The sequence below is a fragment of the Globicephala melas genome, chromosome 3 (assembly GCF_963455315.2).
Source record: "Globicephala melas chromosome 3, mGloMel1.2, whole genome shotgun sequence".
Taxonomy (NCBI): Eukaryota; Metazoa; Chordata; class Mammalia; order Artiodactyla; family Delphinidae; genus Globicephala; species Globicephala melas.
The window spans coordinates 133224745-133513102 of record NC_083316.1 but is presented as its reverse complement, the minus strand read 5'-3'; the positions used below and the strand labels follow the sequence as shown (position 1 = coordinate 133513102).

General features: G+C 40.8%; 1 long non-coding RNA gene and 1 pseudogene across 1 annotated transcript; one reads left to right on the top strand and one right to left on the bottom strand.

Annotated features, from left to right (window-relative positions):
- Positions 1-86949: 86949 nt before the first annotated feature.
- On the bottom strand, positions 86950-223168 carry LOC132597116 (uncharacterized). Its single transcript, XR_009563501.1, has 3 exons — positions 223128-223168; positions 114709-114772; positions 86950-86998 (listed from the first exon to the last, which is right to left on the bottom strand). It is a non-coding gene; the product is annotated as an uncharacterized lncRNA (long non-coding RNA).
- A 54446-nt stretch (positions 223169-277614) lies between these two features.
- Positions 277615-277745, top strand: LOC115840836 (U2 spliceosomal RNA; annotated as a pseudogene).
- Positions 277746-288358: the final 10613 nt, after the last annotated feature.

The following is a 288358-nucleotide window of genomic DNA, read 5'->3' as shown; positions in this document are numbered from 1 at the left end:
GCACCCTGGTAATCCAGGTTATGAAAGGAGGAACGGAGGGAAAATAAAGGTGGAGGTGAGTTTAGAGTTGAAACCAGTTCCCTCAGAGGAGAGAAGAGCAGGGAACTGGTACGTACAGCTTGGTCTGTGTTTGCTAGATGTTTTTTTCCCCTTTTTGATCAATATATAGACCAGAGAGGCAGAAGACTTCATCCAGAATCTGAATCCCCCTAAGGTCTATCAAATAGATGGGAAAGTATGCTCAGTCCCTTAATACAGTATGCAGGGTATCAGGCAAGTCAATTAAATTCAGTGTCTCAGTTTCTTCCTCTGCTTCCCCTACCCCCTGCCAAACAAACAAAAAAAGGAATGATACTTTTCATACACTGAGGCCACAGGAGGCAACAGAATTATAATGTCTGAAGTGACTTCAGGGACTTCACCTAAATTATATGAACTCCCAGCGGATGGAGGAATCCTCTCTCCCTCACCTCTGACTACTGGTCACCCAGATGCTCCTTTTAACACACTTATTGGTGCAAGGTGGAGCGAAGGAACTTAACCCAGAGCTCATGCATTCTACTCTTGCCCAGCTCTGGGTTTTGCAAACTTATTTTCTCTACAGAGCCAAAAGCTCTCTTCGATAAGCTCCACTGAGAAGGGAGGAGGTGCTCTTGGTGGTACTTAGATCCCGCATGGTTTATTACAGGAGCTGCCGCTTTACTGGACATCCTCTGTTATCAAAAGTCCTGCCCTTCCAATACAATTCGCCAAGAAGTAATCCATCAAGTATAACTGGAGAAAGAGAGAGAGGTACATATATATGCCGTAAACACACACATAAAATATCTCAGGAGCGAAATGAAAGCATAAAATCAGCTAGCAGAAATGGCCCAACTTAAACAGGGCATTAAGTGGTATTAATAGACTAGTTCTAAAAATGATCAGAAATTCCCAGTCGAATCAAAGATTGATATCAAAGGCTCAGAGATACCTCAAGGCCAGCATCTCCAGAGAGGATTGGAGCTGATTGGAACTCAAGCTCTATCTCTTCCCTGTGCATTTGAGTGAACACTTTAAATCTCCAAAGATTGAACTATAAAGAGAAATTAGTTCATTAATAATTCACAGACTTCAAGGAAAAAAAAATGTCAAAACATATGCTCAGGAACAAAGCTGATTTTATTTTTCCCGTTTAGAATAGAGTGATGTGTAGAGAAGTTGTAGTGCTAGGCTCAAAAATTGAACTTGGTCTCATTTTTTCCTCGTCTTCATGTGTTTAAAGAAATGTTTCTAATAAAATATATGTGAGCATTTCGTCTGATTTCCCTCTGCATACTTCAAGTTTTTCAAATCCTATGAGGTTTGTGGGGAGTGTCAACAGCAGAATACTTTATTCAGGACATGAATAATTTGAGATATTTTCATGGTGAAGTTATCAGTCAAGCATACTTAATTGGAGTTTGCGAATTCAAGGCAGTATACTCAAGAATGGGTATAAAAAAAGAGGGGTTAATAAAAATCTGGACTTAAAATGACTCAACTAAATCACTAAATAATCAAGTCACTCCTTGAGAGAAACCTCTTGTCAACATAAGGAGAGGAATACATTTTTCCAGGAATCTACTAGACTGAGATGTCCTGGAGGACAAGAATTCTACCTAATTTTTCTTGCCATCCCAGGGCTCACTTGTGAGCCATCTACTGAACTGTCTCAGTTTCCCCAATGTGGCTGAAAATAGGCTGGCATGAAGAAACACAGACGGGAACAATAAGAAGCACATCTGAGCTCTTCCTGGACAGGTCAGCACTCACGCATAGACTGGCCTTGACCCTCCTCAAAAGAAAAGCTCTGTGCTGGTAGAGGTGCATCTGTTCACTGCAACCCACCCCCTCATGTCTCCACCAGGACATTGTTCCTACAGTTATCCCCTCTCTCTTTTGCAAAGTTTCCCCATCCAGTGAATCACTGCCATCAGCTCTGAAACCATCTCTTACCGTAACAAAACCTTTGACCTCAATACTCCTACACCTTTAACCAATTCTACCTGGCATCTCTGTAAAACAAAATCCATTTTTAAAATTTGTCTTACATTGCTATTTTATTTCCTAACATCTCATTCCTTCTTGAACCTTTTCTAATCAAGCTCCTGTCTTTACTACTCTACTGAAACAAATAATTTGTCATTATCTGAAATTATATATTTATGATTTGATTTGTTCATTATTTATCTTCTTTATTAAAATGTAGTCTCCATGAAAATAACTTAGTTTTGTTTATTATAGAACATTATTGTTCATGACTGTATCCTCAGCACAGGGTTGACACACAGTAGGTTCTCAAAAAATACTGTTTGTATGAACGAATGAGTAAAAAGAGATCATGTTCTTTCATATGAAACCCACGTGTGATCCAAGCTATAGTCCCTTCGATGGTTAAACAGTATGTTAACACATAAAATTACCGCCAGAGAAATCTCTCTATTAACAGTCATTCTTTGAGAAATGACTGCTGGAGAAATCTTTCTCTTCACAAGTGGAAATTCAGGCTCAAAAATCTCATCATAGAGGACAGTATAGGTATATGGTAGGCAGTTTAAAAAATGTTGAATTGATACCCTTGCAGCATTGACAATTACCCAATATACTGCTACAGCATTTTTTGCTAAGTAGTATAATTTGGTGCAAAGAGAATGCACTCTGGACCTTAGCCGAGTTGCTTCAAACACAGCTAACTGAAGGAACAGCCCTGGGCTTTGTACTTTAGGGTGATGTCAAGACAGTTGTCTGTTCTCAGCATGGATACACTTCTTAGGACCATCAGATTATTTGCTACTCTTTTTTTTTTTTTTTTTTTTTTGCGGTATGCGAGCCTCTCACTGTTGTGGCCTCTCCCATTGCGGAGCACAGGCTCCGGACACGCAGGCTCAGCGGTCATGGCTCACAGGTCCAGCCGCTCCGCGGCATGTGGGATCTTCCCGGACCAGGGCACGAACCTGTGTCCCCTGCATCGGCAGGCGGACTCTCAACCACTGCGCCACCAGGGAAGCCCTTGCTACTCTTTTTTGATAACAATTCCCTGAATCCAATCTTAATTCCTTATCTTTTTGCTTTAGGTCAGGGATGGCAAGTAAAATGTATCTCATATGCCGAATCCAATTGAGTCACTCATCAAATATTTAATTCAACAAATATTTATTGCATACCTACAAGTAAAAGGCACTGTTCTAGATGCAAGGAAGAAAACAGTGAACAAAACAGATAAAAGTCCTGCCTTAAAGGAGTTTACATTCTAGTGGCTGGTGGTTGCTGGATTAGCAGTAAAGATTCTGTGATCTATTAATGATGTCTGCCATGGGTCCAGAGATGGGTGTGGCAGTACCATTGCTAGCCCAGGATTTTCCACTCTGGTTTTAGATTTTGTCCATAATACTGACTTAGCTTTCTAACTCAAGTCATCTATCTCTAGAAATGATTTACCCTCCACTATGGGCTCAGCCATACTCTAGGCTACAAGCCTAAAAATGACCATTAATTAGAGGAAACTTTAAGGATACCACGTCAGTGGCTTTTTGTCAAGTCAGTATTTACTGCTAAGCTCAGCTTGACATTTTATTTGGTCCCGGTAATTGTTTCCTTACTTAATTCTTTGTGATCAGAGCGTGACCTTGTATCTCAAAGCTTTCTTTTTACCTACCTCTCAGTTCCCATCTTGGTTCCCCTACTTGTCCTATTATTCATTCGTTCATGCAAGAAATACTTACACAGTGGTTACTATATGACAGGAACTGTTCTTAGTACCCAGAAGGCAGTGCCAACCAGAACAGAAACACCTCCCTATTCTCAAAGAAATTTATATTCTAGAAGACAGAAATAAATGGGCAAATTTATAAGATGATTCCAGATAACTTATGTGACTAGGGTAGTAATAGGGTAATTTACGTAGACTTGATTAGGGGAACATGATCTTAGAAGATAATATTAAAGATGGAACCTGAAGGATGAAAAGAAGTCAAAAACAGGAAGGTGGGACACCTGGTACAGTAAGTCCAAATGTCCTGAGGCAGAAACCAACCTGGCCTGTTCCAAAATCATTATTGACTGGAGTACAATGCATGAGGGGAGAGTAGTGAGAGATGGTGTGGAAAGACAGGCAGGAACAGATCAGGGAAGTTTCTAGAAATAGTAAGAATGGAGTTTGCCTACCTGTCTGGAATATTTGCTCATGTCCTACTGTCAGACTTTCCAGGTACCACCATCAGCTAGCTCCCAAAATATCTACCCAGTGGCACCTGGGATCAGACATTTCCCATGACAATAGTTCGCTACTGAGACCTCTCAGTGTCTCCTGCCACATCCTTGCGAGTCTGGTCAGGAGCCTGTGCCGTGCACGCTCTGGTGTAACCCAGGTCCAGCGAAAGTCTGGTACAGATTCCATTGCTCAAAGCTGCCTTTGCCACCTCACTTTTATCCAGATTTTCAGATTTCAACAGATTAAAACCATCAGGTGGAAGGAAAGGGGATGCTTAAGGAGGATTTGTTTCTGACAATCACCTGAAGCACTTTGTGACAAGGCAGCCTCAGTTATAAAGTGGTCCCAAAGCACAGGCCCCAGGGGCAGTGCTACAGCAAGGCACTAATTACTCTTTCTGAGAAATTGCCTTATTTCAAAGACTTAGAGCCCAGGGGCATTGACTATCAAAACTCAGCTTAAAAAGGCTTCTTAACAGGGACAGCTTATTCAGTGACTTAAGGGCCCTGAGCTAAGATCCCTGCCCCCAAATTATCCTCACCACCTGTCATTTGGTCTGATACTCTATTGTTACAGAGTCAGTCTTTTGGTTCTTAAAGATTTTCCAGTTTAGTAAATAGAAATATTGTCAACAGAGTCAACACTTTAGCCATTATTAGTTTTGCATTAGTTTCTCTCTTGCTCCAAATAGTCTTATGAAGCTACCTACTCTACCTCTTCAATTCCTGCTCCCATTTGAACTTCTGATATCCTATTCCTCTAGTCCTTTTTAACTTATAGTTTTGCCAGTACCTGGTGCTGTATGTTTAAATACTATTCCCAAAGTACTGGTGGGAAAATCTAAGCTATGAATTCCATTCTTTAGCTCTTTGGTGGGATCTAGCCGAATCCAGACTGGCAGAGTTTAATGTCGGTATCGACATCACATGGCAAAACTGAAGAGGAAAACAAAGAGGCAAGTGAAGGAATTTTCAGAGTACCAAGGACTGTTAAACAAAGCCACTCTGTTTCTCTAAGATGATGGGTGGGTTAGAATCATAAATAGCAAGCCAGATACAGATACTTTATATCTCATATATAGTAACTAAAAAGGTTGCTTTCAACATTGACTTCAATGCAGAAGGTTGGAAGATCTGTCATAGTACCATATAGGACAAAATCTTTAGAAGAGCGTTTTTTATGTTGGTATTCACTGGGGGGAGTGTCCTGGAAGGAGTGCATCAAGAGAATATGGTTTCTAAAGGGCCCCAAAGTTGCCATAACACTAGAGGAAGAACGATATAAGTATATTAATACAGAGATGGGAAGAATGTAAGTCCCATCCTTTGAGGTAGTTGACTCATAGAGTGGCTCTTAAAACAATGGTATGATACATAATTCCCACACGAAAACCGATTCTGGTTTTTCTGAATAAAAAAAAAGAAAAAGAAAAAAGCATGAAGGTAAAAGAAGATGTGAGGAAAACATGCAAAACAGAAGTCTGTGCAGATGATGACAAGATTATGAAGGCCTCCTCAGCAGCTAAAAGGTCAGATATTTACGAATTTTTTTTACATATTAAAAATTGATAGCAGCATGACCTCATTAAAGAGCTAATATTAGTAGAAAAGGATAGGTCAGTGTCAAAAACAATGCCTGATTGCCAGCCCAAGGTATCTGGCTTAGTCAACTTTTGTCAACCTCAACAAAACATGAGCACAGGCAGGATGCAGGCTGTCATTCCCAATTAACACAACCTCTGGTTTGTCCATGCTCAGTGTCAAGAAATTATGACACATCGCTGAAGAGACAGCCATTAGATACCAGTGTCCCATTCACCCCTGTCTCACATACAACCCAATCTGATCACTTCTTAATGTCACTATCTGGGTTTTGGTCACATTTTTCACATTTATTTCTTTTTTTCATGTAATGCCAGAATGACCACCTTTGCAAGCAAACCAGGGAGATGATGCACTACTCCGTTTCCCTAACCAAATGGCATAATGTTAGCCAGAGGAAAAGAAAACACACCAAAACGCATGCGTTCTCTGGTGATCCGAAAACACGATCCTGGCCCCAAACGAACACCCGGAGTGGCCAAAAGGCAAGGATAAGCATGGCTTTCCATATGGATCTGTGTTGACTCCCAAAGAACTCTGCCCACTGAAAGCCCATGTCCCCCAGAAAGCAAGCGTTCCTCCGTGGAATATACAGGGCACATGGCAGATGCCTGCCCCCCAAGACAATTATTTATCTCCCTTATAAATCAGTTAAGGCAGAAGTGGTCCCAGGACTGCCCATATGAAGAACGTCAAGCACTGAAATGAAGCTTGTCTTCTGACAAGCTCCTCTTTTTCTATTTTTTATCTCTTTAGCAACCAGAGGCTGGATCAATTCCCAAAGTTCACTGCAATTTTCAGACTTTATAGGCATTCCATGGTTCCTAAGGAACAGAGCATAAAAATCTGGTGGAGTGAACCAAACTAATAAAATTGAGAACGCAAAATACCCCCCCTTTACACTGTTTCTAGCACATGGGGGTTTTCCAGGTCCATTAACACAAGAGTGTTATCATTTTTTACCAGAGGTCAGGGTTAAAAGTCCCCTTGCTGCTCCAGACCTACAGTCAGAAATTTGAAAGATGGGGAGATTTGGCTTGGCTCATCCTATTTAATTTGCATGATGCCTGGATCTGTCAGGTTCTGAAGAAAGACACAGCCCAGGAGATTTGGGAACTTCCTAATGTGACTCAAGTTGGCAGCCCACACACTTGGCTTCCACTGATTACAGCTTCAGTTTCTGACCCCCAGGAGGCCAAACCAGCAAGAAGGAAATGTGTATAGTAAATGTTGAGACCTAGATCCATAATGAAAGTGCCCTCCTTTCATTACGCTTGTTCCTATCTTCTGGCAAAGTTCATTCTTTAGAGCCAAGGTCTTCCCTATGGCATGGAATTGAAGAGAAATATCAAAAACTCACATCAACCCAAATGCCCACAACAGAATTGTCTAAAACAACGTGGTCTCCATAAGACTGTTAATTAGCAGCTCCTATAAATCAGGTTTTTGGATATTATTTAATTACATGAGGAAATATTCAACATGCTAAGTTAGAAAGTGGGATTCAATACGGGAATTTATAGTACAGTCACCAAAAAAGTGTAAAATGGTTATGTGTATAGAGTGAGATTTAATTTTAAATTTAAGTTTCTCATATTTTTTACATGAGATGGGATGATAATTATTAATATGTGTGTGGCAGGGTAACTCCATCCCTTCATCCCTCCCTGTTCTCTGAAAAAGAACTGAAGCTGTTTAGACAGATTCTCTCTAAGAAATGTCCTCAGAGACACAGCAGATGAACTTCCCTCCTGTGGTGGGAGAAGCAATGGGACTGGGCAGGCAATGGGCAGAGCCAGCATCAGTGGGATGAGAGTGTTCTGTTGTGGAGGGAGGGAAGGAGGGAGAGAGAGAGAAGGAAGAAGAGAGAGAGAAAGGGAGAAAAAATGGAAGCGGGAGAAAAAGAAAGAAGAGAGAGGGAGAGAGGGAGGAAGAAGGAGAGAGGGAGAGGGAAAGAGAAACGGAGACCCTCGACATTTTCTGGTACTAGAGAAGAAATGTGAATAAGAGATTTAAATAAGAGCTCACATGTTGTAAGGTCTTCAGTGTCTTTCCATGTTTGACAGAAATGTGGGTGAAGATGGTTACTTCCGGCTGGACCACCCGTGCCTCTTTAAATACAGCTCTGCTCTGTAGGAGGGGATATCACAACTACATAAGAATTCCATATGTCTTCAAACATTTCCGTAATGCCTAAGTTTTGCTCCTATACTCAGTAAAAACAAATCAATCAATCAATAAAACTGGCTCTTCCCAATAATTCATTTGGCTACTGAACTATGGCTACTCTCTTTGGCTATGACAAGTCACAATTTGTCTTTACGCTTAAGCCACAAGACAAAATAATAGTTATTTTTTTGAATTGATTAACTCAATAAATACTTACTAAACATCACCTCTGTGTTAGACACAGTGGAATATACTTAAGATACAGTACTCAGCAAACCAGCCATAGCCCCTGACGTTAAGAGGGGTCAGAAAGGAAGAAAGAGGCTAAAAGAGCATCTCGAGGATCAACTGAGTAGGGCTCCAAACCAGCCCTGGATAATGCAAATCCTCTTCCTAAATATTCCTTGAAAAGTAAGAGACGAAGCCAAAGTATAAAGTCCATTCTTAGTTAAGAATCATTATGAGGGACTTCCCTGGTAGCACAGTGGTTAAGAATCCGCCTGCCAGTGCAGGGGACAGCGGTTCGATCCCTGGTCTGGGAAGATCCCACATACTGTGGAGCAACTAAGCCCATGCGCCACAACTAATGAGCCTGCGCTCTAGAGCCTGCGAGCCACAACTACTGAGCCCATGTGCCACTACTACTGAAGCCCACGCGCATAGAGCCACAAGAGAAGCCACCACAATGAGAAGCCCACACACTGCAATGAAAAGTAGCCCCCACTCTCCACAACGAGAGGAAGCCCGCGTGCAGCAACGAAGACCCAATGCAGCCAAACATAAATAAATAAATAAATTTATTTAAAAAAAAAGAATCATTATGAATCAGTGTTAGTCTGGAGCCAGTGGCAGTGAAAAAAAAGAATCGAAAGTTCAGGACAGTTCTCTTAGAAGGAAAAAGTTCTTGTTATTCATTATAATGCACTTCCAGAAAGCGAAGGCTTTGTGAGGTGAATTGGAGGTGGGGAAAGAATCCTACCCTTCCAGGCTACGTAATTTGGAGGCTGCTAAAATCCTCTCACCCTTGCTTTTTATTTTTTTAGGTTCTACTATTGCTTTTATTTTATTTTATTTTTAAGCATCTTTAATGGAGTATAATTGCTTTACAATGGTGTGTTAGTTTCTGCTTTATAACAAGGTGAATCAGCTATACCTATTTGTTACAGAGGAGCAGTTGCCCAGAGTTTGTCAGTAACAGCTCAGCATATGCAGAAAATCAATCCCAAACAAAGTTCAAAGAAATCCTTTCAAAGCTCTGTTCGAGGTGACAAATGGTTGCTAATGAGCGATGGAGGCCCTCTCCTCATTTGACTGACAGGTGAAAGGATAGCTGACTGGTGAAGGACCACCTGCTCACTCCTGGCCCAATTAAAACCTCCAACTGTTTGCAGTAACACGAGATTCACATTAATTGATTCCCCTTCTTAATCTGCTCCAGAAAAATCTGATGCGTGAGGAAACTCTGAGGAATCATCATAAAATGACATGGATTGTTTCAACATTTCCATAGGCTTAAGCTGCCAATGACTCCTCCTCCTTTGTCACCAACCACAGTCCTCCCTAGTTGTCTTTGAACTGTGCCCTCTACCACCTACCTACCCACCTTTTACAGAGACACATGCTGGAGTTTGATTCAATTCCTGCCAGAGCTTTCTATCCTAATGGATGTGGGTCAGCTAGTACACTTGATCTGACTGGGGCTTGTTGCTCCTACAAAGGACCCAAGTTCTTTCCCCAGTTATAAAATCATGGCCATGAAATTGACTGAATTTCTCAGATATTCTTCCACTGGATTTGAGCTGACCTCCCTAACTTGGATGAGAACATTTCCTTGTGTTCTGTGTTTATAGAACTCCACATCTGGGTCTGGATGGAATTTGTTATCATTTTTGAAATTGTATTTAAGAGTGAAGTTGGCTTTGTATCTCCATATTTTTCTCCCTTACAGTGGACTTTTTCTTGATTGTTGGAAACAACTGCTTATATCCACTGACAGGCATATGCAAGAATATTCACAACAGGTTCATTTATGATAGACCCAAAATGCAAATATCCTGAATATCTATCAACAATAGAATGTGTAAATAAATTGTGGCATATTCACATAATGGATTATTATACAGCAATGGAAAAAGAATGAACCTCTGGTTCTTGCAAAAACACAGAGGAACCTCAGGGACACAGTGTTGAATGAAAGCATCCAGACAGGAGAGTAATTACCTGGGGGAACCCACTGGGAGGAGGCATGAAGAAACCATACTAAGGTACTGGGAATTTTCTATATCTTGATCTGCATCTGGTTACTAGAGGGTAAACATATATAAAACTTCATTGAGCTGTAGCTAAGATTTGTATGCTTTACTAAATGTAATGCACCTTAAGAGATGCAACAATCAATCAAATTTTGCTGTTCCACAGTTCATTTGGGCCTGGATGGAGATGGGGGAATCCACTACAACAGTCCTGTTTGAGGACAACTTGCTTTAGCTGGCATATGTAGTGGGCTTCTTCAGCAGAGTATTAGTAATGATAACAATGACAATAAACTGTGTGTTTTAACAGTCTTTACAGTATAAGAGTGACGGAAAACAGCAGGTAAACATTTGTTCATCTTTATTGCCATAAACACACACACACACGTATCTTCAGCAAGACTGAAGGGCCTGGGCTTCCCTGGTGGTGCAGTGGTTGAGAGTCCGCCTGCTGATGCAGGGGACACGGGTTCATGCCCCGGTCCAGGAAGATCCCACATGCCGCCGAGCGGCTGGGCCCGTAAGCTGTGGCACTGAGCCTGCGCACGGGAGAGGCCACAACAGTGAGAGGCCCATGTACCGCAAAAAAAAAAAAAAAAAAAACTGAAGGGCTTGTGGTAGGCTGAATAATGGTCCCCCAAAGTTATCCACTTCCTAATCTCTGGAACCTGTGAATGTTACTTTATGTAGCAAAAAGGACATTTAGATGTGATTAAGGATCATGAGATGAGGGGATTATCCTGGACTATCTGGGTAGGCCCAAGGTAATCACAAGAGTCTATGAGAAGGATGCAGAAGGAGATTTGAGTACAAGAGAGGAGAAAGCAATGTGACCACAGAAGCAGGGACTGGGATAATGCAGCCAGTAGAAGAGGCAAGGAACAGACTCACCCTGAAGCTGCTAGACAGCTGACCCAGATGACACCTTACTTTACCCTCATTAACACTCATTTTTTTTACTTCTTCCCTTTAGAACTATAAGAGAATAAACTTGTATTGTTTTAAGCCACTAAGTTTATGGTAATTTGTTATAGCTTCGACAGGAAACCGATAGGGGCTCAAGATCACACTGCCTATATTGCTACTTGCCCTTCAATCCTTTAACTTCAAATTCTAACTTCTGCAGTATCCATCACACCAGGCACTGGACACAAAGCAAGCCAAAATCCAAAGGCCCAGAGTTGTAGCAACAGGGCATGGGATCAGCCCGGGCGGGAGGCATGGTGGACTCCACCCAAGGCATCCTTAGGCTCCCTTTTTGGGCACAACTAGGACCTTCCAGGTAAGAGTCAGTAAAACATTCTTGCTACTAAAACCCAGCTTGCAAGCAGTGAAAGAAACTGCGATAAGAGCTGCCAGAATAACTTTGAGTGAGTGTCATTCCTAGATGGGTCTAGAAACCTCCTGGGCAGGAAAGCCACATATTTTTAATGAGTTATGTCTATGGCATACAACTCAAACCCCAAAGTAAATTTTCCAACTGTGGCTTGAGTTATCTGGTTTGGCCACCTATGGAGATCCAATTTTCCGGTGGATTGTCAAGTCTCCCAGACACTTCGTGGTAATTGGAATATTTTATTCATTCATTCACTCACTCATTCAGTACTTACTGAGTTGTTACTCTGTGCCAGGTAAACAGGAAGTACAGGAGAATCGGAAAAACTGAGTCCCTGCCCTCAGGAACTGCTTGTAGTCTGCCAAGAGGTTTCTAGAGATTGTAGTTGAAGGGGTGAAAAATGAAGGACCAGAAATTTGGGAGGAACTGCTCCTCTAAAGTTGACATTTCTCACTACAATATTGGATAACACTAAAAAGTCAGTGTATTGAGGGTAACAGCTCAGTCTTGTGCTCTGTTTATTAACTAGTAATTGTGGCAGATTAAGTGCTCAATCATATGTAATGAAGAGGGAAGGAGGGAGGAAGGTAGGGAAGGAGAGAGAGAGGGAGGGAGGGAGAGAAAAAGAAAAGAGGGGGGAAGCTGTTCGTTGGGCCACCACCACCAACACTACTGTCACACTGTTCTTCTCTTTTCCTACTGTTCTCCTACCAATCTGTGATCTCCTTGAGATTGTGGGTCACATTTTATTCAATTTTGTAACCGCCACACCCAGCACAAAACAGCACTTCATAAAAATAATTTTGAATCAATGAACAATTCACAAAACGCTATGAGACAATTTCAAAACTGAGCAGCCATTCAACCTGCTTGACCTTCTCGTAGCCCCTTAGTCCAGGTCAGCATCCTCCACCCCCCACTTTACCAAGTACTGCATCACCCTGGGATTAGGGAATAAGTGAATATTGGTTCTTTTTTTTTTTTTTTTTTTGGCTGCATTGGGTCTTCGTTGCTGTGCACGAGCTTTCTCTAGTTGCGGCGAGCAGGGGCTACTCTTCGTTGCGGTGCGCGGGCTTCTCATTGCAGTAGCTTCTCTTGTTGCGGAGCGCTGGCTCTAGGCACGCGGGCTTCAGTAGTTGTGGTGCACGGGCTTAGTTGCTCTGTGGCATGTGGGATCTTCCCGGACCAGGACTTGAACCCGCATCCCCTGCATTGGCAGGTGGATTCTTAACCACTGCGCCAGCAGGGAAGTCCCTGAACGTTAGTTCTTTAGATCAGTGGACAAATGTGTCCTGTGGCCACAGGACAGATAGGGTATAAAGCAGATAGGGTATAAAATTTAAAAAAACGATGACTGAGGGTAAGCTTACCCCAGGTAAGTACAGTATCACTTGGCCATTTTAAATTGCCAGGATAAATATTTACAGAGGAGGGGGTCAGATTAAAAAAAAAAATTGGAAGGTAGTGACAAAATCTGTTTCTTGCTAGTTTCAGAAAAGAGACAAGCAGCCCTGGATCTCTACGACTCCCTGCATCATTTAAAAGAATTAATCATTTCACACCAGACGGAGACCAACAGTGAAGTTCGATGAGGGAAGTCTGGAAACCTGAGGAAAACAAGGTTTTCCAGCTGCCACTGCGCTTCTGAGCTTCTCAGAGGAGCTCTCAGCTCCAATGATCTGTTTCACATCTCCTCATGTGTGATTTTCCAGGCTCTTCACTGTGAACTGGGGACTGACTGGGAGGTGCAAGTTTCCCATCATTTTCTCCTCTCAGGAGAAATTGGAAATATGTCCTTTCTCTAAGCTGCCTGAACATTTCTCTAGATGTAAGATTAACTGTGTCACTGCTGCAGTGGATGTTCACGGATGAGTGGCATGTGCCTCTTCCCTGCCTGAGCTCTTCTGTTATACAACAGTGAAGGATTCGGGTGGGGCCGGGGGGAGGGGGTGGCTGGCAGGCTGTTATCTGCCTTGGTTGGCTCCCAAGAGCTATATTCCTGGCCAGTACCCTCTCAGAGCCAATGAGTCAGGGCCAGGTCCTGCAGCAACCCGGGTAATGTAAATAGGTGTTTGGCCTTCAGGTAGTGTGGGAATCATTCCTGCAGGTTTGCGTTTTCCATCATTAAAAACTTCGTAAGGATATTGGCCAAGATATAAAACAAAGCCACAACTGTTTCTCTAGCCCAAAGACGAGAATGGTCACCTGCATTTGCCTGAAAGAGGAGCCAGGACTGCCCTAAGCAAGCTCTGAGAAGCATAATATTTTCTTCGCAATAACCATACTGGCTCCAATAGCTTCCCTTCCCCCCCATGGCTTCCAACCTCCATCAGAGCCAATCATGACAGTCAACTTTCATCCTTCGTCTTTGAACACGCTTCCTCTGGTACCCACAGGTTCAGTCCCTCACTTCTTCAGGCCTCTGCTCAAATTGCCCTTTACCTGCAGCCCCTCTGGTTATCCTATCTAAAATAGCACCCCTCTCACTTTCTGGCTCTCTCATCCAGCTTCCTTTTCCTTCACAGCACTTAGCACCACCTGACACGTATGTTCATTTGTTCATTGTCTGTTTTCTCCCCCTAGAATATAACCTCCTTGAATGTAGGGACTTAGGTTTAGGAAACTTCTGCATGTATCCCAGCAGGTAGAAGAGTCCTTGGGGTATAGCTGATGCTCAATGTATTTTGTTGAATGAATGAAAATGTGGCCCTGCCAGACCAAGTTTCTTCTTTTTACAAGGAACTTGTGCTGAGAGCCAGGTTGTCCTACAAACACCAATATTAAAAAGATGGAAATGGACCTGAAATGCACTGAGCTTCTTAATAACCCATTTTAAACCTAGCACCCATGAACTTAAGCCCTGTTAATCTTTCACACAATCATTCCTTGACATTTACACATTGGCCAGAATGTGCCAGCAGTAGGCTTGGTGCCAGTATGGGAACAATGATGAACAGAACAGACACTGTCCCTGCCTTAAGGGGGCTGAGAGTCTGGCAGGAAAGACAGAAATTGAAACAAGTCATAGCAACTAGCCCTCCTGAGGGTTATGATGGGGACATACAGGGAGCCGCAGGAACACAATGCCTAAGGCCTAACCTGCTCTGAGGCCTATCCTCTTTTAAGAAATCATAAAATAACTGTCCTTTCTAAGAACAAACAAGCAATCCAGAATTCTCTGGGAATACGATGTATATAGTGCTCAATTCAAATACAACCATAATGCTTTACGATAGCCCTTGAGAAGTGTTTTATAGTCAAGAGTGTCGGGATTAATAGCAGGCCAATTTTGAGGAAAGAAAGATGGAAATGCTGTTTATCTCACTACTAGCATGTACTAAACATCAACTAGTCTCTCTTTCTCTCTCTTCTTTCTCTTAATCTCATTCTCCACATACGCCCACATTTGTATATACAAGTATAGGCTCGCTTGTTCAAAGTTACAGAGCTGGTGAGTGGCTACCGTGAGATTCAAAGTCAGTCATAAACGGCTCTTCAGAACAGGTCCTTCTAAACTCTTCCAATTCCATTCCCTAGGCTTGTGCTTTCGCTGTCAATATGGTAGGTCCCCTTTTGGTACCTGCCAGTATCTAGCCTTAAGGACTCTGTACACAGTGAATATTGATTATAATACTTATGTGCTGATAATGTGTTGGTCTTACAGGAAAAAAGTCTCTGCCAGTCAAACTGGGACCAGGAGGAGGTCAAACGTGTGTCCACGTAGGGATAACCACGGCCTCTGGTCCTGGCAGAAAGTAGGGCTGAATATCAGAATACCCGGGACACTTTGTGGGGTTTCCTCTGGTGACTGGGGTGGAGAATGAAAAATAACAATTGACTCTTTCGGAGACTCCATCACTGGCTTTCTGGGTGACCTGGACAAATCACTTAATGTCACACACTTCCCTTTCTTCATTGGTAAGATGAGGCGGAAATAATACTCAGCAGCCCCACACAGGGACAAAGATTCATATAAAAGTCAAGCTTCTAAAATGAAGTGACACAGGCATGAACACAGGATTTTTTATTACTACAGACAGAAGTTCATGGAGGGAAATGAAAAAGGGGAGGGCCTTTAAATTTTCTGTGACAGAATTCAGCTGCCCTCCACCATCACTGCCAGGCAAAATCTTGTACTCTATCCACTTCCCCCCAAAAGTGAATAATCAGAGAGCTCCACCCGCAATGTCTCTTTCATCCCATCTTTGCATTTGCCATGTAAAGAGTTCACCATGGGAAAACAGAAACTAATAATAATAGCAATGACAATAATAATAAACGCTACATTTTGTAAAGCACTATGCAGGTTACAAGTACTTTCATACATATCAATAATGTGAACATCGCAATAACACTCAGTGATGGATAATTGGTCTCCCCATTTTACAGATGAGAAACTGAGGCTCAGAGAACTAGAAACTTGACCTAATGGCAGAGATAAGACTCAAAACCAGTTATTCTGACTCTTCATTCAGTGATCTTTCTATACACTGGACTAGTCAATGATGGCAAGCCACATGACTTGTTAAACGCATTAGCCCCCAAATAGTCCAAGTTCTGAAATGGTCACCTTGAGAACAAAACCATTCCTACACAGTGCTATTACTCAATTGGTTTTCATTTCCAAAGACTACATGATTTCTTTTATTTTCATAAAACTCCAGGATGCATATGCCAGCACATTCACTTGAGTTTCTCTCCTTGCCAGTTGGGCTTGGAATTGAAAGTCATGTTCTTGGTATTATTTTCCAAAAATGAAGTTAACAGAATCTGACTGTCAGAGCCTTGGCTCTCTTTTCATTACTTTTGGATGAAAGAAAAACATTTGAACAAGGGTAATGGAAGGGCCTGGCATAAGCTTGGGGCCTGAAATTCAGGAAATGATGGACTAGCCATTCACAGATATCGGCAGTCAGTGCATTCAAAATCACACGGAGGATCTATATGGACTATAGATCCAGAAATCGACCCCTGAACCCGTTTTCTGCATGGGTACTCCACTGGAGTCCTTTCTAAACAGATTGTCCCACATTACCAGAATAACATATGTGCAGCTGTAACGATTTTGGTATTCACATGGCATGCTTACTTTTATTTGTTTGGGTACTGAGAGGATTTTCAGGAGGTTGTGGGAAGCAATCAGAAGAAGTAACTCTACTCAGTTTAATCTTAAAATGTATCATTTTTGCAGGCATATGATTCCTTTTAGAACCCCCAAGCACACCAGCTCTCCATAAGCCATCACCCTGCTACTCAGAGCTCCCAAAGTCAATACTTTAACTGTGCAATGACAAATGATAGTATAATGATAAACTGAGACACCCCAAAATTGTCTTGACTCCTGAATTACCAAAGAAGAATCCAACTATTGTCATTCCTGTAGAAAGATTTACTGTGCCCCATCCTGTGCACTGTCCATCCACTGGTAATGCACATGTTAACTTTCTACTTATCCCCTGGGGGCCGGCTTCCTGGGTGTGCAACTTGTGCAAGTCACACTGGGCTCCAGACCTAGAAGGCTCCCGCCTTTTGTTTAATACTCTGCTGTGGCTGTCCTGAAATTCTTAACCATTTTTGAACAAAGGGCTCTGTACTTTCATTTGCACTGGGCCCTGCACATCATGAAGCTGGTCCTGGTCCCAAGAACGTAAGCTCTAGCGTAAGCTGAGATTCTTCTCCGTTTTGTTCATAGATAGCATCTAGAACGGTGCTTGGCACAATTCTTCATAAATATTTGCTGAATGAATGAGTGAGTGAATGAATGAACACCAAGATAGTCAATTAATGAGCATCTCCCAGTCCCAGGCCAAGCCAGGGAACCAAAATGCTCTTATTTATCATTTTTGTACCCTGAATTCTGAGTCCAAACATTCCAAAATTAGGTTATAGGCCTAAATAATTGTTTAAGGAAGGAGAGCTGGCAGGAAAGGGAGAAAAAGGAGGCCCAAAGAGAGATACAGCCAAGCCTACTGAGAGACACTGCACAAAGACATTGAGAGAAGTGGCCTGGGGTGTTCCTGGGCCAGGGAGCAGGGGAGCAGGCAAGTCCTGCCTTCCAAACCACCAGAGGGGACTTTCCTTAATGTAAACCAGACTGCAGGCAGAGTTGTCTGACTTGCAACCTCAGGCCTACTCCATGTCCCCAGGGTCTTGTAGCAGGACAGCCGCCCAGCTGTAGGCCCAGACACACCCCAGGCCTGTCAATGGATTTCCTCGGCTGCTAATCCTAGTCTTTGAGCTCCAACAGTGAGGCTGTGGATGCAGAAGCTACCCTCCTGAATTGTGCAGACCCTGTTAGTAGAGACTAAGAGAAGAGAGAAAAGTTCGGACCTGAGTAAGTCCATTCCACCCAGAGCTGCCTTGTGGAAGTGGAGGTGGGTAGGTACATGTTAGCCCTGTTCACACAGAGAACACAAGACTGCACTCGTCCAGTTCAGTGGACGGTTTAATATGGTCAACACCATTTTTCATAGATTTAATTGATCAGCTTTAGTTTTTGTGGATTTAATTGCCATGTCGATACACCCTCATTAATTTTCTGTTTGAGGACGTCAAGGTAACAAACAGATCTCTCTCCATGAAGCCTTTCATGATGAATCCTAGAGAAAGGGGAATACTGAGAAACAACCCATTTAGGCAATGGGTTGTTCTCTTGAGTCTTTATTTATTACCCTCATTATTTATTGAAAAAATAAGTTACAGGCAAAAAATCAAGTTATCTGAGGTCTTTGGGGAAAGTGAACAACTTGGGTCGTCGTAAGGAAAGACAAACAAGAAAAGTAAAGCCAGCGAATAGTAGTACTCTGGATCACTTGGAGAAAAAGCACAAAATGAGAAAGAGGAGGGAAAAAATTCTGCACAATGTCCAAATTTCAGGCACTGCCAAAGTTTGCAAAATATGGCTGATTCACTTTGTTGTACAACAGAAACTAACACAGCATTGTGAAGCAATTATACTCCAATAAAGATGTATTAAAAAAAAAGAAATGCTTTATGATTTAACAGCAAAGGAGGATGTTTTGTTGGCATGCCTAGCGTAACAAACACTTTTCTCTCCACTTAACATCACTCTCCTGGCTTCCTCTTGTGAAGATGATAATTTGGATGTTTTGAATTATAGCAGTAATACTGAAGGCACTCTAGGCCCACCCAAATTCCAAGTGTTGAACGTGGTGTCAGGGCTCAGTAAGAATGCAGCGAGATTACGGCAGGCAACTGTTGCTTCTAGGATATGGCACGGTTTGCTGCAGTCGTGAGTGAGCAGAGCCTTCTGTAGGACTGCACCCGTGTTAGTAGCCCTTTTGCCAGGTCAAGGCCAAGACAGGGCTCTCTCAGCTGAGAAGTCCAGGGCTTTGGACCATGAGCAAGACCCAGAGGGAAGAACGTGAGTCTGAGCATCTGGAGGCCTTGGACCTACTCCTTGCTCTGCCACTAATGAGCCCAGTGACCTTGGGTAATGCTCCCATCCTCTCTGGGCCTCCTTCCTTCATCAGTACCACCTTTGACTTTGAGAGCTACAAAGACCCTTAGAGATCATTCAGGCTTATATTCCCCAAACTGTGTCCATTCACATTCTGCCTGACTGATTTATGCCTTTTCCATGTCCCCCTTTTATTATTATTCACTTTCATAAATCTAATCTTTAAAAAAAAAACAGTGTCAGTTACAATATACAAAAGGTAACTGTAAAAATGTACTTGATAAAAACAAAGCCATAGTACTAAATTCTTTTTTTTTTTTTTTTTTTCGGTACGCAGGCCTCTCACTGTTGTAGCCTCTCCCGTTGCGGAGCACAGGCTCCGGATGCACAGGCTCAGCGGCCATGGCTCACAGGCCCAGCCGCTCCGCGGCACGTGGGATCTTCCCGGACCGGGGCACGAACCCGTGTCCCCTGCATCGGCAGGCGGACTCTCAACCACTGCACCACCAGGGAAGCCCCATAGTACTAAATTCTAACCACATAAGTGTTGCCTGTCTAGGAAGACAAGAGCAAACAAAAATAATCAGATGCAATATTTATTGAGACTTTAGTATGTCCCAGGTCTTGTTCTGAGTGCTTTATGTATATTTCGTTTAATCTTTACAACTCTATGACTTAGTACCTATTATCACCCTCTTACCCTCATTGTGAAGATGAGACAATTGAGGCAGAGAGAGAAACTCAACACCTGTTCTCTCTGTTAAAGGCTGTGTGAGTGTGCAAACCAGCACAAATCTAAGACTTTCTCCTTGACATAATCAGAAGGATTACAAGAGAATTTCAAAAGGAATAACTTTTTCAGTATTCAGCCTTATCTGATGCCATGAGTTTGTGCCACCCACTTAAAATCACCCTGTATGCCTTAGGCAACAGATATCCCATAATTCTGGTAGAGAATGATCTAGTCATAGAATAATTTGAGAAGTGGAAAGTTTTCCCATAGCCACACTCTTGTGGGCCTTTGTGGTACTGATTCCATTACTTCCTCCACTTGTATTGCCCTTTTTCCTCTTGTCTGCCTGAATGATTCCTATTGGTACTTCAAGCAGCACCTCACCATGAACCCTCCCGACCCCCAAGGCTCCTGAGGTCAGTAGGTCACCCCCTCCTTGGTGCCTCCATTGTAACTACACACATTTCAGTTACAGGAGAGGCACTGCCTTACTTTTGATGATCTCTACTTTTGACCCAATTGGTTCTTTGACATAGAGGGTAAAGCTTGTTCTAAGTAAGCCCATAAATCTATAAAAATCCCAAACTTAATATGAATAAGTGAATTGAAAAAAAAGATTTTGTAAGAATGCACTGCTTAAGAGTAAAACACTGAACATAAATGCTTCATTCTGAAAGTGCTTTGGGGGGACTGTTTCATCAAGGGTTAGACTTGATGAGGCTCCTTAAAACAAAGTCCAGTGAGCTGGATTGGACATGTTCTCTTTTCCTGGTTACTCTCCTTGGAGTAAACATAGGTGCTGTTTGCTGCCGTGACCTGCGTGGTATTCACAACTATGGTCACCAGTCTCAAAACCCTAGGTTTCCATAGGTACTAAGGACTCTGAACGCGTCTGAAGGTTTCGGGGACAAACAGCTTCTTGGTGGCACGGCCCCATGTTCCTCTTCCTCAGCTGCTCAGACTGCTTCCATCTCCTCCCCTCCACCCCAACTCCTGCCTCCCCCTCACGATCCCTTGCTCTTTCACTTCAACCAGAGCACCCTGAATTGCCTTAGACCCTGACTACCATTAATTGTTGAAAGACTATGTCTTTTGCAACTAGGGGACAACCCCAAACACAAGTTTTGGTTGTTTCTGAGGGGGTAATATTTAGGGTAAAAAGGGTCATGAAAGCAGAGCTCACAAGTTAAGTGACTGTAGGTCCAGGATCACCTGTAATTTATTTACATATCTTTCTCTCTGACTAGATTAGAAGAGCTCCTTGAAAGCAGAGACTCTGTCACATTATTTTGTGCATCCCAAAGTGTTTCAAGCATTATAGACAAATAGATCGACTGAGTTATTCAATTCATGAATTACAAGCCCAGTAAAAGGTCAAAATGTTACCAACAGTTGAAACCCATGATCATGTAGCCTCCATCTGAATACTCTGAAACAGAAAGACAGACAGACAGAGAAAGGGAGAGAGAGAAGGAGAGGGAGATTTAATGAGGTTTCTCAATCCAATTTGGATTAGTCTAGCCCTTAGAAAGTCTTTCCTTATACTGAATGTAAATCTTTCTCCCTGTGATTTCCACTAGCCGTTCCTAGTTCCACGCAATAAACTAGCATAGCAAGAGTTGAGGCCTCTTCAGGAGAAGAGCTTCTGTATGTTAGGAGACAGTGCTCATTTTTGGCCCTTTCATCCTTTCAAACAGCATCACTCATGTCTTCAGATCTTACGATTCCCAGATTTCTTGCCATCCTGGTAGAAGTGAGGCTAATCCAGGCTCTGGACACAGTCCACCTGCATTCAAATCCAGGCTCCACAGCTTACTTTTGCAAAAATGTTAGCTATTAATACTCCAGGTGGCAACACACCAGAAGGACCAGCCCCAAGGGAGCCCATAGCTCCCTCAGAATAGAATCATTTCTGTTAATAAAGCCTCACTGCGTTCAGTTTTAGAGCTGCCACATCCTTTGATAGCTCGTCTTGGACTTGTGGTCAATCAAAATCTTAAGATCTTTTTCTTTTTTTTACTTACACTGCTGTCAAACCTGCTTTCCCACGTCTTATACTTTAAAAACCAGTTTTATGAAACTAAAAGCAGGACCATATATTTATCCTTATTAAATTTTCTGCAAATCCGTTTGGCCTACCATTCTAACATGTCAAGACAAATTTAAGTCTTAATTCTGTCATCTGACCTATTAGTCACCCTTCCCAGCCCTGTGTCATCTCCGGATGTGATAATTATCTCTTTTCTCTTCGCAGAGCTCACTGTTAAAATTCTGAACAACTTCAGGGCCAAGGACAGAGCCCTGTGGTACTGCTGACATTCTTTGGGCAGCAGGCCAACATTCCCATTTTATGAATGCGAAAAGTAAGATTCGGAAGCCCATCATCATACAATACAGTCTGCTGACTGTTTCCCAAAGCGTGTACCTTCCAACAATGATTCCCTGAGAGACTTTCCATGACAACGGGTTTCCACGGCTAAATAAGTTTGGGAAATAATGCATACTCTGTTTCCTCTTGGAGATTTGCAGTGTTCAACAGCACAGTACAGATTTTGTGAAGTACTACAGTAAAGAATCCCATTAAGCTTGTTTAGCTCAGAATTTCCCAAACAAATTTGACCACAAAATCCTAGTTTCATGTAATAACTCTTAACATCTCATAGAACCAGTGCCCCATAGTCAGCTATGAGCAGACACACCTAGGACACAAGATCAGTGCCTCTCACCTGTCATAAGAGTTAAGTCCTAAGATCCCCGGGTTCAGAGTTTTGTGACTTCCAAAACTAGGAAAACTAGGAAGGGAAAGAGCTTTGGAAAAGAAGAGATTAAAAAACGAGAATGTACTGTCAATCCCAATCTTCCAGTTTATCTCTCCCCCTCCCTTCGGATTGACACGTACACACTACTATATATAAAATAGATAACTAAGAAGAACCTACTGTATAGCACAGGGAACTCTACTCAATACTCTGTAATGGCCTATATGGGAAAAGAATCTAAAAATGAATGGATATATGTATTTGTATAACGGATTCACTTTGCTGTACAGCTGAAACTAACACAACACTGTAAATCAATTATACCCCAATAAATATTTTTAAAAATGGGAAAGTAGGAAGCTTTCCCCTGGGCTCCAAAGCAGCCGCGAAAAGTGGAGTCCAGAGTCGAATGTTCCTTGAAGATCCCTACCCCCTGCCCTGCCTCCTGCCCTTATCCCTCACAGCCTTCCCCCATGCTCTGTCTTGAGACCATCAGTACTAGTCTCATTATGCTTTTATCATGTCAGTCATCCCAAGAAACCAGGGACTCCCAGGGAGCTTAATCACCAGTTTTCAAGAAGAAGCCCCTGATTTAAAATTGCAGTTTCTCCATCCAGCATCCCTTCCCTTCCCCTGGTTTATTTTTTTTCCATAGCATTTACCTCCATCTGACATAACATATATTTCGTTTATTTGTTTCTTTTATTTATTTGTTGTGTGTATCCCTCTACTAGAGAATAAGCTCCATGCTGGCAGGAATATTTATTTTGTTCACTGCTTTATTCTCAGCACTCTGAATAGTGTGTAGCTGATAGTTGGTGCTCAATAAATATGAAAATACCATTCACCTCAAGCCAGGGGGCCTAAATGAATTATAGCCTCACAAAGGGCAAGGATCACGTCTTGAGTTTGCTTTGACTTATTTATGATGTGATACCATCTGCTGAGTGGGTCTTTATTACGCTAGAAATGAATATTATTACTCAGATAGATATCAATATACAAGGAGAGGCTATTAGTCTCAGGAACCACATTTCCCTCTCCTCTGGTGACCTCATCCACCAGGCCCTACATGGGCACAACTCGTAAATCCACACCACCACACTGACCCTCCTCCAGCCCACAGCCTACCTTTCCTGTGGTTTACTGGACATTTCTACCATGCTAAGCAGCTCAAACTCTGTAGGCCCAGACCACTAACAGTATCTCCCCCCTGCCAAAAATGAGTAAAGAAATAAAAACAAAAAAACCAACCTTCTCCAACTCTATTACTTTGGCATCAATTTATGTTGGTGGCACACAAAAAAAAATTATGAAAATTGATAAAAGCCATGAATTATTTTTTTTTACTTCTCCTTCTTCCTTACTGTCTCTATATCTGAAATGTCTCTGCCAGCTCTTCCCTTTGCCCCTTCCCATCCTAGTATTAGATTTTCATGATCTTTTGCCTAGCAACTGAAATATTCCCCTATCACTTTGGTCCCTCATTTCCTATATCTTTCATACCCATTAATGGGTTATAAATCATAAAGTATATCACGACCAGCATTTTAAAAACAGAACAGGAAAAAAATCAGACTGCATTACATGTAACATAAAAATTGTTTGTAAAAGTTTTGTTAAATGTGTATTTTTACGCCCTGAACTATTATGTAAATGAATTTCTTATAATAGTTTGAAAGTCACTGCCCTAATCTAATGTATTCCAAAGCAGAGATTTAGTTATGTCTCCCTCTGTCTAAACTTTTCAGTGACTCCATAGTAACTTCCAGATTCAGTCAAAACAAATGTACCCACCATTCAATGGTATCCAACCTCAGTCTCTCATCTCCCTTTGTAGCTTATTTTCCAGAACTCCTACGTTCGTACCTGGAATGCTCATCATGATAGACCACTCATTATTTCTCAAACATGCCCTGAGATTTCTACTGCCGTAATTTTTTATATGTTCTTTCTTCTAGAGCAGTGAGTCTCAACCAGGAGGGGGGCGGTGGCGATTTTGCTCGCCGGGGGTTTCTGGCAATGTCTGGAGACATTTTTGGTTTTCACAACTGGAGAGGGGCAGAGGTGCTCCTGACATCTAGTGGGTAGAGCCCAGAGATGCCACTCAACATCCTACCACACAAGGGACAGGCCCCACAACAAAGAATGATCCTTCCCAAATGTCAGCAGTGCTGAGGTTGAGAAAGCCTGGTCTAGGGCAGCAGATTGCAAATGGTGGCATGCATCTATCAGTTGAAGGACTTAGAGAACTCAGAGTGCCAGGCCTCGTTCCCAGAGCTTCTGGTTACATAGATCTGGGATGGGGCCCAAGAATGTGCATTTCTACCAAGTTCCTCAGTGAGGCGGAAGCTGCTGATCGGGGACCACAGGACCACTGTCTAGACTAAGATGACCTCTGCTTTCACCAGGGCTTCCTATTACCTAAATAAGGCTTTTGAGGCTTAGATCAAGTGCCGTCTCCTTCACAGAGCCTTTCCTGAAATCAGCTCACTCTTAGACGCCTCAAACAGTTGGTTTTTCTCTCAACCTCTCTCTTCCACTTATCCCGACTCTCACTTGGGCTTTCTTTCCCTCATGCTTCACCCAGTCCCGCACAGCAGGTGCTTCTGAGGCCGAAACTTACACTCACTTTCTCTCTCTGGCTTCTCCAGAGCACTTTGGGCAATCTCCCTGCCTGAACAAATTCCATCATCCAAACACAACCATGGCACGCATCTCCCCAGCTAGCTCTCTGCAAGCCTCTTTCTGTCTGTTCCCACTCCACACTGGGGACTATCAAAGTGTTAAGGAAAGTGTTGCAGCATGAAAGGATATATAGTCTTTTTCAGGCACCTGTGTGGGAAACTGAGTAACCAAGGGACAAAATGAGTGTAGTGACAAAACAACAATAAAAAGGGTAGGGGGGTCACCTATAAAGGAAGTAAGTGCACTGTGACCTAATTTTTTGTTCTTCACTATTTTGCCCAGATTCAGCACTGTCTACCACCTTCATGCTGTGCAGTGATAAAGGACAGGAAGAACAAAAAGAGAGATAAGCCCCAGCTGTACTCTTAGCATACCTTAGAGACTTACGTGCACCAGGCATGAAATAACTGCATTCTGAATGTGGCCCTTTAACTAGTCAATTTCCTGTACGGTTACAACTCCACTGTAGGTTATTTTCACTAGGATCATCGTCGTATCAATTTTTAAAAATGCAACTTGCTTTAATCATATCATCAAAACACATGACGTTTAAACATTCTCTTCTCTCCAAAAGAAGTATCCTTACCATAGTTATTTCAAATCCCTTCTTAGCCAGGAAAAGACTGGTCACACTCTAAATTAAGTGTCAAGAGCAAGAATTTAATTTACCTAATAAGACAGTTATTATATGTTAAATACCATATGGTTATTAAAAACATATTTATTGAGGTTTAACAAGTATGTCAAGACAGTACTCCATAAACAGCACGAATTGCTAACAGGATGCAGTTATAGATTCTTACATCAGGCAATGTATCTTGTGAATAGATACACTTTATATGAGACCATTAAAAATGATAATAGAGAATCTCCGAGGGCCTCTATCTGGGAGGGCAAGAGGGACAGTGAATTTGTGTACCGCTTGCTCACCCCTGGAGACCTAGGATCAGTTCCTGTGTGAGATGGGCATGAAAAATGAGCTTGGGGGTCTTCCCCTCGCCCTCATTTGTGCTCCGTGCAAAGCCAACTGTACCATTTGGCATGACTGATGAGGGCCATTTAGGGGAGCTCACTGGGGTGGGGGAAAAGAAGAGTTTGTAGGAGTCACTTGGAATAAGTCAAAGGGAAAGGACTCATGGGGAATTGGGCCAGGTTTCTGATGCTAACCAATTCTCATTATGTTTAAAAGCTTTAAAATGTGTGTGTGTGTGTGTGTCCATGTGTACATTCATGCAGTCACACATACCTAACATCCTGTATTCGGTGCAGAGAGTTGATAATCACCCCCAAAAGAGTGTTTGAAAACATTGCTCATCTACTTCACGTACCAAGTGTGGTGTCCTCTAAACTTGCCGTGTTGCTGAAAAGAACACTGGGCTGAAAGGAAGGAGCCTTCTCACCTACTGCCAGTTCCCCTCCTGCTGAAATGGTAGGGATCCGCCAAAGCCTGTGTTTACTCCCAGTGTGCCGACGCTATGGCAATGGCCCTGACACGACGGCGCCCGTTCAGCAGCATGACTTCACAGGAGGGTCAGGCCAGGGGACTTCAGATGGGGCCATGAGTAAGAACCGGCAAAAACTCATATGCTTAACGGTCAGCAAACATGTCAAAGGAAATTATTCATAAATATTTGAAGAGCAAAGAGGTCCGAGTTTTGAGTGGGCAGCTGTTGGTCTCCAGGTTTTCCTCAGTGTATCAGCCCCCTTTTTAGAGAGTCAACGTTCTGCCCTGACTGAGATTTCCAATCCCAAGCCCCAGACTTCCCTCAATTGCTTGGCACACAAAAGGTTCCTGGATGCCTTGATGTAGTTATGAAGCTATGCAGCGACCAGCCAGGTCTCTAGGTGGTGTCCTAGAAAAGGTACTTGTGTGGAATATTCAGCTGTCTTCAGAGCCATCCTTCCACTCCTCTCTGAGGCTGTGTGTGTGTGTGCGCGCGCGCGTGCGCACGCACGCATGCATGTGTGTGTGGGGGGAAGAGAATATAATCATCACATCAGCACAGTGAACAGGCCCAACTGCATGAGGATAATTATGTTTTACAGTTTTGCTAAACACAAGAAAGTATTTTCTCAGACCATTTAATTGAAACAACATCATGGGTTATACCTTCATTGTAATAAAACTCCACTGTGTGTCCAAGTACCAGGGGATTTATTAACTTGCTCCGAGCTCTGAGAATCAGCAGGCAGGGTCAGACGCAGCTAGTGATGATGACATCATCGGCTCTGGCAGCTCTTTTCAACTGGTGTTGAGTGAGGTAATGTCCCCCAAATTAAAACTGACAGCAAGATTAATGATGATAGATTCACTGACTTTTTTTCATGATTTAAATTGGTGTTCTGTTTCTTCCATTCTGGACGGCCAAGAGAGCTTCGCGCCATTAGCTTGGCATGTCGGCAAAGCCAGATGACAGGAGCCCCTTCTCCCCGCCACCTGGGGACAGGCTGGGACTTCAGGGCTACAGGGGATTTAGAGATGGGGCCAGAGGGAGACACACCCTCACATCTTTCACAGAGGTTAGGACACTGAGATATACTGCCTTTTTACAGACCAGCATATACATGCATCCCATTCGTTACTTTGGGGCAAGAAAGGGCACGTGCTCTGCGGGGGATTGCTGTGTACAAGGACTACCTCATGGAATCTTGCCCCACTGAGTTGTTTGTAATCCCCTGAAGTGGAGCTGGGCTGATCTTGCTCTTTGTACTTTGCATAACGAAAAGGTTTGCTGAGGATGTTAAGAACATGCAGAAAATTCTGAGGCAGAAGACTGGAAAATGTTTCAGATGCATGGAAAAGCTCCATTTCATCAACCATTTTAGAGACTCTAGTATCCTGCAAACAACTATCATCTTAATTAATTATTCTACCCCCACTTTACTGTAAATTTAAGGACAGAGATTAACTGTTTTCATCTTTGTAATTTCAACAACAATCACGGCAACATATAGCAGGCACTAAAAGTACTTATTGAATGTGTGTTACTTAAGAAGACCTTAATGACCTCTCATAAGGAACTGAGTCTCCTAACTGGGTTTGTGGAACATACTTTCAAGTAATGAAAACACTCTTCTTTGAAAACATGGTCAAATTTGTCATAGTCACTAGTCTACGTGGATATGTCTCACTAGTCTGAAATAATTTGGTTTATTGTCTTAAAAAAAGAAAAAAAAAGAATGAAAGAAAAAAAAATTTAAAAGCCAAAATGCTATATGATGATATAATAAACAGCCATACTGCAGAACGGCAAAATGGGAGAAAGTTCTCAGAGTAAGTCTCATTGTGAGTGTGATATTTGCTTCAAAAGTGATATCCGGGCTTCACTGGTGGTGCAGTGGTTGAGAGGCCACCTGCCGATGCAGGGGACACGGGTTCATGCCCCGGTCCGGGAGGATCCCACATGCCACGGAGCGGCTGGGCCCATGAGCCATGGCCGCTGAGCCTGTGCGTCCGGAGCCTGTGCTCCGCAACGGGAGAGGCCACAACAGTGGGAGGCCCACGTACCGCAAAAAAAAAAAAGAAAAAAAAAAAGTGAAATCCATCTGTTGGTTCAGTGGTTATTTCACAGTGAGATTTAGGGTTGACCCTGTTGGAAGTGAGAGTGGCAGTTGAGAAGGTAATGTCCTTGTGTCTTGAAAGAGAGGACATAGGGTCCACTGGGGCTCTTTCTGGGAAATCCTATTTCTAAGTAGAACACTCACAATCTCCAAAGTCAGGGGACATCTCTAGTCCCTGCCCCACCCCTAACTAGCTGAGACATTTATTTAGGAAGTCCCTTCCCCTGGAGGGGGGTTTCCGTTTCCCCGTTGGTAAGGTGAGTGACTGGAGTTGACAGGCACTAAGGCCCTTTGCAGGCCAGGCATTCTCTGATGCTAGGGGTTTAACTGCTCCTGGGAGGGGCACACCCAGACAGATCAAGTGGACTAGACTAAATCCGAACTCCAGCTGTTCAAAGTCAGGGTTTTCTTCCCCCCTGAAGTTTATGGTACTGGTTGGGATAAGGGAGTAGGTTTCCCTGCCCTCTGTTCTTTTGGCAACTTGGGCTCAAACATTTTGTTTCTAAGCAGGTTCCAACACTTCCCCAAGGCCCTCACAGCCCTTCACCCACATTTTTTTGCCATATTTCTCCATTATTTCTTTCTCTCTCCTCCCAAGCACACTCTTCTCTTCACAAAGAACAGCAAATTGTGGATGGAGGGTTTGGAGGGGCTGTTAGCTTTTATTAATGAGAAGTATAGGAGATGAGACCCCATTAAGGTCCCTTTTATCTCCACTAATAGCATTTCTTTTTGGAAAAGATGACCATATTGACACTTTTGGAGTCTTTACCCAACTCTCAATGGTTCCCTTGACTAGGCACTTGCCCCCAGATCCACAGGGTCAGGCTGGGGCCCCAGTAGCCAAGCCCACACTAGATGATGCCTACCTTTCTGGACATGGTTGACAAAACACAGTGGACACCTGAGCTGTACTGGGAAGTTGGAAAATCTTCATTGTTAGGAGGCTGGGCTTCTCCCCACTCTGCAATGCAGTGTTTGGTCCTTTACAGCAGAGATGCTTAAGCTGGCTGCCCCTTAGAATCACCCAAGGGGAATTTCTAAACACAAAAGCCTGAACTCCTACTCCAGCAATCCTGATCCAATTAGTCTGGTGGGAGGGAAGAGGCACTGGGGTATTTTTTGGAAGCTCTGTAAGTGATGCTAATATGCAGCCAGGGTCAGGAGCTACCTCCCTAAGTTGAAACTCTAGACTGTTAGTTTGAAATCTTCCATGATGGTGATAGCAGCCTGAATGTTAAAGGTCAGTGGTGGAACCAGAAGTGAGATTCTGTCTCTTTTTGCAGGTCCCTGAGTTCCAGAGAGGGTCGGTGACAGCTGTGCGCCCTCTAGGAGACCAAAAGGCCCAGGGAAAGTCACACCATGAGATGCTGTCTCTGACCCCACTCTGTGCAGCCACCTTCTCTCCATTGAGTCCTACATCCCTGGCCAAAATCAGAAAGTGGTCTGTTACCAGTTCATAAACCTACCAGCACTGCATTCATTAGTTACACAGAAATGCTAATGAGCGATTACTATTTTTCGTCCAATGGTACAGAACACAAGATGACCCTGATCAGAGGTACGAACAAGAAGAAGATGGTTGAATGTCTCTGCATGACTCCTGAAACCACAATTTTAGTTGGAGTACCATGAAGCTAGCGCCCTGTCCTAGTCTTAGGAATAAAGACTCAGCCTGGCCCCAGCAAATTGAGGGTGACCAACCATCCAGATTTGTGTGAGACTGTCCTGTCTTTAGCACTAAAATCCCTTGTGCTAGGAAACCCTGCAGTCCTGGAAAAACTGAGATAGCTGGTCCAACTTGTAAAGGACTGACCACAGATGACTCTTGTCAAAGTTAGAAATATTTCTCCAATGGACATTACTGCCCATCTCTGTCAATGCTGAACATGCCTGTCATGACCCCTGTTTCTAAACCTCTGAGAAAGGAGGGGTGGCGTTGGGGGGACGGGGGGCTAATAAACCCATTCTGAAGCAGAACGTTTTACATCCAAAGCTTCCCATGGAGCTCAGATAATAGAATTTATTCCCAAAACTATCCAGTCCAACTCAAGCCATTCAGGGCTTCTCTCCAGTTGATTTGGAAGTAGGAGCTAGAGAGGCTCTAGTTCATCCCTTCCAACAACTGGGGTGTAACATGCACACTTGGGAGCTGTTGGTAGCCAGGTCCTGAGGAGGCGACTTGAAGAGAGGCAGCCAGTCTGCAGTGAGAGAAGGGTAAAAAGGCACCCAGGCAGAATCAGAGTAAAGAGAAAGAAAAAGAAGTCTGCTTGGAGTTCTGGATGGGTCGCTATTTTCTGCTTCCAGGCCCTTTCTGATCCCCATCAGGGCTCCTGTTCTTTGGTTTCATAAGATCCCCTCCACCCTCTTGTATCTTTCAGTTGCAAGGACAGAAGAATTCCATCCAAACTGACTCAAGCAGGGAGAGAGTTTATTGTTTCATGTTAGTGACCGATTTGGGGTTATACAGCTTCAGGCACCACTTGCTCCAGGCCTCAAGCAATGCAACTGTTTCTTTTTCTCCTTTGCTTCCTCCCAGCTGTCTGGCAGACTCACCCCTCATACTCACAAGATGGCTCCCAGAATCTCCCCACACTATACTCTGCTAGGTTTATTCTCAGTGAGACCCTTTTTCAGGATTGCCAGTAGAAGTTTGAACGCTTCTCAATGGCTCAAATTGGCCAACCTAAGCCAATACCCAGGGCCTGGGGCAATGTGAGGCACTCCTGGCAGGCCTGAATCACACGGCCAGGCTGCTGCCAGAGCGAAAGCCAAGCCGGCTCTGCTGAAGCCCATGGACTGAGGTGGGGAAGAGGTGATTGCCCAGAGGGCTTTAATATATGGTTACCGTACACAAGGTGGATAGATAGTAAGGGTGGAAAATCATAAGCAGTGTCCCCTACTCTTATTTAAATACCCCCCCATTTTTGTCCTAGGCTAAGGAAGACTAAGTTTGTTACAACTAAAAAGAATTCTAACAATTATAATAATACAGCCCACAGTTACAACACAACATTCCAGAAATCTCCTGCTTCCCTACAGTTTCACATGGTCCTTTCACAGGAGCAGGCGGCAGGCCCTCAGCCATATCGGTATTTCGCCACTCATTTGCAAAACGTTTTGCTGTTTATTTGAACTTCTAAATATGGCCAAAATGACAATATTATGAAAAGATTTTTTTTATAAAGTCCTTGTTCCTTAAACAGAAAAGCCACATGTTTGTCCAGAATATTGATCAGGCTTCTCTAGTACCAGCCAAAACCTAGAAGTCTGAGGCTTTTCGAGAAGAACTACTTAATTAATAACACTAATCACAATACAAAGCATTAGCAACATGGAAAAACGATCTCTTTGATATTGTAAACCTCAAAGGTTGTGTTTGTTTTGTTTGCATGCATAAGCAAACCAAGTCTGTCTTTCAGGCTCTGTTTTCACTGGGTTTTATCTGAGAAGAAACAATGAGTACTCACAAACCAAACCACAGAAATAAGAAAAGAGGAGCAGAAATTAGGTCCTTGTTTCCCCTGTCAATCATACATCCCTGGATATTATGACTCTCCATTCTCTACAGAAATTTGGACTTTCAGTCCCACACTCTGACTCCAAGGACAATTCCCAGAATGACCTTCCCACTGCACCCTCTGGCCTCAGCATGAACTCTCCTTTCCAGCAGCACACAGTTACCTATCCTGACACCTGTTCTGTGGTTCCCCAACTCTGTGCCTTTTTTTTCACGGTCTACTGTTTTTGGTATGTCATTCTCCACCTTTGTTAATAACATCCATCCTCCACGGCTCAACTCAAACACCTCTCTGCTACCCTTAGGCTCTAGTTTATAATCAATTCATCCTTCTACTTAAAAAGTCTTTAATGGCTTCCCATAGCATTGAGGGAAGAGTCTGTGGATTCTTCGGTTAAACCTACCAGGCCCTAAATGATCTGCCCTGCTGTCTTCCCATCTCATCTCGAGCCATATGTTCCAGATACCCTGGATCCTCTTCACGTTCCAGGATTTCCCTAGCTTTTTCTAGTCACAGATTCTTTTCCCCCTGTTTGGAATGTTCTTCCCTTGCTTGTTCTCAAAGCTGTCTCCTCAGTTGTTAGGTCTCAGCTGAAATGTTACTTCTTCAGAGATCTTTCCCTGCCTACCTAGGGCTATCCATCTGTCCTACCCTTGTATTGTTTCTGCCTACTATAGCAATGTGTTTCCTGTCTTCACAGGCCTTTTCCTTCTTTCTTTTTTTTCTTTTGACTTTTACTGTAGTATAGTTGATTTACATTGTTGTGTTAGTTTCAGGTGTACAGCAAAGTAAATCAGTTATACATATATCCACTCTTTCTTAGACTCTATTCCCATATAGGACATTACCAAGGATTGAGTATAGTTCCTTGAACTATACAATAGGGTCTTTATTATTTATCTGTTTTATATATAGTAGTATGTATATGTCAATCCCAATCTCCCAATTTATCCCTCCCCACCTTACCCCCGGTCATAGGCCTTTTCTGATTGTATGTGTGTATATATATATATATTATATATATATCTATATACATACATATAATGTGTATATATATTATATATATACAAATATATATATATAATATATTTGTTTAATGCTAATCTTTCCCACAAAATATAATTTGCAAGAGGTCAGGGACTTAATTTATTTCATTCCTACAACTCTAGACTTGGCATTTAGCATGATACCGCCACACTGGAGGAGATGGTCAATAAATATTCACAGAACAAGTGAGTGTATCACTCCTTCTTCTACACACTTATAACATAGTTGGGACTGCTTAGCATGATAGAGTTTATATTAGTCGTGCATCTCATCCTAGATGACAAGATTTTGAGAGAACGAACATGAATAAATGAGATAGCACTTGCAAAGCACCAGACCCAGTGTAGGTCCTCAATCAGCTGCTACTGTCATAGGGCTGAACATCACAGATTTCAGAGTGGTCTTGGGTTCTCACGATGCTCCATCACTTCCCAGTTCTGTAAACTCGGCTGAGTTTGCTCAACTCCTCCGGGCCTAAATCTCCTCATTCATAAATTGTTAATAATAATACCTACTTTACAGGGTGGTTGTAAGAAGGATATAAGTGCAATGTTTGGGAAGTAAAAACTGGTCAGTCAATGGTGGCTATTATTACTTTCCTGAGAAAGAGACAAGCCACCTCAGACATGCAGGAGCTGGCCTAGCTCTGTCAGCCAGGCCTTGATGTTCTCCTAGGTAACATAAACCATTTCACAGAGCATCAACATCAGACAAGACCACTCTGTGACCACAGTGGATCAAGACAAAAATAAGACCACTCCATAATTATGTCTGAATATAGAAAAAACATGAACAGCATGCAAAACAGAAAAATAACCAAACTTCCCTCTTTCCTGGCTGATACAAGTGACTGTTACTTCTTAACAAGTTACAGCCTTGGCAGAGCTGGAACTCCCGGCTGGGGGTCTCTTCCCTCTGCCGTCATGGAACTGCCCCGGAGCCGAGGGGAGGGCAGCCTCACTGAGGCTGCCGGCTCTGGAGGGGCCCTGGCGGCCGACCGCGACAGTCCTGGGGACCATGGGCCGGTTGTTTCAGCAAATAACTTAATGACAAAATGAAAAAACAAGGAGGTTTGTGACTGAGATCATGTTTATGTGAAACTAGGGATGGCCATCTTGTCCCAGCCGTGTGGATGAAAGGCTCTTGGTGCTACAGCCAGGAGTCAGTGCTGGGCCTCTGAGGTGGGAGAGCCAACTTCAGGACACTAGTCCACAAGAGACCTCCCAGCTCCACATAATATCAAATGGCGAAAATCTCCCAGACATCTCCATCTCAACACCAGCACTCAGCTTCACTCAATGACCAGCAAGCTACAGTGCTGGACACCCTATGCCAAACAACTAGCAAGACAGGAACACAACCCCACCCATTAGCAGAGAGGCTGCCTAAAATCATAATAAGTCCACAGACACCCCAAAACATACCACCAGACATGGACCTGCCCACCAGAAAGACAAGATCCAGCCTCATCCACCAGAACACAGGCACTAGTCCCCTCCACCAGGAAGCCTACACAATCCACTGAACCAACCTTAGCCACTGGAGACAAACACCAAAAACAATGGGAACCACGAACCTGCAGCCTGCAAAAAGGAGACCCCAAACACAGTAAGAAAAGCAAAATGAGAAGACAGAAAAACACACAGCAGATGAAGGAGCAAGATAAAAACCCATCAGACCTAACAAATGAAGAGGAAATAGGCAGTCTACCTGGAAAAGAATTCAGAATAATGATAGTAAAGATGATCCAAAATCTTGGAAATAAAATAGAGAAAATGCAAGAAACATTTAACAAGGACCTAGAAGAACTAAAGATGAAACAAACAATGATGAACAACACAATAAATGAAATTAAAAATACTCTAGATGGGACCAATAGCAGAATAACTGAGGCAGAAGAACGGATAAGTGACCTGGAAGATAAAATAGTGGAAATAACTACTGCAGAGCAGAATAAAGAAAAAAGAATGAAAAGAACTGAGGACAGTCTCAGAGACCTCTGGGACAATATTAAACACACCAACATTCGAATTATAGGGGTTCCAGAAGAAGAAGAGAAAAAGAAAGGGACTGAGAAGATATTTGAAGAGATTACAGTTGAAAACTTCCCTAATATGGGAAAGGAAATAGTTAATCAAGTCCAGGAAGCACAGAGAGTCCCATACAGGATAAATCCAAGGAGAAGTACACCAAGACACATATTAATCAAACTGTCAAAAATTAAATACAAAGAAAACATATTAAAAGCAGCAAGGGAAAAACAACAAATAACACACAAGGGAATCCCCATAAGGTTAACAGCTGATCTTTCAGCAGAAACTCTGCAAGCCAGAAGGGACTGGCAGGACATATTTAAAATGATCAAGGAGAAAAACCTGCAACCAAGATTACTCTACCCAGCAAGGATCTCATTCAGATTTGATGGAGAAATTAAAACCTTTACAGACAAGCAAAAGCTGAGAGAGTTCAGCACCACCAAACCAGCTTCACAACAAATGTTAAAGGAACTTCTCTAGGCAAGAAACACAAGAGAAGGAAAAGACCTACAATAACGAACCCAAAACAATTAAGAAAATGGGAAGAGGAACAAACATATTGATAATTACCTTAAATGTAAATGGACTAAATGCTCCCACCAAAAGACACACATTGGCTGAATGGATACAAAAACAAGACCCGTATATATACTGTCTACAAGAGACCGACTTCAGACCTAGAGACACATACAGACTGAAAGTAAGGGGATGGAAAAAGATATTCCATGCAAATGGAAACCAAAAGAAAGCTGGAGCAGCAATTCTCATATCAGACAAAATAGACTTTAAAATAAAGACTATTAGAAGAGACAAAGAAGGACACTACATAATGATCAAGGGATCAACCCAAGAAGAAGATATAACAATTGTAAATATTTATGCACCCAACATAGGAGCACCACAATACATAAGGCAAATACTAACAGCAATAAAAGGGGAAATCGACAGTAACACATACATAGTAGGGGACTTTAACACCCCACTTTCACCAATGGACAGATCATCCAAAATGAAAATAAATAAGGAAACACAAGCTTTAAATGATACATTAAACAAGATGGATTTAATTGATATTTATAGGACATTCCATCCAAAAACAACAGAATACACATTTTTCTCAAGTGCTCAAGGAACATTCTCCAGGATAGATCATATCTTGGGTCACAAATCAAGCCTTGGTAAATTTAAGAAAACTGAAATTGTATCAAGTATCTTTTCCGACCACAACGCTATGAGACTAGATATCAATTACAGAAAAAGATCTGCAAAAAATACAAACACATGGAGGCTAAACAATACACTACTTAATAACGAAGTGATCACTGAAGAAATCAAAGAGGAAATAAAAAAAAAACCTAGAAACAAATGACAATGGAGACACGACGACCAAAAACCTACGGGATGCAGCAAAAACGGTTCTAAGAGGGAAGTTTATAGCAATAAAATCCTACCTTAAGAAACAGAAAACATCTTGAATAAACAACCTAACCTTGCATCTAAAGCAATTAGAGAAAGAAGAACTTTCTTCTTTCCTTAGCAGAAGGAAAGAAATCATAAATATCAGATCAGAAAGAAATAAAAAAGAAATGAAGGAAACGATAGCAAAGATCAATAAAACTAAAAGCTGGTTCTTTGAGAAGATAAACAAAATTGATAAACCATTAGCCAGGCTCATCAAGAAAAAAAGGGAGAAGACTCAAATCAATAAAATTAGAAATGAAAAAGGAGAAGTAACAACTGACACTGCAGAAATACAGAAGATCATGAGAGATTACTACAAGCAACTCTATGCCAATAAAATGGACAACCTGGAAGAAATGGACAAATTCTTAGAAATGCACAACCTGCCAAGACTGAATCAGGAAGAAATAGAAAATATGAACAGACCAACCAGAAGCACTGAAATTGAAACTGTGATTAAAAATCTTCCAACAGGGGCTTCCCTGGTGGCACAGTGGTTGAGAGTCCACCTGCTGATGCAGGGGACACGGGTTCGTCCCCGGCCCGGGAAGATCCCACATGCCGCGGAGCGGCTGGGCCCGTGAGACATGGCTGCTGAGCCTGCGCATCCGGAGCCTGTGCTCCACAATGGGAGAGGCCACAACAGTGAGAGGCCCGCGTACCGCAAAAAAAAAAATCTTCCAACAAACAAAAGCCCAGGACCAGTTGGCTTCACAGGCGAATTCTACCAAACATTTAGAGAAGAGCTAACACCTATCCTTCTCAAACTCTTCCAAAATATAGCACAGGGAGGAACACTCCCAAATTCATTCTACGAGGCCACCATCACCTTGATACCAAAACCAGACAAGGATGTCACAAAGAAAGAAAACTACAGGTCAATATCACTGATGAACACAGATGCAAAAATCCTCAAAAAATACTAGCAAACAGAATCCAACGGCACATTAAAAGGATCATACACCATGATCAAGTGGGCTTTATTCCAGGAATGCAAGGATTCTTCAATATATGCAAATCAATCAATGTGATAAACCATATTAACAAATTGAAGGAGAAAAACCATATGATCATCTCAATAGATGCAGAAAAAGCTATCGACAAAATTCAACACCATTTATGATAAAAACCCTCCAGAAAGCAGGCATAGAGGGAACTTTCCTCAACATAATAAAGGCCATATATGACAAACCCACAGCCAACATCATTCTCAATGGTGAAAAACTGAAAGCCTTTCCACTAAGATCAGGAGCAAGACAAGGTTGCCCACTCTCACCACTCTTATTCAACATAGTTTTGGAAGTTTTAGCCATAGCAATCAGAGAAGAAAAGGAAATAAAAGGAATCCAAATACGAAAAGAAGAAGTAAAGCTGTCACTGTTTGCAGATGACATGATACTATACATAGAGAATCCTAAAGATGCTACCAGAAAACTACTAGAGCTAATCAATGAATTTGGTTAAGTAGCAGGATACAAAATTAATGTACAGAAATCTCTGTCATTCCTATACTATAATGATGAAAAATCTGAAAGTGAAATCAAGAAAATGCTCCCATTTACCATTGCAACAAAAAGAATAAAATATCTAGGAATAACCTACCTAAGGAGACAAAAGACCTGTATGCAGAAAATTATAAGACACTGATGAAAGGAATTAAAGATGATACAAATAGATGGAGAGATATACCATGTTCTTGGATTGGAAGAATCAACATTGTGAAAATGACTCTACTACCCAAAGCAATCTACAGATTCAATGCAATCCCTATCAAACTACCACTGGCATTTTTCACAGAACTAGAACAAAACATTTCACAATTTGTATGGAAACACAAAAGACCCAGAATACCCAAAGCTATCTTGAGAATGAAAAACGGACCTGGAGGAATCAGGCTCCCTGACTTCAGACTATACTACAAAACTACAGTAATCAAGACAGTATGGTACTGGCACAAAAACAGAAAGATAGATGAATGGAACAAGATAGAAAGCCTAGAGGTTAAACCCATGCACATACGTTCACCTTATCTTTGATAAAGGAGGTAGGAATGTACAGTGGAGAAAGGACAGCCTCTTCAATAAGTGGTGCTGGGAAAACTGGACAGCTACATGTAAAAGTATGAGATTAGATCACTCTCTAACACCATCCACAAAAATAAGCTCAAAATGGATTAAAGACCTAAATGTAAGGCCAGAAACTATCAAACTCTTAGAGGAAAACATAGGCAGAACACTCTACGACATAAATCACAGCAAGATCCTTTTTGACCCACCTCCTAGAGAAATGGAAATAACAAAAATAAACAAATGGGACCGAATGAAACTTCAAAGCTTTTGCACAGCAAAGGAAACCATAAACAAGACCAAAAAACAGCCCTCAGAATGGGAGAAAATATTTGCAAATGAAGCAACTGACAAAGGATTAATCTCCAAAATTTATAAGCAGCTCATGCAGCTCAATAACAAAAAAACAAACAACCCAATCCAAAAATGGGCAGAAGACCTAAATAGACATTTCTCCAAAGAAGATATACAGACTGCCAACAAACACATTAAAGAATGCTCAACATCATTAATCATTAGAGAAATGCCAAACAAAACTACAATGAGGTATCATCTCACACCAGTCAGAATGGCAATCATCAAAAAATCTAGAAACAATAAATGCTGGAGAGAATGTGGAGAAAAGGGAACACTCTTGCACTGCTGGTGGGAATGTGAATTGGTACAGCCACTTTGGAGAACAGTATGGAGGTTCCTTAAAAAACTACAAATAGAACTACCATATGATCCAGCAATCCCACTACTGGGCATATACCCTGAGAAAACCATAATTCAAAAAGAGTCATGTACCAAAATGTTCATTGCAGCTCTATATACAATAGCCCAGAGATGGAAACAACGTATATGTCCATCATCGGATGAATGGATAAAGAAGATGTGGCACATATATACAATGGAATATTACTCAGCCATAAAAAGAAACCAAATTGAGCTATTTGTAATGAGGTGGATGGACCTAGAGTCTGTCATACAGAGTGAAGTAAGTCAGAAAGAGAAAGACAAATACCGTATGCTAACACATATATATGGAATTTAAGGAAAAAAACTGTCATGAAGAACCTAGGGGTAAGACAGGAATAAAGACACAGACCTACTAGAGAATGGACTTGAGGATATGGGGAGGGGGAAGGATGAGCTGTGACAAAGCGAGAGAGAGGCATGGACATATATACACTACCAAAATTAAGGTAGATAGCTAGTGGAAGCAGCCGCATAGCACAGGGATATCAGCTCGGTGCTTTGTGACTGCCTGGAGGGGTGGGATAGGGAGGTTAGGAGGGAGGGAGGTGCAAGAGGGAAGAGATATGGGAACATATGTATATGTATAACTGATTCACTTTGTTATAAAGCAGAAACTAACACACCATTGTAAAGCAATTATACTCCAATAAAGATGTAAAAAAAAAAAACTTACAGCCTTAGCATTGTCTGGCGTTCCCTACTTCTATATAAGATTCATTTAGCTATTCAGCTATAGTCTCTCCTTCTAAATAAGACTTCTTTATATACACAATCATAGGATTATCCCTACTTTCTCACAGCATTCATCCAGAGCAAAACCCTGCTTTCTTAAACCCTCTCCCAAATCTCCTAACACAAGTCCAAATCCTGTAATAAGTTCTTTCTAATGCCCTCTTACTGAGATGACCCATTGTTCCTCGTGTTGTGTGTTCTCCCTCATTGCAATGAGTAATAAACTCAACTTGTCCACTTACAAATGTGTTCTTAGTGGTCTTTGGCTGAAGGACATTGATAATAGTAATAACAATTATAATAGCAACCATTTATTGATCATTTACCAAACACCAGGGCCTCTTCCAAGCAACTTACATGTGTTAACTTACTCAATCCCTAAACCAAATTTGGGATGTAGGCATGATTATTAGCACTGTAATATCTGAGGGAACTTAGCTTTGGAGAGATTTAAAAATGTGCTGAAGTCAGACAGCTAATGAGTAATGGAGCTGGTATAGAAGCCAATGCAGTCTAACCCTTATCCACCACTTCTTACTAAGCCCTCCTGGGGAAACTATCACTGTGCCTTGAAAAGTGACAGAACTTCAAGTTTATGAAGATTATGAAGTCACCACAATGTGTAAGGCATGGAGAACCCAGCATGTGAGTTCCTTTAATAGGTTTCATTACAACATACTGAATGTCAATATGGAGGCTGCAAAGAAGAATAAATCATAGTCCCTGACCTCAAGCAACTTACAAGCTCATTGAGGAGACAAGACTTAAGCACGCAAATATTTAAGTAACAATACAAGCTACAATATGAGAAACACATTAAGACAGAAGAATGCATGATTCAGTGTTAAATGAGGTGTGCAGATGGTACTGGAGAGAGCATACTGTGGGCTGCCGGTTCAACCCACATACTCTAACTCAACTCAGAACCACAGACAGGAAATCAGCTAGGGAGCTGCTTTGTTAGTAAGAGAAGAAAAAAAAAACCAACAACGAAGCTTTAATGGAAAGAGAGCTATTAAAATTATACTTGCAGGATATAAAGCTGAATGACTTTTAAATTTTCCTTTCTGGTAATTCACTGTTGAGGAATTATCAAGCAGTCTCTGAAAGGGTATGCTTTTTGGGTATTTCCAATGGACCCCATATCAGGAATGTTCTGGAAGAGTACAACACCAAGTTCACTTCTATTCAGGACAAGTGAGTCCTGGACCGACCCTATCTGGCCTCTCTGCTATGAGTTACACTTGGGTTTGTGTCATTGCCCTCTGGTGTCACAGAAAAACATTAATGATAACTCCAGATACAATATCCCAGGAGGATACTCAACCACCAAGAGCCACACTAAGACTGGGTTATTAAGGGATAAGCAAGCTCTTGTAGTGGAATCTTCTAGCACTTTTAGACCTAGAAGAAAGAGAGCTCAAGTACTTTTCTTGAGTAACTCAGTAAGTGTGTCTGAGCAAGGACTTTGATATAAACTTGGGCGATGACATTGGCAAGTTATGCGACCCCTTATCTGCAAGAAGAATCTAGTAACAGGACCCAATTCATGGGGTGACTATGGGCTTACATGTCATAATGCTATCAAAGGGCTTAAAGTGTCCAACGTACATTCTCCAAATGTATTAGTAAACAATATTATTGTCATTATTCTCCATACTAAAACTGTCCAAGGGACTTGAAAAGGTACGAAAGAAGCATGAGATACGGTCTTCCTGGATACTCCTAAAGACTCTGAATTGGGGATTTACCCTTCCCGATTTGGGCAAGTCATTCAATTATATTATTTCGCCACAATCCTATCTTGCATAAGCTAAGGAACTTAACTATTTGAGTTTGATTCACAGCTCCACTACTTACTTAGGACTGTGGCAGTTTCCTTAAACTGTTTCTGACTCAGTTTCTTTACATAAACAATGAGAGTAATAAGAATTCCTACTGCTTAGGACCGCTGTGGGGAGTAAAAGAAATAATGTATACAGAACCCTGAGAACATTGTCTGGGACTCACTAGCTTTCAATGAGCGCTATTGTTTATCATCATCATCATCACCATCATTACTATCATCACCATCTTCACCATTAGGAATATTCTAGACTTTCCTCCTACCTCAGGGGATTCAAGTTCAGTGATCTCCAACATGTTCCAGGCAGCCAAACTTTCTAGGCCTTTATTTTAGAACAAGTCATCTTCTGTTGGCAAAGACAAAGCTTTTGACACCACTCAAAGTGCCGGGGAATATTACACAATGTGGGCATAGTACACCTTGCTAGCTACTCCCATATCATAACAAATGGCCTACATGTGCAGCTTTGCTGGCTGAGGTCAAGAGTCTAGTCCTTAGGGAGAAGATGAAGAAGAAGAAGAAATAATAGGAGGAGAAGGGGGAGGGGAGAGGAGGGGAGAGGGGAGGAAAGAGGGAAGAGACGGAGGGAGAGAAAGAAGAAGAGGAGAAGGAAGTATGGCAAGCTACCAGCGCCTGTTAGGGTTGAAATCATAGTTGAGTCCTGGCTGAGGGATTCGGGCAAATTACTGGACCTCACTTTTCACATCCAGAAGCAGTGCTAGTGCCTCTTTCCTAAGGATGCCATGAGCATCACAAGAGAGACTACATGCACTAACATAGTGCTTGGCACATATTATAGCCTGAGAAACCTGTAGGTGTATGATCATTATACATGTGAAATAACTGACTGGAGACCACAGCAGGATAGCATGAAATCAGCTAAGAGGTTTCACATTATTCTTTTACTCTTTCTTTTTCTAAAAATTTAACCTTGAGTTCAGACTGCAGGGGAGAGCACAGCTGTGTTCTGTTTTCAGGTTTGAGTGTGAAGACCACACAAGTGCAGTGGAAAAGGCTTTGGAAAGAGTCAAGGGACTTGGACTCTAGTGCTGGCACCAACTGCATTCACTTCTGGGGCTGGGTCCTAGTCTCTGCAACTGTGAAATAGATGTGGGGGACGAAGATTGGACTAGATCATATGTAAAGTTTCCTCCAGCTATAATTCTCCAGGACTCTAATCCCTTAAACCAGTACTTCACGAAGAGTAGCTTACATCGATTAGAATTACTGAGTTTCTAGTGAAAAATGTATATTTCTAAATTTCCACCTGGGTTTATAGGAATCAGAATCCTGGAATTGGAATCAGAAAGTTAAAGCCAGGAACTGTATATATGTATATATATGGTTGACCCTTGAGAAACACGGGGATTAGGAGAATCCACCCCCTCGCAGTAGAAAATCCAAAATCCGTATGTAATTTTATAGTGGGCCCTCTGTATCTGTGTTTCCGCATCCACAGATTTAACCAACCGCAGACTATGTATTACTGTAGTACATATTTATTGAAACAAATCCACAGATAAGTGGACCTAGGTGGTTCAAAACCATGTTGTTCAAGGGTCAACTCTGTGTGTGTGTGTGTGTGTGTGTGTGTGTGTGTGTGTGTGTGTGTGTTGGAAATAAGAAAACGGAAATGGTAAACGGGAGGGAAGCCCACGTCTGCTCAGGTAGATCACTGTAAACTGAAGAACATGTAGAACATGCTGGGCACTTAACCCATTAAGATTACTGAAGATGCCAAGTGGAAATATTTATAAGTACTTGTTAACATAGTCTATAAAATAGGAGGTTGATTCAAACATAAATTACCTATCACATCATTCTTTAACCTCTAAATCTTTCCCTAATGGCTCGAAAGGCAGCTTATTAAAGCAAAGTGAGTGTTTAAGTACTACATATATACCGGTTTATAAACATCTAGAGAAGCAGAAGTTACCAGAAGTGACAGATTTGCTAATAAAAAAAGCAAACAAAAAAATTTTAAGGGCTTTTTAGTCTGGGGGGAAAAGGCTTAAATATCTTGGGAGGTGTGATTTCTCTCTCCTCGTCTTTGTCCTGCCTTCTGGGTTGGCTCCACTCTCTGGATGAATCTTCCCATGTGGTAGTAAGATGTCAGCCTGAAGCCTCAAGGATGCATCGTAATTTGTTAGTAACCCTAAAGGGAAGACGAAGTGCCTCTCTAGGCGCTTCTGGGAACTTGGGTAAAGCTCTCACTGGACTAGCTTGAGTCACGTGAATGCCCCGGAGGCAATACCTGTGGCCTGAGGATTGGTATTTGCTGACTGGCAGCTTATGTCACATGCCCACCCCTGGATCTGGGGAGCAGAATTCACCACACTTAGAACACACAGACTGAGAATGGAATAGCATTCATTTCCCCAAGCAAAATTAGGGTGATATTACTAGGAAAAGGAACTTACACTGATCAGGAAAAACAACAGATGTCCCTTGCAAAATCTTAAAGTAGCAAATATTTTTTAAGGGGTGAATACACATTTTTTTAACTACATGACAAATTTTGCTTTGCCTAGTATATTTTATTTTCTGTGTGTGTGCATGTTTTCTTTTTGTTATATGTATGATCTTGTATATACTTGTCACACACACAGTGTCTTAACGGTCATGGAAAATTAGATGACGAATACTGGTGGAAAAAATGAGCAAAGTTTTGATCAGTGTTTAATTTGCTAAAAGAACAGCTCCACCTAAGATTCTTTCTGCTTATTGCCAGCAGTGACAAAGGAGTTGGAGATACCGCAAATGTGTTTCTGAGAAACTTCTGCAGCTGTTACAAAACTGGGACTGAAAGCTCGTGGAATGCATTTGCTATGACTCTTTAGAATCTCTCTGAGAGAAATCTTTGAATTTTCTCACCTCTGAATTCTCATTACCCAATATAATGGTTAACACGTAGTGGGTACTCAATAAATATTTACTGAACGAATATTTATATGAATGAATCAATGAATGGTTTCATTTTTAGAATTCGATTTTAGTCAGAAACGTATTTTCTGAGTTACTTAATATATGGAGTTATTTTATGGAACAGGATGTTCATTACATTAGTTTTTGCTCCTCTTCATCATTTACAAAGGAATAAGCCAAATTTTGGTACTTAGCAAAATAAATTGACCAGGAAATGGCAGAATATTTTTATTCACAAACTGAATTTTATATGATTTCCAGATGCTAAAAAGTCTGGCGCTATTCAATACTGCCTACAATGTAGGAGGGCAAAGATAATGAAAAGCAAAACTAGAGGGTAAGGGTACTTTGACTTTAATGAGTTATTTATTGTATAAAAAACGGATTTAAAGTTTGTCCAATAAGTAAAATCTCTCAAGACAGATATAGAGAGACACAGCACTGAATTGAGAGAACTTCAGAAAAAGTTTTAGTTTTTATATATTTCAAGAGCTATATCTTATTCCTCCAAATTCTAGAAGGAGGAAACTGAACTCAATATCAAACACCTTTTCTAACCAGGGTGTCTCAAATTACATCAAAGTTTGAAAGGAGGAGTCATGAAACATACAAACTCTTCTCAAAATTATTAATAGTTGCTTTTATTTTAAAAAGGAAGCCTAGGCCATGAGCCACTAAGCTTTGAAATCAAACTACGAATGACAGGCGTTCCACTTATTTATTGATGCATAACCAACTATCCCAAAACTGAGTGGCATAAAGCAACCACCATCTAGTATGCTCACAAATAGTATGCGTCAGGAATTCAGACAAGGCACACTGAGGATGTCTCATCCCTGCCTCATGATGTCTGGGGTCTCAGCTGGGATCATTCAAATAGCTAGGGGTGACTAGAACAGCTGTGGGCTGGAATGGTCTGGAGGCTTCCTCTCTCATATGTCAGGGCCTAGACTGGCATGACTTGAAGGGTGATCTCAGCCAAGACTGTTGACCGGAGAACCTACACATGGCCTCTCCATGTGCCTTGGGCTTCCTCAGAGCATGGCAGCTTCAAGGTAGTCAGACTTTTACATGGAAGGTGAGAGTTCTAAGAATGAGTGCTCCAGTGAGCACAGTGGAGGCTAGGCCATGAGACTTTTCATGACTCATCCTCAGAAATCACACCACATCACTTCTGTTGTATGTACTCTGTTGATCAAGTCACAAGCTCACCCAGATCCAAAAGTTAACATAGTCCCACCTCTTGATGGGAGGAACATCAGAATTTTCAGCCATGCTTTGAAACCTCCGCAACACAGAACTAAGAGTAGACATGTGTGGCATGCTGGCTTTTAGGTTTCTTGCCAATTTTCAAGTAGAAACTTTGAATAAATATTTGGACAGAGACATAAAACTTAGAATTTAGGAGATCTAGGTTTCAGTTCGAAAATGACAGAGGGACACGTTAGGAGGGTGAAGTTGACTCTGTGAAACAGCTGAAGAGGCAGCGTATATGTTATTCATCTAATAGAGGCTTCAGAGAACATAGTGGGAAGGGCTGGGAAAGAAAGGAGAAGAGGGATGTTTGGCCAGGCATAAAGCATGGAGCAAGAGTACATAAGAGGACAGATGACAGAGGAGGTGGCCTCACATCTGGAGGTGGCCAAAGATTACAAGGGATGTAGGACATGTTGGGTCTAGCTGGCTGCAAGTTTCCAAGGTAAGAAGTCACCACATCCTCTAGCAGCCAGTGGCAGGTAGCAGGGGATGGGGGAGAGGGGTTGTGATAGCACAGGAAACACTCTTTATTTCTATGTGCTATCCTCAACCTGCATAAATCACTCATCAGTGGGTGCAGAAGACCTTTCTTGGTCCTTTGTTGGTTGTCTCCTTGTATTCCTCTTTTCCCTATTCCAACAGCTCCAGTTTCCCAGGGGAACCAACACCACCTTGACTTCCAGCACTGGAAGGTGGGATAAAGGCTAAGCCAATCAGAGCACCCTAGCTGCCTGGTTACAGTAATTAGTTCAGGCGTAAACACACAACCTAAGCTGGTCTAAAAACAGCAGTTCTCTAGATTTTGCTGAGGATATTGGGACAAAAATACATTCTCATTACCGCAGTGTGTGACTAAAGAAACAGGTAAGCCAGGAGCTGCTGCAAGCCGTCTTTTTAATATGAAAGAACAGTCTTAGAATAAGACGTGACAGGGGAAGGCAGACCAGAAAGAGAGACAGAAATAAGACTCTACTGACATTGTTTGAGCTGTTGGATCAACCCTCATCTGAAATAAATCCTTACCCTGGATTTTTCATATACATGAACCAATAAGGTCCCCTTACTATTCAGCTTAAATTGAGTCAGTATTTTGTTATTTTCAAAAAAAAATATTTGAAATACAATATAGAGAGATTCTAATTTCTGGTAGTACTTAATTGATTATTACAGATGTAGAAGACAGACTCTGGGCTGGAGGCCTTGGCCATGCAGGATCCTGAGAGTGGTGCATTAGACCCTTTGTGTTGGTTTGCTTTAGACTACTATCTCATAGTCCAAGGAGAATTTTTAGAATACTATTTGTATGACCATAATTAGGTATCAAATACATTTGGATGATGCTTTCTTTTAACAAAGACCAATAAGTCCTTAAAATTAGTGATTTGGTGGAGACGGCCTCAATCACTTGTTGCCATCATGAGCTATGCTTTCTCCTTGGAGTCATGTTCCAGACAAAGCTGATATTGAGCCACTGACATTTATGAACTTATTCCTTTGACATTTACAAACTTATTGCTTTTTGACATTTCTAAACTAATTGCTTACAAATGTGTTAATTTATTAGTTAACAGGAATCCACGGTTCAATGCAATAGAAAAAATTAACATCAAGGCTGACATCATTACGCATAACCTATTTCCTCCATAAAGTAGAAGTTGTATTCAGGGAGAATACCAATTAGTATTAAAAAACTATTCAGTGGGCCACCTAACATTCTTTTCAGGAAAGAAAGGGCAGCATAAGCACTAGTTCTAACTTTCAGTGAGTTTAGTATGATAAGCTGTTTTACTGGACCAGGGGTCATCAGATTTGGTCTGTGAGCTCTTTTGGTAAATAAAGTTTTATTAAAACACAGCCATGCTCATTCATTTACAAATGTCTATGGCTTCTTTCATGCAACAACAGCAGAGCTGAGTAGTTATGAAAGAGAGTAAATGGCCTGCAAAGCCCAAAACATTTACTACCTGTCACTTCACAGAAAAATCTTGTAGATCCCTAAGATTAAACTCTGAGTGCCTTGAAGGTAGAACTATATGATTTTCATCTTTATAGAATAATCCCTACTGTACAATGGATGCTTGTTACGTGTCAATCACTGTTACCATGCTTATTTTAAATCCTAAACAACTTTATGAGGTTATATGTTCTTCCTTTGGCTCTATAGAACTCAGAGAGGTAAACAATTTTCTTGAAGACACACAGCCTGTAAGTCCCAGACCTATGAGTCACACCAAGATCTGCCTGTTTGACCCAAAATTCATGCTTTTAACCATTGCACATCCTATACTGCCTCTCCATCCCTCTACATATTTCCAGTTTCATAAAAGGTACTCATACTTGATGTTGAATTGAAATGGAATCAGAATTTTTTTTTTAAAGATATTTGCTTACTTTATTTGAGCCTTAATAGATCATTTACCTGCCAGGGTGCTTTCCTAATGAACTGGCCTGAATGGTCTGGAGAAAACCGACAGGAAGCAAGAGTTTAATTTTCCCCTTTTCACACAGACTTTCTCTTCAGTTTTGGTCTCCAACAGGAAGCGCTAACAAATCAATGAACTTGACAAGAAAGAAGAAATAAACTGAATTGTTGTTACTTGGATGATGTACTTGATTTATGAAAGAGAGGATGGAAAGGCCCACCATCACATCAAATGGGATAACTTCCAGCTTTCTTGCTGTCCTTGTGCTGGGGTTATCTGAACCAACTGAAAATGCTCTATTGCTCAAGGTTCTATACAGGTGAAGACCTTGTTATGTTTCTAATGACTGATCAACAGCTGCAATGCTTTTCATCTGTTCTTATCCAGCATACAGACTGTTGGTGCATGTGGACTGCTATATTATGGATTGCAATTACTCCTCTCTCTACCCACTTTTCTCATTCTAGGCCTTTTCAAATGTGATCTTTATAGATAAAACTACCGCCTCCACCACAGACAAAATGCAAAGATAGAGGGCTGCCCAATAACGATGGGGAGGACACCGCCTCATATAATATAATCACCAAAGATAATTGTTACTATGGAAAGAATGAAACAACAAAGTTTTCTGTGCCAGAGAATATTTTAGATTATATCTTGCTTATTATTATAGAATAGTATTGTTCTTTAGAAAAATATAAAGCTCTGGGCTGAAGGCCTCAAAACCTCTAATGAAATTTTTCAGTGGAAACCACCACTCCATGTGCACCACACTCCCATTTCCAAAGGAAACCTTGTTGCGCCAGAAGCCAGAGTTGTTTTCTGTTATTAAGTATGCAGTAATATTACTAGAGGTGCCTTGGAGAGTTGGGGGTGCCGCTGGAGGAATGTTCTGGGAAGGAGAAGGGAAAGGGAACGACAGTTGCAGAGGTTTCATGTCTCTGGGTGTCTTGGTGTTACTGTCAATCTCTGCCTAGTCCCAGCTAGCGTGTTTGTTCTTTATACTTATTTTTTGTCCAAAGGCAGAAGTTAGCACTAGTGGCTGCAAAGTTTTTAGTTCCCCAAACAAAGCTTATTTCAGACATTAATCTTAGAAACAATTTTCTTCAGCTGTCATTGTTCTCTTCTGGACAATTTCAAATAAGCGTAGCTGAGCTTTTCTCATCCATTTTTGGGAAATAAAAACATTTTTCTACTAAGGCAAAAGTTCCAGAAATTTCAGTTTAGTTATCACATAACTAAAATTCCCCATCTTCTGTAGGTCTTCTCTAATAAGTTTAGCCAGCCTTGATCTCTTCTCTTTCCAGGTGACCCAGATCATTTACTTCTTACATCTTTACTTCTCAAACGATTGTTCTTGGATCACCAGCACCAGAAATACCTGGGGGAGTATATTGCAGTAGCAATTGCTAGACCTTATCTTAGTCGACCTGCATCAGAATATTTGGGGTGAAGTTCAGACATTTCTAACAAGTTCCCAGGTGATTCTTCTACTCACTGAAGATGGAGAATGATAGTTGTATTGCATCTCTTTAGACGATGGATGATTCCCAGATTAGCCCTTTACATGTCTTATCAGCTGAAACGGTGCAGTCAAGTTGTGTCCAGCATAAGGGCAACTGGCCAAAGGGAAGGAGGATAAAATCAAGATTTGCACCCTGGAACAAGGTTGTACCCACCCGAGGAAGAGGTGTTTTTTTCCCTAATTTCCACAAATGTCCCCTGTGCTCACTGGTTGCCCACAAGTCTACATCTGCTAGGAAGGGGCATCTTTCTCTTATGTACACAAGGGCGCGGTGTGGGCTGGCAGTACCCTACTTGTAGGTCTATTCATAAGGCTCATGGGACAGCATCATGGGATAAGTTCTTTGTCTCCCCTCCCATAGTACCTCACATGCCATTAAAACTTAGTATTTATAGAATCAAAATGAAAATGCTAATATATTAACACTAAGGGAAATAAAGACAGTTTTATCACTCAAACAACAATAGTCTCCTTCATTTTCACTCCTCCCCTGAATTCAGCAAAATCAGCAAAATTTTCCATTGCAGACCACAAATTGAACATACAGTCTGTGTGGGGGGCAAAATGAAACTCTTCTCTTCCTTCCTAGTGGAAATAAAATTCTTTGGCAGTAATTCCTGGATTGTTTTCTTTGGAAATTGCATTCATGTGATTTTTCAAGATGTTTCCCGGGCTTTGTTGAAATTTGATCCATTTAACAAGAAACACATAACTCAATTCATGTTAAAATTCTCAGGGTTACTTAAGAATAATTATGAGTTGTCCATGTGTGCTAGAAAAACAGTCCAGACTTCCTTAAGAATGGGAAGATTATTTGTCTCTCTGGGGTAATGTTTCTCCCGGTTAAGCATGCCCAATGTGAGAGTTTGCTCAAGAGGTGGCCCCAAATTTTTCACTGAAAAGCAGCAGACAGGTTTCACTCATTTCACCCTGAAGCCGTTCTCAGAGGTGATAACAACGTCTCACACACCTAAAGAGAACGAGACTTGGGCCAAACTCTGAGATGTAATGGTTGGATTTGGTTTAAGACACACATTTCCTGAGCTTCCTTTGTTGGGTAACCTTTCTTTCACTTGCGCCCTTCTCTATAGTAAACCCTCTAAGCCACAGCTAAATCAAACAAAGCCCCACAAATCTCCCTTGCACTCATCCAACTCCCCTAACACAGAAATGGATCTTCCTGAGATTTCACAGACTCCTGGGCAGCAAAGGCAAAGTAAGGGGAGGAATGGGATCCCAGTCCAGAGACTTGCCAGCCTGTCCTTTTGCCAACGTTCAAAGAGAGGGCTGATCCCTATTCGTCCCTTTCTCAGTTGAGCCTCTTCTTGTTGGCTTCAAGTAACAGAAACCCACTGACTATAAAGATACAGGAATGTCTCACAGAAGCCGAAATCCTCAGGAAGAACTGGAACTGGGACTTAGAGGCCACTGGGGACACAGTGGTATCTCCCCACCACCTGTCACCCTTGTTTCTCCCACTCCATGCACTCTGTCCCTCTGTCCCTGATCTCCACCGTGAGCACAGCACTCTTCAGTTTAAATTGCCCCTGTTTAAGAGACCAACCCAGTCTTGCTTTTCTTCATCCCAATTCCAAATTCCAGAGGATGGGAAGCGAACTGGCTCATTTTGAATCCGGTAACTTTTCTGGTCCAATTGTTTATGGCAAGGAACAGAGTCAGGCTGAACCAACATGAGTTCAGAAAGGTTATTCCTGTGTCCTTCTGGACTGTGGCAAGGAATGTCCCAGAGAGAGCAAACCACAGAAAATCTAAAAGGGACCTCTGGAGTGTTTTCACCTGTGATCCTACAAACAAAAGAGAGCTTTATCCCATCTACCCATTCACAGCAGAATCTGTTCTGCAACATTACTAACAATAATCCTTCAGCCCTGCCTAAATACTCCCAGGGATGGAAAGTTCCCCCTCCTGAGGCAGCCAGTATTGTTAAAATTTCTTTCTTAGGTTATAGGAGAAATTCTTGCAGCAATGCCCACACACAGATACTAGTTTTAACTGTTTAAGCAGCATGCACTCTAACTTTGCAGTGAAATATAGACATATACATAGACATATACATTGGTTTTCTTTTTAATTAAAGAGCTTGAATGAAGGTTAATAAGAGGAAGGATGGTATGAGAGAGATTAGGCTCTGGTGAGGACAGACTGCCAATTTTCAAGAAACTACCGACTAGCTGTGCAACCTTCAACAAGTGATTGAAGGTCTATTTCCTAAACTATAAAATGGTCATAGTGTCATCAAAATAAAATAAAGTGTGTAGAGCATTCAGTTGACTGTCTGGCAGAGACCTGTCTTTGCTGCCATTTTATTTTAGCATTAGTTACTTACATAAATACCATGAAATCACATACTTTCTAAGCCTTGTATCATTCTGTAACTGATATTTCTCCATTTAACCAGACAGATTTTCCTCAAAGGGCCTTGTTCATGCCAATGGGTAAGAGTAAGCATGACAGTCCCGGAGTGTTCTTTTCTACAGTCTGGAACTTGTTTCTGGTGAGGGGGCTGGAGAAACATCCGCAGACCGCCTGTCAAAAGGGTGGATGCCATTCTATTTGTTATTCACGCATGAAGCTGAAGGCTTCTTGCTCAAGCTGTAGAGATGGGGATTGAGTCGAGGGCTTTCTGCATGTGCAGTTTACAGAGTTGAAATACAGAAGCTGACATTTCTATGACTTTCATAATCTTTTAAGTAAGTAGTACAGCCAGAGTCGAGGTGCTCTGAGTCCCCTGCCACCTTCTGGGTTTAGTGTAAGGTATGGTGAGAGAGGCGAGAGGAGCTGAAGCGATTGGAACTACCTGAGGTTACATTTGCTATACTCTTGCCCTGAGGGAGCTGAGGACAGCCACAGGGTGTCAGGGTGCCAGGCTACCTAATGCCTGGGAACAGCAGTGCTGTTCAGACTGCAGGTACCTTCATAACAAGGGATACCAAGGAAGTAGTGAGGTAACACCTGTGTAGAAGGACTATCACTTCATTTCCTCCTTCCTGCAAATAGCTTGCCTTATCTTTTGGGCAGCAGAGCAAAATAAAATTGAATGGGTGTCTTGAGCAGGACTTCTTCCATATTCTGGAGTCACTGAGGGTTTGGGAACCAAGCCTGGACCACGTGCACAATATTGATGGTCTCCATAATACTTGCTGGTTAGCCAGCACTCACCAGACCTACCCTGAAATCCTGCTGCTGCCCAGTGATACGATTAAAAAAGGAAAGGAAGAGGGGATGGAGGATGTCACATGTTCATCTTGACTACTTACTGAACACAATCTCTGTGAAGCACCATCTCTAATGCAACTAACATTTACTAAGCACCTACTGTGTGCTCTGTATGTGACACAAGTGCCATTATGCAGGAAGACAGAATGTACCCAAGGGTACCAAGAGTGTAGAACGTACCTAGATTTTACCTGGGGTCAGGAAGAGCTGGCAAAGTTTCTCAGAAATGGTGACATGTGAGGTGTACTGGTATATGTTTCCAAGAATAAGTACTGCATGACAGATATCCAGGGTGTAATGCTGAGTGAAAGTATATATATATATATATATATATATATATTTTTTTTTAATATATATATTTATATATATACACACACACAGTTTTATATATAAATATATATGTGTGTATATAGTATATATATCTTTTATAGCAAAATCTGAATGATTACAAAAAACAAACATAAATACAAATTTAAGACAGATACTGTTTAACCTATTCCATTTGTCTTCCATTTACACCTACTACACTTGTCTGCATTGTTATGTAATTAGAAAAAAAAACAAGAAGAAATATACTAATATGTTGATCTGGGTAGTAAATTATGAGGAATTTTTTACTTCTTTATATTCTATTATAGCTTTCAAGATAACAGACCAAAAATAATAAACCTTTATGTAATTTTAAAAAATAGTCTCTTACCTATATGGTCAATTGACTTTAGACAAGAGAGAGAGAGCACTGAATGGGGAAAAGATAAGATTTTCAGCAAATGGTGCTGGGAAAGCTGGATATTCATATGCAAAAGAATGAAGTTGGACCCTTACCTCACACCATATACAAAAATTCAGTCAAAATGGATCAAAGCCCTAAACATAAGATTCACAACTGTAAAACTCTTGGATGAAAGTATAAAGGGAAATCTTTATGACATTGGATTTGTCAGTGATTACTTGGATATGAAACCAAAAGCACAGACAACAAAAGCAAAAAGATAAATTGGACTTCATCAAAATTAAAAATGTTTTACATCAGAGGACACTATCAAGACTCTAAAAAGACAATCCTTATAAAAGGAGAGAATATTTGCAACTCCTATATCTGATAACACATTAATACCCAGAATAAAAAAACAATTCCTACAACTCAACAACAAAATCAACAGCCCAATTCAAAAACAGACACACAGAATGTGGCGTATACATACAATGGACTATTATTCAGCCATTAAAATGAATGAAATTCTGATACATGCTACAAAATGGATGAACTTTGAAAGCACTGTGCTAAGTAAAATAAGCCAGACACAAAAGGGCAACTACTGTATGGTTCTGCTCATATGAGGTACTTAAAATAGGCACTTTTTTTTTTTTTTTTTTTTTTTCGGTACACGGGCCTCTCACTGTTGTGGCCTCTCCCATTGCGGAGCACAGGCTCCGGACGTGCAGGCTCAGTGGCCATGGCTCACGGGCCCAGCCACTCCACCGCATGTGGGATCTTCCCGGACCGGGGCACAAACCCGTGTCCCCTGCATCGGCAGGCGGACTCTCAACCACTGTGCCACCAGGGAAGCCCTAAAATAGGCACACTCTTGAAGAGAGAAAGTATAATAATAGAAGTTACCAAGGACTGGGGAAAGGGGAAGTGGGAGTTATTGTTCAATAGGTACAGAGTTTATATTTGGGATAATATGAAAGTTCTGGAAATAGACAGTGGTGATGACTACAAGAAAAAAAAAAAAAAGCTACTTCCAGAGGAAGGGAAGAGCACTCCAGGCACAGGAAAAGGAGTACGCAAAGCCATGGAGGAATGAATTCCCTCATGTTTGAGAAGTCCAGTGAGGCTGCATTATTGGTTGTGTTGGGTAGAAAGGCTTGTGTCTAGCCTGATTGGGAAGGGCCTTGAGCACCAGTCAAAGAGAAAAAACTTGAAAATATACAGTGCTTCTAGGTCCACCTTTACATGCCATGCTGTATTAGGGTTCTCCAGAGAAACAAAACCAATAAGATGTATATGTATATATATGTGTGTATATATACATTATATATAGAGGGGGGGGAGGAGAGAGACATGGAGGGAGAGACAGAGAAAGACAGATATTTATTATAAAGGAACTGGCTCACTCAATTATGCGGGAGGCAAGTTCCAAGATCTGGAGGATGGGTCAGTAAGCTGGGGGCTCAGGAAAGCCATGTGACCAGAAAGAGAGGAACCATAGTTGAGAATAGCCCTAAATACTTTCACTGAATGTTCTGTACCCAATTTCTCTGTAGGTGTGGGGTTTTCCCCCACCACCAAGCAATTTTCTAACACCAGCTAGGTGTTCTACAATTCAACTCAGAACTGAACACCATCTACCCAGAGATAGCATCAGATCCCATAGGTTAAGGTTTCAGTTCCACATGACTGCCTTCTGTTTCAGATGTCAGTGACAAGTTCAGGCTTGTATCTGTACTTCTGATCCACTGGCTTAAATCAGAAGCTCCCACACCCTTCTCTCTCCCTCTGGGTTTGATTAATTTTCTAGAGTGGCTCACAGAACTCAGGAAATCCATTTACTCAGTTTATTATAAAAGGATATAACTCAAGAACATCCATATGGAAGAGATGCATGGGGCAAGGTGTGGGGAGAGGGCACAGAGCTTCTATGCCCTCTCCAGGCGTGCCACTGTCTCAGCATCTCCATATGTTCATCAACCCAGAAGCTCTCCAAACCCAGTCCTTTCCGGTTTTTATGATGGTTTTATTATATACATAGGCATGATTAAGTCACTGGCCATTGGCCATTAGCCAGTTGATTCCTCCAGCCCCTCTCCCCTCCTGGAACTCAGGGGGGTGGGACTAAAAGTTCCAACCCTCTAATCGCTTGGTTGCTTCTCCTGGCAACCAGGCCCCACTCTTAGTTGCTTTCCAAAAGTCACCTCATTAACATAACAAAAGACACCTTTGCTCCTCTAATCGCTTAGGAAGTTCCAAGGGTTTTAAGGAGCTCTTCGTTAGAAATGGGAATGAAGACCAAATATGTATTCCTTACTATAAATCACAATATCACAGCCACCTATGTTAATAAATCTATTACACACCAAGCAAAGATCTCCAAACAGAGCAGTTGACCACAAGTAAGAAAAAAAGTCAGAGCCACATAGCTTAATAGAAACCTGACCAATGAGAAAGCAACATTAAGCAACATTAGGGACCTTTCTGGAACAGGTACCATGTCTTTTTCCTTAGCATTTCTACAACATGATTTATAACAAAGAAGAGTGAGAAACCACAGCCTTGACCATGGAGCTTTCTTCTCAGAACTGTGCCTCGTGTGGCTGCCTATGGCAGTGGTGGCTCCACATCTTCTGTACAGGAGGCGCCTGGAAATATAAACCTAATTAAGAGGAAAGCTGTGAGATTTGTCTTAAGGGTGCGTTTGCTTAGCAAGTTTGCTGTTTTTACTTAGAATGCATGTTTATTTGGAGTGGCTTAGGGTAGAGGGACTGCTGATGAATACCACAGGGAGATAAAAACCCCTCCAAGACCCCTCCTTGCACTGTCACTGGTCTGTGGCCACTGAAGGGAATCAAGATGAATGTTGGGGCTCTGCCTCTTTAGACCAGAAGATATAAGCCAGTAGCCTATTGGGGTGGCCAACCATCTTGGTTTGCCTGGAACTGTGTGATTTTCCAAGATGGCCTCTGACACTAAGACGGGGGCAGTCCCAAGCAAACGGAGATATTTTATTTTGTCATTAGGTGTTTTATTTCTTTTAAAGTTTGATTAAGTTAAGATCATTTAAAAATCAGGTTTCCTAAAAACATCCAGGTACATGTGTGTTTGTTCATTGCGTTTTGGGGGTTTTTTTGTTTTTCTGTTTTGTTTTGTTTAACAATTCAGAAGATCTGGCCACTCTGAGGCCTGTGTTCCCTCAGGGCAGAAATTAACCAGGGCCAAGTGGTGGCAGCTGCCCCTTTAAGACAAAGCATGTGCCCTCCCTGTCGTCACAGCCCCCATCCAGGTGCTTTCATTCATTATATTACCTGTCCAGACTTTTGAGTCATGAGGCTGCACATTAGAAATACCTGAATGGCCTATACCATCCCAGTACTTTGGTTGTACCTCAGACCAACTACATAAGAATCTCTGGGGATGGGACCCTGGCATATATGTAAAATATAAAGAACAGAAAATTCACATTTTAACTGTCTTAAGTGTACAATTCCGTGATGTTAGGTACATTGACACTGTTGTACAACCATCACCAACATCCATCGGCAGAACTTTTTTATCATTCCAAACATTAACTCTGTACCCATTAAGCAATAACTCTGCATTCATCCCTCCCCACACCCTTTGGTCACCACTGTTCTTTCTACTTTCTGTCTTTATGAACTTGCCTATTCTAGGTAGCTCATGTAAGTGGAATCATACATTTATCCTTTTGTGTATGGCTTGTTTCACTAAGCACAAGGTTTTCAAGGTTCACCCATGTTGTAGCACGTGTTGGAATTTCTTTCCTTTTTAAAGCTAAACAGTTGCATTGTATGTATAGAAGATTACATTTTATTTACCCACTCAACCACTGATGGGCATTTATTACCACATTTGGGCTACTGTGAATAATGCTGCTATGGACATTGCTGTTCAAGTATCAGTTCGAGTCTCTGCTTTCAGTTCTTTTGCGTATGAGTGGAATTGCTGGATCATATGGTAATTTTATGCTTAATAGTATCTCTATTTTTAAAGCCCCTCAGGTGTTTTCAGTGTGCAGACAAGGTTGTGAACTTCTGCCTTAGAGCCTGTAACCTCTGAAGAATCTGTACCTTCTCATTCCAATGGTGGAGACCGCGGGGGGTCGAGGGGGGTCAAGCAGCACGTGGGCTGCTGAATGGATTTAGTCACAAAACAGGAGCTTAAGAACAATGTTAAGAGTACAGAGAAAGTCTTTCTACCTTTTCTCTCAAGGCTTTGAAAAGAATTCTCTGCAGCCCTTTACTGAACATTTCTATCAGCCTTCCAGGAGAGCAACTGTCAAAGAATATTTTAAATTTCATTATATGTACAGCTCTAAAATATTAACTCAATCTGTAGAATTTTATAAAATGTACTGGATTGGAAAATGACACAAAAATAATATCCACTGGTTTTCTTTTATAATATCATCCAACTAAAGTGACACAATTTGGAGTAGCGTAGTTATTAAAATGCAGCCGCGTGCTGGCATGAGTGTCACTTATATTTAAAAGCAAAGTAATTTTACATTTGCTCTCTTATTTGTTGTCCTGGTGATACCAGGAGATCTGTGGATTCAGTGACTTCATCATATGGTCTTGTTCTTTCTACCAGACCACTTTAAATGAAGACTGGAAGCTTTTCGAATCCTTTTTCCCAGGGGAATTTATGAAATGTCAAAATGGTCACATCAGCCACTTGGATTAGCCTGGGAATGAAGACTTAATTTAGTCATGGGAATATAACAGGGATATTTCCTTGAAGTTCTTTCACCCTCCTGGTCTTTCTCCTCTGAAAACATTCCATTATGCTGCATCATTGTCCAAATAGGAACACATACAACTGAACTCAATTTATCAAAGATATCATTTAGGGCTCTTCACGTTCCAGGTGGTAGGAAACCCAACTTAAGTGCTTAAACAGTGAAGGGAGGGGCTTCCCTGGTGGCACAGTGGTTGGGAGTCCGCCTGGCGATGCACGGGACACGGGTTCATGCCCTGGTCCGGGAAGATCCCACATGCCGCGGAGCGGCTGGGCCCGTGAGCCATGGCCGCTGGCCCTGCGCGTCCGGAGCCTGTGCTCCGCAACGGGAGAGGCCACAACAGTGAGAGGCCCACGTACCGCAAACAAAACAAAACAAAACAAAACACTGAAGGGAAGTAACGAGTTCATGTGATCTACCAGCTGTCGGGTGGGCTTCAGATGAAGCTTGATCCACAAGTTCAAACAATGTCACCAAGTTTTCACTTCCCTCTGTCTCTCTGTCCTAGAAGGCACAGTGTCAGCTTCATTCTCAGGTGGCTACCCTGCAGGTCTGAACTCTCCCTTTATGCTAGCAAAAGACCTGCCATAGTTCTGCTTCTTACATCCTTACACCACACTGTCCTGGGGGAGTCATGAGTGTCTCCTGTGGTAAAGCTAGCAGAGGCACCAATCTCATTCAAAAAACACGGCTGACAATGGAAAGGAGGTGTTTTCCCATATGACAGTCAACATTGTTTTTAGGAAAAGGGAAGAATCCATTCTGAGCAGCAAACAGCATGTGTCTACTATACTAGGAGTGTTCTGACCAATGCAGAGCAGAGTATGACTCTTACTTCCCTTGTTCTAGAGCAGAGTTATCCAACAGAACTTTGTGCAATGATGGAAATATTCTATTCAATGTTGTCTAATACCACAGTCACCTAACCACATTTGACTACTGCATACTTGAAATGTGGCTGATGTGACTGAGGCACTGAGCTTTTTATATTATTTAAATTAAACTTAATTTAAATAGTCACAAGTGGCTAAGGGCTGCCATTAGTGTGCAGTGCAGTTCTAAAAACTTAACTTCCATTAAAGCAACCAAAGATCACATTTCTTTTTTGGCAGGCACATAATATTATTTATAGTACATAATGGAGCTTATTATCAACAAAATTCCAGAACTGTTTTTTTCTGTTTATGAGGCCACTGAGTCATGTCTTTGCCATTCTGTACATTTGTAATTAATTATTTAGACCTAAGTTCAACAGTTGACATTTACTCCAGATTGAATTATCAGGGTATCCCCATCGTTAAAGAAATTTTTTATCCTGACTTTTTATCCATGATATCACTTAGTCTACCAACCTTATGTTGGTCTCTACCATGAAGCGGATCTATCCTAGACCAGGTATGGGTTTGTTTGTTTGTTTGTTTTTAAACTTGCAGATTAGAAATGTCCTTTAAGAATCCATGACACTTCTGCAATTACATGTAGATTTTTGCGTGCTTCTGTTTGTTTTTTCTCTTTCTTTTTTCTTTATCTGTAGGAAAAGAGTCCAATACCCTCATTATATTTTCAAATCCTAAAACTCAATAATTAATCATTTGTATCTTTGCACAAATTATTAAGCCAAGGCAGAAACCTGTGGCCTACTGTTAAAAATGGCCCTCTAGTTTAACGACAGTGTTTGCCCCAAACTCTGTCTCTGGCTATTTTTTTAGAGCCTTAGCTACCCTGCTCTGTACCATAACTGCTGCCAACCATGAGGCAAAGCCACAAAAATCAGAAATTAAGTTTTGACTTCCTTCACAATCTTCCAACTGTTATTCACTCTCTAGAGCCCTCAGGTAGGTGTTTTTGTATTTTCTCCACATTTTATAGTTTATGTGTAAGAGGGTCATTCTTAAATATCATTATATATATTATTATCTTACCTTATTCATTCTTATAGCCACAGACGGCATTTATTGAACCAGACCTACGTAAATGAACATTTAGAACTTCACTTTTTTTTTTTTTTTTTGGCCAGTTCAATCTTTACTGCTGTGAACTTACTATCCTAATTTGTGCCTTTCTGAGCACAAGTCCAGGGAGATAGTGAGTAGTGGAAGTGTGGCTTATAGAGTGTGTACATTAAGGTAATAATATATGGTAGGTGAAAGTCTGGAGACATTTTATCACAAATTATATCATTGTATCAACAAACTATTTTGTATGTATTAATATACATAATAAATGTCCAAAATATATCACATGAATCAAATGTGCTAAAATGTTTTCAGACGTGGCAGCCACCTCCAGACACTACCAAAATGTCTGAGTGTTAAATACTTTATATATAAGTAAGCAAGGGAACACTGAATTTTTTTTCTCTAGAAGGTTTGAAGAAGAGGCAATTCTAACTATCTGCAGTAGGTTAAAGATGGCCACTAAAAGCCATGTGGCCACAGAAACTAGAGGCAGATGGGCAATACCAAGTATGCTTGGCTACATTGGTGCCCTAGCTCTCATCTTAAAATGGGGCTCAGAATAGTTGCAAAAAAGTTTGCATAAATGAAAAGGAGCCTGATCTCAACTGTCCACCCCCTAATGTATGCCAGCCCTGCTCTAAACAAATAGCAGACTTTTCAAAGAGCAAATGTTAAGGATTATTAAACCTTCGTTTTTTAATTTCCATTTTGATTCACAAATCACAGGAGGCTATGATCTTATTTTATGATTCCTTTTTTCCCATGCAGCTAAAATGAGCAAGCTGACATTTATTAGCTGGTGAAGGTAGAGTTTTTCTATATGGCGTTAAATATTCTTTTTCATGATGGTGTTTTACTTTACAAATGGCAAATAGATCATGATGTGACCTGTGTAGAAATGTTTTCAAAGGAGGTTTGAGAATTCTGAAGAATTCTCCTTATTGTGTAATGGGTTGAAATCCCACTATCATGTCTGACACACTCTTTGCTGGCATCACTCCCTGTATTTATAAGAGAAAGTTAAGTGAACATGGGAAAAGACTTGGTGCTTCCATCTCATATTCAGCGAAGTTAATTTTCTAATGAATTCTAAGAACACAAAGATCCATTGCTATGACTTTTTTCATATTTTTTTTCAATCAGGTTTTCATTTATGAAATACTTACTGAACATCCATGTTGTGCTAAGTGTCAGTCTAAACCCTGTGGGGAATACAAACATGAAATATCCTACACCACCTTACAGCAGGGTCCCACTTAGTTTCTTGCCCAGTATGGTTTCAGATGCTAGGCTCTTTGTGTAGGTGAAAGTGAAGGTATCGATATTTTAAAAGAAATACAGTTTGTACCCTCATGGAGTTTACAGTCTAGTAGAGAATGTAAATGTGAAGCAAAAATTTACAAGTGTGTGAATTCACAGTGAACTGAAAGTTCTAACCTTGCTCTTTAACTTACAATCAGCTGAATTATTCTCTCCCTCTCCACCAGACAGCCAACATCCAATATAAATGAGCTCCTTGCTTTTCAATTCCTCCCTTCATTTCATTCTTTCTCCTACCTTATTTCATTCTCCCTTCCATGTAATATTTATTTATGGAGTGTCTCCCACGTGCACAGCACTGTGTTAGAGCAGGAAGTGTCGATGTAAATAAGACACATCGTGAGAGAGGAGCTATGTCCACTGGTGCTCTTCTCATAGCATGTGATGTGATGGTCTCCCCTCATAGCTCCCACATGTAATCATGCATTTTCCTCCTCTCATCAGTCCTAAGAATGCCCAGGGCTGTAAATCAGGTTGTCCCATGGCAAACAATTTACTGAGATTTGGGAATAGCTGGACAGTATTTCCCATGGAATGAAGGCAGGCTAAATGGCCAAAGTTTACTGAAGCTCTTCATACATTGCTTAAGACTAAAATTCAGAGTCAACTGCCTGGGGCTGCTTTCACTCCATCCTGCCATCCAAGAACCACAGAGATGAAGTAAATTAGCCACAGGAATAGGGATTTCTTCCAGGCTGGAGATATTACAATCCTTTTCTGAATATAAGAGTTGGCTTAAAAAGGGAGCATTCACTACTGAGGGGATAACCATGAAGAGGTCTTGTGGTTATAATAGTTTTATGATTATTTTGGATCTCTGTAAAGACTCCTGTGTTTGAGTAACTGATTCCCCACTGGAGAGAATCACACAAACATTCCTTAACATTAGTCTGTGGCTTTGTTAGACAAAATTCAAAGAGCTCTGTGTCCATTCCAGTCCCCAGTCATACCCCAAATCTGTCATTCACACGACTGTGGATTCTTTCAGAATTAGACTCTGGGTCTTCTGTATTTTTAAAAAATTACATATGCAAAAATAGTCTGGGGGAAGTCTATACTATGTGTTGAAAATAAGATATTTAGCGAGGGAGATGCAAGACGGAAGAGATATGGGGACATATGTATATGTATAACTGATTCACTTTGTTATAAAGCAGAAACTAACACATCATTGTAAAGCAATTATACTCTAATAAAGATGTTAAAAAAAAGATATTTAACTCAGGTTGCTATCCTCCAAAAACATATAGATAAGGAGGTGATATTTGTTCATTAAAATGCACATATACATATATATGCATACCTACATACCTGCACATACATACATATATGAAGAAACAGACAAGTTGGAAAAATATTTACCCTTTTCTTCTATCATCTATCAGTTGATGAGGACATATTGTCTAAGCACCTACATCTTGGGGGAAGTCTACCCTACATGTTGAAAAGAAAAGATGTTTAAGTCAGATCACAGTTTACCAAAAGCCTTTAGATGAAGATATATATATATATATATGAACATTCATAGCAGCTTTACTTTGGTACTAGAATGAAAACACCAGATTTCCATTTGTAGGAGAATGGAAAAAGTGTGATATAATTATAAAATGGAGCGCTCCTCAGCAATTTAAAGGAATGAACCAGTGCTACACAGCCACATGGATAAACTGCCAAAACATTTTTTCTGAGCAAAAGAATTCAGATACAAAAGAATATATATATTGATTGGTTCCACTGAAGTTCTAGGACAGGAAAAGCTAATCTATGATTATAACTCAGAAGAGGATGTGCTTCTGGGATGAGTGGACGGTAGGAGGGTTTAACTTGGATAAAGCACAATGCAGCTTTCTGGAATGATGGAAATATTCTGTATCTTGATAGTGATATGGTTTACATCAATGAATTCATGTGTTAAAACTGATCAAATTACATACCTCAGTGTATACTTCATTTTACTGTATGATTATTATACCTCAAAGATGTTTACATAAAAGAAAAAATATATAAAATATTTAAAAAATAAAAACATAGATACCCAATGTCACTTATGCATAAAACCCACAAAAATCTATATATTTCTACTGATACAAATATGTCTATGTGCATTATTTAAAGCAGTATTTTGACTTAAAAGAATCTGACTTAGTAGCTTAGCTGTTCCTGACTCAGCACTAATAATAACTAACAGTAGCATTATATCGTTTATATTTTATGACAGCGTTCATAAAGTGCCTTATTTTATTTGCCCAATTCGACACATAAAGCCACTGAGTATTCGAGAGTAACAGGACTTGCTCAGGGACATATCACTGTTGAGCAGTAAAGCTGGAACTTAAACGTGTGTCCATATTTCTCCAGAATTTGAACCTTTAACTACTGCATTACACTTCTCTCCACAGAAAGGCCACAGGCATTCTCTAGGGATCCTTGGGTCTGTCTAGGACCTCAGACAATCTCTCCAGGCACTTTCCCTGTCCTCCACCCTTGCTTTCTTCTAGGGCTTCCAGTAGCTATCCTATCACTTTATACCTGGTTCTAACCTTCCTACCCAGCTCTTTCAGACAGATGCTTCATTTAGAATATCTCCTTGGCTTTTGCCTTTCATTTTATGTTAGAAATTGCCTTTTAGCTCCAACTTGGCTAAACATTCTGCAGCCCTCAGGCTCATCCTTCTCCACCAATGCAAAACACCCCGGCCCTCAGGACACTCACGTAAGTCTAGAACCCTGCACCCAGATTTTCCAGGAGGGGACCCTGGATAATTTCTCTCACCTTGTAAATGAAACCTTATCCAGAGTGGAAATACTGAACAAGTCTCCTTGCTGAATTTGTTTAATGAGACTAGACATCTACTTCCTTTCTACCAAGAAACTCTAAATTATTTTTTAAGCAATGGGATGGAGATAATTTTACTATTCACAGCACAAAATTCAAATGTTCTGGCTCTAAGGAAAAGCAGTCTTTATCAGAGTTTTAAACATCTGACTTGCAGATTCTGAAAATTCAACCACTTTATGTTTTCCAAAATTCAAAAATTATTTCGAAAGCTAAGGCTAGATCTGGCAAGAAAGCAAGAGAAATAAGTAATAGGTTAGAATGTAAAACAAACAACCTTTCAGCAAGCTATGCCTTTTAACCCCGGGAAATACTCTGGTGCCTTGGAGAACACAGGTCAATGTATCGGTCTTCCACTTTATTAAATTATTAGTATTAAAAAATAACTCTGAGCAAGCAACAAAACACAGCACAGTGTTTTCTACAAATAAAATTTAATTTGCTATCTCAAGAGCTGCTGGCTTTTATCGCTGAAGATTGGAGCGTGGTATTTTCAGGGAGAAAGTTTTTTTATTTTTTTATCTAGTTTGGAGGAAACAGGGCCAACATCAGTTCCAAATATTTTATTTCAAACATAAAGCACAGAACCAATACTAATAAACAACAGGCTCTTATGCCAACATTGGTGCATGTTTCTGTTATTGCATTATATTCCATAAGAGTTATTGTGCATAATTAAATAGAAAAAAACCCTTGAACTTGGAATTATAAAACCGTCACCACAAACCAACAATTCCACTTGATGTGTATTAAGTCATTAAATTTATTAGAAAAAAAAGGAGGTGGGGAAAATTTTTTTTCCCTTGTAAATCATTAAAAAGGCATGAGGGTTGAAAGCGTAGCAAACAGCCCATACGTTTGCCTAGGGAACTACTGCAGAAGAAGGCACTGCAATTCAGAACAGAAAATGAGGTTTTCTTGAAACTAGAATGGCCTATTATCAAAATGACAACCACAAGGGCTATTAGGAAGAAAGGACTTATAATGTAAATGTTGGTCCCCATGTCCTAGATAAAGAATGTTTGGGGTGTGGGGAGGCTGGCCATGGTCTAAAGTGTCCCACAGTTGAACAGTTCATGAGAATGGGCTGCCCAGGGGTCTGTGAAAGGCAAGATCCAGAAAACACACGATAAGTTGGCAGCTGGCTTCCGGACAAGGGTCAGCCCAGTGTGCACCACAACCACACCAATAGCTGAGACAATGGTTTTGCAACCAGTTATTTCGGCATAAGAAATTATGTCAGTCTAGTCATTTGGAGGATCACCACAACTCATGTCACAATCCAGTCTGTGTCAGCACCATGAGTTTTCTCTGAAAAGCTTTTTCTTAATGTGTTATAACTGGAAAGCATTAATGAAATGGGCAGGAGTAGAGAGAAAGGGATTAAACTTGCCAGGGACAGATACCCATTCAAACTGGCTTAGATAAAAACACATCCTTACTGAAGGGAAAGTCAAGGGCATCCAAAGATTGGACACTGAGTTAGTTAGACCACTTAGGAACCTGTATTGGAAAGTGGGGTATAGAGGCTCCTCCATCGGCCTTATGGAGTTACACTGAACCTTCTGGGAGAAGGGGCTATAAGGACATAGAGTACATTTCTATTTTCTCTGGTGCTAGCTGGATATCTGCTCTGTTTTTCTTAATCCATGTCAGCTCTTTTTTACTGATGGCTTTGTTGCTCCTTACTAATTTAGGTTTGTGTGTGGTGTTCAATGCCATGACCCAATGCTGACCCCAGCTTTACAAGACATCCCATCTAACTGACTGCATCTTTCTCTTCTGGTACTTTTTTTTTTTTTTTTAATTAAAGGGAACTTCCTGGCTTAGTCAGGTCATAGATTTATTCCTGGTCCAATCAGTAGTAGCCAGAAGAATTGGTAAGCTTCCCAAACACCAGAGTGGGAACAGAGTCTCTGAGAAGGGGATGAGGACACAGCAAACAAAATAACTGGACCATCCACAATCATACAACTATATGCTTAGCCCTTGAGTAGTCAGGAATTGAACTCACAGAAACTATATGCTATCACAGGATTATATATGTATATCTCCTAAATGATTTCTGTAGTTCTCCAATTCTAATTTTTCACACTGTAATACTTTTCAAACTGAGATGTAGACTGCAATCAACCTATACATTTAATACAGCGTTTTTTTCCCCTTCACATAATAGCTGCTATTAAATTGATGATGTGTCATAAGTTCAAGTTTCTCCAAAAACTGAGGAAACATGGAAAGCGTGATTCTACTGGCTCATAGTTTTGTTAAAAGCTAAAAGTCAAATCTCTTTGTATAAAATTACTATTAAGCACCATCTTCCTAACTGCTCTGTTTTTGTCTCACTTTCGTTTGAAAGATGACAATTTCATCATTTCAACAGGTAATTCCCCAATCCCATCATGTTACCCTGTCCTCTGATATCATGCGTAAATCATCTCTCCCTGGATTAACTCATTATTTCAATTAAAGCCCTTGATATATGTCAGAGACATGCCCTTATTTGTGACAGAGCCATAAAAATGGGTTGCTTTAATTTCTTCAATAAATCAGTTTTTCTATTCCATTCCCTTAATTATGTGCTGTTTTTCTCTGGAATTGCTCCAATGTCTGGGATTCTTTTTTTCACCTAGAAGTGTTTCCAAAATTTAAATAAGGGATGCCAATATTGCCTGACAACCCTACCCTTCCTCTTTTGTGATGTTGCCTTACAAGCAGTTCTGAGTGAGGACTTCCCCCTTGCCAGAACAAAAAACTAAACTACATTCATCCACCGTGCTTACTCGTAGGGCATTTGTCCAACAGTCAGGACAAGCCATTGGGGATTATTTTCACACAGAGAACTAATCTTTCACCTTCTCTTCCAATGGAATTTCCTCTTACTATTTTCTAATTTGGGAGTTATTTATTGAGCCTGGAAGTTAGCAGCAGATGCTATATACTGGCATCATCAGGAAGTGGGATGATGTGATATAAAGACCACTCTCCCTCAACATAGTTTTAGTTCAGGTTGTGACATGGACAGAACACCTGGCTTTAAGAAAGGAGTTAACGTCTCTGGCCTAGTAAATGGCTAAGAAGATGAGCAGGACTAGGTGACTCCTAAGACTCCTTCAGCTCTAACATCCCAGAGTATCGTTTCTTAATAATCCAGTTAATATTTTTCTGAGTTCTCATAGGCTTAACATCATACCAAGTCCTGGGTCCATACCTGTAATACCTCACCAACCCTGCATTCATTAAAAACAGTCTGCACCTGTCAGGAAGATACCATCCAGGCTCTTTGAAAGTCCCACCCTCTACCAGATGTGCATGCATGCGCACACGCACACACACATATACGTTTTACTTTGGAAGAGAAACTTTAGGGAATCCTGTCCTATCGGAGTTCAGCTCTTTATCTTTTTTCCCTGATGGATACACACACAAAAAGAAATGATGTCCTCGTCCTTCACTGTGATGAAGATTGCACACTGCCTTCCCCTCTGATAACCTAAAGAAGGAACGTTTTATCTGGAATAATTTATGCTATTTTCCAAAAGTCTGATTATAAAGCTGGTTAATACAACATAAACTTGCCTAATAGACCATGGCCTGCCCTTCAAACTCCTCTTTCTGTTTTTGTTTTAGGACATCCTTCCTTTAGGCCCCATCCCCTTGATATGCAACAGCCATACCTGGACTGAATTGTCATCATTATGTGACCTCTCCCTGGTTTTGAAATTTGGAACCCTATTTATCTGGATTCTGGGTTCATTTCAGATCACAACGCCACTTGTTAAATGAAGAAATCACTGCCAAAATTAAGTAGACGTGATACCAAGTCCTTTAATCTCCTAAGAGGCAATCCCTCATGACCTGCTGAGTCATACAGTGTTTGTTATACTCAGGTTACTGGAGAAATCCCTAATTGGCCTTTTGTCAATAGTTATTTTTGCAAGGTCTTCATTACTTTCTAATTGACCAAATTTATTCTCTTCATTTCTCTCATTAAAGACAGGTTTAGAAGTAACCTCAATTACGTAGCTTTTCTAAAGGCATTCTTCTTCCAGGCATGCCCTCATTTCTAAATAGGCATTTATTCTACCCTCAGTGTCTGTTCGTCCACCTATCTATCTATCTATCTATCTACCTACCTACCTATCTATCTATCTATGTAGGTCTAATTGATTTGGAAAAGTCACCAGTAGTTGGATGTCTAGATTTACAGCCTTTGGTGTGAACAACGTTGCTTTCAGTAGCATCTCCCCATCCCCAAGTACAATATGCACTGAATGACTTGCCTGGGTTAGCAGGAAGCCCAGCCCCTCCATTTCCTGACCATTCTACGATGAAGTCGTTGTTCATCTGTCTTGCCCAGTGAAGCCAGAACTCTGATGTGTCTTCCTAAACCTAAAGAACTCCCCCACTGCTGCAAAGAGCTGGTAGTTCCAGAATGAACTATACCCCATGAGGCTCCAGGTGCTCTGTCCTTGCCAATGCAAGCCCAATAGGTCTTCAATGCTACGTTTGGTTTGTTCCATGGCAAAACTGCTATGGGGTCCCGAATTACAGTTTGTAATTTACAGTTTGTAATACGATACAGTTTGTATCTGTGCGTGTGTATGTGTTTTAATTCACTGAAAAAGCTGCCTCCCAAGGCTCAATGCTGCACCCAGAAGATATGAATCAGGGCAGGTTCCAGGGTCTTCTGCCTCTTGGGCACAGAAGAACCATCCCCTTCTTTGTAACAAGGGGCTAAAGTCCTAGATCCATGTATTTCAAACCTCAGAATTGTTTATTTCAGGAGTTTTGAGGCCACTCCTCTACCCAGTGAGCTGGCCAAAGCCACTCGGGCTACTGCAACAGATCCAGACAGTTTAGGATTTTAGGAAAAAGGAGGAGGGGCTCAGTCCTGACTCTCTCAGAAGGTTCCCAGGCTCCTATACAAATGTCCCCCCCCCTCCTCCTTTGCCCTTGAGCAGCCATAGTGTCTTTAGCCAGATACCTCAGTACACCCTCTAAATGTTCTCCACAGACATTAAAGCATTTGCTAATGTCTTCTTTCAGCATTTCCCTCTGTGGCTCTATCCACACCTGGTTGACCACTTTAACTGTCTGCTTGGCTGGCAAACTTGGCCCACCAAACACAGTGAGGGTGTGGGTGTTTTTCATTGAATAAACAGCTTTTACTGTTTTTTACTGGCTTGACCAGTCAAGCAGATGAAAAGAAGTTACATGTGCTTTTAAAAAATTAAACCACTTTTGGCACTTTGACCAGTGGTTTGATGAAATCTAACTGATTTTTACTTGACCTCGACACAAGTTAAAGCTTAAAATTTCTTTCACTTATGGGCCTCCTCTCCTTACTAAGCGTAACCCACAGGACTAGTCCAGCTAGTAATGATTCTCCATTTGTCAGTTTTCTCATGAGCTACTTGGGCATAAAATCTGATGCTCCCTCCTCACGGCTTGAGATCAAGGCCTTTGAATACAGTTGGATGCGGGGTCCTTATCCTGGCTTTGCCCCTCACTAGCTACATGATCTCTGGCAAACTACTTCACCTTCTTTGTGCCTTAACATTCAACTGTGAAATGGGTACATTAAGAGAATCTGCTTGATAGAACTGTTGTGAGGAATCAAGTAGATAATGCATGAAGTATCACAGTAAACAATAAATGGTAATGACAGCTAAGTTTATAGAGCATTTTCTGTGAATCAAGCCCTGCGCTAAGAGCCTCTAAGATTATCATATTCTTTGCTATCTATTATTTGTCCAAGTTATTTAAATTCCACAAATATTTGGTCATGACTCTGTAATGAGGGCTTTTGTGGACCCAAGGATTAGCAAGATAACATCCCATGATCAATTGGTTTATATTCTTAAAAAAAGGGCTAAGACAAAGACACAAATAAAGCATGCTAAGTGGTGAGTTCGAGAGAGATCTACAGGGACTTCCCTTGTGGCTCAGTGGTTAAGAATGCACCTTCCGATGCAGGGGACACAGGTTTGAGCCCTGGTCCGGGAAGATCCCACATGCAACAGAGCAACTAAACCCATGAACCACAACTACTGAGCCTGCGCTCTAGAGCCCATGAGCCACAACTACTGAGCCTGCGTGCCACAACTACTGAGCCCGTGTGCCACAACTACTGAAGCCCACATGCCTAGAGCCCATGCTCCACAACAAGAGAAGCCACCACAATGAGAAGCCCATGCACTGCAAAGAAGAGTAGCCCCCGCTTGCCACAACTAGAGAAAGCCCACACACAGCAACGAAGACCCAACACAGCCAAATAAATAAATTAAAAAAAAGAGAGAGAGATCTACAAAGTGTTAGGAGGGCATATAACAAGGGGAGATTACTCCTCTAGGGGCATAGGTGATATTAAGAGGCCTTCTTGAAGGAAGAAGTATTTAATGACAGGTTTGTTTAAACAGGCAATAGTAAAAATAAGAAGAAATGATCAATAATGATAGCAGCTAGCACTTGTAGAGTGTGTCTTGCATGCCAGACACTGTGATAAGCAGATGACTTACAGTCTCATTTAATCGACCCCATGAATTAGGTATTATTTATCACACACACACACCCCCATTTTATTCACAAGGCTGAGGTAAATTAAATAACTTTCCCAAGAATACATATCTCGTAAGGTGGAGTCAGGATTTGGATCCAGAGCCTGTGTCCCTATGGAGAGACTGCTTTCTGGTAGTAGGGAAGGAGGTGACCGCACAACTGGCAGGACGAGTTCACACACACAAAAAAGAAGGGGCTGCAACTGTGTTCAAGGAACACTGGGTACTTGCACTGGGCTACAGGAGTGACGAGAGAAGGGCAGGAGTAGGAGATGAGGACAACGTCAGTTGAAGTGCCCCGCAGAAAGAGACGGCCTTTAGGTACGTCACAAGGGCAGGAAGTCACACCGTCAGAGATGCGTTTGAGGAAGACTGATTTGGAAAGGGACTTCACTAAGGCTGAACTGACAACATTTGGTGACTGGTTGGGTTCAGGGAGATGAAGGTGAGGCAGGAGCTGAAAACAATTCCCGAATTTTTCACTGGGACATAATGCGGGGGAAAGTATGTCGATAATGATGGCGTCAATCACATGTAAGATTTTGCCTTTCACGCCTGCTCTTCCCAAATTGCTTAAATGTGAGGATTCACTATCCTTTTCTCTCACTGAAGAATGTTAAGATTCCTCAGAGAATCTCCCTATGGAACTGGGGAAGGGGAGACGCTTTCCCATGTCCTTTCAGGAAATCACACATCCATGCAGCTTCCCTAACCACAAGCATAGCACACATTACTGGATCCTTGCCAGGAAGGGGGATGGAAGTAAGATAGAAATGCTAGGGACCAGAATTTGAAATCTCTCCTTGTCACTTCTAATTTACATCACTTTAGGCCAAGTCACTGATTTCTGTGCACAAAATTATCTAATTTAATCCCATTAACCACTCCATGAGGCAAGCAGGGTTAATCCCATTTTATAGAGTCAGTAAACTGAGGTTCAGAGAAATTAAGTAATTTACCAGTGATAAAGCTGGAGTTCAAGCTCAAAAGTGTGGGAGTTATCAGTTCATTGAAATCTCAAAAAAAGTAACATGCATTTCTTTCTAGTAATCAGAATCTCTATTTTAAGTATTCTGAAGTATCATATATACCTTCTTGGGTGACCTTCCTTCCAACTAGTTCTTCCTCACCTTTTAACACAGAAGTTTCCAGAGCAATTTTCCCAAACATCTTAGGTTTTGCTGAAAGAGGCTCTTGCCTAATTCCAACCCCAGCCAAACTCCCTTAATGATGTTATTTCACACCATATGCATTGAGGTTGGCCTGAGTCAGCCATTTTTTTCACTTGTGATTTTTTTCTCTCCCCCTGCCCCCTTCTTTTCCAGTCAATATTCATTTTAAATGCAAGAAGCCAGCCTCCTTTTCAGCTGACAAGCTGGTTGTTCACGCGTCTTTCAGGTGCATAACTGACAAGTGCCTACTTAGGTGTGGGGCTGACTCTAAACATTCAAGAAATAAATATTCAAGAGAGAAAAGGCAGAGGAAGCCAGCAATTTGCTGAGCAAAGAATGTGGTGATCACTAGAGCCCAAGTGATCCTCAAATGCTACTGTGAAAAAGCCTCTTGATTAGGAAAGGTGAGAATGGCAGCCTTCAAGCCTCCCACCTCCAGCCCCTGTGTGCTCTCTCCTGGTTGCTTCCTGGAGTGCAAAGGATCTGCTCACCCGGGGCAACGAGAGCCCCTCTTCCAGATACACTTCATCCAGCCCGAATCCTACTGCTCCTCAGCCCTCCTAGGGGATTTAGTAACTCCCTCTTTCTGGGAAAATTGCCTGTCTGATGGTATTTCAACACTGCTGCACATCTGAATTACCTGGGACCTTTGAAAAGTACCAGTACCTTAGTCCCGGTATTTAACTAGTCACGGACTAGTTAAATTAGTGTCCGTGGAGGTTGGTCCCGGGCAGTACATTCTTCAGGCAGTATGCTAGTCCGGAACTTTGTAGAATAGCCCTCAGTTTAGATGTGTCTGATGTTTCCCTCATGGTTGGACTGCCAATATGGGTTTGAAGAGGAAGACCACAGAGGCAAAGTACCCTCGTCATCACAGGATAGTGCCATTCTCACCACAGCTCTGGGCTTTGCTTTTGAGAATAACTATGCTAAACTGTAGCTTGAGTCAGATGGCCTGACCTCACATGGACCCACCACCTACGCGCATATGATCTCTGGCAAGTCCATTTTTCTACGTCTCAGATGCTTCATTTGTAAGCTGGAGTAACAATCCACCTGACTTACACATTTATAACATTTAGAATGATGCTGGTAAATATTAAAGAAATGATAACCATTCTTATTACTTATCATTATTAATCATGATCTTGGGCAAATTTCTCCCATGTTTCCTTAAACATGCTATATAGGAGCTGAACTAGATGATATTTAAGGTGCCTTTAAGTTATAATATTCTTGGATTCTGGACAAACCTATTAAGATGGTTTGCAATTGAAAAAAATAAGTGGACTCATCAACGTATGTTGATTTACAAATCCCCATTCTAATTCTCTAATTACCTTTGTAACTGAAAGCTGAATTAGCAATTCTGCCAATATTAGTTAAGTTCCTCCATATCTCAGAATCAGCTACAATGTACAGGAAAACACTGAACATAGAATGAGGAGATATGAGTTAAATTAGGGATGGGAATTGATATTATTAGTTGATAAGTTAGGACACAGTTGTGTTTCAGTACTAAAGATGGGTTTACCTTGACCCAGCCAAGCAACCTTGAATGGGTCCTATTAGGACCACCATGGTGTGGAGGGCTGGGTTAGGTGTATGACCTGGGGTGGTGGAGATGAGCAAGGTGTTGCAGAGCAGAGTGGCAAAAAGAATCACCTTGAGAAGCACTTGGCAGTGTCCATCTAGCAGCTGTGAATTGGCTAGCATAGCTCCAGGCTTCTCCCTAAAGTGTGCCTGGCAGTTCAGTTGCAGGATTAACTTGAGACTCCTCACCTGTAAAGTGAGTGTAATCATTCCCAGCTCTCGGATTACTGGGCATCTTTAATGGGACTACTCATTTAGAAAAGCTTTGCCAACATGAAAAAACGTTATTCAGATATATTATTATTTGTGAACATCTAGGATGGAAAACAGTGAGCAGTGAGTGGATGGGCTTATATTTGTACAAGGGCACATATTCTTCCCATCTACAAAGCTCAAGGATGTGGCTCAATGGACAAGCATGGCAGAGACAAGCCTTGCTTTCTATCATGTTTAGGAGGTTTCGCCTCTTATAAGTCTTGAGGCCACTGGGGTAAACTTTAGACCAACTCAGTCAAACAAAAGATACACAGGAGTCTAGATTCAGCAAAGTTGGGAATTAACAGCAAATTTGCTTCTCTCAGATAAGAGCCTCTGTTAATTAACATTTTAAATTTTAATGTGTCAATAATTTAAGAGCCCAGTTTGCTTGGGTTGTGGGGCATTTTTCTTCCTCTTATGAAGAATAATTTTGCAAGGGTAAAATCACTGAGCAGGGCATTCCTACAAAATTCTTTAGGAAGGTGAGGGGACGTTAGTCTGTCTCAAGATGTCTATTCTTCTGGTGAACCACCAAAGGCTAGTTCCCGATTTTTATTTTAATACTAGTCTTATGAGATTCAGGGTGATGAATCTGATCCCGAAATTTGAGAAATGTGGTTTGAAACTGGGACTATCTCAGAAAATAGAGGTAGAATGCAAAAAAAGAGGTTTTGCTGTTCAATTATTGCCCAGGTTAGTGCATTCAGACTGTGTCTAAAATGAACCAATGTAATCACTTAGAAGGTGCAAATGTCAATAAGCTCTTTGTTTCATGTAGAACAGAGGTTGGCTAACTACAGCCCATGAGCAAAACCCAGTCCCTGCCTGTCTTTGTAAATAAAAGTTTTTCTGGAACAGAGCCATACTTATTCATTTACTTGTTGTCTAGGGCTGCTTTTGCACTACAACAACAAAGCTGACACAGACTCCACGTCTCTCAAACCCTGAAATATTGGATTGGCCAAAAAGTTCGCTGGGGTTTTTCCGTAAGATCTTACAGAATATACACTCTCTGACCTTTTACGGAAAAAGTTTGCCAATTCAAGACCTGCCATAATCTTAGGTGTTTCATAGGCAGTTTTATTTTAATACTTACGTTTTTATTTTAGTATCTATTAGAAAAAGATAAAACTGCCAAATCTGTGTTTTTGCAGATTTTTGTTGTTGTTGTTGAAGATAAACTAAAGAAGATCTATAAGAAAAACTTTGAGTTAATTTAAGGAAAAATACTAAAATACAAAAAGAAAATATGATGGTATGCAAAATTCTGATATTTGAGAAACACAGACTCACTGGGCACGAAAATTTTGGTGAAATACTGGCCTAAGAGAGGTTTTTTAACAAGTATACGTTTAACTTATTCTCTATTTGAGTCTTAAAAACGTTTGGAGCAGAAATTAACCAGGTAACAATAATGACTTTCCACTCATACATATGAAGAAAAGTTACAGATGAACCTTTTTTTTTTTTTTAACATCTTTATTGGAGTATAATTGCTTTACAATGTTGTGTTTCTTTCTGCTGTATAACAAAGTGAATCAGCTACATGCATATGTATTATCCCCATATCCCCTTCCTCTTGTGTATCCCTCCCACCATCCTTATCCCACCCCTCTAGGTGGTCGCAGCACCAAGCTGATCTCCCGGTGCTATGCAGCTGCTTCCCACTAGCTATCTATTTTCTTTTTTTTGTTTGTTTGTTTTTTTGCGGTATGCGGGCCTCTCACTGTTGTGGCCTCTCCGGTTGTGGAGCACAGGCTCCAGACGCACAGGCTCAGCGGCCATGGCTCACAGGCCCAGCCACTCCGTGGCATGAGGGATCTTCCCGGACCGGGGCACGAACCCGTGTCCCCTGCATTGGCAGGCGGACTCTCAACCACTGCGCCACCAGGGAAGCCCTGTATGATCCTTTTAATGTGCTGTTGGATTCTGTTTCTACTATTCTGTTGAAGAATTTTGCACCTATGTTCATCAGAGATATTGGCCTGTAGTTTTCTTGAGTTTGGGAGTGTTCCTCCCTCTGCTGTATTTTGGAAGAGTTTGAGAAGGATAGGTGTTAGCTCTTCTCTAAATGTTTGATAGAATTCACCATGAAGCCATCTGGACCTGGGCTTTTGTTTGTTGGAAGATTTTTAATCACAGTTCCAATTTCAGTGCTTGTGATTGGTCTGTTTATATCTTCTATCTCTTCCTGGTTCAGTCTGGGAAGGTTGTGCTTTTCTAAGAATTTGTCCATTTCTTCCAGGTTGTCCATTTTATTGGCATATAGTTTCTTGTAATAATCTCTCACGATCCTTTGTATTTCTTCACTGTCAGTTGTTACTTCTCCTTTTTCATTTGTAATTCTGTTGATTTCAGTCTTCTCCCTTTTTTTCTTGATGAGTCGGGCTAATGGTTTATCAATTTTATTTATCTTCTCAAAGAACCAGCTTTTAGATTTATTGATCTTTGCTACTGTTTCCTTCATTTCTTTTTCATTTATTTCTGATCTGATCTTTATGATTTCTTTCCTTCTGCTAATTTGGGTTGGTTTTTCTCTTCTTTCTTTAATTGCTTTAGGTGTAAGGTTAGTTTGTTTATTTGAGATTTTTCTTGTTTCTTGAGGTAGGATTGTATTGCTATAAACTTCCCTGTTAGAACTGCTTTTGCTGCATCCCATAGGTTTTTTTTTTTTTTTTTTTTTGCGATACGCTGGCCTCTCCTGTTGCGGAGCACAGGCTCTGGACGCGCAGGCTCAGCAGCCATGGCTCATGTGCCCGGCCACTCCGCGATATGTGGGATCTTCCCGGACCGGGGCACGAACCCGCATCCCCTGCATCGGCAGGCGGACCCTCAACCACTGCGCCACCAGGGAAGCCCCATCCCATAGGTTTTGGGTCATCGTGTATTCATTGTCATTTGTTTCTAGGTGTTTTTTTTAATTTCCTCTTTGATTTCTTCAGTGATCTCTCAGTTATTTAGTAGTGTAGTGTTTAGCTTCCACGTGTTTGTATTTTTTACAGTTTTTTTCCTGTAACTGATATCTAGTCTCATAGCATTGTGGTCAGAAAAGATACTTGATATGATTTCAATTTTCTTAAATTTACCAAGGCTTGATTTGTGACCCAAGATATGTTCTATCCTGGAGAATGTTCCATGAGCACTTGAGAAGAAAGTGTATTCTGTTGTTTTTAGATGGAATATCCTATAAATATCAATTAAATCCATCTTATTTAATGTGTCATTTAAAGCTTGCGTTTCCTTATTTATTTTCATTTTGGATGATATGTCCATGAGTGAAAGAGGGATGTAAAGTCCCCTACTATGATTGTGTTACCGTCGATTTCCCCTTTTATGGCTGTTAACATTTGCCTTACGTATTGAGGAGCTCCTATGTTGAGCACGTAAATATTTACAATTGTTATATCTTCTTGGATTGATCCATTCATTATTATGTAGTATCCTTCTTTGTCTCTTGTAATAGTCTTTAAAGTCTATTTTGTCTGATATGAGTATTGCTGCTCCAGCCTTTTTTTCATTTCCATTTGCATGGAATATCTTTTTCCATTCCCTCAACTTTCAGTCTGTATGTGTCCCTAGGTCTGAAGTGGGTCTCTTGTAGACAGCATATTTATGGGTCTTGTTTTTGTATCCATTCAGCCAGTCTATGTCTTTTGGTTGGAGCCTTTAATCCACTTACATTTAAGGTAGTTATCTATATGTATGTTCCTATTACCATTTTCTTCATTGTTTTCTGTTTGTTTTTGTAGGTTTTTTCCTTCTCTTATGTTTCCTGCCTAGAGAAGTTCCTTTAGCATTTGCTGTAGAGCTGGTTTGGTGGTGCTGAATTCTCTTAACTTTTGCTTGTCTGTAAAGGTTTTAATTTCTCCATTGAACCTGAATGAGATCCTTGCTGGGTAGAGTAATCTTGGCTGTGGGTTTTTCCCTTTCATCCCTTATGTATGTCCTGTCACTCCCTTCTGGCTTGCAGAATTTCTGCTGAAAGGTCAGCTGTTAACTTTATGGGGATTCCCTTGTATGTTATTTGTTGTTTTTCCCTTGCTGCTTTTAATATTTTTTCTTTGTAATTAATTTTTGATAGTTTGACTAATATGTGTCTTGGTATGTTTCTCTTTGGGTTTATTCTGTATGGTACTCTCTGTGCTTGCTGGACTTGGTTGACTATTTCCTTTCCCATGTTAGGGAAGTTTTCAGTTATTATCTCTTCAAATATTTTCTCAGACTCTTTCTTTTTCTCTTCTTCTTCTGGGATTCCTATAATTCAAATGTGGGTGCATTTAATGTTGTCCCAGAGGTCTCTGTGACTGTCCTCAATTCTTTTCATTCTTTTTTCTTTATTCTGCTCCCTGTTAGTTATTTCCACCATTTTACCTTCCAGCTCACTTATCAGTGAGCTTCTGCCTCAGTTATTCTGCTATTGATTCCTTCTAGAGTATTTTTAATTTCAGAAATTGTGTTGTTCCTCACTGTTTGTTTGCTCTTTATTTTTTCTAGATCCTTGTTAAATGTTTCTTGTATTTTCTCCATTCTGTTTTCAAGATTTGGGATCATCTTTACTATCATTACTCTGAATTCTTTTTCAGGTAGGTTGCCTATTTCACATTTATTTATTTGGTCTTGTAGGATTTTACCTTGCTCCTTTGTCTGTAACATTTTTTTTTGTCATTTCTTTTTTTTTTTTTTCTTTTGATGGGTAGTGCCGTATTCCTGTCTTACTGGTTGTTTGGCCTGAGACGTCCAGCACTGGAGTTTGCAGGCAGTTGGATAGAGCCAGGTCTTGGTGCTGAGATGAGGACCTCTGGGAGGCCTCACTCCGATTAATATTCCCTGGGGTCTGAGGTTCTCTGTTAGTCCAGTGGTTTGGACTTGGAGCTCCCACCACAGGAGCTTTGGCCCAACCTCCGGCCTGGGAAGCAAGATCCCACAAGCTTTGCGGCATAGTAAAAGAAAGAAAGAAAAATAGAGGAGTACAATATCAAAGAAAAAAAATTAAATTAGAAAGATAAAAAATATATTAGGAAAAATAAAACTATAATTGAAACAACTGCAAGAAGGTAAAATAAAACCACGACAGAAAAAAGAAAAAAAAAGGGGGGGGGGAGCCAAAGGAGAGAATAACAAAGTTTAAAGAATAAAATAAAATTAGAAAAATGAAAGATTAGGAAAAATAAAAATATAAAAGAATCAACAACAATGAATCAATAAGGTAAAACAAACCCCAATCTAAAAGACGGAAGCAAAAAAAGCCTTGGCTCTGGGGATGGAGTTTACGCAGGGGTAGAACTTAGGCAGGGGCAGGGTTTAGGATGGCGCGAGATCTAGGCGGGTGGGCGGCTGACGTTTGAGTGTGGGGCGGGGCCTAGGCTCAGGACCCACATAGGTGGAAAAGGCCCTGGGGGCGGGGCCTAGGCGGGGTGACGTTCAAGCATGGGGCAGGGCCTCTGCTTAGGACCTTCAGGGAAAGGGAGAGGCAGCACGTGGAAAGGAGGGCTGCTGGACTGTGGAGTTCCCGAGTTTGGGGGTAGGGCCCTGAGTGAGGGTGTGTGGGTGGGGCTTACGCCCAGCATGATGAAGGGGGTCTCCTAGTGTAGAGGTAGTGCCCTGGCTGGGGGAGTAGGGCTGGGGCTTGGGTTCTACACAGCAGGAGGGAGGCTCTGAGGGCAGAGAATTAGGCCCAGGAACCCAAGAGTCTCCCCAGTGCCTAAGTTGACAGGGAAAGCACTGGCCACGTTCCCTTCCGTTCCTTCATGCCCTCCCGCACCATCTCCCCCGTCGCTGCTGGACCCCTAACCATGGCTGTGTCCCGCTGGGTGTAGGAACTCCTCTCCTCCCCCAGCCACCCCTCAGGGGCGCCAGTCCCATTCTGCCTCCACTTCTCCTCCCTCTTCACTCCCCACCCACCCCATGTCCTATCCAGTCCCTGGAGGTTCCTTCCATCCCCTTAGGTGTCCGTGGTCTCCCACCAGTGCCTGGTATGTGCCCTAGTTGTGTGGAGACGCGAATTCCATGTCCACCAGTATGCCGTCTTAATCCGCCCTATAGATGAACCTTTAATTTGCAATCACACAGTCATAAGCAAACGGGTTTTTTTTGGTGGGTCAAGAGTGGACAGAATAGAGCTTTTGATATAAAACCTTAATTCTAATCTTCACTCATCAGAGAATAGTCTTGGCTTACTGGAAAGTTCTACAAGGCTTGATAATACAGAGTCCTTCAGCTTGTCATGTGACCATGGACAAAAGAACTCAAACTGATCTGGCCCTACTTCCTGTGGTCAAGTACATAGGCTTAAAAGAAAGCCATATACTGTACCGCCCTCATAATGTACTGCCTCGAGCTTACTCTAAATCGGTGGTTCTCTAAGCCCATACCATGGAATATTTGTAGGCTTGGATTTTTTTTTTTTTTCCAGCAGTTTAGTGACCAAATAAGCTTAGGGAAGAAAACTGATTTAAACAGATTTGAACCTGCTCAAATTTACTGCCAGACTTTTCAAGATCCGCATAGAGATGGAAGATGCAACTGTGCCCAAACCTACCTCAACCACAGAACTCTTATCTCATGGAGCATTTTGGGAAATGCCACTTTTAAGGATGTAGAGGAAAGTGGACATAATCAGCTGGGCATCAATATGGTTCTGAGTCTAGAATTTATTTCATTTTGGCACTTAAAAAAAATTCCTTCCCTTTTGGGTATATTATCAGCCTAATGGGAAACAAATTTCATGATAGCAGATGGTACCTTCCAAATACGAAAGGAGTTGTGTGCAGAGAATGCTCTGGAACTTTGGAAACCAGTTTGTGCTAAAACTTTTAGGAGATTAATTAAAAATAAATACCAAAATCCTTTAAAATGTGCATTATCTGTTAGTAAGCAATTCTGCTTTTACAAATTTGTCTTTTGGAAAAATCAGAGACATGTGCATAAGGGAATACCTGTAGAGTGAATTATAATACCCAAAATTTGGAAACAATTTAAATGTTCAATAATAGAAGATTGTTGGGAGGGTTTAAATATATTAGAATATTAAGTAGACAATAAAAATCATATTACAAAAGAGTACTTATTGACATAGGAAATTGTGCATGATATATAACTAAGAGGAAAAATACTATTAAAAGGTATTCACAATATCCTACTTTTATAAAACTGTACAAGTGAATAAACACAAAGAATACTAAAAAGACTTACAGGAAATATAAACAGTGGGATTATTTGGGCTGTTGGAATTATGGGTAAAGTTTCTCTTCTTCGTGCTAATACGTTTGCCAACTTTCTTGCATTGAGCTTATGTTATATAATTAGAAAAAAATAGCTAGACTCAATTACAGTAGAAAATCCTACAGAAAATAGATTTCTCCTTATATCACTTTTTCCAAAAGAACCTGTAACATGACACATTTTGCAAATGCACTAAGCTATGTATTGCTAGGAGGGAAAAGAATTTTCTCCCAGGTGCAAGTACGGCAAAGGCTGATACCAGAACCCTGGAGGTTTCATGACTAAAAACTGCTCTCCTTGTTTCGTTCTCTTCAGGAATATGTCAACATGAGGAATGGTGGTGCCAACATCTCAAGAAATGACTGACCTCTGGTTTGTAATCCAGGTGGAAAGTTTCCCTGAACACATCAAGGCCCTGACTCACCTTGTCCTGTGTATCTGCTCCACCTATATATTGCCAGATCTTCATGGTCTTGTCACTCCCTCCCCCTGTCCCTATTCTTCCCAACCCGACAGTGCCAGAAGTATTGGAGTCAGGGTTGCTGGGAAGGGATTTCTTTAGGCTGGAGAGTCTTCCAGCCAGGACCAGGTTTGGCATCACAGTTGCTTCTGTTAGCTCTTTCTTTAATTTTTGGGGCAGAATTAATCCAACATGCACAAATCTCTGTCCACTAAATTAAAAAAAAATTCTTCCAATATCATACCTTATTTAAATTTGTGTCCCAGCTGCATGGCACTGGCCTGAGGTACTCTGCCATGAACTCACTGTGTGACCTTGGTTAAGAAGTCTCCCCACTCTGGACCTCCATACCTGTGCCCATTTAATAAGATGCCTAGATTTACTCAACAAACGTTGAGTTCCTACTCTGAGGGCAAAGGTGCATATGACAGATACAGCTATTGTCTTAAGGGAGGTTACAATTTAGTGGAATAGGCAGATTTTATGTATGTATACTTTTTAAAAGAAAATCCAAAGGAATATGGGAAGTACTGCAGATGAGAATGTGTAGAGATTTTACTAGATCCATAGATGGGCCATCTAAGCCAGACTTGGGGAGTCAGGAATGAGCTAATGACTTCCAAGAAACGACTTACAGAAGACATACTGAAATATAAGAGTTAGTGAAAGTGCGGTACTGGAGGAAAGCAACAGCTTACTAAAATCCCAGAAACAAAAGGATGAGTAATTAATTCAAGAGATCAAAGGAAATTCATATAGCCAAAACAGAGGATGTGAGAAGGGAATGGAGCAAGATGACGGCAAGCCATGTTCAAGAGTTTAGATCAGCACTGTCCAAGATATATAATATAGTGTGAGCCATGGATGTAATTTTCAATATTCTAGCAGCCATATTTTAAAAAGTAAAAGAAACATCTGAAGTTAAAGGTAATATTAATATATTTTAGTTAACCCAGTTAACCCAGTATAGTTAAAATATTATTTCAACATGTAATCAATAGAAAATTATAAGATACTTTACATTCTTTTTTTTCTCCTAAACCTTTGAAATCTGATGTTCACATTTATAGCTCATCTCAATTCAGACTCATCACATCTTAACTACTCAACAGTCACACGTGGCTAGTGGCTACTGCACTGGATAGCACAGATTTAGACTATATCTTTAGGACAATGCAAAGCCACCAAAGGGCTATAATGAGGGGTGGGATCTGATGATCACTCAGGCTGCTTCATGGATAATAAATTTGATGGAAAAAGGTAGGAAGCAGGGGAACTAGAAAGGAGGATATTGTAGAATCTACAGCAAACACTAGGGTAATGGTGGGCGTGGGGGGAATCAATAGATCTCATCACAGTCAAGAGATACTTAGGAGGTAAACTTAACCATTTTGACATCACATGAGCCCACGGAGCACCCAGACCCAAGAGCTACTTCACAAGGCATAATGATGCATTTATTTTTTTCCTCTCTGACCTCTTTAAGCTGAAAGTCACAGACCTATGTAAGAAGTCACAAAGGCCACATGGGTTTCCTGGGAGCCATGCAGCAAATAGTTTGTGCGAATGGTTTACGGTGCTGTTTTGACCCTTCCTCCTCTGTACAGAGTGAGAAAGAAGAATCATCCAGAAAGTCTGAGAGCATTTGTTGCTTTTTTTTTTCCTCCATCACTGACACATTGAATCTATGGAGAGAGGAGGGGAGGAGGTGGCAGATAGAGAAAACTGCTTCTCAGGGGTGATTACAGCCAGAGAGGGGCTTGAAGAGACATCCCTGGGCCCCATATTTCTTTTGCCACCAGTGACTTCCAAATCAAATGAGCCCAATCTGCAGATCAAAATGAGATTTTTCTTATTGACTTCCCTGAAAGCTTAGCCGGCTCTCCACAAATCGAGTCATGTGTATCCTGAATCATCATCAACCATCGCCGATTGCAGGGATGTTGGAACTGGGCTGATGTTGGCAAATATGTCACTGATGCATGAGGCCAGGGAAAATCCAGCTCTTATTGGCCTGGCAGTGCTGACCTGGTTTGTCCATAAATGAAGAGCAAATGCAATTTGCAAAACACATAGAACTGATAAGGGGTTACTACAAGGCGGGGCTGGAGTCACTTTTCTAAGAGCAGGCATGCTTGAAGAGAAGACAAAGCAGATTTCAAGCTCGAAATTGGACAGACAGTGTTTCTTAAAGTCTGCTCTGTGTACCCCTTTCCTAATAATCATCTGAAGAGTTTGTTAAAAATCCATATACCTGGGTCTAACCCCAGGACTACTGAAACAGAGTACCTGGGATGGGGCCTAGGAAATATTCATGTTTAAGAACCCCCTGGATGATTCTTGTGCATATTAACATTTAAGAATTTCTTGAGGAAGGAAAGTGGGACAAGACTATTTCCACTAATTTACTGGAAAAAGCACTGAACCTGGAATCAGTCTACCTGGCTTTTCATCCAGACTCTGCTGCTGGTTGGCTGGATGACTTCAGGGTGAGGGGGAAAAGAAAACGGGATGTGAAATCAAAAGGGGGTGCAGGCCTACCTCTTTTATATAAGAGCTGTGTGCTGATGGTTAATAGCTAAGCCTCACTGTCACCACCAGAAAAACAGGGATGAACTCAGGTGACCTTGAAAAGTCAAGTTCTGGTATTCCAGCTCTGACATTCTATTTCATTAAATCACCTAACCTCAGTTCCTTCATCTGTAAAACGGGCAGGGTATCTTCTGCTTGAGCTATGCTTTTTTCCAAATCCAGTGAAATACTACATATGTTTTTAATAAAATTGTTCTGAAGGTTGACACAAATAGAAGTGGTGGTATTGGAAATGGTGGAAGGGGTGGTATTAAATCCAAAACAGAGTTCTCTCTACTTAGGACATGATATGTTGTAAGACTATATCTATACTGATAAATACCCTTAAAAGCATAGTATTTCTTTTTTTTTTTTTTTAACAAAGCACAATACAATATATAGAAGGATTTGTTTTGTTGTTCTTTTAATACCGATCACACTAATGTGAAATGGGCCAAATCACCCTCTGCTGACCCTCTCTGTAACACAACACTAGCCCTGCAGGGGATAAAGAGATTCACCTTGAGATACTCCAGGTTTTCCACTTATGAAAAAAAACAAAACAAAAACCCTCAGTAAGGGCCATGCCTTAACGTAGCGTTCCAATCTATCGATAATTCAGCCACTGTCTCCTCCCATCTGGCCAACACGAGCAAATTTTGATTATTTGATAAAAGGCCTTGTGTTTTTCTAGTTCACAAATCTGTGCTTATTTCATGCCAGATCCTTGGTTTAAACATTTCCCTTCTTACCAAATATCCTCCTGTCGAACTCCTACCTATAAAAATATCACAGATGTATACAAACATTTCGTTTCAAAGATGTTGAGTTTGATGCCGTATATAAAAGCAAAACACACACACAAACAAAACAACAGTTCATGACCTAATAAGTATCCAACATTAGGGGAATAATTCATACAACAGAATCCAGGTATCCCCTGCTTTTCAAAAATTCGCTTTACACCACTTCTCTTTTTAGGAAGACCAACATGACCTGTTTTTGCTCAATGAAAGAAATCCAAAGAGTACGTTCACTTTTATGAAAAAAGATGCAAAGTGAAAATAGCATTCAGCCTTGCTTTTGCAGTGAGCAGTTATAGAGGCAGCACACACCCGAAGCAGCAAGAACGGCGCCCCCAAGATCCTTCCCCAGGAACCACATTCAGCATCTCAGCATCAAGCTACCATAGCTTAAAACTGTGCGAGCATCTGTGCTTTATCTCGTTTTATTTTGTGCATCCGTTAGCAAGATGTGTTCTTTTTCACTTTACACCATTTTGTCTTATGGAAGGTTTCATAGGAACACTCTACCTTTGGATAGCAACAGACACTTGTACTCTACACTAGTTCACATGCTGTTAGGAAAGAATGTTTAACAGTCTGGGAAGATGGTCATGATACACTGTTAACTGACAGAGAAAAGTAAGTACCATTTAAAAAATCATCTGTAGGTACAATCTAGAACACAGAGAAGCACACACCGTGTTAGGCTCTACTTTTATGCCATGCCATAAGGGCACACAAAGAAGAAAGGAAAGGTCTCAGGACCAATGCAGCCGGAACTCACAGAGAACTGAACCTCCTGCTCACTGTTCAAACATGCAATACCGCTCCGGGTGAGGGAGTCAGACACTCCAGTGACTGACATTCATAAGGCAGCTTCTCTCAGCCTCTGCTGCTCTCCCAGCTTCTTTCTACTGCCCTCTGTGTGTCTCAAATTCAAAACATGAATGAGAGGGACTGACCTAGTCATTTAGTCATCACCCAGTACAGAGCCCCGCCACTGGGCAGAGCTCTCAGACCAGGCCACTTCACGGCCAGTGGTGTGCTCAGCCAATAGACAGAGGCCTTTGGCCCTGATACAATTACTCACGTGATCATGTGACACCGACGTGGAAATGTACAGGTCAGGAACTGCTAGGGCTGCCCCTCTCCGACGCCTTACTCAAAGACTCATGTCTTGTCTCCAGTGTGTTCATCAAATAACATCTGCTGTTATGCCTGAATGGTGGAGGAGAAACAAATCAGTTAGGATTGGATTTGGCTCCATGTGACAAAAAAAAAAAACCCAAATGATTTAAACACATAAGGGTTTATTCTCTCAAGTGGAAGAAGTCTGGAGGTGGCCAGTCCAGGGCTGGTATGGCAACCCCTCACGAAGTCATCAGGATTCAGGAGGCTTCTAACTTTCTGCCCCTCATCCTAGCACATAATATAGCACTTTTCACACAATGCCTCATTTTATCCTCACAATGTCCCTGTGCAATGGATGCTATTTTAACCTCTATTCCTAAAATGCCAAAATGAAAGAGCTCAGGGATTTTAGATCAGTTACACTGATGGTGCCATTTAACGGTCTCCCTCTATGCAGAGCAAATGCAAAATTAGGTGTGTTAGGTGACTTCGTGGCTGTGTTAGGTGACTTTGTGGCTGTGTTAGGTGACTTTGTGGCTGTGTTGTGTTAGGTGACTTTGTTAGGTGACTTCGTGTGTTAGGTGACTTTGTGGCGTCTCTCATCAAAGGATGAAGGCTACTTCCCCATCCTATGGATCTAGGCTGGTCTTGTGACTTGTTTTGGTCCAAATAACTGTGCAGAAGTGATGATGTGCCAGTTCTGAACTTATGCTTTAAGAGGGCTTGCCTGCTTCCACTGTCTCTCTCTTAAAACCTTTTTCATGTGCAGTAACCTGGACAAGCCGGCTGTATCATGAGAGGCACATGGAGCAGAGTGGAGTCATGCTAGCTGACAAGCCAACTCCCAGCTGACCCGCCAGCTGACCAGAGATGCGTAAGTGAGCCCAGCCCTGATCAGCAGAATCACTCAGCCAATCTCTGGATTCTTGAGCAAAGCTAAATATTTATTATTGCATGTCACTGAAGACCCGTAGTTGTTTGTTTAGCAACGTTATTGTGGCGCTAGATAGCAGTTAGAGAGGTAAGTAACTTTCTCAAGGTCATCCAGGTAGTAACTGGCAGAGCCAAGATGTGAACCTAGGCTGTCTACCGTCAGAGCCTGACATGTCTGGGGAAGGCTTCAGAAACAACAAATCATTAGGCAAATAGCTGAAGTTTCTCAGAATCTCCAGTTATCAAGTCAGAGGTCCTGTGTTCAGTCCTGGGGTCTTATTAACTAGTCCAGGCCTTTGGACCTTGGTTTCCTTATCTTTCAAACAGGTATAATAAATACTTCTTCTAGCAAGATTCCTGTTAGGAGCCAATGAGATACCTATGTGCAAAAGCATTTCACAAACGTCTGTGCAGAGGCCACGTGCGGACAGCACACTCTCCACCTCTGCCAACAGCTCAGCAAGCAGAGGCTGCTCTGCTTGAAAGGGGCTTTGCTAGCGAGTCCTCTGCCCTTCTCCCCTCTTGCAATGATTATGGTTTGAGTGTACCTGTGGAGGACAGGGTAGTGGACGGTTTGTCTTTATAGCATGCCCCTCCCACAACAGGAAAGCTTTAGCTGAGTTCTAAATGGAAGAAAAAGGGAAAAAAAAAATACCCTAAAGCTGCTATCAAATTCACAGAAGCCCTTAATGGTGATTTAATGCTGGGAGATCTAGCTTGCCACAAGATTGTGACAGGACTGGATTTTTTTCTGTTGGGTTTAGGTGAGTGGTAGCGTGGCCGCATTTAGAGGCAGTGGGGAGAGGGTGGTGTGAGGGCTGTTAATCATGTGCCTTGGAGCGTGGTCTGGACTACAAGCAGAATTAAAGGGACTGGGAGACTAGAGGTGGCTGGAGAGTGATCTCTGGGGCAGGGTGTTACCAAGGAAGCTTCTCCTCTCATTTTTATAACTAAATTCCTCCTCCCTGTAGCTCCCAAACCCACTCTAGCAAAGCCTTCAAAGAGATCATTTAGCTTCCCTGGTGGTTCCAGACATGGTCTCAGTGTGCAAAAGATCAGGATTCAAAAGCATCACATAATGCCTCAGAGTCTCTAGTTAACTCCTGCTTTCATCTTTTACACATTTAAACACTTTTTAAAAACGCACTCACATTTAATGTTTAACCCCAGACACTACTCAGCTGTATGCATGTACCAGTATGCATTCATGCATTCGTTCATCAAACACTATTTGCTCCCCTCTATTACGTGCCAAGCACCATCCTAGGCTGAAAGGAGACAAAGACGAATGGTATATGGTCCCTGCCCTCAAGGAAAGCTTGTAAATCATTCCTTATCATGACTTATAGACAGAAAAAAAAAATTTTTTTCCACAGCAAGCTATCCCTGAGTTTGCTTAACAGGTCTTCTACCAATGAACATTTTGCTTATTTCTAGTTTTTGCTATTTACAAGTCACCATACAAATGTGTGGGCATGACTATCGAATGACTTCATACAAGCAGACTGGCAAGTGTAGGTATGCTATAAATTTTTATTTCTATTGCCAAAAAGGCTGCACCAATTTACATTCCAAGCAATAACATGAGTGTCTGTTTCCCCAGTATTATCAAGTTTTATATATATGTGAATCTGTTAAGTGAAAAATGAAATCTCATTTTTGGACATTTCTGTTTCTTTAATTGTGAGTAAGACTGAGCATTTTGTTGAATGTTAAAGACATTTATTTCTTTTTCTTCGAACCTATTGTTAACATTCTCAGCTCATTTTTCTTTTGGTTCTTGGTTTTGTTTCTTTATTTGCAGACATTGAAGAATTAAGGAAATGCATGTACAGTATAGTATTTTTTCCATATAGAATTTTAAACAATTTATGTAGTCAAATTTGTCAGTCTTCTTTGGTGTGTGGTTTTGGTATTCATTTCTTCTTTAAAAATGTCTTTTGTATGTCAAGATTACAAAAGCATTCTGCTGCATTTTCTTTTAGTGATTTGTATAGTTGGTTTTTTTTTTTTTTTACAATTAATTCATTAATGCATACGGAACTGTGTTAGTTTTTCATTGCTACATCACAAATGACCACAAACTTATCAGATTCAAACAATACACACTTCTTAAGTCACAGTTTCTGTGGATCAGGAGTTGGCACTGTTTAACTGGATCCTTTGCTTAGGGTTTCACAGCTTATAATCAAGATCTTGGCCAGAACTATGTTCTCATCAGAAGCTCAACTGGGGAAGGATCCACTGCCAAGCTCCTTCAGAGTGTTGCTCAAATTCATTTCCTGATGCCATACGATTCATGGCATCCTGCTTGATCAAAGCCAGAGAGAGAGAGTCTAGCAAGAGAGGCATTACACTATTATGTAATCACATACAAACTGTCACCTTAGTCACATTCCAATGGTTAGAGGAAAGTCACTGATCCTTCCCACACTCCAAGGGATAACACAAAGGTGTGAATACCAGGAGGTGGGGATCCTGAGGACCACTCTAAAGTCTGTCCTCTACAAATATGTTTTGGTAAAAGGACTGAGGTAGAGATAGGATATACATTTCTTTAGATGGTTAGCCAAAAGTCTCAATGTTATTTATAGAATTATCTAACTTTCCTCTAATTTATTAGAATTTTTTTTTTCTGTTTTCCTCAGACAGTATAGTTTAAATAACTCAAGCTAATTCATTTCTCCTTCTTTCCTCATCTCAAATACACCATCTATGATACTGGAAATGCACTTTGTCAATTCCACAATCTGCTTATTGGGCATAAAAAGAACACTTATCAGGCTTTCTCCCCAGAGGCAATCACCATTGTTAGTTTTTATTATATTCTTTCAGACATATGTATATCTATGTCTTTATTCCTATTTATATCCATACTTATCTAGCTAAATATAAAGGTTGAGGGAAATAAAATGAAGTAAGTCCAATCATTATCTCACTCCTTTCCACACAAGAGGTGCATATTCACAACAGAGCCCAAGGATACGCTAGAAAACACTACCTCAGTCAGGTAAGCCAAGAGCTGACACTAGTCCTGCTCCAAAGTAAGCCAAACTCAGGACCAAGACCAGGAAGGGGGAAGCCAACAGGTAGAGCAGGAACATTTCTAAGGATATGAACACATCCCAAAGAAGATAATGTAGATGCAAGTGTGGTAGGACAACCCAGCTGCAAGTTCCATGCACTTGAACTGCCACAGATTCTATCTGGGCCTTTGCTAGTAGGATCCTGTTTAGTCTGATAAGGAAAATTAAAAATTTCTTATTACATTCTGTTTCATATTAGAGTTTACAACCATCCATTAAAGCCAATATCATTGTCTCTCAGAAGCAAATGGTGGAAAGACAATGAAGCACGTACTAGCCATTACCTTTTTTAAAATGTATCTATTCTTTTTCAGATTCTTGTCCATTTATATTATAAGATACTGAGTATAGTTCCCTGTGCTATACAGCAGGTCCTTGTTGTTTATCTATTGTAGTGTGTATATGTTAATCCCAAACTCCCAATTTATCTCTCACCCCACCCCCACTATCCCCTCTGGTAACTGTAAGTTTGTTTTCTATGTTTGTGATTCTATGTTTTGTAAATAAATTCATTTGTTAACCATGACTTTTCCTGAAAAAATGTCCATCATCTCTGTTATTATGACAACCCATTCTTACTCTGCCTTTTTGGAACAGGCTGTGTCCTATGAATTAGTGGATTTTTTAAGCTAATTTTTTTAATTACATTTATTTTGAACGAGGAATATGTACATTTGGAAAAAAATTCAAATATTACCAAATACACACAAAAGGAAAAGTAAGTCTCCCCACATCCCTGTCTTCTAGTCCCCCAGGCTCCCTCTAGTTCCCAGAGATACAGATATGCAAGTATAGATAGATGTTATATAGATAGATGGATGATAGATAAATACATCACACTTTTAAAAAACTACAACTGTGGCATGTTATACACAATTTTCTGCACTTGGCTTTTTGACTTAATGATACATCATAGCATAGGTTCCATATTACTACTATAGAACTGCCTCATTTTTAATAGCTACATAGTATTGTTTGGATGTAATATAATTCATGTATCCATTCCCTATTACTGGATATTTAGTCTATTTCCCATCTTTTGCTTTTAGAATAAGGCTCTAATTAATCACTGCACATTTCACAATACCATTTTAAATTGTAATCTTTTAAAGATCAATAAGAGATTATTTCTAACATAATTCACCTTGTTTCTATCATGGATCTCCATCTATCAAAAGTAGTACTATACTCCACAGAAGTTGTCAAACTGAGGTCCAAAGCAGAGGTCCAAACTGATAGCCACCGACTAAAACTAACACACAGACATGCTGTATTTGATTCACACCATTATTTTCCAAAATGGGACAAATTGACAGCATTAAAATTATAAGGATTTTGATGTGATTTACAGAAATCACATCAAAATCAAGATATGGGGTGTCTCTTGAATAACTAACTACTTAGCAATTCTGGGCTCACATTCTTGCCCAACAGTATTCGGCTGGTGCTGAGTAAAGCTGTTCAATTCAGATGTGGCATGAACTTCCTCAGTCCACTGCATGACCAAGATGGGAGCCCAGATTCTTCCACATCTCTGAAGCTGTGTAAGTTGTCATTTCTCATCACACACTCCCTATTCCCACCCCCCATAAGTAGAGTTGAGAAAAAGAGTGAAATGACTTTGTATTCAAAGGTCTCATAATAGTAGGAAAATAAAAAAATAGGCCCAAACCCAACACCACTTCCTATTGCCTTATATCTAGATACTTCCTCACTCATTTATATAACTAGCCTGGCCTCTGAAAGTATTTGACTTTGCAATCCCATGTTTAAAAGAATCAGACCCTCCCCAAGGTCAAACATATTTTCAGAAACAATCCAATAGAGGTCTATTATCTCTTTCTTCTGTTTATTTAAACCCTCCTTCCATATGTCAACTTCTTTGACAGGTTTGACCTGCAAAGGATTATTTTTTAATACAATTTCTAAAACAAATCAAAGCAAACAAAAAAACCCTACGAGTATCCAATGGACTTCACAGTTAAAGTGGTCAATCCGCTGATTCCAAAGAAGAGCAGCTGGCAAAACTAATCAATGTTGGACATTTGCATTTTTTTTCCTTTTTTACAGTCTCCCCTGGTGCCCGGAGATTGGTTTTCTGTGTTGGAAGGAGAGCATGGAGAGCAGCTGCTGCCTCCCAGTCTGGTGCTCAGTATACAAGAGAGCGTGGCACAGAATTCATCTACCAAATATCGCAACAGGTTAACCAGTTCTGGACAGAGGAAGTCACAGCTCTTACTTTTGAAGGCTCTTTGTATTGAGCATAAAAGATTCTGTGTTTCTGGGAATAGGATGTCTCTCTTCAAATTCACTCTATACTCTAGGCAGCAAGATGATGCTACTTACACTTGATGATCTCCTGCTGGTGAGATGGTGACAAGAAAAAAAATTAAATACAAGTATGAACCTGGCAAAAATAAACACATGCAGGCTCCGGAAATCAGGCAGCAACGTTAAGTCTCACTACAAGTTATTGAGTGCTTCTTATCTGTGAGGCATTGTGCTTAATGCTATACATGCATTATCTCATTTAATTTTCTCAATTCTGAAAGATACATGCTATTGTCAACCCTGCTTTATAGATGGAAAAATCGAAGATCAGAGAAGCACAGTGATATTTCCAAGGGATCTAGGCTTATAAATGACAGAGCTGACATTCATCTAGGTCTCTCTGACTCCCTTGGATGCTTAGCTAAAGAAATTCCTAGAAAGCTTCCTTCACAGACCAAGCACTCTACAAAGAGGCTTGTGTTAGATTTTCAATGAGAACCACTGAGTTCTTTGGAATCTCTAATGCTACTGCTGATAATCATTCAGGGAGGAACATTTTCATCCTATTCTTCATGTCATTTTTTTCCTTCCACATCTTCTGCACAAGAAGCAATCTAGTGTTGGTCCCTTTCTCCTCAAACAATTCACAATTGAAATAGCTACTCATGACCTCAATCTATCCTGAAAGATTATTTGTTTCACTGGCCACATTTCTTCCTGACATTCCTAAGCTCTCTTTGATGTCCTAAAGAGTTAAGTCACTATTCACCAGCTCTCACCACTGGCAACATATAATTCACTGCAACTACTTGGTCGTAGAGCCACACCCAATCCAACTCACCTGTCCTATAATCCATGAAGCTTCAGGCTTCATATTCCATCTCTCCCCAAAAAGATCTTTAGTGGTATTATTTTTTAAATAATTACTTTTCAATTTGCATATATTAAAATACACCCTCTGTGACATACAGTTGTATAAGCACTAGTACAATTGAAATACAGAGCACTTCCATCCCATCCAAAAAAGGTCCCTCATGCTATTCCTTTGTTGTCACCTGCCCCTAACTCCTACCAACCATGGACTATTCTCTGTCTCTATTAATTTGGCTTTCTCCATAATGTCATATAAAATGCAATCATAAAATATATCTCTCTTTGAGTCTGGCTTGTTTCATTCAGCATAATGCATTTGAAATTCATTCATGTTTGGGAGGGGATGGACACAATGGGTGGAGCGGCCCAACTGTATGGTGATGGACTGGATGGCAACTAGACTTGTGGTGGTGATCACTTCGTAGTGCATGCAGATGTCAAATTATAATGCTATACACCTGAAACTAATGTAATAAAAAATAAATTCAGCCATGTTTTTTGAGTAACAGTAGTTTACTCCTCTTTACTGATGATTAATATTCCATTGCATGGATGTTCCATGGATTGTTAATCCATTTACCAGTTGAGGGACATTTGAATTGTTTCCAGTTTTTGATGACTATGAATAGCTGCTTATAAACATTGGTATATAGAGTTTTTGAGAACATAAGATTTTTATTTCACTCATGTAAATCCCTAGGAATAGAATTGTTGCGTCGTACTGTAAGTTTACATTTAACTTTATGTGAAACTGCCCAACCATTTTCCAAAGTGACTGTAATATTCTGCATTTCTGCCAACAACATGCAGGAGTTCCAGTTGTTCCACATCCTTTCCAGCACTTGATATTGTCAAGGTGCTTCGCTTTAGCGATTCTAATAGGTATGTAGTGATATCTCATCATGGTTTTAATGCAATTCTCTAATGACTAATATTGAGGATCTTCTCATATGCTTTTTTACCATCTGTGTACCTTCTTTGGTGAAGTGTTTCTCAAATCTTTTGCACATTTAAGAAATTGGATTTTGGGACTTCCCTGGTGGTGCAGTGGTTGAGAATCCACCTGCCAGTGCAGGGGACATGGGTTCGATCCCTGGTCCAGGAAGATCCCACATGCCACAGAGCAACTAAGCCCGTGTGCCACAACTACCGAGCCTGTACTCTAGAGCCCACGAGCCACAACTACTGAAGCCCGTGCACCTAGAGCCCATGCTCCACAACAAGAGAAGCCACCATGATGAGAAGCCCACGCACCTCAATGTCAAGTGGTCCCCGCTCACCGCAACTAGAGAAAGCCCACGTGCAGCAACGAAGACCCAACGCAGCCAAAAATAAATTAATTAATTGAAAAAAAATTGGATAGTGTGCTTTTGGTGATATTCTTATAATTTAGAGATTAATTCACTTTAAGTTGATTCTCCTTTAAAATTTAAATATCCCAGTATAAAAATTAATAAACAGAAGCCTCTATTAAAACAGAGTCTGGGGGCCAGAAGGGGGAGCTCTCATGCCCTATGATGATAGCAGAGCCCAAGAGAAAGAAGTAAGACTTCCTCTTCTTGCCTGTCAATACCTAGCTTACCCTTCCCCCTCCCCATATCCTCAAGTCCATGCTCTAGTAGGTCTGTGTCCTGTGACAAAGTGTGAGAGTGGCATGGACATATATACAGTACCAAATGTAAAACAGATAGCTAGGGGGAAGTAGCCACATAGCACAGGGAGATCAGCTAGGTGGTTTGTGACCACATACAGAGGTGGGATAGGGAGGGTGGGAGGGAAGGAGACGCAAGCGGGAAGAGATATGGGAACATACGTATATGTATAACTGATTCACTTTGTTATAAAGCAGAAACTAACACACCATTGTAAAGCAATTACACTCCAATAAAGATGTTAAAAAAAAAAAAGAGCTTACCCAATGAGAGACCATCACAACTCAGCCAGTGAAAAGCCACTATACTTCAAATTCTCAATTCCTCAATTGACTATTTGTTAACTACAGCCTTCCCAACTTCCTTTTCCCCCCTTTGAAAGAGTTTTTCTCCCCTTGCTGTGTAGGGACTTGCATGTAGCTTGCCATGGTTGCAGACCCTCTTTGTTACTTGCAAGTAAACTCACTTTTGCTGAAGAAATAACTGAAAGTCTATTTGTTTTAGATCAGCATTTTGGTGGCTCATACCAGGATCCAGAGAAGACCCTCACTGACTCTGAAGCTGGTGAGCCAACAGATGAAGTAGCCATATTGAGTCCACTGGTGCTCACTGCCTCTTGCTGACCCTAGAGTTTGAGGATAAGTCTTTCTCCTGTATCCTAGCTTGTCTCCTTGTGTTTTGAAGCTCTTGACGTTTTCTTCAGGATCTGTTTTAAGGCTTTGTCCTGTCTGTTTAAGGCTTCATTACATATGTGAGTATTCATTTGACACATTTTAAAAATCAGGCCATTCCTCCTGGAACTGGCTAGCCTTCACCCCATTCCTTTTGGAAAATGGGTTGGTCTACTGGCACTACCCTATTAAACTTTCAGCCTGACTCCTTCAGGACTGGCCTGTTCTAGTGGAACTGTGCTTTAAGTCTTTGGCTTGATTCCTCCAGAATTAGACCGTACCCTTAGAGCTGTACTGAGTAGCCTTTGGCCTGGCTCCTTGGCGATCAGACAAGAAATGGCTGGTATTAGACCTGCAGGTTGTTTGAACTATTTGAGCTATTTAGGCTGTTCGAAAATTATTCCCTTATTCTAGAGAAAAACCTCTGAGAAATGGGATACCAATTATCTAAATATTTTGAGGGCGCACCCTCCCCACAAGGGCTCCAGTTGATTTTATATTTAAAAGACCACGGTCCTTCCTCATGTGCATTTCTAACTAAATGGACCAAGTTTACCAAAGGCGATTAAGAATATCAATGGTTATTATGGGGAACTTTTGAAATCCCCAAACTTAACTTTTCTTAAAACCAACCTGGACAACTATAGCTCTAAAATCTCCACAACTGCATGGAATGCCTCTCTGCAAAATAAGATTTTCAGGTTAACTAGGGCAAACAAACATTTAAAGAAAAATAAAATGGCTTCCAAAGCCTCATGCTCTTTCTCCCGAGCTCCTTTATCTCAGGCTCTGCTTCCTGTGCCATCTTCCTCCTTCCTTCCTACACCACCCATACCTCCTTTATACCCTCAGTTCCCCCATATTAATTCTCTCACCAAACTTCCCTTTTTCTCGGAAACTCTCCCACCCTCTTTTCCTCTGAACCTATCATAACCCGTCCCTTTAAAATTAGAAAGATTTTCCCAAAGTAATCAAGGATCCTCACAGATTACCAACCTGTTTCTCTGACTTATATCAGCTAGTTGGTGAAGGCCAGGACCGGCATGGATGAAAACTGCTAACTGGGAAAATCCTGAAAGGCCTCTAGGATTACAACCAGTAGACCAGCCTGTTAACTTATTACATAATCACACTCAGGCAATCACTAGGCAACTTCATTAGACAATTCCTAAAGCTTTTCCAAAGCCTATTGATTGGAACAAAATTCAGGTCTGCACACAAAAATCTGATAAGCTTGTTCGTAACTAGTACACTTGACTTTGGATAATTAAAAAAAAAAATCTGGTCTTCTTTCATATGTTGATTCTATCCAAGTAGTTTTTAACTCGGTATTTATTAATGGGCTGAACTGGAACTTTTCCCATCAAGTGAAATGGACCAGGGTGGAACTGGAAACTATCTTTACCCCAGATTTAGTTAGTCTGGCAAACCAGCTCTCTCACACTAGAGCCACTTAAAAGGAAGATTACTAAAATTCTTAACCTTCAGCCTCAGCAAGTGAAGGCTCCTAAATGAAATCAAAAGCTTCTTAGTTTCTGATATTATTGCAAAGAGCCAGCACATTTGAAAAGAGTGCCACAAATTTAAGCACTTTAGGCAACTTCAGCCCTTCTAACCATCCTTTCCAATGTCCTCCCAATTCTCAATGACAGGGCTCCAAGGAACTACAGGGGCTCTTCCCATTCCTTCCTCTTTATAAACTTGAGAAACACTTACACAGATTGGGGACGAATCTCTTCCAGTCCTAACTGACACTGGAGCCACACTCTTGATGCTCAACCCCACTACTATAAAGCAGTCCCTACCTCGGAGTACTACAGTTCAACTAGTGGGGATCTCTAATGAACCTCAAAAGATTCCTGTCTCTGTACCTATTCAGTTTTGCTTAGAACCTCTGAAGGATCCATACCCTTTTCTTTTTAGTTCCTCAGCTCTTATCCATTTATTAGGCGGAGACTTCTTAGAGAAGTACCATGCTGGAATTTTTTCTTCCCAAAAGGGGAGATTATTCTAGAATTTGACAGCAGTCATCAAAGCAGCCAAGCAGGTGAATTAAATGATCCTTTGCAATCTTATCTGCTTCATTTCTGATGGTACTAGAGATGATTCTGGAAGCATTAATCATTTGTCCCTATTCAATCAGCTACCACCCTCCTTTTGGGCAAAATCTCCAACTGATACTGGCAAAATTCACAGCACACCTCCCAACAAGATTCAAATAGATCCCTCAAAACGTCTCCCCAGAATTAATCAATGCCCTATGAGTGAAGAAGCCCTTCAGGGCATAAAACTCGTAACAGAATATTACAAGTCACAAGGCCTCACTATCCCTTTTACTAGTCCCTACAACACTCCCATTTTACCTGTGAGAAAACCTAGGGGCCAAGGGTGGAGATTTGCCCAGGACCTTGACACAAAAAACAGCATTGTTATCCCCCGACACTGTTGTTCCTAACCCTCATACATTACTAACATTCATTCCCGCTAGAAGCAAACTCTTTACTGCAACTGATTTATGCAGTACATTCTTTAGTATTCTAGCTGATGAAGCTAGACAATACCTTTTTGCCTTCACTTGGGGAGAAAAACAATTCACCCGGACAATAATGCCTTGGGATTTTACTGAGAGTCCTTCTTATTTCTCACAAATCCTGAAGGCTGATCTGGATGATATAAAGTTCCCTAGAGGTTCTACATTGTTGTAATATGTGGATGATTCGCTTCTTTGCTTTCCTTCTCAAGCCTCCTCACAGGAAGACAACATCCACTTGCTAAAGCTTTTAGTCTTAAAGGGACATAAGGTCGCCAAGAAAAAATTGCAGTTTGCCCAAATCCAAGTTCAGTATTTAGAGCATCTGACATAAGAACAAGGACCACACCTAGATCCAGATAGGCTTCATGGTATTCTAAGTTTCTCCAAACCCAAAACTAAGTGCCATTGTGAGGCTTTCTCTAGCTCATTGGTTATTGCCAAAATTGGATTCCAAATTTCTTATGGCCCAAATTCCATGTTTTCATAAAGAACAACAACCCCGACCCAATTTTATTGGAAGAATCAGACTAAGCAGACTTTAAGGCCTTAAAAAAGAGTTTGATGAACTCATCCTTGGGCATCCCAATTATCAGATTCTTTTTTTTTCATTTTTATATATGAAAAGGAAGGGAATGCCTTTGGGATACTCATCCAAAAACATGGGGACTACCACTGGCCCATAAAGTATCATAACCAAAAACTTGTACATGAATATTCCTAGCAGCATTATACACATAGCCAGGAAAGCAGAATCACTGAATGATGAATGGATAAACAAAAGGTGGTATAGCCATACAATGAAATATATTGTGCCTAGAAAAGGAATGAAGTACTGATACATGCTATTACATGTATGAACCTTCAAAACATGCTAAGTGGTAGAAGCCAGAAACAATAGGTCACATATTGTATGACTCCATTTATAGAAATGTCCAAAATAGGTAAATCTGTACAAACAGAGAGCAAATTAGTGGTTGCCAGGAGCCAGAGGGAAGAGGAAAAAGGGAGTTACTAGGTTTCTCTTTGGGGTGATGAAAATATTCTAAAATTAGTGATGATAGTTGCACAACTCTATCAATGTTCTAAAAACCACTGAAGTATATATTTTAATAGGGTGATATTTTGGTATGTGTGTATCTCAATAAAATGGTTATTTAAAAAAGAAAAAGGGGGAAAAAAGATTGGGAGGTTAAGAGTCTCTTCTGATAGAAGAGATAATTTCCCAGTTAGGGTAAGGTGTGACGTAGGTTGGGAAACCATGATGGATCTTCAATGACCATGTAAAGAGAACTGAACAGTCATATGAACAGACCTCCACTGAGGATTTATTCTACAAGTTAGAAGGCTTGGTTTACAGGTGGCAATGGGTTAGAAGGTCACTAAAGGCATTATCTCATCTTAGTATTTTATTTTAAGATACCATTCTTACTATATCCACATTCTCTGTGAGAATCTTAAAAAGTCACCTCACTTTCCCCATCTGCGGATAAGATTTATATAAAACTCTACTATGGAGTAAAATATTTCAGCCAAAATATTATCTATACTCACACTGCTTGTCGTTGTTTTTTAAATTGCATTGCCCTTCAGCTTTGATATTATTGAAAACAGACACACTCTAAACAGAAGTTTGCTTTCTAAATGATTCCTTGGACGAAGCGACCAGACTTCATATTGTACCAAGAGACAACAGAGAGGGAAAACCTGGCGAGGTGTGAACATATGGCCATGAGAAATCAAAGGGATAAGTATTCAAAAAATGCATGAGAAAGAGCCCAGATAAAAATTTAAGTGAAAATTGAAGGTATACATATTTAAAGTTATGACTTAGAAGTAAAACAACCCAATCCAAAAGTCCAAAAATAGGACACTAGTTTAAAAAACTTATGTTATATCCATGTGGAAACTATTATTAAGATATTAAAAATCATATTTATTTCATATTTAATGATATAGATAAATGACCCTGATTCAGTTATAAGTTTAAAAAGTTCAATTATTAATATAGTGTGATCTCAAATGTACGTGTATGTGTTTATTTTCTTGTATAATATTTATATACATATCTGTATATAGATACATCATTTTACTGACATGAAATACAGACATACATATATAAATTTTACTCCATTATGCATAAAATTTTGTACATTTGTATTTTACAATATTATACATAAAATAATGACTTTGTATATATCAATAAAATGTTAATAATAAGGATGAGATTATGGGTCACTTTTAGTCCTTTTATTTTCAGCCCTGGGGAGCTAACATGATGGATACCCCAACAGCTGGGAAATTAGGACAGTAAAACGGCCATTTGATGGAGCCACTTGGGAAAATATTTTGGATGTTTCTCAAAAAGTTAAATGTATATCTACCGTATGACCCAGCAATTCCACTCATTGATATCTACCCAAGAGAAATGAAAACGTATGACCACACGAAGACTTGCACGTGAATGTTCACAGCAGCATTATTCATAAGAGCTAAAAAATGGAAACAATTCAAATGTTCATCAGCAGATGAATAGATAAATAAAATGACATACCCATACAATGAAACACTATTCACTAATAAAAAGGAATGCATAATGATACACACTGCAATATGGATCAATCTCCAAAACATTATGGTAACTGAAAGAAGCCAGACACAAAGACCTCATACTGCAGGATTTTATTTCTATGAAACCAGGATGGCAACAGAGATTAACTGTTAATGGGCATGATGGATCTTATTGGGGTGATGAAAGTGTTAGGAGGGTGGCTGCACAACCTGGTAAACTTCCTAAAAATCACTGAAATATACATTGTTAAAGGGTGTAATTTTATCATTAAAATTTTGTGATACATAAAATAAACTTGCATAAAATTTTTAAAAATTGCCCTCTGAGACTTGAGCTTTAAATTAGCAGTTAGCAGACATGGGCAGAGATATGCCAACTTCAGAGGACAGAATGACTCCCAGACCAACAAGACTTGACTGTAGCCTGACTGATCGAAGAAACAAGTCTACAGAAACAATGTGTTACCGGAATTGAGAGTGGTCAGTCATGAGATAAAGGGGAGAGATGGCCCTGGCTTCATGCATTGGTGCATTAGGGTTTCCATTACTCTTGTAATGAGGGAGGTAGGGGAAGAGGAGAATGGGGATTCTGGAAAGATCACTCAGCTGAATGACTCCCATGCACTGATTCGAGGCACCCAGTGCAAGACAACAGTTGTTGGTTAGCTTCCCATGCAGTTCTGCTGCAGGATGAGGATGTACTGATAGGTAGATGTAAGTCCTTCTAGATTGTGATCTTGCTCTTTGTAAGTTAACAAGCGTAATACTCTTGGTACCACAGCTGTTTCTGAGAACCAGTTAATGTTAATTCATCCCTGTAAAAAACAGGCTTCTAGGGCCTCCCTGGTGGCGCAGTGGTTGAGAGTCCGCCTGCTGATGCAGGGGATCCGGGTTCGTGCCCCGGTCCGGGAGGATCCCACATGCCACAGAGCGGCTGGGCCCGTGAGCCATGGCCACTGAGCCTGCGCGTCCGGAGCCTGTGCTCCGCAACGGGAGAGGCCACAACAGTGAGAGACCCGTATACCACAAAAAAAAAAAACAAAAAAAAAACAAACACAGGCTTCTAAGCCTGTGGAGCACAGAGCCTCAGTATGGAGGGTGGTGAGTTCCTCAGACTAGATGTTCCACAGGAGAACTAATCTGAGTGACTGGAGGTCTCCCCAGCTGGAGCTGTCTTTCTTGATGTGAAGCTGACACAGCACAGTGCAAGACAGAGCACAATGGATAAGAAAGTAGACTCTGAAGTCAGACCACCTGGATTCAAAGTCTATACTACTGTTTACTAGCTATGTGACTTTGGGGAAGTTAGGTAACCTCTCTGTTTCAGTTTTCTCATCTATAAAACACAGAAAATAACAGTACCTTTCTCACATGGTTGTTAAAAGAATATATGATCTCATTTATGTAAAATACCTAGTACAGAGCTTGTCACCACTAACGCTCCAATATTATTATTTCTCAATTCGTATTCTTTTCACACTTTCCCATTTGTCAATCGATTCTCTTATGAGAATATATATCATTTCAATTCCTAATCAGAAAAGTGTTATTCAAAAAATTTGAAATGAATATGACTTCTGTTCAACCAGGAAAAAAGGAATAGTAAAGAAAAGAGATGGAGGAAGGAAGAAGAAAAGAAAGCAGGGTCCAAGAATGCAACTGAGGGACATTTTAGAAGGACAGTATATGGAAATTCAGGCCTTTCTAACACAAGCCATCTGGTGACCGCATCCGAGCAAGCCCCATCAAAATTGTTCTCATGGAGTTCTTTTGTCACTGTTTATTCTGCACATCATCTTACTAGGCAAATGGGTGGATTTCCCCTGCACAGAGCAGGGATAGCAGTGGGAGGATGTGGGAAGGAATAATCTAATGGCAAAGGCGAAGAGGAATTAAGGGTGAAAGGAGGCAAAGACCCCTTCCCCACATGCTTCCCCATTCTCTCACCACTGGAATCTACGTCTGCGGTTTTAGACAAAGTTCACACACAACTTAAACCAAAGATGTAGCTCCCTTCCCCAATCCCAAAGGTTCCCAATCAGCCCTTAGCCTTGTATAGGGAGCTTTCAAACCCCTACCCATGGTTTAATTAATTTTCTGAAAAAAGTGGCTGCTGGATATGACAGTCACAAACATCAAATTCCATTAATTAATACTGAGACATTAGTGTCCATGTTGTTTCTCAATTACACATTTCATATGCAGTCACCGTTGTGCTGGCATCAGTTTGGCCCTAGTGCCCAGAAAGGACAGTTACAACGGAAGAAGGACCAAAGGCAGGTGGGTGGTAGCATCTGCACTTACACTGAGATCATCAGCTTGGAGGAATTCACACTCCTAAGAGCACTCCCCAGAGAAGGGTCTCAGAGACCTAGATGAGAGGGTTTAAATGTGGCTGGGTGAGGCGTTTTCATTTTGCTGATGGACTGGAAGGAAACTATCAGTTTGATGAACACAGAGCTTCCCTCGGGTTCCAAGACACACTCTGTGAACTGGCTTTCCAAGCCTCCTTCCCTGGCTTCCCTTCTCATTGTTCTCTTTCTCTCTCTCTGTCTCGCTCTGTCTCTCTGCTTCGCTGGGTCTGTCTCTCTTTCCCCCTAACTACAGTCATCTTCAATTTCATGTTAATTCAGAAAAGAGTCAAAGGGGAACAAAAAGCAATCTTTGCTTCTTCCACTCAAGTAAAAACCCTGAAGGGACCACACTCCCATCGAGCCATGTGTTGGAGCGCCTGGAGACAAAGCAAAATGTTCTCAGGAACACTCAGAGGTTAGGTCCTGGAGATAAAGCAATGTGATTAAATCTTGATAGATTTTTGTTTTAAGAGTAAAAGGGAGAAGGGAGGGGTAGCTCTTGTTTGCCTGGATACAAAGAGTGCCGTTGGCAATCCCTGCTTAATCAGGATCTTGATGAGCCTCTTTTCCCTCCCAGGACTGAGACGCCAAGGAATAGTCTATCAGAGGCAGCCTCTGGCTCATTCCCACGTGCTTGCTCCATCCCTGCCACTTCACTGGCCCCTGCCCTGAGAAACAGCTGTTTCATTATTCCGGCAATCTTATGAAAATTATTTGTGACTTCAATTTGAAGATTATAAAAATAAAACGCTAGTCCCACCCAGTCCCAGAAGGCAACAGGCAAAGCTGATCATTGTCAAATGCCTTCCATACCTTTATGGGGAACTATTATTCCCTTATTAAGAAATTAATCATCTTTTCCACTTTAAGGATAGAGAAAAAGTGACCCAAAAAGTGAAGTAATTTGTCCGAGGTCATTCCCCAAATGGATTACAGGTCCCTCTAACAGATACACAGTGTTCAGAGCCAGGAGGGAATGAAATGGGGTGGGACAAAATGAGAGCATCCTTGCTGGGCTCTGGGGCTGGGCCTAGGCACTCCAGGTTTTGAGGTTGGTAGCGTTAAGATAGGGAGGGCTCTTTGTTACTTTTTATTTCATGTCACCATATTTCAAAAGGTTGGAAAGAAGGTGACTACTCAGAACTAAAAAGTACAGAGGTGCACAAAGAAATTAAATAGTAGAGGTCATGATGGCATGATTTCAGATTCAGATGTACTCTGGTTACAAAAAATAAAGAGAAAAGAAAAGGTCCTAATCTGATTTTTAAAAAGGATTGCACTTAATGCTGAGAAAGGAGTCAAAATATTCAATTATATTCCCAAGTCTGGTTTATCACTAATTTGCAGAGCAATCTTGATCATGTCCCTTAACCTCTCTGGTCCACAACTGTTCCATTTGCTTCAGGGGGGCTCAGTTATCCCTGCTCTATTGTCAAGGATGGTGTGAGAAAAGAACCAAAGGGCATATGTCTAGCAGAAAGCTCTATACAAACCTCCAGTGGCCCCAGATATGTTGTAGCAGTTGGATGTGTGTACTACTTAGAGAAGAATGGCTAATGTTTTTAAGTTTCTAATATGTCCTAGGCACTAGGCTATGTACTTTGCAAACTATCCTCATTCAATTTTCAAATACTGTATGAAGTAAACACTAGCTCTGTTCTAGATTAAAAAGATGAGGAAGCTGAAGCTCAGAGATACTAAGAAATCTGCCTGAGGGTCACACAACTAGTAGAAAACAGTCAGGATTCAAAGCTAATTTTGTCTAATTCTGGAGTTCAAGTCTTCACACACTAGGCGATGAATTGTATGTGGCAAGTATAATTCAGACAAGCTGTAGCACACCTCCATTGAACACAATATGAAAGACACCAAGTTGGAACACACTTATACAAAAGGAATACAATTTCTAGTCTTGAAAAACGTCATCAGTATGGTCTGTCTCCTCTCGGATTGGAGCCTGCAGGCAAAGAGGGCAGGTACAGGACCCTGTCGAACAAGGCAGCGCTTGGGGCAGACACAACCCTGAAACAGTCCTGCCGCTCCACAAATCAGCGACGGCTCCCTCCACTCAAGTGCATTCCAAACAAATCCATTAAAAGCACCATCTTAATGAATATTTTATACAGTTATGACATAGTGAGTCCCATTTAGGAGGGGTTCTTACTAAAGGCTGAGACAATGAACTACTAAAATAGCCAAGTAACCATCAAGGCCAATAGAAATCTGGTCAGGGGACACGATAATTTTACACAAAGAAAGAAATCAAAGTCCTACACTCCCTTCTTCCTGATTCAAGACTCCTCTCTCTCTCTCTCTCTTTTTTTTTTTTTTTAACAGTCTACCTACCATGTTCAAATACTGCCATCCACCAGCAAAAGCCACCTATTTGGATAATTTGTTTTTTCTTGGCTTGTCATTATTTCTGAAGAAAAGCAACATACATATTTGTGTGTTTTTCTTAAATTAGGTCTATTTCTGAACCCTTAGCAACTGCACGTGCCCACATACACACACAAATAGATAAACAAGTCTCAACCTACTTCCCGTAGAAACACAAAGTGAAGAGAATCCTAAGAGACAAATTCAATGGCGGCCCCTGTCCTGTGCCACTTTTCCCAGTCTTGCGCCTCTCCCAGGAAAATATGGCGCAGCTCAAGGACTTTGGAGGAAAAAGAGGGCTCAGCCTACAACACAGAGAGCAAACTGATGGCCTGTGTGTAAAATGCAACCTGCAGATGTGTTCTGTTTGCTCTATCAGGGTTGACTTGCCCACTGTTTTTAAGAAATTTGAAATCACTGTTAACATTTAAAAATCTGGAGATTTCACAAACATTTCTGGGTTTCTGATTACTCTTGAACAAGTAGGCGATTTGGCATAAGGGGACTTACATTCCTGCACAGTGACAGCCAGCTGGAGCTGATTCGTAGCTCATAGAGGGGTCAGCCTCCCCAGTTCCCAGACTCCATCCTGTTCCCTTGACAGGAAGACAGGATTGGTTGCCATTTGTCATTAACCTTAAGTGGCCGTTTTCCTTAGAGTTGTAAGGAATGCACAGGCACATAGACCAGTGGAACACAATGTAGACCCCAGACATAAAACCATGCATATATGGTCAACTAATTATTGACACGTGTGCCAAGAACATGCAGTGGAGAAAGGACAGTCTTTTCAATAAACCGTGTTGGGAAAACTGGATACCCACAGGCAAAAACATGAAACTAGACTGCTATCTTACACTACTGACAAAAATTAACTCAAAGTGGATCAAAGACCTAAATGTAAAACCTGAAACCGTAAAACTCCAAGAAGAAAACATAGGGGAAAACATCCTTGACATTGGTTTTGTCAATGATTTCTTGCCTAAGACACCAATAGCAAAGGCAACAAAAGCTAACAGAAATAAGTAGGACTACATTAAACTAAAGGGCTTCTGCATAGCAAAGGAAACAATCAATACACTGAAAAGGCAGCCTATGGAACAGGAGAAAATATTCACAAACCATATCTCTGATAAGGGGTTAACATCCAAAATATATAAAGAACTCACACAACTCAAGAGTAAAAAAAGGAAATAATACAATTTAAAATGGGCAAAGGACCTGAAAAGACATTTTACCATAGAAGACATACAAATGGCCAATAGGGACATACAAAGGTGCTCAACATCACTAATCATCAGGAAAATACAAATCAAAACCAAAATGAGGTAGGACCTCACACCTGTCAGAATGCCTATCATCTAAAAGACAAGAGATAACAAATGTTGGCAAGAATGTGGAGAAAAGGGAACACTTCTGATGGGAATGTAAACTAGAACAGCCGTTGTAGAAAAGAGGATGGCAGTTCCTCAAAAAAATAAAAATGTAACTACCAGATGATCCAGCAATTCCACTCCTGGGTGGAAGGAACTGAACTCAGTATCTCAAAGATCCACATCCATGTTCGTTACAGCATTATTTATAATAGACAAGATATGGAAACAATCTAAGTGTCAACAGATAAATGGATAAAGAAGATGTGGTATACATATATAATGGAATATTATAAAGCCATGAGGAAGAAGAAAATCCTGCCATTTCCAACAATATGGATGGACCTTGAGAGTATAAAGCTACGTGAGATAAGTCAGACAGAGAAAGACAAATACTGTATGATATCACTCATATTTGCAAGTTTAAAAAGCTGAACTAGTAAAAATAGAGAGTAGTATGGTGGTTACTGGGAGCTGGGTGGGGGTAGGGTAAATGGGGAGATGGTGTAAAAGGGCACAAACTTGAAACTGGCAGATAAACGAGTTCTGGAGATCTAATGCACAGCATAGTGGTTACAGTCAACAATACTGTATTATAAACTTCAAAGTTACTAAGACACTAGGTCTTAATTGTTCTCACGACAAAAATAAATGATAATTATGTGATGGGACAGAAGTGTTAGCTAAAGCTAACACTATTATAATCATGTTGCAGTACATAAGTGTATCAAACAAACATGTTGTTCACCTTAAACAATGTTATATGTCAATTATATCTCAATTTTTAATTAATTAATTAAAACAAAATATTTTTTGTACCTACATCTCTATCTAAAGTGGGAAAAAGAGCAAGCTGGGGTAGCCATGTACTGGAAGAAAAATGGGGGAAAACCTAAAGCCTAATTCTGTGTAGGAGTGAAGAAAATGCATTTGTGTTTGATGTATATGCAAACAAAAACCTGGCTAGTTTAACTTCAGGGTCTTACCTGCCCCTGCAGGCATTTAAAATTGACATCCTTGCCTAAAGTCACTGAAAATCTTTGGAAGTAGGTCTTTATCACCATAGTCTTCATTTCCATAGTTCCATGGGCCTTCCTTAGTGGTTGGCACAGTGCCAAACACATAAGAGGTGCCACAAATAAAACTACATTATGAACTGAAATTCTGCCCTTTCTCTTCTCCATTTGATTTCTGTGTACCAACTACCCTACATCACTATCCTCCCTTCTTGTTGATCAAGGATCCTTTCAGAGCCTTGACTGCTCCAAAGCTTTATCTCATGACCAATCAGACTTGAAAGAACCTAGCAAAGGAATCACATAAAGACTTCAGTGACTGGTATGATCAAGTATTCACCTGGGGACAAGCCAAACTTAGATTTAAATTCCAGCCTCACCGCTCACTACCTTCGCTTGAGTTGCCGGACGGCAAAGCCTGAGATGAAGACGTGGTATGTGTAGGTAGTTTATTGGGGGAATGTGATCCCCTAAATGAGGGGCAGGGAGGTGAACAGGGACAAGAGGACAAACCAACACAAGAAAGTGTTAACTGCTACAGGCAACTGGTTACTTCACACAAGGCCTTCTGAGGAGTCTTATGGAATATGTGTCTGAACTGTCAGCCAGGGACAAAAGCCTTTATCCATCAGCTCCTGCCCTATAGGCAGAGGGTTGCCCCATGATGTGTTAACATCTTAACGCAACCAAAGGAAGCCAGGGAGAAGCACATGGAGTGGAGTGGTAGCCTTGGCTGGAATCAGCAGCAAGGCCAAGACGATGTGAGGTGCTGTACAAAGGGTGTCCTACACAATAACTGTGGTCAAATACTTCATTTCTGGGAACCTCAGTTTCCCCTACTATAAATGGGCCAACATTAGTGCTTCTCTTTTAGGAAGGTAAGGAGACTATAATGAAATAATCCATGTAAAGTTCATAGCAAAATGCGCAGCACATAGTACACGCTAATGAATGGCTGTTTCAAATACGGTATAAGCTCTTACCTCCAGGACCGTACACTATGGAGGACCTTTATCTGACAACTTGACAGCAATAATCAATGAAACCAAACAATGATACTTACAATCTCAGCATTCACTTAGCGACAGATTCCAAACTGGCTGCTGCTAAGCGAATTCTGTCCCATAGACACGCATTCTTCTCCTACCCCCATAAATATCTATATAGATATATATTAATATATATAAACGCACAAATGTGTTCACATATTATAACAGAAATAACTTATGAACATTTAAAAATCAGAAAATTCAGATTTCCAGCTTACTCTTGAAAAAGCAAAGGTCTGACCCCACCAAGCTGGCATTCCTACTGTCAGCTGGAGCTGAGTGGTGGTCACCTTTTCAAACAGGGCATGTTTTCTCCAATTTGCCACTATCCCCTCCGAGTCCATTTCACTCATTTACAACCTGCTGCTGGGCATTTGCATTTGAAACTTCTGGACTGATACTTAACCTAGAAAGGCGGGGTCGCTGGAAACCCTGCCAGAACCTAAGGATAAAGAATGCCAGAGACAACGAGGCCTTTATCTTTCAGTGAGACAGAAGAGCCACCTCCAAGGCCCATGGAACTCAGTGTCCCTGTGATGGAGAGCTAACTGAATCCTGCTGAGGTGAGAGTGTGTGGTTCCAGTGAGTCTGGCTATTACCAACCTGAGACTGAGGTCACCCCAGCTGTTCTCGGCGCCTGCAACTCTGTTTATTTCATTCTGGTTCATACCAGAGATTTATTTTTATGAACAGTGAACATTTTTTGTAACATTCCCTCTTTTAACCTTCATTATCAAAGTCTCTGACCAAAGCCCATATAAGTACCATTATTGCCCATATAACATTTTCCAACATAAACCATTTAAGGCATTTTCTTCCATTTTTATTTATTTCTCTTCTGTTACATTTCATTTGAAATGTGCATGGGGGAGAATGTGTCTTGTTTTTATGTTGTCTCATACAGATCATAAGCCCTTAATGGTGGGAGCTGCCTATTTTGGAGGTTAATAAGCAATGGGGACATCCATCATATGGAACAAACGAGGATATGCTGCCCCGCTTAAAAAAAAAAGTACTAGGAAGGAGTTGTGCGTGACTGGGGAAATTGAAAAGAAAATAAACCAGCTTCTTTGTCTCTTGTGAAAGCGAAGAGAAGAAGAAACATGGTTGCTCCAGAAAAAGGAAAATTCTCACAGAATTACGGAACGAACTTACTGTTACCGGGGAGAAGGGTGGAGGGGACGGATAGTTACGGACTATGGGATTGACATGTACACACTGTTGTATTTAAAAGGGATAACCCACAAGGACCTACTATATAGCACAGGGAACTCTGTTCAATATTACGTAACAACCTCAATGGGAAAAGAATTGACACGTGTATATGTATAACTGAATCACTTTGCTGTACACCTGAAACTAACACAACATTGTTGATCAACAATACTCCAATATAAAATAAAAAGTTAAAAAAAATAAGAGCATAGTGCTGTAATATCACTCCTCAAATCACCCATTCATAATGCAAATTCTCCATGGACAGTGAAAGTACGTGTATCTCTGAATCTCTCCTACCTCGCCAGGGTCTGGTGCAAAGTGGGTAATTTAACTGAAGTTTGTATTTGACTCTAAAAAACTCAACTGACTTAAGCAAAAATGGTAATATGTTGACTTACATAGTTGAAAAGTTCAAGGTCTTTAGGCACAGTTGTATACAAGAACTAAAACACTGTCTTTACGATTCAATCTCTCTCTCCTCTTTTTCTCCCCCCTGCCCCCCACCTCAACACTCATTCTGCCTTTTATTCTATTGGTTTTTCTTTAAGCAGGTGCTCCTCTTTTGGTAGTAAGCAGTTCACTAATAAGCTCTAGGCTTACATTCTTATAAGCTCAGTAACTCTAGTAATAATGAATGAATAAATAAAAGAAGGAAATAAAGAAATAGAGGAAGGAAGGAAGGAAGGAAGGAAGGAAGGAAGGAAGGAAGGAAGGAAAGAAGGAAGGAAAGAAGGAAGGAAGGAAGGAAGGAAAGAGAGGGAAAGAACAGGCTTCTCTTTTCTAACAGTTGCAACAGTTTGGATCCCTGAACAAATGACTAGGGTCAGAGGGAAGGACTACATGGATCGGAAGGCCCACCCTAGCCACAGGGACTGAAATTGTCTAGGGTGGAATGCATGCTGGGTGGTCACAAGCAGTAAAGGTCCACCACAGAAGGCATGGATGATGCTGTTGCATGAAGAGAACCACAGGAGTCAAGAGCCCTTGGTACTTCCTTCAAGTTATGGAGTAACCAGTAAGGAAGTCTTGAAAATTCAATTTAATTCATTGCCACAAAGATGTACCACATCTTACTACATGCTAGAACTGCGTTAAAGCCTGAGAAAGCAGAGATGCAAAGCTACTGACAAAGATCAACAAATCTATAAACAGGTAAGAGCTGCAGATACAAAAGCAAGTCATTAGGAAACCTTGTGCTAGGAAAAAACTGTAGAAGTATGTGTAAGGTGCAGAGGTATCTTTGAAATCCCCCAGAAGTAGAACCTGAGATTAGGATTTGTGCTCGAATGACAGATATTTGGAAGGTAATCTAGGGAACGCAGGTAGAGTAATAGGGAAGTTAAGTCAGGGAAGGGAAGGATGCCAGTATAGGGGGAACTATTATACTACAATTTATATATATTCTAATTATATATACATATGAATATATTAGAGGTAGTAACTATCAAACTTACCACTGTTGGGAACTTGGGATCCCACTATCTGGGATCCAGTGTAGAACATATGCCTCAGAATTGTTTAACAGGCAAAGGTGGGAACTGATGGGGAGGAAACTGGGGTACTTATATATGAATTCGTCTATCACTGGCAAAAGGATGCTGGAGTATAGGGCAGTTATTCCCCAGGCATTTCTGGCCTGCCATATGTGTGGGCAGAGTGGGCTTCAAAGGCCAGTGAAAGCCCTCAGGCAAAGAGATGCAGATGCCAGTTTGGCAGTCACGCCAACTGCACTGGAACTGTAGTGCCTGGGGATTATGGGTGGGACAGTGGCAGTATCTGATCTTCAAGTAGAAATCATTTTGCTGCTCTTTCCTAAAACAAGGAAACTGAAAAAGAAATTCCCTGAGTGCCTAAGAAACTCTAAAATCCTAAGATGCAAGATGTAGTCTAATAATCTTATATTTTATACTTCCATGTCAGTTTGTCTCAGGCTGATTTTAAAACACTCTAAAAATTCATGGGAAATGGGGGCGTGTGGGAGGTGGAGGCAGCTGGAAGAGCAATAAGATTAATGATTTTGTGGTCAAAAAGCCCACGACTTCACACAAAAATGTATTCATCAAAACAGCCTAACTTGCTTAGAAAGGATCTGCTTACATTTAACCCTATGATCTCAGTCCCTGCACCTGTCCTATACTGGAGTGTGTGGGTTCCCAGGGACAGGTTTACCTTCTTCTCATTTCTTAAGGTGTGTTCTGGTAAATTAGATCACATCTCTAGTTTTTCCTTCCTTTTCTTTTTCCATTCCATAGGATAACAGACTCAGACCGTCATAAGAGAAGCCTCAAGGATATGGATTCATAGAGATGGTAGATGAGGTTGTGGTGTTGTAAGGAGTTCTTTGGACTCCTGACCAAGTGCTCACCTGTCTACATGGCCAGAGATGGGAACCAAGCGGTAAATGTAGCAAACCAGGCTTTACAGAGGAAAATGATTTTTTTTTTCGTATATCCAGAGGCTTACTCCTATACCACTTCACATTTCCAAAGCTCGCTCCCAACCCAGGGAAGTTGGCTATATTTGTTTATATTATTTCTAGCATTTGTTACCTTTGGAAGTGTTTTAGTGGCTGTTACATAGACAGGGCCCCACAATATTTTTTGCAACAGGCCCATGGCTCTATGGCTCCCCAACAAAACCCTATTTTCCAGAAATCTGCCTGTAAAACCCCAGCCCCCTGTGAACCCACACTAGGCCCTTTACTGGAGTGTGTGGGTTTCCAGGGACAGGTTTACCTTCTCATTTCTTAAGATGTGTTCTGGTATATCAGATCTCATCTTTTTTTTTTTTCCTTCCTTTTCTTTTTCCATTCCATAGAACACCAATACTGTTGCTTCTAAATGAAGCTTAAGAATTGTATCTGATTGCAAAGGATGGAGCATTTAAAGTGGTAAGTCTGGGGATGGAAAAAATGAAAATCATATAATCCAATAATGAACGACGACAATGGAGGGGAAGCTCTTCCTGGAAGCACTGTTGACAATGAACATTTCCAAATGCCTATGTGCTCAACTCATTAGTAAGAACCACATTTCTTTCTTGGTCAAGCACAGGATCAAACTCTATATAATTAAAGTCCTCAGTATGCACACAATACTGGATGACTTGCAGTTGTTTCCCTCCCTCCTCTTGGGTAATTTTCCTAGAAAAGGACTTAATTTAGCAGATTTAGGGAGTGATTTAAGCACTGCTGAGCACTCTATGTTTTACTGGGAATGGAGAAAGAATACCCTTTTCATGGACAAATTTGACCCTGATGCAAACATCTAACTTCTGTGGGCTTCTCTCAAGTCCTAACACTCACATCTGGGAGCAGAACTGCCTCCAGAAAAAGAAGAGTTATTAATATGCCTCAGTGGCTCAAGGAAATTTGAGTGGAAATGTTTTTTCTTGAATTAGGATTTACTATTGGTGGATGATAATAAAAGCTAATTTTTGTGGAGAGGTTGTTACATATTAGGCATGAGTCCATGTGCTTTACATGTATTAATTCTTTCAAACTTAAAAAAATCTCATAGGGAAAAATACCATTATTGTTTCCAGTAATATTTTCCAGATGATGAAACTGACCATATCTTCCTCTTTTCTTATATCCCACAGAAGAAATGTTAAAAACAACAACTCTAAAGACTACTTCCACTACTATTGCTGCTATGATGAATATTAATAGTACACCAATTGGCTTGTTACTAGTTAACTAGTTACCAAGCATTATTGAACACCCCAAGTTTAAAACAGTGCTAGACATTATTGGGAGAAATAAGAGAAACAAGAAATTACACTCAGATATATCCAAACAGTATAAGGGCATAACACAGTACCTTGGGAACAACTGTATGCAGTGAGCTTCCTTAAGCAAAATACGATTGTTGCTCAACACTCTACCTAAAAGAAAAAACAGAGAAAATAAAAACTGTGGTATTCTTAAACTAAATTCTTACCTAATCTTGACATGTATTTAAGACTAAAATGTATAAATAAAACTCTTAGAGAACAAAAGTGGTACACATGTATCAAGCATCTTTGTTAAGTCTATACGAAAGAGATGCTTTTTTAAAAGAAGCAGTAATAAAAATTGAACTTATGTTCTCTGCTTTCTTTTAATTAGGAAAAAATAATGATCTGGGGATAGTGTATGCTCATATTGCAAATAGAGTACATAAAACGAACACACACACACACACACACACACACACACACACATTTTCCAGAACTTAGACATATTGATACTTCCCTGATTTATATTTTAGATACTGTCATGTCATTATTTCAACTATATAAAATACAAAACTTTCTTCAGGTAAAAGGGATCATTTTCCTGACATGTAAAGAGTTTTTTTTTACAAACCAAGAATAAGGTTAATAAACAACACAAGAATAACAATAAAACCTATTATAAATAAGACATACACAACCCAATAAAAATGGGCAGAAGACATGAATAAAAAGTTCACCATAAAAGAAATACTTTGGCTTATAAATATATGACAAAATGCTCAATTTCAGTTAAATCAAGCAATAAGACACCATTTTTGGTCTATCAGTTAAAATTTGAAAGACACTATCATGGAACATGTATTTTATTGGAACATGTACTTATTGTAGGTGGCTCAAATGTTGGTTTCAATGCTCTTCATAAAGAGTACAATTGTTTCTTCCCTTTATTCTTCTTTTATTCCCAGGCTGTGATTAATCTCACTTGGGCCTCTTTTTCCTCCAGCAACAATGTTGGCTATGTCTGCACAGAATCCCTAATCCAAGTAGTTGAATCAAGATATTTTGGAGATGGTGTATGTAGCAGAGAAGAAATGTCGCATACATCTGAATCCCCATAGAGAGAAAGGTACAACCAGCAGTCTCATGATGGTACTTATCATTAAGCTCATAGGTTTAAATGCAGTATTTCCATACTTATCAACAGTCTTTGAAAAGAGCTGCCCAGATGAGATTGGCAAAGCTCTTTTGCTTCTAAACACAAGAGGAGAACGAAAAGAGAAGGTGGAGGTCATTTAATGAGTCAAAATTTTGAAAGATAAGTGAACTACCTTAACCCTGAAATTTTTACTTTTAACTTGAATGTAAATTTTTAAGAATAAATAATAATGCTCTTAGTGATGCTCTTAGTCATCCTTTACATAACTTATCACATTTAATTCCCATAATAACCCTATGACATAGTGCTATTATTATCCCCAATATGCAGATGAAGAAGCTAATGTTTAGAGAGATTAAAGAATCCGTCCAAAATGGCATGGGAGAGCTTGGATTCAAACCCAGGCATTCTCTTTCTGAAATCCAGATTCTTGAATACTTATTCCATCTATAAACTCTTGCTGTGTCCAGAAAATAATTCTACTTGCCCTCATACTGTGGATCAGGATTCATTCCCATGGAGATGGATTTCCTTTCTTAGACTCTACTGCTCCTTTGGGTGAGACTGGTATTCAGTGACGTTTAGAGAAGGCAAAGGGCATCTTCTCTGTGTTTGCCTCATCTCTAGGTTCTCCTAGTGGACTAGCTCCACATGCTTCTCTTGGTTGGACATGCTTCAAAATGCTCTCTTTCATCTCTGCTTCAAGAATGCTAATCAGCCCTAATCATCAAGCTAAATTCCCTGTAATCCAAAGAGACTACACCAAGTCCAGTGGTACCATCAGAGGTTTGGCCAAGACCACAAGGAAAGAGCTGAAGGTCTGCCATGTTCACCGATACTTCCTACATGGCCTGAGAATATACAATAAAACCAATGGGGAAAAATTTCAGAGAGAGAGATTTCAGCTCCATCTAGACTGAGCTTATTAATAATTGGAGTTCCCTCAGGAAGAAGCAAGTCAGTTCCCCTGCCACTGGAGGTATGCAAGCATAGGATGAATAATTATTTGACAGAAATGTAAAGGGATCTCAAAAGTCAGGTGAAGACTCAGACTAGGTACAGAAGTTTTCAACTTGGCTTTCTGATACATGGCTGTGGCCACAATCACTTATGTGATTGTGTTTATCACAGGTAATTTATTGCTACAAATATAGAATATTTGTGTTTGAATTTTTAACATATAAATTAATTCAGTTTATCGAATACAAGAAATAAAAACTATTGGACAGGTATAGAATAGCTAAGAGAATTGAAAGAAAAGAATTGCACATACCCACAAACCAAATTATCTTCGTAGTGAATGAACCTGACTGACCTACATCAATGGGAGAGTCTTACCCTTGTCTATATTTACTCTTCCTTTTGCTGTGACAGAATGAAAGTTGAGAACTATTACATGCTTGTTCTTTAAGATTTCCTCCAAGCCTGAGACACTATGATTCTGTGATTCTAAAAGACAGAGAAACAATAGCACAGAGCAGAAGTGTTCCAGCCTCCGACCTGAACTGGGTTGTTTCAGGGCCCAATTAACTGGTCCTGATGCTAAGGCTAAGTCTCTATGTCTTAGGGCACTAGAATAGTACACTTGCACCTTTGGTTCCCTCTTAGGGTGTGGCAAGAGATAATACAATGGAGTTACTTCACATCTAGGAGAAATCAGGCCACCTGTGTGAGACTCAAGCAGAGAAATCCTGAGAGAGAGAGAGCCTGCAAACCCTAGCACTGATAGATGGGGTTGGATTAAGCATCTCTCTCAGAAAATTATCTTAACCAAGCATGAGGTATGTGTATATGTGTGGGCAGTGAGGAGGGGAGGGAGCTGTAGATAAACTTCATAAATGAAGTGGGGCTTCCCTGGTGGCGCAGTGGTTAAGAATCCACCTGCCAATGCAGGGGACACGGGTTCAAGCCCTGGTCCGGGAAGATCCCACATGCTGCAGTGCAAGTAAGCCCATGTGCCACAACTACTGAGCCTGTGCTCTAGAGCCTGCGAGCCACAACTGCAGAAGCCTGTGCACCTAAAGCCCGTGCTCCGCAACAAAGAGTAGCCCCCACTCACCACGACTAGAGAACGCCCGTGCACAGCAATGAAGACCCAAAGCCACCAAAAATAAATAAATAAAATAAATTTATTTTTTTAAAAAATGAAGTGAATGGCAGTGGAGCCAGGGTCCTGGGCTCAGGGGCACACGGATCTACCATGGCATCTGGGGCCTGGGGCACAGGGGCAGAAAGCGTTAGTGGCACCAGTGTTTGAGGTGTAGGCATATGCAGATCACCCATGGAACTGGGGTATGGGTTTCTGGCGCTCATCAAGGTGACCTGGCGGGGCATGGTGCTGGATACAGCAATGGTATGGGTCCAGGGCTGGCAGGTCAAGGTCCCAACTCAGGTCTCAGGTGGGCAGAGTGTTGAGCAGCAACAGCAAAGCCCTGATGAAGGCAGGTCAAAACTGGAACTCAGGACCTACAATGCAGATACAGAGCACCAGCTGTGTAGCCTCAGTGATGGAGGGTCAAAGCATGACTTAGAATCCAGGAGGTAGGGCACAGCCTAGTGGCAGCTCCAGTTCAGTAGATAGCAAGGCACTGTGATATCCCAATCACGGAGAGCAGGGAGCAGCAGCAACTTAGGCTCCTCAGGGTGGGTTTCACCACAGCAATAGCTCTAGCCCCAGGGAGGAGATGCAGTGGCAGGGACTCTAGGTAGCTCCATCAGTTGAGTTCAGCATCAGTGAGGACGGCAGGAATCCTCAGTAGCAAAGGCTGAAGATGTCCATGAAGGTGTCAAGGATTTCTGTGGTCCTCCTGTTCTCATTTTCCCATAGCATGAAACCCCTCTGAGGGTATCCCTCTTGTCACTAAGCTGCTCCAGATTGTGGGTTGGGGTGATACACGTAAAATGCTTATCTATGCTGAAATCCTCAGTTATTATACTCCCCAGGGTTTCTGCTGCTTCTTCATTGTAGTCCTGAGCTCTCCCAGAGCTATTTTTGTCAATTTGTAGTTATCCATCGTTTTAGTTGTCTTCGTGGAAGAGACAAGGGTCTGAACCTTCTAGTCTGCCATCTTGCTGATGTTTCCCCTTGTAAAATTTCAAATATATACAATTTTTGAACGTCAATTATACCACAATAAAGCTAGAAGAATAAGTATATTGTTTAGATAGAAAAAGTATGATATTAGATTGAAACTTGGACCTACACAAAGATATGATGATTGCTGGAAATGGAAAAAATGAAGGTAAAATTGAATTCATTTTCATTAATTTTAATTGGTCTAAAAGATAATTATTTGAGTAAAAATAGTAGGAATACATTGTGCATTTATAGCACATGTAAAACACAAATGACTGAGGGAATATATTTTTATAAGATGCTTATAGAATGCATGAAATGAAATTTTATTTGAAGCGAGACTCCAGTAAAGATGTATATTTTAAACTCTCGGGTAGCCACTGAAATTATTTTTAAGAGGTAATATTATAAATGAGTCAACAGAGGAGATAAAATGAAAACATAACAAGATACTTAATTAACAGAAAAGGCATTAAAAAGAGAGGAAAAAACAAAGAACTGAAGGAAAGAATAGAAAATAGCTAGCAAGATGACAGATTTTAAAACAGTCATATAAATGATAACATTAAATGTCCCTAGTCTAAAAATAACAAAAGACAAAAATTGCTGAGAGAGACCTTCAAGATGGCGGAAGAGTAAGACACGGAGATCACCTTCCTCCCCACAAATACATCAGAGATACATCTACACGTGGAACAACTACAGAACACCTACTGAATGCTGACAGAAGACCTCAGACTTCCCAAAAGGCAAGAAACTCCCCATGTACCTGGATAGGGCAAAAGAAAAAAGAAAAAACAGAGACAAAAGGATAGGGACGGGACCTGCACCAGTGGGAGGGAGCTGTGAAGGAGAAAAGGTTTCCACACACTAGGAAGCCCGTTCACTGGCAGAGACAGGGGTGGGGGAGGGGGAAGCTTCGGAACCACGGAGGACAGCACAGCAACAGGGGTGCGGAGGGCAAAGCAGAGAGATTTCTGCACAGAGGATCAGTGCCGACCAGCACTCACCAGCCCGAGAGGCTTGTCTGCTCACCTGCCGGGACGGGTGGGGGCTGGGAGCTGAGGCTCTGGGATCAGAGGTCAGATCCGAGGGAGAGGACTGGGGATGGCTGTGTGAACACAGCCTGAAGGGGGCTAGTGCACCACAGCTAGTGAGGAGGGAGTCCGGGAAAATGTCTGGAACTGCCTAAGACGCAAGAGACCATTGTTTTGGGGTGCACGAGAAGAGGGGATTCAGAGCACCACCTAAACAAGCTCCAGAGACAGGCGCGAGCCGCGGCTATCAGCGCGGACACAAGAGACGGGCATGAAATGCTAAGGCTGCTGCTGCAGCCACCAAGAAGCCTGTGTGCGAGCACAGGTCACTACCCACACCTCCCCTCCCGGGAGCTTGTGCAGCCCACCACTGCCAGGGTCCCGGGATCCAGGGACAACTTCCCTGGGAGAACACAGGGCAGGCCTCAGGCTATTGCAACGTCATGCTGGCCTCTGCCACTGCAGGCTCACCCCGCATTCTGTACCACACCCTCCCCCAGCCAGAAAGGGCCAGAGCCCCCTAATCAGCTGCTACTTTTTTTTTTTTTTTTTTTTTTTTTGCTGTGCACAGGCCTCGCACTGTTGTGGCCTCTCCCGCTGCAGAGCACAGGCTCCGGATGCGCAGGCCCAGCGGCCATGGCCCATGGGCCCAGCCACTTCGCGGCATGTGGGATCCTCCCAGACCAGGGCATGAATCCATGTCCCCTGCATCGGCAGGCGGACTCTCAACCACTGCACCACCAGGGAAGCCCTCAGCTGCTACTTTAAACCCATCCTGTCTGAGCGAAGAACAGATGTCCTCAGGTAACCTATATGCAAAGGCGGAGCCAAATCCAAAGCTGAACCCCAGGAGTTGTGGGAACAAAGAAGAGAAAGGGAAATCTCTCCCAGCAGCTTGAGGAGCACCGGATTGCATCTCCACAATCAACTTGATGTACGCTGCATCTCTGGAATACCTGAATAGACAACGAATAATCCAAAAATTGAGATGGTGGACTTCGGGAACAACTGTAGACTTGGGGTTTGCTTTCTGCATCTAATTTGTTTCTGATTTTATGTTTATCTTAGTTTAGTATTTAGAGTTTATTATCATTGGTAGATTTGTTTATCTGGTTGTTCTCTTCCTTTTTCTTTTATATATATATATTTTTTTCCTTTTTCTCTTTTTGTGAGTGTGTATGGGTATGCTTTTTTGTGTGATTTTGTCTGTATAGCTTTGCTTTTACCATTTCTCCTAGGGTTCTCTCTGTTCTTTTTTTTTTTTTTTTAGTATAGTTTATAGGGCTTGTTACCATTGGTGGATTTGTTTATTAGTTTGGTTGCTCTCTTCTTTCTTTCTTTTTTTTATGACTTTTTAATTTTTTTGTTTTTAATATTTTTTTAATTTTAATAACTTTATTCTTCCTTTCTTTCTTCCTTTTGCTGTCTTTTCTTCTGAGCCGTGTGGCTGACAGGGTCTTGGTGCTCCAGCCAGGTGTCAGGCCTGTGCCTCTGAGGTGAGACAGCTGAGTTCAGGACATTGGTCCACCAGAGACCTCCCAGCTCCCACTACCAAACGGTGAATGGTCTCCCAGAGATCATCATCTCAAGGCTAAGACCCAGCTCCACTCAATGACCAGCAAACTACAGTGCTAACACCCTATGCCAAACAACTAGCAAGACAGGAACACAACTCCACCCATTAGCAGAGAGGCTGCCTAAAATCATAATAAGGCCACAGACACCCAAAAACACACCACTGGAGGCGGTCCTGCCCACCAGAAAGACAATATCCAGCCTCATCCACCAGAACACAGGCACTAGTCACCTTAACCAGGAAGCCCACAAAACCCACTGAAAAAACCTCAGCAACTGGGGGCAGGCACCAAAAAAAACCAGGAACTATGAACCTGCAGCCTGCAAAAAAGAGATGCCAAACACAGTAAGTTAAGCAAAATGACAAGGCAGAGGAACACACAGCAGATGAAGGAGCAAGGTAAAAACCCACCAGACCTAACAAATGAAGAGGAAATAGGCAGTCTACCTGAAAAAGAATTCAGAGTAATGATAGTAAAGATGATCCAAATTCCTGGAACTAGAATGGAGAAAATACAAGAAACGTTTAACAAGGACCTAGAAGAACTAAAACAGCAAACAAACAATGATGAACACCACAATAAATGAAATTAAAAATTCTCTAGAAGGAATCAAAGAAAGGATAACTGAGGCAGAAGAACGGATACGTGACCTGGAATATGTAACAGTGGAAATAACTACTGCAAGGCAGAATAAAGAAAAAAGAACGAAAAGAATTGAGGACGGTCTCAGAGACCACTGGGACAACATTAAAGGCACCAACATTTGAATTTTAGGGGTTTCAGAAGAAGAAGAGAAAAAGGGACTGAGAAAATATTTGAAGAGATTACAGTTGAAAATTACCCTAATATGGGAAAGGGAATAGTCAATCAAGTCCAGGAAGCGCAGAGAGTACCATACAGGATAAATCCAAGGAGAAACATGCCAAAACACATATTAATCAAACTATTAAAAATTAAATACAAAGAAAAAATATTAAAAGCAGCAAGGGAAAAACAACAAATAACATATAAGGGAATCCCCATAAGGTTAACAGCTGATCTTTCAGCAGAAACTCTGCAAGCCAGAAGGGACTGGCAGGACATATTTAAAGGGATGAAAGGCAGAAAACTACAACCAAGATTACTCTACCCAGCAAGGATCCCATTTAGATTTCACAGAGAAATTAAAACCTTTACAGACAAGCAAAAGCTGACAGAGTTCAGCACCACCAAACCAGCTTTACAACAAATGCTAAAGGAACTTCTCTAGGCAGGAAACACAAGAGAAGGAAAAGACCCACAATGACAAACCCAAAACAATTAAGAAAATGGGAATAGGAACACACATATCAATAACTACCTTAAATGTAAATGGAGTAAATGCTCCAACCAAAAGACCTAGACTGGCTGAATGGATACAAAAACAAGATCCGTATATATACCGTCTACAAGAGAGCCACTTCAGACCTAGGGACACATATAGACTGAAAGTGACGGGATGGAAAAAGATATTCCATGCAAATGGAAAACAAAAGAAAGCTGCAGTAGCAATTCTCATATAAAACAAAATAGACTTTAAAATAAAGACTATTAGAAGAGACAAAGAAGGACACTACATAATGATCAAGGGATCAACCCAAGAAGAAGATATAACAACTGTAAATATTTATGCACCCAACATAAGAGCACCTCAATACATAAGGCAAATGCTAACAGCCATAAAAGGGGAAATCAAGAGTAACACAATCATAATAGGGGACTTTAACACCCCACTTTCACCAATGGACAGACCATCCAAAATGAAAATAAATAAGGAAACAAAAGCTTTAAAAGATACATTAAACAAGACAGACTTATTTAATTTTTATAGTACATTCCATCCAAAACAACAGAATACACTTCTCAAGTGCTCATGGAACATTCTCCAGGATAGATCATATCTTGGGTCACAAATCAAGCCCTCGTAAATTTAAGAAAATTGAAATCATATCAAGTATCTTTTCTGACCACAATGCTATGAGACTAGATATCAAGTACAGGAAAGAAAAACCCGTAAAAACAAAAAAAACAAACACATGGAGGCTAACTACACTACTAAATAACCAAGAGATCACTGAAGAAATCAAAGAGGAAATCAATAAATACCTAGAAACAAATGACAATGAAAACACGACGACCCAAAACCTATGGAATTCAGCAAAAGCAGTTCTAAGGGAACTTTATAGCAATACAATCCTACCTCAAGAAATAAGAAACATCTCAAATAAACAACCTAACCTTACACCTAAAGCAATTCGAGAAAGAACAAAAAAACCTCAAAGTTAGCAGAAAGAAAGGCATCATAAAGATCACATCAGAAATAAATGAAAAAGAATAGAAAGAAACAATAGCAAAGATCAGTAAAGCTAAAAGCTGGTTCTTTGAGAAGATAAATAAAATTGATAAACCATTAGCCAGACTCATCAAGAAAAGAAGGGAGACAACTCAAATCAATAGAATTACAAATGAAAAAGGAGAAGTAATAACTGACACTGCAGAAATACAAAGGATCATGAGACATTACTACAAGCAACTATTTGCCAGTAAAATGGACAGCCTGGAAGAAATTGACAAATTCTTAGAAAAGTATGACCTTCCAAGACCGAACCAGGAAGAAATAGAAAATATAAACAGACCAATAACAAGCACTGAAATTGAAACTGTGATTAAAAACCTTCCAACAAACAAAACCCCAGGACTAGATGGCTTCACAAGCAAGTTCCATCAAACTTTTACACAAGAGCTAACTAACACCTATCTTTCTCAAACTCTTCCAAAATATAGCAGAGGGAGGAACACTCCCAAACTCGTTCTATGAGGCCACCATCACCCTGACACCAAAACCTGACAAAGATGTTACAAGGAAAGAAAACTACAGGCCAATATCACTCATGAACATAGATGCAAAAATCCTCAACAAAATACTAGCAAACAGAATCCTACAGGACATTAAAAGAATCATATACCATGATCAAGTGGGGTTTACCCCAGGAATGCAAGGATTCTTCAATATATGCCAATCAATCAATGTGATACACCATACTAAAAAATTGAAGGATAAAAACCATATGATCATCTCAATAGATGCAGAAAAAGCTTTCGACAAAATTCAACACCCATTTATGATAAAAACCCTCCAGAAAGTAGGCATAGAGAGACCTTACCTCAACATAATAAAGGCCATATATGACAAACCCACAGCCAACATCGTTCTCAATGGTGAAAACTGAAACCATTTCCTCTAAGATCAGGAACAAGACAAGGTTGTCCACTCTCACCACTATTATTCAACATAGTTTTGGACATTTTAGCCACAGCAATCAGAGAAGAAACAGAAATAAAAGGAATCCAAATCAGAAAAGAAGAAGTAAAGTTGTCACTGTCTGTAGCTGACATGATACTATACACAGAGAATCCTAATGAGGCAACCAGAAAACTACTAGAGCTAATCAATGAGTTTGGGAAAGTAGCCAGATACAAAATTAATGCACAGAAATCTCTTGCATTCCTATACACTTATGATGAAAAATCTGAAAGAGAAATTAAGGAAACACTCCCATTTACCATTGCAACAAAAAGAATAAAATACCTAGGAATAAATCTACCTAAGGAGACAAAAGACCTGTATGCAGAAAACTATAAGACACTGATGAAAGAAATTAAAGATGATACAAACAGATGGAGAGATATACCATGTTCTTGGATTGGAAGGATCAACATTGTGAAAATGACTCTACTACCCAAAGCAATCTACAGATTCCATGCAATCCTTATCAAACTACCACTGGCATTTTTCACAGAACTAGAACAGAAAATTTCACAATTTGTATGGAAAAACAAAAGACCCCGAATAGCCAAAGCAATCTTGAGAATGAAAAATGGAGCTGGAGGAATCAGGCTCCCTGACTTCAGACTATACTACAAAGCTACAGTAATCAAGACAGTATGGTACTAGAACAAAAACAGAAATATAGTTCAACGTAACAGGATAGGAAGCCCAGAGAAAAACCAACGCACATATGGTCAATTTATCTTTGATAAAGGAGGCAAGAATATACAAAGAAGAAAAGGCAGCCTCTTCAATAAGTGGTGCTGGGAAAACTGGACAGCTACATGTAAAAGAATGAAACTAGAACACTCCCTAACACCATACACAAAAATAAACTCAAAATGGATTAAAGACTTAAATGTAATACCAGACACTATAAACTTCTCAGAGGAAAACATAGGAAAACACTCTTTGACATAAATCACAGCAAGAGCTTTTTTGACCCATCTCCTAGAGTAAGGGAAATAAAACCAAAAATAAACAAATGGGACCTAATGAAACTTGAAAGCTTTTGCACAGCAAAGGAAACCATAAACAAGACAAAAAGACAACCCTCAGAATGGGAGAAAATATTTGCAAAGGAAGCAACTGACAAAGGATTAATCTCCAAAATTTACAAGCAGCTCATGCAGCTCAACATCAAAAACACAAACAACCCAATCCAAAAATGGGCAGAAGACCTAAAAAGACATTTCTCCAAAGAAGACATACAGATTGATAAGAAATACATGAAAGGACACTCAAAGTCACTAATCATTAGATAAATGCAAATCAAAACTACAATGAGGTATCACCTCACACCAGTCAGAATGGCCATCATCAAAAAATCTACAAACAATAAATGCTGGAGAGGGTGTGGAGAAAAAGGAACCCTCTTGCACTGTTGGTGGGAATGTAAATTGATACAGTCACTATGGGGAACAATATGGAGGTTCCTTAAAAAGTAAAAATGGAACTACCATACGACCCAGCAATCCCACTACTGGGCATATACCCTGAGAAAACCATAATTCAAAAAGAGTCATGTATCACAATGTTTACTGCAGCTCTATTTACAATAGCCAGGACATGGAAGCAACCTAAATGTCCATCAACATATGAATGGATAAAGAAGATGTGGCACATATATACAATGGAATATCACTCAGCCATAAAAAGGAACAAAACTGAGTTATTTGTAGTGAGGTAGATGGACCTAGAGTCTGTCATACACAGCAAAGGAAGTCAAAAAGAGAAAAACAAATAACATATGCTAACACATATATATGGAATCTAATTTAAAAAAATGCTTTGGAAGAACCTAGAGGCAGGACAGGAATAAAGACACAGATGTACAGAATGGACTTGAGGACACGGGGAGGGGGAAGGGTAAGCTGGGACAAAGTGAGAAAGTGGCATGGACACATATACACTACCAAATGTATAATAGATAGATAGTGGGAAGCAGCTGCATAGCACAGGGAGATAACCTCACTGCTTTGTGACCACCTAGAGGGGTGGGCTTGGGAGGGTGGGAGGGAGATGCAAGTGGGAGGAGATATGGGGATATATATATATGTATAGCTGACTCATTTTGTTGTAAAGCAGAAACTAACACACTACTGTATAGCAATTATACTACAATAAAGATGTTTAAAAAAAATGAATGAGATATAGATCTCACTATATAGCAAAAAAAAGAAAAGACAGAGATTGCCATATTGGATTTAAAAAAGTAAGACCTAAATCATTATTTCTGTAAGAAACCTACTTTAAACATAAAGCCATAGATGGATTAAAAATAAAAGATGAAGAAATATATACCATACAAACACTACAGAAAAGAAACTGAAGTAGCCACTTTAATTATTAATTAATCTAAGAATAAAGTAGAATTCTGAACAAGAACAAAAGATTTGACTGACATTTATTGGAATATTCTACCCAAAAGGAACAAAATAAAATTTTTTTCAGGTGCACCTGGAACGTTCACTAACATAGACTGTATCTGGAACCATAAAAGAACCTCAACAAATTAAAGAATAGAAATAATATAATTTATGTCCTCCAATTATAATAGAACTAAACTAAAAACTAGTAATAAAACAATTTCTGGGAAATATCTCAATTTTTGGAAATCAGACAATACACTTTGAAATAACCCATGGATCAAAGTGGATGTCTCAAACTTTTAAAGTATTTTGAACTGTATCAAATTACAAAACAACATGGACAGCTAAAGCAGTACTTAAAGGGCAATTAATAGCACTGAATGCTTATTTAAGAAAAGAAGATCTCAAATCATTAATCTAAGTGTCCACTTGAAGAAAAAAGAAAAAGAACAAACCATATTCAAAGGGAACCAAAGCACAGAAATAAAAATGAGAGCAAAAATCACTGAAATTGAACACAGAAATAGAGTATACCAATGAAACCAAAGGTTGATTCTTTGAAAAGATTAGTAAGATTTCATAAGTATCTGGCCATACTAAACAAAAGAAAAACCCGAATTATCAATAATAGGAACAAAAGAGTGATTATCACAGTATAACTTAAGGACATTACAAAATTAACAAGAGAATACTACAAACAACTCCATATACATAAATTTCAAATGGATCAATTCCTTGACAGTCATAAATTATCAAAACTCACCCAGAAAGAAGCAGATAACCTGAAAATCCTACATCTATTAAAGAAACTGAATTCATAGTTTAAATCCTTTCAAAAAAAAAAAACCCCCACAAAAAACCTCTTGACTCAGATCATTGTACTGGCAATTTCCCAAACACTAAAATAAAAATAATATAAAATGTGAACTTATTAGAAAAAGATATTGTTTTGATGTCAATTCTCTCAATTTGACCTAGAGATTCATTGCAATCCATTTCAAAATCTAAGCAGACTTTAAGAAATACCTAAAAATGGTGACAGCTGATTCTAAAATTCTAAAATGTATGTAAGAAGTAAAAGAACTAGAATAGGCAAAATGTTTTTGAAAAAGAAGAATGAAGTTGGAGGACTCACATTACCCATTTTCGAGACATAAAGGTACTATAAATCAAGACCATGTAGTATTGGTGAAATGACAGACACACATCAATGAACAGAATAGAGTGCTCAGGATAAACACATACGTGTAGAGTCAAGTGACTTTTGACAAAGGTGCAAAGGCAATTAAATGGAGTAAGGATAGTCGTTTCAACAAACAGTGCTTTAGTACGTGGATGTCCGTATGCAAAAAGTACTTTGACCAATACCTCACACACCTTATACAGAAATTAACCCCAAATGGATCATGCCCACAAAAACTGTAAAGCTGTAAAGCTCTTATAAAAAACACAGATGAGGGAGTTGCCTGTTGGCTAAGTGGTTAACAATCCACCTGCCAACACAGGGGACATAGGTTCGAGCCCTGGTCCAGGAAGATCCCACATGCCACAGAGCAACTTAGCCCATGTGCCACAACTACTTAAGTCCACACAGCTAGAGCCCGTGCTTCACAACAAGAGAAGTCACCGCAATGAGAAGCCCACGCACCACAACAAAGAGTAGCCCCCACTCGCCACATCTAGAGAAAGCCTGTGGGCAGCAATGAACACCCAATGCAGCCAAATAAATAAATTTATTAAAAAAAAAATAGATGAAAATATACGTGACCTCGGGTTAGGCAAAAGTTTTTGGATATGGCAACAAATGCATGATCCATAAAAGAAAATAATAAGCTGGACTGAATTAAAATTTAAAATTTTTGCTTTGTGACAGAAACTGTTAAAAGAATGAAAAGACAAGCCACAGACTAGCCTTGTCTGAAAATCACATTTCTGACAAAGGACTTGTACCCAGAATATGTAAAGAACTTTCAAAACTCAACAATAAAAAACAAACAAGCTAATTTAAAATAAGGGCAATAGATCTGAGCAGACACTTCAACAAAGGAGATATACAGATGGTAAATAAGTATATTAAAAGATGGCCAACATTACTAATCATTAAGGAAGTGCACATTAAAACCACAATGAGGTATCACTATATACCTATTAGAATGGCTAAAACTAACAACAATAACAACTACAACAAATGTGGTAGCAAGTTCAGGCAATGATGTGGAGCAACTAGAACTCTCATACATTGCTGGTGGGAATGTAAAACAGGAAAGTCATTTTGGAAACGGTTTGGAGGTTTCTTATAAAGTTAAAACTACCATACTTTATCTAAACATAAAAAAAATAAAATAAACCAGGATGTGGTGAGAAATAAGGAATGTGACCTGTCGCAAACAAATTTAACTGAATTACAAATGAATCACATAACAACAGTGAAAAGAGAAGAATGTAGCTGGCCTACATAATTTCTGAAAACAATGTTTTTGGAGGATACTGTTGGACTAAGAACACAAAGAACTATACATAAATATTACACCCTAGCTGGTAAATTTCTTTTGTACAGGAATATGGGAGAGGAATTCTGAAACTACTGTATTTGAATAAAAGGTTGAACAAATATTTTTATGTACACTGTGTACCTAGTAAGAGTCAAGTTTCTTACTGTCAGAGAAAGTAGTTAAAAATAAGGAAAGAGGAGGGGCTTCCCTGGTGGCGCAGTGGTTGGGGGTCCGCCTGCCGATGCAGGGGACGCGGGCCTGTGCCCCGGTCTGGGAGGATCCCACGTGCCGCGGAGCGGCTGCGCCCGTGGGCCGTGGCCGCTGCGTCTGCGCCTCTGGAGCCTGTGCTCTGCAACGGGAGAGGCCACAGCGGTGAGGGGCCCGCCTGCCACAAAAAAATAAAAAGATAAAAATAAGGAAAGACTATGGTGCTGGACTGAAGTCACAGGTGTCAACATGGAATAGATATAGATCAACGGATAGAGATGTGTATGCATGCATGGGTTAGTACACATATATTTCCTAGCTCTATCTGTTGAGAGGACCTAGAAACAGTAAGACTTCACTAGCAGTAACCACACTTAACACCCAGACCTTGGTTTCTTAATTACTTTCTCCAATAAAAGGAACTAGCTTCTTGGACAACTGGTTGTTTTCTGGTCTGGGGCAGTGGAATATGCACCATGGGCCTGGAGTGTCTTGTGGTGCCAGAAAGTAAGAAAATGTAAAAGACAGCAGCATATGGAAATGACAAGGAGCCAGTACGGAAATGCTGCCACTGGCCCAAATTTGAGCAATCAAGCAACAAAATAAATAGCCATAATATTGGATTATAATCCAAAGAACAAAAAAAAAAGTCCATAAGTTCATACTGAATAAATGAATACATGAAGTGACAACCCTTCCTTACAGAAGAATTCCAAAGAATGAGTGTAAAAGGAATAAGAGAAACAGAACATCACCATTAGAATATCATAGTAAGAACTGCTGCAGGCAAAGTCCACCAATGGAGGCTTAAATTGGTGAGTGAAAATTGAGGCAGAAACAGTATCTGCATAATCCCAAATTATCTTCTCAAAGATAATTAGTAATTTCAAAAAGGAAAATGGTAACTCTTCAGTGGAAAGTCTAGGCAGCCAGCCAGGTGATGGACATTAGTGAAGTGGTCAAAGTTAAGTAACATATATCAACACCATGTACTCCTTAATATGTGCCTGTAGAAGGGCACATTATCTCTACTGTATTCTTCCCAACAATGTATAACTTCAGCATAATCAAGAGAAAACATCAGACAAATTTAAATTGCAGAACATTCTACAAAATAATTGGCAAGTACTCCTCAAATGTGTCAAGGTTATGAAAGACTAGGGAAGACAGAGGAACTGTTACAGACTGGAAGTGACTAAGGAAACATAATACACAATCATAAAACTAAACATAATCCCAGGACAGAAAAAGGACATTAGTGGAAAAACTAGTGAAATCCAAATAAGTTCTGCAGTTTGGTTAATAGTATTGTACCAAAATTAATTTCTTGGTTACATAAGCTGTTAGCATAAGTGTATAATGTGTGAAGGCTATAGGTACTATTTTTGCAGCTCTTCTGCAAGTCTAAAATCATTTCAAAATATAAATAAGATTTCAAAAGTAAACAGCAGCTTATACAGTTACCCTACTGATCTATTACATTTGAAAGGAAAGTCCTTGTTCTCTGCTTCCAGGTAACTAGTGTAGCATCCTCCATATTAAAGCTTGTCATGTAAACAAGAAAAAAAAAGTTGCCTCTTACAACAGTTATGTCCTATTCATTCTCTCTCTCTCTCTCTGTCTGTCAGGATTTTACCCTTGTTCATGAATCCATTGACTTTTCACAAGGATAATAAACCAAGGGAGAAAGAAATCACTAAGATGGTTAGAAAAATGAAGAGTATTCTGTTGGCTGGAAAAAATCCAAGCTGGGCAGAGCCCTATTTTTAATGTTTGTTTGTTTTCACTCATTTGTGTGTGTATGTATTTACGTATGTATGGTAAACTGGGCTTGTTGAGACCCATGAATCTCTGATTAAATATTGCTTGTTTTCTGTGCTTTTGGACCCTCTTGGATATCTGTGATTGATGCACTGCTACACTTGGACCTTTTTCAAATTCCAACTCATTTTAACAGCTTCCTTGTGCCAAGGGAGGAAGATTTGAGGGAATAATGGAGATAACCTCACACAGTTTCCTCAATGGGTTTCAAGAACAGCCCCAGCCAGAGCTTCCAAATGGAAAAGGCAGGCCAAGGCATGTTGAGCTCCATGGAATCAAGTGATTTGGGAGCTGTAGGAGCCCATATCAGGTCACCTTCCTTCCTAAAGGGCTTGCCTTATTCTATGAAGTGTTCTCCTTGAACAGTATCTCAGCATCAACATCCCGTCAATTAAATTTGGGAAAAGAGTATGTACCAGGAGGTAAAGGAAAAGATGCTTTTTATCGTCAGGCAGTCTTATAGACTGGAACTTGGCAGTGACCTGGGAGGACAGGAGTCTGACACTGTTTCCTTGGCTACAGAAGGGGAGAGATGCCTGCCCTCCTCTACATCTTAGACTTATTGTGAGGATGAAATGAAATACCTAAAATGAAAATGGCAGGAAAAAATTGCAGACCAGTGTTTTCATTGATACGTTAGGATTTTCTCTTTTCCAGTCTCATTGCCCTCAGGATAAAACAAATACTCTCTGAAAGTATATATAGCAAAGCCCTTCATATCTAATGCCAACCCGCCTCTTATCTCTGGACACCCTTCTCTCTACAACCCTTATCCACGCACACTGGACAGCGACTCATTCTCTTTCACACATTCTTGCCTCTGCACATATTCTTCTTCCTTTTTGAAATAGTTCTCCTTGCTCTTATCCATTCCTGATCCCCTTCAACTGAGTGACTCCTGCTTATCTTCCAAGTTTCAATTTCAATACTTCTTCCAGAAAGCCATGCGCAAACCCCACTCTCCTCTCAAATACCCAAACCCTAGCCCAATTGATCTGTTTAATATGTATATCTCCAACAGGATCTTAAATTCCCAGAATGGAAGAATCTGCCTTTTTCACCATTACGTATATCCCTGGCTCCCAACAGAGGCTACCAAACAGTAGCTTCTCAATAAATGCTTGTTGAATGAATGAAAAAGTAACCGACAGATGAATAAATACATGCTTTGAATACAAGTTTCTTGATATAAGCCCCATTTGGGGGACTGAGATGCGGGGAAAGTTTTTGAAAGACTAGACTGATGGAACAATTAGTGAATATGCAAGAGAAAATGGTTTAGTTATTTTAAACAAGGAAGACTCTGGAACTTAAATCCTGGGCAGCGGTAGCTGCTCTTTTTTATTATTATTATTACTGCAATATAATATCAAAGTGGCTTACAGGTATGTATTCATACATACATTTATGTATCCTACCCGAATGCTCAGCAATTTGCTAAATGCTCTGTACATACTAGTGTTGTTTATCTCCCCCAAAATTTTATAAAATAGATACTGGGTTTATCCCTGATTAGAGATAAGGAAATAAATCAGAGAGGTTGGGTTACTTGTCCAAAGTCACACCACTACTAAAGAGCAGAGTCACAATTCGTAACTAAGGCTGCAGGACTCTGGAACCTAAATTATTAGAAACTGCATTCTCCTCCCTCCCCTGCTGGACAACTAAACTCCAAGGTCTTCCAGCTCCCCAGAGTGCAAAAAAACTCGTTTAAATCCAATCCTGACTGAATTCTCAAGTTTTTCTCCAACATCTTCTAACCCACTAATAAGGCTACCCTATCAAGTGGTTCTGATCATCTCTCCACCCAAAGTCAAGGCAACTATTCCTCCCATGTATCCCTATCTGAACTGCCGAGTTTAGGCTTTAATACAATTATGTAGCTCCCACTCCCCCACAGATCCTCTTTTTTCTTCATTTGCTTCCAATAAAGAGACATTATTTGGTTGGGAGCTTTCCAGGGTAACATGAATCCATCTTTTGAAACTAGTTCGTGCATTTGGAAAATTGAACGATGCTTTGGTGTTTGTTTAGCAAGAAAGTCAGTCTGTGAAACAGCACTGCTCTTTTTTTATCTTTAATTCTTTTAAGCCATATTATGCAGAGTTAATTTCCAAAGATGTCTTTTCTCACCACCACCCCCTTTTTTAAATGGACAATCAGTTTCTACTTTTAAACCAGTTGCCTGCAAATATGCCACTGAGCATTGATATGGACATTTAACCAAATTAGCCACATGGTCCATCTGTACCTTCCTGCTCTTCCCCAGCAAAACAGGTGTTGCCTTCAACATAATGAGAAGTCTTTTTCTTATCAGACCACTTCTTATCTTAAAATTATATATACACACATCCCAGAACCCCAAATCCATCATATAAATAAAAAGGCACACTCCCTCAGTCCACAAACATCAGATGCCTTAAGAAAAAGATGTCTGACACTCTTAATCCATGAACCAGAGAGATTTTTGATCACCCTAGCATTCCCAGTATGACTTTTTATTCTTTGCATCAACAAATGCTCTAACTAGGGATGTTCACTGTGCCAGCATGTGATAGCTTCAGTAATCATCTCATCTACAGACCAAGATACTGCTCTATTTCTTCACACCCCAGGTAAGATTTTGAACCTTGGGAAAGCTAAGAACAGCTGGTGTCTGGTTATTTACTTGTGTTCTCTATCTTTGAATAAAGCAAAGGAAAATATACTGCAGAGATAAGGCTTCTTTATTTAAAGAATACAACGAGAAAGAGAATTGCCTTCTGTATTGAAAAAAAATCACAAAGTAACATCCCACATCAGACATTGAGATACATCATGATTACTACAGGAGTAAAAGACAATTGAGTAAGGGGCAGAACAAAAAGATCCCCATGAATTTACTCACCTCAATTGAAAGTTTTGTATTAAAAAATAAATGTGTTTGCAGAATTGGTCCTTTAGTATAAACTCAGTTTATTATTAAAAGTATAATAAACAAAAATAAGAGTTTATGGAGAGTAACGGAGAGTAAACTCTTCACCCATTCAAATAAGTAGATTCTAGGTCATAAAAGGGGATTCTAAAATATAGAAAAAATGAACCTAAGGTCTGAAGCTCAGAAACGATCCAGCATTATTTCAAGTCCTTTGTCCCTAGCTGGAGGACGGGATCTTTGCCTTTTTCATTAAATTATACAAAGTGCCTGGCATGGGATCTTAACATGGGAGAGCTCTTTGCTCACACGCTGATGAGGATGATCTATATGGCTTAAGGAAAGAGCTTTGGTTTTACCTTTTCTCTTTTTCTTCTATTATAATCCATCCTACCCAAGAATTCAATTATTCAAACAATCACTGTATACCTACTAGGGGCAAATGACAGTGTTAGATATACACAAAAAGACTCCAGGCACCTTAAAGTAATAAAACTTTCCCCTTACTCCTTATGTTAACCAAAGACATTTATTATCAATAGCAAAAGCAGCACACAGTTCTTAAATCTACCACGTGTAAACGTATTCAGGGGAAATATCCTTTTCTTTTTTCCATTGTGCCTAATCATCTTTAACACTACTGTTTCAGGGTTTGCTCCTATTTGTGGATCCTTAGGGACTGAGAGACTTGTAAAACATGGTTCCAGACTCTGAGGACTGTCCAGCACCCCCACTCTGAACCGCCTGCAAATATTTAGCCAAGGAAAATCCAAATGATGTAATGATGAATAATAAAAATGGGATGAGCACAGCATTGATACAAGCATACTGTGAGGGAAAATGTGGAGAAGAGTAGCAAAATTCACCAATAGATAAAGAATACGCACTAGAAAAGTGGGCAGATATCATATCATGAAGTTAAAAATAACAGTGAAGCAATCATGCCTATGAAGGAGTATTACAAAGCAGAGATACAGAACCTCAGATAATGGATGATGAGATGAAAAATGTAAGAGATGAAACATGGCAGAACTCACTAGGAAATATAAAAATTTTTTTAAATCAAAATCATCCCGGGGGGTTTCCCTGGTGGTGCAGTGGTTGAGAGTCCGCCTGCCGATGCAGGGGACACGGGTTCGTGCCCCGGTCTGTGAAGATCCCACATGCCGCGGAGCGGCTAGGCCGGTGAACGGGAGAGGCCACAACAGTGAGAGGCCCGCGTACCGCAAAAAAAAAAAAAAAAAAAAAAAAATCATCCCGGGGCTTCCCTGGTGGCACAGTGGCTAAGAATCCCCCTGGCAATGCAGGGGACACAGGTTCAAGCCCTGGTCTGGGAAGATCCCACAGTCCACGGAGCAACTATGCCCACGCACTACAACTACTGAGCCTGCAGTCTAAAGCCCGTAAGCCACAAGTACTGAGCCCGCGTGCCACAACTACTGAAGCCCACGCGCCTAGAGCCCGTGCTCCACAAGAAGCCCATGCACCACAACAAAGTGTAGCCCCTGCTCGCTGCAACTAGAGAAAGCCTGCGCGCAGCAACGAAGACCCAACACAGCCGAAAATAAAAATTAATTTTTAAAAAATCATTCAAGGGGCTTCCCTGGTGGCACAGTGGTTGGGAGTCCGCCTGCCGATGCAGGGGAAACGGGTTTGTGCCCCGGTCCGGGAAGATCCCACATGCTGCGGAGCGGCTGGGCCCATGAGCCATGGCCGCTGAGCCTGCGCTTCCGGAGCCCGTGCTCCGTGACGGGAGAGGCCCCAATAGTGAGAGGCCCGTGTACTGCAAAAAAAAAAAAAAAAATCATTCAATATTGAATGAACACGAGATAACAGACTCTGTAGAATGTTCAGTAAGAGAAATAGTAGCAATAAAGAAGGCAAAAAGTATGGATTAAGGCATTTAAAAGGATCAATGACTAAAGATACATATAGAAGATGCAGCAATCATAATTGGAGTCTGTGCTAAGTAAAACAAAAACAATGGCTCAGAACACAGAATGGAAAATATAATTTAAGAAAATTTTATTTTTAAAAAGATGACTTGAATTTGCCCATTGAAAGATGGTACCATGTGCCAGGAAAAAATTCGATACAGGAAGGTAAATAGTGATAGTATCTGGGAAATTCTTGAATTTTAAAGACAAAGAAAGAATCCTCTGGAGTCAATAAAGAAGATTAAGTCATTCATAAGATGAAGGAAAATGATCCCAGATTTTTCCCCTTCGATATTCAGCAGCAAGAGACATTGAGCAATACCAATAAAATATAATTGTATGTTTATATGTATAAAATATGAACCTTACCTCAAAAAGAACTGTAAACAAATATTAAACTCTGGTTAATAATGTGCATGCTGAAGTATTTGAGGGACAGGTTATATTGCTGTCTACTAATTTTTAAATGCATCAAAAAATGAGATGGATTGAAGAATGAATAGAGTGATGGATAGATGGATAGGTATGTGATAAAGCAAGTACAGCAAAATATTAATTATAAAATCCAGATAATGAAAATATGGAATATTTATTGAAAAATACCTTTGGCTTTTCTCAACATTTGAGAGTTTTGTCAGTAAACTACTGAGAAAAATAATGATATAGATATAGAAATCTAAAGAACATAAGATAGATATGATTGATACATACCAAACTCTGCCCTCAACCTAGACAAACCACCTTGTTCTCAAGCACCTAAGAACATTCATAAAAACTGATGATTAGCACCCTCAAACCCTCAATAAATTCTCTACAGATAAGGATCTCTGATCACAATGCAACAAAACTTAAAATTAATACTGAATCATAAATCCTAAGACCTCTTCCTCCTGGAGACTGAAACTCTCGCTGAGATCTTGAGTCAAACAGGAAATACACACCAACACTGTGGAATTTCAGAAAACACTGCTTATCAAAACATACAAAAAAATGCTACTGAAAGAAAACTCCCTAGCCTTTAAATATTGCTATCAATAAAGATAAAGAATGAAATTTTTATGATTTTAAAAGTTATAAATAGAACAGTAAAATAAACCAAAGGAAAGCAGCATAAGGAATTAAGGGGAAAAAAATCAGAAAGTAAGGAGTTCTACAACAGAAGAATAGGAAAACTAACGAAAAAATTCAGAAGATTATTTTTTAACTTTGAATTCTGAAATACTTTTTGGTATGCACAAGCATTACAAAATTAGTAGCAGAGATCCCATACACCCCTTATTCAGCTCCCCCAGTGTTAACATATTATAAAACCAGAGTGCAACTATTGAAATCAGGCAATTAAATGAATGCAATACCATTAACTAATCTACAAACTTTATTCATATTTTGTTAGTTTTCCCACAAATATCCTCTTACTGGTCCAGGATTCCACATTGTATTTAGTTGTTTAATCTCCTCTAAACAAAATTCCTATCCTTTTCTTAACCGCATGACCTTAACATTTTTGAATAGTATTTGTCAGTTATTTTCTGCAATGTCCCTCAATTTGGGTTTCTCTGGTGTTTTCTTAGGATTAGTTTGAGGTCTGCACGTTTAGTAAGAATATGTCAGACATACACATATCAAAACATACCTGAGATCTATATGTGTCATTACTGATGACGTTAACTTTGATCACTTGGTTAAGGAGGTGTGTGCCATGATTCTGCACTGTAAAGCTACTACTTTTTCCCCTTTGTATTTAATAAATACCTTGTGGGGAGATACTTTGAGATTGTAAATATCTTGTTCTTCTTCACACTTTCACTGATGAATTTTCGTATCCACTGATGACAGTTCTTGACTACAATTATTGCAGGCTCTGGCTAATAATGCTTTCTATTTCTATTATCCTTTCTACATTTATAAATAGAATGCTACTATAAGGAACAGCTATGCCTCTCCCCCATTTATTTATTCATTTACTTAAATCAATAGGGACCCAGGGATGATTTATTCTATTCTACAGGTTATAATGCACTCTACCATTAATAAGTTTCTTGTCCAAATTGCCTTAATTTTGGAGATTTGGAGTTCTTCATGTTGTGTCCTTTGGAACATGTCCCTGTCATTTAAAAAATATTTCCTTTTTTCTGCAGCCACAGTATTTTCCATGCTCATCTTACAGTTTCTCTGCCACATCCCTGGAATCCACAATTTCTTAAAGGAACCCTGGATCCTGCTATTTGAGAATGATCTATAGAAACCATAACCTGAGTGCTAGGTGTGCTCATTGCTACTGGGGTGTCTAGCTCCTCTCTGTGGACACAGGAAGCATATGCATGTATACCAATCCCTGCATACACACACATCTATATTTATTTCTATATCTATGTGTATATATTTAAAATTAAGAGCTCATTTTGCTATCTCTAATTCTAATCTAACACCACAGAGCCCATTCTAGTCCTCTCCTTTTCTTTATCTGTAACTTGTTTCTCTGAAAGTAACAAGCTTGCTTTTATTATCTATAATATATGTATTAATTTGTTTAATTCTAGTATATACATAGTTTTGGCATTGCTCACCATAGCCCTGTGATACTCAAATTCAGTAGCTAGGGTACAATTTTTGTGTACAGCTATTTTGTGTTTAGTCCTATAGTGTATACTCAAAATACTGTTTCAAATGTTACTTAAGTTATTTCTTTTCTTCTCTATCCCCTTCAGTGTAGTTATTTTATTAATCTGTAATTAGGTTCAATCATAATTTTTTAAATTTAATTTTATTCATTTATTTAAGGCAAATCTATTTATTTATTATTTTTGGCCACACTGGATCTTCATTGCTGCTCGCTGGGGCTACTCTTTGTTGCGGTGCGCAGGCTTCTCATTGTGGTGGCTTCTCTTGTTGTGGAGCACAGGCTCTAGGTGCACAGGTTTCAGTAGTTGAGGCAAGTGGGCTCAGTAGTTGCAGTGCACGGGCTCTAGAGCACAGGCTCAGTAGTTGTGGCGCACGGGCTCAGTTGCTCTGCAGCATGTGGGATCTTCCCAGACCAGGGATCAAATCCATGTCACCTGCATTGGCAGGCAGGTTCTTAACCACTGCGTCACCAGGGAAGTCCCCATGATTTTTATATTCTATTTTGTATTGCACCCACATCCTGGTGGATATTAATTTTTTTTCCAGTATGTGAACTTTGCCATGGTTCTAAGCATTAGCTCAATGCAAACATATAGATGTGGAGAAGTGTTGCTCACCACTCACTCCTCCTAACCCATTCTTATTCCTTCATTCTTTCCACCCCATTACCACCCTTGTAGGTAACCAATCTCATTAGTTTCTAGCTTACTTTTCCTGTATTTCTTTTGTTCAAATGAACTCATACATGTATATTTTTCATATCCCTTTTTTAAATTACTTGAAGAGTATAAATATTTGTTTGACCTTTGAAAAGCTGCTTATTTTAACAATAAGAGATAAATGACCTAACCTAATCAAGAAAAAAGAAAAGTAATTTTTACAAATAAAACTATAAAACATAAATAATGACAAAGTAAGATGTAATTTTTGTTCAAATCTATGTCAACAAATTTGAAAATATAGATCAAGTAGATAATATTCTTGGAAAATGTATGTTACCAAAACAGACTCTAGAAGGGATAGAAAATGTAATCAATAGTCTGATTTCCAAAGAAGACATAGAGAATGTAGTTTGGCTACAACCATTCCCCCTCTCCTCCATATCCACATGTCCAAATGATTTCACAGGAAAGTTCTTCCAATCTTACAAAGCAAATAATTCCAATAGTACCTAAAATGAAACAAAAACCTGGAAAAGATTGAGCATGTGCACTTACAGACATGCATGCACATAACACAGATAAGAAAACTGTAGACCAATCTTGCTTATGAATACTGATGCAAGATTTTAAAATAAATATCAACAAACATAATCTAACAGCACATAAAAAAAACTCATATGACCAAGTGGGGTTTATTCCAAGAATAAAATGAATTTTCAATATTAAGAAATCTGTTAGGGACTTCCCTGGTGGTCCAGTGGTTGGGACTTCACCTTCCAATGCAGGGCATGTGGTTTCAATCCCTGGATGGGGAGCTAATATCCCACGTGCCTCACGGCCAGAAAAACCCAAAACATAAGACAGAAGCAGTACTGTAACAAATTCAATTAAGACTTTAAAAATGGTCCACATCAAAAAAATTTTTTTTAATTAAAAAAAAGAAATCTGTTAATATGATCTATCATGTTAATGTAGATCTAAGCACAAAAATGTGATGATCATCTCCATAGATGCTAAAAATGCATTCAAAAAATTCCATTATTCTTAAGAAAAACAGCTGATAAAATAGGAACAAACTATATTTTACCTCAAACCAATGATCACTGGAAAACACTAGAACTGTTTTTCCTCAACAAAGGTTCTATTGGAATAATTCTTCCTTATTTTTTTGGTACATGTAATGTAGTCTCAATAAAGATAAAAGTTTTTGTGGGGACAGTCTGAAATTAGAACTTATTTGATCTTTCTATATATAAAAAAGTAAATGATAGCCAGGAAAACTTTAAGGGGTGGGGGGCAATGGGAGGAATCTTTCAAGAGCAATGAGAGAAATCTATCCTTATCAAATAAAATATAAACACTCAATATTTATGACAGAATATTATTTAAGTGTTGAAAGGAGAAAACCACCAACCTAGAATTCTGTATCCATCAAAATCATCCTTCAACAGTGAAGAAATAAAAACTTGCTCAAACAAATATTGAGAGAATCTGTCACCATTAGACATGCTTTGCAAGAAGGTTAAAAGAAGTTCTTCAGACAGAAAAATACGGTATGAAACATTGACCTACATAAAGAAAGGAGGATTAGAGAAGAAATAAAGGTGAAATAAAATCTTATTTTTCTTATTCAGGTAACAGTTTGTTCAAAATAGTAATGCCAATAACATGTTGGACGATTACAGTTTATGGATAAATAAAGTAAGTGACAGTAATGTTATAAGATGTAAAAGGGAGGAATAGGGAATACTGTGTTATAAGGTAACCACATTACCCATGAAGCAGTATAGTTAATTTTTATGTATGTAATACATATAAATGTATATGTGTCCATGGTATAGTGTTCATATACATCAACTGTATATTTCAAACTCTAGGGAAACTAAAAGAATTTTAAAAGCAAGTATAATGGATACTAAGAGAGGAAAGAAAATGGAATGAAAGAAAATGGGATCATAGAAAATGCTCACTGAAAACCATTGGAAGCAGAAAAGAAGTGAAAGACAGAAAAGTGATACAAAGAATAAGGGCAATGACTATAAACCAGTTACACGTATAGTAGATATTAATCCTACTATATCAGTAATCACTTTAAGTGTGAATGGTCTAAATACACCAAATAAAAGACAGAGACTGTTGGAGTAGATTAAAACAAAACAAAACAAGACCTAATTATCTTGTTTCTTGTCTACGAGAAATCCACTTGAAATATAAAGACATAGATAAAGAGTAAAGGGATGGAGAAAGACAAACCATGATAACACAAATCAAAGGAAAGCTAGAGTAGCTCTATTAATTTCAGACCAAGTAGACTTCAGAGCAAGGAATATTATCAGGGATAAAAGAGGTATTAAATAATGATAAAGGGGTCAATACTCCAAGAGGACATAATAATCCTTAATGTGTATGTGCCTAATAACAGAGTGTCAAAATGTCTGAAGTGAAAACTGATAGAACTGCAAAGAGAAATAGACATATCCACTTTTGTATTTAGAGACTTCAACACTCCTCTCAGTAACTGACAGATCCAGCAGGCAGAATATCTATGCGAGTACAGTTGAACTGAACAGGACCATCAATCAAGTGGATCTAATTGACATTTATAGACTACTTCACCCAACAACAGCAGAATACACATTCTTCTCAAGCTTGCATGCAACATTCACTAAGACAGACCACATTATGGGCCATAAAACACACCTTAACAAATTTAAAAGAATATAAATCAAACAAAGTATGCTCTCAGACCACAATGGAATTAAATTAGAAATCAATAACAGAAAGATACTGGAAAAACATAAAATATTTGGAGATTAAACAACACACTTCTAAATAACATGTGGATCAAAGAACAAGTATCAAAATAAATTTTAAAACATTTGGAACTAAATAAAACTGAAAATACAAAATTTGTGGATGTAGTGAAAGCAATATTTAGAGGGAAATGTATTACATTGAATGCATGTATTAGAAATGAAAAAAGATCTATAATCAATAATCTAAACTTGCATCTTAGGAAATGACAAAAAGAAGAGCAAATTAAATTCAAAGTGAACAGAAAAATTAATAAAAATCAGAGCAGAAATCAATAAAATTGAAAACAATAAAATCAAAAAAATTTTTAAGTCAGTAAGATTCAAAAAACTCTAGCCAGGCAAACTGAGGGAAAAAAAGGAAAACACAAACTACTAATATCAGAAATGAAAGATGGACCAGCACTATTGATCCCATGGACATTAAAACAACAATAAAGGGGTATTTTGTAATTATGCACTGATAAATTTGATAACTGAGATGAAATGGACAAATTACTTGAAGGTCACAATTTATAAAAACTCATAAAAGATGAAATCAGTAATCTGAAGTGTCTATATGTATAAATAAATTGAACCAATAATTAATAACCTTCCAAAACAGAAAGCATTAGGCCATTCACAATAAAAACAACTCTCAGCAAGCTAGGAATAGAGTGAAACTTCTCCATCTTAATAGAGGACATCTACAAAAAACCTACAGTTAACATAATATATAATGTCAGTTTCTACATACTTTCCCCTAAGATGGGAACAAGGTAATAATGCCTCCTCTCACTACTGCTTTTCAACATGCTACTGGAAGTCCTAGCTAATGCAATAAGACACGAAAAGGAAATAAAAGTTTTTCACATTGGGAAGGAAGATATAAAACTGTCTTTGTTCACAGATGACATGATTGTTTATGTAGAAAATTCCAAAAAATCAACAGAAAAACTCCTGGAACTAATAAGTGATTACAACAAGGTTGTAGGACACAAAGTTAATGTACAAAAGTCAATAACTTTTTCATGTGCCAACAATGAACAACTGGAATGTAAAATTTAAAACACAGCACCATTTACATTAGCCCTCCATTAATATTAAATACTTAGGTATAAATATAACAAAATGTGTATAAGAACGATGTAAGAAAAATTCCAAAACTCTGATGAAAGAAATCAAATATCTAAATAAATGGAGAAACAGTCCATGTTCATGTATAGAAAGACTCAATATTGTTAAGATGTCACTTCTTCTCAAATTGATCTAAAGATTTAATGAAATCCCAATAAAATCCTAGCAAGCTATTTTGTGGATATCAACAAGATGATTCTAAAGTTTATACAAAAAGGCAAAAAGACCCAGAATAGCCAACCCAACACTGAAGAAGAAGAAAGTCAGAGGACTGATGCTACTCAAATTTAAGACTTAACTATAAAGCTACAGTAATTAAGACAGTATGGGATTAACAAAATAATAGAATTATAGATTATGGAACAGAATAGAGAGCCAAAAAATAACCTCACACAAGTATAGTCAACTGATCTTCGACAAAGGAGCAAAGGCACTTCAATAATGAAAGGACATTCTTTGAAATAACTAGACATCCACATACAAAGAAATGAATCTAAACTCAGACCTTACAGCTGTTCACAAAAATTAACTCAAAATGGACCATAAATCTAAATGTAAAACGCAAAACTATAAAACTTCTAGGAGAAAATCTAGGTGACACTGGGTTTGGTGAGGAGTTTTTAGGTACAACACTGAAAGCACAATCCATGAAAGACAAAAAAAATGATGTACTTTATTAAAATTTAAAACTTCTGCTCTGCAAAAGACATTATAATGAAAAGGCAAGTCACAGACTGAGAAAAAAAATATTTCAAAACATATCTGTAAAGAAAACAACCAAATTTAAAAACAAGTAAAAGATCTGAAGAGACACCTAACCAAAGAAGTTATAGAGATGGCAAATAAGAATATGAAAAGATACTCAACATCATAGGTCATTAGGGAACTGCAAATTAAAACAAGTTACCACTATACATCTATTAGAATGGCTAATATTCAAAACTGACAACACCAAAAGCTGACAAGGAATTCTCATTCATTGCTGGTGGGGATGGAAAATGGAACAGCCACTTTGAAAAACAGTTTAGCAATCTCTTATAAATTTAAACAAGTCTTACATATGATCCAGCAATTGCACTCCTTGGTATAAAATTTAGTTCACACAAAAACTTACACAGGGGCTTCCCTGGTGGCGCAGTGGTTGAGAGTCTGCCTGCCGATGCAGGGGACACGGGTTTGTGCCCTGGTCCGGGAAGATCCCACATGCCGCGGAACGGCTGGGCCCGTGAGCCATGGCCACTGAGCCTGCACGTCCGGAGCCTGTGCTCCGCAACGGGAGAGACCACAGCAGTGAGAAGCCCACATAACGCAAAAAAAAAAAAAAAAAAAAGTACACAGAAATGTTTATAGCAATATTATTCATAGTTGCCCAAACTTGGAAGCAACCAAGATGTCCTTCAATAAGTGAATAAATAAACTGTGGTACATCCATAGGAATTATTCTGTGATTAAGAAAAAAAAGAGCTATCAAGCCATTGATAAAAACATGGAAGAATGCAATATGCATGTTGTTTCATAAAAGAAGCCAGTCTGAAAAGGCTACATACTGCATGAGTCCAACTATTCGACATTCTGGAAAAGGTAAAACCACAGAGGTGGTAAAATGATCAGTAGCTGCCAGGGAGGGAGGGACAACTAGGTGGAACACAGGGGATTTTTAGGGCAATTAAACTATTCTGTGTGATACTAGAAGGATGAATACATGACCTCATGCATTTTTCAATTCTCATACCTGTAAGACACAAAGAGTGAACCCTAATGTAAACTATGGACTTTTGTTAATAATAACATATCAATATTGGTTCATCAATTGTAACAAATGTAACAAATGTACCATACTAATGCAAGATGCTAAGAACGTGGAAAATTGCAGGGAGGACACAGGGTGGTATATGGAAACTCTCTCTGTTCTCTTTATCTCAGTAGTTTCTACTCAAATTTTCTGTAAACCTAAAATTGTTCTAAAAAAACAAAGTACTAAATTAATTTTTTTTTAAATAACGAGAAATCTTTCTGTGTATTAGATGTAAAAACCTATCAGATGCATGGGTAAGAGGAAACAGCATGAGCAAAAGAATACATAAAATATGTTGCCTTTTATGTAAAAATGAGGGGAGAAATAAGAAAATATATTCATATTTGCTTGGTTATGCATTAAAACATTTGGAGGAAAACCTAAGAAACTAATAGCTGTGGTTACCTGTGCGGCTGGCAGTTGAACTCGCTGGATGAGGGATTATAATAGGAGAGTAAATATGTGGATCTGTCACGTGATTGCAGCACTATTTTATTTTTTTAATTATATTTTAAAAAACCCAATACCTCAGAAGGTTTATCCAAGCTCTAGAGGAAACCTGAACTTGACCGTCCTAGAAGTAATATTTTCATTTAATACTCTGAATAACCCGAGTTTCTACAGAAACTCTTTCATGTGTGCACAGCGTGTTCAAAGAAACTACAAAGATATTCATCACAACATCATTTATAATAGCCAAAATTTGGGGAGCATCTAAATATGGATCAACAAGAGGAACTGCTTAAGAAAAATGTAATATAGACCTACTAGGAATCGCAAAGCATCAGTTAAAAAGAATAAAGTAGACTTGTATGCATTGATGTGGAAAATACCCATGATGTATTGGTAAGGCAAAAAATAAAGTTGCAGAAAAATGTGGACAGAAATTGTTAAAGTATAATATAATTTTGTTTGTAAATGCAATAAAGAAAGATCTGGAAGGATAAGCAACAAACTGAAAACAGTGCTTACCTCGGGGGAAGTATGTGGGATTTTAAGGGTAGGAGGGGAGACGTTTACTTTTTACTCTACTTCTATTGTTTGACTTTTTTCGTCTGCAACTATGATGTATTGCTTTTTATGAATAAAAATATGAAGATTTTTTTAAAAAACCTAGTGGAGTGTTCATGTCCAGAAGCGGCAGCCATCTCAGGGGGCTGTTTGTCATTACCTCTGTTCATTTTTTTCATACCAGGAAGGGCTAAAGGAACCTCAGCGTTCTTCACAGCATTGTTAACCGGGGCACTGAATCTAACTTGCCATTCCCTGTAATTGGATCCTTCCAGTAAAGCTGCCTCAATAAAATGTCCCAACCGCCACAGCCAAGGGTTTAGGAGGCACATAGGACCCGGGTCGCAGCTTTGGGGGTGGGGATGGGGGCCTAGGTCTGAAATGCTGTAGGAGGCATGCATTAATGTCCCAGCCAACTTAACTAGCAGCAGAGGAGCACATCTGCATTTTCATGCAGGCTTAGGGAGACTTGTTTGCAAGGCTCGGGATCCCTGGTGTGCTGTTTTCTGAGGCTTCAGTTACAGCACAATTGCAAGAGTATTAATGCAATGAGACTTTTGTATAACTACATTAGGATAGGGGAAAATTAACTCAGTGGTTTCTCCAGCAGGCATTCACAACTGCTAATAATGAATCTCAAGAAGGAAGTGATTGTTCATAATTATCCCCTAAATCTCACCTTGTGCGATACCTAGAATGATAGGCAGAGAAAGGCCTACAACTTCCTGTTTGCTTGGTCTGGAAGTGTGATACATGTTCCATTCAGATGGTCTTTCCGTTTATTGTTTCATCTCTCAGGGGCCCTAAATTCCCTTATGATCTAGGAAACAAGCTCTCTACCTTGGTCATTTTTGTTTTAAGGTTTCAAAGCCCAAGAGCTGAATCCAGATGTAGCCTTTTAAGTCATGCCAGCTTGGAGTCACAGATTGTTTGTGCTTAATGCTTGTCTGTCTCACTTCCCCTGTTCACACAAAAGGAATGGAGGTCTTCAAGGATGAAATTACACAGAGGTGTCAGGCACAGAATTGAGACATAACTCAGGCCTCCGGAATTTTATTCCAGATTTCTGGAGTAATGTGCTCTTTTATTCATAACTTCATTCATTTCTTCATTTAACAAACAGTTATTGAACACCTATTATACACAAAAGAAAGATAGCATTATAATTTAAAATGCCAACTTTTGAACCAAATTGAGTAGGTTTTCATCTCAGCTCCAATACTTTTTAGCTGTGTGACATTTATAACATCATATAACCTCTCTGTATCTCTGCTTCCCTATATTTAAATGGGAATACTGGTGGAACCTACCTCATAAGGTTGCCGAGAGGACAAAAGGATTTAATACATGTAAGGAGCTTAAAACAGTCCACAGTATGAAAATGGTAGCTACTATTGTTATTTTTATTGTTATTACCATTCTTATCATTATATACCAAGCATTGTGCTGTGGACTTGGAACACAATCCACAATGATGAAAAAAAAAAAAAACTATCAGGGGCCTGGTTTCACAAAATTTACAGACGAGTGGGAGCCTAAACATTCATCAAATATAAGGAAACACACAGAAAAAATGTGAGATTGCCATTGTGACTGGTGCTTCAAATGAGATGTGTGTGATGCCTTGAGGAGGGGGCATTGAGAAGGAAAAGGAGGCAAGAACGGGGATTTAACCTAGTCAGGATGATCAGACAAGGCCTATCTGGGGAAGTGATAGATTTCTGAAGTATAAAGAAAAAAATAACCAGGTAAAATGGGAAAGGAAGGGTTTTTAGAGTGAAGAAAAAGAATGTTCAAATGCCCTGTGGTAGTTGGAACACTGTACCTACATGGAACTACAAAAATGTATGTATGGTTGGGGCATGGATATCAAAGGCAGAGCAAGATGAGGTTGAATCCTGGTAAGCGACACATCTCCGGGGGCCTTGCAGGCACTTTACGGGCTCATCATTATCCTAGTTGCACAGGAAGCCACTGAAGAGTTTTAAGCAGGGGAGTGCCATGATCAGATTTCCATTTTGAAAAAATCACTCTGGCTGCTAAATGAAGAACAGATTAAAGGAATGACCCTTCTTGAGTATCCAATGTCTCTCCCTGTTGACAGTCATTTCATTGCAAATAAATGGAAGGCATACATCCCAGAGAAGAAGTCAGCGATCTTCACGAGAGCTGAAACCAGAGAGAGGTGTAGAGAGGTTGGAAAGTAGGGCAGGAGAATGCCAAATTAGCCTGCTTGCCAATTTAGAGAATTGCACACCCAGACCTCCTTCTCTAAATGGTCACCGTATCAAACAGCATCAGGAGTACTTTGTTGAAAGCAATGGAAGCTGGTTCTGGACACCTACAGCGAAGGGGATTTGTTAGAAGATGTAGAGGTATCTCAGGATTAAAGGGAAAGTTGCAAAACCTTAAAATGAACAGGGTCCAGGCAACTCAAAGCATCTTGGTAGAAGAGCCAATGGAGAAGTAATCCCCAACTCTCCTTCACCAAAAAGAAATTGGAAGAGGTGTTTAACAGCCAAAAAACGACAGACACTAGAGTACTGGCTCATGGAAGCATCTTCGTGGAAGCATCTTCACCTCCCCACAGCTAATCACATCTTCTTCCCTCCAAACTTTCCACCATTTATCCCCTCAAACCTGTTTTAACCATCTTTTCAGATTCCATGCTATCTGATCCATCTTCCTAACTGGCACCAGGTAGGAATACCTCCATACTTCACCTCCAGCCATGGGCTCCCACTTCCTCTCCAAATTTCCATTATGCTGGCTGCTTACTGATGTTAAGCACCCTTCTCTATCTTGGATTTTTAAAGACAGTAATCTACCTGCTGGTTACTTTCAGGGATATGTGGTAGGGTAAGACGAAGAGCATCAGGTTTGCATACAGAGAAATAAATTCTGGCTTCTGCTCACTAGGTAATCTTAAATAAGTCACTTTCTCCCTACAAGCCTCAGGGTTCTCATCCATGAAATGGGGGCAGCAACAGCAACTACCTCACAGATTATAGGACTATCAAAAGAAGTGGTGAATGTGAAAATACTTTTAAACCAGCAGTTCTCAACCCTGGCTGGGCTTCAAAATCTCCTGTCGTTTGTTTCTTGAAAGACAGATGTGTTTCCCAGACCTGCTGAATCACCATATTCAGGGTTTAATCCCAGGTAGCTATATTCCTAAGAAGTTTCAAATGTAACTTAAGTATGCAGCCAGGGTTGAAAACCACTCTGAATATACTTTAGGACATACACACTCCTGCCCAGCAACAGTGACACTTCTGTAGTCTGGCTACCATGCTCTATACTTTCTCCCTACTTTTATTCCTAGGCCTCTCCAAATCACCCTCTACTGAGACTGCCCAAGGAGTCTTCAATCAATGAAATACTCCCAAGGGCCTCTCACTGCTCTTGAACCTGAATGAAGGCCCTTCACAATCTGCTCTGTTGACATGTTCAGTTTCTGTCATCTCCTTTGCACCTCCTGTGCAGAATGTTTTGCTCAAGAATCTTTGGCTGGCTTTTTCTTAACATTCAGGCCACAGGGAGACCTTCCAGGCCATCCAATCTCAATTACTCCCTCTCCACCTGTCATCCTCCATTGCAGCAGTTGATTTGTGTTCTTCAAGTCACTTATCACTCTCTGAAATTATTCATTTATTTGTTTTCTTAATTTATCCATCTTCCCTGGCTAGACTGTAAGCTCTGTAAGAGAAGGATATTGCAAGTCTAGGTAACTGCTTTATCCCCAGAGGTAAAAGATTGCCTGGTACCTAGTTAGGTACTTAGTAAATTAATTCAGCAAATGAATAAATAAATGTACATTTCATCATCTAAGGCAAAGGGGACTCACATTTTGCCATCCCCTCAATACTCCAGCCAAGCTGTGAAATGACCAGAGTTTTTGCTTTGATTCACCTCCCAAATGCTGAATTGCAATTCCCAAAATTCACAGCCAAGTAGTATCAGATGACCACAGACTCAAAAAGGTATCATAAATTGCTTAATATGTTTTCTTCTGGGGCTTAGGCAATGAACTTGATATTTACTGTTTGGCAAAGCCTTTCTGTTATTCTTTGTTGGTAGGTGTAAGCTGATTTTTGTAGCCAAAAACACCTCTTTCTGGCTGGCTTCCCGTTTTTCCCCCTTTTACTAGCATACCCTGGAGTAGTATAACCAAGCAGAGGTGAGTTATGTGCAGGGAAATGAGACTTAATGAGTAGAAAATCCATGGAATTCATTTGATGTCAGCACATTAACACTCTCTTTGCCAAGTCTTCCAAATTTCAGCTTTCTCCCACAAAAAATAAAAATAGTGGAGGAAGGGTATCTCTCTCAAAGACCTTGGAATAACATAAGCTATTCTTTACATTTTTTTAAAATGAAATGTGCTCAAAAGCAGTCAATTATCATCAACAATCACCAGAACCAAGTGTCAACAAGCCCCACTGTTAATAATATATTGGTCAGGAGCTTGGGCCATGATGTCAATCAAACCTGGTGTTGTGGCTTACTGGCCGTGAGTCTGGGGCAAGAACTTAGAAAGTCTAAGTCTCAGATTTCTTATCTATAAAATAAGGGCAATAATAGCACCTACATCATATTGTTAATTATTGTTAGGATGAAATGAGAAAGATATATGCCAGACGCCTAGCCAGCACAGAGTGACAGTCTATGCATGTTCCCTAAAAACTAAATTAATTGAATAAACGACATTCCACCCTCCCCACTTTGTAGTCTTTATTTCCCACAAAACCCTTCCCTGCTATGGTCATCTTCAAGAACAGTGAATAATGCAATCGATTTGGATAGGTATGGTTGTGCTCCAGCTTTCCTAAGCCTATTCTCCTGAAAAACAAACAGTTCTGTTTTAGAAAGGCCCTAATGTACTGCAGATAACAGTCTCTTTCTCTCATCAAAGAGAGATAATAATGTATCCTGTAGGTTGCTTGTGGAGTCCTAATATTCTTGAGAGTCTGGTCCTCTGCCAGGTCCTGGACATATTACATTAAATAAGACATAAACCTTGCCTCCACAGGTCACACAGGCTCACTTCAAGTCTCAACTCTGCCACTCACTAGTGAAAACACTGGCAAATTACTCACCTTGCCAAGGCTCAGCCTTCTCCTTTATAAAATGTAGAAAGTGACATCTGGCATCCCAGTACTAAAATAGGTCTTAAATAAGATAAACTTTCTCTAATGGTTGGAAACCAACTCTAGCTAACTTAAGTGGAAAGGTACTTTTAGGAAGTTGTCAGGTGACTCAAAGTACTAGCCCCAAAATTCAAAAAACCTGGAAAACAAGCCAGAGCCAAGGGATCCACAGTTGTCCACAAGAGAAACACCTGGGAAGAACATATCCACTGCTAGATACCAGTGCCATCACCACCGAAAGCTGCAGCCACTGCCACAAGGTGCCACCACCATGAATAATCCCCTCCAAGTTCATATCGCAGCCTACAACCCAAAAAGCCAGGCAGGAACATCCAGTTGGCTGAGCGTATATCAGCCCAATCTCTAGCTGCCAGGAGTTGGTAAGAGGAGAATATAGATCCTATGAGCTTCCTATGTGGAAGTGGAAGGCAGAGTACTACCTTCCTCCAGGAGTTATACAGGAGGGATCCCCATGGAGAAGGTGTTTGGTGCTGAGCATTTCCCCAAATAGCGAGTAGCTCCTGAAGCCTATGAAAGTACTTTGCACACAGTTGACAGTTGTATCTTGTTGAATCATGCTGACTGGACAAAGTTCAACTGCCTTTAAGTGGGCTTGATTAAGACTACAGACCTAAGCTGTCCCTGTTTGCAGATGACATGATACTATACATAGAGAATCCTGAAGATGCTACCAGAAAACTACTAGAGCTAATCAATGAATTTGGTAAAGTAGCAGGATACAAAATTAATGCACAGAAATCTCTGGCATTCCTATACACTAATGATGAAAAATCTGAAAGTGAAATTAAGAAAACACTCCCATTTACCACTGCAACAAAAAGAATAAAATATCTAGGAATAAACCTACCTAAGGAGACAAAAGACCTGTATACAGAAAATTATAAGACACCGATGAAAGAAATTAAAGATGATACAAATAGATGGAGAGATATACCGTGTTCTTAGATTGGAAGAATCAACATTGTGAAAATGACTCTACTACCCAAAGCAATCTACAGATTCAATGCAATCCCTATCAAACTACCACTGGCATTTTTCACAGAACTAAAACAAAAAATTTCACAATTTGTATGGAAACACAAAAGACCCCGAATAGCCAAAGCAACCTTGAGAATGAAAAATGGAGCTGGAGGAATCAGGCTCCCTGACTTCAGACTATACTACAAAGCTACAGTAATCAAGACAGTATGGTACTGGCACAAAAACAGAAAGATAGATCAATGGAACAGGATAGAATGCCCAGAGATAAACCCACGCACATATGGTCACCTTATCTTTGATAAAGGAGGCAAGAATATACAGTGGAGAAAAGACAGCCTCTTCAGTAAGTGGTGCTGAGAAAACTGGACAGGTACATGTAAAAGTATGAGATTAGATCACTCCCTAACAGCATCCACAAAAATAAACTCCAAATGGATTAAAGACCTAAATGTAAGGCCAGAAACTATCAAACTCTTAGAGGAAAACATAGGCAGAACACTCTATGACATAAATCACAGCAAGATCCTTTCTGACCCACCTCCTAGAGTAATGGAAATAAAAACAAAAATAAACAAATGGGACCGAATGAAATGTCAAAGCTTTTGCACAGCAAAGGAAACCATAAACAAGACCAAAAGACAACCCTCAGAATGGGAGAAAATATTTGCAAATGAAGCAACTGACAAAGGATTCATCTCCAAGATTTACAAGCAGCTCATGCAGTTCAATAACAAAAACACAAACAACCCAATCCAAAAATGGGCCGAAGACCTAAAAAGACATTTCTCCAAAGAAGATATACAGATTGCCAACAAACACATGAAAGAATGCTCAACATCATTAATCATTAGAGAAATGCAAATCAAAACTACAATGAGATATCATCTCACACCGGTCAGAACGGCCATCATCAAAAAATCTAGAAACAAATGCTGGAGAGGGTGTGGAGAAAAAGGAATCCTCTTGCACTGCTGGTGGGAATGTAAATTGATACAGCCACTATGGAGAACAGTATGGAGGTTCCTTAAAAAACTAAAAATAGAACTACCATACGACCCAGCAATCCCGTTACTGGGCATATACCCCGAGAAAACCATAATTCAAAAAGAGTCATGTACCAAAATGTTCACTGCAGTTCTATTTACAATAGCCAGGACATGGAAGCAACTTAAGTGTCCATCATCAGATGAAGGGATAAAGATGTAGCACATATATACAATGGAATATTAGCCATAAAAAGAAACGAAATTGAGATATCTGTAGTGAGGTGGATGGACCTAGAGTCTGTCATACAGAGTGAAGTCAGTCAGAAAGAAAAACAAATACCGTATGCTAACACATATATATGGAATCTAAGAAAAAAAAAAAAAGAAAGGTCATGAAGAACCTAGGGGTTAAGACAGGAATAAAGACACAGACCTACTAGAAAATGGACTTGAGGATATGGGGAGGGGGAAGGGTAAGCTGTGACAAAGTGAGAGAGTGGCATGGACATATATACACTACCAAACATATAATAGATAGCTAGTGGGAAGCAGCCGCATAGCACAGGGAGATCAGCTCAGTGGTTTGTGACCACCTAGAGGGGTGGGATAGGGAGGGTGGGAGGGAGGGAGGGAGACGGAAAAGGGGAGATATGGGAACATATGTATAACTGATTCACTTTGTTATAAAGCAGAAACTTACACACCATTGTAATGCAATTATACTCCAATAAAGATGTTAAAAAAAAAAAAAAGACTACAGACCTAAGGAGCACATTCATAGTGTCTTAAGAGAAAGAAGGATGAATTATCCATATGTGAAAGAGACTTACTGTAAAAGCCTCTGGGCATTTCCAAGAAAAATTCCAATAGTTTCATGCTGTTAGGACAAGGCATTTGTGTAACCTCCACATGGGGAAATGGCTTATTGATTTATTCACTAATATCAACCTGTCATCTTGTTACTATTGATCAGTACTGGATGGCCAACGGCATGTTATCTGGGAGCTGGTTCCTCCAAGATCAGCCCTGACCTGCATATCCCCCTACCCAGCACCAGATACTTCCTGAAGGCCCTAGAAAATTCTCCAGCCAATGGTTTCTTCCCCTATTTCCTCTTCTGCCTCAGGAAAAAAAAACTAAACTACGTGTATGAATTAAGGGAGAAAGGTATCTAAAATACTACTGGGAACTGTCTTAAAGGCAATCTTCCCTCAGTATATATATTTGTTATGTAGTGCTGCAAAATTTTGGAGAAGAGGACAGGAGAGAGGAGAAACAATAGCTAACCTTGGAGCCTGAAGTCTTGCTTGGAGTCTCTCACTACCTTGGCATCCTGCCAAAAGCACGATTTCTCCCCAAGATCTCAATCCTCCCATCTACCCCTGTATCCCTTTATAATAAGCAGCCTAGAGTGCTGTCATTTAATACACATACACAGGGCTCCCCAGAGCTTGGAAACTCTCTTGCAACTGTCTCCTTGATAGGCATCTAAGAAACAAATGAGGAGAAATGATGTCTAAAGGTTCCATTAACATTGTTAGATTAGAAACGTTGACAATAAGTCGATTCTTTTTGACATGACTGTCCTGCCATGACTCCTCCTAATGTAAGATAAGATATGGATGGCCTTTGATTTTTTTGACACATGTCCAGTATATGAAAGGGGTGGGAACAGGTATAAGAAAACAGGTTGTTTCAGTGACACATTAATAGGACCCCTGGTTGGGAGATTAATGATAATGCTACCTTACACTTGAGTGTTCTGGCAGCTCACCTGGGAATGAAAGCTGGAATTCCCACAAGAGGGGCTAGAAAACCCAGAGGCCTCCACCTAACATCCAGATGGAGTTCTCTCATTTGCCTGTAATCCCAGAAAATCACAGGGAGGAGAGGAATTGTTCACGATCTGGAATGTCACTTTTCATCTGCCTCCGGCTGGGCTGTGCGTGGGAATAATTGGATGCGCCTGTTTCTGGCCTGTCAAAAAGTGGATTTGCTGGGATTGGTAGCAGGTAGAAATCAGGCTTCTGGAATAGGGAAAGCTGACCCACTGGAAGGCAATAGAACAGAGAATCAGGAAAGAGTGGTCCAAAGATCAGCTCTTTCAGCATCTAGTTCTCTTTCCCTAGACACTAGGGCCTGCCCCACAGAGTTCAAAGGGTTGCATTTGGTGACTAAAAATAAAACAAAACAAAACCCAGCCTCTGTGATTCCAACTCCCCTTGCCCTGCTCTTTTTCTCTTTTTCCATAGCATTTACCTTCTAACATACAATATGACTTACGATTATGTTATCTTGGGTTTAGCTAGGCCTCACAGCATGGATCTTTGTTTTGTGTTTCCCAAGTGACTAGAACAGTGCTGGCACATAACAGCCACTCAACAAGTACTTGTTGAATAAATCACTAATTCAAGGAAGCTGTGAAAATTCAAATACTTACATTTAAAAAAAAAAAAAAAAACTGTATAGCCCAGATGTCTCAGTCAGTAGAGCATGAGATTGTTAAAACAAACAAACAAAAAACTCTACAAAATAATTCAGTCCAACTTAGACAATTTCACCATGCTGTATGAATGAGAGAATTATCATTATTAATATTATTATTAAATAATCATCAAAAAGATTTTTTTAAAAAAGCAAGTACTTTAGAAAATGTGAACATTCTAAGGAAGGCTACTAAAAGCAAAAGATTGATAGGTTTGCCCTCAGAAAAGTTCTGTATTCATTCTCTTGCATTTATTCCCCTCTTGACAATAATACAATTGTAGTACTAATGAAAATAGTAACCACCAATGTTTACCAAGTCCTGACAATATACCATGCCTGAGGCAAAACTATTTAGATCTCATCTAGTTCCCTCAGTGATGTATTTGAGCACCTGCCATAAATATCATTCCTGTTTTACCACTGAGGAAACTGAGTCACAGAGAGATTGAATCACTCCCTCAAAATCACACAGTGACTATAGGGCAACACTGGGAATTAAACGCAAAATTTTATAATTCTGGGCTGTAAATTTAGGCTCTTACATCATAATGTCTCTTTTCCATTTTTCTTCCTGCTTAATCACTCCCCTTTTTTTCTAGCCCACACTGATAAAAGGAAAAATTAAGGAAGGGGAAGAAATTTTTTTCTAGGAATGGGGAAAGCAGAGAAAATGGATACATTACAGAGGACCCAAATGTACACTTTGAGCCAACCTTCCTTTTAGCCCTAGAACACTCTTTCTTCTTTCCTTTCTTTCTCTTCTCTCTTTCTCTCTTTTTCTCTCTCTTTTTCTCTCTCTCTCTTTTTCCCTCCCTCCCTCCCTCTCTCTCTCTCATGACAGTTACAGTTAGGAGATCTGTATAAACTCAAGCTTCTTACAGAATAGTATAACCCACCTGGGACCTGTGTACTTGATTCACCTTCCTGCTCATGTGGCTCTTGATTCACTCAGTTACAGCCCCCCCTCAAGCCTCACAGGGCAGATGGTGCCAGATGGTTAACTTTTTAACAAGTTCTGCCACTGAACCACAGAGGTGTTGCCAAATTTGGAGCCCTAAGAGCTACTCAAAGATGTCTCAGGTACTCCCAAGGGATGGGATAGACATCATTCATTCAGACCAGCTCTGTTTTATCTACTTCACACCATGAATTTCTGAACGAAATTTGTTTCTGAAGATGCATCATCGGAGACCTTCAAGATGGCGGAGGAGTGAGACGTGGAGATCGCCTTCCTCCCCACAAACACATCAAAAATACACCTACATGTGGAACAACTCCTACAGAACACCTACTGAATGCTGACAGAGGATCTCAGACTTCCCAAAAGGCAAGAAACTCCCCATGTACATGGGTAGGGCAAAAGAAAAAAGAAAAAACAGAGACAAAAGAATAGGCACGGGACCTGCACCAGTGGGAGGGAGCTGTGAAGGAGGAAAAGTTTCCACACACTAGGAAGCCCCTTCACTGGAGGAGACGGGGGGTGGTCGGGGAGGAAGCTTTGAAGCCACGGAAGAGAGCACAGCAACAGAAGTGCAGAGGGCAAAGCAGAGAGATTCCAGCACAGAGGATCGGTGCCGACCAGCACTCACCAGCCCGAGAGGCTTTTCTGCTCACCCGCCGGGACAGGTTGGGGCTGGGAGCTGAGGCTCGGGCTTCAGAGGTCAGATCCCAGGGAGACGACTGGGGTTGGCAGCGTGAACACAGCCCGAAGGGGCCTAGTGCATCACAGCTAGCCGGGAGGGAGTCCGGGGAAAAGTCTGGACCTGCCTAAGAGGCAAGAGACCATTGTTTCGGGGTGCACGAGGAGAGGGGATTCAGAGCACCGCCTAAACAGGCTCCAGAGATGGGCGTGAGCCAGGGCTATCAATGCAGATCCCAGAGATGGGCATGAAACGCTAAGGCTGCTGCTGCGGCCACCAAGAAGCCTGTGTGTGAGCACAGGTCACTGTCCACACACCCCTCACAAGAGCCTGTGCAGCCCGCCACTGCCAGGGTCCCGTGATCCAGGGACAACTTCCCCGGGAGAACACACGGCATGCCTCAGGCTATTGCAAGGTCTCACCAGCCTCTGCCGCCGCAGGCTCGCCCCATACTGCACACTCCTGAGTGAGCCAGAGCCCCCTAATCAGCTGCTACTTTAACCCCGTCCTGTCTGAGCGAAGAACAGACGCCCTCAAATGACCTACATGCAGAGGCGGGGCCAAATCCAAAGCTGAACCCTAGGAGCTGTGTGGATAAAGAAGAGAAAGGGAAATCTTTCCCAGCAGCCTCAGGAGCCGCAGATTGTATCTCCACAATCAACGTGATGTACCTTAAATCTCTGGAATACCTGAATAGACAACGAATCATCCCAAAATTGAGGCAGTGGACTTTGGGAGCAACGATATATTTTTTTTCACCTTTTCTCTTTTTGTGAGCGTGTATCTGTATGCTTCCTAGTGTAATTTTGTCTGTATAGCTATGCTTTAACAATTTGTCCTAGGGTTCTGTCTGTCCATTTTTTGTTTGTTTTTTGGGGTTTTTCTTTGGGTTTTTTTTTTAGTATAGTTTTTAGCACTTGTTATCATTGGTGGATTTGTTTTTTCGCTCAGTTGCTCTCTTCTTTCTTTTATTTTAAAAATTTTTAATTACTTTTAATAACATTTATTTGTTTGTTTGTTTATTTATTTATTTATTTCTCCCTTTTCTTCTGAGCCGTGTGGCTAACAGGGTCTTGGTGCTCCAGCTGGGTGTCAGGCTTGTGCCTCTGAGGTGGGAGAGCCGAGTTCAGGACACTGGTCCATCAGAGACCTCCCAGATCCACGAAATATCAAGTGGTGAAAGCTCTCCCAGAGATCTCCATCTCAACGCTAAAACCCAGCTCCACTCAACAATCAGCAAGCTACACTGCTGGACACCCTATGACAAACAACTAACAAGACAGGAACACAAACTCACCCACTAGCAGAGAGGCTGCCTAAAATCATAAGGTCGTAGACACACCAAAACACACCACCGGACACGGTCCTGCCCACCAGAAAGGCAATATCCCAGCCTCATCCACCAGAACACAGGCACTAGTCCCCTCCACCAGGAAGCCTACAAAACCCACTGAAAAAACCTTAGCCACTGGGGGCAGACACCAAAAGAAACGGGAACTACGAACCTGCAGCCTGCGAAAAGGAGACACCAAACACAGTAAGTTAAGCAAAATGACAAGACAGAGGAACACACAGCAGATGAAGGAGCAAGGTAAAAACCCACCAGACCTAACAAATGAAGAGGAAATAGGCAGTCTACCTGAAAAAGAATTCAGAGTAATGATAGTAAAGATGATCCAAAATCTTGGAACTAGAATAGAGAAAATACAAGAAACGTTTAACAAGGACCTAGAAGAACTAAACAGCAAACAAACAATGATGAACAACACAATAAATGAAATTAAAAATTCTCTAGAAGGAATCAAAGAAAGGATAACTGAGGCAGAAGAACAGATAAGTGACCTGGAAGATGAAACAGTGGAAATAACTACTGCAAGGCAGAAGAAAAAAGACTGAAAAGAATTGAGAACAGTCTCAGAGACATCTGGGGCAACATTAAAGGCACCAACATTTGAATTACAGGAGTCTAAAAAGAAGAAAAAAAGAAAGGGACTGAGAAAGTATTTGAAAAGATTACAGTTGAAACTTTCCCTAATATGGGAAAGGAAATAGTCAATCAAGTCCAGGAAGCACAGGGAGTCCCATACAGGATAAATCCAAGCAGAAACAAGCCAAGACACATATTAATCAAACTAACAAAAAATAAATACAAAGAAAAAATATTAAAAGCAGCAAGGGAAAAGCAACAAATAACATACAAGGGAATCCCCATAAGGTTAACAGCTGATCTTTCAGCAGAAACTCTGCAAGCCAGAAGGGACTGGTAGGACATATTTAAAGTGATGAAGGAGAAAAACCTACAAGCAAGACTTTGCTACCCAGCAATGGTCTCATTCAGATTCAACGAAGAAATTAAAAGCTTTACAGACAAGCAAAAGCTAAGAGAATTCAGCACCACCAAATCAGCTTTACAATAAATGCTAAAGGAACTGCTCTAGGCAGGAAACACAAGAGAAGGAAAAGACCCACAATAACAAACCCAATACAATTAAGAAAATGGTAATAGGAACATACATACTGATAATTACCTTAAATGTAAATGGATTAAGTGCTCCAACCAAAAGGTATGAACTGGCTGAACGGACACCAACACAAGACTTGTATATGTGCTGTCTACAAGAGACCCACTTCAGACCTAGGGACACATACAGCCTGAAAGTGAGGGGATGGAAAAACATATTCCATGCAAATGGAAATCAAAAGAAAGCTGGAGTAGCAATTCTCAAATCAGACAATAGACTTTAAAATAAAGACTACTACAAGAGACAGAGAAGGTCACTACATAATGATCAAGGAATCAACCCCAGAAGAAGATATAACAATTGTAAATATTTATGCACCCAACACAGGAGCACCTCAATACATAAGGCAAATGCTAACAGCCATAAAAGGGGAAATCGACAGTAACACAATCATAGTAGCGGACTTTAACACCCCACTTTCACCAATGGACAGATCATCCAAAATGAAAATAAATAAGGAAACACAAGCTTTAAGTGATACATTCAACAAGATGGACTTAATTGATATTTATAGGACATTCCATCCAAAAACAACAGAATACACTCTCTTCTCAAATGCTCATGGAACATTTGTCAGGATAGATCATATCTTGGGTCACAAATCAAGCCTTGGTAAATTTAAGAAAATTGAAATTGTTTCAAGTATCTTTTCCGACCACAACGCTATGAGACTAGATATCAGTTACAGGAAAAGATCTGTAAAAAATACAAACACATGGAGGCTAAACAATACACTACTTAATAACGAAGTGATCACTGAAGAAATCAAACAGGAAATAAAAAAATACCTAGAAACAAATGACAATGGAGACACGACGACCTAAAATCTATGGGATGCAGCAAAAGCAGTTCTAAGAGGGAAGTTTATAGCAATACAATCCGACCTTAAAAAACAGGAAACATCTCGAATAAACAACCTAACCTTGCACCTAAAGCAATTAGAGAAAGAAGAACAAAAAAACCCCAAAGTTAGCAGAAGGAAAGAAATCATAAAAATCAGATCAGAAATAAATGAAAAAGAATTGAAGGAAACGATAGCAAAGACAAATAAAACTAAAAGCTGGTTCTTTGAGAAGATAAACAAAATTGAGAAACCATTAGCCTGACTCATCATGAAAAAGAGGGAGAAGACTCAAATCAATAGAATTAGAAATGAAAAAGGAGAAGTAACAACTGACACTGCAGAAATACAAAAGCTCATGAGAGATTACTACAAGCAACTATATGCCAATAAAATGGACAACCTGGAAGAAATGGACAAATTCTTAGAAATGCACAACCTGCCAAGACTGAATCAGGAAGAAATACAAAATATGAACAGACCAATCACAAGCACTGAAATTTAAACTGGGATTAACAATCTTCCAACAAACAAAAGCCCAGGACCAGATGGCTTCACAGGCGAATTCTATCAAACATTTAGAGAAGAGCTAACACCTGTCCTTCTCAAACTCTTCCAAAATATAGCAGAGGGAGGAACACTCCCAAACTCATTCTACAAGGCCACCATCACCTTGATACCAAAACCAGACAAGAATGTCACAAAGAAAGAAAACTACAGGCCAATATCACTGATGAAAAGAGATGCAAAAATCCTCAACAAAATACTTGCAAACAGAATCCAACAGCACATTAAAAGGATCATACACCATGATCAAGTGGGGTTTATTCCAGGAATGCAAGGATTCTTCAATATACGCAAAACAATCAATGTGATAAACCACATTAACAAATTAAAGGAGAAAAACCATATGATCATCTCAATAGATGCAGAGAAAGCTATCGACAAAATTCAACACCATTTATGATAAAAACCCTCCAGAAAGTAGGCATAGAGGGAACTTTCCTCAACATAATAAAGGCCATATATGACAAACCCACAGCCAACATCATTCTCAATGGTGAAAAACTGAAAGCATTTTCACTAAGATCAGGAACAAGACAAGGTTGCCCACTCTCACCACTCTTATTCAACACAGTTTTGGAAGTTTTAGCCGCAGCAATCAGAAAAGAAAAAGAAATAAAAGGAATCCAAATTGGAAAAGAAGAAGTAAAGCTGTCACTGTTTGCAGATGACATGATACAAAAATAGACAATCCCAAAGATGCTACCAGAAATCTACTAGAGCTAGTCAATGAATTTGGTAAAGTAGCAGGATACAAAATTAATGCACAGAAATCACTTTCATTCCTATACATTAATGATGAAAAATCTGAAAGAGAAATTAAGAAAACACTCCCATTTACCACTGCAAGAAAAAGAATAAAATATCTAGGAATAAACCTACCTAAGACGAAGGACCTGTATGTAGAACACTATAAGACACTGATGAAAGAAATTAAAGGTGATACCAACAGATGGAGAGATATACCACATTCTTGGATTGGAAGAATCAATATTGTGAAAATGACTATACTACCCAAAGCAATCTACAGATTCAATGCAATCCCTATCAAATTACCAATGGCATTTTTTACAGAACTAGAACAAAAATCTTAAAATTTGCATGGAGACAAAAAGACCCCAAATAGCCAAAGCAGTCTTGAGGGAAAAAAACGGAGCTGGAGGAATCAGACTCCCTGACTTTAGACTATACTACAAAGCTACAGTAATCAAGACAATATGGTACTGGCATGAAAACAGAAACATAGATCAATGGAACAAGATAGAAAGCCCAGAGATAAACCCACGCCCCTATGGTCAACTAATCTATGACAAAGGAGGCAAGGATATACAATGGAGAAAAGACAGCCTCATCAATAAATCGTCCTGGGAAAACTGGACAGCTACATGTAAAAGAATGAAATTAGAACACTCCCTAATACCATACACAAAAATAAACTCAAAATAGATTAAAGGCCTAAATGTAAGACCGGACACTATAAAACTCTTAGAGGAAAACATAGGAAGAACACTCTTTGACATCAATCACAGCAAGATCTTTTTTGATCCACCTCCTAGAGTAACGGAAATAAAAACAAAAATAAACAAATGGGACCTAATGAAACTTCAAAGCTTTTGCACAGCAAAGGAAACCAGAAACAAGATAAAAAGACAACCCTCAGAATGGGAGAAAATATTTGCCAAAGAATCAATGGACAAAGAATTAATCTCCAAAATTTATAAACAGCTCATGCAGCTCAATATTAGAAAACCAAACAACCCAATCCAAAAATGGGCAGAAGACCTAAAAAGACATTTCTCCAAAGAAGATATAGATTGTCAACAAACTCATGAAAGGATGCTCCACATCACTAATCATTAGAGAAATGTAAATCAAAACTACAATGAGGTATCACCTCACACCAGTCAGAATGGCCATCAAAAAATCTACAAACAATAAATGCTGGAGAGGGTGTGGAGAAAAGGGAACCCTTTTGCACTGTTGGTGGGAATGTAAATTGATACAGCCACTATGGAGAACAGTATGGAGGTTCCTTAAAAAACTAAATATAAAATTACCATACAACCCAGCAATCCCGCTACTGGGCATATACCTTGAGAAAACCGTAATTCAAAAAGCATCACGTGGGCTTCCCTGGTGGCACATTGGTTGAGAGTCCGCCTGCTGATGCAGGGGACACGGGTTCATGTCCTGGTCCGGGAAGATCCCACATGCCATGGAGCAGCTAGGCCCATGAGCCATGGCCGCTGAGACTGCGTGTCTGGAGCCTGTGCTCTGCAACGGAAGAGGCCACAACAGTGAGAGGCCCGCGTACCACAAAAAAAAAAAAAGTCATGTACCACAATATTCATTGCAGCTCTATTTACAATAGCCTGGACATGGAAGCAACCTAAGTGTCCATCGACAGATGAATCGATAAAGAAGATGTGGCACATATATACAATGGAATATTACTCAGCCATAAAAAGAAACAAAATTGAGTTATTTGTAGTGAGGTGGATGGACCTAGAGTCTGTCATACTAAGTCAGAAAGAGGAAAACAAATACCATATGTTAACACATATATATGATTTCTAAGAAAAAAAATGGTTCTGATGAACCTAGGGGCAGGACAGGTATAAAGATGCAGACATAGAGAATGGACTTCAGGACACAGGGAGGAGAAAGGGTAAGCTGGGATGAAGTGAGAGTGGCATGAACATACATACACTACCAAATGTAAAATAGATAGCTAGTGGGAAGCAGCTGCATAGACAGGGAGATCAGCTGGGTACTTCGTGACCACCTAGAGCAGTGGGATAGGGAGGGTGGGAGGGAGACGCAAGAGGGAGGGGATATAGGGATATATGTTTATGTATAGCTGACTCACTTTGTTATAAAGCAGAAACTAACACACCATTGTAAAGCAAATATACTCCAATAAAGATGTTTAAAAAAACGTTTTAATAAAACTTAAATGAAAAAAAAATGCACTTGACATTGTCTATCCTTTAAAGAAAGCTACCTTGGTCATTATTTATTGATTTTCAACCAAACCTGGAAATTCAGAGGAAAACTATAATTTCTGAAACTGTTTCAGATATTGGGTTATCTTATATAATTAAGTTCCTCTGGATCCTCCAGGTATTACCTACATTGAGTACCTTTGGTTGTGGCAACTCCGGTTTCTTCACCTACAGTTACTTCCTTGGGCCTAATTTTCCATCACTGGTCTTTGAGCTATCGTCCCAGTTTCAGTTCCCTGCTACTATATAAAATAAGTGTATTTTATATATACCTACTATATTGGTTCACAATATGAGCCACCATTATATATAGATAGATGATATAGATATACACAGACATGGATATAAACTTAGATAACAGACATAGAGATATATATATGTATATAGATAAATATATGTTTATCTTTAGTTTTACCATCCTAATATTATAACCCCTTACAGTCTTACTGGTACCAAAATGAAGAGGTCAGTTGAAGACTTGACCGTTTACCAAAAATACTTTTCCATATCAAATTTCAGCCTCTAGGTTTCACTATCATCTCCTTTGTTATTTCCAAATCTCTCATCAATGTATAACTATATCTTGCTGGTTCCCAATTCTCCACTTAAGAAGTTCATATAAAAAATAGTGACATTAATAAACAATTTTAATATACATTGTGATTTTGATTTTAGGGTGAAAGAGGGAGTGCTTCATTTCACTGAAATGGGCAAGTGTTTGCTTCTCAGCACAGCTTCCTACTCCCCTTCCTGACCCCAAATTCCTTAAGGAGAGTTAATGACAATGCACAGACTTCTAAAATCCTGCCAACACAATCAATTCTGTGGGGCTTAGGCCAATCTATAAATTGGGTGTTTGGAACCAAACTGCACAGCTATCACTGACTAGAGGGGCCCTAATGAAATCGTAGTTACTTGACCTGCTTACTTGAAAGGCCATTAGGAAAAAGAAAATCCATTAATCAATTTGTTTTTTGAGGCAACTTAGCAACAGGGATCCCGGTCGTGGATTGGGTGCTTTTGCTAATAAGCAAGTTGGATTGAATAGTTAGATGCATCAACTTAATTTCATTTTTAGGTGATTGATTTTCATCAGGAAGATTCAATGAAACCTTCCTACCTGTATCCGAAGAAGATCCAGATATCATTTTCCCTTTGGGGACATGTTATCTTTCATAATTGTCCCAGTAGAAAATCTCCAGTACCCCATTATGACATGGGAAAATTTGTGAAATTCTGTCTGGCAATCAGAACTCTCCATTGTTAGGAAACCAAGACAGAATGATTTCCAAGCAGCATATTTCAAAGATCCATCCACAACTTAAAAAAAAAAAAATTCACATCCACTACAAAACTTTCTCACTTTATCTTCCATATATGCCCATCATCCAAGGATGTTTTGGTTGAGCTTGCGTTTATTTGTTCATTCATTCTCTTGTTCCACAAATATTTATGGGACTTCCCTGATGGCGCAGTGGTTAAGAATCCACCTGCAAATGCAGGGGACCCGGGTTCGATGGTCCGGGAAGATCCCACGTGCCACGGAGCAACTAAGCACATGCGCCCTAGAGCACACACACTGCAACTACTGAAGCCGTTGCGCCTAGAGCCTATGCTCCGCAACAAGAGAAGCCACCCAACGAGAAGCCCGCGCACCACAACAAAGAGTAGCCCCCGCTCGCCACAACTAGAGAAAGCCCATGTGTAGTAATGAAGACCCAACACAGCCAAAAATAATTAAAAATTTTTTTAAAAACACAAATACTCATGGAGCATCTACTATATCCAAGTACTATACTAGGTGCTGGGGATACTTTGTTTAATACAAGAGCCTTGTGGAGCTTACAGCGTACTGGAGAAGACAGATAATTAACAGGCAAATAAACAAAGAATTGCCTTACATGATTGCTGTAGCTATGTGTGCCATACCAAAAAAGAGAAGAGAGTAACGAAGTGTCAGGAGGGAGTCTACTTAGATATGATAGTGAGGGAACAATAAAAATTAATGCTTATTGAGTGCTACTGTAAATACTTCCCATATTTTCTAATTTAAATCTCCTAACCGTCTTATGGGGTAGCTATCGTAACAACCCACATTTTTTAAATGGGCAAACTGATTAACAGGTAAGTAATCTGCCTAACATCACATAGCTAGCAAGTAGCAGATTCAAATTTCGATCCTGGCAGGACTGCTGCCGAGTTCACTCAGCCACTACAACATCCTGCCTCCCTGGAGAAATGCTATTTATGCTGATGCATGAGAGCCTGCAATGAGGCCACCATACAGGGTACAGGGGCAGAGCACCCACTAAAACTGGAACAGGGTGCCTGAAGATCCAGAGGCAACAAAGCAGTTGGCGTTCAAGAAGGCAGGCAGAGCTGCAGCATAACCAGTAAGAGATGCACTTTATTTTCTGTAAGCATACTATAAAAACATTCGGAATATTTTTAAACTATATACATCAGTCTCAAACCAGAGATTCTGAAACACTTCCGTTGAAAGTTGTCATAAATGGGCTCATTAAAACACTGATAGGATAATAACTGGACTCCAAATCTTATCAGTACATCAAGAGCTTCTCTCTCTGCTAAAGGGAAGAATGAGCCCTTTAACCATTTTATTTGGTTTCATAAGCCTGTTTAATACCTGTCCATGACAGTGAACTAGAACTTGAAGGCAAGTTACCATCATTTGTGTCTGTGGCCTCAGTCACAAGCGCAGCGTATGAAAACAAGGAGGTGCTCAATAAAGGAGGCATAAATGACTAGGGATATAGCACACAGTCAGCAAATGTTCGAGAAGATTAGGGAAGGGATTGTTTTTATCTCAATGATGGGGCAGGGGGTAAGGGCAGAGTGTCATTGGCCAGAGTGGGGTCTCAGATGAAATCATTCAAAAGTTCAGTCCCCAGACCTAAGTGTGGGCTGGAAGCATCAGGGTAACTGCCTTAGTTCTCAGTTTCCCTCTGCCCAGAGAGAACTGTGTTTATGAACCTATTCAGCTGCTGGGAGTTCCAGTGGGAGATGACTTCAGAAGTGTGATATTTAAGAGCAGGAGGAAGGAACGGCCCCATAAGGATGCCGGGCCTCTATTTATTTCACTCCGTATGCCAGGCTTCGAGCCTTCTTGGCCGATTCCCATTTGTCTTTTTCCTGTGGAATATTTCAGATTTACAGTGCCATCTGTTGAGGAGCACAGGCCCAGGACGTCACGGTTCAGCCTGCAGCCCTTCTGCCACCCAAGGGGGGGAGGCGGCCCCGGAGCACAGCGCCTGGTGCCAGGCTCGTGACTTCCCTGCCCGCGCCAAGCTGAGTGATGGATTAGGGCCCCAACCAGGCCCCCTCCTCTTATTTCTGCATCTGGATTGGTGGTATAGGTGAGATTTCTGGTCCTCCTAGTTCTGTGCCTTGCAGGTGTGTGCGCTCTCTCTCGCTCTCTCTCTCTCCCCCTCCCCCCCCAACCCCCCCCACCCACCCCACACCCCGTCTCTCTCTTGTTGTTGAAAGTGGTCTCCTGGCCTGGATCTGGACTCCCTAGGCCTTTCCTCTTCCGCACTGTATATTAACTCCTCTCTATTCTGGCATTTTTTGGAAACTGCCTTTGCCAGGACCGTAGGGGGTGGCTGTTGAACTCTGCGACTCTGCCTAAGGAATAGACTGTCACAAAATTGCTAGGTATCACTCAGACCTCAAAGGGCACAAGCTTTGACCATCTGGATGCTGTTTAGAAGGATTTGGGGTCTAAGCATTTGTCCCATTCCACCCAGGAAAGCCTCTTTATTTCCAAAGCAAAACTATCTGTCTGTCTGGAATTGACACATAAAAATGCACCCTGGTTTCTTTTGCACAGCAGGCACCAGCGCAATCAGCAAACCACGTGCGTGCCCTGGAATTTGCCGTCAGGCCATCCTCCAGCATCCCGTACTGGAGCGGTAACAGCAGCAGCAGAAGTGCAGGATTGATGGGCAAGAGCCTGCTCTGTCATTCAACATGCATCACCTCCTGCCTGAACAGCACATTCATTTTTCCAGAGTGCTTTCCTGTGCCCGAGCTTCTTCTACTCAGATCCCTTAGTAACCCTGGGAAATACACAGAGTGGGTCTCATCACTCCCATTCTCATTTGGCTGATGAGATTCAAGGACATGTGATAAGCCCAAGGTCATACGTTTATGTTTGGTTGGTTTTTTGTTTTTTTTTTTTAATTTTCCAACTTATAATCTACTGTTCTTCCCTCAGTATCAGATTTTCCCTGCATATTTCCATTTTTCTTAACTGTAAAATAATCATGCTTACACAGGTACTACCCCATACTAACCAAGTGCTTCACCTTAGGTTTGCCTTTGGAGGTCTCAGAGCCCTAATTCGTTTTAGTACTTTTAGTAATTAACATCCAGCCAGGTTAGAATCATGTGAGCATAGGCCATCCCAGTTTGCCTTAACCTGCCTATGTAAAAGGTGTGTGCTCAACAGCAACAGTAATAATAGCAGCAGCAAACGTTTAGGAAGTGTTAATTCACCCTGTGCCAAGAACTCTGCTTTTCACGTACTTGAGTCTCACAATGACTCTACATGGTGGGTAATACTGTCTTCACCATTTTACAGAGAACAGAACTGAGGCAAGGAGAGGTCAGGTAGCTTGTGTAAAATCAGTTAGCTTGTAGCTGAGGCAGGATTTGAACTCTTAACTGCAGAGACCATGCTCCCAATCGCTTTCACTACAAATTACATTGTCAGTGGGACAAAGGGAAATTGAGGAAGCAGATATTCAAACAACGAAAGAAAAAATTAAACGTCAAGAACTCTTATATCACAGCCTTCTGTCCATGAACTAAATACAAAAGATTCTTCTCTATTCTTTAAAATAGGCCCTGAGGAATTATATCTGATATCACTTAAATCAGAGAGTATTAATAAAGAAATTCCATGCTGGAACCAGTAAGGAATATTTGTGTTTGGAGTTTGTTTGTTTCTTTTTGCCTTATCAAACCAGTGTTTCTGAATTACTGTCTCACTTACTCTCCGCTCAGACTGTCACCCTGCTTGTCATCCACTGTCATATACTGTATAGCAGCCATGTAATAATAGGCAGACCTCATCACACAGCCTGCTTATAGGGTACCTCAGCCCTCTCTCCATTTGTATGTTCGAGATTTCAACTTTATCAGTGCAAACAAAACTTCACGTGCTAAAAGAATCCATGAAACGTGATCAAAAGTCAGTGGACCAGAAAAGGCAAATATGGTAATACATGTTGCTCACTTCCATAAAAACAAATAAAATCTTTAAATGTAACAAAGTCAGAGATTTCGTGGTAGCAGAGATTCTCTCTCCTCTTTCTTGGCCCAACAGACCCAACTACATGAAAGCCCAGCTCTGAGACGAGCAGCTATAACTGAGAACACCAGAGCCCTGGTGTAAGGAAGAGGTTAAGCGGGCAACCAAAATTGGCTCAACAGAAAACCATTCAAAACTCCTAACAAGGGATTCCCTGGTGGCGCAGTGGTTGGGAGTCCGCCTGCCAGTGCCGGGGACGTGGGTTCGTGTCCCGGTCCGGGGGCGTGCCGCGGAGCGGCTGGGCCCGTGAGCCATGGCCGCTGAGCCTGGGCGTCCGGGGCCTGTGCTCCGCGGCAGGGGGGGCCGCAGCGGTGGGAGGCCCGCGTACCGCAAAAAAAAGAAAAAAAAAACTCCTAACAAGTCACCGAAAAATGCAAATAAACTAATCATTAGCCTAACCCTAAATTTAACAGGTTCTCTGCAGATGTATACTTCATACATTCTTGCTAAGATATGAATTAATATCCTTTTTTGTCCTTTATTGAGTAATGAAGACATAATTCAAGCCAATTGCTATGAGAATATTGGGGAAAACCATTGATAAAATTTGCAGTCTCATTCAGATCTTTGCAAAAATCTCAATTTCCTTTTCAGATTAGCTTCTCTTTAATGTGAAAAAAGCTAAAGGCAGAGGAAAGTAAGTACAACTTATGTGAATTGTTTTGTTTGTTTGTTTGTTTGTTTTTTAACCTATTCAACTTTCTATACCAAATCTCTTCGGGGAAAGAAATGATTCTAAGGATAGATACCCCATTGGGGTATTTACAGTGATTTCAAGATAAGGAATATAAAGTACCCTTCTAAAATGAATAAAGAAAGAAAACAGTGCCAACCAATTCTTAGGAGCCAGAGTTCCAAACACAACATAGATTTGTGGCCCCAGCCACAAGGCTCAACTTTCCAATTGTCAAGAAAAAGGGTATTGGAAAGACATCATTAAGCAAGGTGACTCAGAAATCCAGTTTTGATAACTTAAGAATAAATGCACTAGCAAGGTGTGGATTAAATGTCCTTTAACATATAACCTATGTTTAAGAAAACTAGAAAAAGGAGATTGGGGGGGAAAATGTGTCTTAACCTTTCCTTATCCCAAATGTTTGAGTAAAAAGCGTCTTAGATATTTAAAAAGCAAAACACATAGCCCAAAATTTACCGCCTCAAACAGATTTTCTTCCTGCAAATACCTGAAAGCTAAAGAGAGAAACTTGAGAAGGAAAAAAAGGAAAAGAAAACAAAGAGAGAGAAGGAAAGAGGGAGAGAAGAAGAGAGGGAGGGTGGGGAGGGAGGGAGCAAGGAAAGGAGAAGCAAGGAAGCTTAGAGCTCCACTGAAATCCTACCTTGGATCGGGAGAGCAAAGGAATCTTGACACAGTGTGTTGGTTTTTTTCTGTCATCACCGCAGATCTGTATTTCAAGCTAGGAACCAGCATATTGTTTCCATTGAGTGGGATTAGCAAAATTTGTTTCCAGGAAAACTTTCAAACTAGCCCCAAGTTTAAGTCCCCATCGGTTAGGTCATAAAGAGCAGCAATCAATTCCAAAGTCTGATGGCTGTTCATGGTGTCATTTGCTGCTTCACATCTGTTTAACTCGGAAGTGACATTCCCAATTGAGTATGTTTTCGGCAAGTTCCCCATGAAATTACTTCAGTTTTATGTATAGATCACTGTGTGCATTTCATATAGAGATGAAATAGATACTTTCAAGCAGTTTCCAATCTGATATTTTCCCAAATGTAGAAAAAGAAAAAAAAAGAAATCAGGGAGGGGGGAAGAAGAGAGAAATGATTACACATCATGTCTTTGAAGAAAATATGGCAGAAAGTAGAAAGTATTATTTTTAAGCTATAAAAGTTCTGGACAGATTCTCTTTACAGATCATAGCATAAAGTAGTATTGTTCTTTTTACAGAGACTAGCTCATTTTATTCTCCCCTATAGATGGTTTGGCTGTTATGTTCCAGAAGGCCTCAGTTCCACAGGTTCCTTGGCCAGCCAGGGCAGATGCTATAATTCTCTGTTGCTTTTCTACAAAGGTAGGACTCTGAGCCTTTCACCAACAGATGGGAGGCTCGTATTCACTCTTGGGTATTATCATGCTGCCTCCAGAGTGAACTGATTCTTACCCCACTCCAGAGTCGAGCCTGGTGTGGTGGAAATTCCAGGTCAGAGGTAAAAGCAAATGTTTCTGGAGACACAAGAGAAGGGCGGGGGAGTTTAACCTCAGTCCTCCTGATTTAGTGTCCTGGGGTAAATGCCGCTGTAACAGGGCTCCAAACCAACAACAGGATGACATAAGCTCCTCCATTTCTAACCCAGTTACCCACCAGAACCCAAAGCATCCTGAAGCTCATGATGTATAAATTTAATTTCTCTTTTATGGCCAGAGCAGTATTTTCCATGATTTATAAATCATTTGCTCGGTGATTTCTTTGAAATCTTTGCCTCATTTATGCTCTTGACCTCTTGACCTCCTGATACATTTATTTATGCCAGAGATCTCTCTGCAGTGGTGCAGTTTAATGTCATTTGACCGAGACCGGGTGGCTGAGAAACAAAGAAACAAAGACAAACGTTTATGGAGGTTTGTGATGCAAAAATGTGTGTTTAAAAAGAAGGATAAACAAAGGAAAATGTGAACACTTAAAACATATTATCCCTGTGCTATTGATTTATTGCAGGAACCCTATATTTATTGAATAGTTTATGGGTATCTGATTATATGGCAGATGATGGGGCAATGAGAGAATACTGATCCTCACAGCAAAAATATTTGCTGTAAATGTCATGACATGCCTTGTCTATAATATGATTCTTTCCAGATGGTTATTTTTCAAGTTTCAGAAATGGAAAAATATGCCTTAAGACAAGTATACATAAAAATGATGTCTTTCTCCTTCGTCTCTTTTTGATTTCCATTTATTAATACTCTGCTGTTTACCACGAAGCAATGTGATAAAGAAATCTGGTCAGAATGACATCTGATTAATTGGGCAGGGCACTTCCTACATAGCTCTTTGCTGATAACCCAGCTGTCCAAGAACCATTTCATTATAATAGACGCAGAGGCAGGCGACAGTCACAAAACCACTGGGAACCTGGGTCTGTTCTAACAGATTGGCACAATTTGTATCACTGATGCTCAGAACCTACAGGGCTTGCATAGCCCAAAGCCAAGGACAGGCTCTGTCTCTTGGGACAGCCTGTATTTCTCTATGTCACTTATTATTGAAATGTTGTGAAGGAAAGAGCGCCTCTTCAACACCCCCAATCATTTACCCGATGCAGAATTAGTCATTATGGTTTTATGTATATAGTGAGACTCACATGCAAACACAAATATTGTCTTACAGGCATATTCTAGAGGTAAAATATAATATTCAGTTAGCCGTTACAATTAAAGTTAACAATGTGTTATTATTGAGCAACTGATTTTCTATATTTTAGAAGGCTCAGTGTTTTACTTAGCTCCTCTGGCTGCTCTGTTTTATCAAGAAAGTATGTCATTTGCACATTCTAATTACATAAGTTCATCTACTGTGTACGAGCTTGGTGGAAAAAAAATAATGAGAGGGAGAGAAATAACAATGTAAACAGCATGTGTGATTTTGCCCTTATTCCACTCAAAAGACACACATATCACAGTGATTGTGAATCAAGCAATCTGAACTGGTGGTTTCCTCCCCTGGTTTTGTTTCCCTCGTGCCTCTCACATCATGAGCCTCCTGCCGCACTGAGCCTGATTCAAGGATAAAGCTGACTACATCGTTTTTTCACCATATATGCTGATGCTACACATGAGTGCTTTAAAATGGGGTTAATTGCAGCCCATGTCACAGCTAGGAATCCTATATGAACAAGCATAGTGAAAGGTACTAAGAAACATCATAACAACTCAAAGAGGAAAACATCCGAAGGCAAAACAGAAGTACCAAGTAAGAATCAAGTTCAGTTCAAGCAATCAAAAACACAAAGGTCACGGTCGGAAGAAGGTGACAAAATGTTAGCACCGGTTATTTCAGGGGTGGCTATTTACCTCTTCATATATTTCTCCATTTTACAACTTGTCTGCAATAAGCATGGGTCAGCTTTACGATGAGAAGGAAACAAACTACTAAGACACTAACCATGACAATGAAAGTGCTTAAAAACAGAGAGAGAGATTGTCATAATGCAGCCTCGATCTGGAGAGTCCAAGGGCTGGGAGGTCACCAGAACAGGCAATGGGAAGCTCAAGTTCATTTTCTCCTGGCTCAGAACATAGGGTCTGGAGTCAAGAGAGGCCTGAGGTCAAATTCAGCCACCTTTAGCTCGTGAACTTGAACAAGTCACTGGACCTCTCTGAGAAATGGTGTGCTGGTAAACATTAACCAACCAGCTCTGGGTAGAAGGAATGTGATTTGTAGCATTTGCCAATTTCCATAAATGCAAACACTCCTAGTGTGGTCAACTGCAAGCTATCAGTCTGTGGTCAACCAAATCAAAAACTTCCTAACAATTTAACAAAGGGTTCTTCCAGACTGGTACAAGACGGCCCAACACACCACTCTCTCTGAGCCTCAGTTTCCTCCTCTACAGAACGGGGATGTTAATAATACCTAAGTCCCTATTCATAGGTATACTGTGAGAGTTGAAGGACCAACGCATGTAAAATGCTCAGAGTGTCAAGCTCAAGATGAGCATTTAAGTGTGCAGAGCATCACAGATACAGGTATTTGCTTGTATATGCAGAAATTACCTCTAGAAAAAAAATACAAGAAGTTGGTAAATAATCATCTCTGAAGAGGCGGGGAGCAATGGGAAGGAGAGTTTGCACTGTTTACCCTTGGTACCTTTTAATTTAGAACCACGAACATGTCTTTCATACACTAAAAAATAAGTAAGACTTAAATCATTTTACAAGAGTAAGAATTAGGTAATTTTAGCTCTTAAGGCTGGCTGCCTTTTACCAACCGACATGTTCCCCTGCTGAGACTAGGAGAACTACACAAATGGACTCAATATAAACTAAAACACAAGAAACTCCCACCAGGGACATGAAAAAAAATTCAATTTTATGTAAGTTTATGTGAAAGAGATCATTGCAGATGACACACCTCCAGTTTTTACATTGGACATTAGTTGACCAAGTTAATGCCAGATATTAACCCCTTGTTGTACAGGGACTTTGTAGATAGTAGAGTCACAATAATTGTGTCACTGTGCAGTCTTGATTTATTGCAAAAATATTATAACTATAGAAATTAAATAATGCAAATAATTCTCTAGAATTGCCTTTTTCTTTTTTTCTCCACTTACCATCTGTTTCTTTTTTTTTATTTTAATTTTAATTTTTTCCCTTTCTTTCTTGTTCTTTACCAAATGTGTTTGCCTGCCCAGGTCTCCAAGCCTTACCAGCTTGAGTGATAGATCTTAGGGCTCTCCCTCTTCCAAAGTTCCATCCCATTTTGTATCTAGGAGAGTAGGAGACAGGCAGGGATTGGAAAGGGGAGGTGGCAGTTATATGACTTTTGCCGCAGCCTGCCTCTGCTGCAGTTCCAAGGACCCAGGTCTGGGCTCCATCACCCTGGCCTCAGAGAGAAAGCAGATGTGAGCCTCCTCTCTTGTCTGGAACCCCCAAAGTAGAAGAAGCCTTTCTCTTGATTCTCCACAGCAGTGTTGAGACTAGGCTCCAACTTCTAACAAGACTTTACTTATAGTTCAAGAAGAACAAAAGGAAACTACAACCAAGAAAAACTTGCCTCTAGATCTAGAATGAGGTCCAAATGCTTCCTCTGGGGGCTCCTTATGTAAATACCTCCAGCCTGGCCTTAACTGAAAGCGTGGCCAAACCTACCTCCCTTGCTTACAACCCAGGTCCCACAGTCATGTCTCCGAGAAGTGTCTCCTTATCCCAGACCATCATCTTTATTCCCAGTGGATCTACTCTTTGCCAGAGCGATCGACAGAGACAATACCTTTCCTTCTCAGAGCAAGCCCTACCCTCACTCACAGCAATGTGGTCCTACTCTTTGGTACCAGCATGAAGTTAATATAAGAAAACAATAATCCAGAATCAGAGCACTTCTCAAAGTCTGGATGACCAGATCTGATAGATCACTGAAAGCCCAGTCCAGCCCCAAACCCCAGCCCAGCCGGACACTCCCCACATGAGATAAAGACCCTCTCTGCTTATCCTTCTGGAAATCACTTCCCTGGGAGACAGTAGCTCAAATAATAATCTGCAGGCCACCCCAGACACAGGTGACCATAGTTAGGGCACAGTGCAGTCTCAGCCCACAGAGATAAAAGAAACACAGGATTCTCTGCTCATACACAGGCAACAAAAGTATATGACCACAGAGAGCATTTGGTTTCTCAGTCAAAGGCCTCCCAAATAATAGCTGGCATCTTGCTTTACCTTTCAGTAACATTAAGACAATTAAGTGATTTTCCTAAAACAAAGGACTAGTCTGACCTGGAGAAGTTCAGAAAGCTGACTTTCTTACGAGACAGAAAATCCTTGCAGCTCTTAAAAGACGGGTTATTTTTTTTTTTTCAGCTTCTCCTCGTAAATGTTTCAAAATCTTCAGACACATTTTCAGTTAGGTCAACCTGTTACACTCATAATTTTGACATGGCTATGATCATATTGTAGATAAAATATTGTATTTGACCTTTTTTCACTTAATATGACGCATGTGAATTTTCACGTGTCATCTATGTTGTTTCGAATTAGAATGGTGATGTGAGTGTTGTAATAATAGTGCTATCCAACCAGAAGAAAGCAGACTCTCCAAGTGGAAAGGGTGGAAGCCAGTGCAACCTCAGGCAAACTCTATAAGTGTATTATTTATTTCCAGAGCTAGTCTCCTCCCTTCCAAAACTCCATGTTAACAGGAAACTTTATCTCCAGGATTTGGCACAATGCCTAAAGCAAAGCAGGTACTCAATTAAGTCTTTGTTGGATAAATGAGCAATTGAATAGATAAGTGAATGAATACTGTTCCCCTCTGCAAGGACCACTCTGACTTGTCCTCACTGTAGCATCTCATACCCTGGACCCACGGAAGCATCCTTTACATCAATATAGCCCCATTCTGTATCCTCTGCAACTTTAACTTACTGCCTAATGAAAGCAAAACTTACAACTTCCTCATCTTAGGGAAATACCTTGGATTCCAAAGAAGGCCCTTTACTAAATAGGCCAATGCCTTTTGAAGAACCAGTGGCTTACATGACCTGGGAAATCAGGGCTAGCAGCATATTACAGTCAAAGCTGTTCTGGATCTGTGCTTTGCATTTTCTGTTCTCTATGCTCTTGTTCAATATTCCCCTGGTTTCTCAGAAGAGATGTTTTCCCAAAATAGAGAGGGGCATGAAAAGCCTCACCAGAAGCCCAAAAAGAATGTGCCTTAAAAATGCAGTGGTTAGAGGCGTAAACTTTGGAGCCCGAAGGACCTTGGTTCATGTTCTAGAGAGTGAGTCTTATGGTCCTCATCTGTAAAACAGGAATAAATAAGATAATATGTGCAAAGTACAAGTACTGCCTGACATGTACTAAGAACCCAGTACCTGTTAGCTTTTATTTTTATTTTTTAATAATAATGTAGGCCAAGCAGCAAATTAGAGGTGATGCTTTCAGTACTAAAGTAAAATAGTGAAGAAGCTTTTTAGGGAATAGACACAGCTTTTGCTACAGTTCAAATTTACATCAGTGATATAAACTATACCACATCCTGCCAACATTCTTCCCTCCCATGTCTATAACAGACATCACTAATCAAACCCAGATTTGACCTCAGTCATCCTCTCAAAGCTGAATCTATTGATCAGTATTGTCACGGGAAAGGAAATCTATTTGCCACTCCATATTTAGTTGGTTCCCTCCTTCGCCTATGCTAACATTAGCCCAAAGCAGAACACTCCTTAATCAGGCAGTTGCGTAAATTTTTTTTTTTTAAAGTAACGCATTAGGCTAAACTACTCATTGTAAGCCTCCATTCATCTTAGGGTATAAAGTCACTGAGAGCTAACTAACTCATGTTTTTATCCCCAATGCAGAACTTTAATCCCTTACACTGAAGAGTGTTCTCAATGAATAGCTGTTGGATTTCACGCTGTTTCAAACCCTCAAACTGCAACGTATAAATTCACCCCTCTTCAAACTTAAGTCCTTTGTTTTCCTTTCTCTTCACTGCTTCTCTAGACATTCTCTTTGACTGTCATTAGCTAACTTCCCAAATGAAGACTAGGTTTCAGGAATTGTGTATGTTTTCAGTGTTGGACAAAGCCCTTCTGAGAACAACCTGACACTTTATTAGACTACTCACTGTCCCAATATGAAGAGCAAGTGAAATAACATGCCAATCGTTCTTTCACAATAACAACAGCAAAATAGCTCAAATTACAGAAGAATAAGTGTTTTAAGGGACTCTTTTTCTATTGATATAACTCTTTTGAGGTCACAACTCAAGGTCTTCAGGTTATAAAGGAACCATTTAGCCGAGCTTGTGGGGGTTCTTTTCTCGATTTTATGCCAAATAAATACCTGGTCCTAAGGCAAGACGGCAAAGGACAAGATGATAAACACAGTTTCCAGAATTCTCTTCAAGAAATTCCTCTGGATCCCGGCACGCCAAGGCATGTGTTGGTATATCACAGCTGTGTTTATACAAGGAAAGTGAACTGGGAAGCTATACATCCAGCCAGTGAAACCAATCCAATATGGTTAATTGGGGCCCCTAACTTATCTTTCTTCACTAATGTTTACTTTGGGGGAGTCTGAACACCCCTGAAAACTGCTGTAATTATATTATTCCTATAAACATAGCCTAGGCGACCTGTTTCAACCATGCTTTAAGACTAATCAGTTTATTTCATACTGGCAGCAGGGACTATGAGAGAATCCTGATTAATCAAATCTGGAGTGGGAATTTCTAATTTTGCTTGAACAAGTAAATCAAATTCAAACCAATGGTTCAGATAAGGGGCTTCAGACTGAGTGAGACCAGAGTTCAAGTCCTCTGGTATTGTGGCCAATTTTCTTTGCCACTCTAATCCCCGGTTCCTCATGCATGGAATATAGATGTTATAGCTCTACCTTGTAGGATGGTTGTGACAATTAAATGAGATAATGCATCAATCATTTAGTGCCTGACATGATACTGAATAAATAGTGAGAATTGCTGATGTTGTCGTTGCTGTTATTTTCTTTCTTCTCACCTCAGTTTCTTTTATTGGGTAAGAAGATACAACTAGTTTGAACTTTGCATGTGTAACAGACATCTGGGCAGAGTTCAGCTCTTGGGACAGTGTGGTTTCTTACTTGGAGCTTTGGGTATTCTCTTCTTGCAACAAAAGAAAAAAAAATTAAAATGCTTAAACATTTCCAGACAATGCTTCAGCATATCTGCTGCATCCTGCCATCACTTGTAAGTGAACCATGGAACACGCATTCCGAATATAAAACTGGGGAGAACTATGCTGGCTTTGATGAATGCAATCCTGTGCTTTAGCAACCCCATGTAACAGGCCAACAAATTATGCTCTCTCTCCCCCTCTGTGCCTTGCACAGCCCCAGGAGGACTGTACCGTCGTCAGCTGAAAATCCCCAGAGTAGCTGGCTGGGAAGCAAGGAAAATGGCTTAGAAAGGAATAGCAAGAATATTGATTGGAGGGCCACCTCTCTAATTAAGGGAACACTAGGTTTGTGATTCTGAGGAGCTTACAGCACCAATTTCCCAAATCAACCTGACGTACTCGCTTTTCTATCTCATGTCCCCTGAGGTTCTACCAAAGGCCTTCTAGTTAGTGTAAGAGAAACAAGCCCTGCAACGGGCACCAGGGCAGCTTTCCATTTTGACTTCCAAAGATGGATGAGACATACTGAGACCCAGTGCTTCAAATTAACATTCCCAAGACCCAGGCAGCACAGGCTTGAGTGAAGGGGCAGCACCAAGTTCTAAGATGGGTCTCTACTTTGCCTACTGTCCCACTAGAGCAAGACCACCACCTTCTGACCTGAAAGTAAAATGGAATGATTACAATCTAAGACACAGGACAAGCAAAATGACATAGGGGTTAACAGCACAGTTTCTGAAGTCCAAGAGTGGCATGCCCCAGTGCCATCTGCTCTACTTATTAGCAAGTTCCTTAAACTCTCTGCTGTCCACTGTCCTCATATACTAAATAAAGATATAATAATAGTATCTGCTTAAAATTGAGTTCTTGAGAATTGAATGATATAATTTGTTAAAATGTTTCTATGATTGCCTAGTAAATACTGAACGCTTAAAATGTTAGCTGATAACTAACTCATCATTCAGCAAGAGGATAAAAGTTCTCTATTGAGATAAATCATGAGCTTAGTCTAGCTAAAATGGAGAATTAAACTGCTGAAGTAGTAGTAATGTGGTTTATTTGCCCTGCAATTATATAATATCATGGCCAGGAGTCTGAAAATACCCTAATCCTACTGCAAACTACAGGCATTCTCCCAAGTGCGAGCTCAGGGGTTATATATGAGCAAGGAATAATAGCAGATGGAAATCAAAGTAACACTATTAGCAGAGGTATTGGCTCCAAACCTCAGTGCAGAGAGCTCTAGTGGACTGGACTGGACCATATGGAACACTGTTTTTGCCTGGTTAGACAATCAATCCATCACACCTGCCAGCTCCAAAATGAATAAACCCAGACATCCACAGACTACAAAAGAGCATGCTGCAGTGCTCGGCATCAAACTGGCCTGGGCTGTGGTCTGTGCAATAGCGGTAGACCTAACTGCTACATGGGAAAAGCAAGAGCAAAGAAGATAACTCAGCTTGCTCCTGAGGCAAAGATCTTGGCCATGCCACTACTCTGGCTGCATGGAAAGAAGAAACAGAAAAGAGGAAAGGCACGAGGGAGAGACAAAGAGACAGAGAGAAGCAAATACAGACACTGACAATTTGACCGCAGACATGATTCCAGGGAAGAGAATTACCTGGAAATCTAGAGAGAGAGAATTCCCCCCACTGGTACGTGACCTTTGCCTACATCACTATGCACAGAATGACTCGACTCTACATTAACACTTTCGGTCCAGTCACTGTGCTTGATCTTCACCAAGCCTCGTCTGAAGGAAGATAAAAAAAATAGATCTGAACATATTCAACAGAGTCAGGGAGATTTGGTAAAGAGTTCACTGGAACAGAAGCCAAAAAAAATCAGTGTGATTCCACCTCTTTTGAGAAACATTTGCCTAATACTCTATTGAGCCACGTACACTAAATCAGGGTTTCTCAATGTTGGCACTATTGATATTTTGTGCTGGATTCTTTGTTGTATGGGGCTGTCCTATCCATTGTAGGATGTTTAGCAACATCCCTGACCTCTACCAACTACATGGCAGTGCCACCCCCCACCCCCCGCCGTGACAGCCAAGATGTCTCCAGACATTGTCAAATGTTTCCTCAGGGGCAAAATCATCCACTGGTTGAGAATCGCTGCACTAGATTATGCTGTTATGACAATCGCCAAATCACTCACAACCAATGATCTTTTGCTCCCACTACATGTCCATCGCAGGTAGGCTGAGGGCTCTGATCCAGTATCAGGCTAACTGAGGAGCCACCATCTGGAGCACTGCTCTTCGGCATGGCAGAGGAAAAGACAGAGTTTTGTAAATTGTGTACTAACAACCATAGCTTCCACCCAAAAATGATGCACACTCCTTTCACTTACATTTCATCAGCCAAAGCAAATCACATGACCACACGGATTTAAGGACCAGGGAAATGTTATCCCATTTGCCTAGAAGTAGAAATATTTGGTGAACAACACTAATGACAATCACAGCTAGCATTTGAAAAAGTTCAAAGCTTCCTCCTACATTAATTTTTTTATTATCTTTACTAGTTTCTTGCTTCTACTTTTGTTATTGTTTTTCTAACTTAAATGAGATGTTTGCTTACTAATTTAGCCTTTCTTCTTTTCTATTTATAAGTAAATATAGCTTTGCATTCTCCTCTAGCACCTCCTTTCTTATATCCCACAAATTTTAATGTCATGTTTTAGTTATTGTTCAGATTCAAGAGTTCTGTAATTTACCTTTGACACATGAGTTATTTAGAATTATGGGGGGGGGTTAGTTTCTCTAAATAAGGTACTAATAAGGTGGGGAGAATGCATTTTGTTATCTCTTACTATGGTAAGAGAATAACATCTATATGAATCAGTATTCAAATGATGGTGATTTTCTTTTTTTTGATGCCGATTGCTTTAATTTGCTGAGACTTACTTTATGGCCTAGTAAAGAGTCAATTTTCACAACTGTTATATGTATCCTTAAAATTGAGTATCTTCTCATTGTTAGGTGATAATATTATGTGATACTCAGATCATTGTTCTTTTATTCAAATATTCCTTATTCTTACTAATATTTTATCTGTTTGATCTGTCAGTTTTTGAGAAAGAGAGAAGTTATGTTAAAGTTCACTCTGTGATGCTTATTTGTCAGTTTCTCTTTGCAATTCTTTTAGTTTTTACTTTATATAATTTGAAGGAATACACAAATTTAAGAATATTAACTGTCTCTGATGAGTTGAAACATTTTCATCTAAATGAGAACCTTGTTTATCTTCAATAATGTTTTTGCCTTAAACTCTATTTTGTCAGTTATTAATTAGCATAGCTACACAGTCTTTCTTTTGGTTGCCTGGTCTTTTTCTATCCTTTTATTTTCAACCTTTCTGTGTCCTCATTATTTTATTTCACTTTCTGCTTCCCCCAGAGAGTTTGTTTTTAATTTTTTTTAAAATTGAAGTATAGTTGATTTACATTGTCATGTTAGTTTCTGGTGTACAGCAAAGTGATTCAGTTATACATATATTTCTTTTTCATATTCTTTTCCATTATGGTTTACTACAGGATATTGAATATAGTTCCCTGTGCTACACAATAGGACCTTGTTGTTTATCCATTCTATATATAATAGTTTGCATCTGCTAATCCGAACCTCCCAATCCAATCCTCCCCCTGCACTCTCCCCATGCCCCACCCCCTGCCTTGGCAACCACAAGTCTGTTCTCTATGTCTGTGTGTCCTCATTTTAGATCAATCTCTTAAGTGACACATAGCTGGGTTTTGCTTTGTTTTTAGTGCTGTTTCTCTTTAATCAAACCCTAAAACATTTGTCCTTTAAATAGACCATTTTTCCCATTTATATTTAAAGTACTACAATTACATTTAGACTTCTACCATCTTAGTTTGTGCTTTCTGTTTGTCCTGTTTGCATGTGTTTCCTTTTTTCTCCTTTCTTGCCTTCTTTTGAATTGCATGTTTCTCTCATTCTTTTTTTTTCCCTGAGATTATTTTCTTGCCTTCTGAACTCCATCTTTTAGAAGTGATTTTGTTAGGAATTGTCAGTAGCTTATGAACTTAGTTTTTGTTCATCTACAAGTTTCTTTTTTTCCAACCATTCTTGAAAGATGCTTTAATTGGATATATAATTCCAGGTAGACAGATTTCTCCTTTTGATTTTTGAAGGTATCATTCTGGATTCCATTGTTGCTAGTGAGATTTAGTCCTCATTGTTTAACTATCTTTCACTTGTAATTAAATGTATAGGTAATCTGGAGGTGGGATTTTTTTCTGTTTGCTTTTAAAATTTCTTTGTTTTGCTATTATGCAATTTTGCTAGTACGTGTTTAGTTACAGATTTGTTTTTATTTACCGTTTGATATGCTTTTATCTGAGAATTCATGTCTTTCACTAACTCTAGAAATTTATTAGTTATTATATCCTCAAATATTGCCTCCTCTTCATCTCTTCTTTCACAACTGTTTAGACAGTTTATAGAGTCTTTTATTTTATCCTCCGTAGCTCTTAACATTTTCTATTTCTTTTTTGTTTCTGTGTTGCATTCTGTGCAATTTCTTCTGATTTATCTTCCAATCCACTAATTTCTTCTTTAATTGTATCTAATCTGCAATATCCATCTATTAAGTTTATTTCAGTAATTCTTTTTGAAGTTTTATTTGCTTTCTTTTTAAAATCTGCCCAAGAGTTTTACAGTCTCTTATTTATTACTCTCAGCATAATTCTCTCTCATGGAAGATTGGCATAAAAAGCAGCTATATGTAAAACACCTCATAATGACAACAGCAATCAAGATATGATAATGCTCCTAAAATAAATAACTTCAAGGCAAAGTCCTCCCTTAGTTCAAATTTAGAGAATAAAAAAGGGTGTCTCTTATAATGCTATGTTTCTTTGGATAATAAGAGCTATGCAGATATTCTCCTTTTGCCCTAATAGCTCAAAAGGTTGGAACTTATATTTATGCCTAAAGCTTTCCTCAGCCTAAATTTTTTGATTCAATCATTCCTCTTTCCACCTTCCCTTAAAAAACACAAAAACAAAAAACTTGTATCCATGTACTCACTTCTATTTTTGTCTGTATTTTCTATTATAAGCCTACTCAGATCCTTGGGGAGTATGTGAGGCATAAATTGTCATAACAACAAACGTCCCTAGGCTTCAGCTTCATTATCTGTCAAATGATTATTTATCGTTTTAAAATTTCTAATAGTGTGGCACAAAGGAAAATGGAACTGCCAGCAGAACACAGTTGAAAACTCATGGCAAATCCTCTAAATGAAGCCTTTTAACACAGTGAACATCTTAATATGCCAATATAGTTTATTTCATTATTTTAACGATTCCTCCAAATAAACTTAATCAATAAAATAATCATTAAAATAGTAGTTACACAGCAATAGCTGATACAGTTATTATAGTCACTATGACTTCATTTGATTCTCTTCACAACTCTGTGAGACAAGCAGGATGGATAACATCCCTCATTTATTAGATAAGAAAATAGACTATTACTTCTCAATCGCAGTGGACTCTCAATTGCAATATGTGAAAAATGACTCATATGGATGTCAACACTTTACAGTTTGTATGTATCCTTATTTTTGCTCAAAAAAGGAAACAAGTGGAACTTTACCAATATTAATTTACAGCAAGAAAATAACAATTTATAACAATTGTGCATATATTAGAGACGCATGCTCAAAAATATTTTATTAACAGTGATGTGACATTAAAAAGTTTATAAATAACTGCTCTAAGCAATACAATAGAAGGGACTACTTTAGTATACAGGTCTGTGAATACTACTATCCCTACCTGGACTATAGGACATCCAAACCCAAATACTAGGAAGAAATGAGCAGAATTTTTTTAATGAAAAGGAGATTTACTACAACACATAAAAGAAGTTCCAAAGACTAATTGCCTTCCTTTGAGGAATTAAGCATGATAGTTAAAAATGCAAATTATATAGTTTTCTAAAGTATAAATAAAATACTCAGTGTGGAAGGAATGTAATTTTTAAAAAGCAGAAAAGATTAATTAAAATTATACCCTGGTGGACATTTCATAATTAGGTTTATATATGACTGCATCTGGAAAACATTCTTCTCAGTAGGAAAATTATGCAATATGTATTGTGGGAGCATCACATATTATGATTTTGCTTCTCCCATCAGCATGTAGGTCCCAATTTGCTTTAAGAATGATTGTGAAACTATCCTATCATATATGCTTTAAGGAATAAAAAGTATCTTGAGTCTCAAAATTCCATATACAGCCAATAGGAATAAAATTTTTTTTTTTTTTTGGAATTCATCGATAAGAACTTCAGCTGGGTACTCTAAAGAATGTCAACAAGGGAAAGACATTGGAATCCAGTTCTGTGATCAGCTAGCCAGGCATTCTTACATGGCTGTGTTTATCAGGGATTATGAGGATTAAGTGAGTTAATACATATCAAACTCTCAGAATAGTGTCTGGCACTGAAAAGAAATGCTCAAAGAAGCTTACAAATTATAAGGACCCAATAAGAATAATGATGTCAATCCTGGGAAACTTTTGGGATGGTCAATCCCTTTTGTCTACACACACACACACACACACACACACACACACACACACACACACACACACACACACACACACACACACACACACACACACACACACACACACACACACACACACACACACACACCAGTAGTCCCAGGTAGGAGCCATTGTCATTGTCAGCCTGGGTGCCTCAGAACTATCATCCAAGCCAATCTTCCCAGAATCCCTCATTTTACAGATGAGGACAAGCTCCAAGGAAATAAATTGCTCATCCATGAACACTCATAGGGTCTTTGCTCTTTCCATATATTAATAGGCTGCCATCAACCTTCATTTCAGGACAGATGTAATTTTCTGTCAGAGCTAATGTGATTCTCAGAAGGAACCTCCCAGACACTTTGGGATCCTCTCCCTTCTTCTAGGTTCCAAGCCAAACTGCCCAGTTTAAAACCATAGGGGTCATGAGCGTAGAGCCCAAAGATATAACTCCTGACTGAGCTCCCCTTGCTCACATACACATAAACCTACGTTGCTTTTCAAAAGACCCTTAAAGCTTCGCTTTGCAATGTTTTCACCTTCAATAAGTGTAACGTATGCACATCGTTCATACACCCTGTGAAGGGCAGGCAAAGTAAACCTTCTTTCAGAGTTCAGCTCAGCCTGGGCTTTCCTTTAGTTCAACAGCTCTCAACTAGGGGTGATTTTCCCCCCAAGGAGACACTGGCAATATCTAGAGACATTTTTGATTGTCAGAAATGGGAAGGAAGGGGTGTGCTACTGGCTTTTAGTGGGTTGAGGCTAAGGGCACTGCTAATATCCTATAATGCACAGGATAGCTCCCTACAACAAACAATTATCTGACCCAAAATGTAAATATTGTCATGATTAAGAAACTCTGCTCTAGTAACAAAAAAACAAGGCACAGACATTTCCTGGCTGACCTTAGGCAAGCTGCTTTAACCCTAGCAGCCTCTTTTGGATTTGTCAGTAAAATATTACTTACCTTACAGAATCATTATCTGGATTAAACAAGACAATCTTTCAATAAACAATTGATTCATTCATTCAGTAAACATATATTGAGCACAAGATGCTGTGGACATAGAGGTTTGTGAAAACATTTATTGTTTCTGTGACTATGGAACTACAGTCCAGAGGGAAGATATTAATCAAAAAGTGAGATCAACAATAAAAATTAGTTATTGTTATTATTAATAAGAGAATTTCCTCCTTTTCTGGATTTCCCCATGCTTCTACTCCTAAGCCTTGTTGTGATATGTCTGCTATAATCCAAGAAGGGCTAATACCAAAGATGAGTGGGCTAAAAGTCTCCCATGCCCATGCAGGGATGGAAGAGCAGGAAAGCTCTTTGTGTATCTGTCAGCTCTTCGACCTCTGAGAGAAGCTGCCCCCAAGTTCTAACTGCCCACTCCAAACTCCACAGTGTCTGGGGAGGGGGCACATGATCCACAGACAGCCCTACCACCATGCTGCATTGCTATAGTAAGGATACCCTTTACTGTTCAGACTTGCCTGGACTCGTAACTCCCCAGCCTGCTGCTGGGCTCCCCAAGGGGCAGCTGGCAGCAGCAGTGTCTCTCTGGACCAAGACTATCCCCAGCTCTGCCCTCTCTCCCACCCTAGATACATGAAGGCTGCCCACAAAAGCACCTAATGCTTCTTTGTAGTGTCTTGTGATTCACATACTAATTTGAAGTCACAGATCAAACTGGATAGAGACACCAGGGAAAAGAGATTTAAAGATTCCCCGCCTTCCCTAAAGCAATGCTACAGTCCTGCATCAACAGCAGCAAACCCATTGTTTTCCGCAGAGAATCTTTCTCCTACCCTTTAATTTCACCACTTTCTAGAGTCTCTCCATCTTGCCAACATTTTTATTACAGGAAGTTTGACACTGAATCTTAGCAGAAGTGTAATATGTTTGCTACTGATTAGACAGCCGATGTCCTGAGAGGTCAACGCACATATTCAAAGGTCACAATGCTGGTTAATACTGCACAACCCAAAGAGAGAGACCCCGTTTTTTGCTTCCTTCTAGTACCCTCAGAGAATGAGGCAGCCAGAAGGTGTTCCCACATACACACTTTTTTTTTTTTTTTAGTTTTTTAAAAGCCAAGTTTAATTGTTTCTTCATATAAGTATCTGCTTAGAAATATAGGTGAGAGGCCATTATTTCTAAAAAAAATAATGCGACATTAAAATTTTCTTGCTTCCTCAAGAACTCCAAATGTCACTGAATATTCACATTTATCTACTGAACACCCACCTCCATCCCCTCCCCACCACCACTCACATGTGTCGGTGATCTATGAGCTCACTATGGGTACCTGTGGGTGAGAAAGCGCAAGCAGAGCAGTCACATGACTAAATGAAAATCATACAAGTCAGCAGCAAGGCCAGAATTTAGGGTTCTAGTTAATGAAAAATCATTTAAGCCAAAGAGGGAAAACGCATAGAAAGGATCCTGCAGCTCTTTATTCCATGGCAGTGGCAGGCATCAGTAATCAATCACAGCACCTCTTTCATCTGAAGCCTAGATTCAGTCTCAGAAACCTTAAGATAATTGTCCAAACAGCTATTACTCATCAGGTTCAACATAATATGTGTTGATTTGGGAAGAACTCTTCAAGGATACATTTCAGAGGAGATTTAAAGATGAAATGAAGACAGACACATGAAGAGCCGGAGGAAGAGCATTCTAGGTAAAGGAAACAACATATGAAAAGTGACAACTATGAAACAGTATTGACACATTCAAGGAACTGGAAGAGATAATTATAGTTGCACTGCAGTGAACAAGGAGAGGAGCAGCAGGAGATAGAGGCCGGCTAGGTGGGAGTTCAGGGCATTGTCCATCAACACACAATGGCCTCCTAACTAACACCTGAATATGAATTAATTCAGTGCGAAGTAATTTGATAGGTAAAGGTTAATAGAAAGAAGACAAAAAGAGCTTCTGCACAGCAAAGGAAACCATAAACAAAATGAAAAGACAACCCACAGTATGGGATAACATATTTACAAATGAAGCGACCAACAAGGGATTAATCTCCGAAATATACAAACAGCTCACGCAGCTCAATGACAAAAAAAAAAACCCCGATCAGAAAATGGGCAGATCTACACAGACTTTTCTCCACAGAACACATACATATGGCCAAAAAGCACATGAAAAGATGCTCAACATCACTAATTATCAGAAAAATTCAAATGAAAACTACAGTAAGGTATCACCTCACACCAGTCAGAATGACTGTCATCAAGAAGTCTACTAACAGGGCTTCCCTGGTGGTGCAGTGGTTGAGAGTCCGCCTGCTGATGCAGGGGACAAGGGTTCGTGCCCTGGTCTGGGAAGATCCCACATGCCGCGGAGCGGCTGGGCCGGTGAGCCATGGCCGCTGAGCCTGCGCGTCCAGAGCCTGTGCTCCGCAACGGGAGAGGCCACAACAGTGAGAGGCCCGTGTATCACAAAAAAAAAAAAAAAGTCTACAAACAATAAATACTGAACAGGGTGTGGAGAAAAGGGAACCCTCCTACACTGTTGGTGGGAATGTAAATTGGTACAACCACTATGGAGAACAGTATGGAAGTTCCTTAAAAAACTAAAAATAGAATTATCATATGATCCAGTAATCCCAATACTGGGCATATATCCAGAGAAAATCATAATCCAAAAGGATACATGCACCCCAATGCTCAATGCAGCACTATTTACAATAGCCAAGACATGGAAGGAACCTAAATGAACATCAACAGAGGAATGGATAAAGAAGATGTGGTACATATATAAATGGAATATTACTCAGCCATAAAAAAAGAATAAAATAATGCCATTTGTAGCAACATGGATGGACCTAGAGATTATCATACTAAGTGAAGTAAGTCAGACAAAGACAAATATATGATATCACTCATATGTGGAATCTAATTCTTTAAGAAAGGAAACAAATGAACTTATTTACAAAACAGAAATAGACTTACAGATATTGAAAACAAACATGGTTACCAAAGGGGAAACACGAGCAGTGGGGGAGGAGAGATAAATCAGGAGCTTGGGATGAACATACACACACTACTCAATATAGATAACCAACAAGGACATACTGTATAGCACAGGGAACGCTACTCAATTTTCTGGGATAACCTACATGAGAAAAGAATCTAAAGAAAAATGAATATATGTATATGCATAACTTAATCACTTGCTGTACACCTGAAATTAACACAGGTTGTAAATCAACTGTACTCCAATTAAATTAAATTTTAAATAAACAAATCAACACTGATATAAGGGTGTAAAAAAAGACCAAAAGTACAAGAAATTACCCCAAGGAATACAGTTTTGAGTAGAAGATCTAAACACCAAAAAAAGAAAAAGAAAGAAAGAAACACTGGGCACCTTGGTAGAAAGAAAGGAATCACCATCAGCTCAGCTCGGTGGGGGCACTAATGATCAACTACGTCAGGGTTCAATCAGAGAAGCAGGACCACTAGGAGGGAAATGTATGTGTACGTATGTATATGTGCATATTATAGAATTTGTTTCAGGGATCTGACTTTGCACAATTGTGGGAGCCAGTTAAGCAGTATCTGTAAGGCTGTTGTCTTTGTATCTTATGCTGGTTCTTAGAGCCTGCAAGGCAGGCAGCAGGAAAGGGAAGATGTACGTAAAGTGAAGGACAGCAAAGAAAGCGGGAAGGCACCACATGAGCTGGAGTTCCCATCAACTGGAGCCTCTGGCAGTTCTCATCACCTCCAACCCGATGGTATGGTGTGGATTTCCTGCAGAAGCTAGGGCTTTTCACTGTGGAGCTAAGCATGCACAGTGCCCAAAAGTCAGAGAAGCTGAAGGAAGGTCCTGAGGAAGGAGAAACAGTTGCAGACCTGCCTGGCTGTGGCCACATACCAAGGAGGTGAGCCTTCAGATAAGGCACAGCGGGTGTGAACTACAAAATGACTACTGCTTCCCCTCTAACCTCCAAATTTCATACACGGCATCTCTCTGCAGCCCACCCTCACTGGAAACATACCAGGAAGGGGACTTCAGCCTAGATGCTTTATTACACCACCATCTATCAACCGAAGGGTAGACTTGTAAGGTCAGTTTTTGCTTACTCACCAGCACCCCCTCCTACTCTGCTCCCCTCTCCAACCCCACACAGCTGTGGTGATCTCTGGGTACACACGATTGGACTAGGAATTGGCCTCTTTCTCCCTCTCCCCCATTTGCACCAAGACACACACAGAGACTGTTAGATGTCTGAGGGGACTTGTAGAGGTTGAGTAGGGTAGAGGCTGAGGAGAGGTTAATAGATCTGCAAGCAGGGAGAGCTGGAGCAGAGCAACAAGCAATGATGAGAGAGATTCTGTGACCCTTGAGAAATGGAAAGTCCCCTCAGATCCTGGCTTTCTCTGCGGGGCCCAATTGTACTTTGCTTCCTATGTAAACATGTAATAGCCAACCGCAATTAAAAAAACTCCACTTACACATTTACTTTTGCCAGCTGGGCTTTGTTTCTGGTTTTTGTAGCCAATCCATCCCTAAGTCAGACAGCGGAGGTTGAAGATGATCTGTACCCGCTTCCCAATTCTCCCTATTTACTACATCCAGTGACCCAGATGGCACAAGTTAGAGGTGCTTCGATTCACACCCACAAAGACATGCCACGAAATCACAGTAACTTGGAGGAAATGGCAAAAAGAGGGAGAGCCGCAAGAGTCATGGAAACCTCTCCCTCCTGTGCTGAGCGCTGGGCACATCACGTCATGTCAGCAGAGGCCTCATAAGGTGTGTGTGTGGGGGGTGCAATTTCAACTACTGTTGCTCCTAAAATGTGCACTTGAGAGATGGCGCTCTTCCCAGAGCTGTCAATCTTCCAGCATTCAAGATCCTGAAAACTGATTTAATAGAACATTTTAAAGGAACTTTTTTCAAAACTTTATGCCAAAAAGAAAAAGGAAAGTGCTAATTGCACTTTAGAGCTTCAGGTGCTTTTCAGTCCAGGATCTCAAAATACTTGATGAACCCTCATTTCACACAACCTTGCTTCACTCCTTAGTGAAAACAGGTCAGTATTGTTGAGTTCATTTTACAATACGGGGAAACCGAGGCCCTTCTCAAAAAAGATGAGAATGTCACTGTTCCAAATTTTCCACATCAAGAAGAATTAAGGAAAAGTGTGGCTCATTCAGATCAAGACCTTATAAGTGCCTCAGACTGAGATACCATGTCAGGCACATTTCAGTTGCAAATACTCTAGTCAAGGTGTCGGTTTCACTGGCCAGTATGCCTTTGCCATAAGGTACGAGAGACACAAGCAAATGATAGCTCCCATACTTACAATTCTACAAACAGAAACGGAAAGAAAGTGCATTTATTGAAGCCTCATTTTTCTAAAAATCTCAAGGAAGATTCTGACTGAGTGGTTTGGGTTTGCACGCCCGCACCTGGACCAATTGCTGGGGACCACAGAGATGGAGACTGTGGGTCACATGGGTCACCCCACGGCCAATGGAAGCAGGAAATCCTACACAAAAAGGAGGATTACCCAAGACATAACCAGCAGGGGAATTGCAGCCACCCTAGACTGTATCTTCCAGAAAACTACCTCAGCAAAGAAGAGGTAGCCAAATACAGACATCTTATCCTCTCCCTGTCTCTAAGCACTCTAAAATAAACATGACTTGCAGCTAAATCTTTGTGTACACAAACATTTGATTCCTTAGGGTAAACTCTTAAAAGTGGCACACCTGGGTCAAATGGTACTCACATTTTCTGAAGGTGTTGATCCTTTTTGCTGACCTGCTTTTCAGAAAGGGGGTACAAACTTACATTCCCATCAGTACGTGAACGCATTATCATTATTCTCTTACCTGCTTCTTAAGGAAAGGGTGAACACGCAGTAAAATGACCCATAGGGACAGGTAAAACAGAAAAAAAAGAAGGAAAGGACCCAAATATATTACTACTTAGACAATCGGGATCTGAACAACTGAGAAATGTTTGTACTGACAAGGTATGAATGAAATCAGGCGAAATGACAAATGATGCTGGATCCTGTCTCTGAACAATGGCTGTGACCTTCCAGAATCAGGCAGCAATGTAAACAAAAAGTGTCCCTTGTGTCAGGTAGCTGAGCACTTAGAGGTAGCTGGCCATGCATAGCTTACTTCCTCAGCCTCCACCCATGAGAAAGCCGGATGAACTCCTGGCAGTATGCAGATGGGATGGCATCTCTCAAGGATCACGGCCCTTGAAGCCACGACACCATACCTGTGAAAGGCAGACTGTAGCCCATAATTGCCCCAACGCACTGTAGGCTAATTTCCATTGCCTAAAATAATCTCTGAAGATTACAGCAGAAATCATAAATAACGGGGCTCTGCGACGGCACATTATGACAAGGTCTCAGTTGCTCTTATCTTTTACTAGAGAGGAGCTTGTGCATTCGTGTTACTAATGAATCTTTTTCATTTGAGCAAGTGATGTTTCCATTTGACAATGACATGAACATAAAGGGGAGGTTAATTTACTCCATTGCAAGAGGTTCATTATTTAACCTGACATTGAGGACAAAACAATGTAGCTTAATAGATGACAAATAGAAATTAGTTGTGATGAATTTTGCCATTTAATTCTAGCAGGATCACAGAATGTTTGCCATAAACATGGCAAGAGAGCCAGGGTTACCCTCTCTGTGGGTAGGATTTGCTAACTCTGCTACTTCCAAGGTATCATCCAAGGACTGTGAAACTCCCATTGGGAAGTTACATGGGGAAACAAGCAATTTCCAGTTATACAAAAGACTTTGGAGACTAATGGTGATGCACTGTCACTGGGTCAAATATTATTGGATTACTTCCCTTAACACTGGATAAACAATTGACATACAAGGCTAGACGTGAGAAGTTCTATTGAATTTTGATAGCTATTAGCATTAGCATCTAAACACTTGTGCCTTTTTATTCTTCTACATGGAGTTAGCTGAGCAATAAAGGAATGAGCTATAATTCTAGAATCAAATAGAACCTATGTTGGAATTCCAGACCAGCCAGTTACTAACTAGGTGCTTTTAGGTTATTCAACTTCTCCTAGCCTCAGTTTCCTCATCCATAGAATGGGAATATTATTAGTATTTACTTCATACTATAGACAGGATTCTGAAAAGGGAGTGATACATATTACTTGGAATTTTTATAGAGTCAATGTCCTTGAATAATGGTTAGATATTCAGTCATTAATTCTGATGTTTTACCCCTCCATCAAGATATGCTATCTGTAAGAAAACAAAGATATGTCATTTACACCCTCCTACAACCAGTGTATTCCTTCCCCCGAAGGTATCTGCATTAGCATATGCCTTTTCACTGTAGAGAGAAAGATTTTGTCCCCAGATTAAGGAACTTTAGGTCCGACTGATAATGTAATGAGCGAAAGAAAGGAGACCATTTTAGGCAAAAAGGACAGCCTGTGCAAAGTCTCTGTGTTAATAGGGAGTGTGGAAAACACAAAAGATTGAAAGAAATCAGGCATGTCTAGAGCATAGAAATTCAGAAGATTATGGTAAGAGAAGTAGGCAGAGGCAAGATTTTGCAGACCTCAGAAGGCCATTGTGAAGAGTTTTGTCTTTATCTGAAGAGCAATGATGGGAAGGCCAAGTGTCCCAACGAGGGCCATAATATGTTTACATTTCATTTCAAATAGGTAAAAATGAAAGCAGTATGGAAGAGAGATTTGGAAGCAGGCAACAAGAGCTGCAGCCTGACCAGGCTGGAAGCTACTGCAGTGGCCCAGGCCAAGACGGCAGTAGCTTAGATGAAGCAGTGGTAGATAAAGAGACACGGAAAAGTTTGGTAAACATCTAGGAGGTAAAATTAACTGGACTTGGCAATGAATTCAATATGGATATGGGGATAAAGAAGAAGGAGGTATCGATGATGACTTACATGAATCATTGGGCTCAGCTCCCTTGTTTAGAAATGGAAGAATTAGGCTCAGGAAAGTAAATTAATTTTCCAGAAATCACACACCTATCTGTGATTGAGTTTATAACACGCGTTTATGTGTAGGTAGTGTGAATGCATGTGATGTGTGTATGAGAGAGAGAAAGAATATTTTTCTGTATACTGTGTGTTCACACACATTACCAAGATATATTTTTTAAATAAACTAAGTATCTGAGTACTTTTACATTTCTAAATAAAAGTTTGAACCCCCGTGCCCAACTCCTGCCTCTATTAAGTGCATCCCTTTGACATATTACTCATGTTCTGTGCTTATTTTTCTAAATTGCAGTATATATGCAACCCTCTATATACTTTCTTTTATCTCTCCAGTGTGTGGCCACCTCATTTTTATTGTTATTCTGGCTTCTATTCAATTTATTAGTTTGTGGCCTATGTAAGCATATTTTAATAATTTTGAAGGAATCTTTTCATCATTGAAGCTTGTCTAAAGAAGGCCTGAAATAATCAGTATTTCAAATTTTTACTGCTCTCCATCCCCTTCCCCCACCATGCACGCAAACTCATATATGTTTTGCTATTTTAAAGAAAGAGATTTAACAGCCATAAGGTACTTTTAAAAATAACACTCACATCTGGGCTGGCCACCTGTATGCCAAAATTTAGCTTGATGTTAATTAAAACAGGCATGTTATAAACCTCAGGAAATGGCAGCTGACCCCTAACTATGAATGTAATGCTATAATAATATGTAGTAAAAATAAGACATTTTGAGGCTGTTGCCCAAACCACTCACGCATTAAAATTCTCACCACTGTATACACTTGTGCAAGGACGGGTAAATCAACTGCAGAAGTGGTCCAACCAAAAAATAATGATAATTCAAGGGGTAAGAGCCATTCATTCATTCAACAGATGGCTTTAAATGCCTGTCCTGGACAGCCATTCCACCTTGTGAGGAAGATTCTGCATGTAGTTTGGAGGAACGACTAGCTCTATCGTTCCAGATATGATAATAATATCAATGCAGCTGATATTTAGTGAACATTTTACTATGTGTCTGGCACTGTGCTAAGCACTTAACACAGATGATGTCATTTAATCCTCCTAACAAGCTTACAGAGTAGGTACTATGATTATCCCCATTTTATAGATGAGGAAACAAAGGCTTAAAAGATTTAGTTACCCTCTCTAGGTGGCACAGTGTCAGGGTTGGAACTGGAATGCAGCCATGTGACCCCGTGGCCCAGGTATCTCATGATGGCTCCACACAGCCACAGAAAATTGCCTTCACTCCCATTTAGACCCTGTTCCATCTGCAAACTCACCCCATTCATTTCAGATCCAACCACAAGTGACCTGCTGCATTTTCCACCACCTCCTTTCCTGACCCTTCCTTTGTCACTTTCTCCCATGTGACCCCAGAGCCCTCCCGTTTCCTTTTCACTCTCCCATCAGCTCCACTCATTTGAAACCACTTCTCTTAATTGGCTCTGACACCCCGGCATTTGGTAACTCAGCTTTTGCTCTGCTTTTCATTTCCTCCAGCTATTTATCACTGCCTCTGAATTGTCCTCTTCTCCTTAAAGTGTTGCTCCATCAAGTGATGTATTAGAAACTTGCATTTTAGAACACATATGAATACAGAATGCAACTAGGTAGAGTAACGTGTATATATATATATATATATATATATTTATTTTATTATGACAACTGGATTAGAATACAGACATGGGCATTTAAAAAAAAAAACTTAAAATTCTCTACTGTACAAACTACACTGCCCAGAGTGCTCATTGGCACAGCTGTGAATAGCACTTGAAGCTGTGAGTCTAAGTTCATATCTGAAATGTTCATATTCACTTCCAAAGGTGTACTTTTAATAAGATGTTTTTAAACCTCTGAAATTCAACTGCGCTGCAATTCCTGAAGCTACAATAATGGCTGTACAAGATGGGCAAGAGCCACTAAATCCATTGGTTATAAAACGTGCAACAAGATTCAACCCAACTCTGTTCCTCAGGACCTCAAAGGCTTTAAGCATCCTGGTTAGGACACCAACTTTGAGTCAGAAAGATCAAGGTTTTGTTCCCAATTATAGTGACCTTGGACAAGTCTTTAACTTCGCCCAAGGCTTGGTAAATTATCTTTAAAACATGAATGACTATAGGACCCTCCCCATAGAATTCTGATGAGAATCAAATGAGAATACATTTTAAGTGCTCAATCTCGTATGTACTCAATAAATGATACGCATTTTTGTTAACACCAATTCTTTTGTAGTTGTTTTAATACGAGCAGTAGTGGTTGTAGTGTTTGTTGCAAAGGTGCATCCCAGTTCTGTGCTAGGAAAATTCTGACTACTCCTTCCCTCTTCAGCAGTACCGTCAGCCATACCAAACTTCCTATGGCTACCCCCAAACACCTTTCTATATATTCTTCTCTTTCCCTGGAAATGTTGGTCCCCGACAAACTGGCCTGATCACATCCAAATCTCAGATCAAATACTCGCACTTCTTTGACGTTCACTCTGACTCCCCAAAATAGCCTTAAACATTCATTATCCCATTTTTAATACAAGTATCTCCCTATAAGACTGAGCTGGTAGAGAACAGGGACTATGTTTTATTTTATTTTTGGTGCTGTATTCCCAACAACTGGTATAGAGGCTAGTGAATTGTAGAGGCCTATGTAGGAAGCTTTGGCTCTAAGGAACAGAAAACCTCACCTCAAACTGGTTTAGCACTAAGGAAGTGTGTTATCCAATACAACATGAACTACAAAGGCAGGGTGGTATCAAGGGCTCATTCAGTGATTCAACACCCACATTAAGAACCTGGCTCTTCCCGTCTCCCTGCTGCCATCTCAGTGATGCAGCCTTGACTTCAAGTGGGAGTCCTCATGGGCCATAACTCCGAGCTCCTCACCCAGGTACAACAATGACAAAAGAAGAAAGGAACTATCTTTTCCTGTGCGTCTTTTAGAAGAACTAGAAAACTTTCCCAGAAGCCCTCAGCAAACTTCTGATACTCCATTTCCCAGGATTAGGTTTTATGTTCATTCCCAAACCATTCATCCACAGGGGCAATGAGATTACCATGATTACAGAAGGTCAGGGATCCGCAAACTTTTACTGTAAAAAGCCAGATCGTAAATATTGTAGATTTGGCTAACCGTACAGTGTCCACTGTAACTACTTAATGTACTCTTACAGCACAAAAGCACCCATAAACAATGTGTAAATGAATGAGTACAGTTATTTTCCAATAAAACGATTTGTGACACTGAAATTCAAATTTCATACAATATTTGCATGTCATGAAATACTCTTCTTCTTCTGGTTTTCCAATCTTTAAAAAAAAAAAGGTAGAAACCATTCTTTGCTCCAAGGCCACATGAAAACAGGTAGCAGGTCTGGTTTGGCCCAAGGGCTATAGTTTGCCAACCCTTGGCTTACCTTATTTGGAAACAAATGTATGTTTGTCATTTACCACAATTTCCAAAGTGCACAATAAATATTTTTAAAATTAAAAGAATAAATGATTAAAGAACACAGTTCTTGCCCAGGAGAAGTTCAGAGGATATACATGTATATGATTTCCTGAAAGGTATTTTTAAAATAACTGTTTTTCCTAATAATGGTGGAGTTAGCAGGACTAAATAAGCAAAAGAATAGTGGTTTGTGACAGCTTAGATATTCAATTGTGAAAATGGAAGGTAAATAGTATCTTGTGTTAGGATGTGTGGGAAATACAGATTTTAAAAACTCCTCATGAATATAGAGTCATAAAAGGTTTGTTTTGATGGTAAGTGGGTGAAAGAGATTACTTATTGCATATTTTCTGTTAACATCTGACTTCACAATTTTCCAAACGTAATGTTGCATGTATCCTGATGCAGGCAAAGAGATAATTGTAGAGTAACTGCTTGCACTCAGTGTAAATTAATCAAATGGAAATTAAATAAACTGTAAATAGAAGATACTCCTTAGCTGATACGGCAAGTGAATCACCTCCATTATAGACTCATTTTTGCAAAATTACACCTAATCATAGTATTTTAAGATAGTGTTTGGCAAAATATCTCTAAATCTGTCAACAAAAGCAGCAATTACTTCTCTGCGGCTGAATATCTTTGCCAACAAACACCCATCTGTCTGGAAAGATTTATGTATGGTTCTGCCTAAAGGCAGGGCTAAAATCTCAATGACCTCTGGAGGTTTCTTTCACCTCTGTGCTCTGAGAGTCAATAAAAATTCATTTTAGGGTAATTTTACTGCAAACCTTAAAAAACTACAAACCTAAGATGTAATCAACTCTGTTCCAAGAATCCCCAAAATAAATACTCTTCTAGGTAATCATATAGCTACTTTGCTTGATCAACATTTTAATCTTGCTTGTCAGTTGCTGCTTTAACAGAGTCCCAACTGCTTAATACAGCTCATAAGACCCAGTGTGGCCTCAGTTGCAGTCAGCACCACTGTTCTTTATGTGCTCCACTGGACTAGTTCCAGACCTCGCCCCATGCATTTCCTTGTGCCCAGGCCACTCTTTCCCTCTCCCTATCTCACTTACCCCTTGACATGGTTGGCATATCCACTTCCCTCAGGCCTTGGCTTAGGTGGGGGGATCTGGAAGCCTCCTCTGCCCCCCCAGATGGGTGAGGTGGCCCATCTACGTACACAGCACCCTGCACTTGCTTGCTCCTTTCTTAGTACTCATAATCCAAGTATTTTCTGTGTACCTGTTAGTCTCTTGAGGGTTGAGGACAGGAACTGTGCCTTGCGCATAATAGTAAAAAGTAGAGGAGGCCAGGTCATAGAGGTTTATATGCCTTTCAAAAAAGTTTAGACTTCACCCTGAATGGTATAAAAAGAAGCTACTGGAGACCTTTATCATGCTCATACATGCCTTTCCGAGAGATCATTCTGGAAGCAATGTCAGAGAATGGACTTCTAGAGTACAGGAGAACGGACGGAGAGGGGTCTATGCTAGAGGCAGCGAGACTGCCTAGGAAGTGGTTATGGTTGTCCAGGTGAGAAAGAATAGAGGCCTGATCCACAGCCATGAATACTGTGGATAGAGAATAGTGTCAGTTTAGAGAGATATTTAGGAGGCAGGAATCTATACAACTGGTCACTATGTATGAAAGTGAAAGAGTAGGAGAGAGAGAAATCAGGTGACTTCTGGTTTCCAGCTTGGACAACTAATCAAGTAATGGTGCTAGTTACTTAAGATGTAGGAGGACGAGCAAGTTGAAGGTGGGAGAAAGGGGTGATTAATTCCATTGCAGACATACTGATTTCAAGGAGCCTGTAAAGCATCTAGGAGGGGATGACTGGTAGGCATCTGTATGGGTATGTATCTATGTGTGTGTATATATATATATATATATAGAGAGAGAGAGAGAGAGAGAGAGAGCGACCAAATATAAAATTTGAACGTCATCAGGTCATGAAGAGATTGATGTCATACGTGTATAGATCACTCAGAGAGAATGCATATCCAAAAAATAGAGGAGAGCTTGCAGAAGCTTGAATAATACCAACATCTAAAGGGCAGGTAAAAGAGGAGGGACTCATGAAGAAAACTGAGAAGGAGTGACCAGAGAGGAGGATAAAATCAAGAAGACGTATAGTCAAACAAAGAAAGTTCTAGAAGGCAGACATTATTAATCAGCCATGATTATATAACATCACAAAAGCTCAATAACACAGCACGATAAGCATTTATTAACATGCTCACAGGTCTATGGGTCAGCTATGATGGCTGTGCTCATGCTGCATGTCTACGTGGGGCTGCTCTGTTCCATATGTCTCTCATTTTGGGGGACTAGCAAGCTCCCTAAGGCATCATCTTCTCCCAGTTATGGCAGAAGTGCAAGAGGAGCCTTTTAAGTCCTAGTCTCAGACTGGCACTCTACCACTTCTGCCATATGCCATTGGCCAAAGTATGGGCCACAAAGCATGGGCACTTCACCCATTCTAGTGGGTGGAGAAGGGGTCAATAGGGATAAGAACTGTGACTGTGGCCAGAGCAAATTTATAAGAGGCTTAATATTACACTCAAGTTAAAACTGACATTGGTCACACAAATGAAAATATTGTTTTGTGTGTTTTAAAACATACCTAGAGCCAGGGACCTTAGTAGTCCATCCCTTTGCAAGACTCTAGCATTTGAGGGTCAGTCACTAGAAATCACACCCTTGTAAGAAGCCAAGGTGCTCCCCAGGAGAAAATAATCATATGGTGTGTAAGTGTTGGGTGAGTGTCCGGGTCAGGTTTTTTGGTGTCAAGAGAAAGACTCACTCAAGCCCAGAAAAAGGACAGTTTACTGTAAGCTTACATGTCAACTAGAAATGGCCATGAAGAATGGAGTCGTATCTGGGGACTGAATACTTTGTCCAGTTTTCACCAAGGTCTCATGGTCTCTCTCTCATATCATTTTAGCTTCTCTCTGTACTTCTGTACCATTCTCCCCATCTATTAACTAGATGCTTCTGTTTACTCAGTTTCTGCTCCATCCTAAAAGCTACTGGCATGTAACCCTGACTGGCCATGACTCTAATTTGAGGCATTTTTCTGCCCCTGTTTCTAGCTGTCTGGGGCTCTGCAAGTTACCCAGTTCAAACTCCTAAGGGTGAGACTCAGATTTGTTCATCTCATTTCTCACCCTAAGCCAGGTAAACTGGCAAACTTATTAACTGGTCACCCTTGAGTCAGATAGTCGTCCCTAATCTAACTATTTGTGACCAGCTACAGGGAGGGAAACTTACCAAGTACTGTGGGTAGGCAAGCACCAGCTGAACTTTGTAGTACAAGGAGGTTCCCAGAACATTGGAATTAGGAATCAAATGAGTAAACAGAATGCCCACCCTCTAACTAATTGGGGTGCACCCAGGCAGAAAGTTCTTCCTAAAGGAAGAAGGGCTAGAGATGCTATGACTAAACCCCAAGTTACTAACCTATTATAGATATAAAAGGAATTTAACGTGTTATAATGGAACATCTCTCATATAGCTCTCAATAAAACCTCCTTTACAGAAACTTGTTCCAAGACCCTGGAGATAAGAGCTAAAGAAATAAATTGAATACGAACTGTAATACTGGAAGAGATGTTAGAAAAACTAAAGTCATGATGTTTGGAATCCTTATCTAAGGAATGAGATGCTGGCAGGGAGAGGGTCCTCCTCCCACCTCACTGAGAGGAATGGCACAATAGGGGAGGAGGGATGGAAGCCATGGCCATGTATGATGGCTGGTGAGATACCAATACAGCCAGGATGGCCATGGTTGTCCTTCCTACATTATCTAAGAGTAAAGCAAGCACCTGGGATGATAAGCCAAGGGTTCCTGGTTACATCATGGCATTCCTAAAGGGCATCATTTGATGCCCCCCAAATTCCATAAGATTTAATTTCTACCCAGGCACACAAAGAACAGAATAGTGTCTGATGGTATAGCTATCACTGCTCTTTCCATGGAAAGACAGCATGCAACTTTAGGAAATCCTGGGGCAGATTTGCTTCTCTCTTCTTCGAGAAGTTATGCAATGAGCACTGAGAGTTTGTGCTCCAAACATGGGTTGTGCCCCACTACCAACCAAGGATGTCTCCAAGTACTCAATTTTTTTGTGTGTATTGTGTATCTACTCTGTGCTTAGAACTGGGTCAGGTCTGAGGAGAAGGATATGGCTGGAGACACAGAGCACACGAGAAGTAATTAAAGAACAGCAGAGAACAGCATATGGTCAAGTATCACACAAGAGAGTATGAAAGACAGTTCAAAGAAGGCAAGGTTAAATTAGCTAGATTCATGATAATGAGGTCAGGGATAAAGAGAGGATTTAATTTGAGCTGGCCCTAAGGAACCAGCTATTATGGCCATTAAAAATTCTCCAAAGTACTTCCCCTGTCTCTCACCCTCAAATATAAGCTAAATAATAATAAAAATGCATAAATAATGATTTACTTTAATTTTTTAAAATAAACATATGACACACCTGTTACTTTTAAGAGGCGGGGGGGAAGGTGTTAGCAAATCAAACTATTAGGTGTCACAAATCCAAGAACATTGGAAATCACCACACTCAAGTCCCCCTTGGGTTTGGAGAGATATATGCTTCTTAAGGGCGTCCAGACATTAGCAGCTCAAACTCCCACACTGTATCTTGGCTTCATTCAAAGGACCCATAGGTCAGACCAAAACACAACAGGGCTTTATATGCCAATTTTTCTTGACTCTCTGTAGGTCAGGGGAAGTTAAGCTCATGTAATTAGGGGATAAAGACAGGGAGGCTGGGAGTGGGGGATGCAAGCATGATGAAAGTTCCAGAGTTTAAAGGCTCAGTAGGAAGCCAGACGAAAAGTCGATAAAGTCATGTCTTTATGAAACATGCGTTTTTCCATGGTAGAGTAAACGTATTTGCCATTACACTCAGGGAACCTCTCTGCAACTTGGTACTCTCACCCACCTGCGGGGCAAGGATGATTCAAATTCATCAAGATGATTGTGAGGTCACTGTTATCCTGAGTTGCCTTCTCATTCATCAAATACCAATTCAGTTACATTCAGTCTAGTATCAGCACTAAACACATTTCATTGCATTAATTTTATTTCACAACTGATAATCCAGGTGACTTTTTATGATAATTCTCTCTTAAATATTTGACTGATTGAACTATCCTTAAATGATGCCAAAGAACAAAGAGGTTCCTATAAATGGCAGAGCCAAGATCAAAAGTGCAGTGTCAACATGTAATCACGAAAAGAGATCGGGAAGCAATGCCCGGAAGCCGTAAAAACAAAGCAGTGAAAATTAAGAACAGCCATACTGAGAAAATAAATGGAGAAAAGCCCTGAAATCCTCAGAACAAATACACAGAAAAGAATCTCAGATTGTCCCAGTGACAAACATCAATTCTCACATTAATGACTAGATCCCAGAAACAGTCTCCTAGAGTCTAGCTGTGCTATTAACAAACAATGAAGCCCATGACTCCTTCAGACTGGAACTTAGGGTTAATGGACCCAGTGAGTTTCTTATGAAAATTCAGTATCACACTGATGACCATCCACAATTCACCAGGAACTATTTCTTATGACAACATAAAATTTCATGTGATGGTCAAACAGGGTTTGTCTGTCAGGAATTTCTGTCACCTATCATTACAAAGGGCAGTATTTTTTTTATGTCCGTAAGTTTTTTCAGTCTTTATTATCTATAATCCAACCATCCTTCCACCCATCCAACCTTCCTTCTTCCTCTTTCCTCCTCTTCTTCTTCCTTCCAAGAAATGTGGACTGAGCACCTACTAAATGACAGACACTAGATGATCTGGAGGGAAAATATTATTCCAGAGAGAAGGACCAGCAAAGACAAACCCTACGATGGGAATGAGCTTGATGTGCTGAAAGAAGAAGAAAGAAGGCCATTGTAGACAGAGTGCAGTGAGCAAAACTTAGAGTAAAGCAAGATGAGGTTGGGAGGGCACCAGTTCAGGAAGGACCTCACAGGTCCCTGTAGGCTTTATTCTTAAGTCATGAAAACACATTCTTGATGTGGAAGCTGTTAGTCCAATGGAATGAAGAATATACATGTGAACCCAAATTATAGAATTGTCTATGCTTTGGTATTCTTGAGCTAATGTGCTACAGTTTGAGGATTCATCCCACATCTGAATGACCATACCCATAGCAACACTAGAGAAGAATCACCCAGGCACCTATTTTACTTCCATTCTAGTAACTGTCTCCTCGGTAGGTTATTGTATTTCATTCATTCCCCTTCGTAAAAATGTTCCAATTCATCTTTAAAAAGGTTTGCAATGAACATCACCAGTACAAAGTGGAGAAGCACTTAATTTATCATCCTTCAAGTGGCTTTGGACAAGACCAGAATTGTCAACAGTAAAATAAATCGTATGTCACACTTGATTGTATTCAGTTTACATGGTATTTTATCAGAGGTTAACAAAAAAATTAGGCCTCAACTTGCCAGCAAAGGAACATCTTCTGAAACAGTAATAGACAGATTCTTCTCTTTCTTTTTTCCCCAAAAGAAGGATGCAGTTGATGATGATAACCCCTTTTGAAGAATGAAATAGACACAACTTAACATGGTAAATCAAATACACATTCTCAGCTGGGTCATATCTGGAGAAAGCAGTGCTGAAAGCTGTAAGACTGACTCTTCAACATCTTCCAAATTTCAAGACACAAAAGTTCCCTTCAAAATTACTCAAGCATGATTAATTGAGCTGCAAGCTAGGAAAGTGACTGTATGTCAGATATAACCATAAAAAGTTTGGAGCAATCTATAAATGGTGTGGTAGATACAGACCTCAGGCCAAGTAACAAAAACAAAAAGACAAGGAGATTTTTCTCTTTTTTTTTGCGGTACGCGGGCCTCTCACTGTTTCGGCCTCTCCCGTTGCGGAGCACAGGCTCCGGACGCGCAGGCTCAGCGGCCATGGCTCACGGGCCTAGGCGCTCCGCGGCATGTGGGATCTTCCCGGACCGGGGCACGAACCCGCGTCCCCTGCATCGGCAGGCGGACCCTCAACCACTGCGCCACCAGGAAAGCCCCAGAGATTTTTCAAATAAGCAACATTGACAAAGTGAATAGGAGTGCAAAACACCTGTATCCTCCCTTCAGCTCAATAATCACAGAAGCTACATGATCTAGTGCAGCGGTCCCCAACCTTTTTGGCCCCTGGGACCAGTTTCGTGGAAGACAATTTTTCCACGGACCTGGGGCGGGGGGACGGTTCAGGAGGTAACGTGAGCGATGGGGAGCTGCAGATGAAACTTTGCTCGCTCTCCCACCACTCACCTCCTGCTGTGCGGCCCGGTTCCTAACAGGCCGCAGACGGGTACCGGCCCACGGACCCCTGATCTAGTGAAGAGAGTTTGGGGCGAGGAAATGGAGTTTCTAACTTTACGCCACTAAATAACCATCTGACTTTGGCAGATCTCCATGCTCTGCCCCTATTTTCTTACTTGTCGAATGGGTGTAATAGTAGCAAGTGTATTAACTCACAGAATGGGTCAAATAAACTAACATTACAAATGTGCAAGAAATTACATATATAAAGTGTCAAACTTTATAAATATGTAAAGAGTGTGGTCAGCAAATCACTACAAGGCCTGGGGTTTTATCCCATGGATGGTCTGTTTTGACTGAAAAGAAGAAATTCCAGTATAAAATTCCTTTTCAAATGGTCCACATAACCCACAGATCCAGACGACCTGTAGAGAATTCTCGGTTCGTTTCCCTCACATAGAAACTGAGATACAAGAATGAGACACAACAGAAAGGTAACTTGGCCAAGCCTGTGCTCAAGAGTCAATTTCACTGATCCACATGCACCTGCTTCCCATTCATTCATTCACGTATTCCACAAATAGTTACTGAACACCCACTCTGTGTAGGAACAGTGCTAGGCCCTGGGATATGGAGAATGAAACTCGGTCCTTGTCCTTGAAGAGTTCACCCTGTGGTTGACAAATAGGAGAAGAGGGAGATCCTATCATTTATTGAACACAGGACCTGCCAGGTACTTTCGCTATGGTCTTACACATTTTGCAGGTAACAAGATGAAAACTGGAACTTTTTTCAATTCCCCCTAAAATTACAAAGCTTCTAATTAGAGAGCAGCATATGAGCCCATTCTTTTACTCATGCACATTCATTACTTATTGAGTGCATACTATGTGCCTGGCACAACGCTAGGCCCTGGGGATACAGCAGAAAATAAGACAGACAAAATCCTCTCTTCTCATGCTATTTACCTAATTGTGAGTGGAGTCATAAAAAGCAATAGACACAGGTCTCCCTGATCCATAATCTAAGACGCTTCTACATGCTGCCTTCCTCCGAGTCATCACTTTGTGGGAACAGAAAAGAACAAGAGGGAAAACCCATACACACAAACAACAAACCCAAACTGAATATCCCTAGTAAACCACAAATCTAGAAAGAGTAAAGCCAGATAAAAGAGGTTGCCAGACATTAGAATGTCTGGCAAATTTAAATTGAATATGTTTGCATTTGGATTGAGAGCCTGTAAGCCCAAAGGCAGGTGGCTCACAGACCACCAACAGCAGCACAAGGACAACCCCTGTCAGGGCACAAACATGAAAACCAGCTCTCCACCAGAAGGCCTGGGTGCCTGGCTCCCGGAGATGGAGAGACAAGACGAAAGCATACGCCTGCCCACCTGGCAGCAGCTCTTCCTGGCCTGGAGTGGAATTGTCTATCAGCCAAGGGAAACTGGCAGCAGCCATGGCCTCAGAGGGAGAGAAGCCGCCGCCAGCCAGCACCAGCACGGGGCTTCCCTACAGTCGGCTCTTGCTGAAACAAAGAGGGGCAAAGGGAAGAGCTTCGGATGTCCAGCCTCCGGGCTCAAATCTAAAAATCTAAAATCGAGAGCAGCACTGTGTTAATGGAACGCCGGATCTGCTCCAAAACCTTCGCACCGTCAGGGATGCAATCTGAGCAATTTCCTGATGACTCTTCTCTGCATAATGGATTTGAGTTATAAAGGAATTTATGCCCTCAGGACCAAATTACCCAGATAATTGAAGATACAATGAGGGGGAGGGGGGAAGTGAAAGGAGAGAGAAAGGGCTCAATTACAGGGATTTCTCTTTCACTTTGAGTTCAACCTTTGAATTCACCACGGCATTTAATTTGTAAAGTCACTTTACATCCACAAACTGCCCTGGTTTGGATACTCAAATTCCAGCGCTTCCTCGAGTACCGTGAAGCTGCATCAAGGCCTAATTTAATGTAGGCTTGCAAATTGTAGAGCCTAAATGCACCCACACTCCCCCCGCCCCCCGCCCCAGTCCTCCAAAATGAGACTCCACTTCCCGGTTTAAGCCTTGCAATCACACATAAATCTCTAACACTGCAATAAGGTTAGAAAGGCTTAATATTAAAACAGGGTCGACTAAAGCTTACAGGCTGCCAGGACCACTTTGGGAGCTCCAACCCATCCCCCAGTCATAACTAAGAATTTGACGGTGATTTTAACGACAGGCTGGTTTGAACTCCTCTGAGCTGCACACCTACTCTGTTCCTGCTCCTTTTCACAGTGGTTCTCATACTCGAAGGCACGCGAAAATTACCTGCACGGTTGTAGGCACAAAGCTACTGACACTGTCCTGTATGAGTGCATTAAGGGACTTTCAAAGTTAATTTTGTCACCTCTGTGCTGACTTGACACCCCACGCCCAGAGGAACTCTGTCTCCAAGAACACTGCTTATAGGCCTACCTTTGGGATTAGTAACTAAGGCAAGTGCAAAATCTTGCTCCATTCCACACTCAGTGGAAGAAATTCGTGAAATATCAGTGTCTAAACCATCCCATAAAATACCCCTTTATCCTTGTGCTCTCTAGCATCCAGGTTCCTTTCCCTGCTCTAGGAGGTGGGAAAAGGGACACAAAGAAGCTGCTTTAGGAAATTTCCCATAACTTAGTCGAGATCTATTGAGAGATCTAGGCATCTTCATTATAGGCTTGTTATTTATCTGAGCACATTTTATTATATTTAAGAGCCTCATTTTTTGTCAATATTTACAGAGCCGGATGGAGAAATGAAGAAAAGTCAAAGGCTCTAAAATATGACTGGAGTCTTGAGGCCCCAGAGTCAGGGCTAGAACAGATGGTGACATACATTAGTAAATTTGGTAAATTACGCACAGAATTCACAAGGCACCCAACACTGGCCAGCTCAAATAAAGTCCCCCATGAAGTACCAAAGGGCTTGGGGATGCAGGTGGACAGAGGGTGGTGAGCAGTCTGAACAGGTGTTAAACCACTTATTCAAGCACTCTTACAAATGGCCTAAGAGATTTTCCCAGCATCCTCCTGCTCTCTATGAGTCACTGTGGGAATAGCAGGGAGGTTCGGAGTTGAGTTATAACCATTCAGTGAAGCATTTCCCTCCAGACTGTACAAAGGAAAGGGGTTATGTTAGTAAATTTATTGACTATTTCATTAGATCAATATGGAATATGATTTACAAGGCTCTGCCCAGGCTCTTTAAATCTATTTAATCAAACCAATTAATGAAAAAAATTAAGAAGTTGAAGCATATTCTGTAAGGTGCATCATAAATATATTCCCTTACTTGGGCTTTTGATCTCACCCAGGTAATTAACAGCTTTAGTTAAGTTCAGTCATTCCTTCATGCCTGGCTATGGTCATAAAAATCCCCAGGCTATGTGTAACTCTAGGATTTATTATGTTTTTCTTACTGCAAAAGCGTCTCTCACATTCCACTTTCTCCCCTCCACCCCACCCTGAGAAAGTTTATGTAGCCATTGCTTTTGCAGCTGTCATGAAGCCTACACTGGCTGGTGAGCTTTGTCCTGCTCAAGAGGCTGGATACACTCAGCTGCTGGTATCCAATTTGGTAGCCTCTTCACTCTCATCTCACTGTTAGTGGAAGAGACAAAAACATGCTGAAGGCCTGACTTCTAAGGTTCTTTGCTCCCTTGTCTGTGTATTCTCTTTTCATGAATGAAATTGCCTCTCCCTGTTACAGAGAATATAGCTTTTATTATAGGATTTGGCGTGGCCTCCCTCCTTACAACCTCTGAGAATCAACCGTTCTAATCAGCTGCTCAACAATCCAACTCCCATTAATCCTCCTTCAAGTCCTTCTTCTATCAGTTCCCCAGATCCCATCTTCCCAGCTGCGAAGCTCTGAGATGTCTGGGCAAGCCAACACACCATGCGGAGATGGAAAATGAAGTTAGGTGTCCCAGAGTCAGTGCCAGCCTGGCCTCTGAGGCTGAGCTTATGGCTTCATTCTGCTTTACAGGCAGAGGAACCTCTGGAAGGATAGCAAATGTTTCCCCCAAAGCTCTTCTCTATCTGCATTTCAGGAGAAGCTTGGTAAGTACGATCACCCAGGTAACTGCTCCAGGGGCCTTCCACAGCTGAATGCAAGGTCTGAGAAAATGGCACAATTAGCTATAAAATTCAAACTGTGTGTCAACAGTCGACCTTCTTAAATAAGTCACAATTCTTTGCCGAAAAAGAGAGATGAGACTCTCTTGATATGACCGGTTTTCCATGAGCAATCAACTTATGTTCCCATGCACCAAAAGCTGGGAAGGCTCAAAAAATTCTACTGAGGGGCTGAAATCAGGGAAATAGTTTTCCCAGTTTAAGATCAAGAGCAGCCCATTTTACTTTTACCTCCCTCTATTTACTTTGGTCCAATAAGTATTTACTGAATATCAACCATCCTAGACGTTGTCAGAAAAGACACAAAAGAAATACAAAACACACAGTGAGCCCAAGGATTTTACAATCTTTGTAGGAGATAAAAGCAGGCTGACATAAAATGCTCATATTTAACACCATCTTCCCCTTGACCAGCCTAACAAATACTTGTTCACACAAAACTCTGGGCCATCATTCATTCAACGTTTATTGAGCATTTACTCTACACTACACCAGGCTATAAATGGTGTGTGCATGACAGAAAGATAAGCGAGCAATTACTTATCTCTAGGGGTTTACTGCAGAATAAAGGAGATATAAGATACTTACAAATAATTCCACAGCTCTTCATACTGTGACATTTACACGAATAAAACCCAGAAGAGTTTAATTCAAATCCTCACATCATTTTAATACAGTCTAAGCTACCAATTCTATTGTACACTGAAACCCCACCACTTTAAAATACATAAAGATCCATTTTATTTAAGTAAACATCTGCTTTAGACAACATAATAAAATGGTATTTAAAAACTTGTAGTAATTCAAATTACTGTTAACAGAATGTTTAGCAGAGGGTACACTTGGATAACTAACTATCCAAGAAATAATATGTAATTTCAAGGTTTCAAGTCCCTGAGGGGACTTGAAAACTGTTCCGAGTTGATTAACCATTGCAGTCATGTTACATCACTGCCTTAAATAGCAAATTTTTTCAAGAAACCCTTCCTAGACTAAATTTATGAAGAAAAAACCCCTTCAACACTGTAATAAAATTTAGCTCATCCTCTATTTAAATAATCCCTAATACTGACTTGCAGAAATAATAATCACTATTACATCTAGAACTTTTGAGCCCTTGCAAAATGTCTCAGATATCGGGCTAAGTGCTATAAGTGCATTATCTCACTGATCGTCACGATAACCCTGTTAGATAGGTTGTCTTATTAGTTCTATTTTACAGACGAAAACATTGAAGCCAAAGGTCCCATAGCTAGTGAAGACTGTCTGAATTCAGAGCTCATAGTTTTAAATGAATCCAAAAATCAATGGAGTTGTGTCACATCTAAGCAGTTCAGGGTTAAAATAGGTAAGTAGGTTGGCACAAGTCCCAAAAATATCCACCAGCACAGAGGGAAAAAAAATGTGATTTTTTTCCCTTCCAATTTCCTTTCAACCTCCTGATTTCTAGAGGGACCGTTTTTGCTCTGTGCCTCCTGTTCTTTTGCCTGCCCTCCAATCAAAGATGCTCAAGTGGCCAAATCCACTTAAAATATAGAAAATGTTCCTTACTCTTGCTTCAGGTGCTTGTCTGTATGAGGCGACTCTGGGACGCCTCGTGAAGAGGGAGCTCAGAGAATGGTGTATAATTCCCATCACTAAAATTAAATTACTAATTTTTTATCAATTAATTGGATGAGGATTTGTGGGAAAGACAGGCCCTCAGCTCAGCAGAGCTCTACTGGGTACCAGATGAAACAAGAAATCTGCCCGGGTGAGATGGGTAAGAGGGGAAGAGAAGCCACAATAGTAATAAATGTGAGAATCCCCTGGCTTCAGGAAAGGGAGAGCAAACCAGCTCCCAGGAGGAGAGACGCAGAATCACTAAGATTTCTCCAGGGGGGCCTTGATGGAATCAGCCCTCCAGGCCTTGTAAAAAGAGACTCTACTGCTTACCCAGGAGTTGCTTTTCTTAATTCTCTTGCATACTAAGGAAGATCAAATCCCAGAGAAGAGAGGTTTCTAGCCTCCTTTTGAACAAATGGAAAGTATTCTTATTCAGAGTACTGTTTGAAAAAAAAAAAAAAAAGAAAAAGAAAATAGCCTGTATTTTCTGAATACAAATAAATCACATTCATTATAAAAATATTTAGAACATACTTTTCAAATTTTTTTTTTTAAACATGAAATTCCACTACCCCAAGATAAAAATTGTTAACAATTTAGGGAGCATCATTCCATACATCTCTTTTTGCTGATATGGGGGTAGTGAACAGCTACAACCACCAGTTATTGGTTTATTAAACAAATATTTACCAAATACCTCCTCTGTGCCAGGGATCATAACTACACATGCTTTTAATCTTTTTTTTATTATTCAATAATGTGATGTGAACTTATTTTTGATGTCAATAGAGATCTGTATAGTCAGTTTGAATCATTTCATGTTTCACCATAATTCCAATGATGGGTCTTTAAGGTTTTCCAACTTCTTGCCATCAAAAACAATGATGCAACAAGAAGTCTTTCAATGTTTCTTTGATTATGCCTTCCAGATAAAAGTCACTGGAAATTCAAAACACCTTACTTTCATATAATTCTTCACTATTCAAGTTGTTGTCATATTTACAACATGGCAATAAAGTGACTGCTTCCTGTAAAACTCACATCAGAATTGGTCTCACTGTTTCAAAGTTACATCACATACTTCTGGCTTTCCCTAATAAATCTGAGCACGCAAAGTTTTGACAGTTGAGGAAACTGAATCACGAAATATATGTGTGTGTGAACAGGAGGGAGAGAGAGGGAGACCTGAAGATAATTCTCTGAAACTAGAAACCAGGTATCTCAACAACACCAGAGTGAAGCACAGCATGTGTGTCCACTAGACCAAAGACGACTCTAGTAATCCCACAGATCCTTCTAGATAAAGGATCCCTGAGGGTGAGAGTTTTCCTGTCTTAGTGTATTTCCAGTACCTAGCTTGCAGCTTGAAATAGAGCAGGTACTCAATAAATAGTTCTGGATTTAATGAACAAACCACAACAAAGGTCTTCCAGGACCACTGCAAACCACAGTCAACTTCCCGCCCGCCCTCCTGCCCACTCAGCAATAGGAACTTTAAAATGAAGCAAAGGAATCCACAGCTGGTAAATTATATATGGCTCTCATCCTGCAATGAATTTCTCGTTCTGAAGGAGCTTTGGATACTAAGTCTCCTCCAAAGCAACGTCAGATCCTTGAACTGAAGGACCGAAGCCAAAGGAGACTGATCAAACAACAAACAGAGAATTCTCTCAATGAGTGCTTTATTTTGCCCTTCCTGAAAATGTCCTCCCAACTTCTATCAGCAAATTCCATTCATCTCCTCCATTTCTGCCCCTCCTCCTCAACCCATAATATTACCTCACCCTCTGCTGCTCTGTCAGAAATCTGTCTCGCATACTAATTTATATATACATACACTGTATATATAAAGGAGCATTACCAAGTGGGTGGTTCTTGAAAATCAGCCATTCATCATGCATATTGATCACCAAGGTAGTACAGTATGAATCAGAGACCAGCAATCATTAAATCAAAGATTTATACTAGTAAAAGAGCACCAAAGCAATTCATCAATTCCACAGCGCCCTCAGTGATTAATTAGGTTACAATCTGACAGCATAGAAGCTGGTTCACAATTAAGGCTATTACAGCTAGAGGTTGGTTGGGTTTTTTCCCCCTTCCCTCAAGGAAGAAAAGGGGAAGGCATTAGTCTGTTGGGCTTATGGCATTCTGTACTTTTCCTTCATAGCATTTACTACAGTTGGTAAATAGAGTTATCAACAGGATTATATGTTTAAATTCTTTTAGTCTATTAGATCCCCAAAACCTAAGAGCCGCTAGCACATAGTAGGTACTCGATCAATACATGTTGAACAAATGAATTTTTAACTAGATGCTTCTGATGCTTCAAGCCCAGATGTAGCATCACTTACAATGGGGCTTCTGATGTTCCCTCTGGGTCTTGTCCTTTAAAAAGTTAAACTGAATCTTTCTAGACTGGAGAACCACTCCGAAAAATTGTTTGACAGCACTGACTGAAGCCAAAACATGCATTCCTATGACCCAGCAATCCCAATCCTGGGTATGTATCCAGCAGAAATGTGAACAAATGTTCCCCAAAAGACATGTACAGGAATGTTCATAGAAGCACTGTAATTAATAGACTAAACTGGAAACAATTCAACTGTTCAAAGGAGAATGGATAAATAAATCATAGTCTGGTCATACAATGAAAAACTACACAGCAATGAGTATGAACAAACTACAGCGTCATGCAACAATATGGATAAATCTCACACGTACTAAGTTGACGGAATGAAACCAAACACAAGGGACTACACGCCAGGTGATTCTACTCATATTAAGTTCAAAAATAGGCAACCTGATCTGTGGCATCACAAGTGAGGATAATGATTGCCTTTGAAGGGTAAGTGGGAGAGGGCATGAAGGAGGCCTCTGGGTGCTGATTACACAAGTAAATTCACTTTGTGAAAACTCACAACCCTTTTTCTGTTGTTTCATTTTGGGATAATAAATAGAGCTATATGATTTACTGCCCTTTCCTATAATCGGCGACATTTCAACCAAAACTCTTTTTTTCTTTAAATTTAGTTAACTTCTTCCGTGTGATGGAAGAGTGATAAATATTTTCATGCATACTCCCAGATCCAAATTTCAGAAAGTATCTCTTGGTGGGGATTCCAAAGAAGGAGGGACAGTTTCAAATACGAGATTAAACTACAAGTCCTTTAGGGTCCCTTCCAATCCTAAAGTTCTATGAATAGGCAAGCTTTTGAAAATTGATGGAGAACTCAATGCCCATGGATTTCTCGTGCTAACCTTGGCTGTTCTCCAAAGAGTGAAATGAGACAATCAGAGAAAACTGTCTTTCTGACTCACGTTCAGGAGTCTGCATCACCTTTTATAATTTCCTCCTGCAACACCCGAAAAGCAAGTAGGGGCCTCCTGTAAGTTGAGAGGGTTTAGAGGAAATGGGTATGGCCAAGAAATGCTGTGGGTTTTGGAAATACAGAGATTTCTGATAATCCCTAGCATCAGACCAGAAAACTAAGCCCTACATTTATAATAAAGCCTTCCATTTTTTGAAGGCTTCCTATATACGAGGCACTCAGTTTATGTACCTTTTATATATTCTTTCATTTAATACTCGAAAACTCTTTGAGACAGGTACAGTCTCCCTTCAACTGTAGAGAGTGAGTCATGTTGACTGCCTGAACCTCAGATTCAAATCTATACAACTAGGAATAAAATATGATGCCCATATAGGAGTGGTTATAAGAATAAGCTGCAGAAAAAGACCAGCAGGGTACATAACCAAGCTAGGCAACTTGCTAGGTGTGTAACCTTAACATTTAACTGCTTTCTGCTTCAGGTTTCTCATCTGGAAAAAGAGATTACTGATAGTATCTACCTCACAGGATTATTATGAGAAGTAAATGACATTTAGAACCATGCATAGCACAGAGTAAGTCCTCAATGCAGGTATTTATTACTGTTTTTTAATATTATTTTATATATATATGTCTATTCTCTTCATAAGTGCTATATAATGAGCAAATATTACATATTCAATTAGTCTAATTTTTAGTAAAACAAAATTATCAGTAATAATTCTCTACTAGTTTAGGATCTATTGGGGATGTTTTAGTCTAAATCCCTAAAACACAGAATAGTTATTAATCCAACTCCAAATGTTTTGAAAGTCAAGATCACACCAATCTTACTCACTGTTATATCTCTGAGGACAACCACAATGCTGGCAACATACTAAACACCCAAAAAATATTTGATAAATTTTTTACTAAATACTTCCCCAGTATACCTACCTCATCTCCCCGCTTTGTACTCATTTAGAAGAGACCTGGTTATTTTCAGAAATCTTGTTAACCCTAATAACCACAGCTACGCTCTAATTTTTTTTAAAAAAGAACAATTTTACAAGATAAATATGTCTTTTCAAAAGAATTTACTATGTATTCTCAGTATATCGAAATATGACTTATTCTTACTTTTTTAAAATTTGCCCATCCTCAATAAGAGACTTTCATCCTTAGAACATAAACCTCAAATTCATTCATTTGTTCATTCATTCATTCACCAAGTGTTTATTAAGCACCTTGTATCTGTGTTTGGTGATCTCCATTGCAAATTACAGAAACCTCAGTCAACAGCTTTAATAATAAGGGAATTTATGGCTCATAACAGGAAGTCCACACAGCTGTTCAGGCTTCTTATTTGGTTTGATTCAGCAGTTCATTATGTCAAAGAACCAGATACTTTGATCTCTCTACCATGTCAGCCTTGGTATTGGCTTCATTCAAACTGGTAGTCTGACTACAATTGTTGTAGGGTGTGGCCAACCCTATTGGTTATCTATCCAACAGTCCTAGTCTCCCACTTCTTCCTTTCCAATAGAAGCCCAGTTTTTTTCAGGTATCAGATATCAGTGCATTTCATTATGTCTTCCTAAATGTGGATGTTAATTATCTAAGCCAACTATGGTCATTCCTTTCATCTTCCCACAACTGTTTGAAGAATGTACATGTAACAATCCTTGGCAATGTAAGGGGAAGTCAGCTTTGGCCCTTCTAGAAATGTTTTCCACACTCTTATAAAGAAACACAAGTCAGGAACTTGCCGCCTTTCCTGTCTCTGGACACTCTTGCCTCTCTGTCTGAGATGATTCCTGGAGCTGCTACAGCCATCTTGTCACTGCAAAGAACTAAACACACAGAACCACAAACACAGCAGAGAAAGAAGCAAGGAACTTTGCACCCCTGAAATTAACCAACCCTGGAACTGTCCTACCTCTGAAATTCTTGTTATGTGAGCAATTATAAAATAAACATGTGTTCTATAAGCTGATTTTAGTTGGGTCTTTGAGACAGTTATAAAACACTGTGAGATATGTACAGTTATCACTACACAAACACAGCTACTTCCAGAGGAAAGAAAAAGATAATCTCTTTCTGAGAATTTCTCTTAAAATAGAAGAAATTTGACGCAGACGCCTAACCTCTCTCCTTCCTCCCCCCAACATCCTCTGAATTCTAATTGGCCAGTATCAGGTCATATGCCCACTGTTGAACCAATCACAGGTGAGAAATTGGACCGCTAAACTCAATCAGGCCCACCCCTGGGATCTGGAATTGGGGTCAGCTGTGTCTGAAGTAACTGGCCACATTGGGGAGGGGTGACTGCCTGAATAAAATTGAGTTCTGTCAGGAAGAAGGGGTTGGATATTAGATATTGATCTGCTGTATCCTGCTTATTATGATATGCACAATGTGTACTGGACTTAGGACTCCCAATAGGAAATGTTTCGCACAGCTCTACTTCAATAATCAAATCAGAGTCTGCATCCTTCTTGAGGGCCCTATTTTTGGAATCTCAAAATCTCTTAAATCTAAGCCAAGTCATTAGATCTCTAACAACTCTGCTAGGGCTCAGGTCCAAATGCAGAATTTGCTAACAGAGATTTTATCTAAAGTAAGGTTGAAGTAGGTTTCTCCCTACCTCCCAACAGTTCTGCAGAGCTGTAGACACCATTCTTAAGCATACTGGTATATTCAGGAGTACTAACTTGCTTCCAGGCACTTTTCTAATACTCTAATTTCCAATTAAACTTTTCTGAACCTAAGTCCTCAGACTTCCTGGAGCCTAGAAAAGCATTTCCCAAATTGGAAAGAGCTTCTCTCCTTCAGGGCTGTATGGTGTAGTGGTTAACAATGGATTCAGATCCCTCTACTACCACTAACTAGGTGGTCCTTGGGCAAGTTGCTTAACCTCTCAATGCCTTAATTTTCTCAACCATAAAATGTGAATGATAATCATAGCTCCTGACTTATAGGGTTGTAGAAAGCATAAAGTTAGTCAGTGCACGGAAATGCTAAGCACAGTATCTGGAAAATAAAATGTTATCTTAATAAGTATTAGCTGTTCCTTGTGTTTCTCTCTCCATCTCCATCTTTCTTCCCTCTCTTACTGCATCAACACAGAGCTGTATAATCACAATTAGAGTTAATTGATGAGCCTTTCTGGTTGGGTGTTGTCAGTCAATCCAATAGCTTGAATTTTTTTCCCATTTGGTTAGACAAATTCACCATTTGGTATAACAGTTAACCTGGCTAAGGAAATGAAAAAAAAAACTATTTATACAGGTATTTTCTTTATTCTGAGCTTTCTCAGAGGTCATAGGACTGAGCCTTTCTGGACCAGGCCTCTGGAGTCGAGGCTGGCTTCATCTTCTTTGGGCTGCATTCCTGGCTTCGAGCCAGTTCCTCTCCACAGCCTCAGAAAGCCTAAGCTCCGAGAGTGCCTTGGGGATTCAACTTCATTGACTCGCAGAATCAAAATATACAGATGCCCCTTTTAAACCATGATCTATAACTGGGAGAATATTGCCTCTCCACTGCATTAAGGCCCGCCCTATTACCTTATGGAATTACCCACAGTGGCAGAAATCCATTCACCTGATCCACTGACACCCTGGGGGCAGCTCAGATAGCATAAAGCCAATTGATAGATGTACATTTGATATATATTTTATGCCCAGAATTTATGTCTTCTGCATGTTTCATTTGCTATTCTGACTCACTTTATGCCACAGGAGAGCTGGAGAAATTTTGAGAGGGACCAAGAAAGAAATGGCATGGAAGAAGGGTGAAAATCAAAACAGCAATTTTTCTTTTTGATCTAGGACCTTACACCCGGGCATCCTGATAGATCTAAAGCAAAGTATTCCCTCCCTTCCTCCTCCCAGGATGGGATTATGAGAAGGAAAGGAGCTAAAGCTGGTAGAAGAGGAGAATCCTGCAAACTAGCAGCTGAGCCAGATCCCCACTACAAAGTGTGTGTGGTGGGGAAAGCGGGTGGCAGTGATAAAGATATAAGCAGTAATAGAACTAAAGTTATGCATTTTAATCTACACTGTTATCAAAACTCCACCATGTAGTTCAGCTCACTTCACTCTCAAGATAGTCAAGACTGGTATTTTCCGCTCCGTGTTACTGATGTTCCAGAGAGGAGAATGGCTTAACGGCAAAGCTAGGATTCAAATCCAGCCTTCTATGTTTCTAGTGTGTGTACAAATGGTGATCTGTAAATTTTTTTTTTTTTTTTTTTTTTTTTGCATTACGCAGGCCTCTCACTGTTGTGGCCTCTCCCGTTGCAGAGCACAGGCTCCGGACGCGCAGGCTCAGCAGCCATGGCTCACGGGCCCAGCTGCTCTGCAGCATGTGGGATCTTCCCGGACCGGGGCACGAACCCGTGTCCCCTGCATCGGCAGGCGGACTCTCAACCACTGCACCACCAGGGAAGCCCGATCTGTAAAATTTTAGAAGGCTTCTTCATAAGCTCCTGTATATCAGGAGAGAATTCATCATGCACATTATTCAAAGCCCTGCCATGTATCCTGTATTTTCCAAACATTTCATTTAAAAAAAGAATTTATACCAATTTATAATAACAGCTTACACAGAGAGAGAGACAGAGAGTCAGAGATATTCAATCCTCACAGTAACCCTGTGCAAGTAAGGCAAGGGAGTTTTGACTCCAACAACTGTGCTCTTAAGCACTCTGCCATACTGTTTCTCTACTATCCCATGCATGGAGAAACCGAAGTCTACATCTAAAAGATAAAGTTGGCAATAAGATCAGGTCTCCTATTGGCTCAATACCTGACATATTAAGGATGGGGCCCAGGGCAAGACAAAAACCAACTTGCCGAGTCCCCTTGATTAATTTCTTCTGTCCCATTGGCCTTGATTACCCAGGGTGGCAACTGTTGATTTCACTTCACCAAGTAATTATTGACCACAAAGCTCTATGCCGGCCGGGTCCCTGCTAATTCAGTGTAAACAAGACAGACATGGTCCTCATCCTCACAGAGCTTACAGCCTAAAGAGTAAAGCAGCTGCTAAACCAGTAACAATGAAGAGTCAACGCAATGAAGCAGCCAGGCTTTTTCATAGATTCTCCATTGGAAAAAACTGAAGAAGTCATGGAGTCTGCCCCATTCAATGCAGAAATCTCCTCTACGGGTGGTCATGCAGCCTCTGCTAGAATCCTCAAGTCCAGAAAGCTCCCTCTTCCAACAGCAGTGCATTCTAATTTAATCATAAAGCTTTTCCATATACTGAGTCTATCTTCTGCCCTGTAATATCTGCCGTTGTTCCAAATATGTCTTCTGCAGCCCACGGAACAGGATCTAACCCTTTGCAACACAGCAGTCCTTCAACATGTTTGAGGACAATTTATCAAGTGGCCTGCAAGTTTTCTCCTTTTGAGACTAAACTGCTCCTCTTTTCTTCAAACATGACTCTCAGCCCAGGGCTTCCCAAATTCTTCCCTACTAGGTAGCATGCTGGGTGCTCTCAAGTTTGCCAGTGACTAAGGTTAGAAAACTGGAATGAATACTTTAAATGTAACCTGACCAATAGGGTGAAGTTAAACTATGATCTACCTTGGACAGGATCCTGTCCTCCTATTAATTCCTGCATTTACTGTTTTAATACTGATCACACAAATTGTCACATGTTGTACTCAGAAAAACGCCCACATTTTCAGAGGGAAAGTTATCAAAATCATATCTCCCCCAAACCTCTACTTGGGCAACTGATTTTTTTTTTTTTAATCTACATGCAGGGCTTTACATTTGCCCCTGTTAAAATGAATTTAGTTTCTCGGTGAAACTCAGATGACAGTGGCATCTTTGTTGAATAACCCTATCTTAGCTTCATAAAAATTTTCCTAAGAAATCTATCAGGACTAAGCACTTGACGAGTTGAGCAGTCTTGCTAAAGACTTCAGAGTTAGGGAGAAGGATTCCATGATATGTGAAAAATCTCTTCTCTGAAGCTCCCTACTCCCTTCACCACCAGCTCTAGGGCCTGTGTCTCACAGATCCCAGCCTTTCTAACTCCTGTCTACCTGCTCCTTCTCTGCCATCCCAAATTCCTCTCTCCTCTATTATGAAAACAACTCAGTTCACCTCCAGCTCCAACCAATGAATTTGTTATCTCAACATACACAGAAAATTAAATTTAAAATTTCCTTTTATGTAACAGGCCTACTCTCCTTAGAAGCAAATGCATGCAGATAGATGGTAATCATCATTCAGAAAATACTTACTGAGGGCTTCCCTGGTGGTGCAGTGATTAAGAATCCGTCTGCCAATGCAGGGGACACGGGTTCGAGCCCTGGTCCGGGAAGATCCCACATGCCACGGAGCAACTAAGCCCGTGCGCCACAACTACTGAAGCCCAAACGCCTAGAGCCTATGCTCCGCAACAAGAGAAGCCACTGCAATGAGAAGCCCGCACACTGCAATGAAGAGTAGCCCCTGCTCACCACAACTAGAGAAACCCCAGAGCAGCAGCAAACACCCAACACAGCCAAAAATAAAATAAATAAATAAATAAATAAAATACTTATTGAACTCATATTATGGGCCAGGCACCAAGCTCCTTGAAGGAGGCAGTGATGTGTAATATCAGACATGATCCCTGACTTAATGGCACTTATCTAGCAGAGAAGAAGATGGCCATCAACTACACACACACAGTGTAAATTATAGGCCTAACAAAGCACTGGGAAGAAAAGGCAATTCCAGGTAATTGGAGGATATGGTGTAGTCAGGGGGTCAGGAAGGGGTTCTCTTAAGAAGTGGTAAATAAGCTGAGAAGCAAGGAGCAGGGGTTAACAAGCATATTCATTGCTACTTTACTATGTTGAAAAATGGAAACGACATCAATGTCTATATAAAGGAACAATTTGTGGCATATCCACATAATAGACTATTAGAAACCATTAAGAATTCAATTTTTGATAACTGAAAGAAAAAAGCATGCAAACCAAACTAAGTTAAAAAATATTAATGTAAAAAACCCTAAATAAAATCTTAACAATGAGAATCCAGCAGTACATTATGCAAATTGATTCATTCCAGGAATTCAAAAGTATTTCAATCTTAGAATATCCATTAATGAAATTCATCATATAAATAGGTCAAAGGAGAAAATATGATTACCAAGAAAACTGTCAAAAGCATTTAATAAAATTCAACTTCATCTCTTGCTTAAAAAAAAAAAACTTACTTTTTGAAAAGGTACATACATATCCCTCGAAATTAAGAACTATGCTAACTGTTGAAACACTAGAATCATCCTCACTAAAGTCAGCAATATGACATGAGGGTGTTCTTTCACGTTTGTTATTTAATACTGTGCTAACTACAACTGCCAGCTAGTGCATGTAAACATCAACAAAATAAGTGATACAACGAATGCACAGTTATCACTATTTGCATATAATATGATTATACACTTGGAAAACACAAAAGAACAAAAAACAAAAACGCACTACTAAAATGGCCATTTATGAAAGAAACACACAAAAGTCAATACTGTTCTTATAAACTAACAGTAACTACTTATAGATTATAGAAGGAAAAAGTCCCATTCACACAAGCTAAAAAAAAAAATTAAGCTTAAAACTTGAAATATAGCAAAAGTTTACTGTAACATGTATAAAACAATAAAATCTCTGAGAGGTACAAACAAACAAGTAAGAGACATAACTTGCTCCTGGATAAGAAGATTCAGTATTATAAAAATACCCATTTTCCCCAATAAATCTAAAAATAATCAGTGCAATCCCAATAAAACTTGACAAATAATTATAAAAGTCACTTTGGGGAGACTATTCACAAACAAGTGAAAACAGCCCAGAAAAATCTGGGAAAAAAATTAATGGGGAATGACTTGCCTTACCCTATATATTATAAAACTACGGTAACTTGAAACTTTTTCCTAAAATAAAAAAATAGACAGAGGAAAGAAATAAATAGCAAAAGCTAATGCTTTAGAAAAGAGAAAAAGGTAAAACCAATAAACAAATCCAAAAGCTGGTCTTTCAAGAAATCAACAAAATAGACAAAACCACTAGCTCACCTAATCAAGAAAAAAAAAAAGAAGTGGGGGGAGGGGAGGAGAAAACACAATATCCAAAATAAGAAATGGTAAAGGTAAACAGAAAACTGAAATACGTGATTAGAAAATCATTGTATAATTCTGTGCCATAAATTTGAAAACCTAAATAAATGAATAATTTTAACAAAATACAACTCACCAAACCGATTCCAGGAGACAAAGTTTGAACACACCAATTTCCTAGGAGAGAAAAAGTAAGTTATCAAAGACCTACCACAAAACAAAACAAACAAAGCAGCAGGCCTAAATGACTTCGTACAGAAACTGGACCTTCAAAGAAGATATAATCCCAATGCTACTTAACCTGTTCCAGAGAATAGAAAAAGAAGGAAACCTTCCCAATTCTCTTTATAAGGCAAGTGTAACATTGATACCTAAACCTGGCAAAGATTGCACCAAAAAACTACAGACCAGTCTCACTTGCAAACATAGAAGCAAAAATAAACTGAATATTAGCAAACACAACCAAATAGCCAATTAGAATAAATGTTCCAGCCATGCAAGGAGAGTTCAACCTGAGGAGACTTATTAATTCCCCATGCTAATAAATCAAAGGGGCAAGTCATATGAACCATGCACACTGAGAAGGCATCTGACAAAATTCAAGTTTTCGTTAAATTTACAATATTGTGAATTAAAAAAAAAAATTTAGTAGAGGAACCAATGGAAACATTGGCATTCCTGGTTGCTTGAGAACAAAGCACACTCACTCAGGCAAAGAGACAAAAGGAGCTGTGGCAGTCAATGCACTGTATGTAGGCGACTCCCAGGTGGGCTTACGGGATCGAGAACAGATTGTGATAGTAAAGTATCACCCCCACAGACAACTACTACATTGCAAAATGCAAAGGAAAAGGAAAAACAGACCTTTACAATGGAGAAATCTAGCTAGGTATTTTTACGTGCATGATCTAATTTAACCCTCCTCACCGCCACCCAAGAAATAGGTAGAATCATCTCTATTTCATAGATGAAAATTTGAGGAGCCGAGATGCTTAGTAGTGTACTCTGGTACGAGGTTGGGTTTCTAAAACTGTCTTAGTTTTAGATCTAGTCCACTCTATTCCCTGCACCCTCTAATTTTCTCATCAGGGATCTTCGCTGACCAAACTCAAATAAGCCAGAGGGCCGGGAAGTGAGTGGTGGTTGTGATTCATATCTGTCAGCCTCCTAGGCCCAACCAGGGTGAAAGAGAATAAGGCATACAGCTGGAGGGGCTAAATGCAAGGTAACAGGCACATCTCACTTCTGAACATTCAGACAAGAATAATAAGCTGTTCACGGACTGAATAAGACATTGCATTCAAACATCTCAGCACCTTTTTGGCACTGACAGAACTCTCAACGAATATTAGCCATATCATTAGCTCGTATTGGTTAAATGCTCTGAATCATATAAACTTCATTTTTCAGTCAAAAGTCTGGCTTTCATACTTAAACTTTAGGAACAAAAAGCAGCAGAGAAAAGACACAGCCGGCTCCATTCACTAGTTTTCTCTGGAAAACTGGGTAAATATTAGAGACAAACTAACGTCTGGGCAAAGGAGGATGCCGATAAGACGAGCAACACTGATTTCACCACAAAACAACAGTTCAAATCCATTTTTATAAGTACTGCCAATGAAAAACATTCTAAGGGAACATCTTTTTGAGCTGTGTCCTCATTCTGAGAATATACTCTTTGCACGATCTTGTAGATTATAATTTTGGTCATAAATGACCACCTAAACATGTCGGGAATAATTTCAAAACTGTGACCCTTAAGGCTGAAAATATAGATGAATGTAATTAACCTACTTCCAACATTTAAAAAAAAAATGCTCTATTCTCTCCTGACTTGGGAACATATGGTGTCAGATTACATGGTTGGCACCTGGCTGACTGCTGGGTCCATGTGTCGCATTCTTACACAAACAGGCAGAGGTGGCACAAAGCCTGCCCAGAGGTGTCTCAGCCAAATCCAAAAGAGGTAGCTGGAGCCACAGGCTCGGCCAGAAACTACTATTAACAGCCTGGAGGGCTCTCAGCACCACCTCTGAGCCCAGTTTCCCCGCCTGCCCCACAACCCCCTCCATAAGCGTCTTGAGAAGACCCCACGAAGGTTGGTTTCTTCCCTGACACACATCCGTCAACATTCCTGGCTCTATTTATTAGGGAGAAATCAAAATGGCCTCAACTCATCTTTGGGGTTGGCTCTCTTAAGGCATTTTGAAGCAAATTAATCCAACTAAATGCTTTCCAACCCAATTAAAGTTGTGTTTGTCATCCTCCCCACCCCAGCTCCCAAACCCTGGTATGTTTATACCTAGTACAGGACATTCACCTCCAACATAAGGCAAAGACGCAAACTGGAGAGTCAGCAGCACCACGGCGTTCCGTTGCTGTTCTCTTCTTGAAAGAGCACTGGCTTGAACTGGTTTTGCCTCCTTAAATAGGCTGTTGATTAACTGAAACAGCACCAGCTTGAACTGGTTTTGCCTCCTTAAATAGGCTGTTGATTAACTGAAACAGCACCAGCTTTAACTGGTTTTGCCTCCTTAAGTAGGTTGTTGATTGGTTGAAACAGCACCAGCTTAAACTGGTTTTTCCTCCTTAAATAGGCTGTTGATTAATCAAATCTTGAGTTACTTTACAGACAGCACTATGCATGTGCAAGACAGGAACCCACAGCTCCAGGATGACCCTAGAACCAAGAACCTTCAGTCTATGGAACTCAAAGAATAGAAATGTTGCCACCAGAGGCCCTTTACCAAGCGAGCAGTCCTTCAATAAGGAAAATCTGGCTTCCAGCAGCACGAGTAGCTTATATGGACTAATTCAAGACTAGCCCATTAGCTAGTCCCCTAACCCTTTAAATTTCATCTCAACCCTGGATGGGGGAGACAAATTTGAGAGCCTGGCCTCATGTCTCCTTCCCTGTTTACTTCACAGTAAAGTGAAGACTTCACAGCTCTTTCTTTTCTCAAAAGCCACTGCCATATGATTGGCTTCTATGCTCATAGGGCAGCGAGCCCTTACTCGGTAACACTCACCCCTGTCTTATTGGAGGTCCCATCTCTATCTCTGAAAATCAACTCAAAATGCACCATGAAGCTGATTATGCCCCTCCACAGCCTAGTCCCCAAAATTTCCAATTGCAATACCGGATGTCTCCAAATTATATTATTCCTTCCTTCTTGTGATTATGCTATCCCTCTTTTTTGCTTCATTTTTTGAAATGTGCCTACCCATTTCAAGTTGAATCATGAGTCAAGTGTATTTAGCCCATGTCTGCTGAGGGAATTAAGAAACCCCAAGGAACTGGGTGGAGATTGTACAGTTAGAATGAGAAGCAGCCTAGGGAAAGAGACCAAGAGTGGCAGATGTGTAGCTGTTTTGGCTCACCTGGGGCATCCCTTTACAGTAAGCTGGGATGTGCAAGACATTAGTGACAAGGAGGACAGGTCACTGAAGGAATTAAAAAATGGGTCTTTTTCAATCAACTAGAAGGATCCATAAGACCAAAAGAGAAAAGACCAGCTCCATCCACTAGTAAGAAATGTACCCTTCCTACCCCCTTTCAATATATACTATCTGGCCAGAAGAAGACGGTGTATGGAGGACTGTTCTCTTCTTTCCATGCCCATCCTGGTGGTTATGGTAGACATCTGCTGTTTCTGCCCACGCAGAGTCTGTTTCCTGTTTCTTCCGTTAATAACACTCCCGTTTCCTTAATGGAAGACTTCTTCCTTACCCTAAACGACTGTGATGAGGTGCCAACCCTAATACCTGGCCCCCACCCCCATTACCGCTGGCCACAGGGATAGGCATTTGACCCAAGTAGGTGAGACGGTTTTTCATTTTTTTGGCATAAGTGAATTAACCCCAAGAAGTGGACATGTAACCCAAGCCAGGTCGATGAAAACATTCTCTGATATTTACACAAACGTGGAGTCTAGGGGAGAAAGCATTCCTTTTCCTCTGGAGTCACCAAGCCGGGACTATGTAAAATTGGAGCTGCCTGTGCCACGTCCTCCACTATGAGGAGAAAGCCACTGCGCAGTCTGTAATGAGGAGCTCACACAGACAGACTGGATACGGAGGAGAGAGAGAGGGATGAGGCAGAGGGGAAATGAGTTGGATAAGAGATAAAGAAAGATGGGAGAGGGCTTGGGGGGGAATGGTAAGGGAAGAGAGATGGAAGAATAAAGATGGGGGAGAGAGAGATAGAAGCAAGACAGAAAATTGGAGACAGAAAGATGGGGCAGAAGTGAGTAGAAATGGGGTGAGAGAAACATGAACAGAGAAAATGGAGAGAGATGGGAGAGAAAAATGGGGGAGAGAGATGAGAGATAGAGTGATGAAAGGAGAGAGAAAGATGGAGAGAGAGGTGGAGGAGAGAGAAAAAGGAGGGAGACAGGGAAGTAAAAATGGGGTTGAGAGAGAAAGATACAGGGAGAGCCAGGTGGGGAGAGAGATGGGAAGGGGTGAGGGAGAAACAAGAGACAAAGGAGAAGACAGAAACCCGATGGCTTTTCTGAGGTCCTGCTTCCAGGCCACCCTTGAGGCCACTGGCATCCCTGTGTACACTAGTTTATAACCAGATTTGAGCTGGTCCTATCACTTGAAACCAAGAGTGGTAACCACTCTAATACCCTTACTCAAATCCAAACCTATTGCAGGCTTGGCTCTCAACGGCTTTGTTCTAGAACCCAAAGATGAACTGGAGGTTTCACCGTTCGCCTCAAAGCATAATCACTCTTAGAATCTACCCGTACTTCAAATAAGTGGAGAAAATATAATTTCCTTTCCTCCGCCTGTAAAAAGCATGTAAAGATCTTCATTTCTTCCTACTTGCAATTGGTATCTGGCTATCAGAAACCAATCCTCTGCCAAAAATACAAAAGAAACTACTTGGATGTTAAAAGCAGCATTTAGGAGAAAATAATGTTGTACATCATACCAAAGTTTAATATGGCTTTATGCAAAATAGTAATGTGTCTGGTAATGCAAAGATTCTTCTAAAGTAGGTTAATAACAATCCAATATTATCCTCCTTTGAAGAAAAAAAAGGCCTAAAGTAGCTGAATCTTGTACCCATTGATGGAGCTGATTTACATAGATAGCATTTAACATTCCATCATCATTATCCTATCAGTCTCCTGTCTAACATGCAAGCCTGAAGACATTCAGTGTGCTTAGAGGTTAAAAAAAAAAACAAAAAAAACCCTATACTCACCAGCCAAAATGGTGGTAAATGAAAAAAAAAAAAAAAAAAGAAAGAAAAGAGAAAAGAGGAAAAAAAATTTTTAGGCAGACAGATGAATATCAACTGGGATGAGAAAGACTGTCTCCCCCCTCCCTTCTGTACCAATATAGTAACCTAAAAGATTGAATAAAAGAAAACTAAATATTTAAGAATAAAATGTGATTATCAAATGGGGATAAGGGGGAAAAGGGAAGCATTATGATAATAGTTGAGTCTGCCTCTGCTAGAGGAAGCAGCTTGGAGTGTGCCCGCCTTGACTTAAATGGAAAGCAAATGTAAATGAATCAGTTCTTTGAGTCCTTTAGACTCAACCGTGAGAATATTTTCAGATTTTTTTCTTTTAAAATGTTAAGTGAATTTAATTCTGATGAGAAGAACCAGAGACAGTGCCCTGGGGAGACTTGCATGTCTGTCTGTGCAGTGTGGAGAGGGGAAGCAGAGGGTCACATGTGCACACCTCCTCCTCATGAGAGGTCCTTCTTGGGCATGTACTTGGCTGTGACTTGCAAATCCTATGGCCTCTTTAGTGCCTCTGTCAGCATATCAGGAAGGCCAGAAGGATCAGAGGCAGAATGGAGTCTGGGGGGTTGTAAAGCCATTGACTTCCATCACGCTAACCACTAGTTCTAGTAGTTCTGAATTATATCTAGACAAGCCTAAAAGAGCCTTTGTTATGTCAAATGTGTGTAGTGAGGGTGGGTGTGGGGAGGTTCCCTTTAAATCAGCTGAAAGAGAGGTATATGGAGGCAGAGGAAAAAGGGAAGGAGAAACAATGGAGCATGAGAAGAAACAGCAGGCAAGTAGGAGAGGGGAGAAAAGAAGGCAGTGATGAAAGAGAAGATGACGAAGAGATGGAGAAAAGATTAGTCAAAGGAAACAGGTTCTTAGCCTCCGCTCCTCTAGTTTCTTACCCTGAACACCTAAGCTGAGACCCAGCCTTCTAGCAGTTGCTCCAAATACAGCTGCCCATACCCATGCCCCTGGGCAGTCATCACTCACGTAACACGTCCAAGTACACATCAGAATCCTTTCTAACACAGCATGCCAGACAGTCACTGCTATTAAATAGGACAATGCCCTTAATATAAAAGTGCCATCTCTAGAGCTTTTCCTCAGCTTTACATCCAGACTCTGTGTCCTCTAGCAACTATACACTCATGATGCTGAAATTTATTTACAAGGCAAAGGGACAGAAGTCAATTAAGTAGAGTGTGACACCAAGAGACATATGCAGAAATCCTCCCATTTTTTTAACTAACACCCTTGGGTCATGTCTCTTTTTCTCCTACCCCACAGTGTGACAAGACTAAACCAGACAAACCAGGTTCTCCCAGCCAGCAGTCTAGTCTACAAAAGAACAAAGATAAAATAAAGTGACAGCTTTTGAATATTAATAGGGCATATCAGCAAGGGTGAGCAGCAAACAGTGGAAGTCATCCACAACTTCTAAAAGCAGTTCCTAAAAGCCCAAATTCATCTCATCACTCCCCACTTAAGAATTCCACTAAGAAAATGAATCTTTATTTCAAAAATAAACTTCTGAGATGACTAGAGATAAAAGCAGAGAAAGATATACTGAAGCGCCACAGGACCAGCCCTCACTCGTCTTCTCCCCGCCGGGACCCATCGTGATGCTAAGCATATTTTAGATGCCCAATAAATGTTTGTGGCACGAATGATGTGAAAAGAAAAGGAACGTTTTAAAATCAACTTCAGAACAGGAATGGGCTTTGAAAACAGGCTGGCCCCAAACAGGATCACAGAAATGGAAAATAGAGTTTGAGGTCACTGAGATCTACTCCAGACATTACCTATAGAATCTCTGGAGAGTTTTCCTTTCTAAAGAAAAGTAGGGGCACCACATTTCTATCTTTCTTTCTTATTCACTCACCCACCCACTCACATATTCAATCATTCATTCAGTAAATGTTATTGAGTGCCTACTATGTTCCAGGCACTGTGCAAGGCTCTCAGACTCTAGTGATAAAGAAAGACAAGTAAGGGCCCAGCTCTCAGGAAACTTACATTTGCTTTGTTCCTTCTCCTCGCCCTAAACCTAAGCCTGGGCCAAACTATTACATGCTTAAGCCATTTCAACAGCCTGAGTTGCTTCCCTAACACAGGTGTCCTCCACCCCTAATTCATCTTTCCCATCCACTCTGCATTAATTTTTCTAAAAGATGATTCTCATCATAATGTTCACCTGCTCAAAAATCTCTAGTGGCTCTCCACCATCCATAATTCACTTCAGGACCCAGTTATCAACGAGGTACTCTATATTAGGCATGGGGCTAAGATTAAGTCTACACTCCTCAATATACACTGAGGGCTGTATTGGTTATTTATTGCTATATAGCAAGTCACCCTGAAACTTCGCAGCTTAAAACAACAAAGGAATATTATCTTCCAGTTTCTGTGGGTCAGGAATCCAGGGGAACCCTAGCAGTTAAACTAAGATTGCATTCAAGGTGTCAGCCAGGGCTACAGTCATCTGAAGGCCTGACCAAGGCTGGAGGATATACTTCCAAGAAAGCTCACTCACATGGCTGTTGGTGGGAGGCATAATGGCTAAGATCTTGGATGTTGAGCTGCCTGGGTTCAAATCCCACCTCTACTTTTGGCAAGTTACTTCAGCTCTGCCTACCTTGATTTCCTCACCTATAAAATAATCTACAAGCTTGTTGTGAGAATTAAATGGATCAACATGTATAAATTACTAAGATAAAAGCTTGGCATGTAATAAGTTCTATTATAGTATTGGTTAAGTAATATAGATATTGTTCTTCTACATTCAGTTCAAGCTCTATACTCCCATACTATAGCCCATGGTGAAGTCCTTCACTAAACTCCTAACGCTGTAATTGTGACCCATTTTAACCCTGGTCAGATCTACAAATTATCACTTAATTACCTCACCTGCAGTGGCTCATCTTATTTCCCAGTTGTTGTTTCCTGATAGTCTTTAAATTCCATACTTCCTTAGAGTGTCTAGGAAAGAGTAAGCATTCAATTCAAAAAGAAGGAAGGGAGTAATTCATTCACTTTAGCCCCTAGAAAAAATATTCATGCTGCTAGTCTAGTCTCCCCAAACACCAAGAAACCACACTCTCTCTATTTCCATGGGACCCTCTGCTATCATAGAGTTGACCCAAATTAGGCTTTCCCACGAGATCAGCCATATATTGGCCACCTTCCTCACCAAGGGGAACTTATGAAAACACCCAAGAGGATAGGGTGGGATCCCCTTAGACCTGGAGGTAGGGGAAGGCAGGTGTGAGGCTCGGAAAGGAGGGCCCAGGTACTGCTATAAATGTCAGTAGAGTGGGCTTCCCTGGTGGCTCAGCAGTTGAGAGTCCGCCTGCCGATGCAGGGGACACGGGTTCGTGCCCCGGTCCGGGAAGATCCCACATGCCGCGGAGCGGCTGGGCCCATGAGCCATGGCCGCTGAGCCTGCGCGTCCGGAGCCTGTGCTCTGCAATGGGAGAAGCCGCAACAGTGACAGGCCCGCGTACCGCAAAAAATAAATAAATGTCAGTGAAGCAAACTCAATACATATTGTGTAATATGTAAATATTCAAGAACCTAATATTTCAAAATCATCACCAACAAATGCTCCTTCTCCATCCCTGACTCAAACACTGTGGAATTTTAGGACTCCCCACCTACACTTTTTCTTAAGATGATGGTATTTGCTCCCCAAGAATTTACAGCTTCTGCTCAGAGCCAAAACCTGTGCTGGGCCATTTCTCATACTTAGAACCTGCTGGTATGTCCAGGTGATCATACAGGCAATGGCAATTAATAGTTACAGGAGGCTTTGGGGGAAATGTCCCCCACCATCACAGACAGAAGGTGCTAGTGGTCCTGATTTGGCCACTAAGACACTACATTCATTCATAGAGTCCTTCATTTGTCATTAATTTACTCCTTTTTCAACTAATCTTTGTTAAGCATTTACAAGGTACACTGAGTGAATACCAAGAAGTAGGATATGTGTCTGGGCTTCAAGTAAGTTACCCTCTCTGGCATCAATTTCTTAGTCTATAAAATGAGGAGGTTGGACAAAGTCTCTAGGGCTCTTTTCATTAAAAAAAACAAAAAGAAATGCTATTTTTCTGATTCTAATGCCTGCTCTGCTTTGGCAGGCAGGGTTGCTATGAAGATGAAGTTAGAAAATGCGCATTAAAGTGCTTTGAAAGCTATAAAGCACAGCTCAAAATGTGAGGCATTATCCTCATTGTTGTTGCCATAGCCCCAAAAATCCCTAGAGAAAACTTTTCAAAGACCTGCTTGATAACATCCCATTGGGATCCTAAATAAGAAAAGCTCTTCCTCAAGTCTCACTGGGATCTCTCCTGCTGCTGGGAAGTCCACAAGGTTGTTTCTGTACATTAGCAGCTTCTCACAGCAAATGCCTTTCAGAGACTGCAATTGCCTACGGGGGAAGAAATTATTATGTGAACTAATCCTGAGGTCTACTCCAAGTCCTGAATGGAAAACGCTGTGCTCAATTAGTGATGTTTGCTATGGACGGGCATGGGATGGAGAAGTGGTCACCAGCTGATTGACATTCCTAAACTAGGTCCTTTTGTAGCTCCGATGTACGAGCCTCAATTATGTGCCCAGAATTTTACTAAGGGTTTTGCAAGAATTATCTCATTTTTGGAGTAGATACTAATGTCAATCCCATTTTACAAATGAGGAAACTGAGACCCAGAAAGGCTGACTAAGACAACACTGCTGGTATGGGCCATAACATAGAAACTAAATTAGAAACTAAGGCTGAGCAATCCCAAGGCCAGTGTACTTTATTATGACATCACTCTGAACTTTAGCTAGGATCTTAAGACAGCATACAGATGTGTAAACCAAAGGACCCTACTTATGTTTTTCCTGAATAATAGATGAAATGGCTAATAACAGCTCAATGTTGGAGGATTATTGGCAGTCTCTGGCTTAGCACAGGGATTGAACCACTAAAGCAGCAGTCTATAAACTGTTTTTATTGCACACTCCATTAGTTAAAAAGTGTGTCATCCAGTATATATATATATATATATACACACACACATATATATATACTTATATATGCATGTATTTATTTTCAAATTGCATGCCTACATCACAACACTAATGTATTAAATACATATTAAAACACATCAAAAATAGAACATTTTAAAATGAAAAATCTGTATAAATACAAATTTTAATATTTTCTACCCAAATCCCAAAGGGATTATTGTGCCCAGTCTCTGGGGCACACACAGCCACTTTCTGTTACACAGAGCAAGAATGATATGTTTTCGGGCTTCCCTGGTGGCGCAGTGGTTGAGAGTCCGCCTGCCAATGCACGGGACACGGTCCGTGCCCCCGTCCGGGAAGATCTCGCATGCCGCGGAGTGGCTGGGCCCGTCAGCCATGGCCGCTGAGCCTGCGCGTCCGGAGCCTGTACTCCGCAACGGGAGCGGCCACAGCAGTGAGAGGCCCGCGTACCGCAAAAAAAAAAAAATGATATGTTTTCTTTATTTTGCCTCTGTTTCCTCTCTGGGCTCAATTTCAGGGCTGGCACTGGGCACAACGTCCAAGAACAGAACCACTCCCTCTCCCTACATTCTGTTAGCTACCTCTGCTTCCCATCCCCACCCTTCACCTCCATACTACTTCCCAGGCTCCCAGGCACCCAGGTATCTTCATGCTTTTCATATCCACTGCCCAAAGTCCCCCTTTTGAGTTCCTGTCCAGGGCTGGCATCTCCTGCTCTGAAGAATGCTCCTAGCTTGTTCCTCAGCTACTCTGGAACCCGCCCACCATCAGGACTAACCACAGAGCACACACTGCAAGAAAAACGAGAGGAGAACTCCTGTTCCAACCCCTGCATATTTTGTAGACCAGCCCATCTCTTTACAGCCTAATGACTTTGGGAAAAGATTTCCAGCCACTGGGCCCTTGACAGCCTGGGGTAGGCTTCCTTCTGGCAGGACAGATTCTTCTCTTGGTCAATCAGAAGCTGGAGAATCAGATTTCCCATTCGGTTCCCAGGGTGCTCTGGCCTGAGCTGACACACTGCTTCTTTAAACATATTATGAAGATTATCAGCAATGTATCAAGGTGTCTTTGCAGAATGGTAAAAACTTCGGCTGCACTACTTATTGCCATAAACCACACTTCCAGGTTTTTATTTATATGCACATTAGTTCAATATGATTGGATCTGTAGGCAGCAGAGGGGATTGAGGTAATTTATATATATATCAATAAAGGTCTCCAGCCAGCCACTGGGTGCTCTAAGGGGAACAGTAGTTCCATTTAAAACATTAGGAACTGGAGAAATTGAAAATAACTCTCTATTTAGAGACCAAGGATTAAGGCATTTTGCAGGGAAGGTCTCAGCCCAGCCGGGCTATGCTAAAAAGGCTGTTAAAATGTCATTTGGCTGATAGTTAAGCCACAGAATTTACCTTAACCCCTTCATTTCAATTGGATTTTTTTTCCGTGAAGTATTGACCCTAAGAGGGGGACAGCACAGTGTGGTGGGAAAGGTGGCTGAGGGTGTGGGCGTATGTTGATTTTTGCCTGCTAATGACATTTCCACTTTCTACTGGTAGTATCATCTCAGTGAGTTCTGCCACACCCATTGGGTGAGGTCTTCCTGAGACTTTTGGTCAAGGTTCTCTGTGGTCCCCAGCCAAAGAGGCTTCCTTGTCCAAGCTGAGCCAATCAGACTATCTCCCCCGCCACCAGATTTCAACTAATGATGAAGTGCCACAAGGAGGTGGAAGCCGACTTTTCCTGGTAGTGATGCCCTGAAGAGACTGCCATCTACTCCAATGGAGTTAGCTGCTGCCATCTACTCCAATGGAGCTGCATGCACTCCTGGGTGTTGTGATTTCTCTTCCATTTTATGAACCATGAAATAGCCTTCCAACGAGTTCGGCTTACATTAGCCAGAGTTTCTACTGCTCACAAGTAAGGAGCCTGTCTAAGTGAGCCACTGGGGGCCAAGAGCCCAGCACTTGGTCTCATCATTAGCTTTGTGACCATGGACAAGTAACCTCCCTACTCTGGGTGTCAGTTTCATCACCTGCAAAATGAAAGCACTGGAAAAAGCCAGTGGTTCTTAAAAAGTAGGAAGTGTCAGAATCATCTGAGAATCTTATTGAAAATTTAGATTCTGGTTCCATCATTTTGGGGTGGGGCCCAGGCATGTGCTTTGTAACCAGCAGCGACGCTGTGCCTATCAAGCTGTAAGAGCTCATTTTCAAATTATGCTCTCCAGCGCCCTTGGTTCTGGGGAGGACCCACAGAGACAGTCTCTGAGTGAGAGAAAAGTTAACCAAGGCGGCCCTCTTGTTTCCATTAAGGCAGCTTTCCTTTTATATTTTAGTTATTGAGATTCTACATTAAATTTCCTCTGTAAAAAGGGATCTATCACTGACAGAAAAGAAAATCAAAATCACTGGATAAGATCACTAGATGATCTCCAAGGAAGCTTACTGCTCTGATTCCATGAGGCACCCCCTGCGTGGATTCTAAAGGAAAGCAGGTGTCAAACCCCTTGGGGAACTGACCACTGCATTATTATACTTGAATTTGAGCTGAGAGAAACAAAACCAAGAACTCAATACCAAAATCATTTTCCTAGCAAACCCACAAGCAGGAATTGATTACCCCACTGGTCATGATGCAACAGGAGAGGCCCTAAATGGCTTGCCGGGTGCGATGCAATTAGATAACACCGGAGCCCGGTGACCTCCGTCACATTGGAGGGCTCCTCCTACAGTGTCTCTTCCCGCGTGGTGTTTGAAACGCCATAAACCAGAGCCAGAGGAGATCCATAAACAGCCCAGTTCTTATATTTTACTTTAGAGTCCCTATGTGGCTTCATTTATTTTCAAAAGAGCACGTGACATGTTCATTGGCACCTTCCCTGCCATAAAATACCTGCTGACGTTTGTGGTTTGGGGCTGGACTGGATTAGTTGCTGTTTCATTCCATTCACCTACTGCATGTTAACACCACGGGAAACACCACTCTACCCTGAGCCCCCTGCCACATCTTCTGTCCTCTACCCAGAACAACCCTTAAGTGCTCTCAGCTGAATGGGAAGATGAAAAAAGAGCTATCCTATCTTTTATCAGCTATGTGACCTTAGACAAGGCATGTAATCTCTGTCTCCATTTCTTGAAGGCAATCACGTGAGGTTGTTACGAGGATAATGATAAAGAAGAGGAGGTGAACGACAGTGGGTGACATTTGTCCATAACTTACGATGAGAAGGACCCTGAGCTATACTGCTTTATCTGACTTGTCTCAGTCAGTCCTCTCACAAGTCTACAGAATAGGTACGACTATCATTACCCCCATTTTTCAGACGGACGAATGGAGGCATGAAAAAGTTAAATAACTTTCCCAAGGTTACACATCCAGTAAGTGATGGAGTAGCTTCAGCCTCAGGAATTCTGACCCCATAACAGTGTATTTCATTGCAGTGCTATGTTCACCGTGCTTCTCCACACCTGGTTAAAAAGTTTGGTGTGTCAGGTAGAGAGAGAGCTCCTAGAATATGTTGGAAGAATCAGATGGAGATGGTGATTTGGGATAAAATAATGCCAAATAAAAACATGGTACAATGGAAAGAACACCAACCTAGGTTTGTCCTCACTAGCAGTGGGACAAGTGCCTCTTGTCCTCCCAGAAGCTCAGCCTTCTCATCAGCAAAACGGAAGAAAGCGTCCCTACCTTGGAGAGAGCGTAAAAATAGTGATGTGTGCATCACCACCTAGCAAGTACTCAGAAAATGCAAGTGATGTAATGTGTGTGGCAGCATGCCAAAAGGCTAGTTGAAAGCAAGATATTATTAGTCATATAAAGTATTATTATATATTAGAGTAACGTGGAGTTCCTTCCAAGATTATCAAGTCAACTCAGAGTTTTCTTCTATAAGTTGAACTCACAGACAGCATGAGTCAAAAGTCCATAGAGCTCAAACAAACAAGCAACAAACTTGTCTCCATCTCCCACCCATGGGTCAAAAGCCTTGAAATTCCTACAGCAGCAAATCTCTATTATATGTCAAGGCATTACATATGTAATACTTAATACAATTTAAGTATTAACTCATGCGGAAGCTAATCTCTTTTATACTTATCATTCAGAAAGCATTCCTATTAGTATGTTTATGTATATACTTTTAGATATATTTCTATACATACACACGTACAATCACAAATAAATATTTCTTTTAAGAACATATTATACATGCTAAAATTGAAATATACTTTTTTCCTTAAAAATATGCCATAGACATCATTCTATGCCAAGAAACGCAGACACATATCGTCATTTTAATGCCTTCATAATACTCTTATACAGATATACTATGACTGCCCAATTGGAAATTTAAATGTCTTCCAATTTTTGCTATTATAAACAGCACTGAGACAGCTATCCCTGTACACACAACTTTGTGTGCTTATCCTCTAAGGTCTCAGGATAAATTCCTGGACATGGATCTACAAGGTCAAAGATACATGTATTTAAAACTTTGTTATAGGAGCTTCCCGGTTGGGAAATGTATCCAGATGCCTAGAGGGACACAACTCAGTTCCATTGGAACAGAAGCTCCTCCTCTAAGGACCTTTCTGGACCCCGCCCTATGTAACTCTTCATCTGGCTATTCATCTGTATCCTTTATAATATCCTTTATAATAAGCTGGTAAACATGGGGCTGAGAAAAAGAGTGTAAGATCTGCCACTGGTCAAGTACAGGGCTAGCATTAAAAACAAGTCTGTTGGGGCTTCCCTGGTGGTGCAGTGGTTGAGGGTCCGCCTGCCGATATAGGGGACACGGGTTCGTGCCCCGGTCCGGGAGGATCCCGTGTGCCGCGGAGCGGCTGGGCCTGTGAGCCATGGCCGCTGAGCCTGCGCGTCCGGAGCCTGTGCTCCGCAACGGGAGAGGCCACAACAGTGAGAGGGCCGCGTACCGCAAAAAAAAAAAAAAAAAAAAAAAGTCTGTTGGACATCAAAGCACATGTCCTTTCTGCTCTCTTGCTGGGTTTCCTTGTGACCTGTTGGTCTAAGATTCATGTCCTGGTACTTGGCATGTTGAGAACAAAACCGCAGCATGAGAAGACTGTGGCCAGTATGAAGAAGTTAAAGACTGAGTGGGTTATTAACTGACATGACTTCAGCAACATTGTTAGCAGTGATGAAGCCAGGTGACTAAACGTACCAAACAAGAAACTGCAAGAAGCTAGGTACAGGTTTGAACGGAGGAACATGGCTGTGGGTTGCTGAGAACTTTAAAAAGCTTTGGAGGATGGATATCAGACGTACAGAGAAGGGATGAAAAATTTAGACTTTCTTAGCATGAAGAAAACAGGACTGACTAGTAATTCAATAATGACTCTAAAATATGTGAAGATTTATTCTATCGGGCTGCAGCTGAATCCATGATGTGTACATGGCTTAATATGTTACTTTACACACAATTCTCAACATTTACCCTTGAGAGGGTTTTAATAAAGTATATTCACATCTAAATTTTAATTTTTAAAAATAAAAACTTTGCTATATATTTCCAAACTGTTTTTCTAAAGAAAGATAGTTCCTTAGGAGCCTTAGATTCCTACTTACAAGTATGAGAGCAGAGAGACTTCTTATAACTGGTTGGTTGAACCGTATGAGATTGTCATATTTGTAGGTCAGAAGTGTTTGAATATTGGTAAATTCATACAGTTCAATCCAATAACCCACCCCTAACGTGAACCAGGTTTTGCCTTTCCATTTCAAACACTGTGTTGGCCATTCAGAAAAGGGCAATATACAGATTTGCATCGTGTACCTTTTTAGAGAGGATGGGAGGATGAAATAAATGGAGACTGTTTTCACTGCCCCTCAGAAAATGAGCAAATTCTTTGAAGAACTACTTTCCAATGTGGAAACAATCTGTTCTTGAATAAGGTGAGGCATTGATTCTGAGCCACTTGATGGCTCTTTGCTCCTCTACCAGCCCTTTTTTGTCAGAGGATAGATCCGATGAGACTGAAAAGAAAGTGGTGTGCACTGTCACAAGTCCTTGAGACCATCTCTCTACAAACTGACTAAGTCTGAAGGAATGTCACAGCTGAAGAGACATAGTAACCCAGCCATTCCTGGATTCGGTTCCAGGGAGCACGAGTCCCGCAAATGCTCTGTGAAGAAAAAGTTTCATGGTCACATATGTTGGGAGAATAGGACACCTTATTTAGTTTAAAATTGTTAATTTATTAAAACTAAATTAAAAGTTTAAATTCTCCTGCCAAGCCACAGTGCATTGAAACTTTCAAGGCTCTGAGAAGTCCTGCAGTAAAGAAACCTGCTCCTTTCATTGAACCCTGTATCTCTCACACTTGTTTGACCACAGATTCCTTTGATCACATAACATTTATTACCATCCAGTGAAAAAGACTTTCAAAAATGTCCCAAACTCTCATTTTATTAGAGAAAAACCCACATCATAAAGGTTATACAGGATTAGAACTGTTAACTCAAGCCATTCAGCATGTATTTATTAAGTGCCTGCTGTGTGTCAAAATCTGTGCCAGGCACTGGCATATAGTGAACAAAACCTAATCCTTGAGCCCAAAGACATTATAATCTAGTGGGAGGAAAAAACAAATCAACAGGCAATTTCACCTTCTAATAAGCTAGAACATGTGCCTATTGAATACTTAAAATGTGGCTTCTGAAACTGAGGAGCTGAATTTTTAATTTAATTTAATTTTAATAAACAAATTTAAAAACCAAAGCAGTGTAAAACATTTTTCTATTAATTACAGCTTTATTGTTTTGGCAGGACTATATTTTACTTTGACTGTTGAAAATTTAGCATCTACATTGAGTTGAGCTGTAAGTGTAAAATGCACACAAGATTTCAACAACGGTTCCAAAAATGTAAACTGTCTCATTAATAATTTTGTATTGATCACATATTGAAATATTAATATTTGGGGCTAAATATGAAAAATTATTAAAATTAATTTCACCTGTGCCTTATTTAATTTTTTAACATAGCTGGTAGAAAATTTTAAATTACATATGCAGTTCATCATATTCCTTTTGGACAGAGCTGATCTAAAAGATTTAGTGTGCTCAGTAAGCAGGGATGCTTAACCAAGATCTGGGGAAAGCTTCCTAAGAGACAATTTTTAAGGTGAAACCTGAAGGAAGGTAAGAAATGAGCCAAAAAAAGAGAGGAAGGAAGAGTGTTGCTGAGAGAGGGAATGGCTGTGCAAAGGCCCAGAGGCCACCTGGATCCAGAGCAATATCATTTCCAGTGATACTTCAAATACTTCACAGATCACTGCTTCTAAAACCACTAGAGGCTTTTTCTTTGGAGTGAAATATCTCTGAAACCACCCACAGATATTAGGGGCTTGGAAAAGAGTACTATGTTCACATTTCACATATATTAAAGCTAAATATAGATTTCACTCTTGCATAGGCTCCTGACTCATTCAAAATGTGCAACAATTTTTTATGTGCTCAAAGGAATCTTCTTTATAGGAGACAACTCCGACCAAAGCAAACATTTGTATTACTCCCAATAAGTGTAATTACAATAGATTGTCATTGAGACAAGTAGATGGTCTGGAGCAAGGGCAGGGAGGGAGCTCAGCAACAAAGGATGAGTACAGAGGGGGATGCTAGGAGGCCATCCAGCACAGTGGTGAGAGCTCAGGCCCTGATAGCTCCACCACTTACCAGCTGTGTGACACCAGAAAATCTCATAACCACTCTGAGTTACAGTGTCCTCACTGGTAAATGAGAAAAGGAGTAGCACCTATGATGGAATGGCCCAACTGCAGCACTACTGACACTCAGGGCAGATAATTCTCTGTTGGGAGGGCCTGCTTTGTGTACTGAAGGGTGCTGAGCAGCATCCCTGGTCTTTACTGACCAGATGCCATTAGCACCCCTCACCTCAGCTGTGACAGCTACGAATGTCTCCAGCCATCGCCAAATATCTCCCGGGGTGCAAAATCACTGCCTGCTGAGAACCACTGATCTACTGAATGAGTTGTTGTGAGGATTAAACAGAATCCAGCATGAGAAGTGGGGGCACAGTGCTCAATAAAGGTTTGCTAAATAAATGCCTAAAACAAAGGGAGGAAAAGCTCTTACAGGGATGACAATGGCACTGAGCAGATCTGCCATTTTGTAAATTTAACCAACCATCACTTTAGCCCAGGAATTTCCTCCCCCTCATCCCAAGAAGCTAGGCCCTGGGTCTCCCGAGTACTGTGGGCAGAAAGGCCCTGCAAATGGGACATGACTGCCTCAATGGATTTAATGGTGCTTTTTAAATGTGGATAATTATGGGGCCTCTTCTAAGCAAGTGCACCAGTGGCAGGAGGCTGCAGGCTCTGGGGCACCACGGGCCCACATAGCTCAGCTCCGTCAAGCTGATGGTAATGTTATTAAATGTGCTCTCTCCTTTTATTAGGCATCTTAATAACCTCTAAGTTGTACCCAGGAGAGTTGGTGCAGAAAAGGAATTCTGGCCAACCTAATTTGTATTTGAAAATACCCCATAGGCCAACGGAACAAGATTCAGATGAATTTCACAGGCAGCTGAGGGCTACACAAGGCAAGTGTTTCCAAATTGTACTCCATTGTTGAATGCAAAGTGCCTGCCTCGCTGCCTTCCCCATCCCCAGTCTTTGCTCTCCTTTTCTGCCAATGCCCCTGCATCCCCACACATGCATATGCAACTCACACTCCAGCCACTGGTTAACAAAAAGATGTAATATGGGTGCTCCCTTGTCTACAGTGAAATGATGATAGGAGCGCATACTTATTGACCAATTATTACCCGAGCCAGACCCCAGTGCATTCCTGAGAACAACCCAAAAGGTGAGTGCTATCGTTATCCCCATCGTATAGCTGAGGAAACTGCAGTTTGAAAAGGCTACTATCTCGCCAGAAAGTATTATACAACTAGATGATTACAGAGCTGGACATAAACCTAATTCCATTTAGCTCCCAAACTGCTGCTCTTTGCCACCGCCTAACATTTTTCAATAATGGAGTGGTGACAAGGAGTGAGTCTGTTTATTAGTTCACCAAGTTTGGGTGACTGGATATTCCAAACCTGTGTGAAGTGCTGAGAAAAGACACTGCCCCTCCCCTCAGAGATTTCATAATGGAAATTATACACAATGCAAAGAACATTTTAAAGGAATCAGAAAAGAGGAGTCACAACTCGCATTCATTCAGCAAACATTTAGTGAGAAGCTACTATACTCCGGGCAGTGTTCCCACTGTGGAGGATATTGCCGTGGCCGCAAATTAAGGCAATGGATTTGAGAAACATTCCACGTATAGAATGAACGAACTGCCAGTCTTGACTGAAAGGGTAAGAAACAGAGAGAAAGCAAAGGGGACTCAGATGTCCCTTGTGCAAGAGACTGTGAGGACGAGCAAGCCAAGGTCTGAGGCTGAAGGGTGGGATTTGGGGAAGAAGTCGTGTGAGTCTGTTTTCGGGCACATTGAGGTAAATTTGCCGTAAGACACTGTATTAGTCTCCTGTTGCTGCATAACAAACTGCCATAAATTTAGTGGCTTTACATAACAGAAGTTTAATTTTTTCCAGTTTTGGAGATCAGAACTCTAAGATGAGTCTCAAGAGAATAAAAATCAAGGCTTTGCAGGACTGGTTCCTTTTGGAGGGTTCAGGGGAGAATCCATTCCTTGCCTCTTCTAGGTTCCAGAAGCTGCTGGCATTTCTTGGCTCCTGGCCACATCTCTGCTTCCGTGGTCTCATTGCTCTTCTCTGTCCTCCTCTGTCCCTCTTCTAACCACAATTACAATTCCATCATTCCCGCTGGGATAATCCGGGATAATTTTCCCATCTCAAGATCTTTAACTTAATCACATCTGCAAAGCACTTTTTACTCTCTAAGGTAACGTTCACAGGCTCCAGGGATTCGGACATGGACATATTTGGGGAAGCCATTATTCAGCCTACTACCAATATTCAGGAAAAGATGTTCTACATGCTCTTAGAAAGGTAAGTCTACAACTTAAGGGAAATAAGATTCATTCATTTATTCAGTAATCATTTGTTAAGCAGTTCACATTGTTCCCAGAAGATAATCACACCCAAAGAGTTGATTTAGGACTCATGCTCATAGCTCATAGGTGACGAGTGTATAGAGAGTGAAAATCAGAGGACTGAAGAAAACATTTGGGGGAAATTTACACATTTATGGAACAGACAGGAAAAGGGGAACCAATGTGAACTTGTCCAGGTTAAGATACGCAGCACCATTTATACAGATTTGTTTCTATTATATGGGTTACTATAAGTGATTTTATATATATATATATATATATATATATATGGAATGTGATTTTGAAATATGCCATCTGGTGGCAGCATCAGGGAGGAATTCAAGTAGATTCTTCTTGAGCTACAGCATCTCTGGAAAGTCTGTTCTCCAGGCTATGATCACCATTGGTGACTGTGGCTCTGGCCTGTTTTTTTCCTCTCCCTTTCTCAGCCAAGTGCAGCCATGAAGCACTTCATATCCAGTCGCTACAGCCTGAGCTCTTGGCTGCCCCAGCAATGGAGGCAGCAAGAATTTAATCCATGGCAGCCTCAGGTGCAGAAAGATGATACTAAATATTTCATTCCTGGGACGATAGGAACTGGAAGCCCCTGGAGAGGATCTGGCTGAATCTTTTAAGTGAGCCCTTCCAGGAATCCATTGGGTAACCGTGCTATTGGCAATAATGACTGCCACTCGGGCCTTAGCTTCCCAGTGGGAGGGGAAGCAGCATTAATGTGCAACAGTGCTAAAAGGCCAGCTCCAACTCTGGTTCTAAGAAATTAATTTTTTTTTTAATTCTGCTTTCAGAGGTTTCCTGTCACCTCTTTGGAGCCAAAAGACATTTGTCACCCATTTTTTCCCTTTTTTTGTTTTTCATAAAGAGCCAAACAAAAGGAGAATAAAAAGATCTAATGAAGAGAAATCATTTAAGGTACATTTCTTCTCTTCAGGAAATTACCTGCTTTGGCTTACAACTTTAACTCTTCTCAGTCTTTAATAGCTAGCTCAAGAAGACAGCAAGTATGAGAATGGATGAGAGAAAAACATGCATTATCTTGGTGGGAAATTGCATAGATTGTGTTGGTAAGTAAATACCATTTGTTAAGCACTGAAGTATTAAAATGAATTTAAAAAAAGACTATTTTTCCTTGAAAAATTAAGTGTTTTGAAAACCTGGATTAGATTTTTTTTTCATTACTCTTCACAAAATTGAAAACAGATGGTATGCACTATAGACTTAAAAAAAAAAACAACAAAGAAAGTGAAAAAGGTCAGAAACAGGGAGGTAAGATGACCTGAAATATGACCCTTTTGCCCTTAAAACCTGAATTCAGATCTGGTTTGTGACTCTGGGTGGGAGAGGCAGGCCCTGAAGGAGTGAGGCGTGAATTGGAAATCAAAGGACTGGAAGCAGGAAGCTGGGCTCCCACAGGTACTTGGATGTGCCCACCTTGCCCCTCCTCCCTAATTCTGCCATCCTTCCAGAGAAAGCTTGTGCAGGAAGCTCTACTACCCAGCCCAGGGTCTTCTGCCTCTGAGCTTCCTTGCTAACTGGACCACACCCTGTGTGAACTTGCTTCCTTCAAAGATATGGAGAGTTCCTTAAGGGGTAGCTGGGTGGCATGCATGATTCCCTTCCCTGCCCACAAACTATTACTTGCTCCGTAGATAAGTCTGAGGTTGGCTTGGTATGCAAATATTTATGCATATTTGTGTCCTCTGTGTTTCCCATGGAGTGGTAAGTACTAAAGGAAATGTGAAAGATGACTTTAGGTGGTAGTACATAGATATTCTCTAAAGAGAAAATGTTACAAATAGTGAGCATTACTACATACTAAATAGAAAGCATTTTCTATTTAGTATCAATATTGCTTTGTGTCCTGGAAATGTACATATTAAGAAACCCTCAAAATATCATGACTAGGAAATATAAATGTATATTCGTTTTCAAAAATAAACATAGAAAAATATTAAGCAAAAGTTCACATGAAATTTAGATATGGAGAAAATCATGAAGATGATGTACAAAGGCTGAAGTGTTAGAAAACACTGCCCTAGGTCATTTAGCACAATACTTTTTATATTGTCCAACAATTATCTGTCAGTTGAATGTATCTCAAACACTATTGTTTGCTTATTATCTCAATATTTTTTAAGCCTGAAAAAAAACTCTCAAGAATAAAAAAATAGAAGCTTTCATAGCAATGACATTTTATTGCCTTGATAGTCAAGGCAATGAGCTCTGGAGTAAGAGCAGACCTCTGTTTAAGTTCTGCCACTGTAATTTTCTAGCAGAACTTCTAAATGTAAATAATTATGTGTTCAGTGCCTCAGTTAAAGTGTTATGAGAAGGAAATTAAATAATGCTTGCAAAGTGCTAGCTTGGTGCCTGGCACATAGAAAGAGCCCAATATATGGTAGCTGTAATTATTAACAGTAATAGTAGCATCAACAATAACAATAAAAATTGACATCTGTAGGGAAACTCCTATCTTTTAAAGGGCTTTTATCCAACCATTAGCATTTGTCCAACCCATCTCCTGGGTGCCAAGTACTGTGCAAGACTCAGGGATTCAACCCTGGAACAAGAAGTTCATGACTTCGGGGTAGGTAGGCAGGGTAGGGAAACAGATTCTAGAATCAGGTTGCCTATTTTCAAGTCCAAGCTTTGCTACCTCTAGTTGTGTGTCCTCGGGCAAGTGGCTTACCTTTCCATGCCTCAGTTTCCTCATCAGTAAAGTAGGAATAATAACAATAACCACCTTGTAGGTTGTTGTGAGGATTAAGTGAGTCCAGGTACATAAAGTATATCAACATGATCAGAAACGTATCTGCACATAGTATAGTCAATTTGTTTTAGCTTTTCATTGTTGTAGTTGCTCGACCTCACATGGCTACCATATAGTCTTCCACATCCCTTAAAATGGGCAACTGCTTTCCAAACTTTGTCCTCACCACAAATTATACACAAGCACTAATTCAGAGACAAAGGTGTAGACGTATAAGGATGTTTGAGCTTTATCTACTGAGAACATTTTGTCATTCAGCTCGATCAATTACTTCATATAGATTCAGATCAAGCCAGTTTTATAATTAGAGTAGAAGGTCACACCTACAGCATGCATTATCCCAGTCACTAGGAAAATTTCCACCATTATCCTCTATACTTAGACGCTAGAGCACACACACACACACACACACACACACACACACACACACACACACTCCTCTCTATTGTGTGAAGTTTCCTTATTGAAAGTTCTGTTATTAATGCAAATATCAAACAAAGCAACTGCATGCTTCACACTTGAACCCAAGGCCAATTTGGAGCACACACTGACATGGCGCTTTCTGTAGGAATAACACTGGTTGTCCGAACACATCTATACTACCTGTGCAGGCGCAAGAAGAAATATAAACAGCCTGATTTTTTTTTTTAATCCAAGCTTTTTTTTTTTTTTGCCCTTCTAGAAAATCCAGACAGGTATCTAAATGGTCAGATTCAACATGTAGATAATGAAGCTGCATGAACCCAGCCCCAGAAAGCATCAGATCACCCATTCTTTGGACAAGTGAAACCAACCAAGTCAAGATATTCCAGCCAGAAACTGTGGCTGCTCCCTCTGATGGAAATAACTGCTTCAATGCAGACTGTGTCAATGCAGCCCCAGACATAAAGGTGATGAAAGGCTGTTTTCAAAGCCCAAAGTCTTGCCTCAGGACCATTTAGAAAACACTGCTGGCTAGGGAGCCATCATACACACAAGTCAATGAAATATTACCCCTAATTGAGTGGGCCATTTGAGAATGCGACCAAGAGCGTGTCCAAGGAGTCAGCACTCCCCTTTACAACTCCCCAAGCCCCTCCTGGGTTAGTATCCATTTAAAGAAAGAGAGAGAGAAAAAAAAGACCACTTTCATCACTTAAGTGTAAATGAATCAAAGTATGATATGGATAGGGAAGCAATCAGCTTCCACTGATGATTGATCTGTTCAAGGAGATGAAGGGCTGTTCATTCCGGATGTGGTGCCCCTAAAGCACACTGCTGGCTCATGGATTCCTGACTCCCCCAAATTCCACAGACCCAGGAGGATATCCAGGAGTTCTGTTGGGGTGAAGGATACAGGAGAGTTGGTGACCTTTAAACATGAGAAAGCTTTGGATGCATTAGATCTGGTCAACAAGGACAAGCGAACTTGATCTCTAAGTCATTCTTCAAAATTTCATTAAGAAGACTCTTGGAGAAACTAATCCCAAAGCCACTTCTGAAAAGCCAGGTATCTCCCAATACCAAAGAGGCATACTAAAGTCAGCAGTAGCAAACTAGTTTCTTTTCTTTGGTCCAAACAGTGTTTTGCTGCTTTTATTTTAAGTAGTTGTCAGTACTTAAAAATCAGGATATTTCATTGGGATTTTGCATCTCTTGAAGATGATCTGATCCTCTGTTTCCACGTGGAGAGAGTCAGCTGCAGCTGAGTAGCAGTTACTTCTTCCTCCTGTCCGTGTGATCTCCACCTGGCCTCCTTGACACATCTATGTTAACTGTGGCCTCCATAGACACTGACTTTGCAACTGCTGTTATGAAGTTGCTCTGGTGCCGGTATAGACAGAAACCGATTCTGATCCCCTGGACCTGACTAAGAATCTATGTTATGGACTGAATGTAAATAAAGTAAAACATATCTTCAATTGGCTTGACATGAAACCTCACCCAACAGAAGCCTCATGCTGAGTGGTGACAAACTGGCTCATTTAGACATTCTCTCTTGGAAAGTGTGACACGTCTGTGAGGTAGCCTGAGCTAGCTCTCAGTTTTCCATGAGGCCTGCCATGTATCCCAGTCTTGAAAATACCAGAATCCTTGCCCAATGAGGGGTCACTAAACTTTGCAATAAACTCCTACTTCTGAAGATAGTATGTTTATCTCTTTTTAGTAATAGTAAAGACAAAAATATATGCCTTCTGCATATCTCAAAGCTCACCACCATGGGGTGATACTGCTTCAGGAGAAAGCATAGCAGCAAAGTGATAAGCAGGGCCTCTGGAATCCAAATGGCTAAATTTGAGTCCCCCTTCTAGCCTTTGCTAAGTGATCTTAGGCAAGTTTCTACCTCCCTAAGCCACTGTCCCCTGTTACACAAAATGAGATTAGTACCTACATCACAGGGTTGTAGTAATTAAAGTAATGCATGTAAACCACTTAATAGAGTACTTATTTATATAACATATATTCCATAAATATTAGGTTAAAAAAATGAAATCTGCAAATGAAATTTCTCACCTATAACTTGTTTAAACCTTTCACTTTAGCTTTCTTCTTCCTCCCATGGGCTACCCAAATATAACTCGTATACCCCTACATTTTGTACTTTTGTCCCCAGAACTCCTTTCTCAATGGTACATTCTTCTTTTTCCTCTGCATTTAACTGACTCTAATCCATATATTAAGGCTTAATTCAAGTTCCACTCTTCCCACAAAGCCTTCCCTGACTACCCCAATAGTCAGAATAGCATGAACTCCCATTCATCTGTAATCCAACCTGTGAATTGGTGGATATTCCAAAACTGCCCAGTGAAAATAATATTCACTCCAGTGAAAATAATATTGTTGTTCACTAGCACAGCAACCTGAATGTGGCAACGAGAAAGAAAGACGTCCAGGTTTTCCTCCTCCCGTCACCATTGTATTTTTATCTGTACGACATGATACGGATGCTTCACATTGCTCAAAGGTTTACAGGCATTTCACCTCAGAATTCCCTGTAGTAAATTCTTCACACTAACAGCTAATGTCTGCTTCACAATCACTGTAGCTACTGATCCAGATATGGCAAAATTGAAGAATATAAAATAAGAATTTTTAAAATCTCAGATGGAGAATAAAGCAATGAAAGTAGAGCCAATAGGACTAGTTGCTGGATTCATTTGGGGATGTGAAGCAAGGAGAAACCAAGGATGATTCCTAAGTTTGGAGATTAAACAACTGAGTGAATGGTGGGCTCTTTCTTGAGATAGGAGACACTGAAGGAGATGTGGGAATTTTCTTGGGAGTGATAGTGAAATCAAGAGTTCTGGCCATGTTAAATTCGAGGTGCCTACCAGACATCCAAATAGACCAATGAAGAGGGCAAGGGCCTGACTGGCACTCAGGAGAGATATTGAAGTTAGAAATGTAAATTTGTGAGTCATTAGTCTAGATACGATATTCAAAGCCATGGTACTGGATCCGATTACCTAGGGAGTAAGGGTGGAGAGGAAAAGAGAGGAGGGCTGAAGAAAGCCAGAGACAGCCAACCAGAGTAAGAAGAGGTAGCCAGGGAGGTAGGGGGAATACCAGGAGACTGTGGCGTAGCACAAGTCATGTGGAGGAAGAATTGCAAGAAGGACGAGTGGTCAGCTGTGACAAACACTGCTGACAGGATGAGCAAGATGAGGCCTGACATAAGCCATTTAATTTAACAAGATGGCAGTCACTGTGCTGTTGACAAGAAGGTTTCAGTGGAGTGGTAAAGATTAAAGCACAATTAGACAGAAAGGAGAGAATGATAGACACAATATAGTGAAATCTTCTGAGATGTTCAGTACAAAGGCGAGCAGCTATGTGTGTGGTTAATTGTCCATAAAGGGCAAAAGGAGAAGCAGAAAGACCAGTTGGAGGCTATTAAAATTGTCTAAGTGATAGAACAAGTTGACCTCTCAGATATAAGATGGCTACCCAATTCCACTAAAACCTAAAAAAATAAAGCAGTTACGCTGCCAATATTTTGGCATAATGGAGGAGTCGAGGGCATGATTTTTGCTTTTTTCTAAAGACAAATTAAGAGTATTAGAAATAAAGACAACCTCAGATTATCTAATCAACCTCAACTGTCAGTCAACGGCCACTTTCCAAGTAGAGAAACTGAGGCTAAAGAGATGAAATTAGGTGTCTAAAGATGGAAAACATATCTGTGTAGAAACAAAATTAGAAACTGGAATGCCCAGCTTAGTACTCTCTCCCCACAGCAAAAGTTTCCTCATGTGGGAAACTACAGTACATCAAAGCTCCATTCAACCAAAGTCAAGAGGGAGAAATTTTTGCTTCAGATTCTCTGTCTTTTATCTCTGGTAGTTCGGATATAAATCCAGAGGCTAAACTCAAATCCCTGTGAAGAATCTTAACAACTGAGAATGACTGGGAAGAAAAATTCCAAGCAGAGAAAAGATTATGACCAAAGTCATCAAGGTAGGGGTGACAGGTCATATTTGGGGAAGAGTAAAACACAAAGCAATGATAAAACATTATTTAGGGACTCACATCACAGAGAGACAAAAGGAAACTGAAGTTCATGCAGACATGAAGTTTAATTTTTTTGAAAATTCTAGTCTATTACGTCTGGGGATTTTTCCATGATTCACAGAGCATGGCCATGAGCATTTAATTCCCCAAACCTGCAAGACAAACTAGGCAGTTACTGTTATTATTATGCCCATTTTAGAGACAAACAAATGAGGCTAAGAAAGATTAAGAAATTTATTCAAGGCTTTGAAATCTAATAAGTGCCAGGGCCCAGACTAAAGCTCGGGTCTTCAGAATTTTCCATTTAGGTGTCTTGGCTACTTGAGGGAGCCTAAATACAGCTTCTGTACTTAGCATTTGATGATTTTATGATGTGCTTCGGGATTTATGGAGGTTATTTTGTTGGTACCTATCCACATCATAATCCACCATGGCAGTGTCTGCCTTTTGTCTATGAAACATATAAAAGCACCCAGAGGCTGTTAAGTGGTGGATGCATCCAATAAATACATAAATCATAAAAATACAAAGAGCATATGATGGCTGGTTTCCTTTCTGACAAATCTGTTTCCTTCCTGACAAGAGATGCTGCCCTGTGGTTCCTCATGTGGGGAAATAAATGTCATAAGTTATCAGCCATTTAGTATTATGCCTTGTATGCACCTAGAGTCCTCAGGGGATTTAAATTTCAAATTGAGGCACATCATTTATGAGGGCTGGCCTAGCCCAGTACATAGGCAAAGTCAGTGGGTCCTTCTAAGATGTTATTTGAGAACCCTCAAAAATGTCTCTCCCGTCCCCAAAATACTTGCTCTCACTATCTTGACAGTCTCTAAAATTTCCTCCTCTATGCAGTCCTTTGGGTTAAGTTATTCAAGGTCCTTCCTTCATTTATTCCAGAAATATCTGTTGAGCTAAGATGTATTAGACACTGTTCTAGGTGTTGAAGATACAGCTGTAAGCAGGACAAAGACCTTACCCTCAATGGAGCATTCATGCCACTGAGGGGCAGAACGGTAGACGGATGGCAGGGTTGCAAGACAGGAAATTAACAAATAAATAGAATATTGTTAAGATGCCTCCATTCAACAAATATCAATTACAGTGCCTACTATGTGCTAAGTTATCATAGGTCCTGAGAGAGTTTACACAGGAGGTTATTAGAATAATTTAATTTTTCAGATTAGCCAGCCAGTCACTAACAACCTCATAGAAATTCACATAGTAACAAGCCCTGTATAGTTTCTGGTCTCTCTGCATCTCCGCTCCCTGTCCCTGAAATCATCTGCTTCAGCTCCATCTCTAGGACCAATCAGTCCTCACCATACATGGATGGGAAGATTAAGCAATGCCAGTATCCAACTCCTGGGAATTCCCTCTCAAATTATCCAGATAACTAACCTTTCTTCATTTGTTCAAAAAACATTCCCGAGTGCCTACTACGTATTTAATGTTAAAGATACAAAAATGCATGAGATAATCCCTGCTCTAAAGCCTCTAGCAAGAAGAGAGACAAGTGAAAAATAAATTGTAGCCCAGATGCTGAAGCCCTATTATTTCTCAGACTTTCCCTGCTATTCCTTCTAAATAAATTTACCATCTAGACTCCCACTGGTCTAGAGCAGTGCTGCCCAATAGAATTTTCTGTAGTGATGGAAATGTTCTAAAAGTATGATGTCAAATGTGGTAGCCACTTGCCACATACTGAGTTGAAATGTGGCTAGTGCAACCAAGGAACTGAATGTTCTATTTATTTTAATTAATTTAAATTTAAGTCTAAGTAACTACATGGAGCTAGTGGCTACCATATTGGACAGTGCAAGTCTAGAATTAGGAATGTTTCCAGGGTGGGCAAGTCTTGATATGAGCTCTTAGAATCCAGGGTCTGTGAGGATATATGGTTCTGATGGCAGACTCGCCAAAAATGTTGCCATTTTCCTAGAAGTTTGCTTGGATTTTTCTACTTGGAGGACATTTTTTCTCCATGTGGTGGTTCAGAGCCCAGGCCCCTTTCATCTTGTAGCTCCACAGCATCCCTGAGTGTCTGAGAGGCCTCTATGTATAGGCTGTACATGCGAAGAGAGTAAGCAAAAAAGGCACACTGACTTCTTGGGAAACCCAGCTGGAAAGGGTTTCTCTCATATTCCACTGAATGTGGCAACACCTGGTTGCAAGGGGTGCTGGGAAATGTAGTCCCTGTCTAGACAACTGCCTCTCAGTGATGGCTGCATACTATGGAAAGAGGATAACAAATTTCTGGGGGACAGCTACCTATCCTTGCAACAGCCAGCATTAGCCCTCTGCAGAGATTCTGAAGTTGAGCAGGGGAAAGCACCTAATTCATGGCCCCAAGTAAAAACTACTGCTCTGTCAGTGAAAATAGGAACAGCATTAATCAAAGTGTCACCGAACTCAATTCTCTGAACAGGAAATCAGAGGGTAATTTGTGGCAAACATCTAAGGACAAAGTGTCCTTCAGAGCCAAGGACAGAATGTCTCCTTGCTCGTCAACGAGAGACAGCTGCCCTGTTTGCACTGTTTCTTCGTATATATTTGTGAACTGGCACTCCAACTATCCTCATCTCCCAGAAAGTTTGTTGATGGGCCCGGCTGTGACCCTTTCCCCATGCCCTCTCCACCCTCCATGATCAGCTTCAAAGTGTGCCAGACCATTTGACAGCCTGAGTCCAATTGCAGGGGAGAATTTAGGAGGTGTGAAACAAAAGGTTCCTTTCACCTCCTCAGCCCTGAAACACTAAAGTTGTATATGTCAGAACAGGAGGGAGAATTTGAATATTTTTGATTTAAGGCTTTTATTTTTGTTTTGGCAGCTTCAGCTTCAAAGTGAGGTTTCCTCGATGGCGAGACCACACAGAACGCATTGCTCTGTTGTCAGGATCATGAATTACGGTTGTATTGATGACACTGGAACAGTGTTACATGAATATCTTTCCACAAATAAATACACTGTAAGCCCCATATTTCTTGTTGTTCATTAGAATGGCCTGAATCACTAAAGCAAGAACATTCCTATGCCAGACAGATCTTCCCTTATAATTCCATTGTTCCTTTACTGCAAGAGAAATTAGATTATCAATAGGTACAGTCACCCCTGCAATCATGTTAACACTAAAAATTATGTATTAATTCACATCAAATTTACATTATGAAAAGTGATCAATGATTCCATTGCTATTACTCTGTAGATAACAAAATCTATCTCCTAGGACTGTTGTGAGATATAAATGAGATAATATATAAAAAGCAGCACTGTCTCTAATGCAGAGTAAGCACTTACTGAATATCAACTTTAATAATTATAATCAGACTATAGTGGACATCTATTACCCTTCTGAATACTAACACTCCAGTTTTCTTTTGAGGAACATTTCTATACTAATATCAACCATCTGGTTGGCAGTGAAGAACTATCACCATCTGCAGTCTCCAAGGGTGAACCCATGCTAAACCTGATCAATAGTGACTGACCAGTTCTGGGATGGGTAGGTGACCCAAGCCAGGCCACAGAAGTACTCCCCAGAGATCTGCTGGAACCAATGGTGAAAAAGTGATCTCGGATTTCAGTTACTCTTCCTAGCTGGTAGAAATAACCTTAGAGCAGTCAAGGACTATCCTGTGGAGAGGGTGTACATACAGGAAAAGTCAACAGAAAGGAAGGAAATGCTAAGAGACAGAGAGAGATAACAGACCTCAAGATAATATTTAGAACTGGGCCTGAAGAATCCACCCCCCCCCCAAAATTTCCCTTTTTCTCTAGAGCTTATTTCAGTGGGATTCTGTCATTTGCAACATAAAAAGGTAAAAAACGAGAGCTATTAGGAGAATGTGACAATCACCAGACAACTTTTATCAGTGAGAAACTATGAATAATAATTAAAACATAAAACGTACGCTGTTTTAAAGCTTACAGAGGACTTTCATATGTTACCACCTATATGAGGTTATTAACACAAGCTGATACAACAGATAAACCCCAAAAGCTTAGCACAAAAAGGTTTATTTCTCATTCTCATCACAGTCCACAGGACTTAGGTAGCCCTCTTCCACCTTGCTGCTACACATTCTGGAATATGTGGTCTTCACGACAGGGATGGAAACAGCTGGAGCATCACACATGAGGATATAAAAGCCCAGTCGTGGAAACAGTGTACATCACTTCTGCCCACATTCTATTGGCCCGACTCAGTCACATGGCCCCAAGTTAGCTGTAAAGGAGGCTGGAAAATGCAATCTTCCTGTATGCTCACAAAGAGGAAAGAGCATAGTGAGTGTGACATGATCTAAGCCACATCTCCTTTTATTTGTTCCATCCACTCCCCTTACTAGACAGGCAGGAGCCCAGGGGTCTAGACCCAAGTTGGACTGATGGGTCCTAGGAGTCTACCTGGGGCATAAGGTCAGGAGTTGACTACAGAGTGTAAAATGGAGGTGAGTGTTCTGAGAGGCAATATCCCAGAGTAAAACTAAAACTAACTCACCGATCTGAAGAAGTCACAGAGGGTGAGAGAAATTAAGTACAAGTTCGTCAGATGGATGCAGAGAAAGCAAATCCTGATCAGAAGAGAAGAAGTGGGAGTTTGGAGGCACAGCCTGTAGAGATTCCTCGGCTATGAAAACACAGCCATGGTCTCTCTTTGTGGAGTGCTAGCAGCCTCCACAGGGCAGAAGGGCAGGGATACTCATAATATCCCCCTTGACACAGGCAAGGAAGATATTCCTAACCCTGTTTCATGGTGAGGCTCAGAGAGGTGAGGGACTTGCCCAAGGTCATACGGCTGGTTAAAAAGTAAAACCAAGATTGAAACTAAGCCTCTAACATTCAATTCATGGTGCAGGAGTTGGACTATTAAACCTATTCAGCCCTTTCTACTCTCTCTGCCCTCAGCAAATCCATGTGCCTATTGATAAGCAAGAGAGACAACTGATCCAAGATGTTCAAGTTTCTACTTGGCCAGGAATGCATTCACAGGGTCTGTGACTGTGTTCCCTCTTTCTTTATTTGAAATGGTATGGGAGCCTTCACTGTCCCTGAGTCCTGGGAGCTGAGTTGGGTATATTACTCCTGTGTCCTCACTGCCCTTGTACATCCCTCTGTTAGTATTTGTCACAGTGTGCTGTAATGGCTCATTCACCTGTCTACATTCCTCTGACTGTGACTCCAATGATGGCAGAAACAATGCCTGTCTAAAACTCATTGATGCCCCCCAAGACCTAGCACAGGGCCTGGCAAACAGTAAGGGCTCAATAAATATTTATTGAATGAATGAATGAATGGATGATCAAACAGAACTTCTTATATTGTACTAAAATTTCCATCTGTACTAGAATTATTCAGCTCTCTCCCTAGATTTATATCTCCATGAAGGCAGGTACTCTAACTGCCAGAACATCCATGAGCATAGTCCTTACTGCACAGTCTCTGGCATAGGGAAGATACTCAACATGTATGTGTAAGGAATACATAAGTGAGAGAAAATAGATATAGCAATTTTGTAGCAATTTCTATAGCTATATTTTATACTTAGAGTAAGCTTTTCGAAAATCAGGCCTACTCATATCATCTTACTTCTTTAAACTCTTCAATGGCTCCTTATTTTACTTTTAGCGTCCAGACAAAACTCCTTAAAATTACCTCCAGAGGGCTTCCCTGGTGGCGCAGTGGTTGAGGGTCTGCCTGCTAATGCGGGGGACGCGGGTTCGAGCCCTGGTCTGGGAGGATCCCACATGCCACGGAGCGACTGGGCCCGTGAGCCACAACTGCTGAGCCTGCGCCTCTGGAGCCTGTGCTCCGCAACAAGAGAGGCCGCGATAGTGAGGCCCGCGCACCGCGATGGGGGGTGGCCCCCGCTTGCCACAACTAGAGAAAGCCCTCACACAGAGGCGAAGACCCAACACAGCAAAAAAGTAAAATTAATTAATTAATAAACTCCTACCCCCAACATCTTCTTAAAAAAAATTACTTCCAGAGCCCTGCTGGGGCACTAACTAGGACAGGCAAATATCTGGGAGTCACAAACCCTTCAGATTCGAATGGAAGCTATGGCCCCCTCCCCCCAGGGGAAAAAAAAACAGTCATATGTTTGTTTATGAGGATATATTTTGCATGCAGTTTTATAAGGTTGATGGAGTCTCTGATGTCTAATCCTGGGTCTTCCCGGGACCTATAATCCCAGGTTGGAGACATCTCAACAGCCTACCTAATCAGCCCTCAGAGTGAGGAAAGAGGTCAGCTCTGCTAAGGGCCTCTCTGCAGCTCCTCAAATACAAGAAAGCCCACCCCCACCTGAGTGCCAGCTCTCTGTTAGTTAGCAATTCAGAATGACTTTTCAGAGCGATCCCTCAGTCTTCCATGATACTTGTCTGACAACCCCTTAATCTTGGCAAGAGCTGCATTAAAGCAATCTGTCATCATCGTCACCACACACAGTGAGAGACACACACTCACTCAGAAGCAGACTCTCCAACCCGTTAAGAAGAAATCAGAATTTGGGGAGCCTGTTGATCCACAGTAAGCACTCAGGAACAGACAGACAGGGCAGGCCAAGAGGCACTGGGCCAAATTCAGGTTCGAGGTGAGCTGCTTCCATCCTAGGGGCTGTCAGGAGTCATCAGAAGGAATGTTTAAATAATCACTACTCTCGAAACCCAGGTCTATGCCCCGTTGGATTAAAACAAAGGAATGGAGCTATGAAATACAAAGGTGTCAGGGGAAATTTGCTGAGAATGTGATTTATTTTGACAAATTCAAAGAGCCCTGTGGTTACCTTGGTTTTGGAGAAACTGTTTTATCAGTTAAACTAGAGCCATCTGACACCCCAAAATATTTTGGAAACTTAAGGAAAGAAAAACAACAATAGCAAGGCATGATTGGTCAAGTCCCTCTTCTGGGTTAACCGTTTTATGAAATCCATAGTTTATCAGATAATTATTGTGATAGTTGTGAACTCTCATTTTCTGATCCTTTATTATGTGTTAAGCACTTCTAAATTGTTTTCTCAAATATTTATTGAGAGTCAATTATGGTAGATTGATTGCAAAATTGGCCCCAATTCTTCAATCCTCCCATCTTGGGCAAAGTGACCTGACCTTGACTCTGGGCTTTGCCAAGCAACTTGCTTTGGCCAGTGGGATATTAGCAGATATGAAACAAGTAGAGGCTTGAAAAAGCATTTGTGCATTTCCACCTGCACTCTGGTACCTCTGCCATTACTGTGAGAATGTCTTCAGGCTAGTATTCTGCAGGGGGAGAGCTATGTGGACAGGCACTGTAGACAACAGCCAGCTGACTCTCAGACCAACAAGCAAGCCCAGACAAGACCAGCAGACCTACCTAGCCAACATCCAACTGATACTTGAGATGTGAACAATGAACTCACACATTATTGCTTCTTACTATATACCACAAAAGTTTTGTGAAGAGTTGTTACACAGCATCATGGCAATAGATAGTTGATACACCAACTCTGTGCCAAGCACTAATCTAAAACATGGTATATAATGATAAACAAAATGGGCAAGCCCCTTCCTCTTGAATTCCAGATTATGTTACCTAATTCAAACTGTATAATAACTTTATAAAGTAAGCCATATTCCCATTTACACACAAGGAGAGCAAGGCATAAAATGATTTATGCCTCATGATTACATTACTTGCCCAAGGCATGACAGCCAGCAAATGGAGCCAGGATTCCATTTCAAGCTCTAAGATGTGGGCGGCTAAAATGAATAATAATCTGGAAATAAGAATAATGATAATGCATATCACAAGAATATTGTAAGGATTAAGTGAGATCATGCATATCAAAGCACTTAGCAGAGGGCTCTGCTCATGGGGAACTCAAGCAAGTTTTGCTGTGGATAATACTATTTCTGTTGTCATTATTATTATGGCTATTGTTGTTGTGATACTGTCTGAACCCAGAGCCTGACTATTTAACCACGTCTTTATTATCGGATTGCCTCTGGTCTAGTTTCCTGTCCTTTCTGCCTGAACAGTGTGTAAATAGGACTGACTGATAAGTCTGGTAAATGTTACTCCTTCTTTTCATAGGGAAACAATCAACTTTAATAACCTTTATTCTTCTGAACCCAGAGCAGGTATAGGCCATTTCTGACAGATTCACAACTGAGGGATTATTACACACTTAGGCTAGAAGCAGACGTGTCTAAAGGGAAGAATCAGCTACATAAATTGCAGGGCACAGTGCAAAATAAAATAGGGCCCCTTGTTCAAATATTACTAAGAATTTACATCAGAGTTAGTTATATCAGAGCATTGGACCAAGCATAGCATCCTTCTAAGTTAACACCTTCTCCGTGGGATATTATGAAGAATAAAGGAGAAGAGCATTTCCAGTCCTCAAAGCAACGTCTGACAAAGAGTAAATACTCAGTAGTAGTGGTGTAAGCTGTCACATTATTATGTGTTTGTTGAAGTAATGAAGGGAATCACGCTAATGTGTACCCCTTTAACCTTTTCAAAATTCTTGGAAGGCCCTTTGCTCATGTGGTTTTTGTAAACAGTTCTGAGAAGCAGGCACAGTGGAGCCTTCTCTGTCCCACAGCTAAAGAAACAGAGGCTCAGAGAGTGTTTGGGAATTTCCAGAGGCTACACACTGGGAAGGGTGAAAGTCAGTCTAGAATCTGGGATCCCCTAGCCCTGTAGTCTTTCCTCCAAGTCCTGCTGTCTCCAGCTACATCTGACCCTGACAGAATTGCCATGTGGACAGCATTTACTTATTTGATATAGTCAGGACCCAACCCTCAGGCTGAGATTAAGGACTGTCTTTGCATAGAGATCCACACCAGAGACTCCCAGTTCATTGCCTAGAGTCACTTACCACCCCATGACTCATACTATAATGTAACCATGTCTTCTGAGCAAACAATAGGCTACCCAAGAAGAAAGGGATAGGGAGAATCATCCAGTGGACGATTAGCACACAGGCCCTGGAGTGAGACATGGGAATTTGAATCCTGGCCTTGCCACTTAACAGCGTGGGCAAGCTCTTGACCTGGATGGTCTCAATCTTGACAAGTAGGGCAATATTGACTGGGTAATACTGACATTTGGGGGTAGAAAGTTCTTTGCTATAGGAAGATGACCCGTGCATTAGAGGATATTTAGCAGCAAGCCTAGCCTCTACCCACTAGATGCCAGCAGCACACCCAACCCCCACTCCCAGCTGTGAAAACCAAAAATAACTCCAGACTGCCAACTGCTCCCTTTGGGAGGTGGGGGACAAGAATCATTCCTAGTTGAGAACCACTGACTTAACCTCTCTGAGCTTCAGTGTCCTCAACTATAATCTAGAGACGATAATAATAAAAATATCTGCTTCATCACGTTCTGAGGATTGATGAGATGATCACGTACTGGTGTGGCATAAGGCCTGGCACACAGTTAGATGATCAATGAATATTATATGCTGTTATTATTACGGTATTGACCAAGGAATAGAGATCTTTGCAAGAGCTCCATTAGCTTACCGAATTTGGAATTGAAAATTCAATTCAGCAAATAGGTACTGAAGGTCCATTTCTACAGATATTTTGCCAAGCGCTGGGAATTACAGGTTGAATAAAATTTAAACCCCACCGTCAAGGAGCTCCCTACCTAATGGGAAGCTCACAACCCAGGCCTGGGTTCAAATTCTAGCTCTGCCACTTCCATGTGTGACTTAGGGCAAGTTGGCTGCACTTGCAAGAGTCTCTCTTACCTCTTCTCTAAAATGGAGATAATAATAAAAAATAAAATGGTTAAGAGCTAAGTCTCTTAATAATAATAAGAGACTTAGCTCTTAACCATTGAGCTACACTGTCTCTCAACAACACCCGTATCCCCCAGTTGCCTGTTTGATTTCTTTCCCCTCACTACACTGCCTGCAGCACAAAGAACAAGTCCATAGCATTTCCCAGAGGAAGATGCTATTTCTCTTCCTGTGAACATTTACAATCCTCCAGGAGGTGACTGGGGTCTGAGTCCTGGGGTCAGATGGACTTGGGCTCATGGCCTCAAAAAAGTCACTGCACTTCTCTCATCCATCAGTTTATTCATCTCTGCGGTGGGGGTAACAATGGTGCCTACTTCATAGGGCTCTTAGGAGGATAAAGTGAGATCGCTCATGTAAAGCACAACAGAAAGTCTGGCACAGAGGAAGCACTGGATACCCTGTCACCATGGCAATGAAGGTGTTGAGAAGGGGGAGGAGGATGCTGACCAAGAAGGGAAGGAAGAGGGCTTCCCTGGTGGTGCAGTGGTTGAGACTCCGCCTGCCGATGCAGGGGACACGGGTTCGTGCCCCGGCTCGGGAGGATCCCACGTGCCGCGGAGCAGCTGGGCCCGTGAGCCATGGCCGCTGAGCCTGCGCGTCCGGAGCCTGCGCGTCCGGAGCCTGCGCGTCCGGAGCCTGTGCTCCGCAACGGGAGAGGCCACAACAGTGAGAGGCTCGCGTACCAAAAAAAAAAAAAAAGAAGGGAAGGAAGAAGATGTGGCTCTCCGTGGCCTGATCCAATAGCCTTCTGCGAACTGACACAGGGGCCCGGAACTCAGTCTCCCTCCCAGACCCTGGGGCATAACCTGCAAACCTTTCAACACCAAAACCTCCTCTCCTCCCCAGGCCCTCCTGGGCCAACTGTAAGAGCTTTTGCCCAAGCTCTCGCCCAACAATTCAAGTGGATTAAAATATGTATGTGTATATTTAGGCGGACAAGAAAGAGCAACAGCATAACTTCTAGTCAGAGCCTAAATTTCCTGCCTCCAAAGCCCAGCTGGATAAGCAGGAGTTCTAACAGAAAACAGCCACACAATTAGCTGGAGTTCTGTAGCTGTCTGCAGCAGACTGCTTACGCCGATGTCTCGATAGGTGGTCTCCCAGTTCATCAGTTCATAAATAAGTAATTTGAAATGTGTTCCTGAGGGAAATTTTCCTCCTGCTCTCCCCAACAGACTGTACTCATCAGTTTTCCCATTCTCCAGGTAGCTGCCGTCCTCATTTATAATGGCCAGAGGAACTACGCCGTTCTAATTCCTGCTTCATTACATTGTCTAATGCGAGTTTTCGCCAGCCTCACAACTCCACATTCCTTTATATTGATAGGAAGAAAAAAACGGTGCATATATTATTTGTGGCTACTTTGGAGGTACCTCTGCTACCAGTTTAAGTGTAGTATTTTTATATACAAAGCAAGACGGACAAACTGAGCTCTGGACAGAGGTTTGGAAATGTTAATCAGCTCTCAAGAGGCACGTACGTGTGCGTTGGGTGGGAGAGCACACGCAGTGCACAGACCACGCACACCACACAAACCACACACACAGCCAAACCACCACCCCATCTATTACTTCTTGTATCTTGGTTCCTACCAACACCACACACTTAGCCTGGCAGATATTTTTGTACACATCTTGATGCATTGTTCCAACCCTATATTTTTCCACTGGAGAAAATGCACAACCAGATCAAAAGCACCTGGTGACTTAGGAAGACCAGGGTCCCCCACTAGCAAAGTTAATGGAGTCACTAATTTGCCTGGCCAGTAAAACCAATGATTTCTATACTAAAAGCCTTTGAGTGAAGCCTCCAGGGCTTGCTCCAGGGGTAATGGAGAGGGGCTAGTTTCCTCTTAGCCAATAACCTAATTATTTTTTAAAGCACTAACTGTACCTTTCATTATAATAATGCATATAATTGATTTTACTGATTATGTCTTTCATGGCATCTATTAGTCACTGGGAACTATATTTACTTCTTCTTGTTGTTTTTATGATTGTTTAGCTTTGGAGTCTCATAATAGGTAATTAATAAAATATGTTAATCTGAGAGTAATTTACTAATGAGATCTCCAGGAATGCTTTTCTCTCCTGATAAAGGAATTCCTCAGAAGGCTTTTGTGGAAGAAAAGGCTTTCCTGTGAAATCTTGGCACAATCTGAAACCGAAATTCAGAGGTACTTGTTTGTTTTCCTAGCCTCTGAACGGCCAGAGAATCCCATCAAGAGGATTTAAAAGTGAATGTCAAGGACTGTCCAGTTTCAGAGAAAACTGTCCCCTTCTCTGGCCTGGTTGTATAATCAACACCCTTACCTCCGGCAACCACCCTGTTAGCCATTAGTGAAGCTGGCCCTCCAGCTATCGGATAAGAAAGGCTACCGTTTAGAAGGAGAGCTAGATTACTGATGCAAGAAAAGCAAAACCAAAAGGGGAAGATGAAGGAAAGAAAGAAAAGGGGCTAAACAAGGACAAACTTTAGACTACAGGCGACTTTCGACTTTCAACACAGAACACACCACCTGGTAGGAGAGGGTGACAAAAATCTAGACTGGTCTCCCCTGTGCGGGAGCAATTCACCTAGATCTGTGAGGGGGGCCAGTGTTTTGAGAGGGAGGAGCTAGTTCTCTGGGATGCTGGTCAGACAGGACTAAGGATGTCTGCCACACAGTGGTGCTTTCAAACTGCATGTCTGGAAGCAGACGGATCTCGCTCACATGCAGTTCTGCACGTGGGATTTGGTGGCCTTAATCACATCACTTCTTCTCTCCTCGCCATGTTACCTTTCATCTTTAAGATGGGGTGTGGACAACAGTACTACCCCATTGGATCCATGAGAAGACTGATGGAGACAAGCCTGTAATGAAGGCACACAGAGCTTGGTATTCACCAGGGTTTCTCAACTTCTGTAAGACTGACATTTGGGGACCGATAATTCTTCTTTGGGTGGGAGAGTTGTTTGCACTGTATTCTGTTTAGAAGCATCTCTGCTTCTGGCTGTTGGATAGCACTCCTCCCCTCTCAGTTGTGGCAGTCAAAATTGTATCCAGATATCCTCAAACACCCTTTGGAAGGGGAGGTAGATGCCTTAGGCAAAATCGCCACCCCTGAGAACCACTGGCCTACACTAAAGACTCAGTCAACACTAGCTTAGTATTGGGATGATCTTTTCTGAGAATCAAGTAGCAGGATAGATGAGAAAACCACTTGAGGGAAAAAAAATGTAGGGTGTTCTACAGTGAATTCGTCCAACACTTGTTATGATTACTGGGAATAATTCCAGACTTCAGTTTAAGTAAGTGTCTCCCACTGCCATGCAGAAACTTCTTCTCAGGGGAGGCCAAAGCCTCCTGAGAGGAAGGGAGCATTTGCCATAAACGGACTCCAGGTTATGGATTACACACCAACATGTGCGGGAGACATCTCACATCCAGCTCCTGGAGAGCCAAGCCAAGCCCAAACCAAAGGCCACCAGTATCACGTAGCGTGTGTATGTGTGTATGAACGTACATACACATATAGTTGTAGTTATAGATATATCACACACTTAAGTTTCTGATACATAAGCACAGAAGAACTACAGTAAACTCTGTTGATTGAGGGAAAATTGAAAGTTACTTAACCCTTACCCATAAAAAGCAAAGTATGGGAATCAATAAAGCCTAAAACCAACCTGCCTACTCCTTGATTCCTATGACACATCACTTTCTCTAAAAATTCAGGTCCTGATGCTTTTCTAATCCAGACTATTAAAGGTTTGGAGTGGTTCTTTTACTTAGTGAGAAGAAAGTAACCTTCTGCCTTGAGTACAGGCCACCATATGAAAGGCTCTATGTACATGTCATCTCATTTAGCAAACTACAGCCTGCCAAGTTTAGCAATCACTTGATTGCCCCGCTCTGTAGAAAAAGGAAGTAAAAACCTGCATTTGTTATACATACATATGCACCCCTCAAAACACATGCACTTAATACCATAGAAAACCACATAAACACAAAAATAACAGCAGACGATTGCCCAAACATGTGTTCACACAACCCTCTCACGCACTGATTCAAAAATAAGTACCTGATGACATTCAAAGTCATAAACTGGATTTCCCAATAGGCAGAAAATACATGTGCTGTATTTACACACACTGGTAAAACAGGAGCACTCAAAAAATTTTTAAAAGAATTTGCTATTTGAAAATCATCAGAGTGAAATTAAAAGGAAAAAATAATTCTTGATTCTATTTCCTTACACTTTAGTTACAATTTTGCATTGTTTTTATTTCCAGTTAACTATGTTGGGGGTCAGCAGAGATCAACATAATTTTTGAGATATTCAGGTCTTGAAAATCTTAACTGAGCCCTGAGCCACACCCAAACATTCACATGCAAATTGTAAAACATGGATACCCAGGCCTCTTTCTACAGGTACCCTTTAGGATGACACTGGGGATGGCGGGTGGGCCCTGTTCTAGCAGCCAGAGACCTGTATTCTGATCTTCACATTCCACTTACCACGGATACTTTTTTCAGATGTCAGTTTGCCAATGTAAAAAAACGAAAAAAAACAAAACAAAAAACACCGCAACAAAACCTAAACGGTAAAATTGGCATGACTTCCAACATTCACTTTCGGTTTGACTGTGTGTGAATCCCACCTCTTGCCCAAGGTCACACACAGCTGGTGACCACAGAGTCAGAACTGGTAATTCTTCCTCCTGGTTCAAGGCGTTTTCCACAAAGTTGTACCTGCACACAAACGCCCCCTTCCTTCCCTCTGCTCCCCCAGCTCCCCAGCTCTTCATTACTATGTGTCTTCTCTCTCATCCCCCTTGCCGCCGATCCACAGCCCCCTCCCCACCTCCCATAGCTCTCGGCAGGTAGCACAGGAAAAGATAGCAATGGGGAAAGACAGCTAGGCACATTGAAGGGGTTACTTTGCCCGGGGACCCCTCTATCTGAAGTTGTCCTCAAAAGCGGAAATGAGTTGATTTGCATTTTCCCACTGAAGCATGCGGAGTAGGTGAGGAGTGTTTCTCGTTACCAAGTACTGTCTTCCCTGGTTTGCCCTGAGGCCTTCTCTGGGGCTGGAGCAGCTCTGAAAACACCTGTATGCTGCCCATTTAAATACATGCTTCAGACAAATCTTTTTGGGGGGTTTCAAAAGGGAAAGACTAGTGCTTTCCCTCCCAGCATACATTATCCTTCCTGTGAATGCTAAAGGCAGAAATTAACCCTCTCCAGACTGCTTTATTTCTAGCTTGTTGTATCCATGCAATGCCTGCATTCCATGTTCTGGGACTGGCAGTCAACAGCTTTCTCCATTCATTCATTCATTTATTCAGCAAGTATTTACTGAGCATCAGCTCTGTGCAAAAGCTCTGTGATGACTGAATGCAGCATACAGAAGTAACTGACAAGGATCTTGTTCTCAAACTGCTCCCGGCTGAGCTAAGATCTTTACCTGGAGACCTCACTGCATCTCAGAAATTCTCTCAGACAGCATCATGGCTTGTTGCAACCCACGCTTCGCCCCATGACTTCTGCAAACGCCTTCTCTGTGTGCACCTGAGCCTGCTGCCATGACTGGGCACAAGCACCTCATGACTTTGGTAACTTTGTGGAAGAACTGAGGGGAGTGGAGGGGAGCGGCATCATGCACCACACGGTCTTCTGCCACGCTGGTGGCCCTCTACCTCATTCTCCACAAAGTCAGGGCTCTCCAAGAGATGACCTGTCTCACCGTGTGAATTCCTCTGTGAAGTATAAGCCCACCCTGCTTCTCTCACAGTGAGCACATCCCACAGACCAGTCTTCCTTCCTTGGTATCCCAGAAATATGGAGAATCAAGTTTTCTCTAACCTTTTATTCAAATAACTAAAGCGGGAAAGTGAGAGAAGCCGTAAGAGTATGCCTGGCCCCAGGCAGACAATTAATAAATATACTGAGTGAACACATTCGAAGGAGAGGGTTGAAAAAGGACTACAGGTGTTCAGGGGAGGGAAAGATGGCTCTCATAAAGAATTCAAAGAAGGAAGGCTTTTCTGCCAAAGCATGTGGTGGCACGAGAGCTGGCAATATCTCCTGTTACCTAGTCCTTTCCGACCCTCGTGTACATATGCTGCTTCTCTTTTCTTCTTTTGGGCTTCTGGTCAACTCTTCATGAAATACTAGGAGTTGAAGGGGATCTTGAAGGTCTGTACAGAGGACTCAGGAGTCATGAAATCCTAATGGCTCCAAGCAAAAAGAAGTTTTGGGGCTCATCTACCCCAACTCCTTTGGTTCACAAAGGAGTAAACAAACCTTTCCAATGTCATGCAGCATGTTCATGGGCCATGATGCACTCAACCTTCTTTCTTCCGTGGCAGAGAAAGCCAGACCTCTGATACGTTTCATTTGATCTGTAGAGTGCTTTTTTTCCCTCTTAATTTGAATGAGGGATGGACATTTTAAAACCATGAAATTTCACATGATAATCCAGAAAAAAATCAATGGTCTGCCAACACTTGGCTCACTCACATTCCTGACCAGCAGCTGTGGCTGGAGCTGGGTGGCTATGATCCCCTGTTTGCACAGCCCCCTTCGCTCCCAGTTATCTCACACCCAGCTGGGTTCCCTCATCTCCATCACGGTCATGGCTCCTGTAGGCTTTTAAACTGGTAAGCCCTGCTCTACAGCAAGCTTCCCGCCCTGGCCAAGCAAAAACTTTTAGCATGGCTAGCCTCAAGCAGCTCCCTATGTGATGTGATTCTAGAAGGAACAAGAAATTCAGTAATTCCTCTCTCCACCAGAAACTAATAATAGAAGTAATAAAATGCAGGCAAACAAGCTTTTCCCTTTGTCTGGCACTGCCTGGAATTCCACTGTAGATTGGGTTAAGTGTTGTGATCCTCTACATCTTGGATTTGGAAGAGAAGTGATGAAGAAAGAAGTGGCCCCCATCACACAACTCATCTATTTTAATATTTTGGCTGAGGGCCATTCTCGACTATAAGAACTCTCAGCCCCTCTCTGTATGTACATATATGCACACACGCACACAATACACAGTACAACACACGGTCTCCTCTCTTGTTTTCTCTCTCTCACTCTCGAAATCAGCCACATACCTAAACTTGTTGAAATCTGATTCAATCAAAGACAAAACCAAAATTTCCCTTTAAAAAAGAAAATAAAATAATTTTCATAAAATGAAAACACAAAGCAAACAGACCTCTTCAAAGATGCAAATGTGATGGTTTCCTCCAGAGAATAAGAGCGAGTATGAACCAAAGGAACAGGCTCTGGGAGTACAGGATACTGCATTTTACTTATGTGAGTGTGTGGACTTTGAGAGGCAGAAAGTATATGAACACATACACTTCTTGCATATGAACAGAAAGAAAGGGAGAAAACCTGTCATTTTAGCACGAATTATTTTATTGTGATACCATGCTAACAGCTGGGTAAGTACCAAAATACTAATGTCAAATTTTAACAGGTCTTCTTCCTTTCTCTTGTTCCCATTGTGAGCTCCAGGAAATGGAGAGAAAAATGTAATGAAGCATATTTCTTTTTAAGTGGCATGGAGCTGGCCTCTATGTGGATCCTGTTTTCTGGCATCATTTTAATTAGGAAACGCGAGAATGTTTCCAATGTTCCCCCACTTCCCTTCCCTGTGTTTAAGTGAGGGTTTCACAGAGAACTGGCAACCAACACAATTTTGACAAAGTAAACTTCTTTCTCTTATAAGCATTCCTCCAATCCCCAGATAATACCCCTCATTCCTCCCACGTTAACTAACACACACAACTTTCTTCCTCCCACCCTCCTCCAGCCCACACTTCTCTCCAAAATGTACAACATAATTGTGAAGGCTAATTATCAAATAATGCTTAAGCCTTTGGGAGCAAGATAGGGGGTTCTAGAAATGTTTTTAAAAGTCCCCAGGCTACAATAGAAACGTGATTAACTGAAACAAAAATACCTGGTGAAAAGTTTCAAAACTAAAGTCAGATTAAAAAAAGTTTATATATATATATGCATTACACACATGTATATGTAATATTTACTATATATTGTATCATATATAGTATGTATGTGTATATATATGTGTGTGTGTATATACGTGTGTGTGTGTGTATATATATATATATATGTAATGCATTAGCTTTTTAATAGGTCGCAGAGATTCTCTGACATTCTAGGGCAAGTCCCTTAAAGAGAGAAATAATTAGAAGCTGATCCATTCTTTTCCTGGGCTATCCACTAGGCTATCCACCATGGATTTCTGTCCACCCACTCCCTCCCCTGAGAGAGGACCCTCGGCTGGCTCTGGAGGGAGGGAGAGGAAGGCTGGCTCTAGTAAGAGGGAAAGGGAGAGCAATTCTGGACAATATAATTCTCTTCTTGGCCTAAACATAAGCACATAGGGCCTGACAGATGTAGTCTTTATCATGGAACAAAACAGGCTAATAGCAGTGTGCCGCACACACGAATACAGTAAGTCCCCTATATACTAACCTTCAAGTTGCGAACTTTCAAAGATGCAAGTGTGCGTTCGCACGTCCAATCATGTAAGTTAGTTCATGTGTCTGGTGTACATTGTCACCTGCGTGAGTCCTCTACAAGTGGTTGTGCTTTTGTGTACTTTACTGTACAGTACGGTAAAGAGTACAGTAGTACAGTACCTTTATTTCAAGCCCAGGATGTCTGGAAGCAAGCATAAAAGCAGCGGTGATGTAGCTGGTCTGTACCACTTTTATGAAGTGCCATATTGTGCACTACACACCACAGCGAGCAGAGCCAGGTAGACCAGGAGGTTGGGAAACAACAACTGGACCTCCTGCCCCCGCCACTCCAGGCACAGGCATAGGTTTTATATCTGCCTCCTCAGAGAGGAAGAAACAGTGGCCATGGATACAACTGTATGGGGGCCAAGGCCTCAGCTGTGATGTGTGGAGAAGTTAAAAATAACACCCTGCTGGTCACATTTCAACTGTCCTGGGACCCTGAGCCGTTACAGAGCAGAAGGGGCTGGTGCTGGAGGAGGAGGAAGGAAAGCATGCATAATAACTATGCATGGCCTATCATGCAAAGAGCTACAGGGCAGAAAGAAGGCTCCTCACTCTTTCTTCAGTAGAAACCACGCCCAGGATGCTGATTCTGCGCACGACAAGCCCTCCAGTGGGAAAGCGAGCCCATGCATGAACCCTGGGTCAGGAAAGCAAGGAAGGTTCATTCTGAGATTCAGTTCACAGATGAGCATACCATGAGGATCAGCTCTTGACTCAACACTGGAGAAGGGGGTATCCACGATCTCCAGGGACTCACTTCTAATTGAAGAGCAAGTCCTATTGGCTGTCTTTATCTCATGCCCCATGGAGACTTCCTGCCTCATTCAAGGGACTCAGGCATGAATGGGGATTCTGAACAAGAGACAGTCAGAATGTATGGAGGATACTCTCCCCCCAAATTATTGGGCAAGGCCTGACTCAGCTATATTTGGGACTAATAACAGCTTTTAATTTGTACTCTTTCCTATGATGTGATGCCATGCCACCCAAATTAGATACAGTTATTACTAGGGTGTGATGTAGTATTCCAGAGTCCTTACAGCCATGGAAGAATCAGGGCACATCCTCTCAGATCAACTTTCCTTTTGGTGCAGGGAAGTAGGTTAGGGAGATTATTCTTCTTATTTAGTAAGCATAAATGTAAACTAGAAAATTCAAACATTTTTAAAATGTTAAGGTAAAACATGAGTCCTGCAGGCTTCCCAGAGACTATTCTGAGCTTCAGCCTTATCACTAACCTGGAAATGAGTTTACTTTTCTCTGTTATTAGGCATTCTTTTGTTCAAAAAGCTTACACATATGGTAGGCTAAACAGTGGCCCCCTCCAAGATATCCATGTCCTAATCCCCAGACTCCATGAATCTTACCTTACATGGCTAAAGGGACTTTGCAGGTGTGACTAAGTCAAGGATCTTGAGATGGAGAGATTATCCCGGGTTATCTAGGTGGGCCTTGCATGCAATCACAAGTGTCCCTATGAGAGGAACACAGAGGGAGACTTGGCTACAGAGAGGAGAGGATAATGTGATGACGGAGGCAGAGACTGGAGTGATACAAGTTGGAGATGGAAGAAAGGGCCACAGGCAAAGAAATACTGACGGCTAGAAGCTAAAAAGGGCAAGGAAGCAAATTCTGCCCCCAGAACGTAAGAAGAAACCCTGCCAACACTTGATTTTAACCCACCTTGATTTTAACCCAGTTTGGACTTCTGACCTCCAGAACTGTAAGAGAACAAATTTGTATTGTTTTAAGCCACTAGATTTGTAATTAATTCATTCCAGCAGCAACAGGAAACTAATATAAAAGTCCAGGTCATGTGGATCAGCAACTTCATACTATTAGAATGAATGATGTTACTTCAAACCACATAGAACATAGGATGCTGAGGGATATTTATCTTATCCCTTCTCCATTAAAAATTATTCTACTAAGCTACAAAACATATTTAGCTCAGACTGGCTTCCATGCATTTGTTCATATCATTCCCCCTGCCTTGAGAGCCACCCTCATCCTTCCTACTTCAGGTTCTATTGTGAAACAAATAAATGAAATCTCCTTAAATGTATACGTTTGATGAAAGTGAGGTTTTGTGCTCCTAATAGGCCTTAATGATCGGTAAAACCAAAGAAAATATTTCTAATTCCATAAAGGTAGGAAGTTCTTAACTCCAGTGTCAGTCTCAGATTTTTAGACTGTGTAATACAAGAAGCATCAGGGTACCAAACTGTTTTTTCTGCTGGCCTGCTGTTGTACTGTAAATGCATACTGTTCATTGGAGACTATAGTTCAGTTTCTCCAGTGCCCCTTAATAAAATGAAAACAATATTAAAAAATTGTCACTCATTACACCAAATCATAAATCAGCTTTTAAAAAGACATACATTTGTCCAGACCTCTTATGCATTATCACAAAATCCAAACAATTGGAACTTACATTAAAAAGAGTAAACTGGAAGACAGGCAAAGAGGATCCAGTACACAATTAATAGGAGACCCTGAAGAAGAAAGCAAGGGAAAATAGGAATCACAAACCAAAAAAACCCAAGAACTGTAATTCAATAAAGTTATCCCAATATAAAAAATGATTTGAACTATTTATTGAAAGAACATAGCATATACTTGAGAATACTGACCCAGAATGACCAAAATCAAGACGTAGTCTAGAAAAATTATTGTATTTAAAAGAAAAGGGAAAAATCTGGATATCTAGGCAAAAGGAACATGTAAGAGAAATCAAACTAAATTTTCCTCTGATTTTTTTTTTTGACAGCAAAGCTTTTTGCCAGAAGAAATTACAGTAATGTATTTAAAATATTCAAGGAGAGAAAATGTGAACTAAGGATTTTTTATCCAGGAAATCACAAACTGCTAATAACATGCAAAGACTCAAAGAATATTATTCCCATGAGCCCCTCCTAAAGAGTCTACGAAAGAACAAGTTTCAGACAGGTATTGCTGGTGAATATTAGATATATAGTTACTTGTAGTTAAATGACTAAATGAGGGTTAAAAGGTAGAGACTCTAGTACATAATGGCTATATGATTTAAAATGCAAATATACTACAACTATAAAAATGGAGAGATGATTAGCATATGCAAAGAAATGTTTTATCTCCTTTCAGTGATAATAATGTCAGTGATAGTACAACTATTATTATTCTCAGAATGTTGTATATGTGAAGTAGAAAAAAGCAAATGCTAATAGTGAGGTATTCTAATTCTACCATCCCTTGCATCTTCAAGAATATTCTGGTACAAGAAAGGAGCTACTAAGGCAAAATAGGAGACGTTAAGTAAACACCCTGTAAATATAAATCTGAATTAGAAATATCAGTACAAACTCATGAGGTATTTGTTTATTCCAGCTTTTTCCACTAAAAGGATTGAGAAACAAAATTGACCCAATAGCTGTAAACATCTCTAGCACTCATATTTGATCTTCAAATGACATATCCCATTGAGCTAAACCAGGATTTCTTGGATAAATGGCTAATTCCAGGTCTGCAGCGGGAAATATCCATGAGTTTGGAACATCTTGACATAAAGTTAGAAGGAAGTTGTCAAAAGCCACTGGGTCATGTCAAAAGAATTCAGGAAGCACCTTGAAGAGTTTCCCACTGGCCAAAGATTTGAGCTGTGCAGTAGATTGAAACTCATCAAATACATATAAATCCATGAATTCATGACATATTTTTAAAGTAATAATTGGTTAACTTCGGAGAAAACAATGATCCAGTTGTTATCCTGAAAACTGGGTAAATAAAAGGAAATAATCATACCTTATCCTACCTATCCTACAAGAACTGTAGTACTGTGTAACAAAATAGCAGATGAGAGAAAGTGTCCCTTTATACTTTTAAAATGTATCCCAGGTGATAAATAAAAAGAAATTATAGAATTAAAATATTACTATTTTAAACCCACAATGAGAATTACTGAATGCAGACATTGAGCACCTGCTTTAACTAACATCAAAAAACAGCATGAACCAGATACAAGACATAACACCACCTATAACCTTGTTAAAGGGCTTGAACCTGTATCACTTCAAGCCTCTTGATCCAGCTCCCAATGTGCAGGAAATACAGAAGACAGAGGAACACACTGAACTGCACCATGAGTGAACAGTCAGCAAATCTGACTGTAAAAAACTTGACAAGTCAAATGGCCCAGATTTATCCACTGATAAATTGTAAGAAAAAGAAAGAGGTGGAGGGGGAAACTATAGATTAAAAGAGACCTAAAAGGCAACTGACAAAGGATTAATCTCCAAAATACACAAACAGCTCATGCAGCTCAATATTAAAGAAACAAACAACCCAATCCAAAAATGGGCAGAAGACCTAAATAGACATTTCTCCAAAGAAGACATACAGATGGCCAAGAGGCACGTGAAAAGATGCTCAACATAACTAACTATTAGGGAAATGCAAATCAAAACTACAATGAGGTATCACCTCACACTGGTTAGAATGGGCATCTTCAAAAAATCTACAAACAACAAATGCTGGAGAGGGTGTGGAGAAAAGGGGACCCTCTTGCACTGTTGGTGGGAATGTAAATTGATACAGCCACTATGGAGAACAGCATGGAGGTTCCTTAAAAAACTAAAAATATCATTACCATATGGCCTAGCAATCCCACTACTGGGCATATACCCCGAGAAAACCGTAATTCAAAAAGACACATGTACTCCAATGTTCACTGCAGCATTATGTACAATAGCCAGGACATGGAAGCAACCTAAATGTGGATAAAGAAGGTGTGGCACATATATACAATGGACTATTACTCAGCCATAAAAAGGAACGAAATTGGGTCATTTGTAGAGATGTGGATGGACCTAGAGTCTGTCATACAGGGTGAAGTAAGTCAGAAAGAGAAAAACAAATATCATATATTAATGCATATATGTGGAATCTAGTAAAATGGTACAGATGAACCTATTTGCAGGACGGGAATAGAGATGCAGATGTAGAGAATGGACTCATGGACACAGGGGTAAAGTGGGGCTGGGATGAATTGGGAGACTTAGATTGACATATATACACTACCATGTGTAAAATAGATAGCTAGTGGGAACCTGCTATAGTGCTCTGTGATGACCTAGATGGGTGGGATGCGGGGGGGGAGGAGGGAGGCAGGTCCAAGAGGGAGGGGATATATGTATACATACAGCTGATTCACTTCACTGTACAGCGTAAACTAACACAACATTGTAAAGTAATTATACTCCAATTAAAAAAGAAACATATGGGCAAGACTAAACTATAGGGTTTAGGGATGCACACTTGAGTGACAAAACCACAAATAAACGCAAGGACTAGATTACTATAAAAGTCAGGATAGTGCTTACCTCTGGAGATAGGGAGGAACTCTGTTGGGGTGAGGCACATGGAGGAGTTACAGGGCAGGCTGGCACTCTTATTTCTTAATTTGGGTGGTAGTTATAAGGGTATTCACTGTATAATAATTCACTAAGTCACACATTTCTTTGGGTTGGTTTTCTGTATCTGTGTTTAATTTTACAATATAAATTTTTTTTAAAAAAAGAGTTAACTGCAATGGTTTTGTTCTCTAGGTTAATTATTTGGTCTTGATAAATATGAAACTCTCCCCAAAACAAGGGCTCCTTTGATTTCTCTGGGAACTAAGCCATAAGAACTAGTGTCCAGCCACGATCACTGAATTTAGCACACAGTAGAGCTCACTAAATTTTTGTTGCATGAATCTATGAATCAGTGAGTCAATAGATAATACAAACACTCCAAACTCTAAAACACTCTGCACACTTCTACTATTCAATAGATAACTCTTCCAGCTAGAAAAATCTTCAGGAGCTCTCATGACATGTAGGAAATGCTTATACTTCTCAGCTTCACATTCCAGCCCCTTTTCCAGAAACCAGTCCTGATCAGTCTTTCCAATCTTACCACAGCTACTTATTCAAATGCTCCAGTCCACCCAAACAGGTCTACTTTTAGAATTCTATGTCCTACTTTTTTCCCATTTCCCCTGCTCCCATACCTTCTCTGGTAGCTTTCCCCAATACTAGTGGACACTTAGCCCTTGCTTGCATTGGTATTGTGAGAGAACATTTTACCTTTATTTGTTTTGAGTCTGCTAATATACTCTATATTTCTTAAGTCTGGAACAGTGACTAACACTTTTACAAAATTATTATAGAAAGCCTACCACGTTTTGTGCATAAGAGGCTCCCAACCAATATTTGTCAATTGGCTGGTTAAGTTGGCGGGTAGATGAATGGATGGATAGACAGAAGAATGGGTCAAATTATCATATACTTTAAAGCACTCAGTGGCTATTGACAGACCAAAGATACGTAAGTTTATATTCAATAAGGGCAGAACTACAAGGGTCTATTTGATCCTGGAAAAGATCCTGGCCAGAGGATCTCTGGTCAACTATGGGCAGTTATAGATGTTGAGTGTCTGGAGACTGAGATGCTGAAATGAAAAAAGTGAACACTGAGAATGAATGGAAGAAACTACAGATAAACTTCCTTTCACTCACAGCTTTGTCCACATCTGGATCTATCTGTGGTGGGGCACACATTTAAATACTGAAACTTTAAGCAAAAATTTCAAAAGTCCCACTGTATACACTTTTAAAAAAATCTCTATACAAAAATCATGGCAAGGGCTTCCCTGGTGGTGCAGTGGTTAAGGGTCCGCCTGCCGATTCAGGGGACACGGGTTCGTGCCCCGGTCCGGGAAGATCCCACATGCCGCGGAGCGGCTAGGCCCGTGAGCCATGGCTGCTAAGCCTGCGCATCCAGAGCCTGTGCTCCGCAACGGGAGAAGCCACAACAGTGAGAGGCCCGCGTACCGCAAAAAAAAAAAAAAATCATGGCAAGTTTGGGGTTGTGCAGGACTACGGATTGGGTTGGTTGAGGGCTCATTTTGTCCTAAAATCTACGTATAAGCAATTACGATGAAAAATTAGAGTCCCAGCCCTTCAGTTATAAAGGTGACATCTGCATAAAGAAGGAAAGGGAAGGTCCCTGAAATGTGCCAGCTGTCCCAGAGAACTCTGAACTGAAAGAAATCCCTGTTCTGGTCAGAACACCACGCTAGAGAGTGGCCTGGTGCCCAGGGTCTGCTTCTTCTGGTTCCCTCCTTCCAGCTAACCACAGGTCTGCCCTCCTTTTAAAGGAATGGTTCCAGAGAGAAATCTTCAAGGACTAGACAGATTGGAAAGGATAAATGAATGGGAGTCTGTAACCTGAGACGTCAGCAAATATAAATAAACAGACTTAGAGGTGAAAAGAATGGGAACCTCCAGAAGCTACAAACTTCTTTCCCCTCGTGCTCAGGCATTTTCCCTTCAAGATAGCCTGGAAAGAAGAGAAAGGCTCTCACGTGGATTGGATGCCTTCTGTATCATGAGAACTGCTTTAATTGCTTCCATACATGTAATTTTAACCCTCCCCCTCAACTTGCAAGGAAAGGGTTATCTTCCCTGTTTTACTGATGATGAAAACAAAGATTCAAAGAGATTAAGACTTGGCCAAGGCCACACACCTAGTAAGTGTCAAAACCAGGATTCAAACCTGTTTTTTTTTCCTCCAAAGCCCTGCCCCCTACACCACTAGTGGAAACAGAATCTTAGCATGTTTTAGCTGAAAGATGACCTCACCATCATGCCCATTTCACAGATGAAGAACCTGAGGTGAGTACGGAGAAGCAACTTGCCCAATGACCTACAATGACCCAGGCTTTCTCATTTCCAGACAAGAACTTGCAATCACTTGTATCCACCAGGGTCCTACAAGAATGGCACACTCAAGTAGGAGTATTAGAGGAGAGCATAATGAAAAGATTGTTAAAAGCAAGGACACATTTAAAGGAAGCCGACAAAGGCTGGTGATGCATTCCAGGTGCAGCAGCTGCAGGGGGGCCAGGACCACCTCTGTGCCTGAAGGGACAAGGCTAATGCCCCAAACCCAGAGAAACCCGTAGCTGAGCCTTAAGCTATAGTTCGAGAGCTCTGGACTTCAGAAGAGAAAGCCACTGCCAGTCTGCAGCCTGCCCTCTCTCTCTCCTCCGGCCTCTCATAAGGTGCCTCTCATAAGCTGGACCATCCAGAAAGCCAGAAAATAGGGAATTCCCAGGCTGTGGCTTCCAGGGGTCAGAGCAAGATGGACAAAAGAGGATAATGGACCTAGAGGGGGAAATGAAGACTTGTACACACTGCTACAGAGGGATGCTTCTCTGCAACTCGGTCCTTGGGAAGAGTCCTTCCTCAGCAAGTCAAAGACAACAAAAACCATGTAAGTGTTCCCTCCTAGTCCATGTGGGGTCAGGAAGGCTCAGCACAGAGAACTATAGGGAAGCTAACAGCACAGAGGTAGATTTCTCACTGCCCACTGCAGGGGAATTACCTTAATTTGGCCAACCTGTCTGTGATAAAGGGGAGAGAAGCCCTGCCCAAACCTCCTTGGGATCAAAGGCATGACCTTGGAATTCCTGGACTTTGGTACCTAGGTCAGTACTGGTGTTCACAGGGAGAGTTACTGGTGTTTCAGGTGGGTATTTGAGAATTAAAAATAGAAGAAGGTAGGGTTGGGACTGGCTGTGTGCAAGAGCATATGTGCTGTCTACCAGTGCTTGGAAGTCAGGGCCACTTTTAAAATAAAGATAATCTTATCACTTCTTGGTCTTTTGGCTAAGATCAAGTGTAGTATCTGTTCTTATCCACTGAAATAAAGGCAATCCCAAAATGAAGGCAGTTTAGGTGACTTGGAAAGGCACATTCCTCTTATCTATGCCATCCTTGCTTTAATACTACATCTCTCCCTCAACACACATGCACGTGCATACACACACATCAACACACATACACACACACACACACACACACACACACACACACACACACACACACACACACACACACACACACCATGCCACATCAGGTCTCTCAAGTCCAAACCAGCCTTCCATCCCCTCCTGAAGTTTCAACCCCAGCTTCCACTGAACCCCCCTCCTCACCCTGATTTGGTCATATTTCCTATTTAGTTTAAATCAACAGTCTGATTTTATCAACAATAATGCTTTATGGAGGTTTATTTCTTCAAACAGACTGTGCTCCTCTTTGCTATAAAGTTAATTTTATGTTCTTTGTTCACTTTCCTAATCTGCAAATTACCTCCTCCCGTTCCCTGATTACTTACTATTGGAAAAACAAGCCCCTTTTTGCCTCCAGTTTGAATATTCTCTGCCTTATCTTGATGGCCCTAATCTCTCTCCCCTGACTGGCCTCTCAAAGCAGCAGTAGGTAACCGGCGGGGCACAGCTGCGGGCCAGCACAAACCCCCGCGCAGCAGCAAGCCGGCCAGGCCTTACTCCTCCACAGGCATTTTTTTCCCAATTCTTTTTCTCAAAGTGTGGGAAGAGGCTCAGCAGCAGGGAGGATTAGAAATTCTGGGATCCACTCCATGCTCTCAGAAAGTCCTAGTGGGAAGACGGAGAACTTCCGACACTCAGAGAATCAAGGACAAATGCTTCAGAGGCTGACGTTTGGCTGATACTGCATGAAAAATGACCAGACTCTTTTGTTGGAAATGCCCGAAGGGGGAGGGGCTGCAAAAGGAAGAGCTCACTGGGAATGGAGGGAAAACAGAATCACCTCTTACATGATCACGATTTTTAAAGAGGATGGGGAAGAGATGACCTGGCTGTCAGAAATGTCAAAGAGAGTTAAGTGTGTTTGTAATTGCACAGAGGGAAGGGAGAAAGTGAAATGGGGAAGGACCAAGGAATTGACAATTAAAAAGACAGAGCTGGAAGGGATCTTAGCAAACCTCATGCTTTACGAATGAGAACACTGAGGTCCCAAGACCAGACCCCAAGTTCTAACAACAGGAAAAGAGTGATGATATTGATGATAATACTAATGGCAAGTGATATTTGCTTACTGGTATTTATCAAACCAGTTCACCCTCTAACTGTTGTTTAGCACATGCCACGTTCATTTCCATCTCCGGGCTTCTAGGTTCCCAATAACAATAAAAGTTAATATTTATTATGTGGTGTGTGCCGGACACTGCCTAAAGGCTTTACGTGTCTTATCACATTTAATCTTCCAAAAAAAATTCCAGGAGGTAAGTATAATTGTCATCCACATTTTACAAGTGGAAAAAAGTGAGACACACAGAGATTCATAACTTGGTGAAGGTGACAGGTAGGAAGATGGAGCCAGGATTCAACCAGGTCTGTCAATCTCCTGAGCCACATTCAAAAAATATTTGTGGAATGAATATATGACCCAAATTTGTATATTTTTCACACAAACCTCGCTCCAGCTTTAGTCCCAATGCTCTAATTTTCTGGGGGACATTGTACCTCTCCAGGCTTCCTGATTTCTGGGGCAAAGTCATCTTCTGATACCATAGGCTGGGCCAGAGATAGGGTAACTCTTTCCGTAAAGGGCTAAATAGGAAATATTTTAGGCTTTGCAGACCACATCCTTTCTCTGTCATGAGTTCTTTGTTTTTTTTTAAACAATCCTTTAAAAATGTAAAAAATCATTCTTAGCTTGAGAGCTCCCAGTGACCCCTGCTCTAGGCCCCCAAACCTTGGAGTCATGCTTAAAATGTCCCTCTCCCACCACCTGTCCATCCAATAATAAAGGTTTTGGGGTTTGTGCTGCCTCTAAAAATACCCTTTACATTTTTTTCAGCACCACCCCCATCCCTAGTCCAGGCACCCACTATCTCATGCATGCTCTGGTCACCAAAATGGTCTCTCCTATTCCCCAAAGGAGCCATATGTCACTGCTGGATCTATTTTCACAAACAATGATTTGCAAAGATCGTTCTCTTGCTAAAATACCTTCAAATCTAAGCCTTTTCATCATCAGAAAATCTACAAACAACAAATGCTGGAGAGGGTGTGGAGAAAAGGAAACTGTCTTGCACTGTTGGTGGGAATGTAAATTGATACAGCCCCTATGGAGAACAGTATGGAGGTTTCTTAAAAAACTAAAAATAGAATTACCATATGACCCAGCAATCCCACTACTGGGCATATACCCAGAGAAAACCATCATTCAAAAAGACACATGCACCCCAATGTTCATTGCAGCACTATTTACAATAGCCAGGTCATGGAAGCAACCTAAGTGTCCATCGACAGATGAATGGATAAAGAAGATGTGGTACATATATACAATGGAATATTACTCAGTCATAAAAAGGAATGAAATTGGGTCATTTGTAGAGACGTGGATGGAACTAGAGACTGTCATACAGAGTGAAGTAAGTCCGAAAGAGAAAAACAAATACTGTATATTAACGCATATATGTAGAACCTAGAAAAATGGTACAGATGAACCGGTTTGCAGGGCAGAAATAGAGACACAGATGTAGAGAACAAACGTATGGACACCAAGGGGGTAATTGGCAGGGTGGTGGTGGTGTTGGGATGAACTGGGAGATTGGGATTGACATATATACACTAATATGCATAAAATGGATAACTAATAAGAACCTGCTGTATAAAAAAATAAATTAAATAAAATTAAAAAAAAAATCTAAGCCCCTTACTCTTCATTCAAGGACTGATCCCCCCAAACACACACACACACACACACACACACACACACACACACACACAGAGTTATCTGGTCTTTAAACATTTAATGAGCATTTATATGATCTAGCCACTCTGCTAGCCCCACAGATTATCTCGTTTAAGATTCATCAGAACCCTATGAGATAGGTATAATTATGAGCCCAATTTTACAGATGAGTAATTGACGCTCAGAGAGGCTAAGAAATATATGCTAGTTTATACAGTAAAATGGTAAAACAAGGAACCAAATTGTGGTTATCAGACTCCAGGGTCCCTTCCCTTAACCTCCAACCTGTATTACCTTTAACATATCACCCCCTCTGCCCTTCCAGAGCCTCTGCACCAGTCCCACCGAGAAACATCCTCCAAGGGACCATTGATTCAAGAGACAGCGAGCAGGTCACCCCGCAGGATACACATCTCAACTCTTGGCCTGCAAAGGGCAGCAACTGCCCTGGAAGAAAAGTTGGTGCCTCTGAACTTAGAGCACCATAAATTGAGTGGGGATACCTTAGGTGTGGAGAGTGGGTTTCATCTGATGTCCCCAGTAACAGGCTACCAGCCAACAAGTGGGCAACTCAGAGCAGCTGCATTTCAAAGCAGCAGACCAGGACAAGCTACTAACGTGTGGACACAACCACTCCACGACTTGCTTAAAAGCCACGCTATGTCTCCTGGACCATGGCCGCAGGCCAAAATACACACATTCTGGTTTTTACGACCATAAGGTTAGCATTCTTTTACTGGTTCCTTCCCAGTTCCCTTGCTCTCCACCGAGCTGGGTTTTGCGCATTCCATCTCCTAGTTCTTTTTCTCCTTCCCAGCACTGCTCTCTGCCTCCCTTGCTTCCACCCTCCTGCTTCAAAGCTTGCTACCACTACCTGCTGCCTTGCTTTTCTGCAACGTCCCCGTCACAGTGGTTTTCCTCTCCTTTTGGGCCCTTGGTCAGGTTTTCTCTAATTACTAGGCTTCCTCTTCCTCTGTTTTCCTGTTTTCCTGACAGAACCTCCTTCCCCTGCCTTTTAAGTTTCCTGGCTTTAGCACCGACTTGAAAGCTCCACTCCAGCTTCCTGGTCTTCTCATTTCCTCCACTGGTCCATCCTCTCTCCTCCACTGGCTCCCCTGCATGGCCCTTTCCTTTCTTTCTGGACACCTGGTCCTACGTGTCCCTCTCTCACTCCCCCTCCATCCCCTTCACCCTTCACCTCTGTTCTTTGTTCCCTTGTCCCCTGTCTTTCCTCAACCCTCCCGTCCCTCCTCTTAGGTCCCCTGCTGGTTCCATCCCCCCAGCCCTTATCTTTGTTTTCCTTCCTTCTGGCTGCTGATAGAGTGGGAGCAGTTGCAGGCCACATCCCTGATTTCAGCAGACCCAGAGCCAGCACATCAGCCTAACACTAACAGTGCCCGGGGAGAGGGAGCCTCGGTCCCTACAAGCAGTATGCCCCCGCAATTTGGAGCTGAGCTAGAGGCTTTGGAGTAAAGCTCAAGGAGTCTGAGGCGTCCAGCTTGGCAGGCAGCATGGAGAAAGGACTGACTGTTTCTTTTTCCCACTGATCTCGTTTAAGTCAAGGCCAAACACCAGTGCTGGGGCATGTCATTTGTAAGTTGTAGCCTCAGTGACCTTCCCTGTCCCTTCCTCACAAAACACACACACACACACACACACACACACACTTCTTATTCACTTTTGTTCAGAGCAAAAGGCCCTGTGACTTTTCAGGTGTGGTATATGAACACGCATGCTGAAAAATAAGATCAATAAAGGGAACCAGAGCCACCGCTAAAGGAGATGCTGCTGCTGCGGAAAGGGCTATCCTCCATCCCCTCTGCCTCTTGCCCATCAATTCTTTTCAACTTCAGTTGTTCCTGGTTCCTTGACTGAGCCCCGTCAGAGCAGAGCTGGCGTCTTTCCTTAGAGGACAGCGCCATCTAGCAGGTGAAATGCCAAACCCTTAGCAAGCAGCCCAGAAGAAAACCCGCCTCCCTAGCTCCCAACCAGTTCCCAACTTCCCTTTTTAACTCTCAGCCAGTCAATCCCCAATTGGTCTGAAACAGCGATTTAACCCTTTGGCCTCGTTGGAGATTTAAGTCCATTTCCAATCACCTCTACTTCTCCAGTGCCTGATTGAGTTTCAGTTTGTGGCCTTAGTTTCTAGAAAAGGCAAGAAAGTTCTAGGTCAAAGCAAAACGAAAAAGAACATCCTAAGGATATCTGAATGGCTCAGGCCCCCTCTAGAACTCTGTAGCAATATTTTCTTCTCTTCCTTTTTTCTATCATTTCATTTCCTCCCTTCTTTTCACATTTATTGAGTACCTGCTGTGAACCTGGCACTATGCTAAGTTAATTAAGAGACAGCTCCTCTCCCCAGGGTCCCACAGTCCAATGGACTCAGATGTTAGACTCCTGACTTTGCAGAACCTCTGATCTGGGATGGGGCCTTTGTAATCCTAGCTGTGCTAAGGATCCAGGGGATAGAGGAAAGAAGACAGTCCCAGGTCTCCCACTTCCACCTCTATCCAAACAGTTTCATGTTTATCCAGGTTTTACTTCTTTGGTTTCTGCCTAAGACTTTTTTTTTTTTTTTGCGGTACGTGGGCCTCTCACTGCTGTGGCCTCTCCCGTTGTGGAGCACAGGCTCCGGACGCACAGGCTCAGCGGCCATGGCTCACGGGCCCGGCCGCTCCGCAGCATGTGGGATCCTCCCGGACTGGGGCACGAACCCGCGTCCCCTGCATCGGCAGGCGGACTCTCAACCACTGTGCCACCTGGAAAGCCCCTGCCTAAGATTTTGTTTGAATAAAGTATTTTGAAGATATCTGCTCCAATCTAAATGTCTCACTCTACAGGTGAGGACATGGGGTCCAGAGAAGTTTAAGGACTCACCCAAGGCCATAGAATTAGGGGAGTATCTCTCCAAGATTTACTTTCCTGGCTCCTTGACAATAAAACCCTATCAGGTCTTCAAGGCCAGGCTTTACAAGGTGAATGAGGGCAAAGTGAACTGCTCTCACAATTTTGTATTTTTGTTTGCATCTTTCCTGCCAGACTCCATGTAGGCAAGTGACCATATATGAGTCTGCTAGGGCTGCCCTAACAAGATACCCTAGAGTGGGTGACTTCGGCAACTGAGATTTATTTTCTTATAGTTCTGGAGGCTACAAGTCCAAGATCAAGGAGGTGACATTCTTCTGAAGACCATGAGGGAAGGATCTGTTCCAGGCCTTTCTCCTTGGCTTGTAGATGATCATCCTTTCCCGGCATCTTCATCATCTTCCCTCTGTACGTATTTCTGTCCGAGTTATCTCTTCTTATAAGGAGACCAGTCATATTGGATTAGGGCTCTTCCTAATGACCTCATTTTAACTTAACCGCCTCTGTAAAGACCCTCTCTCCAAATACATTATGAGGTACTTGGGACCTTCAACATGAATATTTTGGAGGGACACGATTCAGCCCGTAACAGATGGCAAATAGTTTTTATTTGCCTCACGAACTTTAATCAATTGGTAGTGGCTGCCTAGACTCCCCCACCCCACCAAAAAGGATGAAGAGGATTCTCAAGATTGAGAAGAGGATTCTAAGATTGAGTCCACATGGGGTCCACATTGCCAATATAAGCTACAGGCATGGCAGTGGGAAGTGGCAGCATGATCGTCACACATCTGCCCTTGGTGAGATAGGGCATATAGACACTGCCTCCTAGGAGCAAGAACCATATATCTCCGCGACATATCTCGACATACCAAAACATCTCAAAGCCATACTTCTGAAAGAAGGTCCATAGCAATCATGTGGTCCCCTCTCAAGCCCTTTATTTTACAGATGAGGCAAACTGAGATCCAAGGAGGTTACGACTTGCCTAAGATCACTCAGCTCCTTTGTGGCAACATCAAGACCAGAACTTGACTTCGTATCTTTAATCTAGCATCCTGTCCAAGACTTTGGTTGCCCCTATTAACATCCAATAAAAACAGAAGCTCCAATATTTCCCAGGCAGGATCCTCAAGTTCCCCATTCCCTCAGACCCAGGAAGGAACCATGTGAAGAGAACTAAGCTAAAAGTTAAAGGTTCTGGTTGGAGTCTATGGCCAACTCCATACTGCTTGGACCACTAAGTATTAAAGGATTCTGAGGCTGCATTTAGGCTTTTCTGGAGAGAACACTGCCATCACTTAGTGATGTCTGCCATTGCTATGGGCACAGGATTGGGTAGGGGGAAGATGAATATTATATATTTGCTGGGTTAGCTAATTTCTAAAGTCCCTTCCAATCCTAAAACTCTGTAATGAGAGCCTTGAGCAGGAGCCATGGGTTTCTTCCTTGAAAGTAACTAGAAAACTGGGTTAAGAGACATGTCATGGTGATCCCAATGCCCAAACACAGTTATGTGACCTTCTGCAAGGTCACATGGGCCCTTCTGTGTAGCTTGCTGTCCCAGAAGCTCTAGCTATCCTTTATACACACATCTTTAGTTTCAGTCCCACTGAAGTTATCACTGGTGTCTCTCCATGTAGAAATCTCCCCCCAGAGTCATTTGGTGAGACCCAACTCTGGGTCCTGGATGAACACTGGTAACTTCCATTTACTTGATGCAGTAATAGGCAAGAAGTGTTTCCTAAAGCGTTATCCTTGAGGTAATTGCAGGCGAGGGGCCATGCAAAGGTCCACTGACTCGTGGGCCCTGGAAAAGGCCAACTACAAGAGAATAGATACCATTTCGCAAAGGCTTTCCAGCATGCCACAGCATTATATGTGGCTGACCCACGCAGCTGCTCAGGGAGAGGGGGGTCAAAGACATTTGCCTCTTAACTTCATAAAGGCAATGAGCCTTATTCACATTTTTCTGTTCCAGCTCAGCCCGCAACTCCCCAGCTGCCTCTTACTCTTCCCTCTTGGCAGGCAGGCCTGGAGCAGCTTCTGAGAAACTTTAGGATAGGTATTTATCACCTGGAGAAACTTTAGGATAGGTATTTATCACCTGGAGAAAAAGCTCCATGTGAATGGGTATGAGAGAACCCAGAACTGGGTATGAGAGAACCCAGAACTGGTTAAGAGCTCAGCTCTGGAGATAGTAAGATCTAGATTCAAGTCACAGTCCAGCCACTTTCTAGCTGTGTGACCTCAAACAAGTTACTTAACTCCTCGAAACCTCAGTATTCCTATCTGGAAAATGGGGACAATAGTAGTACCTAGCTCATAGGGTTGTTGTAAGAATTAAATGGGATCATATTTACTTGTACTATTATTAGTATTATTAATTCAACACATATTTAAGGAGCACCTACTCTGAACTGTTTGGGATACAAAGACGCATAAGACATTGTCTTTTACTTGGCAAAATTCATGGTCAATTACAATTCAGTTGCACTACAATATCAAGTACCTAGCCGGGTATCTGTCCAAAATACAAGGCAAGAAGGATTAATTCAGTCTGGGAAGGTAGAGAATTTCCTTTACATAGCCAATAACATTTGAGCAGGACCTTGAGGAAGGAATAAGTTTTTACTACAAGTTCTCACCAAGGGATCAACGTATGCCAGAGGAACAAAGCCTATTCTGGGAACTTTGAGTGTGGGCTGTGCCTGGAGGTGGTAAAGTCCCTGGATTTATTTCCATGGATCCAGGAGGGAGCACCCCTGGAAGTCAGGAGATCTGACCTGACCCTGGATTGCCGTGTCACCTCAGTCAAGTCATCCTACTTCTCTGTGGCTGTTTCTTCAAATGTCAAATGGAACTGATGACCCACGAAGAGGTTCCATAATGCTTAAAATTTAAGTAAGATGGGCTTCCCTGGTGGCGCTGTGGTTGAGAGTCCGCCTGCCGATGCAGGGGACACGGGTTCGTGCCCCGGTCTGGGAAGATCCCACATGCCGTGGAGCGGCTGGGCCCGTGAGCCATGGCCGCTGAGCCTGCGCGTCCGGAGCCTGTGCTCCGCAACGGGAGAGGCCACAACAGTGAGAGGTCTGCGTACCAAAAAAAAAAAAAAATTTAAGTAAGAGCTGTGTGAAAGCTTTGGGAAATTAAAAGAGCTATTCAAGCAAATAAGAAAAACAGTAACAAATGTTTACTAAGCACTTACTACCTGCCAGGCACTGTGCCAAGGGCTTATAAGCTTGACTTATCACAACAGCCATTACTATTGCCACTTTGCAGATGAGGAAATCCATTGGGAAAAGAGGTAACCTGCTCAAGATAACACAATTAATGTTGGTGTGTAAGTGAGGGAAATGGACAGTGCCCCTCATCCCTACCCCCAGACATGCTGGAACTGTTTCTAATGATCCTGGGGTCTGGATAGACCCATGAGAAACAGAGGCACCAAACAATGCTGTACCCAGAACTAGACTAAGGCTGCAGGATAGCATCCTGCTTAAGTCCAGCCTGCCAGCCCCTAGAGAGGCACAAAACATTCTGGGTCTCTTGGCCCTTTTCCGGGAGATCATAGCCTTAGCACATCACTCTTTGTCCAGTGCATGCCAAGAAGAGCTCAATATGCAAATGTCAACTTTCACTGACACACACCCCCGGTCACTGCCTGGATTGGGGGGCAGCCACAGCACAGAACACATGCCTAACTCATTGCTAAGTTCCTGCGGCCACCCCTTGGCCAGAAGCCCCAGTCTCACAGGACATCCCAGTGGAGGGCCCAGGGCTCCTGGGAAGAGCTCCCTGACCCCTGCAATGAGCCCTGGTAGAACAGGGTTAAGGGAAAGTGGGCCCAGGGTCACCAGTAATGCCTCCAAGGCAAAGGCAGGCAGGCCCGGCTGTGAGAAGCTGAGTTGAGGCTGGCTGGGGCAGCCTATGGAGGAAGGGAGAGGATGTACTGGGCTGCCTAGAGGCTGGCGATAACTGAGGCCTCACAGCTGAGACGGTTAGCTCAGGGATTCAGAGGAATCCCATCCACTGAGAAAGCCCGGAAGTAAAAGCTCCCAGTGAAAAAATGACACCCACACTGCCTGGAGCTGGGGAAAAGCCCTGGTTACAATGTCTTCTGCTTCTGAGGAAAAGAAGGAATTGGTCGGGGGTGGGGGGCGTGGGAGGGGGTTCGTTGCTGGTGCATACAACAGGGGTACAGTAGGGTGATCATGGGTGCTGGCTGTCTATCTGCTCCTGCCCCTCCAATCTCGCCCTATGTCCAATTTTCTTTCTTCTGCCTCCTTCTCTTTCTCATCTTCTTCCTCATTTCTTACTACTAGTTCTAGGTAAAGTTTTTTGAGTTCTACCCCTATGCCAGGCACAGTGCTAAGTGCTTTACATGCATTATCTTGTTTAATCTGCATAAGAACCCTCTGAGGTAGGCAATATATAAAGATTTCAGAGAGGAAGAAACTGAAGTTCAGAGAGCATTAAATAAACTGCCCAAGGTCCCAGATCCGATGCAGCATTCAAATCCAAATTTTTACTCTACAGCTTGTGACCTTCCCGTTGTACTACCTGCCCATAAAACTTGTTTGTGGAGAGGGAGCCCATCAGAGGACTGCCTACCAGAGACTATGTTTGAGCTAAGTTTCTTTTTCTTTAACAGAACTTACCAGCTGCGTCACTGTATAAATCCCTGAAGAGAACTTGCCTCAGAAGGGAGGTATTGTGAGAGTACACGACTGTTCTCAGACAGGGATGTAATAAAACCTTACGCCTTTTGAGGGTCTGAGAAGGAAGGAGCCCTACCTACCCCAGGGGAAAGGGGAGGAGGGGAGGAAGCCGAATCAATGCTCTAGGCTGCTGAAGGGGAGGACTTTGAAGCCAGCCCCTCAGCAATGATGCTGTTGACAACTTCATCCCTGGAAGACATTTGAGCACGTGAGGGTGAGACA